Here is a 288,358-nt window from a genome sequence, read left to right on the forward strand (position 1 = left end):
TACGAAAACCCAAATAACACAAAACGTGACGACGGCTGCAGTTTTGCTTCGTTGAAAAAACCTACAAATGCGCTTTTTTTATTACTAATATTTGAATTGTGTTCGCAACAAAAACAAATTATATTTTTTCATTTTATTTCTTTATTAAATGCGAATACCAAAGCGCTTTTAGATACTTTTGCTGACATGTCGTTTGTAGAAGCTGCGATCCTGTGATCCCATCCCCGGGTGTCCTAGCAGACGACGGCGCAGACGACGCTGTTGACGGAATGCAATTTCGATTGACGGCAGCGAAAATCCCTTAAATGCGACAAAAAACGCAAAGAAACGCACCGTATCGCAAACTGGTCCATATCAAGGATATGTTCGACGCGAGCGGTAGGACGAAGAGCTGCTGCGATGCATTACTCAACGCGACACTGGCATGCTCGACGGAGATCTACATGAAACAGAGCTTAAATGTGACCCGTACAAGCGGATTACTGTGATATCAACTGCGTTACGGAACTACGACGATACTTGCTTCACACTTTAGCTTATATGCAACAGCGGCCCGCACTCGCCGCATCCTGTTCGAGTGTACTTTCACTAGCAAGAGCCCACATGCATGGAAGCCGACAGAAACAACTGTCTTTTCGAGTTCAGATTGTTCCGAGAAATACGAGCAGCTTACTTTAGCACGTACTCGAATTTAAGTTATCAGCCTGTGTGTCACGTACGGTGACGATGGCGTCGAGGACGAGCTTAAGAATCGCCTTAACGTGGCCGCAACGCAGCCGGTATCCCAAGCATTCGTGCGCTAATTGTTCTTCACCTGTACTGCGAACGTGCGCTCAGTCGCAGGCCAGCCGCTAGCTGCTCGATTTACCAGCCTTGCGAGTACAATTCGCAAGTTTCTGAGCCAATCCGTGAGTGAGCCGAGCTTTCAGAAATGACGCTGCTCGCGAGCGCGCCGCGCGACGAGCTTCGGCCTGCTCCCTGGCTGCCGTATTCGTAGCTAAGCCTAGGAGGTTTCACTTCGATGCCAGAGCTGAGAGCGCTTCGAAACTGGCTAGCGCTGAGGTGCTACTCTTTGCATTGTAAGTACGTTTTATTGTGAACTATGTCTCGTAGTGAAATAAAGATATGCTCGGGTCGACCCGAACGGTGATGATGGCGTCGAGGACGAGCTTAAGAATCGCCGCAACGCAGCCGATATTCCATCCATACATAAATTTGTTCACCTGTGCTGCAAACGTGGGCATAAAGGCTCGCTCAATCGCAGGCCAGTCGCTGCTCGATTTTCCAGCCTTGCGTGCGCGATTCGCAAGCTACGGAGCGAATCATTGAGCGAGCCGAGCTTTCGGCAACGACGCCGCCCGCGGTCGCGCCGGGCGACGAACTGTGCGCTGCTCGCTGGCTGCCCTTGTCGTCGCTAAACCTAGCCGATTTCACATAGATGCTCTAGCTGAATGCGCTTCGAAACTGGCCAGCACTTAGGTGCTACCCTCGGCACCGTTTTACTCTGAACCCCGCGTCATAGGGAAATAAATATATGCTCGGTTTCCGCGACCCCTTCAGGAGCGGAGCTATAACAGAGGCCAGGCGAACTCCAGAGCAGCAGCAAAGCGGCTATGGGAGGAAATTTGTATGGCTGTTATCGCTTCTACCAACAACTCGACATTGGCTAATGATACTCTATCCCAGAGCTTTGGTCGTGAACAAACAATACCAGTGCATTTTTCTGACGCCGGCATCCAGGCTGGCAGGCCGGCCCCGAAAGCTAGCGCGCCCTTACGAATGTATGGCCGTAAGGGCGGAGGAGTAAAACAAGCACTGAACTCCCTTGAAGTACGCAGGAGTGGAAATGCCATTTTACTCTTTTGTCAAGAGGAGTGAACAGGACCTTTCACTCTCTCTCGTTTGTAGAGAGAGTAGATTGAGACCTGCAGGAGTAGCGAGGCTCTTTTACTCTTAATGGAGGAGTAGCAGTTCTTAGAGTGTAGTCACTGTGCTAGGCAGCTCATGCACGCACCGAAGTTCACCGTGAGCAGCTGTTGCTCGCCGCTGTGGGTGATGATCCTCACAGGAATTAGGAACGCTTGCAGCAAACACAAGCAACTCCATATAAACACTTCGTGACACCGCCAACGCGTAGGTTTTACGTCAGTTTGAAGAGGCGCTCTGTCAATTATATCAGCGGCGCTTTCGACTCGGGAAACTGTCGCTGCTCGCCGCTGCTGCACGCGGAGAAGTTCCCAGTCGCTCTGAACACTCGTAATATCAACGTGTGGCCAATATAGTATGCCTCGAGGCATAGCTGCCACCACAAAAGCCACGACCTATGCATCGCTCAATAGTTCAGTCGACGGACAGCCATCTTTCCCCGGCAGAAGCGGAGGCAGACGTCACGTAAAAAGCAGCCAATCGCTGCAATCCGGTCGCCAGGCGGTTCCGCTCGTCCGCTCGAAAGTTGAAGTTGACCAACATTCCTCCCGCCCGCCGGACGGGGCGGTTGTCTATTGTCTGGTCGGGCGGTCCGCCACTCCGCCTGCCTGGCGGATCCGCTCAAAAGCGATCGTACAACGGCCCTTAGCCCGAAGCGGGCGCGGCCTCAATTGGTTACGAGGCAGAAGAGCGATTGTTGACACAGTGACCGGGCGTGCCGGCTCTCATTTCCCGCACTGAGACTGCAAGCTCACAGCAGCTACATATGTCTCTCCCCGTATGTCGGCAGTTGCTGCAGTTTGATTATTCATGGTCGCCTGGTATTTTCTGGACAAAAATAAACAAAACCACCCCTCGCCCTTAGAGCACATTTGCCATCGATAGCAGGCGCCGACCGAGACCACAGGCTAGGCAGGTTCACACTGCCGAGTGACGGACGTCGCGCGAAAAGTTTAAATCGATTTGTTACGCTCCCTCCCCGCTTTACAAGTGCTTCGGAAACCGTAACTAATTCACCGAAATCAGTCGCGCGTTGTTTGCAACCCGCAAGTGCGAACTTTCCTTAAAGCTGCCTTCGTCGGTTTTCGAGCCAAGCGCTCTTTGCAAACTGATCTCCGCAGACCGGTAGCAATCACTGCCTTCAAACAGATTTTTCCGCGCACTTAAGATGTTCGCACAGTACCTTGATTCTACATAAAGTGTAAAAAAGGACAGCCGTCTAATCAGCTGATTTTTTTCTGGCTGCCATGTTTACGATTGCTGGATATGTGGGTGGATGGATAACGCTGAATCCTTTTAATCGGGCAGTAGCTCACGCCACCTAGCCGATCGATCGATCGATGGATCCATCCATCCATGGATCCATGGATCCATCCATCCACCCATCCATCCATCCACCCATCCATCCACCCACCCAACCATCCACCCACCCATCCATCCATCCATCCATCCATCCACCCATCCATCCATCCACCCATCCATCCATCCATCCATCCATCCATCCACCCAAATCCATCCATCCATCCACCCATCCATCCACCCACCCACCCACCCACCCATCCATCCATCCACCCACCCCCCCACCCACCCATCCATCCATCCATCCATCCATCCATCCACCCACCCACCCACCCACTCATCCATCCACCCACCCACCCATCCATCCATCCATCCACCCATCCATCCATCCATCCATCCATCCACCCAAATCCATCCATCCACCCATCCATCCACCCACCCATCCATCCATCCATCCATCCACCCACCCACCCACCCATCCATCCATCCATCCATCCATCCATCCACCCACCCACCCACCCACCCACTCATCCATCCACCCACCCACCCACCCACCCATCCATCCATCCATCCATCCATCCACCCATCCATCCATCCATCCATCCATCCACCCATCTACCCATCCACCCATCCATCCATCCACCCACCCACCCACACATCCATCCATCCACCCCCCACCCACCCATTCACCCACCCATCCATCCACCCACCCACCCATCCATCCACCCATCCATCCATCCACCCATCCACCTACCCACCCATCCATCCATCCCTCCATCCATCCACCCATCCATCCATCCATCCATCCACCCAACCACCCACCCACCCACCCATCCATCCACCCACCCCCCACCCATCCATCCACCCCCCACCCAAATATCCGACCTTTGGCCGTAGGAAAAAAACTTGCATAACTGGAGCGTTCCAAACCTAGTCACCTTCAAAGTAGTCTAATTGGGACTCAACACACTTCTCCCAGCGGTGCTGCCATTTTGGGAAGTTTTCCGAAAAGGCCCCTTTCGGAATGGAGTTTAGCTCAGCTGTCGTTGCAGCCACAATGTTCTTCCTTGTCTGAAATCGCGCTCCTTTCAATAGCCTTTTGATTTTAGGAACCAGCCAGAAATCGCAGGGGCCATATCAGGAGAGTAAGGAGTCTGTTGAACTACAGGAGTCTGGTTTTTCGCCAAAAAAAGTCTGAATCAAGTGCGAGGCATGTGCAGGAGCATTGTCGTGATGGATGCGCCACTTTCCTGTTGACCTCAACTCCGGGTTCTTGCGCCGCACAGCATCACGTAGGCACCAAAGACATCCCTGTAGCACTCTTTGGTCATTGTTTGACCCTGTGGAGTGCGTACTCGTGGTCTGCCACACAGAGGGTGTCAAAGAAAGCAGTCAGCATCACTTTCACATTGCTGCGCACTTGGCGGGCCTTCTGAAGTCTTGGTGACGTGGAATGCTTCCACTGTGACAACTGGGATCTGGTTTCCGGGTCGTACCTGTACACCCAAGACTCGTCACCAGTTATCATGATGTTGATGAAGTCGGGGTCACTGTTTGCGGAATCCAGCATGTCCTGTGAGACTTCAACACGAAGCTGCTTTTGCTCCACCCTGAGCAGCTTCGGCACGAATTTCGCCGCAACTCTCTCCATGGCCAAATCTTCGGTGATAATGGAATGTGCGGAAAAATCGCTCATGTCCACCTCTTCCTCAATTTCTCAGATAGTCACGCGACGGTCCCGCATCACCACAGCGTACAGTTCGGCAATGACCTGGTCATTTCGGCATGTTGATGCCCGATTGGAGCGTGGCTCACTCTCCACCGATGTCCGGCCATCTTTAAAACAATTGTACCACTGCTTAATCTGTGTACTGCTCATAGCATCGTCACTGAAAGCCATCTGAATATTCCGAATGGTTTCCACTTGGCTGTCGCCCAGTTTATGGCAAAATTTGATGCAGTAGCGCTGCTCCTGTCACTCCGCCATTTTCCTTGCAATAAAAAACCGACGAGAGCACTGCGCACCGCCTCACTCAAATGCTGCGTCCCAGCGACTGACGCTATCGGCAGGCGGGAAAAAATTCGTGCATGTGCACGAAGGTTCAAGGTCACGTGATGCAAGCGCGCTTGTTTTATATCCATCAGGTGTTCGCGAAAAAAATAAAGTCGGATACTTTTCTAACAGACCTCGTATGTCGACTCTGCTGAGCCCGTTGTACCAGATGTTGGATAAAAGAGACTTTCGAGAGTGGCTACAACCGCAGCAGTCGGCGTTCGAGCGAGCAAAAGAACTCATGAAGAACGCACAACTTCTCGTGCATATTGATCCTAATAAGGAGTTGAAACTAGAATGTGAGGCATACCCTTATGGCTTGGGCGCAGTGCTTTTCCCTTCAAAAGGAAATGAACACAGACCAATTGGGATCCACTCTAGAACGCTAACAAAAGCTGAGCAAAAACTACTTCCAACAGCCCTTATCTTTGGCGTTTCTCGTTTTCGTAACTATCTTCTAGGTCGCCAGATTACCCAGGTGACTGATCATCAGCCACTGCTGGGACTGCTCAGGCATGACCGCCAGACGCCACCGATGGCCGCCGCACGAATTCAACGGTGGACACTATTTTTGGGTGGCTACTAGTAGAAGCTGCAGTAGGTGCAAGGGAATCAGCTACTAACAGCAGGTGCCCCCAGCAGAGTGCGAGCGCCGACTACGGAACCGGTGACCGAGGGTGAACCGCCGGAATACGTCCTTTCATTGGAAACCCTGGAGGAAGGCATAGTGACAACTCACGAATTGCAGGAGCTGACTGCCAAGGACCCGATGTTGGACAGAATCACGAATTTCATCGTGCACGGGTGGCCTCCCACCACTAAAGGACTGGCGCAAGACTTGTTGCCATTTTTTTTATCGCAAGCTGGAGCTATCGCTAGCTCACCTTCTAATCTACTGCAGCAACAGAGATACCGCGGAAAGCTCAGGCAAGGATATTACAGCTCCTACATGACCACACCAGGGTTCCTCGACAACAAAATCTGTCGCAAGGTCATTGTTTTGGTTGCGGGGGCTGGACAGGGACATTCAAGACTTGTGGCGCAATGCGGAAGCTTCATGGAAAACATGCCCATGCCCACCGCCGCCCCACCAGCGAGGTGGCCTAAAACAGCTGATCGGTGGTCTCTGATCCTCATCGATTTTGCACGCTCGCTAGCCGGCCAGATGACACTAGTAGTGATAGATGCTCACACGAAGCGGATTGAAGCAGGGCCCGTAAACCACGCGAAAACGGCTTCTACAATCCGCTGCTTAAGAAGCGTGTTTTGTCGGTTCGGTGTGCCGTGCGCAATCGTGTCCGATAATAGCACAGAATTCACAAGTCAGGAGTTCGCCACGTTCGCATCAAGAAATAATATTGTGCACCTACGTACAGGTGCCCCAAAAGTAATGCGGAGCACGCGAGCTGTGGCCCAAATGGAAAAAAAACTGCATGCCAGCGCGCTCTATCAGCAGATGCGCGGCAAAAAACGAGGGTACGTCGGCACATCCGGGTTACCCATCTCGATAACTTGATGCTCGCGTTATCGCCGCCACGAGCGAAGTTGCGCTGCTACCATCAGTGCTCGCCAGGGGCACTTTCAAAACATCATGCAAGGGTTTGTTGTGTCCGCGCCAAGTAGAAAGTGGCGTTCGGCAGATTGCACTTCTTGCTTTTATAGGAATGCCACCATTTTCAGCCTGCGAGACCGCCGTGGTTCGCTCTTCGCTTCGCGGCGAGTTTGTGACAATGAAAACAGAGCAAACTTTACGATGGACGCAGAAATGGAAGACGAGACAGATTCTGATCTAACAATGGAACGTCTAACCCTGATAGCCTTCCCTTTCTGCGTTCGTCGTGAAGTTTGCGCTGCTTTTATCGTGATGAACAAGCTCATGATGTGTTCGTAGAGTTTGTACGCGAGCTATAGAAGCCAAAGCGACGGACGAAGCATATGTAAAGTGTGGTCAACTTTTTCTTGGCTCAAGGACGTGCATGAAAAAAAGAACAACATGCATCTGCTGCCTTCGTTGTTTTCATTATAAAGATCGGCGCTGAACAGTATAGCAATAGAACTAATTAAGGATCACTTCCCTTGGCACAAATTTGCTTTCTTACAATGGAGGAAAAAAAGACAAACAGAAAACGAGCTTGTCTCTCATTTAATCGTCCCCTATCGGCTATTTTTGCAAACATGCAGGAAGGAACGGGCAACATGGTAGAGGCGATTAAAAAAAACAACTTCCGGAGGCACTTTTTATGCAACCTCAAAGTTTAATGACGGGTGAAGCTGCCGCTCAAGTTAATGACATGGACCATGCGCCGAGGAAGGGACTCGTATGTAGAGTCGACGTATCCGGGTTGTTCTCGAAGGTTGTACCACTCTGTTCTGACGGCCTCCCAGAGCACATCTGGATGCGTGCTGTGATTGATACGAGACAGATTATTTTTAGAGTCCCCCAGACATTCTCAATGATGTTGATGTGGGCGCCTTTTGGAGTCCACTCCAATATCTGAACAGCCCGTTCATCAAGCAAGGCTTTCTCCACTCGCACAGTGTGGACGGGGCTATAGTCGCACTGCAGGAGGAATACTCGATCTTTAAATGGCCCGTCCAGCGCGTACGGGATGAGATAGTGGTCCAGAACGTCGCAGTAGCTGGCTCCGTTAAACTTTGATGGCAGTCTAATAAAAGGGCCGTGGCCTTCTGCACTGACAGCTCCCCAGACGCTCACGGCACAACGACCACTGCTGACTACTTGCGTTGTGAAGTCGGGCAGGCACCTACGTGCGAAAGAATAATGCGTTGATTAGCTCCTACGTAATGCGTGATTAAAAAACGCCTTCAACTCAAAATCATGGTTGTCAGGCCGCAGAAAAAGAAAAACACTTTTCGGCTTACAGAACTTAAATAATTGCTGCGAGAGGACTAGCGAAGAAAAGCAGTTTCATTTCTCTAGTTTTACTTGCCCATGGCTTACTGTGCTTTAGAACGCTGTGCTCTTTACTTCACACAAATCAATCTTATTCAGACATACCTGCAAATGCATGAACGCCAAACACGCCGCTTTTGGTCCTATCTTAAAGGGAAAGTCTATTCATCGGCACAGATGATTAGTCGCTAGTCGTTGACAGTCTACTGCTCGTGGGCGCGAGCAAATGCTAGGCGCCGCACTGTGCCTCCTGTCTTGCCGTCAAATGCGGCTTCTGCGCCGCCCCATATCCGCTTAATCCGGCTTCATGGAGATGGTTCCGAATGGTGCTCAGACTGATGACTATACCGAGGGCATCTCGAATTTCTTTTGCGCAATGAAAAAGATCCGCAACGGCTGCAGCGACGATCAGTTGGTCAGCCTCAGCCGAAGTGCACCGCTCGCGACCTGGACGTGGAGCATCGCCAAGGCTGCCGCTTTCATCCCTGTAAGCTTGTATTGCACGATTCGCTGCAGTCATCGACCTTCCAGTTCTGCGGCATATTTCTCGTTGCGTACACTTTTCGCGCATAGAACAATTTCGCGTCTGACATCCAGTGGAACTCGGGGCGGCACTTTTCGTCGAATGGGAATTTCCACAACGTTCGCTGATATTTATGTGCGTGTGGGCGTGTCTTGCAAAAGGTGTCTAGCCTTCTCGTGGATTATCAAGGTGACAGCATGAAGGAAGCCAGCGACTGCGACGTGCTCGGCCACTATCTCATCTCATATGACTTGGACGGCCCTTTGGACGATAATGTATTCTTCCAGAAGAAAGACTGTAGTCCCGTCCACATCGCGGGAATCAAGAAAGTCTTGCTGGAAGAACGGGCTCTGCTGCTGTTGAAGTGGACGCCAAAGGACGTCGATATGAACATAGCTGAGGTCGTTTGGTGAACGTTGGAAAGCAATCTACCTCGTATCAGATGCAGAACGAGTCCAGATGACCTTTGGGCGGCAGGCTGTCAAGAAGATGTGGGACAACCTCCGAAAGAGACGTCGACTCCTTGTACGAATCTCTTCGGCGCTTGACCTGTGCCGTCAACCTGCATGGCGGCTTTACCAGTTACGGAACTGTTCAGTTGCACAAAACGGCACTTTTGGAGGTTAAAAAAATAGCTGTCTCCTTTCTGCCACCCATTTCTACCTTTATTTGTGGAACATTTTGTTCTCCAGTGTAAGAAAGTGAATTTGTGTTGAAGAAACTGGTCTTGAATTATCAGCCCACTTGCTATGCCGTTGAGCACCTATTTTTATCAAAGACAGCACATCCATGCTATTGTTTTTTTATCATCCGTTCCCTAGAGCGAAGCAAAGTTTTCACCGCATTTGCCAAAACGTGCTCGAGTGCTTATACTCGGCAGCGCACAAACTCGTCGCCATGAGTAGCACGAACTTCAGCTGTTCCGCAGAAAAGATAATGCAGCTCCTGACGAAGCATGAAGCGCACGGGGCCGATGGCAAACATTTCTGCACGGCCCCGACGAACAACAAACCATGAGGTATTCAGAAGCGCCCCTGGCGGGCAGGGATGGTAGCAGCGCAGCTTCGCTCGTTGAGGCGATAACGCGAGCATCAAGTTATTGAGATGGGTCAGCCGGATGTGCCGACGCCCCTTCGCTCTTTGCCGCGCATCTGCTGATAGAACGCGCTAGCCTGCAGTTTTTTCCATTTCGGCCACCGCTCGTGTGCACCGTATTGCTTTTGGGGCACCTGTACTGCGCCTTTTTATCCGCAATCTAATGAAGCAGCAGAAAGAGCAGCTCGGACCATCAAGCACGGATTGCGGAAAAATGCGAGACGGGAACTTGAAGATAGCCTCATGCGGTTGTTATTTAATTACAGGCGGAACCTCCCCTCCCCCCCCCCCCCCCCCCCCCAAAAAAAAAGGAAGGTCACCCTCGGAGATGCTTCTCGGCTATCAGCTACGTTTCTGTCTAGACGCATATGTCTGCCATCCAGAGCTTCGGATTCGTCGGCGGACGTTGACGACAGGATCATCTCGCCAGGCAGCAGCGTATACATGCGGAATTACTGTGCCGGCCAACGAAGGGTGCCTGGGCGTGTAGTACAGTCAACTTCGAGGGCGAGACTAGTAGCAGGGACCCGCCAATGGGAGCAGTGCGGCGCCACGTTGACCAAATTCGTCACGTCAGGAGTATACGCCAGGGACTGCGTCTGTTGAGGCCACGGCGAGTGCGCAGTCGGACGGTGATCCTGAAAGTTGACCAGTGCTGGTCTGCAACCCCAGTCCACGGGGTCGGTGCGAGAGCAAAGCCCTGAGCAGCCGGCAGCCGAGGACCAGAGAGTGGTTCCAGCCCCAGCTACAAAGGAGTGCCCTACTGATACCCTTCAGGGCATTCTCAGGCGTTCGACCAGGACAGTGAAACCAGTACAGTGGTTCCAATTTTAGGAGGGCAGAAATGTTGTATTCTTTGGTTTGGCGTCAGCAAAGCTGCTGCGAGCGCACTCCACATATTGGACTTATCCCGCATTCTCCCTGTCTTCTGCCAGTACCCTCTCAGCACGCGAGGGTATTTAAGCGCTGTTCTCATGAATAAACGCGTTGTTCACTGCCAACCATCGTCCCTGCATGCTGCTGCGCAGTTTGCGCTGGTTTTATTTCTACAGATACCATGTGGCAGTTTGTTGTATTCGCGAATTGGTCTGGGGAAGAAAGTTGTCTGCTGTGCTAGTCGATATACCATCCTAAAGTTTGAAAGCGCCCGGAAAGTTTGATTTATGGGGGTTTAGATTTTTAAAGTAACTCAGCCTATGACGGACGCCGTAGTGAAGGGCTCCGTAAATTTTAGAGTACCTGGGGCTCTTTAACGTGCACTGACATCCCACAGCACACGGGCCTCTAGAATTTTGCCTCCATCGATATTCTACTGCCGCGCCCGTATTGAACCTGCGTCTTTCGGGACAGCAGCAGGCGCTTAGAAAGACAACGAACAAGTGCACACGCGTCAGGACTTAACATTTGTGAGTTGTGTCAGAACTTAGATTGACGTGTTTACTTCCAATAAAACACGCTTGCAAGTTCAGTTTTGTATGCCCCTACTCGTAGTCTGTCCTGTTTGTTTGCTCTGTTGAACCATCATGAATTGTTACTAACTCGCCAAATCTATAGTTCTTAAGAACAAGAGTACTGGATGGGACAAACTCTACTCGAAACTGTGTTGATTCTGAATCTTTTCTACGCTGACAAGACTGCCTGCGCAGTCTCATACAGCAATGACGCGCAATGTAATCGCCAAAGATTGATGCCACGTGTGCATACCACTAGATGGGACAATGAGGAGCGTGGCCGAACGACTAACCTTACTTGCACATAAACGCAACTCTTTCTGTAGCAGTGTCACTGAGGGATCACTGACGCACTTTCCACCATGCAGCAAATGAGCGAGGCTTCCAATATCTCTCGCTCAAGATGCTTTTTTTTCCGCGTATTTCGAGAGTAGTTCCGTGCAGTGCAAGGGAGCAGCCTGCGCATTTCTTACAATGGAGGGCTAGATTCGAACCACCGCCTGTCCCAAAGGCATTCATTAATGCACCGGCCGATCTGGCTGATGTAGACTCCACCACAGATGAGTGGTATCTGGAAGACGACACTTGTGCGGCAGGTAACATACACATGTTAGTGCTTCTTTTGGCAATCAGCATGGCGACGTGGCCCTTCATCTAAAAATCTGCATAGCTGCGACAGCTTGCTCGGCGCAGAAATACTAGCTTTACGCTATACTTTTGAGGCAATTCTCGTCAGATTATGCGAGACTATGTGTTGGTAGGGCATAATCTCACTCTTTTCGTTCTTCTGGGATGGGTGCTCCGGCTGGCATGGATCAAAATAAAAGTACTTGGTCTTCTTTAAAAGCGGTTCTGGTACAGCCTACACCCCAGAGCCTTCGGGTAGCCGGATTTAACCAGCTTCTCGACCTATGTGGCAAAAGAAGCAGCTATCATATGCTCACAAGACAGACAAGGCTGACTTGAAGCAAGGCGTCACCGCACCTCACTTTATCAGCTTGGAGTGCTGCGAATGGAAAGGCAGAAGTGACTTTCTTGGCTTCGGCATGTATACCCAGCATGCATGATGGTCGTGCCTAAACAGAATTGGTAAGTTTAAAATTCAAGGGCTTTGTCTTTCGGAATTTCCACAGTAAAACGCAATCGCTCCACACAATTGCTAAATGACATCAAAAATTTGTCTGTGTAGCTTTTAGCTACAGCTTTCGATAAATAAAAAGATTCTAGAAAGTCGTCTACGGTGGTCGACTTTTACTACGCTCGAGTGAGCTGTTTCTAGTTGGTGCAATAGCAGACGGTCAATACACGAGCCAATGAAGATACCTCAAAGCACACAAGTGTATAATCTAGGTAAGTGGCCAGTAGCTAAAGGAAGTACTTTACGGTGACACCACAGCTGTTTTGAAATGGTACACTTCCGTGCAAGCCCAGCTCGTCATGCACGGCACTGGACAGTTCCCCTTGTGGTACTGAATAGAAGAATTCCACGATGTCCACGGATATCACACAGTTGACACCCTGCCGTCCCTCCTAAAGGGTCTTCAAGCGGGTCCCTGAGCTGTCGAGCTTGAGAAGACCTTCTGGGCATAGCTTCGAAAGGTGTCGTTGAAGGTACTTGTTTAAGAGTGAGGGGTCGATCACACTTGTCTAGAGTGGCTTGAAGGATTCTCCGCACTGCTCCTGCGACGCATACCGACAATCACCGGGTTTGAGATTCGATGGCCGATACCGCCACGCGCCTGGACGCTGTGGCGTTCGCGGGCGGACAAGATACAGGCCTGCGTAATCTGCCAGTCACGAGCACCGGCTTTGTATCATTTCACGAGCACTGCCAGCTGAGCTGCGAAAGTGACACGGCTAGAATGCTGGCGGTGCGCAACGCGTTCGAGCGATGCGATACCGCCGGAAGCATGCGTCGCCGAAACAGTCTGGTAACGAATGGAATACGTTTGCACGAAGTGAGAAAAAAAATGCTGCATTAAGCTGACAGCTTTGAAACTGCGACACATGATATAACCCCCTTAAGCATGTGGGTATACATTTATTTAGACTGTATTTTCAAGGTCGAAGAGATGCGAAAAGATAAGACTGTTGCAATGTTTTTTTTTTTTTTTGCACTGCGTTACTCGTTTGTGAGACTGATGAATTTCCGAGGCAAAAAAGCTTTCGGCTCGCAGGTTAATGACTGCTTAGCATGCCACATTGGGGATGTGCCATAGCAATGATAAATAGAAGCAACAGGAGGAGAATTTCCCTACCGAAAATTGTTTAGGTTTTAGGTTTATCGGGTTTAACGTCCCAAAGCGACTAAGGCTATGAGAGACGCCGTAGTGGAGGGCTCCGGGAATTCCGACCACCTGGGGTTCTTTAACGTCCACTTACATCGCACAGTACACGGGCCTCTAGAATTTCTTCTCCAAAGAAATTCTAGCTGCCGCGGCCGGGATCGAACCCGCGTCTTTTGGGTCAGCAGCCGAGCACCATAACGGCTGAGCCACCGCGGCGGCTTCGAAAATTGTGATGTTGCTATGGTTTACTGCATTCGAATGAAATAACTTTTACTAGTGATATAAAAAGAAAACACCGAAATATAAACTTAACACATGCAAAAGAAACCAACATACAAAAGAACATGAATTATAACAATAATAAATGTTATCGAGAATTTGGCGACCCTTTCTGTTCAGAAAAACAAATGACATCCGTAAAAGATGGGACCTCCTCGCCGTTCTTTTACGAAACGGATTATCTTTGGAACCGAATCGTACAACGAATCTACGAAATAAGGAAAAAGCCGCAGTCGTTCCCATTCTTCCTTTACGACTTCCCAAAGTTGACCCCATCTCGCGGTGCTAAGACAAGCCTTTTTTGACAAACTCTTCTTCATCTGGCTCCTGGATCTGGCGCCGACATGACAGCCAGACGCTTACATCATGTTCTTTCTCAGGTCCTGCAGATGATGGCAATTTTCGATGCTGCCGCGATATCGACTTGCCTGCCGCAGAATGGTGACGCCGCAACCGAGCATGTCTGTCCTGCTGAAGAGGCCTTTTGGACTGACGTTTCACCGCTGGACCTTGCAGCGCCACCGGCGCTTGAACACTTCATCGACTGGCAACCCTGGAGCCCTCTGTACAAGCGTGACGTATATAAACCCCTGACGGACCCAGCCAAACCGGGATCTGGCGCCGACATGGCAGCCAGACGCTTACATCATGTTCTTTCTCAGGTCCTGCAGATGATGGCAATTTTCGATGCTGCCGCGATATCGACTTGCCTGCCGCTGAATGGTGACGCCGCAACCGAGCATGTCTGTCCTGCTGAAGTTCCCTTTTGGACTGACGTTTCACCGCTGAACCTTGCAGCGCCACCGGCGCTTGAACACTTCATCGACTGGCAACCCTGGAGCCCTCTGTACAAGCGTGACGTATATAAACCCCTGACGGACCCAGCCAAACCGGGATCTGGCGCCGACATGGCAGCCAGACGCTTACATCATGTTCTTTCTCAGGTCCTGCAGATGATGGCAATTTTCGATGCTGCCGCGATATCGACTTGCCTGCTGCTGAATGGTGACGCCGCAACCGAGCATGTCTGTCCTGCTGAAGTTCCCTTTTGGACTGACGTTTCACCGCTGAACCTTGCAGCGCCACCGGCGCTTGAACACTTCATCGACTGGCAACCCTGGAGCCCTCTGTACAAGCGTGACCTATATAAACACCTGACGCACCCAGCCAAACCGGGATCTGGCGCCGACATGGCAGCCAGACGGTTACATCATGTTCTTTCTCAGGTCCTGCAGATGATGGCAATTTTCGGTGCTGCCGCGATATCGGTTTGCCTGCCGCTGAATGGTGACGCCGCAAACGATCTTGTCCGTCCTGCTGAACTGGCTTTTATGCGAAGCATATTAACGTACGTTTCGGGCCTTCGCGCGACGCCAGGCGGTGGCCACCATTGACCTTGAAGTGACCTTCAAGTAGGTCACGTGACGACGTCACACCGGCTGCAGATGGGGCCTCATATCGCGCCGTCGGTCGCCTCCCGGCGGTGGCCACCATTGACCTTGAAGTGAGATCACATGATGTGACGTCACGTGATGACGTCACACCGGCTGCAGATGGGGCCTCATATCGCGCCGTCGGACGTCGCCCGGCGGAGGCCTCCACGCTTCGGTTCGCGCCGTCGCGCGCGACGCGGCGGCGGCGCCACCATCGCTGCATCACGTGATATGTGAGGTCACGCGAGGGATGAGGCGGCGCGCGCCCGCCGTCGCGTCAGTCTCTGTGCCCGCAACCACGCCAGCGTCTTTGCGCCGGGCGTGTATGCGGTCAAGATGGCTCCAAACGCTAAGGACATGCTTCGCATCCACTGGGCTTAACCTTGATAAGCCTCCAATTTTTTGAACTGACGTTTCAACGCTGGACTTTGCAGCGCTACCGGCGCTTGAACACTTCATCGACTAGCAACCCTGGAGCCCTCTGTACAAGCGTGGCCTATATAAACGCCTGACGCACCCAGCCAAACCGGAATCTGGCGCCGACATGGCAGCCAGACGCTTTTCATCATGTTCTTTCTCAGGTTGGTTACTCCTACCTTTCTGTTAAGGGAAAACCGTTTAGAAAACCGGCGCTGGATCCCAAAGTGGCTGTGTGCATGCTCTCTGGCCTTCTGTACGATGTGACCGCGATTTGTTCAGGATACGCACACTTTTCACAGACACTGCTTTTGCTTGCGGGAGACGTAGAACAAAACCCAGGGCCTCTGTCTGCGGAGCAGGAAGAGCAGATGTTCGAAACTATCATGAAAATACCTGTGTCCTTCCAAATTCTGGAAAACTAAAGAATACTAACTGGGCGATAAGCGAGGACTATTCGGATAAAGTTCGACAACACAGGAAAAAACTTAGTTTGCTAAAGAACGCGGAGGAAAACTAAAACTGCGGTTTAATAAACTACACTTGAACAATAAAACTTTCATGTAGAACATTGAAACAGACACTACCACTTGCGTAGAGCAATAGCCATCACCGCGCCCTTCAGTTAGCCCTCGAAAAGTTATTGATAGTGAACTTGTGTGTCGTTAACTGCCGTAGTCTAAAAAATAAAACTGACAAATTTCACTCGCTTCTGGAAATAACAAATGCACATGTGGCACATGTGGAACGGAGTCATGGCTGGACAGCAACATAAGCGATAGCGAAATATTTCCTACCAGCTATACTGCGTATAGGAAGGATGGCAATGCACGCGGAGGTGGTGTGTTCATACTTGTTCATAGCAGTTTAAGAAGTACGTCGCTCAACCTTGAGAACTTCTGTGAAGCTGTCTGGTGCCGAATTCTGCTGAGAGATGGTACTTCATTAGCAGTTGGTTCTTTTTATAGGCCTCCAGGTTCTGCCAGTGCAGAGCCATTTTTTCAACTTAGTAACGCATTGATTGCTTTAAAGGCAACATGCATTATTCTTGGCGGAGATTTTAATATGCCTAGCGTACAATGGTCGTCTTTGCAACCAGTAATTCACACTACATCTCTATTATGTAGCGCTTTCCGTGAGGTGATCAATGCCCACTCATTATTCCATTTCGTTCAAACCCCTACGAGACTTGGCTTTACCATTTACAATGTGCTAGACGTTCTTTTCAGCAGTGACCCCAGCCTAGTCTAATCTGTCACAACGCTGCAAGGTATAAGCAACCATGATGTAGTTCTAGCAAAATTGTCTTGTAATGCAATGAAGTGCCAGCACTCTCAAGCACGCAAAGTGTTTTTTATGAAAAAGGAAATTCCGCTGCCTTATCGCTGGCACTCGATGCGTTTTTTCCTCAATTTCTTTCACTTGGATCTTCTCTGAATATAGTTTCTTTCTGGAACTTGTTTAAAACTAAAATCTTATCCCTGACGCACACTTTCATCCCATCCCGCCTCATTTCAGCTAACGCCGTGGCGATAAGCACTGGATGAATAGAAAGTTGCGAGTTATGATTAACAGACGTAAACGCCTGTTTCGTAGATACTGAGATACGCCTGCGCTAACTCTGTATTCCGGGATGAAAAGCAAACTAAGAACCTACCCAATGAAATACGCAAGGCTAAAAGGGCTTAGTTGAACACACTTGGGCAAAGGCTAGAAATAAACCCAAAGAAAGTCTGCAAATATGTTAAAAATATAAGAAATACGAGTGCCACTCTGCCTGACATACTAGATGGAACTCATTTTGGTAAAGGTATCTTGTATAAATAAATAAATGATACCCCACACATTTTCGATTATGTTGAGGTCAGGGCTTCTTGCTGGCCAGTCCACCATCATGATTCCTAGTCCATCTACTTGGCTATGTGTGTCGGTGCGCCATCCTTCTGCAGCCGGAAAGGTCCATCAGGGAAAGGGCCATCAAGCACATATGGCACCAAAACAGTCCCCAAGACAGTCATGTGTGCCCCGGATGTCATCCCATCCGTGAATCGGTAAAGTGGTCCGAGGCCAGCTTGGCTTACTGCTCCCAAACATGCATGGAGGTACGGCTGCTTGAACGAACGTTCCATACATACTGCTCGTATTCACTGTAATGCATTGAAAGTGTTCGAAGAAAAAGCAAATAGATCAGATTAGGCAGCACATGATGTCCAAATGATTATATGGTATACTTTTCGAGTGAAGAATTGCATGCATTATAAACGCTGGTTTCTCTGAATCCTGCTAACTGCAACCGGGCAGCATAGGCACTACTGATTACGACTTGAACCGCAGTCTTCTTGGTTGCAGAAAACGCGTCACGGAAAGCTAAACAATAAACCCGTGTTTTTTAACGCGGTATATTAGCATCGCTTCACAGCATAATGAAAAGTCATGTTTTGACACTTGATTTTGTTCTTTTGAAATTTATACGCACCCATCGGCAGAAATGTTCGGCTCACAATGGTAGAAACATTCAAGCGCATGCTAAATTATCGCCTATGGGCTGCACCCTTCCGTCATGTGCTGCTTTCTCCGGCAGTTCTGGTAGGTATTTGAGAGCTCCAAACTAATCTTGATACCTGGATCAAAGCCAATGTCTGAAGCTTGGAATTTGGCAGGCATCTTGACTTATGCAGTAACTGTAACAAGCAAAAGTAATAAAAAATTTCAAAACTAACAATTTTTAGAAACTACAGTAAACAATAATATAATAAAATTCGATAGCGAATCGTGTAGTAAATTATTCCTTTATTTTGACGGTGTGGATAATAGATTAAGGGGCACATGGCCAGGGCTTATTTTATGCTGAAAATGATTATTCCGCGCTCACCGACACCTCTCAGGCCGCCAACATCTTTTCTACACGTCCCACTTGGTGCAAAAGGTGGCTTGGTCTGTGAAAATCACAGCACGCCAGTTGTTTGGTGTCCATGACTCGCAAGATGAAGCGAACTCCAGTCGAGCTTCCCTGTGCGACTGTTCGAGACGAGTCTTCTGGGCCGCGACCATGCTGTGGATTCCGCATTCATGAAGCCTTCTTTTAACTGTTGACACGCTTACATGAGACAACCCAAGCTCGTCTTTAATTTCCCTAGCAGTCAGGAAAGGGTCAGCGACCGCCGCAGCAATGATCAAACGGTCTTCTTCAACGGACGTCGCCCTTGTAGGACGCCCGCGTGGAGCGTCCGCTATGCGGCCTTCTTTGTATAAAGCCTGTATCGCCCTGCTGGTGGTGGCCATGGGCCTCCATGTTGCACTGCAGATGACTTTATGGGACATTGTGCGACCCATGATAGCAACCGCATGCCTTTCTTCAGAGTGAGACGTGGAGCCATGATTCAGACGGCAGTGACCTGCACTATCTTTGGCCGTGTGTGATCGCGATCCTGGTCGTTCGCGTCTGTCTACGCAAATATTTAAGCCCGAGTGCGGAAACACAACAACGACATCAACCAAACACGTTCGCAAGCGGCCCGTCAACAAGTCGTCCAACCAACTCGTCCGACAACTTCCTGTCACACCGCACGAACGGGAGAGAAACGAGACAGGTTGCTGCGGTGTTGACTCGGTATGACAGCTTTCGGGAACCGGAACAAGAAACAAACAGCGTTCGCGGACCCGGTTGCCACTGTTCTCCGGCCGGGCGAATTTCTTGGAGACACCCCACCAACCAAAGCAAGCACTTTGCGGTGGTTCGCCGCGTTTGTACCCTTCGTTCTTGGAAACGTCGTTTTCAAAGTGCAAACATGAGCATTTTTTTCAGTAGGTCGTGGTTTTTTTTCGTCGCAATGGTATCTGCCGCGTACGGCGTCTTGCAGGCGGGCGCAGGCAGACGGGGAGGCTGCCGTGGCCACCACCGGCTGCCGTGGCCACCACCGGCTGGCGGATGCCACCGCCGTGGAGAAGGACGCTTCCTACGATCCCCGTCGCATTCTTGTGAGCAAGCGTAGACTTCTGACGAATGCGGCTTTGTAGGGAGCCAAAAGGAATTTCTTGTGCCGTGTGTAGAGCCTACTTTGGCCGCGAGCACTAGCAGTTTCTTGACGGGGTTGTGCGCGAGATAGAACCACTCGAGCAGGAGCCGCGACAGCAGACGAGTGTGCCAGTTGCTCCCGTAAACATGCTGCCGTCGTTCTCCAGCCGCCAGGAAAGTGACCTTACCGGGATGGTTGAAGAGAGGCGATATTTATGGTTGGTTGGTTGGTTTATGGGGTTTAACGTCCCAAGGCGACTAATGCTATGAGAGACGCCGTAGTGGAGGGCTCCGGAAATTTCGACCACCTGGGGTTCTTTAACGTGCACTGACATCGCACAGTACACGGGCCTCTAAAATTTCTCTTTCAAAGAAACTCAGCCGCCGCGGCCGGGATCGAACCCGCGTCTTTCGGGCCAGCAGCCGAGCACTATAACCACTGAGCCACCGCGGCGGCATGATATTTATGGGATATCACAGACCCAAAATACGATCGGCGTGATTTGAAAGAGTCTGCTTATCAAGAGATCGCTACTAAATTGGGACCGGACTTCACAGGTGAGCGCGAGTTACCTGTCCTGCTACTTTTGAACGTGAGATGAACAAGAAAGCAGCGCTGTAATCCCCCCCCCCCCCTATGAAATAGCAATCAGAATAATTTAACTGAGTTCCAGTTTCATTGCAAGAATGATGTGTATAATTATGCATTTTTTTACTCTGGCAGGGCGGAATAAAGTTGATGAATCTGTCGACATTGTGGCGTGATTTGTACTGATGTGTACTTAAGGTGACACGTCTCCAATTATTTTTCAATTGGGCAAAAAGCCGGCCGGGGTGGCAATGCATCGTGGAACAGCAGCGCAAAATACGGAATGTATTGAAGTAGACACAGGACGCAAAAAGCAGACGCATGTAGCCCCTGTTTAATTCTGTGTGTTGCGTTTTTTGCGCTGGTCTTGCACATTTATCAAGCTGGTTACAATTGTAATTGTTCGGTTTTGCCTTCTATCGTACCATTTCTGAGTCGTATTTTTGGCATGATACGATTTTTTTTAGCCTTCTTATTTTTTTCTATTGTTGTAAATATGCAGACCCCACTCTGCTACAACTGGAACCTGTAGTTAGCAGTACTGTAGATAAACAAAATTAGGTGTGGTGTCATGCTGGCCATCATTGTGTGTATTGTTCTTCAAGATTTCTAAAGAGGTGATGCCTTATTTTTGCAGCCGCAGCAGTCAAGGTGAGGTTTTCAAACCTGCGCTCGCAGTTCCAGCACGAAAACCGCAAAGTTAAAGCGAGCGAAAAATCAGGAGCCGGACAAGAGGATATCTATGTGCCACGATGGGCCCACTACTCGGAACTCGTATTTCTGCTGAGTGAATGCCCGAAGCGTGACAGTCGGTCAAATATGGCATCGGCGAATGTAAGTCGCAACTTTTCCCTTCAGTGAAGCCAGTTTTCTTGGGAACTGCACTCTGCCTGGGAAATAAACACTTGCCATATTTGTGCATGGATGTCTAGACGTGCATTTTCCCCTCAGTCCCTTTATTTGGTAATGTTATTCCTCTTCAGTGCCATTCTTGGAATAGCGTACCTATTATATTATAGCTTATTTTAGCTTAATAAAAGAGCCCTACATTCATTGTGTACAGACCCAGCTGTAGAAATATTTCGAAACTTTTTATGTTGGCAATCTTTTTCATTGCAACAACTTAAGTTTGATGGTCCATATTTCCTACAAAATCAAGCGCGATTTCATTTCTTTCCGCATTACTTACCTTTCTAGGAATATAGCATATGATTTACATGTGGTTTCCCTATCCACTACAAAATCTAGAGCTAACTATTTAATGAAGGTCAGGTAGCCACCTTGCAACCCTGTGTAAGGTGTACCAATCCCCTGTAGAAACTGCACAACAAAGTACCAGTGTGTTTGTCTTTAGAAAAACTGAAGATGTTTTTATCCTCTCTATAATCTTAATCAATGCCAGAAATTGTTGATATTGTGCGGATTAATTTGCGTTAACCTGTTATACTGCTTGTTTTAATAATGCTGTATTTTCACAGCCTCTTTCATTTTCCTACTCTGCTGTATTTATTTTGAAAATTGTTTTGCTTGTTACTGAATAATATGGTAACACCTTAAATTTTCTTTTCACTGCACTGTGCACACATTATAAAAGTGCTTTGTCATATGTTTTTGCCGTTCTGCCTCTGGTGTCACAATATGTAATCCGGGTTGTAGGTCTCATCAAGAGGCATACTTTGTCTGCGTTCTTTAGCCCATCCTCGGGGCCTTACTGTATAATATGGTGATATAAAATAAATACTTCCACTACTAGCCCAAACAAAAATAAACAATTCAGCAAGTTGGAAGGATTAGAATAAAAGTGAAACTCCGCGCTATTTCTGCTTTATTTCACAGTCGCAGGTTGAAAAACAGAACGAAGAGGCCGGATCAACAGAGAGCGCTCAGTTGTGCTTAGATGAGACGCAGCAGCCTGTTGACAACATAGAATATGAGGCAGTAGGCACTGCGGTCGTGGTGAACGATGGGCCCGCAGACAACGGCTGCACTTCGAGGGGCGCTTCAGCCACTCCACCCACTGTTCACCGGAGAGAGCCTGCGAAACGAAAGCAGGAAGAAATTTATGGTCGCGCAAAGAAGCTACTTCTAGAAGCAGCAGTGCATGCTTTAAATAAGTCTGCAAGAGCCGCTCGGCAAAAAGATGAGTGCGACGATTTTGCCGCAACTATGGCCAATGCACTGCAGCAGGTGCCTGAAGGGCCCCACAGACAAATGGCCTACTTAGCAGGATATAATGCCATTGGAAAGTATAGCATGGCACTTCATAACACACAAGTTATACAGGAAGCAGATGAATGATCAGGGACGTAAGCTGAGTGCAGACTCAAACAAAATTCACATGTGACTAATTGAATACGGTGTTGTGTGTTATAATTGTTCTACAACCGAAATTGAAATTGAAGTAGTGTCATCAGATGTTCTGGTATGTCATTTTGTTGTGTGAAGTGAGTCATTTTTATGTCAGTGCATGTCGTATGTGTGTAATTTATGTAAATTCAACAGAGGTGTTGAAGAAGCATGCAGTGCTTTGGGACAATGTGTATTATTTTACCCATATTTGATTTCCTTTTTGTGATGTTAGTATAGAGATAGTGATTTTGTAAGTCTCTTTTCATGAAATGCAAAGCAGATGCCTAATTTACATAGCCTTGTACCAAAAAATTATTCTTGGAGATGATAAATTTTTGCCTAACTTGTTGTGCTACTATTGCAGCCAGGGCAACGCAGCTTACTCAACCAACTTTCCTGCCATTAGTATGCCTCCCTAAGCTGCGCTGTAATGTTTTCTGAATAAACCAATCGTTAAAAAACATACTTTGAGCACTGCATAAAGCTACATTTCCACTACACTGCATGGTGAATGAAGAGCAAAAAAGTGGAGCAAACGGATCATAGTCAGGCTGTCAAGGCACAACAAGAACGTGCAACTTGCGCCTTCATTGTGGCAGAAGCTCCTGATTAGGCAACGAGGCGCCACTGCCAGCTGACCTGTCCTTCGTTCACAAAGTACTCCGTGTACGTATCCCAGACAGCCTTGGCATTAACGGAGTTGTTGCTTCCAACTCTTCGGAGCTGGCTCATGGCTCCAGATGGGCTCACACCATCCCTCCAAGAGCCATTGCATACGTGCCCTATGTATCAGATAGCAGCACCATACATACGAAAAATTAACACTCTTGGTTAAAATAATAGATTTGTATCAGTCAAGAGAGAGGCTCATAGGCTTGAACGTTTCATGAAAAGCCTTGCAGAAATTTTCTCTGAGCCTGTGATCTTCAAGCCATAAGTGCCCTTGTAAAATCATTTCAGTGTGTGCCACATATACTGCATTAGATAGCTCGGTGTTTCAGGCTTTCACATCATGTACAGCAGTTTCAAAACACACATACCTGTCAAAACGTCCTCTACCTCCACACTGTCTTGAGGGGTGTAAAGTTGCTGATTGGTTTTCTTCGAGCGCAAGTAATTGTGCAGTGCTAGTGTAGCAAACACAATGTCTTCCGCTCGCTTAGGAGAGTGTCGAAGTGGGGCGCGGAAAATTTGTCAGAGGTTCGCAAGCACTCCAAAAGCATTTTCCGCTGTCCGTCGAGCGCGGGAAAGTCTGAAACGGATCGCAAAAATAGAAATAAGGCAACGCTGACTGGTGGTCTGCTACCAAGTTCTGAAGTTGTTTGCAAGCATTCATGGGTACTTATTCATGTTAAATAAAAGTTTTGTTATTAATCTACTCCTTTTGTTATTTTCACGTCATCCAAAATAGTATTTGAAGCAAGGCAATCAGGCATTTAACCTCATGACAAGTCACACAACTGCATAAAACTTAGTGCAGGGTGAATGAATCGCTACGTGACTTTTTTTTGCGCTGAGCGTGTGCATTAGTTGTGATATTAGTAGCATTGGTTAAATGGCAAGCTAAACTTCAGGACAGTGCTTACCTGCAATTAAAAATTCTTTTCTCCCTGGTCAGCTCACCAGCAGGATATGGCCTCATTTAGTAGTGTTTTAGGCCAAAACCCTCATCACCAACGATGACATATGGTGCTGTCCTTTTGGAGAGCGGCAGGACTTCAGCACAGGGCAGCGGTGATGGCTGCACCTCCAAGGCCTTTTTCATCTCGCATTCACTCCAAACTCCGCTGTCATTTAGTGGGCCATTACGGCCAACATCAGAAAATACAAAATTTACCTCCGCATCCACCAGTGCCATAAGCACAATGCTAAAAAATCCCTTGTAGTTCCGGTATTGTGCACCGGAGTTGGCTGGTGGATTCATAGCTATGTGCTTCCCATCCAGAGCTCCGATGCAGTGTGGCAATTGCCATAAGTCCTTAAAGGCCCGTGCTATGGCTTTTCACTCCTCGGGGCGGCAAGGAACCTGTAAGAAACATTTTGCTGGTCGTTCATATTCCACAGCAGAATTCTCAGCTGTGTGACACAGTGACTAAGTCTAGCGGTTCAATTTTTCTCCCTGCCACCTGGAAGGACGGTGGAGATTGGTTGCTTTATTAAAGCCAAGTGAGGTCCCATAAGCACCACGCCTACAAGTGATCAAGTTGAACCTTTTTGATCTGACAAACCACAGAGGATGCCGCTACACTTTTATGATTTCCTATTACCTCTACTAATAAGTGTATTGAAGTGTAAGGTTAGATAATTATTCGGAATTGCAGAATTTTAACTTTGCATTAAATTATCACAAAAAATATATTCAATACACTCACAAATTGCTCCATATAAAATTTTTATTAAATGATTCTGTATAACCAAAACATCTCAGGTAGATTAATTTCAAAACAATACCAGATGATTTTTTTAACGTTTACAGATTTTTATTTTCAGAAACGGTGACAGCTACGTCAGTGCTGTTTGTTTAAGTGGACTGTACAGCAAGGCAGGCATGTACGTGATACCCAATAATTATTTGCCTAAAAACCCAATAAAATTGTTAATTTTTACTTTATGAGAAGAGATTATGTTGCAGAACTGAAGGCCGTGAACATCTATAGTGAGCCCAGTATATTTCTTTATCGGCAATGTGTTTCAAAATATGAAACGCCAAAAAATACGCACCTCAAAGCTATTGAATTGGCTTTCCCACGTTGCACATTTATAAAATGGGGGCGATAGCATTTCTAATGCTGCAAATAGAAATGCCCTTTGTGTATCTTACAGCGTAGAACCAGTTAACAGGATTTCGGCAGCAGTACTACGCACAGCGACTTGGGATATGTAACTGACACAGCTTTGAAATGCACAATTTTGACTTTCTAAGCTCTCCTGTCTTCTCCCTGTCCTTTTATTCCCGCTAGCACTAATAAAACCACTAAATATAATAATTCTGAAGATTTGAACCACATTTCCGATAAAACTGCAAAAACTGCAGATCTTCGATGTTGACGGTCTTGAATTTTGCAATATACTCTTGCCCCCCAAAAATCAAAACTAGAAAGTTGAGCTCATTTCAGCTACAGAATTAATCTCCAAAGAACGCACCGACGTGTCACTCAGTTCTTAAAACAAAAAATTGTTTAGAAGTCACACTGTATAGTCTCACTTCAGTCGCAGAGCCGACAAATTGCACCATTCATATACCTTCAAGAAATCCTCCTTGAGTTCGGCATATATGGCCTTGCATACATCTTGCACAATCCCAGAAACTGTTCTGCGTTTCCTTCTGAACTGCCACTGTATGGACATTTGACTGTCCCCTGAAAACGAGGTCAAATATCAACAAATTAGCTGAGATGCATTCATAGAACGGATAGATAATGAGAGAACACACGCAAAATTAGTTTTGCTAAGGGAGAGACTATCGCTCATGCCTACTCATGCCACAAGCGGGCACATCGCTTTGGGAGTGTGCACTTCACGTAAATACGAGAGTGAACGAGGCTACCTTAGAAAAGAAGCTTTCGTAGTGATCTCCCGAGCATAAGAAACTGCGGCTGACAAAAAATTTTAAGCTAGGAGCTCACCTGTGGCGATGTAGCGCAGTCCAATGGCCAGTCGTTCTGCAGCAGGAATGGCAAGGCGGAAATTCGTGTCCTTTTTTTCGATTGCTGGTCTCACTCGGGCTAAAAGCTCTTCGAACGAGCTGGTGTCCATACGTATCCAGCGGCGGTACCCCTCCGCATCTTCTAGGGCCAACTCTCGCATCAAGTTTTCGAAAGCGCCCTGCTCAGGCGCCCTTCGCAGCCAGTCCATCATCCATTTGGAGCGCGGTTTCTTCTGCGGTGGCGGCTCGTCGTCCGAGTCAGAATCGACGGCGCAGTATAGCATCAAGGATGCTGCTGCAGCAGCCGCGCAGGGCGATACTTCCTCCGACATTCTGCAAAACCGCAAGCAGCTACGGCAGCGCAAGGTGTCGACAATTTCCGCGGCTGTACACACGCAGCGATCGCGCACGGAAGAGAGCGCGCGAGCAAAGGCAGAGAAGTGGCGGGGAGTGCGACGGAACTGGTTTTTCTGGTGTGACGGAGTTTCTGAACAAGTGGCGCACATGTGGCCGACACATGCCGGCGGGAGACGGCGACACGTTTCCCCACTGTTCGTGTTGACGCGGTGTGACGGGGTCGCCAACCCGACGAAAACGCTGTTTTGTCGGGCGGGTCGGCGGACTGTTTCCGCAGTGTGACTCGGCCTTTCGCGCAAACTCCCATGAGAGAGGACGCATGCATGGTTCCGGCGGTATCGCATCGCTCGAACGCGTTGCGCACCGCCAGCATTCTAGCCGTGGCAAGTTCGCAGCTGAGCTGGCAGTGCTCGTTAAGTGATAAAAAGCCGGTGCTCACGACCTGCCAATCACGCAGGCCTGTATCTTGGCCGCCCGCGAACGCCGCGGCGTCCACGCGCGTGGTGCTTTCGGCCAACACATCTCGAACCCGATGATGGTCCCTAGGCGTCGCAGGCGCAGTGCGGAGCATCCTTCGCACCACTGTAGGCAAGAGTGGTCGACTCTGTATACCTCGCTCTGTGACAATGGCTATAAACGGTCACATGTCTTTGTGGGTTTTGGGACTCAAAAATTACTTTCAATGGCTAGGCCTTCGCTATCTGGCCTTCGTGGTGCAGTTTTTCCAGTCCCACCTTTTTCGGAAGTGTCAAAGCTGTTTTCTTCGCCTTGGCCGGTTTCACAGCCGTCGACTTGAAGTTCTTGCTCATAGCTTCATTCCCCTTCTCATTGAAGACGCCCATCGAGAGGACGCCGAAGCCCCTCTACTTGTCGGCTTGACAGAGCTTTAGATCGAGCTCCTGAAAACTGTACGTGACATCGCGAAGAATGGGCTAAGCGCTCGTATTCTGTGAGTAGTTTCTTCGCAGGGAATCCACGGCATTCAAAATGCGCCTTTCTTTCTCTTGATGTGGTGCCTTCTTCGCTATCTTTAGAGTTCTTAGTGCCTTATATAGTGGCATGCACACATGGCATCAATCCTTTGATTAGATGTTGTTTGTCAAGAAGTTTATTTTTATCTTTGGCAATTACGTTGCGCTAATCGTTGTTGTACGAGACTGCGCTGGCAGTCTGGTCGGTAGAGAAAAAGTTCAGAATAAATCATGGTGTTGAACAGGAGCCGAACCTGAACCCGAAGCCAGGACCGAACCCAAATTTTCACCCGGAACCCAACCGAACCCATAATTTTTTAGCCATCTTGTAACTGAACCCGAACCGAAACGATTCAGAAACAATTCAAAGGACCCGTTCCGAACCGGTTTTGGACCCGGATCAGCCCCACTTGTCTTGCAACCTCGCCTTTTTTAAGCGAAAAGCTTCAGTAGGCTCGTCGTCGTGTTGTCTTTAACTGTTTATACGCTCCATGGAACTAATTTGTATTATATGCTTTGTCTGTGTTATTGTTTTCATTATGTATTTATTGTATCCCACCCTGCTAAAATCCCCAGAGGGGATTGCAGTATTGATAAATAATAAATAAATAATAATAAATAAACACCGCGCTTGGCGTCAGCCATCCCTCGGCGCCGCCGCGGCGCGTGCTACGTCGCCACTTCTCCTCGCCACTGGTTTATCCCTCGCCGCTGCCGCGTGGTAGCGGCCGCCGTCCCAAGAGGAGAAGGTTCTTTCGCAAGGCGTTGCGAGAACGCGTGAGCGGCAGCGGCGGCCATAAAAGAGGCCGCGCGCTACGTCGCCACTTCTCCTCCTCGCCACCGTTTTACCCTTCGCAGCTGCCACGCGGTCGCCGCCGCCGTCTCAAGAGAAGGTTCGTGCGCAAGGCGTTGCGAGAACGCGTGAGCGGCGGCGGCCGTAGAAGAGGCGCAGACATTCGCCATGGAAGGAGGAAAAGACCCAGAAGTGGTAGCGAGGGACTGGGCTACTGCGCGCTCGCCTCCTCGCCACCGTTTGCCCTTTTGTTGCAGCCGCGTATTTACCACAGTTACTACGCATGCGGAAGGAGAGCTATATAACGCGCTTGCCTACACCGTTATCGCGCTGCTCCCAGTGAACTGTGCGCGAACTGCGACAGCCATGACGTCAAACAAAGCATAAGTGCAGCTTTTCGCTTGTATATCCAGGCTTAACAAGAGCTAAGCCATTGTCAATTTTTTTAGACAGTTAAGGCGCGTTTATAGTCCGACGTGTTCAGCTCGCGGGCGAGCGTCGCTCGCAGTCTGCCGCGCTAAGCCGGTTTCGCTGCGCCGGCCGGAGCGCCACCCCCTCTATAGGGAACGTGCGCTGCCCAGATGGCACTGCAGTTATTCCACTAGGTGCCTAAAAACTGCTGCCGTCAGTCGCTTGGGCCGCTGCAAACGCGAGAGCACATTCTGAACGATTAGAAGCCCGCGTTTGATTGATAGCACTATTTGCCTCGCTTCTGTAGACATAACCCAGATAAGTGACATGCACCACGCGTGGCTTCGACAGAGCGCAGAAGCTCATGCCAATAAGCCCAGGAAGGTGGCGTGGAATAGCACCAAGAGCGCCCCCAAAACTGCTTACTCGTCTCGCTATGCTGTGTGTTAAGGCGCTGCAGTCGACACGGCAAAATTGAGCGGCGGTTCCCTATACTTCGATGCGTCCAGACGCCGCGCGCCGCTTCGGAGCATGCGCAGAACGACCGCCGACTCGCGCGCCGATCGTCGACCGGCGGGTAGTTTGAATTCCGTCAGCGCCTTTTTCTGCGTCGCCTCATCCGTTTCGCTCCATTCACGCCATTGCGGCTACTATATGAAATATGGCTAGGGTGTTATCCGCGCGACAGAAACTTGCTCTCGTGTTACTAGTGCACCGCTTGTGGCGAAAGCGCAGGCGCTCAATGTATGTGCGAAAGATTTTCGCACTCACGCCGCTCGCGCTGGCATCCGCCATTTTTCTGCGCGCGATGCATTGTGGGTCGACGCGGTCGGCGTCGCCGGCGCGCAATTGGAGCAGGAGCCAAATCTGCGCCGGGCTCGTCGGGGCACGCTGGCAGCCGCCGGTTGCGTTGGCCGCTGCAGTGCGTCGAACTATAGACGGAGCTGTTTTCACCAACGCAACGCAGCGTGCGCGCGCGCGCGCGCTCGCTCGCTTGCGTTACGTCGGACTATATTCGCGCCTTTAGAGATGGTCTAGCGCTTACGTTTACCCATCCGAATCTGTCTGCTCTGGAAAGGGCGAGAATGACACCCGGTATATTGGACAGCAAAATTGAATAAAGTCTCATTTCTGGGAAGAAACCTAACTGAAGCTTTTGTGCTGCACTAGCACCAATCATCTTATTGTCCATTGCCTACAAGGTATTTACTAAGGTAATCGCTAATAGAATCGGGACAACCTTGGACTTTAGTCAACCAAATGATCAGGCAGGCTTTCGTAAAGGATACTCGACAATAGACCACATTCACACTATCAATCAGGTGATAGAGAAATGCGCAGAATATAACCAACCCCTATATATAGCCTTCATTGATTACGAGAAGCATTTGACTCAGTGGAAACCTCAGCTGTCATGCAGGCATTCCGGAATCAGGGTGTAGAACAGTGTTATGTGAAAATATTGGAAGATATTTATAACGATTGCACAGCTACTATAGTTCTCCATAAAGTCAGCAATAAAATTCCAATACGGAAAGGTGTCAGGCAGGGAGACACGTAGTAGAACGTTAAGTTGGGCGAGTTGGTATAGGTTCATGGTTGAAAAACAGCGCACAAAAGACTAGACACAAGATTAAAGGCGACGACAGGACAAGCGCTGAACTCACAACTAAGGCTTTATTGCGAAAACCTGGGTATATAAGGAAGGCATAATCATGAAAACAAAATTGAACAAACAAAACTATGACAATGATAAAACTAGCGTGCGCCCGAAGCCCAAAATCTGCCAAGAAACGTGATCTCGTTATCACTTAAAGCAACCGAAGGTTTGCTAACGCAGCCCCGTTGCTCCGTTGCGATGAAGTATGCTTCTGCTACTTCCTGCGTAGTTTGATCTCTGTGAGAATACAACACCTTTGCTTGACTTAACAAAGCAGTGCACTTTTTCTTCTTGTTTTTCATCACTGCGCACCCCTTACAATGAGTAACAAGATAAGATTGGTCATTGCCTTTATCTAAATTGTTGTGTTCTTGCAAACGCTTGTTCAAGCAACGGCCGTTCTGTCCGATGTAGCGGGCTCGCCAATGCTCTTCACTGCCTGCTTACAGGAGGTATTCCGGGGACTTGAATGGGAACAGTTGGGGATAAGAGTTAATGGAGAATACCTGAGTAATTTGCGATTCCCTGATGACATTGCCTTGCTAAGCCACTCAGGACAACAACTGCAAAGCATGATCAATCAGTTAGACAGGCAGAGCAGAACGATGGGGCTAAGAATTAACAAGCAGAAAACCAAAGTAATGTTCAACATCCTAGCAAGGGAACAGCAGTTCGCAATTGGTAGCGAGGTGCTGGAAGTAGTAAGAGAATATGTCTACTTAGGGCAGGTAGTGACCGCCGATCCGGATCATGAGAGGGAAATAACTAGAAGAATAAGAATGGGGTGGAGCGCATATGGCAGGTTCTCTCAGATAATGAATGGTAGCTTACCAATATCCCTGAAGAGAAAAGTATACAACAGCTGTATACTACCGGTACTCACCTATGGGGCAGAAACGTGGAGGCTAACAAAGAGGGTTCAGCTTAAGTTAAGAACAACGCAGCGAGCTATGGAAAGGAAAATGATAGGTGTAACGTTAAGAGATCGGAAGAGGGCGGAGTGGTTGAGGGAACAAACGCGGGTTAATGACATCTTAGTTGAAATCAAGAGGAAGAAATGGGCTTGGGCAGGGCATGTAATGCGAAGGCAAGATAACCGCTGGTCCTTAAGGGTAACGGAGTGGATTCCAAGAGAAAGCAAACGTAGCAGGGGACGGCAGAAAGTTAGGTGGGCGGACGAGATTAAGAAGTTTGCGGGGATACAGTGGCGGCAACTGACAAAGGACAGGGTTAATTGGAGAGACATGGGAGAGGCCTTTGACCTGCAGTGGGTGTAGTCAGGCTGATGATGATGAGCACCAATTCTAAAGCATTGGACGTCAGGGTTAAAGGGACTATGCAAGAAATTAATTGAGACTACGTAAAGCAGGCGAGAGAGAGGCATTCCAACACTCGTCACCCCAGCGCAAGAATTTTTGAGCTAGCATCAATAACAACGAAGTTATAGACGATTAAACATCAAGCTCCTCCTCTCCCCCCTCTCTCGTACACGCGGATTACCAGGAAAAAATAAAGAAAACAGCTCTGGGACTGGGCCCCGCCCTTGAATACGTCATTCACTGACGTTCGGTTTGCGACTTCCGGTTGTCGCACCCAGCACCCCAGCTGCAGCGTCCGCAGCGTCTCTCTTCGCCTTCCTGGATTGCGGCGCACGTCGAATTTCTCTGCTTGTCACTGCGACAAAGGCACTACGAGTGGCTCCCGAACTCCCGACAGAAAGAGGCGGCAGAGGTAAATTGAAACATATGCGTGAAGGCTATATGCGTGGCTCGCGCTTGCCCGAGGGGGTCGCGCGGCGGCTCGAGCAGACGATTTTCACGGCTACCGGAAGCGTGCCCGTGACGTCGTGGCTGCCGTGGTTCCAGCGAATGACAGCATGTGGTGGCCTGCCGACGTCACGGGACTAGTGACGTCTATTTTCACGATTTTAGTTTCAAAATCGGTCACTACAAAGACCTCAATCGGCCCGCGAATTTTAAAAAACGCGGTTCTTAAATATTTATAATGAATTGACGGCTGAGTTCCGAAGACTCATACTTGGTGTGACTGCTTCTTAGCATCATTTATAAGTATTGAAACAATTTACAAGTCACTTTTAATTCATTGCATAGTCCCTTTAAGTGAAATCTTGAGTCATTGTTCCTCCCCTTTCAAATGTTTCCGAATGGTTTAATCAAATTGTTAGCACTGGTCTATTTGAATAAAGGGCCAGACACGTAATGTTTGCTTGCGTGTTTTCTTTTTTAAAACGATGCTATTGGCATACATGGAGCAACCCGCACGCTGTTTCGGTTTCATCAACAGATTGATTGATTGAAACCACGTTTACTCCACATTAGAATGCGCTGAAAGCGCTACGGTGGAAAGAGAGGGGGGTGTTGTAAATGAGAAGGGGTAAGGCTACCTCCGTTTTATTAAAACCCTGGAGTAAGCTAAGTGGAGGCTGCGTGCCTCTCGTGAGCACTGCGGAGCCGATCGCTGATCAGCGGCGCCTCCGAGTCCTGGATGAACACGAGGAGTGCCCGCCAGAGCTCGATGGCACGATCTCGAGACGAGGCAATGGGGCAGGCCCAGGTCCAGATAGAAGAAGGCCATGGTCCCCGTTCAACGGCAGCCAGGGCTCGAAGACTAGATGGTGTGTACAGAGGACATTCCCAGAACAGGTGGTTAAGATCCGCATGGCAATAGACCCTTTAGAAAATTCACTCTGGCAACTCGGCAGGCATCATCACCAGCAACTTCCGTCGGCGCAGTGCGCCATATATTGGGCATCTTTGCACAACCTTTGTGCCAGTTTTCACCTCGTTGCATGTCTACACCACTTTCGTTGCGTTTGTAAAAGAGATGGCGGAAAATTTGCAGTGGTCGAGGGACCTGACTATCATCCCGGCCGGATTTTCGGAAAGGCTTTTGGACTCCTATTGTGATGCCCACGGTGTGCGCGCTCCGTCCGGCCACACTTCTCAGCGAAGTTACAAGCTGGTATGCGAGACTTACTGCGATCCGTCAATAGTGCGCGTTGCCGTGTCATCCTTCAGGTACAGTATTAGCGCTTCTCTCCCGGACATGCAGAAATTCGCGTTCTTAGTGCTTCTGCTACGTCCGTGCATACCACTGAAGCGCGTCTGCGCTGCACGTCAGTTTCAGAGAACGCGTTTAAATGTAGTTGCGAACCGCAGCATATCTTCTCACCAGGAAAAATATAAGGGTAGCGTGTTTAACAACCTTTAATGAACAAACTAGAAATAAGGCGTCATGTTGCGCGAAAATGCTATACGAACGCGCGCTCGTACTTACCGTTGTCTGAAGCCGCGTTGAGCTTTCCACTCTGGTCTGTACATAGAGTTTCTTACTATTACCTAGAGGGAAAGCTGGCAAGCCGTCTATGGGAGTTTGCATGCAGACCCCACGTGACCACCTCAGCCACCATGGGCGCTCAATGTATCATGGGGCGGTGAGCTACTTGTTGCGGAACTGCAACTTTTGGCCAAAAAATAATAGAAAAATTAAGCTGTTTGATAACTACAAACGTCCTAACATTCAATATCTTGTCTAATGATTGCAACAAACGAGCAGAAAAGTATTTAAGTGCAAAGTTTGCCTAAAATAAGAGATGACTAGCTTTCCTATTGGCCAAGTGATGAACACTAAAAAAACTAATAATTAACAGGCGCACTTTTAAAAGTAAATATGTTTTAAAAAAAATGTTGTTGTTTAGATACTTTAAGAGGTTTTTTAATGGCATTTCGGAAGAGTAAAACCTTTTTTTGGCGTCGTGTGTCGTCAAGTTTTCACTACTATGGCTTTTGCACACTGCGCTCGCGCGAAAGTCGTCTGCGCACACACAAACAGCGTTTTCGGAATGAAACATCTCAGTAAAGCCACTCCGTGTTCCCAAAAAAATACAACTGTTCCGCAACAAGTAGCTCACCGCCCCATGATGCTTTGGGCGTCCATGGTGGCTGAAGTGCAGCGCCGCCAGCTTTCCCTCTAGGTAATAGTAAGGAACTCTATGGGTCTGTAGAGTTCTGGAGCGGTGTGTTACACAAGTAACCAGAAGTCTTGCCGCAGCTACTTTGTTGTGAGCACTGCGGTTTTTTTATGCTTCGTTTAGCTGTGCTGCAGCGATTGCGTGCTAGGATTACCCGTGAAAGCACTCGTTTTTAAATTTCTCATCTCTTGCTTCGCGGGCCTCAGTTCGGGCGCTCTGGACAAGTCTGCGTCTGTGCAGTGTTCTGCGCCAGTGACTGCAAACGTTCTGCGTTGGGCTGCTCTCTGTTCCCTTGGATCAAGCGTGTAAACGAAGCAAGCGGGAAGCGACGCGCCACGCCGGTGCCGTGTGTTCGGTAACTCAAGACACCTGGCGCATCTGCGCCGCTCGTCGGTCGCAGGAGGCGTGCTGCAGAGTTAATAAACATCTAACCACTCTGCCCTTTGAGATATCTCTCTCACTCTCTCTTTGACTCCCACATCCTTTAGAATTAGTTTTCCTTTCTCAGAAACAGACAGCCTGCGGGGAACCTCCACGCTGACAGCATGTCTCATTCTGCCTGCCGAATGAGGCTCACGCTACAAACGTATGTTCATGCTGCTGCCATACAAGAGCAGCAGGAGCGCCATAGGATACTAGTACATGAAAAAAAAAACATATATTGTGAGCTCTACATATAGTAATGCAGTTTCAAGCAGGCATCATTATTTGGCATATATATAGTTCACCAAGTAGATTGCATGGAGCTATATTGGAAACTGTACAAAAAACCAGTATCAGTATGTAGTGGTCAAAAATTCGTGTAAATGGTTGACATGAAATGTTCGTATTTTTATTTTCCAGGCCTGATGAGATGCATGTCAAGTGGACTTGTTTTTGGAGCCAGAGGCAGGCGTCAAAGCCCTATAAGGTCTGCCACACTTTGAAAAGCTGTGGATCAGTGGCGTCTGCAAGATGCGATTGCTCAGCTGGTGCCTGTGAAGCGTGTAGCCACAGTGTAGCCGCTTTAAAGCTAGTGTTGCTACTAAAGGCCAATGGCTATAAGGAACCTCCACCAGAGGTAGCGTGCACCGAGCTGCCACAGCAGTGGAGGCACCCTCGTAGCAGCCCACTCGCACCTCTACCTTTGCAGTTCGTGGACTGGAGGAGCGTACGACAAAGTGGTCTCTCAAAGCAAGTAAGCACCAGGTTTTATGACGCAAGACAGTACGCCCAGCCATTTGAGGACCTTTCGTCAAGAATAAGGACACTAGGGGCAAGCATTGGTGAGCTGTGCTTTCGCCATTTTCAAGACACCTTGAAAGCATTGAACTTGTTCAAGCGTCTTCAAAAATTGGGCCGACACCAGTTGGCAGTCCTTTGCATCATTTTATTGCTCTCGCGCCACATTGATTTCAAGTCCACGTGGCACCAGAAATAGTGTGCACAAATGCTGGCACTGCACAAATGCCGACTCCACCACGACTGTTTGAGTCGTGTCGCAAGTGGCACCTGCAAGATGGGGGTTTCCCTGCCGCTTAAACAGCCATCCTTAAGGTATGTGCACCTTTCACCTAGAGGCTGGAGATAACCGAGTAAATGGCCTCCTGATCCACCTCGTGCATGATTCGATGAGGCCAAGGACGCACTGGGTGGCATCTAGAATATTGTCACGTAGTGGTGACTACAGTCCGGCGAACAGAAACACAGCGAGAATGTCTTCGAAACGAAAATCTTTATTTGGGCTGACTTGCGCCCGCAAAAAACTGAATCACTCAGCGGCGGCGTAGCAACTAGCGTGCTCGGCGGTCGTCGAACAGAATGCCCGCCGCAGTCGGCTGCGCTCTTTTTAAAGCTGATAGCGAATATTCAGATAAAGCTTGCAAAGTTACTAGACAATTCTGGCACAAAGTAGAATCGGCTCCGCCTGGATGCGATCAATCGAGATAAATCTAAGCGCGTCTTGCGTCACAAACGAAGTGATAAAGCGGCGTGCCGGCAGCCTTGAAGCATGAACAAATAAACACAACAAACAAACGCTACAAACATTCGCGGCATTACTCCCCTCTCAAAGAAGCATCGAATCGATGCTTTAGAACATAATGCGGCTATAAACAGTCAAAGACGGGTTGTGCAAAAATAAACACCGAAAGTGGAAACACCGCGTCCTTTAGCATGCATGATAGGGCTTTAGGCGTACGACATGGACTACTTCTGGTCGTACGCGGCGTCGCTGGGATGCAGTCATTTGGCCAGGGACGACTTCATAGTCCAATTCACCTAGCCGACTAAGAACCTTGTAGTCGAGCGCGATTTGAAGGTGACCGCGCGAGCGTCGACCAGCCTAGCACTCCAGGCACCTGGCGGCCGGTTTTGGAACGGGAAAAATCATGATTTCGCACTCTTCTCTCCCTCGTTCGCTGTTTCATACAACAAACATCATCCCCGCGACAAACCCACCGCACTTTCTCTCTATTCTAAGCTTTCCATTTGTTGCGATAAAGTGTGCACTTGGTTACCTCGTAACTTGGTCGTGGTTCTTGGTCACCAATTCTTCCTGGCTCAGCAGCAATGACGTTGCATTGGCTAGATAGAGTTTCGCAGCGTCCAATTTCAGATAATACCGAACGATACTTCGTGCGCACTACGGTCACTGCCTGTTCGCTGAACCAAAAAAAAAAAGAAACTGATAGGCCTGCAGGGAGTGACGGCTGCTGAAGGAACAGCGAAAAGAGTGAGGGAAGCTGGCCTGATACCTCCCTCGCCTCAGCAGAGAATTCTTGGCCATGGCGCTGTTCATGTTCCCGGTCGACGCTCGCACGATAGCCTTCAAATCGCGCTCGACTGTACGGGCCGAAACAGCGGCGCAAAAGCTTTTCACTCAATCCTCGGCGGCGAAAGGGCGTCTAAACCCAGACTCGGTCTCCTGGCTTGTATTCCGCGTTGCGTCTTTGTATGTTGTAGCGTGTGGCATCGGTCCGCTGCTGGTCTTTGATCCTTAATCGGGCAAGTCTTCGGGCTGCTTCTGCGCGTTGTAGGTAGGGGGCGACGTCGACGTTATCTTCCTTCGCAACGTTCGGCAGCATGGCATCCAGCGTGGTCGTGGCCTCTCTGCCATGGACGTGCCTAAAAGGCGTCATCTGGGTGGTCTCCTGCACTGCGGTGTTGTAGGCGAAGACTACGTAAGGCAAGATGACGTCCCAGGTCTTGTGTTCGGCATCGACATACATGTCAAGCATATCGGCGATGGTTTTGTTGAGGCGCTCGGTCAGTCCGTTGGTCTGTGGGTGGTATGCCGTTGTTCTCCGGTGGCTGGTTTGGCTGTAATGGAGCATGGCTGGCGTCCGTTCCGCCGTTAATGCTGTTCCTCTGTCAGTGATGAGCACATCGGGGGCGCTGTGTCACAGAAGAATGTTCTCCACGAAAAATTTGGCGACTTCTGCTGCTGTTCCATTCGGTAGGGTTTTTTCCTCGGCGTAGCGGGTCAGGTAGTCGGTCGCTATAATGATCCTGTAGTGCAGGAGGTCCTTCAAGGCGCTGCGACGCGAACGACTAGCGGCACAGTTCCGGTACAAACCAGAGGCTGCGATCTCTCCAGTACACACACGAGCATCGGCACGGTTTTTCACTTGCCGTCGTCGTCTTCCTTAAGCGCCAGCCGCCGAGAGTTCGGGAGCTGAAGGCCTGTCTTACAATTGGCCCCGGGCGAAAAGGCGCCATCCTGTCGACCTAGGGTGATGTGACGACGGCGGGGTCATAGTATGGTTTAAGGCTGCTGGTGTGAACAATTTCACGGCCTCGGCGACGAAGGTCAGTGGACGGGGTAAGGGGTTCGATGAGGTAATTGACGGGGGAAGTCTGCTTAAGAATGCGGTAGGGGCCGTGGTACTTGCTGAGAAGTTTGGAGGAAAGGCCGGAACTTGAAGTCACCCAGAGCTAGTCCAAAGAGTCAGGAAGCTAAGTGGGAAGAAGTGCAGAGGAATCACGGGTGCTTTTCTGCTGCTGCTGGGCGTGTGAAGTGAAAGACCGGGCAAGCTGACGGCATTCTTCGGCGTAAGTGGCGGCTTGAGAAAGAGGCGTGAATTCAGAAGCATCAGGGCGGTAAGGGAGAATAGTGTCCATTGTACAGGAAGGCTCACAGCCGTAGAGGAGAAATTATGGAGAGTATCCGGTGGTGGCTTGAGCAGCGGATTTATAAGCATATGTGACAAAAGGTAGAACGCGGTCCCAGATGCAGTGATCGGAAGCTACATACATGGCCAGAATGTCGCCAAGAGTGCGGTTAAAACTCTCAACCAGGCCATTTGTCTGTGGATGGTAGGCGGAGGTGGTGCGGTGAACGATGCGGCATTTCTGAGGGAGAGCTTCTACAACTTCAGACAGAAAGGCCGGACCTCTGTCGCTCAGCAACTCTTTGGGAGCACCATGGCGAAGAATGATGCGATGGAGGATGAATGACGCAATATCGTGGGCTGTACCAGATGGTAAAGGCGACGTTTCGGCGTTGCGGGTAAGATGATCGATGGCGATGATAATCCAGCGGTTGCTGGCTGATGTGCTGGGAAGAGGGCCGTAGAGGTCAATGCCAACACGCTCGAAGGGCTGCACTGGACAAGGCAGCGGTTGCATAGGAGCGGCGGGTCTACGAGGAGGGTTTTTTCGGCGCCTGCATGCGGTGCAGGACTGAATGAACTTGCGCACGTAACGGTACATCCCATGCCAGTAGTACCGATGTCGTAGGCGGGTGAAGGTCCTCACGAAGCCGGCATGGGCACAGTGGGGATCATCGTGGTGGGAAGAGCAAATGAAGGTGCGCAGATGGGTCGGAAGGACAAGCAGCCACTTGCGACCATCCGGAAGGTAGTTTCGGCGGTAAAGAAGCTCGTCTCTGATGGAGAAATGGTGGGACTGACGACGGAGAGCACGGGAAGGAGGTCGAGAGGATTGGCCAGATAAGAAATCCAAGAGGCAAGCGATCCACGGGTCTGTGCGTTTCTCGAAAGCCATACCAGCGGGCTCAAACGTCAAAGAATGCAGGGCGGAGATACAAGGCGCTGCCTCGACGGCAGAGGGGAACGTGAGAGGGCATCAGCACCGGCATGTTTACGGCCGGAACGATAGACAACGCGGATCTAGTACTCTTGAAGCCGCAAAGCCCAGCGCGCCAGGCGACCTGAGGGATCTTTCAAAGACGACAACCAGCAGAGGGCGTGGCGATCGGTGACAACGTCAAAAGGGCGCCCGTACAAGTAAGGGCGGAATTTGGCGATCGCCCACAGGATGGCTAAACACTTCTTCTCGGTGCCAGAATAGTTGGCTTTAGCTTTTGTCAGTGTCCGGCTGGCATAAGCGACAACATATTCGTCAATGCCAGGCTTGTGCTGCGCGAGGACTGCACCAAGGCCAACGCCGCTGGCATCAGTGTGGAGTTCCGTCGGAGAACGAGGGTCGAAATGACGCAGCATTGGCGGAGTGGTCAAGAGGCGACGGAGTGTCGAAAAGGCTTCATCACAGGCTGGCGACCTGGCCGAAAGGGCGTGGCCGGAAAAGAGCTTGGTCAGAGGGTCGATGATAGTGGCGAAGTTGCGGACAAAGCGGCGGAAATAGGAGCAGAGGCCGACGAAGCTGCGGAGGTCTTTCACAAAAGTGGGTTTCGGAAATTCTGCTACAGCTCGCAACTTTGCTGAGTCCGGGAGAACGCCATCCTTAGACACGACATGTCCGAGAATGGTGAGCTGCCGAGCTCCGAAGCGGCACTTTTTTAAACTGAGTTGGAGGCGAGCGTCGGCCAGGCAGCGAAGAACAGTCTCAAGGCGCTGTAGGTGAGACGAAAATGCGGGGAAAAGATCACATCGTCATCTAGGTAACAAAGGCATATGTGCCACTTAAGCCCGCGAAGTACGTTGTCCATCATGCGCTGGAATGTGGCGGGGGCATTGCAGAGGAAGAAGGGCATGAAATTAAATTCACATAGTCCGTCGGGTGTGACGAAGGCAGTTTCAGGGCGATCGGCCTCTCCCATCAGCACCTGCCAGTAACCAGAGCGCAAGTCCAATGAAGAGAAGAACTCAGCGCCCTGCAGGCAGTCGAGGGCGTCGTCGATACGAGGGAGAGGGTAAACGTGCTTGCGTGTAATCTTGTTCAGACGACGGTAGTCAGCGCAGAACCGGATGGAACCATCTTTTTTGTTGACCAGGACCACCGGCGATGTCCACGGGCTTTGCGACGGCTGTATCACGTGGCGATTGAGCATGTCGGTCACCTGTTCGTCAATTATGCGGCGCTCAGCGGCTGACACGCGGTACGGACGTTGGCGCAAAGGGGCATGTGTGCTAGTTTCAATGCAGTGGGCAACGGTGGTTGCGCGGCTCAAAGAAGGTTGCTGGTAGTCGAAAGAAGCTGCAAAACGGCGCAGGACGGTGACAAGTTGGGCCTGTTGGGTAGGCGTCAGGGCGGCGTCGACGTAACGGTGAAAAACATCGAGAAGAGATGGATTGGCGATGGAAACACGCTTAATGGCACTGACTTGAAGGCCGGCCGTGCTATCGACGAGGAGTTATGCTGTGGCAGGATCAAGCACGGCAACACTACCGAGCGATTGGCCACGGAGCAAAGTGGTAGGGCAGGAGAACGGGTTGGACACATGAATAGCGCTTGAGCCACGAATAACTGTCAACACGGCATGAGGCAGCAAAAGAGATTTCTGGTCAGCGCATCGTAAAGAGGGCGTGTATGTGACAGTTGCGTCGGAGAGAGCAGCACAAGAAAGAGGCACCAACACTGAAGAAAAGGGCGGAACGTCAGTGTACTCTGAGACGACCACAGTAGCGGAAGCAGCTCCGGGTACGTCCAAGGGAGCGTCACTGAAGGGCGATAACTCAAGCTGAGCACGGGCGCAGTCAATAACAGCGTGATGTGTGGAAAGGAAGTCCCAACCAAGGATGACGTCGTGAGATGAGCGGGCGAGTACGATGAACTCTATTGTGTAGAGGACGTGCTCGATAAGCAGGCAGGCGGTGCACGCGGCTAATCGTCGAATGTCCTGAGCACTGGCGGGGCGGAGAGAAACGGCGGGAAGAGGCGTCGTCACTGTTTTGAGTCCTCGACAGTGTGTGTGACTGAGAACGAAAACAGCTGCGCCAGTGTCAACAAGTGCTTCGACGGCGACTCCCTCAACGAACACAGCGATAATGTTGGCGGGCACGGAAGCAGGTCTTGATCGAGTCGCTGGCGGCGCAGTTCTTGCCTCCGGAACTGCGGCCGTTAGTTTTCCGCTTGCGCGCCGGGTGGGCGGCGGAGCAACGGAGAACGGGAAACGTTGGCCAGGAGACGGCGAGCGGTGGGAACGGAAACGGTAACTAGGAGAAAAGGGATCCGGAGGCGGCTCATGTGACACAGGCGACGAGGACGGCGAAAGGTTGTAGGTCGGCTCACGCCCATAAATGTACGGACGATGGTCGCAATTGCGGCACAAATGAGCCACGTGGCCAGCGACGCCGCATGCGTAGCAAATAGGGCGATTGTCTTGCGTGTGCCAGGGGTTGAGAGGCTCCGGCTGTGATCGTGCGCGGGCAAATGGACGGTAAGTGGGAGGGGCAGGTCTCTGGGGTTCTAACAGTGGCGGGGAGGCCTGTAGACACGAGCAGGAGGTGAAGGCCACGCTCGCGCCACAGCATCAGCGTACGTTAAAGGAGCCGTGATCAGTGACTGCTGAGGAGGTGGAGGAGGAGAGGGCGGTACCTCGGCGACCTGCTCCTGTATGACACGCTGGAGGTTGGGAGTCAGTGGTGGCGCAGGAGTACGTGCGCAGGTAGACAAGCACAGATGGCGGGCGACCTCCCTCACGGACAAACTGCGTAATGTGCTGAAGGAGTGACGGGTGGTCCAGAGCACCGTCCCCAGAAAGAGCCAAGCTGGATATTGTGGCGTCTTGAAATCCGGCCCGCCCGGTGGAAAGGCGCTGCTTCCGCAGCTCATCGAAGCTCTGGCAGTAGCTGATCACATCGGACACAGATTGAAGATTTTTGGCGACGAGCATTTGGAAGTCGTCATCATCAATGCCTTTCATAATGTTTCTGGTTTTGTCGGCCTCGTTCATGGAAGTGTTAATGCGCTTGCAAAGGTCGACAACATCTTCGATGTAGTGGTTAACTTTTCGCCGCTTTGTTGTGCCCGAATGCGCAACGTTGTTCGACACGGAGCTTGCGCACAGCGGGACGGTCAAAGACCTCTGTGAGGCTTGTTTTAAGATCCGCCCAGCTGGAGTTGTCGGCCTCGTGGTTGCGGAGCCACAGATTGGCGACGTCGCACAAATAAAATATAACGTTGGTGAGCTTGACGCTGTCGTCCCACTTATTATACGCATTCACTCGTTCATAGGAGGCCAACCAATCCTCCACATCCGTGTCATCCGTGCCGCTGAAAAAGGCTGGGTCACGCTGCCGCGCTATGCCGGAACAGATGACAGCCGAGGAAAGCAGTGATGCAGGTTGGGGGGGCGGTCTCAGGCATCGCAGAAATGGGAGGTAATGCACGGCTGCGAAGCTCCAGGGTGAGGGGATCGCTGGCACCTCCAGCAAGTGTAGTGCAGGACGTCCTTCAAGGCGCTGCGACGCGAACGACTAGCGGCACAGTCCCGGTGCAAACCAGAGGCAGCGATCAGTCCAGCACACGCAGGAGCATCGTCACGATTTTTCACTTGTCGTCGTCGTCTTCCTTAAGCGCCAGCCGCCGAGAGTTCGGGAGCCGAAGGCCTGTCTCACAATCCCCTTATTTCCAGATGTTGTTTTCGGGAAAAGGCGAAGCAAATCCATGCCGCTCTGTTGAAAGGGCCTTGAGGGGGGTTCAATGGGGTTCAGAAATCCTGCTGGTCGGGTTTGAGGGGTCTTTCGTCGCTGACAGCCTCGGCAGGTTTTCACATAATGTGCGACATCGGCAGACAGTCGGGACCAGTAATACTTGTCTTGAATGCGGCGGAGGGCGCGAGAAAACCCGAGATGTCCAGCTCTCGGCTCGTCGTGTGAGGCCTGAAGAACTTCTCCGCGCAGACTTACAGGTACAACAAGGAGGTAGGCTGTCTTGTTCGCTGGAAAGTTCTTCTTCACGAGGACATCGTTCTGAAAACAGAACGAAGACAATCCTCGCTTGGCCGAGGCGAGGAGCGAAAAAACCTTGCCTTCCAAGTATTCGATGAGGCATTTTATGTCGGGGTCCGCACGTTGCTGTTCTACAAAAGAGCTGGAGCTGATAGGTCCCAGGAAGGCGTCCTCATCGTCGTTCGGCGGTGGTGCATCTACAGGGGCTCGTTACAGGCAGTCGGCATCAGAGTGCTAGCGTCCGGACTTGTAAACGACGGTTACATCAAACTCCTGGAGCCGCAGGCTCCATCGCGCGAGGCGGCCGGAGGGGTCCTTCAAATTGGCGGGCCAGCACAGTGTGTGGTGATTGCTGACCACCTTGAACGGTCGTCCGTACAGGTAGGGCGGAATTTCGACATAGCCCAGATGATGGCAAGTCACTCCTTCTCAGTTGTCGAATAATTAGCTTCGGCTTTGGACAGGGAACGGCTAGCGTACGCGATGACCTTCTCCACTCCGTCAGTTTTCTGGAGGAGGACAGCACCTAGGCCCACACTACTTGCTTCGGTATGAATTTCAGTCTCAGCGTTTTCATCGAAGTGCGCGAGGATCGGTGGGGACTGTAAACGGTGCTGAAGTTCCTTGAAGGCTTCCACTTGCGGCGCTTTCCATTTAAATGGCACGTCTGCCTTTCTCAGGTGGGTCAGTGGCTCGGCGATGCGCGCAAAGTTCTTCACAAATCGTCGGTAGTACGCGCACAGTCCGAGGAATCTGCGCACAGCTTTCTTATCGGCCGGTGGTGGAAACATTGCGATATCAGCGGTTTTATGCGGGCCTGGCCGTACTCCCTCCTTGCTAACGATGTGGCCTAGAAACAGCAGCTCTTCGTAGACAAAGTGGCAGTTCTCTGCTTTCAAAGTTATGCCGGACGATTTGATTGCGTCTAGTACTGTGTTAGGTGTTCCTAAAAGTTCGAGGCGAAGACAACGACGTGATTTAAATATACCAGTCAAATCTGCCACTTCAGGCCTGCCAGCACTGTATCTATGACTCGCTGAAATGTGGCTCGTGCGGAACAGAGACCAAATGGCATCACCTTGAACTCGAAGAGGCCATCTGAAGTGATGAATGCGGTCTTCTCTTGCGATCTCTTTCATCGACCTCAATTTGCCAGTAGCCGCTCTTGAGGTCCATCGACGAGAAATACCTGGCGTTGGAGAGCCGGTCCAGTATGTCGTCGATGCCAGGGAGGGAGTAGACGTCCTTCTTTGTGACGTTGTTCAAGCGCCGGTAATCAACGCAGAATCGAAGTGCACCGTCTTTCTTTCTCACTAGAACAACAGGTGCCGCCCAGGGGCTCTTTGAAGGCTGAATAACATCGTCGCGCAGTATTTCTTCCACTTGGTCCCGGATGGGTTGTCGTTCTCGCGGGGACACTTGGTAGGGCCTCTGGCGGAGAGGTCGGGTGTGCTCGTCGGTTATAATGCGATGCTTGGCAATCGGCGTTTCTCAGACCTTCGGCGATGATGAGAAGCACTCGCTGTAGCTTCGAAAGAAATTGCGGATCTGGTCTTGTCTGTTCCCGGGCAGGGCTGGGTTTATGTCGAAAGTGGGCGAGTTCTCTTGGACAGGCGAATCTTCTACGGATGGGTCGGAGAGCACGAAGAAGTCTCGTACGTCAGATATTTCGTCGAGGAATGCAATCGTCGTTCCTCTGCTAACGTGTCGGTAATCTTCGCTGAAGTTTGTGGGAATCCTGGCTTCCCACCGTTGCCTTTGCGCGGCTATTGCCGGCTTCCAGCGTTGTTTCTCCTCTTTCCCTTGCTCTCGCCTCAGGCGGTGGAGAGGCGGCTAAGTGACTAATCACTGTCATTTGGCCACAGCTCCGCCTCGGCGCCGCAACGGCCTTTGCCATTAGTGCCTTTTGGTGGGATTTTGGGCCCCGCTTGGGCGGCCGCGCGCCTCGCGGCCGTCCGAGCGGGGCCCAGAGACAGAGATCCCTCCGAGACAGCGTAAGGTGCGTACGCTACTGTTTGTCCGAACCGGCCTTTGCCGTTCAGACCAGTGCATACTCGAGCTCGCCCGCAAGTGTCCTCTGACCTGCAGCGGCTCGAGCCTATCCATCGGGGTCCAGCGACCTCCGACAGGCGTACCTTGCGTTGATTGCCCACTCTCTCTCGCAACCGGCCCAACGGTCGACACGAGAGAGAGATCACAGCACTGCCGCGGGCACATTCTCCTGCAGCGGCGTGCTAGCGGCTCGCATTAGTCTAGTCGCTTCGTGCGCGCAGCGGAGCCTTGCTCCTCGCGCGCCCCCGGGACAGGGTGACTATTGAGTGTTTGTGTATCTGCTGAAGGACGACGTGAATAAACGTCTCCTTTGTGAACTTGGAGGCCTATTTCTTTGCGGCGAATCGCTCTCCTCCCAGCGGAGCTTGAGTGCGCCGCAGCGGTGCCCCAGGGTGTGTGTGGTGACGGCTGATCGGGGCCCTTGGCTCGCGTGAAGCCCGAACCCGCGGTGGTTGGTGGCCTGTGTCCACTCAGGAACCCACAAGGTAGGTAGTAGTACTTCGGTTTGTTGTTTGCGGCGGAAATGTGCGATGCCTCTTGCGATGCCGATTCCTCGGTCGGGAAGCAACTGCATGTTCCCCTCGATAATAGTTTTAATGGTATTCGTTTGAGTGGCGCCTACGGTGATGATGACGCTTGAGCGGGGTGGGACACTCACTTGTTCCTCCAGGACACTAAGCGCAATATGATGTTCCGGAGCTCTCATAGACGGAATGGCCTCGTCCGTGGAAAGTGTGGTCATCTTGGATCGCAGGTCAATTATCGCTTGACGCTCATTAAGGAAATCCATGCCCAAGATCACTTCTCGGGAACATTGCCGTAGCACTGCGAAGGTCGCGGGATAGGTATGTCCCCTGAGTCACTCGCGCTGTGCATCGTCCTGATGGCGTAATGAGGTGGCCCCCTGCGGTGCGAATTTGTGGGACGTCCCAAGCGGTCGTTACTTTCCTCAGCTGCGCAGCGAATGCTCCATTCATCACCGAATAGTCGGCTCCCGTGTCGACTCGAGCGGTGCCTTTCCGGCCGTCGATAACCACTTCTAAATCGGATGTCCTGGCTCTGGAGTTGAACGTCGTCTTCGGCGTCGGGTCACGGCTTCGTCGGGTATTTGAATCGTGGGTGGGGCGTGTAGTCGAAGCTTTTCTTGTAACAGTAGCTTGGTTTGGGCTAGTTGGTAACAGTTCTTAGAAAACATAGCGCACAAAGGACACGTACGACACAGAAGTGGACAGGACAGGCGCCTGTCCTGTCCACTTCTGTGTCGTCCGTGTCCTTTTTGCGCTATGTTTTCTAAGAAGCTTTTCTTGATGGCGGCGTCGTTTTGAAGATGGTTCGCGTCGTGGTCGAGGTTGTCTTTGTATGCGGCGTCGGCGTAGTGGGTGCGGCGTCTTCATACGGCGTGGTCGCTGGAGGATCTTCGTCGTTTCCTCGGCAAGCAACCTGACTTCCACAGGTTGCTTTGTTTAGTTTTCCCTACGGCGGCTAGGGGACTGTCCTCGGACAGCCGCGGCGTAGCTGCGGCCTGGTGATGCAAATCGAGCGGTGGACGGCGACGGGGAGCAGGAAAGACGGCTTGAAGACACGTACTCCCCTCTGCGCAGGTAGTCGTCAATTTCCCGTGGTCGCTGGTCGGGGAGCGTTCGACGGGCGTCGATGGCAAAACCTCGCAGCCCGATGCGTCTGTACGGGCAGTGGTGAAGTATGTGCCCAGTGTGGCCACAATGGAAACATAGTGGGCGGTTGTCGGGAGTCCTCCACTGGTCGCATTTACTGGTTCCATTGCTTCGCTCATAAGGTGGGCGGGTGGGAGTTAGGGGACGTCGTTCTTCCAGAGCTGGTGCCCGTCGAAGAGGACTTGGGGGTTCTCGTCGAGGTGGAGGACTGCGTAGTGGTGCGGCGTAGGTCATAGCTGTAGCTTTCGTTGGTGTCGTTGGTGACGGGGAGCCAAGTGCATGATGCACTTCTTCACGGATAATGTCCGTGAGCGACGACACCTGAGGCTGCTGCGTCTGCTCCTTGGGGATGGCAGCAACCGACGAAGTTCCTCGCGAACAGTTTCGCGTATCAAATCTCGCAGGCTATCTGCTGGGGGCTTGTCGGTAGCACTTCAAGTGGTCGGTTATAGTGCCGGTTCCGGGCGTCCAAGGTCTTTTCGATGGTTGAAGCTTCAGCTTCAAACTCGGCGACGGTTTGTAGAGAATCCCGGATCAGGTCGGCGAAAAGTTGCTCCTTCACGCCACGCATCAGGAAGAACAGCTTCTTTTCTTCATGTCGGGGTTGGCGCACCTGAAAATGCGTTTCATGTCTTCCACATGCCCAGTTACGGTCTCGTTTGGACGTTGAGTTCTTTTCTGCAGCAGGACCTCCGCTCTTTCCTTACGCACGACGCTGGAAAAGTACCCACTAGCTGCATCTTGAAGGTCGCCCAGGTCTTGAGGGAAGATTCGTGGTTTTAAAACCACGTTCTGGCAGGACCGTCCAATGCAAAATAAACATTTCGAAGTGTAGCGCTGTCGTGCCAGGTGTTCAGCACTGCCACACGGTCGTACAAGTCCATCCAGTCTTCCACATCTTCGGGTGGTTCTCCACGGCAAGTCGGTGGCTCACGGGGCTGGCGAAGCACGACAGGCATTGGCTGTGCGCCAGGTTCCATCGTGAGGGGCATAGCAGGGTAGCAGGTCAGCACCTCCACCAGATGACACGTAGTGGTCTCTTCAGTCCGGCGAACAGAAACACAGCGAGAATGTCTTCGAAACGAAACTCTTTATTTGGGCTGACTTGCGCCCGAAAAGAACTGAGTCACTTGGGGGCGGCGTAGCAACTAGTGTGCTCGGCGGTCGTCGAACAGAATGCCCGCTGCTGTCGGCCGTGCTCTTTTTAAAGCTGATAGCGAACATTCAGATAAAGCTTGGAAAGTTACTAGAACATTCTGGCACAAAGTAGAATCGGCTCCGGCTGGATGCCATCAATAGAGAAAAATCTAGGCGCGTCTTGCGTCACAAACGAAGCGATAAAGCGGCGTGCCGGCAGCCTTGAAGCATGACCAAATAAACACAACAAACAAACGCTACAAAGATTTGCGGCAATATGTTTTATTTCCAGGCTTTGCAAGTATCCAGCGAGGAGGCCATCGACCTAGGAAAAAACACGAGGCAGCAGTAAGCCCGCGTCCATTGATTGGCTGTTGGTCATTTGTGGTTGTGGTCAAGCGCCCTATGTGGACAGAGAAATGCCTGCAGAACCTTACCGCAGACAAGGATGTGTCCCGTGTCAGGGCTGTTCAGTAAGTGAGGTCTTGTTTTTTAAAGTACGGAAAGTGAATTTCAAACAACACATGGCATCATGGGTAGTGCTTTGAAGCCTCCTATGTGTACGTCGAATAGCTCAACAGGTGACCACGAGTGATAAATTGAATCAGTGTTTATTGGAAATGACCAAAGGACAATTTTTTTTCCTCCAGAAAATGAAGGAAAATCAACAGGTGTGGACCATATGATATGGCCTACAGAAGGTTGCCTGAAGAGCTCACCATAAGAATTTCAGCAAAATACGTGGACGTCTGAAAAAGATATCATTGTTGCCCTTTATAAACCTTTTCAAAAAGAGGTCAAAGGGTGTCGTCACATTTTACACTGGGCTGTGCTCATAGAATAAGAAAGAGCTGGTGGTTAAGCTGCCCTCTACTCTCCTCACAGCCCAAAAAAAACTGTTTGGTCAGAGAATTGTGAAATGGAGTATTTGTGGCTAATTTCCTGATTGCTGCTTTTTTATAATAGTGGAATGTCATGATGTAGTAAAATCAGCGGATTCCATTAGTTGGAGGGCCACCTTTGGAGAGAGAGCATTTGCTTCTTTGCTGTGGATATACACCAAGTCAGGTTCAGAGCAGCATGTGTTCTTTTATCTTCAATATTTGATTAGCCGACTGCCCTACAATACAATGCGAACGGTTCTTTGATTAATTGCTGTAGATCAGGCGAGCACACCCAGCTCTGCTCTAGGTGAAAGTGAAATGTTGGCTTTGATCTTTTGTGCTGTTATTGCAGGTGCGGCATTACAAATGAGCAGCCGGCTGTGCAACAGTACGTGGCTGTGATAAAAGCCAGGGGCCATGATGTTTAGGCCTTTAGGAGTGGATTGGTTGTGGACCCTTCGTGTCCACGGCTGGGAGCTTCACCGGACAGGCTGGTCTGCGACCCGTGTGAAACTCCTTCACATGACCTTCTTGAGGTGAAGTGCCCGTATAGTTTGAAGGGAAAAGCTCCCGACGATATGGGGGATTGACACTGCCTCAAGAAAGACAGCAAGGGTGTGCTTAGGCTGGACAACGGCCATGACTACTACCATCAGGTCCTTGGCCAGATGGCTTTATCTGGTTTATCGTGGACCGATTTTGTTGTGTTTTCTGAACAGTTCTTGATCACTGACCACATCACGTTTTCTGCTCAAGATTGGGCTGTTGCAAAACGAAAACTTGACTTTTTTCTGTGCTGTTGCCATACATGGCCTCGAAACTCCCTTAAGTCCCGCGGCCATTAAAATTGTATTTCGTCTGCCATCGTGTCGTCCAGTTCTTTGGCTTGCCATCTAATATCAATATAATTAAAGGAATGTAGACACCAAATTTTTGCATGCTTTTCGCCTCTGTCTTATGTGAGTGAAGTATAGCTCTTGTGAGACATGAAAACTTCAGCATAATTTGCTTTCTCATTTCATTCAGGTTTGGTTTGGTTTATTGGGTTTAACGTACCAAAGCGATTCAGGCTATGAGAGACGCCGTAGTGAAGGGCTCCGGAAATTTCGACCACATGGGGTTCTTTAACTTGCACTGACATCGCACAGTATACGGGCCTCTAGAATTTCGCCTCCAAAGAAATTCCGCCTCGCGGCCGGGATAGAACCCGCGTCGTTTGGGTCAGGAGCCGAGCACCACAACCATTGAGCCACCGTATAGCTTTTGTATAGCTCCTTTGAGACATGAAAACTTCAGCATAATTTGCTTTCTCATTTCATTCAGGTTTGGTTTGGTTTATTGGGTTTAACGTACCAAAGCGATTCAGGCTATGAGAGACGCCGTAGTGAAGGGCTCCGGAAATTTCGACCACATGGGGTTCTTTAACTTGCACTGACATCGCACAGTATACGGGCCTCTAGAATTTCGCCTCCAAAGAAATTCCGCCTCGCGGCCGGGATAGAACCCGCGTCGTTTGGGTCAGGAGCCGAGCACCACAACCATTGAGCCACCGTATAGCTTTTGTATAGCTCCTTTGAGACATGAAAACTTCAGCATAATTTGCTTTCTCATTTCATTCAGGTTTGGTTTGGTTTATTGGGTTTAACGTACCAAAGCGATTCAGGCTATGAGAGACGCCGTAGTGAAGGGCTCCGGAAATTTCGACCACATGGGGTTCTTTAACTTGCACTGACATCGCACAGTATACGGGCCTCTAGAATTTCGCCTCCAAAGAAATTCCGCCTCGCGGCCGGGATAGAACCCGCGTCGTTTGGGTCAGGAGCCGAGCACCACAACCATTGAGCCACCGTATAGCTTTTGTATAGCTCCTTTGATACATGAAAACTTCAGCATAATTTGCTTTCTCATTTCATTCAGGTTTGGTTTGGTTTATTGGGTTTAACGTACCAAAGCGATTCAGGCTATGAGAGACGCCGTAGTGAAGGGCTCCGGAAATTTCGACCACATGGGGTTCTTTAACTTGCACTGACATCGCACAGTATACGGGCCTCTAGAATTTCGCCTCCAAAGAAATTCCGCCTCGCGGCCGGGATAGAACCCGCGTCGTTTGGGTCAGGAGCCGAGCACCACAACCATTGAGCCACCGTATAGCTTTTGTATAGCTCCTTTGAGACATGAAAACTTCAGCATAATTTGCTTTCTCATTTCATTCACTGTAGGACTAAAGTCAGCCTGCCTCAAGAGCCAGAAAGCGTTAGCGAGTACCACATGGTAATCGCCATTTACTAGTGTGGTACCAACCATTAAGAAAACATAGCAACTAAAGTTTGGTGTCTGTACTCTGGGGTGTGTCTTATGTGACAGGGAATAGAATAGTTTGTTATGTGATGGAGATGACAAGTATGGCGAAATATTTATTCAACACTGAAAAATACATGGGAATCCTACAAATATTCATTTGTGCTCCGTGCCCGCGCAAATACTTGTTCCGTCGGTTCAATGGATATCCAGCAACCGGTTTGGAGTGTCCGAGTCACTGCTAACATTCATATCACTCTTTGTGGCACTGGTGACTTCAACCTTTATATGCCTGTCTATACAACCTCATCCTTCCATTTGTTCTTGTTTATTGTTGCACTGTTATGTCGTAAAACTCCTAATGTGCCAAACTGGGTTTTTCATGCCAGAATTCCGTAGTGTGCTTCTCTGGTAACCAAGCGACAAAGCGTGAAGGAGACCACCCAGACCTTGTTGCTTTACCTGGGTGAATAACAAAATCGAGCACTGACATCTATATTGCTCAGTTCTTGTGTCAATTTGCAATGTGAAATGGGTGCATTTGCTCATAACTCATATTTTCTGGCATGCACATTGTATTCTGTATGCTGAGTCCTGCAGCCTTTGTCTTCCTCTTTAATGTCCGTGTAAATGAAGAATGTCATGGTTGTAAGAAGGCGGTAATGGGCTGTACAGCTACCCTATTCACAAAATCCAGTGTCAATTTTCAAACACCACTTATTTGCAGCCAAATAAAACGTAAAATCAAGGCTACGAAAAAAAAGAGAGCAAAGCAAATATGGCCTTTTATTGTAGCAGGAGCAGATTTGTGAAACATTCACTTAACACCTTGTTGCACCAGCGGATACTGGAAGTTAGTTAGGATAGCACATACAATCCACATTTCGTTTATGATGGGGCCCAGAGAAAGCGGTATGAGCCTATCAAAGATGCGCCGCTCAACATGTACCCGCAGGGATGCTATTTCCTCCGTTTTGTTCACCTATTCTTCACTGTACTGACCTCTTCTGAGGAAAGACGGGTTGTTCAAGTCCACGTTGATTTGCTCGAGTATTTCTTCAATCTTGAAACCTTTGTCCGCCATGACATAATCACCATCACCGAAAGGAAGGGCCGAGAAAGCACTCTTGCTCACATATTCTTTGTCAGAAATGGATCCTGGTAACAAACTAGAGACAGCGGTCACTGTATCGCCGGGTGAGATGCAAATCAGCCCTTTGAAGGTGTTCGCTGATTTGTATGATGAAAATGTTGCTGACTGCAGTGCCAGTAAGCTGGCTGCCTGACATTTAATTTCTGTTGCATCCAGGATTACTCTTGTCGCAGAATACTTTCCTTGAAAGGATAGCGGCATTTCCCTTTGTATATCCCGCAACCTTTGTGGATGTCGAAGGAACACGCTCAAATATATCTCCCCGCCCCCGCGCCGAGTCACGTGACGAGCGCGCATGCCACCAGGCTTGGGGAGAGAGGGCACCTGGCCACTCTTCTCATGCCCAGCTCGGACGTGACGTCACGGCTATGCACTGGACCGGTAGGGGGGAATGTCGGAGGGTTAAAAGGGAGCAGCGGACGGCGGGTAGCCTCTTTTTCCTGCCGAGGCGATCCTACGAGTTGCCCCTCCGACGGATCCCCCTGCCTGCCCGCGCCTCCTGGACGACTACACTCCGGTCGACGACGACTTGGTAAGCTACTGAACCATTTATCGGATAGAACATTCTTCCGCAGTGTGCTTTGCCTTGCGCTAGGTAAATAAACTGTTTCCTAGCGTACTCTGTCGTTGCCTATTTCGTCCGAACCCGCCGTGGCTGTGACTCTGCGCCACGGGTTGGGGACACGAGTCGCTTACGAGAAACGCCTGCTTGTAGCCGGCACAGAATCTCGCCTTCCCGGCCGGCTGGACGCGGAGTGACCCCATAGCTTGGCACCCGAACGTGGGGCGAACTAGGCAACTGAGCAGTGTACTTTGTTGGAGCGAACGACTGTAGACGCCCTAACAAAGGATGACTGCTGATAGGCTTGACTTCGTCTTTGTTGATGCTGTCAGAGCTAGCGGCACAGAGCCAGGACTCCCTACTTGACTTGCCTTTAGAAGGTGTCAATCTTGAGTGTTCCACGCGGAATAGCCGAGTTGCATCCCCGGGCGCGTCGGCAGGACTTAGGCCTCGTACGGGGGGCTCCACATCGGGTACCTCGCCGCTCCGTGGTGCGAACAATGAGGCACCTAGGCCTCCTCATTCGACGCCATCAGCGGCTGCGCCCAACACCGGGGGCGTTAGTCCGCAGTCATCCGAGGTGATCTTGCAGAACGCGATGCAAGTTGTGCAGAGCTTAGCGAGCATGTTGCAAAACAATTTGCAAGCCCCGGCCCAGGGACCCCGTGTTAGGATAGACGTACCTACCGACACAGGGTACCATGACAGAACAGGGGCTAATGAGTACCTGGACCGTCTGTTGCATTATCAGCAAGCGAGAGGAATCGCAGACGCCGAACTGCTCGCGCGTGATGTGCCTGTTTCTTTGACGGAGCAAGCGGCCCGCTGGTACCGACTAACCGGACACCGAGCGAGGACAATGGAGGAGTTTTACACAAGCTTTCGCGACGCATTTCTTCCCCTGAACTACGAGTGGCGTTTCAGGAGAGAGCTGGAACTCCGCACCCAGCACCCCGACGAGTCTTTGTTAGAGTACGTCCGAGCGATGGACGAACTGTATCGCCTCGCTGACCCTCGCGCCCCAAACACGTAGAAAATTGAGCGTGTCACACGACAAGCGCACCCGACTTTCGCGGCCTACCTGAGAGGAGGCAGGTTTAGAGATCTGAACGAGCTAGCAGCTGAGGCGAAGCGCATTCAGAGAGACATCTTCTCAGCGCGAGCGTACCGCCCACCGCCACCCGCATCGCAGTCACTTGAGCCGCGCTGTGCGGGGAATGGCACCTCAGCGCGTAGTCCGTATAGAGCTGAAGCGACAGCACAGTTTGCTGACGAGCGTGTCCTGAGGGGTTGGGAATTGTCCGACCACGCTTTGGACCCATTCAGCTGCGCGTGGCGAACAGCACACCCTGCCGCAGAGCGGAACACACGTAGCCGAGATCGCGAGGCCGACACGTGGCCGCACGAGCGGCCCCCACAGTCCGCACCGCGAGATCGCGATCGAGACGACCGACCGGAACGTGGCGATGAGCGCCTAGCCCGTCGGAGCCCGAGCAACCGTTGGTACAGGTGTCACCAACCGGGGCACTTCGCCCGCGACTGTGGCCGCCTTCCCGCCCGTGAGCAAACGCGGTCGGGAAACGGCCACAGCCGCCGGTGGTCGACCTTCGACTCCGCGGGGCGTACACAGAGAACCCCGGTTTATTAGCGCCTTTAGCATGTCGTGTAGGAAGTTCTGTTGACTTGCCAGCGCCGTTCATTGAGCTAACGATATCTCGAAAGAAATTCACCGCGTTACTTGATACAGGGGCAAGCGCTTCTTTGTTCGGTGACGAGGTGCTAAACCATCTCCGCCAGAACAAAATCCGGTTGAGAGAGTGCAATACCACTTTTCTCCTCGCGAGCGGCACAGCGCAATCTAGCGGTGCAGCTAGGATAGTGGTTCGCTGGGAAAGACGCGTGCGGCGACAATGCCTCGTTCATCTTCCCTGTTTATCCGTTCCTGTAATTCTTGACGACACTTCCTAGCCAAGACAGGCATTGTGATAGACATAACCAGCGGAGGCTATCGAGAGCGCACCACCGGCGGCTTGAAGCTTTTCGCGAAAGCGCCCGCGGCTTCGCAGGCTCCGAACGCAACGCAAGCGGGGGGAGACCGTGGAGAATCACCCCCGCCGGCCCGAGAACCGGCATGCGAGCGGCCAGTCGCTGCTGAGAGAGGGCCCACAAAGAATGCTGTCGCGGTAGAAAGCTGTTCTGCCGTGCCAGGGAGGGCAATGCACCCTTTGTTGTCGGAGGTGAACAGCGTATCGGAGAGGGAGAAGGCACGTTTGTCATCTCTGTTCTACGAATTCAACGCGACATTCACGGACCGGCCTGGCCTCACTACACTAGTAAGGCACAGAATAGACACGGGTGATCCACTGCCTTGGAAGTGCAATGCTAGACCAATTAGTTTGGCTAAGAGAAAAGCACTAGACGGCGCCTAAGACGAACTTATCGACACTGGCGTTGCTGAGAGATCTAACAGCCCATGGGGCTTCCCGGTAGTCTTAGTTCCAAAGAAAGACGATTCATATCGGCTTTGCGTGGACTACCGCAGACTGAATGAGGTTACGAGAAAGGATGCGTACCCTCTATCAACCATTTCTTCTCTAGTGTCTAACCTAGGTGGCGCAAAGTACTTTACTACGCTCGACGCTAGCTCCGTGTTCTGGGAGATGCGAAGTGGCAACATGCGCTCGCATACCTAGACGACATCGTGGTGCACTCAAAAATATTCGAGGAACAACTGCGCCACTTGAGGGACGTCCTAGAGAGGCTGAGGTCGGCGGGAATCACTTTGAAACCGAAGAAGGCACAGATCGCCGCGACCCCAATAACACTGTTTGGGTTCACGATCGACAAAGGCCGCATTCTGCCGTGCGAGGATAAACTCGCGGCTTTGCCTAAGTTTCCGTCGCCGTCAGATATAGCCGGTCTCAGACGCTGCCTGGGAATGGCGAACTTTTATAGCCAGTTCATCCCAGATTGCGCAGCGCTGCAGGCACCTTTTTGAAAAAGGGCGAGCACTGGAGTTGGGGCCACGAGAAAGAGGTTGCACTGCGCAACCTCACCAAGGTGCTCGCGGACACGGCTGAGTTGCAGCTACCTGACCTAAACAGGGAGTTTGTGATTCAAACAAGACTCAAGCGACCTGGGCTTAGGAGCAGTGTTGCTTCAGGAGCATGAACGCGTCCTCCGACCGGTAGCGTTCGCGAGCCGTTCACTGACGCCGGCAGAGAGGAACTACTCGGTGACAGAGAAGGAATGTCTCGCGATAGTTTTTGCTCTGCGGAAGTTCGACTACTACGTCGACGGGGTGGCATTTGTGATCGAGACGGATCACATGGCGCTCACATGGCTGAGACCACTCAGCGAACCCAGCGGACGCCTGGCGCGTTGGGCCCTGTTGCTGCAGCGTTACGACTTTACCGTGCGCTACCGCAAAGGGAAGAACAACGCCGTGGCTGACACACTCGTGCGAGCGCCTGTCCAGAGCGAGGAAGGTCACGCGACCGACCGCCCGATAGAAAGAGAGAGTGAGGGACAGTCCCCAGCCGTAGCCGATGTAAGGGACGCGTTCCAACCGTTAATCCCGGGCGAGAGCGTGAACCACGTGGACTACGCGAGATCCGTGGGGATCGTGTTGAGCAGAAAGGAGCTGCTCAAAGCTCAGCAGATGGATCCGTTTTGTCGAAAAGTGTTCGATGGGCTCCGGGAGCCGGGCAGCCGGGAGGCCGCGCACACGGGGACAGCTGGTTTTGCTGTCGGTGCGGAGCGCTTCGAAACAGCTGGTAGTGTTGTGAGCGCGCTGGATTCTTATCTGGTGGATTCCAGCGGCGTCCTGCTGAGGTATATCCCCTCCGAGAACGACACAAGCGAGGCGTTCAAGGTGGTGATACCGCGAGTGTTGAGAGCGGCACTGTTACGTTACTTTCATGACTCGTGCATCGCTGGGCATGCAAGCGGCCCCAAGACTTACTTTAAGTTCTGTCGCTTTGCTACCTCGCTTGGCATGAAAAGGGACGTAACACGCTACGCCCGCTCGTGCAATGTGTCCCAAAGCGCGAAGCCCCGGGGTGGACGACCGCCCGGCCTCATACAGCCGATTAACAGCCAGACTCCCTGGCAAATCGCGGCGTGTGACATAACGGGACCGTATCCCACGACACCGAGTAGGAACAAGTTCTTGCTGGTGGTCACGGATCACTTCAGCAAGTGGGTTAAACTTTTCGCCCTTAGAAAGCTGACGGCGCGCGTGATCATGGAGAAGCTGATGGACATATTCACCAGGTTCGGTTTCCCAGAGCAGCTCATAAAGGACAACGCGTCCTACTTCACTACGAAGGTGTTCGTAGATTCGTGCGCTGCACTCCGCATTAAGCACAAGAAAACGACCACCTATTATGCTCAGTCGAACTCCACGGAACGAGTCAACCGCAACATCAAGCACATGCTTGTCGCGTACTCTGAGAGGCACAAAGATTGGGACTCCTATCTGCCGGAGATCGCGTTCGCTTTGCGTTCCACCGTTAACCGCTCGACTCGGTATGCGCCGTCTTCTCTCAATCTGGGTAGAGAGCTGCTAAATCCGATGGACCGGGTTCTAACGGACAGCAGGAAGACGCCAGTCACTTCGTCAGCACGAGCTGAATAAGCGACGCAGCTGCGCGCTAAGATGACGGAGGCCTTACGCAAAGCTCGCCGCAACCTGAGTACTGCTAGGGCGCAGCAGAAAGCACAGTACGACCGCTCGCACCGGGATGTTCACTACGAAGTGGGCGATCTGGTGCTTCGGCGCCAACACGTTCTGAGCGATGGTAAAAGGCAGTTCGCGGCCTCGTTGGCGCCGAAATGGATCGAGCCGTTTCGCATGCGAGAGAAGCTTTCCTCGCTCGTTTACAGGTTCGAGGACTTGCGGTTGAAACCGACTGGCGGACCGGGGCACGTATGCGACTTGAAACGTTACGTGCAGCGAGATGAGTGGGTCCAGGACACAGGCCGACCCGCGCCGCAGTCGGAAAACGAGCGCTGCGATCAGCTGGCGAATTCCGCGTCCCGCTATAACTTGCGCCGTAGGTAGAAATAAAATCTGCCTGCGCGGACAAGAGAGAGGGCGCAAGCCGACACGCAGTCTCGTTAGATGCACGAACGTACGGGCCGCTCATGCCGATTAGTGTTGCGTAAGACTTACTTGCGTTAACCCTCATGACTCTCGAGAGGGCCGAACAGCTACGTAGCACGCGCTGCGGGAGTAGGCTACATCTGTGTTGACCTTTTTCAGCGCAGATGGAAAAGAAGCAGGGCGCCTCAGAACGACATCGTTCATCACTACCACCAACTAGAAGCCACCATACAGCTTCGGCAACGCGCCGCGCCCATGGCCCGTCGCTACGCCCAGCCCGCTACCTGCAGCCGCCGCTCTGCTGTACCCTGGCCACCCCTGCCACCCGCCACATCGCGTCAGAGCTGCCCGCCTGCCGACTGTACACTGCCGCAGCCGCCTACCCAAGAACAAGCTGGCCAAAAACAGAGAGTGCTGCCGAGACCCCCATTATCACCTCAGCCCTGCGCCTACGCCAGCTAACCAGGCGTGCCAGGGCAGCCCAACCGCGGCCTCTACTACGGAAGCGCCGCGGCCCTCGCCCCTGAGGCCACCTGACCCCGCCTCTCAGGGCGGCGCAGCCACGGACCTGGCCTCCAAGCGCTCGAAGCCGGGGCCAAGGAGGCGGTCAACCACCTTCACCGGAGCGGTGCAAAAGCGGGTAATCGGAAGACGGCGACCGATGGCGAGCCACCTTTCGACATCGGCACCACGTGGGTGGCCAAGCCTTCGGACCACCTGATCGGTGCGGGCGTGGCGCGGACGTCAACAAGTGTACCGGCGGGAGCCGAAGAACTTCGATCCCTGGATGGCGGAGAAGATAAAGTAACGTTGCGCCTGCTTCTCTGTTTGGGAGGCTTCTTAAGGAGGGGAGGATGTGGGATATACAAATATCCCTCACCGCCCCCGCGCCGAGTCGCGTGACTAGCGCGCATGCCGCCAGGCATGGGGAGAGAGGGCACCTGGCCACTCTTCTCATGCCCATCTCGGACGTGACGTCACGGCTACGCACTAGACCGGCAGGGGGGAATGTCGGAGGGTTAGAAGGGAGCAGCGGACGGCGGGAAGCCTCTTTTTCCTGCCGCGGCGATCCTGCGAGTTGCCCCTCCCTCGGACCCCCCTGCCTGCCCGCGCCTCCTGGACGACTACACTCCGGTCGACGACGACTTGGTAAGCTACTGAACCTTTTATCGGATAGAACATTCTTCCACAGTGTGCTTTCCCTTGCGCTAAGTAAATAAACTGTTTCCTAGCGTACCCTGTCGTTGCCTATTTCGTCCGAACCCGCCGTGGCTGTGACTCTGCGCCACGCGTTGGGGACATGAGTCGCTTACGAGAAACGCCTGCGTGTAGCCGGCACGGAAGCTCGCCTTCCCGGCCGGCTGGACACGGAGTGACCCCATAAGGTATCTGTGTTAGTTTCGTGAAAGCAAAACTGGCCCAGGTAATAGATTCTTGACACTGTGGCAGTTGACACACAGAACCTGTCAGCAAGGTCCTTTTCAAATAGTCCCAGGCGCAACCTCACAAGAGGAAAAACTCGTTTTCCACTGTGAGGCATCTTGGCCTGCCTGCCTGCCTGCCTGCGTTGGGTGCGCTTGTGACGAAGATTTCAGTCTGATATTTTCTCCCTGTACCCCTGGATTGCAGAAAACAAAAATTGTTTTAAACATTCCATATGATGGCGGACCGGTATAAAATCTGATATCGTCATCACTGTGCTTGAATCGGTCGATCGAGAACTTTCTTTCAACTTTCTTTTCAAGCTTCTCTGCTGTTGCTTTGCCGAGTTCCAGATCTCTGCTGGTACAAAACAGCCTTTCTTTTACTGATTTTATTTCTTCTTCCTTTTCTTTTGCTTCTTGTTTTGCTCTTTGAAGTTCCACATGAGCATGTCGGAGTTCTTCTTCAGCAACTTTCAGCTCCTGCTTCACTGCTTTGAGTGATTGCCTCAGATCTCCTGCTTCTCTTTGTGCAGTGCAGTCCCGTGTACATTGAGGCGGCTGTGACTTCAAGGAGCTGCTGTCCATTTCAGCATCCAGACATGCTGGTACATGAAACTGTTCAGAACGTTCATCAAACATGTCAGATTGCATTCCACTGGTTGCTATCGCTTCTACATTCAGAGCAACATTCTGCACGCAACGCTCTTTCGGTGGCTTCCTTTGCACCTTAATTTGCTTGCGTGCAAAATTAAATATGCATGGCACCGCATCATCCGTGAGGCGCCTTGTGCCGGAAGCGTAGTTTGCGTAAAAGTCGCCATCAGCGAAGTGCTTTGAGCACACCTTTGTGTGCTTGTTTACGTTGAACTCCTTGCCCTCGTCTCTCCTTATTGCGACAATCCATTTTTTTAAACCAGGATTTGTGGGGAGCCCTAGTAAAGAGACCTGCAAAAGTATAGCCAACTTTGTAATTGGTAAGATACACGATGCAAAAGAATAAATAAACAGGCACTTTGAAAACATGATATCTGATGCTGTCTTCTTGCACATTCGTCAAGGTAATGAAATGAAAAATGAGCATTTTCTTCATATCTTCAGTACATACAGTCTTTGTCAAAAGTAACCAGGCTTCTTGGTTTGGTTCTAGCTTGTATAGTGGAGCCCATGTGGCTTTCCCAAAGATCAAAATGCGTTTGAAGGTAAGAAGACCCCCAGTTTTTCCCTTTAACGACCATTTCAGCTTCAGGGAAGCTGGTTACTTTTGACAAAGACGGTACAGTTGAAGACAGAATAACAGGGGCCACGCTTGTGCAATAAAGCTCGTCTAAGCATCCTCTAGGAATATTAATGTAATGTCGAATACTTCTGCAAGTGTCACATGTGCCCTTGCACATAGAGGAAAACCTATGTATATTCGCAAGGCAAGAGTTGAAACCACAGAGTGTGGCTCGTAATATTTTGACTGCGAATGCGCTTCAGCCTGGCACAGAGTTCCGGGGATGCATATGCACAGGAAAAGTTTATCCCTCGTGGTAGCACCCGTCGCGCGGTAAGAGTTTAGGCGCATTCGCGTACCGTTAGTTTCTACTAAGCTAGTGGGATGACTTTTAACACACTAATAATGCTGCCAAAGGCTGAGCTCTATGCACACGAAATTTCGAGCGAAGGCTTTAGCGACGAACGGCGCTGTCGCGCTCTTTTGCCTGTGTCGCGCTAGGTTTTGCATTCACAGAAAATGTTGCCCGTAGCCCAGAAATGCTTTGTATTCGGCTACAAGTTTGTGCGCTCCTCCCCATGATCCATCGTCGCCTGAGCAAGCGCACCGCCTTCGGTCATCACCGTTGATGTAGAGAAAATATTTTTTTGCCTTGACTGTGAGGCACAGCTGTAACACCTAGCTTAACTAAACGAATCTGCTGTCGAGAAAGGAGGGCTAACAACACTTGGGGTGGACTCGACTACGAGCAGGCGCACTGCAGGGAGAAATGCGTGTCGATCCGGGTAAGGGCGATCGATCAGCAGTGCCGGTGCGCTAGCCGTCGGTTCAAAATACTCGGGTTGTAGCGTAGTTTCCTCACTTCAGATCAAAGTGACCGACTACCGGAGTGCTTGCTAAGCCGCAGCCACTGACTCACGAAAACACACCGCTGTGCTGCTGCACTCCGCCTATGTCGCTGTCGTTTTGCTGCAGGTTCGCATCGGAGAGAACGACGGCGCTCCTCGCCGCGCTGGATCATCATGCTCTTTTTCGCGCCCACGGAACTCACTATGAATGGTTGAGACGCGGATGCTAGCAAATCCAAAACAAGCGCGCTTGAGCAACGTTCTGATTTTATGACACGCCGAAACAGTCACCAGCATCGGAAACAATGCATGTCCTCGAGTGCACCGAAGGTGGCACCTTTATACTTAGGCTCACTCTACAGTGGAAGGGGTACATGGTAGAAGGAATTTTTCGCTGCTCTTGCAATACTTATATGATTTATTTTAACGTGAAAACGAACAGGTCACGGACGAGAAGAAAGAAGCATGCAGCTTATTTATGCGCTCCGCGCTCTGGATACACACCTTGTTTCCGTGCGCGTCTCTTACGCCGCGCTGGCTAAGAAAGGCACACAGCAGCATGCCGGCATCGTGACTGTAGCTTGGAGCAAATAACCAATGCAAGGAATATGGCTTGGAGACAAACAAGAAAATTTCGCTTGTTGTGGCTTCGCCCAGGGCCGTGCTTTTCAATCCGGCCCGAGCGCAGTCCGACAGCCGTATGCCCAAGTAATGGCGGATGCGCCGCGGTTCGCGCGCCACATACCAGATGGCGCTGAATTTTGTAAAGGGTCTATTGCACCTGGAGCACGAACCAGATACAGGTGGCGTCGTGCCACTCCGATGAAAGTGGTTCAGCAAGAAAGGAGTAAGAATGGTACCTGTTTGAATCCGCCGCAGAAGGACCGATTCTCGTCGCGTGAATACCATCGGGGGAAGTGCAGTTATAGAGAGGGGGTTTCCCACTGGCGTGAGGTAGGCGGTACAATGTAGTTTCATCACAAGCTTCTCCGCGATCGGATCTGCAACCTCAGGTGTGGTAGCGACGGAAGGAGGAAGAGTATCGGAAGCTCTGGCGAGCACGGTAGATAGATGAGCGCGTGCTAGTCTATGAGCCTTCTCGTTTCCAGGGATACCGCAGTGCGCAGGGACCCAATGGATGCTAACGTGCTGTCCGCGTTTGCGAAGCAGGCGTGCGTTATGCCTTATCTTCTGCATTACAGGGTCTGTGTAGAGAATGCTGGCGCATGCCCGGTAGGCTGCTTGAGAGTCCGTGTGCCTACAGTGGTGAATGGGGTCAGTTTCAGAAGAAACGATGAGAGCCGATTCCAAGTAGTCTAATATGGCCATTAGCTTGGCTCGGGTACTGAATGGCGCTTCTGCCGATGTATGGTGGCATCGACCCTGACACTCGGCTGTCTGGTCGTACCACGCAGTGGCGTAGTAAGTGTGTCTGCTGCCGTCTGCAGGCAGTGCAGCGTCCGTGTACCCAACACGTTCAGTTGAGGGGAGAGAGTGCCGCCGCGGTGGGTCAGTTGTTATGGCGCTCGGCTGCTGACCCGAAAGACGCGGATTCGATCCAGGCCGCGGCAGTCGAATTTCGATGGAGGCGAAATTATAGAGGCCCGTGTACTGTGCGATGTGAATGCAGGTTAAAGAAGCCCAAATGGTCGAAATCACCACGGCGTCCCTCATAGCCTGAGCTGTTTTGGGACGTCAAACCCCATATACCAAACCAAACCAGTTGATGGGAGTGAGCTCGTAGCCTTAGCATGCCTCGTGGCATAAGCCCGGCGCCGCATTTGCTGATGCGCATCCATGTGTGGTGGAAGTGGCTTCCCTTCAGTGAGTGGCGCGGTTTCCTATGGCGGCGTCTTGCGGGGCAAAGCGGGCAATATGTGTGCATCGTGCCCGAGGAGCAATAGTGTGTGCCGCCCGGCGTTTGTGCCGCGATGTCTCATCCGCTGGGTGTGGGTGTGCATGCCAAGGAGCTCTGAGAGGTCATTGAGCTTGCTGCAGCTCTTGAGCGCATCAAGGCGTGTGAACCTCGGAAGTTCTGCGTCGATGCGTCTGGCCTCAAGTAAGCGGTCAAGCGAGAGCAACTGCGTATGGTTTACAGGATGGTACGGCAGCCCGTACAAGATGCAGGCGACCAGAAAAGCTTCTACAAATTGCCGCATTTCACGTTAGTGTACTCCGCGGGTGCGGTTATAAGATAGGATAGGAAAACTTTTAATGTCCAACAGAAAGGGTAGCCAGAGGGCTACCCACCTAGATGACGGCCGAAAGGTCTTGACTCTCGGCGGCGGCTTCGGCCAGTCGGACGAGCTGTAACGGTTATTGATTCTTTGTAAAACGTGCAGAATTTGTTCTGTAGTCTCTGTGATGCGTTGGACCCAACTGTTCGCTGTGCAGTTCTCGTCCAAGTGCATGCCAAGTGTTCGGATAATCTGCTTTCGTGCGATTGGCTGGTTGCGAATGGAAAGTTTAAAAGACCGCTTCTGCTCCAGTTTCGTTATGATGGTCCGGCCACCGTGAATGACGACCAACACAGTTTTATCTGGGGCAGTCTGTAAAGCAGTTTTCGTTGCGTAGTAGTGAATGATGTCAAGGGATGTTTGTAAGGCATCCCCCTGCGCGCCGGTGAACCCCTGATGCGTCCACAGGGTGACGTCGTCAGCATAAACCGCATGCTTCAAGCCCGGTACGTCCGCAATACGCCTCGGTAGCTTGTGCACAGCTATATCAAACAGTGTTGGGCAGATAACGGTACCTCTGAGGGACGCCTGCTAAGTTCTGGGGGATAGAACTGGTGTCCTGACCAACTTGGACCTGGTAACTACGCTCCTATAGGAAACCAACTATGAAGATGTATATTTTCCCTCTCAGTCCGAGGTCACGAGCTTTTGTCATGATTGTACTGTGTGGGACGTCGTCAAAGGCCTTGCGTATGTCCGCTCCGACAATAGCCCGTCGGTGCACCGAGTTAGGGTCGAGGACGTCCTCTTTGTGGTGAAGCAGTACATCTTGTGTAGATAGGCCAGGGCAGAATGCATACTGTGTGGGGGCCAAAATGTCGTGATCTTCAAGGTACCACATAAATTGTGTGTTGACCATGCTCTCCATTACTTTGCAGACGCAAAAGGTTAAGGAGATATGACGGAGGTTGGATAACGTATGTGCTGGCTTGCCAGGCTTCGGAATGGGTTTGACCAACGAGAACTTCCAAGGGGAGGGCAATACCCCGGCATCCAAGACTCAGTTAAACTCTTCTAGTAGAGCTTCCTTGTACTCGGGGGGGGGGGGGGGTAAATTACGTAGATGGGTGGCGCACACCTTATCGGCTGCCGGAGCACTACGTGCATTAGCGTGCTGCAGGGCATGTTCCAGCTAGGGCATGGTGAATGGCTTGTTAAGCGGGTCGCTCTCCTCGGAAGGCTCATCCTTCTCGTACATGGACGTGGTGTCTGACGGCCAAGACGTATGCGGTAAGAACACTTGAGCGGCCTGTTGGGCGAGTTCTTTAGCGCCGATTCCTTCTCGGAGGGCAACGCGCGCCGCCCCCTCGTAAGTCTTCCGCTGGCAGAGGAGGGAACGCAGGATGGCCCAGACTTTAGATGTGTGAGTTTGCCTGTTGATGGTGTCACAAATTTCCATCCAGCGGTCTGATGCGAGCATGTTAGTATAATATTCTATGGAGCGTTCTATGTAACGTAACCTCATTTTGTGGTATGCAGCACGACCGCCTGTATTGTCCGAGAATCCGGCGCCTTCCATCCCATAAGGTGAGCAAATGCCGATCAGGCACGGGGTGGTCAGAAGAAGCCCGTAGGCTGTTGGTGGCTCTCCGCTTGGCTTCGCATAGGTGTGATACCAGCTGGTTAATGTGCCTGGCAGGAGGCTGCTGCCCCAATACTTCACGGTATTTTTCCCATTGTGTGATATGGCTTAGCCTCGTAGTGGCATCTGGCTTCATCTTCGTGTTGGCGTGGCCTCTGCGAAAGCGTATAAGTATCGGGAAATAATCACTTCCCAAGCAGTCGTCTAACACTTCCCATCGAAACAGTTGTGGACGGGTGCCCCAGGTAAGATCAGGGGTGGTGTCTGCTTGGTGACATATCTGTCCTAAGCAAGTGTGTGTTTGGAGCGTGTGAGAAGTGCCAGCCCGTACTCCGAGGCTTCTTGCATGACACGTCTGCCTCACCGGCTGCATGTGTTGAATCCCCATGCTATATGCTTAGAGTGGAAGTCCCCGAATAAGAGTATAATCTCTTATAGATAAAGCCTTTTAAAATGGGAGATGAAGCTGAGGTCAACAGGTGCGTGATTAGCCTTATTCCTCCTATTTTCGGAAACGATGTAAAGGGAAAAGACAAGGATTGCGCTGAGGTGAGTCTTGTACCCGGCAACCAATGACGCTTAGGGACGCGTTACATCCTGGTTGTGTGTCTAGCTGCACAGGTACTGCTCCCCTCCGCACGTAGTACAGTACTATTTTCGCGGGTGCAGCGAGCTCTTCAGACGCGGCGTATCCGTCATAGCCCATTATTCGTAGCACTGGACCGTTCAACTCCTGAAGGGCGATAAACAATTGTCTTTTATCGCCTTGCTTGCTGAGGAACCGGGTGATTTCGTCCGCCCTTTTGCTGCGAAGCGAACGAAAATTCCACTGTAGGACGGTTGCCTATGGCAATGGTCCTGAGGAGCTAGCCATGGTGAGGCTGTGTGTCGGTGGAGGCAGCTAAGTTTCGTGCTGCCCGATTGTCGGATGAGTAGTGCCAAAAGGGAACGTGCCCGAAAGCATATGACGCTCCATGATGGTGTGGACGCTTGTTGCTATGGGTCGACTAATAAGTTCTTTGACTCTGAAGGATGGACTGTTCTAATTGTGCCATTCGTTGTTCAAGACACCGCTCGAAATCTTGCGGTGTCATTGGAGCGGGAAGATATGTATTACCGCGTAGCTGCGAGAACGCTGTCGCTTGCTGTGCTACTTCCTTTCCAGACAACTTTGCCGGTCCTTCAGAGCAGAATGCTTGGCGAGCCCATGAGGCGAACTTGAAGCTGATAAGGCACGTTTATGACTGGCTGTTATGTGTCCGTTCGCCCGTTTAGCAACTTGTTTATCTTTTAGCTTTGGCTGCTTTCTAAGTAGAAAGCAGCCAAATATAAACATATTTGGCTGCTTTCTAAGTGCGCGAGGGCTACCTTTGGGTCGGTGTAGAAACTGCGCTGTGTTGCCTCGGTTACCCGTTTAGACAAGTTTTCTTCATTTCCGTTCTCGAGTTGGCGTGCTGACGTTCGTGTGCCTGCCCTTTCTTGCGTTTCTGTTTTCTAGCCGGGTTATGCTTTTGTTTTGCGCACTTTGTTCACTTGTCGCCATTTTGGGCAATTTTTGGCCCTGGCCAAATGAGAACCACCGCAGGTCCGGCATTTCGGTTCTGCGTTCGGGCATGACGGGCCCTCTTCGTGTTGCCGCGAAGCGCAGGTGGAGCATATTGTTGTCCCGACGTTGGGGCATTGCTCCTTGCGATGTGCAATCTTGTGACATATATATGACAAACCGCAACTCGCAGACGGTGCTGAAAAACACGGACCGTAAATTACCGTAGTACGACTTCGTAAGGTAGGCTGTTACCTTCAAATGTTATCATGGCAGTGCCTTTTCCCCAACTTGGCGCGCTTGCAGGATTTTGCCCTTGCGGCAAGGCAGATAGCTGATTAGTTCCTCAGAAGTCATATTCAGAAGTGGTTCCTCAGAAGTGGTTTCGTATGCTTGAAATGGCACGTCCTTTCCACTGATTGTCATGGTCTCTATAGCAAGAAGTGCCTTTCGCACCTCGGATTCCACCACGTCAACAGCAAGCTGCTTGCTCTGGCTTGAGAAGCGGACCGAAAACTCCGGTAACGCGTCTTCATCAGAGACTTCGAGATGAGCCGCAATATGGCGCGTTATGAGTGTCTATCCGTATAAAGTGCCTATCCATGATTCGGCACGGTTGCTTAGGACGAAGAATGATGGTGTGCTGGTATTCGCGTGGGGCCGTGTCGACCGGCGTCGCGGTGTCTTTCGTACAGGGGCGCTATGCTGGAAGGCCAGAGTTTGCTGAAACTCGGAATCTTCCCGAGCACTGGCGACGCCCTCAGATGAGTGAACTAATGGTAGCAAGACAAAATCCCACCCTCGTCACGCCTCCAACTTCATTGGGTTATCTGGATATATTCCGTGCTTTATCATTACATCGGCGCCCCCTCATGGGCTTCTTGGGCGGTCTACAAAGAACGGGTCACGTGGGCCAACCGCCGGTGCACTTTTCATTTGTGTGTCGCTCCACCAAGTGCATTGCGTGTGCAATTAGGCAAACGAGGTTTGTTGAATTTTATGATGCACTTAGTACACCTTTATAAGCATTTTATACTTTGCAAGATTTGGATTTAAAGGGTCCCTGAAAAGGTGGCCATGGAGGCAAAGAGGTCTAAATACTGGTAGACATTGAACGATCCATCATCCTACCGCAAAAATTTTGATGTAGCTTGTGTGAAACCAGAGATAATGGCTATTAAAAATGACCACCAGCATTTTCCCTCTCAACTCGTACACCGGAGCGAACCATAAAAAAATAAATATTAGAGGCCGGGACCATGCTCCGCCCACAAATACATCATCGACGAGATCTGTTTGTTTACTTACGGTTGACGCGCTCTTTCGCTCGCTCGCTTTCCCGCTGTCTGCTGGTGTTCACCTGTGTCTCGCAACCGTCGCTGCGGCTTCTCTGGAACTATGGACCCCGAGCTGAAGGAACGACTTTTGCAGATGAGTGCCGAAATGGGATTTCAGCCTTAAGGCGGGGACACATGTGCGAAAAGTGGGTGAAATTCGCTGCGGCGCGCCGTTGCGAACGACGTCGCAATGACCAATCGCAGCTCGTCGCCTGCTTCCAACGGGCTGGATGTCAACGACGAGCCGCGCGCGGCAAACGCAACGACGGGAAGTGAGAGCAATACAAGTATTTCTAGGGACCCTACCAATACGAGCGCGGAGAGCGGCAGCGCCATGATGGCGTTCAGCGCGCTCCTCAGGGCGCTTGGGGCCGAGCCACGCCGGGGCCGGCCTGCCAGCCTTGATGCCGGCCGCCGGCGACTGAAAAACGCGCTAGTATTGTTTGTTCTCGTTCATAGCCAGCCGTTGGATAGATGCATGTCAAAAATGCATCATTTCTGACGATCGCTGGCCAATACCGAGTTGCTGGTAAAGGTGATAACTGCAATATAAGGAAATTTCATCCCACAGCCGCTTTGGTGCTGCTGCTACTTGGTGCGGTTCGCCTGCCGTCTGCTAGCTCCGTTGTTGAAGGCGTCGTGGAAATCAAACAGATCTTTTATTATGGGACGAGTTCGCAGTAAAGCGATGTGAATAGTAGGGCTTTTATTATAGCGCAGGTGACTTCCGAAGCGCCGTCAGCTGCGGCTTCGATGCGAAACCAGATAGGCCTAGCGACGACTAGGGCAGCCTGGGACCAGCGCGCAGTTCGCCGCGCGGCGTTGCCGCAGGCGGTGTTGTTGCCGAAAGATCCACTTTTCCACAGGCATATTGTCGTTACTCGGATCTAGGAAGCATCCTCTCTGGTATCATGGCTGTTTTGCATTTTCTTGTGCGAACGTGATGTACGCCGAGCATGCCGGCCGGCCGGCCAGCCTGGATCCCGTCTGCCGGCGTCATAAAAACGAGCTTAAGTGTGTTCTTGACGTAAATAATAAACCCTGGGATAAGAAATGTGAAAAATGTCATTTTTGAGGATCGCTGACCAATACTAAGCTGCTGGTAAAGGTAACGACTGTAATACGAGCAAACTTCTTGCCACAACCCAATCAACCAGTGTACATTCATCGGACGTCCGAAGTATGTACTTTACTGGATATACGGATATCCGTGGGAGATCCACCGACGTCCAACGGCTCTCGCACGGACCTCCGACGGACGCACAAATATAATTATTTAGACTGCCGACAGATATCCATTTCAGATATCCGCCGGCGGATCTTTCGAGGATATTTGCAGGTAATGCATTCTTCACCATTATGAGGCAAGCCAGAACTACAACCACCAATCAGTGCACCTCGCAGGGCCACTGGGCTTATTAAAAGCCCGCAGAGTGTCTGAAATGGGACGAACACTTTGATATATGTAATTGCATGAATCTGTAAAGCAATCGACCAAAATGGCAAAGCATATCAAAGTCGGGATGATTTTATTATGACATAAATGCCGTCTTCAGTCTTCACGAGGAATTCGTCAAGCTGGCCATACATATAGTTAACGCAGCAGGAAGGATACTGTACAGACCATGATGAATTTGTAGCCAAGCCAGGCACGTCTGCAGAAAAAGGTAAACACTTAGTTCAGAATATGTCATTAAAGCAAGCAAATTTGACAGACACCATTCAGCTGTATGCAGTTACTCCACCGTACCAAGTAAATTAGTCATCTGTAGCTCCGAAAGCATGTTTACATCTTGAAAAACTAGTAAGTTGTAAGCAACAGAGGTGAGAATATTTCTCGCAATACAAAATATTTTGCTTTTCCAAAAAACTGCAAAATCAAATGCCCCACTGCAGAGCTTTGTACCAGCTCATGAAAAACGCGTTTATATTGCAAGACACCACAGCTACTCCCAAAGGCAGTCACTGCCGTACTGATGGTCAAAAAAATTCGTGTAAGAGTAGGGATCCTTACCACACCCCTGCAAGGTAGCTAATGACTTAGGTTGTGCACAAGGTACACTCATAGAGAAAAGTTTGCTGGATGTCGATTTTCCGAAAATATTTATTTTTTATTGCCTCGCCAGGCAGTCAGCAGAAATTTGTTCAATAAGATTGAGTACCCATGTCCCCTCATGATAGGCTTTTGATTAAATTGCTCTGGCTAACAGTACAGAGAAAATATTTTACAAAGAACTCTCATCCCACAAATTTCTATCCATTACTGTACAAGTACACTGCAGTATAGCTAGATACCCTCCGCTGCACAGAGCAAACAGAAGGAAAGTATCCATTATGGGACACGGTCAAACTTGCACTGCAGTTCAAACTTACCTGAAGGTTGCTGCTGTACGCTGCAGGTACTATATAGCTGCTAGCTTAGGTCAGTCAAATCCACACTGTATGGACAAGAAAATAAAGTATGAGAGAGCAACTTATACCACACGTTGTAAACGATGCAGCAAAACACAATCTCTGTCGAAACTACAATGCCCACAGGGTTCACTGATGAATCATGCATCAGGGCACTGACAGCATATTTGATGATCCACAGCTGCACAGGAGTAAGGAAGAGAGGTCTGGTCACAATCCAGGAACATGTGGCTCTAGGGGTGCCATATATGGTCATGTTATCTGGCTCAGCATTGAGCCCTGTGGGCATAACATGTTTGGCAAAGTTATACCAAAGCACTGCAAGAGCTCATTGCACTCAATGATTGGGAAGTAAGTGAAAAATGTGTGACTGAAGCTGCAAATTTAACACAACAGTTAAGCTGTCCTAAACAATACTACTGCACAGTGCAAAGTACTGTGTAGTGGATGGTTGGAGACTTCCATTTGGCTAGCCTAATGAACAAATTGATAAGCTGTGGTAGTATGCACAACTTTATATGACATTTTCAACCTACCTGTGCTTTCCATGGCTTGGCATTATTAATGTAGGCACCAATACACTCGGTAGGCGGGCCACATCCACACTGCAAAGGCAACAGAAAAGTAAGAAAAACTCAGTCGCGAAGCTCTGAAAAACTAACACCGTCCTGGCACTATGCTTTTCGTGCGTTCTGTTTTATCGCAATTATGAACATACGCGCAATATCATTAAGATTCACACCATGCAACTACACACCGTCTCAACTTTTTTTCACAAACAGAGAAACACGTTTGCGGCAGCTAATGCATAGTGCTTGTAATTTCCACTCCGTGGCAAACAAGTTGCGCAACAGAGTACAACTGCGTTAATGCGCTTTACTCATCCCACAGCAACATCCTGAAAGTAATTTTCAAGCACAGTTACTTACCTCGAAAGTGGTAACACCATGGCCGCTTCTTTCATCCAAAGCCACAAAGCATGTCTCGGCAAGCGGTCTTTTTCAGGAGAGCTTCAGAAGCAAACGAAGGTCTTTTCGAGCGCGTAGGTGACACGTCACGTTCGTAGCACAGCCAAGCGACCACAGAGCGAACAAACCGCACACTGCAGCAAAAGTAAAGGTCGAAAGGAGCACCACGCGGCGAGAACCAATGACTGAACGAGACGAACGTGCCACAACCATCCATAAATTGGATTGGATCGACATTTAGGCCTATCGCTCTGCCACGGCTCCTGGTAGGAGCTTAGTCAGTTTTGTTTTCATGGAAGGCTGCATGCATGGCTACATACCTCGGTTACCTCGAAGGAGTGCTGCAGGATAAAAGGGCGTAAATTTTGAGCGCTGGCGCCAGAAAGCCAAGCAATTAGTTTAATTCTGGTTCTTTTACATCAACACCATAGTTGAGTGATCTTAATCAATCTGAATATTAAACTAGTTGGTGGTAGACATGTGATTGAGTGAATTTTGTCGTTTGCAAAATAGAATTAGTTTTAAAATGTTTGCCTGAGGGAAAGCAAAATAAATATGCCATGTAAGCTCACATCCCAAGAGGGATATTTACGGATACTCCTCGGACATCCGCCGGCGGATGTCCGCCAGCCATCCGATAACGAACGTCCCTCGGACATACACAGAATCTCTGATGCGTATATACAAATATGAACATACGTAGGAATGCCCTATGGGCATCCCAGCCTGGCACTGGAGATTCGAACCTTACTCGGACCTACCACGGATATCCGTGATTGAGTGCGAACCGCCTCACAGCTGCCGCTGGCCCGACTTTGGGGTACCGCTCGCCTGGCGCCCGCTCGCTTCGCTGCTGAAGGCGTCGCGGAAAGTGACCATACTACTATTTTATTCTGAGATGATGCTGTTGACTGTAAAGCGATGTGTGCAGTAAGCCTTTTATTATAGCTCAGGCGACTTCCGAAGCGCCGCGCGCTGCGGCTTCGATGCGAAAGAGGCCTAGCGACGACCACGGCAGCCTGGCAGCAGCAGAGCTCGTCGCCCGGAGCGCCCGCGAGCGGTGCCTTTGCCGAAAGCTCGCAACATAAGCAGGCATGCTTTGTCGCTGCTCGAGCAGTCTTTCTGATAACAAGGCGACCTTGTCATTTCTCGTGATATTCGTACACCATCCCAAGGAGCACTGCTGCACGGCGGCGAAGTGCGACACCGGTTGTGGGCGGAGCTTGGGTAGAGCAGCGCAGCGATGCTCACCGCTGCGTGTGTCCCTGCTTGCAGTAGGGCGGCAGTTCGCAAGCGACGATCGGTGCGGCGCGTCATCCAAGTTTATAAGGACACGCCGTTCATAAATACGGCGCTGAATCTTGACGACGACGGCAGCTCGCTCGCTTCCATCTTTCGGCAGACAGTGCCGAAGGGCAACATCTTGCCGAACCCTGGCTTTGCAGCCAACGACACAGCACGGCCGATCTATTTTGAATGCGCATGCGACGGAGGTCACGACAAAAATCAGTAGTACGGTGACTCCCAATCGCAACTCCATTCTCGATTCCATTCGACGGCGGCGCCGGCGCAGTGACACGAGCGGTAGGATCAAACGACAACATAAACCGGAAGTGCAGTACTAATTTCTGACACCCAACACACAATAACCGCGTAAACATGCATATAAACGACAACTCTCCTTGCTGAAATGCGAAATATTTCCGAAAAGAGTAAGAATGTGAAGTATCTATAGCTTTTAGTTTGTTAAATGCGTGATTTCACGTTGGCACCGCGAACCAATGATAACCCGGCGCTGCTGACGTAAAGAGGACTAAAATGACGCAGTGAGTACGGATTCGAGCGGAAGCTCACCGCCGCTGGTCGCCGCGAGGCTCGGGAGCGGTAGTTTTTGAAAAAGTATTTTAAATTATCTACTCGCTTTTGATGCATTGTACGCGGCATGAACATTCAGTGGCCTACGCTCTACATAATTCAAGTATTTTTTTGCCAACCTCGGACAACCCTTTCTGGGACCCTTTAAAGCGCTTTAGAGTAATTTATGCATTATTAAATTTTGCTTTGTACCGCGAGGGAACGCTACCAACTCTACTGTCCCGTCATCAGCTGACTGCCAATGGCCACGAGGTAGATAGCGTAAACGGTGCGGCGTAGGGCGTCAAAAAACAGGCACTGCATTACTTAGACATGAAACCAAACGTCGCCACTGTTCCTCGGGTTCTTAAGTTTCTATGTGAGCTGTGATCGCGTGCCCCACGCAAGGCCGCAATTGTTTCCGGCCATTGTGCTCATAGATCGCATCGTGCAATGTGTGAAATCTGAAGTAGCAGTGTTGAAGACACAACTGTTAGAAGCTCGGTGCTTCTTCATGTAACATCTGTTTGGTTTGATTTGGTTTGGTTTATGGGGTTTAACGTCCCGAAGCGACTAAGGCTATGAGAGACGCTGTAGTGGAGGGCTCCGGAAATTTCGACCACCTGGGGGTTCTTTAACGTGCACTGACATCCCACAGTACACGGGCCTCTAGAATTTCTCCTCCAAAGAATCATGTAACATCTGTGAGTGTGCTAACAACCATTCTGTGGGAATGCGAACGTCACAGAGTTTACATACAGCGTGCACAAGGAAGACAGCCTGTACGCCTACGGTGTTACAAGGATGAGGCGCTGACGATGGATGATCGCAGAGCAACACAATGAAGGCATCAGCAAACTAAAGATCAGTTTATTTGTGTCGTTTTATATACTACATTACGAGATCGCGTCGGCTAGATGAGATTCGTAATGACGAACTTTCAGAAGGTGTTAATAAACACATGTCTCATGTGAGCCCGCGAAAATTTGAAATGGACCGCAAAAATTTAAACATTTTAGTCCGTGCTTAGAAGCAAAGCCACGCCTCCACCGTGGGGAATTGCTGTAGTAGTAGCATGGCGGAAAGCAGTTCCACACCACCACCGGCGAAAAAGGCTAGGTCGGGACGGCATGCTTCCGTTCGCCAGAAATTACAGCTGCTTGACTTTCTTGAGCAGCATCCCCGTTTAGCAAGGCCGAGCAGCGACTTATGGTCATCTTTTACGGGGTGCGAAAGAGAGCGGTTGTGGCGAGAAGGTGCAGAGCTCCTCAATAAATTGGCGCCCGCAGTAAAAGATGCAGTAGGTTGGCGACGGTTTTGGTCAGAACTCGTCGCACAAACTAAGAAAGACGTGAGCGTCGTGTCGGCCGGTACCACGTAAGTTAGACTACTGTTGTTATTTGTAAACAAAAGACGACATTTCCTTTGCCGTTTAGCGTTATGAGCGCAATGAAATTCACTCCATTCGTTGTACTCCTTAACTGTGCCAGCATACAGTCGCGAAGCCGCGCTGTCACTTTTATTTTTAGCAACTTTTGTTCACTTTAAACGCACTGGATTAAATGGATAGGTAGATAGGCAGGAATAGTAGCAGTGGTGGTCGCGTAATAATTTTGCACGCGTAACTTTTCATCTGGGGAATGCTTTTGCATGACTTCCACTCATACGCGTTTTGTTCTCAATTTCAGTGAAACGGGTGGTGGAAAGCTGCCCAATATTGGGGGAAGGGTGCTTCCATTGGTTGGCCTTGACTGTGTGGTGGGTTGCGGGCCTTTACTGCTCTTGAAGGACCCTACACTGGTGAGTGCAGAACAGTGTGTGCAACAATTTTGATGTGAAGTGTTCTTGCCGAGTGCACAGTGGTTTTCTTTGCCAGGCATCTAGGCACTTTCATGAAGCAGCCAGTAAAGAGAAATCCAACTTCTGAATATCAGCGTTGACCAGTTCTGCCCGAATGAAATTAAAAGGTAGTCGACATGCATCTTGAGAAGCTGCTTTGTATCAAAGGCTGGGAAACCTTGCTGCATATTTGAGATTCTACTTGGTGGCGTTCAATAAGGAACCTTTAGCGTGGTGTGTGTGCCCACCACGCACACTTGCGGTTTTCTGCATCTGCCCTTTGGGTTTGCCCATTTATTTGGCCCCTACCCTGTTCAACAGCATTATTTCGGACAGGGATTGCACCAAACTCGATCAATCGACAAGGATGAGACTGACGCTAAGTCGTGATTACAACGTAATGAAAATGGCTTGACGAAGACGAAGTGATGGTTGTAATGTGACAGCACCAGTGTGAGGGCAGCAGTGCAATGCTTGACAGCATGGTGAGGCCAGCATGCAAATTAATGATTGGCTGTTGCCACTTGTCCTTGCCATTTCTGTCATTGTCTTTCCTGAAACAAGAACGCTTCCCATGACGCTGGCTTCAGCTGAAGTTGTGTCGCCACCCAATTGTTACATATGTGTAAGTTCACCATGCAGGCACAGTGCATAGAGAGCGTAAACTCTTCCATTTTCACTCACCTATAAAATGGCATATATAGGGATGAGAAAGCAATTAACGCATCGCTGCACAGCTTGCACTCAACAAAAAATTATGATCAAATGTAGTGTTTATACACTTTAAACAGATTGCTACGTTTGCTTTTCTTCATGCATCTTATGCACTTGTTTTGACAATGTTTTGCAGGAGCCACAGCCCTCGACCAGCCAGTCGAACACCCAAGCTGTCCCATTGCAGCATTCAATATCAGGCATATCATGTGAGTTTTGTATGAAACTTGTGCACAAGATTTGAGAGTCGGTCAATCACAACTCACTGTTCCCTGTTCATTGCCAGCTAGTAGACGCATTCACTTTGTTCTGTGTGACTAGCCATAAAGATCAGGCACCAGTGTTCGTGCTCTGTTCTCTCGCAAATTAACAGTAGACAGAAACTACTGTGCATGCAGCATACCATACTGTGTTGTGCAAACTTTTGTGGGCTGTTGTTTTTGTAGGACTTAGTGCCAAGACAGGCAGCACATACAATGAGAACAGGACAAGCATACTGAGTGCTGTCTGTTTGTTGCAAGTCCTTTTACGAAACTAGCCCTCCAGCACGTATTATTAAAGGTTATTGTTTCTGCTCTTTATAACTACAGTGCCACGAGATACAAGCCATCGGAGTAGTGCCTCCAACCCCCAAAAGGCGGATATTTTAACGACTATAGCCAACGACGAAAAAAGGTTGGCTAAGGATGTGGAAGGTCTTCGGACCGATATTGCACAGGCATGTATCATACTTACAAACCAATCTGTAATCAAACCGTGTGTTCTGGTTTTGAAACCATAATTCAAGACCTTCAGACAGCCTTGTGATCTTGTGCTTAATGGTGTAAATGATACTATGTCAGCCTCCTTAACACCTTTACTGTTGCTCACATCTCTTGGCACAGTTGGGCCCGGTGTGCATTAGTGTATCACTGACATCTAAAAGTGCAATGTGCACATTGTTCAGATATTTGTAATACATCACCTTGAGCAACCTGCATTTCTGTAATTGGGAAAGTATTGCAAGCTTTCTCCATCCTTGTAAATAAGCTGACTTCTATACTATCCAGCACGGAAGCCAAATTTGGAAGATGAAGAATAATCTAGAAATAATAGGACAACAGGGAGTCAGTATATCTCAGTTGATGCCACAATTTTCGATCAATTTTCTTTTGACAAAGAGAGCAGCGCTTATCAAAACTATAGCTAACCTTGAGGCATCTCCCTACGTTCGCACATATGTGTACTGTCTAGCACTGAAGTAGCTTGGTACACTGGCAGAGCATAATTGGCTGTTGTATCTGTCTCTACGAATGCAGTTACTTCCAGGTCTGATAAGTGTTTGATTCATTCTACAATTACATATATTTTTCCCACAATGTTTCACATGTCCAGGCTATGGACCACCAGACGGCTGCACTGACGTCAGCACTGCAGCAGCTTGCAGCAGGCGAACGCCAAGCACAAGCCATTGAAGGTTTGACGGCACAATTAAAGACTGCACAAGACGGCCATCTCTGCTGTGGACGTGCTGCTGACAGAGCCCAGCCACAGCAAGAAAAATAAACAGAAATTTCGTTTTGTTCTCTTTATTCAAGATTATTTGATTCAACAGAGTTGCTGCATTGTGCATAATGAGACAGTTCTAATATGCGCCTAGGTGTCTAGGACAAAACGCACTCTATAATGCTCTTGAAAGCTTCCAATCACGGAAATGGAAAAAAAAGGCGGCAATGCCGCACACACTATTGGGAACAAAAGTGTCCAGTGCGCAATAACGAGAAAACAAATCTGACAGCTCTGTTGTTAGCTGATCCAATCGAAACTTTTGGATGTGGTAGTTGAACTCATGCACTTGATGTGAGAAACGGAATTACATGTTTGTTGGCAGACATGCCGCCTGTGTGCCTAGAATGCTTTTCCTGCATCCTGGGGAATTCTCTCCCTGATAGCACGTGTCATTGTGCTGATTTCACTGTACTGTTTGTTCATTGTATTTTAAAGAAATGTAAATTAAAGACCAATGGCACGAATAAAGGGCACACTTAAAAAACCACTAGCAACACAGCAGCAAATTCTTTAGCAGCTGTGCAACCTGATGACGCTTTCATCTACAGACTATGTTTTGAGTCTCCAAAAGGTGCTGTGTGTGTTAATGAACACGTTGTCATTACAAGATGCCATTTGAAGTTAAATTTACCGCATTTTACTCTTTGGCAGCACCACATTTTTGTCTCCATTTTCATGCAATGGGCTTTGGTGGGGCCCTCGAGGGGCTTATATGTAGTGCTATTTTCGTATACAAAGAAAAGTAATCGTGCATTTTTTTTCTTTTGTGTTGCAATACACTTAAAGAGCATCCACTATACTCTGCTACACCTAATGTTTGCTGCAAGGCGCTGCCCACGTTCATGGCCGCTGCACAGAAATCCTGCACGACCAAAACTTGGTCGGTTGCTAAAACTTTTCTTGTTGCCTAAACAAGAAGGTAATATCAAGAAACAATTACCTCTAGAATTTTGATATTTGGTTTGTTTAATAAACTCGAACATTAAAAAGCTGATTTCATTTACAGTTCTGATCAGCTAGTTGAGTAATACAGGATGCCACATAGTGTAGCCCAGTGTTAACATCTGCTGTTTTCTTAAGTTCTACCCTACTACAGCATCATGGGATGCCTCGAACTGAGCAGAGACTTTAATGACATGCAGGCATACAAATCTGTGAGAAAGCCAAAGAGATGTGCCGTATATGCCACAGCAGGGGCTATAGGAAAGGAAGGTCGCGCCAAACATTCAAAGAGCTGCCTAAAAGGGACGGGATCCAGTACTTCCCATTCGGAGTGGACTGCAGACTATATCATGAAGATACTGTGTCAGGACAAAGCAAAGACAGCTTGGTCTGGCGTATAGGTTGTGATGGGAGCTTGTGTTTCGTCTAGTCAACAAATTACTCTGCACAGTAAATCTGTTGGCGATAGTCAAGTTTGACATTACAGGTGGCAAAAAATAAAAGTTCATTTATAAAATAGTACTCTTTTTTAACGGCCATGCATTTCTACATTATTTTTCTATAAGTTCATTTCTACCAGTGATGAGGTTACATGAGTTGGCACATTGCAGCCTTTCTGGAGTGAATTACATAACAATGAAAGAACCATTTCTACAATTAAAGATTTTTGGAAGGAACATGACAGGTTTACACAGAATTTGATCTTCCCTGATAATCATGCAAACCCCCCGCAGGGAGGCGTCTGCAGCATGCAGACGTTGGTGAGTGGCGACACCACGGGGTTAACCCGAGCAACCGCAGGGACATCCCCGCAGGGGGATGATGGTGAACAATGCATCACCACGGACCCGAGCATCCGCGCTTAGCCGTGCGTGGCATCGCCGTGTCCGGGGAAAAGGGGATCCTGGTGGTTGAGCTGATGCCGAGCGTTTGGACCTTTAAGGCCCCTCGGCAGAGGCAACACACCACTCTGGCTCCAGCTTCCTGTAGACGGCACCTCCGGCCTGACCCGACCGGGGTAAATCGGCAGTCGCCTTTTCCTATCCTCCCCTCTAACTTTCACCTTTCTATCTCTTTCTTACAACTCTCCTGTCTCCTCCTCTTTTCTTCGTTGTTTCCTCCTTTTCCTGGCGGCGAGGGTTAACTGTGTGTGACCAACTACCCTGAGTTGAGTCATATTAGGTTATAGTGAAGGTGTACAGCTGGCGTGGGCAGGACTTTCTTTCAAGTTCCTGTCGCGTCCCCTTGTTGGACTCCGTGGTGGGTGGCTGGCACCATGACCGAAAAACGAATTTTTATGGCTCCCACTTTTTCAAAACCAGATCGCTCTCTCAAGAGAGGGCGGAACGAAGCAGAAGAGTTTTTTCAAAAAATAAAAGTCAGTTTTCCTAAATACCATGTGATCCATAGTGAAGTACAAGATAAGCAAGCTAGAATCCTGTCCCCCTTCCTAGTGTCAAAGTGTTTGACAGAAGCCTTGGGCATTGGCTACAAGGTATCTAAAATGGCCAGCGGTGACTTACTGCTCGAACTGCGTGACAACGTCCAACACTCAAAACTCGTAAACATTGTATCTGTTGGGGATATTCCTGTCTCCGTGACGTCACACCGATCTCTGAACATTGTCCGAGGCGTTATATTCGAAAATGACTTTGTCGACATCACTGAAAAAGAGATGCTCGAAGGTCTGAGTGACCAAGACGTGATAGATATTCACAGAATCAAGATCCGGAAGGATAATAAGGGAATAGACACAAAACACATGGTCCTGACGTTCAACACCACCACACTGCCCGACACAGTCGAAGTAGGATATCTGAAAGTTAACGTAAGACCATACATTCCCAACCCCCGCCGATGTTTCAACTGCCAAAGGTTCGGTCACGGCTCACAAAGTTGCCGCGGCCGGAAAACGTGCGCGAAATGCGCCTCGAAGGATCATTCTGATCAATGTGACGCAGCCCCGTACTGCGCAAACTGTGGAGGAGACCATGCAGCGTACTCCAGGGCGTGTCCGTCCTGGAAAAAAGAAAAGGAAATAATCACCATAAATACAAGGGAAAATATTTCATTTAAAGAAGCGAGAAGGCGTTTTGCACTCACGAACTCATTCTCCTTCACAACAAAACAAAACTTCGCCGATGTGGTGCGTGGGCGCGGCGCACCACACCAGGCTTCGGCACCCGTCCAGGTCACACGCAGTGAGCCTGTGGCGGTGCCATCCGCGCCCCAAGGCAGAGCAGCTAACGCTGCTCCGCCAACTACAAGTCAGGTTGCGCAGACCCCCGGGTCGGCGGGCCTCAAGACCTCTTCCCACAGGTCGAGGTCTAACTCGAACGCGAACGTGCCTTCTGCACGGTCGTCCAGCACCTCCGCAGAGGCGATGGACACGGCCCCGGGCAGCCCCGCGCCGTCCACGTCGGACGGTCGGCGGAGCTCTCTGGATCGATCAAAAAAAGACAGGCCCCGAGTCACGGGGCCATCAACAACTTGGTCTACCTTTCCACCCTATAGAAACACAAAATTAAGATGGATTTCATAATACAATGGAACTGTAGAGGACTTTTAAACAATTACAGTGACATAAATGGCATACTAGGAGCACACGCTCCTGTCGCCTTATGTCTACAAGAAACAAATTTAGGTCCCCAAAAAAATAACTTTCTTAAGAATTACACTGTTTTCCGCCGCGATCGGGAACAGGCGAACCGGCTGTCGGGAGGCGTAGCCACCATAGTGAAAAACGGTGTCCCGGCTCGAGAGCTTGAACTAAAAACAACTCGAAGCTGCCGCAGCCACTCTGGTTGCCCATAAAACCACCACAGTGTGCTCACTATATATCGATCCCCACTTTAATTTAACACTACATGACTTAGAGGATTTTTTAGAACAGCTACCAGAGCCATACCTGGTAGTTGGAGATTTTAATGCACACTCATGTTTTTGGGGAAGCGACAAAACTGACGCTAGAGGCCATCTCGTAAAGGATTTTATTTTATGCAATGACGTCTGCTTACTCAACTCTAATAAACCTACATACTGCTCCCCAACCTCGGGGAAAATGAGTTTTTTAGATTTGTCTTTTAGTTCACCCTCTGTTTTTAACGATTTTAACTGGAGTGTTTTAGGCAATCCATATGGAAGTGATCATCTCGCTGTTGTAATAAGTCTCTCATCATCGCCAACAGTCGTTCCCACAAAACCACGGTGTTGGAAGCTACATTTAGCTGACTGCAACTTTTTTAGTGCAAAAGCCACATTGGAGAACATAGTTTTAGAAAATACTGACATCAATGAGATCAATGAAAAGTTCACAAATTGTATCTTAGCTGCCGCACATTTAGCTATTCCTCAATCCTCTGAAATAGTAAAACAAAATCACAAATACTGGCACACAAGAGAATGTAAAGATGCGAAAAAGAAACAAAACAAAGCCTGGGGCATTTTTCGCAGATATCCAACACATGAGAATCTTACAAACTTTACAAAAGCAAGAGCAAAAGCACAATACATCAGACGCAACGCAGAAAGGGCATCATGGCAACAGTACATATCCTCGATAAACAGCTCAATAATATCCAAAAAAATGTGGGAGCAGGTGCGGAAATTCACTGGAAATTTTACCCCTTTCACATTTCCAATGCTAACAACACCCGGTACTCAAACAACATTAGAAGAGCAAGCCAACATATTAGGTGAGCATTTTTCTACAGTTTCAAGCTCATCCAACTACACACACTGCTTTCAAAAGCACAAAACAATAGTAGAAAAACAAAAATTTCCCTTCAGAACATGCATACATGAAGACTACAATCAGGTTATTACAATGCAGGAACTAAACACAGTACTAACATCCGGTAAAAAGACAGCACCAGGCCCAGACAGTATACATTATGCCATGCTTGCTCACCTCTCTGAGTCTGCCATAGAGGCTCTCCTAAATTTTTCAATAAAATATGGATGAGTGGAGAAATCCCGCATGCATGGAAAGAAGCCATCATAGTACCCTTCCTAAAACCTGGCAAACCACCAACTAGTCCCACCAGTTACAGGCCAATAGCACTCACTAGCTGCATAGCAAAATCATTCGAAAGCATTCTAAACATCAGACTAACCTTCATACTTCAGTCTCGGCAACTTTTAGATATACATCAATGCGGGTTTAAAAAGACATGTTCCACAACCGATCACCTTGTCCGCTTCGAGAACACAGTCCGGGAAGCGTTCATCCACAACCAACACTGTATCGGGGTCTTCTTCGACCTGGAGAAGGCTTACGATACCACGTGGAGGTTTGGTATCCTCCGTGACCTAGCGGACCTAGGTATCCGCGGCAGGATGCTGAGCTGTTTGAACGACGTCCTAACCAACCGCACGTTCCGAGTCCGCCTAGGCGCAACCTTTTCCAACACTTTTATACAAGAAACTGGCGTACCCCAGTGGTGCATCCTCAGCACGACCTTATTCATCATCAAAATGAACTCAATAGGCAAAGTAATGCCAAAATTCATAATGTACTCAGTTTACGTAGATGACCTCCAAATAGCATGCACGTCTTCCAGCATACCTACTTATGAGTGACAGATACAAATAACAATAATAAACTGGCTACCTGGGCAGATAGAAACGGATTTAGATTTTCTCCTCAGAACACAGTAGCGGTTCTGTTCTCTTTGAGACGAGGCCTACAGGCCGACCCCACACATATCTAAACCAGACCCCATTACCTCTCAAACAAGAGCATAAATTTCTAGGAGTAACTTTCGATAAAAAGCTCACTTTCTTGCCACATATAAATAGCTTAAAGAAAAAAGGTTCGCAGGCCCTCAATAGACTGAAACTACTGTCAAGAAAACGCTGGGGGTCTGATAGGGCATGCCTGTTACATATATATCGTTCTCTGGTTCGCTCTAAGTTAGACTATGGGTCCATAGTATATGGCTCAGCAAGACCATCCTACATAAAACGACTGTATCCTATCCCCAATCTTGATTTAAGGTTGTCTTCCGGTGCTTACAGAACTTCACCAATAACAAGCCTGTATGTGGAAACGAATGAACCTTCCTTAGAAGATCGAAGAACTGCACTAACTTGTACATACATCCTCAAAATCCTTTTTCAGCCCAAACATCTCTGTTACCCAATTCTGATGAAATGCCCATCCCGAATACTCTTCAACAACAAGCCTCACGCGATTAAGCCGTTGCTCTTGCGCTTCGAAGAAAAATGCCAAGCTCTGAACATACTAAATGAAATTAAAAATATTGCCCCAAGACACGAAGCGCTACCACCGTGGTACACTCTCCCCACAGTGTGTGACGTCACACTAACACGCCTCAGGAAAACCGGTACACCACACGACCATATAATACAAGAATATCTAGCACTACAAGAAAAATACAGAAATTACACTGCATTTTATACTGACGGGTCAAAAACTCATGCTCGTGTAGGAAGCGCAGTAATACAAGGAAAAAATGAAAATGCACTACGACTGCCCTCATGTGCTACAGTTTTCACCGCGGAGTGTTATGCTATTAGTGTTGCGGTACAGAAAATAACAAATGACAACATCAAAAACAGCATCATTTATACAGATTCACTGAGCGTCCTTACAGCATTAAACTCGAAAAATGCCACGGAGCCCCTGATTGGAAGCATCATACACAATATAGTAAAGGTCACAACACAAAAACATGTTATAAAATTGAGCTGGGTTCCCAGTCACATTGGCATTAGGGACAATGAGAGAGCCGACATTTGTGCTGCACAAACCAGAACCATGGAAATAAAACATGTGAATTTGCCTCCTAGGGATTACATGAAGTTAGTGCATAGCAGACTAAGAGCCAAGTGGCAAGCTTCTTGGGAAAATGAAGGACACAACAAGCTGCATACCATAACGCCCATTTTAAAAGAATGGAAATCATGCCGCCGTAATGAGCGTTTTATCGAAGTAATTTTGTGTCGTTTACGCATAGGTCACACACACATCACCCATAACTTCTTATAAACAAAAAAAGACAAACCTGTGTGTGAAATGTGTGGTGAGGAGCTCACAGTAAATCACATTTTAATTTCTTGTTCGCATCTCGAAGAACTTAGAAAAAAATTGTTTCGGGATTTTACAATGAACACATTCCATTTCATCCCGCATTGCTTTTAGGCGAGCAAACACCTGTCGAGTTTTCACTTGTTTGTAAGTTTCTAAAGAAAGCCAATGTTTTAAATCTATTATAATGTAACCTCTGTACACTTGACATATCATCTAACCTTGTGTTTGGCGCATGATAGCCCTAGTTGCTTATGCGCCATAAAACCCCATATAACTAACTAACTAATCATGCAAACATTTGGGTCCTCACTTATCTGCGTCATGAATACATTATCTTTATAAAGTGTCAACCACCATTACTTCGACTCATTCCTATCACCATGTACCACTATGCAAACAAGCAAGCATTCATGCTTACAGAACAAGTGAACAAAAAATGGTACATGAGAGGAGCTAAATCTACCGCAAGACATGATGCCATACATTTAACGAATCAGATTCCTGCAAACATGCTTGACCCACTATTTTTATACACAAGGTTTTCTAGCTTTCACTGCATTTTGTGCATTCACGTCTGTGGAACTTGTACCTTGTATATGAAAGATTTGATAGTGCAAAGGTCGTGTCCACATATGTGGACAACGCCACACCGATTGCCTAGTGGTTGGGAATCCACCTCACAAGCGGGAGGTGCTGTGTATGAACCCAGTGCCGCCGGATACACTCTGATGATAGCACTGGTAACAAGCTTTCTCCTTGCCTGGTGCTTGGCTTATCTGCCGTAAAATGCTTGAAAAACAGGTCTGACTCACTTTGTGTAAATAAAAAAAAACTGGTACCATGGCAGTTTCCGGCCTAAGCTGTCCTTTCTCCATAGCCCACCATCACATATGTGGACAGTGCCTTAAAAATAGTTCATTATAAGCGCAAAACACTGCACATTTGAGTTGCAGCTGTACACTGAAGTCGGAAGTGAAGCTGGACGCATAAACTGCCACCCATGCACGAGTGCAGAAGTTGCACACACACGGCTATACTCCGCGTTAGCAATTTTTGGCAGTGTAATGGAAGCTACAGAAGTGAAACATGCCTTCTTCCTACGTAGCAGACTATAGTTTCTGCTTGCGGTTAGTAATTTCCAATTAAAACATGGCGTATTTTTAACATTCCTTGTTCAAGGAATATTTCTAACACAACTTCCATCTTCTGATTTTTAACACTGAAGGAAACAAGTTTTCTTGATTAAAAAAGGAAACTTAGTTACAAGAAGCTTCAACGGGCGCCATCAACTGCTCCTGTGACTAGGCCTTCCGTCATGCGGCCTCCCTTTCTGGCAGAATGAGAGTTACACACGCTGCACCTGTGTAGTCTTCCTTTAACTGCTAAAAAATGTTGCCGCAGAGTATTGCACTTTCACGTCTTTCGCATACACAGACACACTATGTGGCACGAAGACGCCGCATGCGACGCCCCACTTTGTTCAGGTAGCTGAGACACTGAGGCTTGCCTTGCTGGAAAAGTCGCAGTTTGGAGTCGCGCAAGGCCTCTCCTCGGGAAAGAAGGAGGCGTCGAGCCTGCTGCGATAGAGGCGGAGTCGTAGATGGTGTGGGCGGCAGAATCAGCTGCCCATCGTCATCATCAGAGTCATCACTGTCTTCACAGTCATCGCCACCTACCACAGCCTCACCAGCAGCAAGGCAGATGTGCAAAATTGCACATGCCGTAACAATGTGACTGGCTCGTCCAGGCTCATGGTGCAGCGTGCGGTACTTCTGCAGGATCCTGAATGTTGTCTTCAAGACGCCAATGCAGTGTTACACGACTGCGCGCATTGCTGCATGTACTCTGTTGTACTCTGCCTCTGGTGATGGCGATGATGGGTGACCTGCCATAGGAGTTAGGAGCCACGGCTCCAATGGGTAGCCACTGTCGCCTGCACAGAAACAGCAGATATGCTTGAGAAAGTTGGACACAAACGAGTAAGCACTACTGTAAAGGCAGTGTGCCCACACATGCACATAATATCACTGCCATTCCTGGCTCTTATAAAGGTGATTAACTAGATAGCTAGACTAAGAACTGAATGTTTATTGCTTGCTCAAGGTGAATAATTGACAGCCTGTCGCAAGTGTTCTTGGTGCAGCACCCAAATCGAGCGCTAAAGTGCAGAAACATTTGTCTGCTGTGGTCGTGTGTTGGCGTTTGTGGTGTAAGTACATATGTGCGCGCGATTGGGCTAACTCTATTAAACGCTGCATCCGTGTGGCGTATCTCGTAGCAGTGGCCGTGAAACTTATATTTCGTAAAGTAACGGAGAACTTGCCTCAGCCCCTTTGTTGAAAATTGTGCAAGAACAAGTAATAATAAAGTACTTGGGCTCTGCATTCAAGAGGTTATTCAGATTATCATGGGAGCCCTCGACAGTTTGTGCGCATAGTTCAGCTTGATCGTCCCCGTTGCTCAAAAAGTGTCTTTGGTTGTTCGCCAGTTCCTGAAATTAGATGCCTATTTGGACTCCATAACAGGTGTTCACTGTCAGCAGACTGTAGCATTGCAGTGATTTTCAAAGGCTGGCTAGTGATCTGAAAACGAGTCGCAAGCGGAGGGGCCATTGAAGTTGCTGCACATGCAGAATGCTGATAAGGAGCTGGCCCCCTACACAAAGAAACAATTTGCAGAGAACCACATTCTGGTCACCCACATGTTAAAATGCAGCAGTACTGTGCTTTCCGCATCTTTTATAAGTATAATCCGCCATGCTGCATGCTGTCTGCATGGCTGCCTAGCATGGGAAGCGACATTTAATAAATACAGCTCAACCATGGAGACGTCTCTTGTCAAGCACGCCAAGCACCCCATGCCCTCTTGCACAGAAAGAACAGCGGCCCAAGTGAAGGTGTGCAGAGAAGTCACATATGAGAAGGACTGCACAACGCCAAATGAAGTGCCCCAGTGCAGGCGACGCACGCTGCGCTAGCCAAGCCGAGGGCCAGAGTGCAGTACTCTATAATTAGTGCAGAACGCACAGCCACATCCCAGAGACCACCCGCTGTGTGCGATAAAGAAATAGCATATACCACATTTTGTGGGGAGAAATTGCAAACCCAGATATGCAATAAACACTGGTCTGCGTGAGCTGAAGTCTTTCAGTGCCCGCAACGCTGGTTATTAGATCTCTATATTTCTCTGCATTTTCTTTCTCATGGCACATGCTCTGTTCTGTTAGAAGAGAGTCTCTTGTCTGTCCAGTGCATTACTTGCTCTTAAGTCTCCACTTCGTCATAATCACAAATAGAATAACGTCTGCTCGTATTCGAGACATCCCAGTGGAGGAAAATTATAGGTGCTATGCCTCTCATTTTGCTTTCCATAAGCCATGACAGCAACTCATTAAGCTAATCAAGAGGTCTGCTACACTGAAGTTTTGAGTGTTTTATGTTGCAACCTAATGGCATACAACGAGAAGTGGCTAGGTAGTACAAGTCGTATCTTTGCGTATAAAGTTATATCCTCACCAAACGGTAGAACCCATCTCGGTAGCTTTGTCTGCATGCTCGGGCTGTATGCGAAAGTAACAGAGAAGAATATATGTGTCTGGTTCTCCCACACTGCATACATATTCAAGCAAGGCATTTTCCTTTCTCTGTGGCATACGCTCCATGCAGCAAAGCCTTCAATGCATGAAGTCCTCCGGAATTACGGCGTCAGTTGCATGCATCACTTAGCTATCTTAGTAGATGATGTCGTTGTATTTCACTTGAAACCAATAAATGCTGCATGGAAGCGCTGTTGGCCAGCTGGGCAACGTCTGAAGTATTTTGGAAAGCTAAGGGCAAATCAGCCTATGAGAAAACCTGCGAGAATTAGACAATAACAGGTGTGCAGCTAAGTATTCAAAGACTTGTACAGAAAGAGCGGCGGCAGAGTCACGGCGGCAGGCAAGCAATAGAAAGCTTTCCAGTACGTATGTAGGAAACCAAGACCGAGAAACACCTGCCGATCTTTAAAGGACGTGAAAAATGCAGAGAGTAAGAAGCACTCTTCCTGAGGCCCTAGGGCTTCGATACAACAAACGTGATGTGATTGAATGTACAGCTGACATCAACAAAAAGCAACTGGAAGATTGGTGGCTCAAAACCAGGGCAGGGTCGTATGGATATAGGTGCAGGATTAAATACTGGTAAAACATACAACTCAACTGGATTTGTATTTCAAGAAAACTGTAAATATATAGTTAATATTATGAAACCTGGAAGACTGCCAAAAGGAGTATAAAGAAAAAAATCTGAGAATGGTGGCAAGTGCCCGCACCCTGTGTCTAAGAGGACGGTCCTAATTTCCATCCATCCATTTGCAGCGCTGCCTAAAGAGCGAAGCAGGCCTAAAAGTAACAATTACGGCTTGTTTTTTAAAAAACATGTAAAAACTGCAGATCATAACAGAACTGGCTTTCAAAAATTTCTGTCTCATGTACAACTGTGAATTCGATGCTACTCGATTGTGTTTTCATCTAGAGATTAAGTCAGAAGTCGCTAAAACAAGTTCTCCAAAGATCATGAACAGCTGATACCCTTCTAGAATCAGCATATGAGCTGAGCAGACAAGTGGCAATCTCTGCAAGTGCATGCGAGTGTAAATTGATATAATATGGATTGATGGAGCAGTGAGTACAGATACGAGCAGGTATCAGGATGTTGTTTTGAATTATTCCTGTCAGGTGCTAATGGATGTCAATATTTGTGTTGGCACATGCCAAACATATGGAAGCACGTCAGTGTAAGTTTATGCTTCTCAGTTGGCAATATGTCTGCAGTCACGATCGCAGCTGTTTAGCATATGAAATAATTTCAAGAGGTTGGAACGTGGACAAGCTGACTAATATATCACAGGCTTCAAGCCGCTGAAATACCACAACACACAAGCGCAAAGGGACACTATAATGCAGTGAGCTATATTTATAACATTTATAAGGCTGGTTTGGTTTTATGCGGACTATGAGGGATGTTGTAGTGGAGGGCTCTGGAAATTTAGACTACCTGGGGCTCTTTAACATGCGCTGACATCGCATAGTGCATAAGACTCTAACTTTTGCCCCCATCGAAACATGACCACTGTAGCCAGGATCACACCCACTTTTTACAGGCAATCAGTCAAGCACCATAGCCACTGAGTCAACGCAGCGGCTTGCAAGTTATGCAAGAGCAATGCAGGCAGATGGGTTCTTTAAAACTACCTCCACGCTTGCTGACATCACACAACACATAATTGCTTTCAGTTGCAATCTTATTTTAGTTTATAAATGCATGAAAATCTTACTAAAAATGTGCATTCTGAAATTAAACTACTTTCTCATAAAACAATCAAGGTTGCCATGGCACACTTCAGTGGTGACCGCCCAAAAGTTTTGTTTCTGTCTTGCCTAAAACTGTCATGCACATGTTCAATCCTCAGCAGTATATGGAGTAAACTGAACTGCCTTCAGATGCCAGAGAGAGACATCATGCGTGTTTGCCAAATTATTGACACATCTGTTATGGGCTAAATTTTTTACGCATCCCAGAATCCTAAGCTGTGTATTGAATGGCCTGAGTCCTCTCCATGTGCAAGAAAACTACATTTCATACATACGTTGCAACATTGTGGAAGCTACAGAAGTAGTCCGCAGCAGGGAGGCATGTAGATTTCATGGCCAAGGGTTATAAGTGGTAACTCAGGAACTGGAAACTTGGGGGTGTACGTTTGATTCCCACTCGTGACACTCTTCTTTTGAACTGCGCTACTTTTAATTTGTTTAAATAGCATTTGGTGATTTAGTATCACTTTATTTTATCAGCTTTTTGTTCAGAACAGGTTCAAAACCACTCTATCCAAACCAAACAATGGTGCACGGGCCTATTATGCATGATTCAGGCTGTCTGTAACTTTCATTTTCGCAGTTGCCGAGGACATTACTTTTTCCTGTGCCCCTCAGAAGTATCCGGGCATGTTATCCACTATACTGTGTCAGCAACAGAGCAGCAGATTAAGAGCAACAAACGATCGCACCGGATTGAGTTTTCTGCAGTAAGGTCAGTCAGACCTTGTCAGACCTTGCTGGGGAGAATGTCAGGATATCCCGGACAGATCTCTGCGAGGAACGGATTTTGTTAAAAGAGTAAACATTTGTAATTACTTGCTGAGCCTGCTGGGGAGTCTTCGAAGTACAAAATTATGAAAAAAAAACTAGTTCTGGAAAAGTGATTGCATAGAGGCTGGTCCAGACCGCTGAGCACGACTCCATTTTCTGTAAACGTAAGGCGAGCTCGAAGAGTACGGCGGCGGGGTTGTGGGGCATCGAAAACGCAGCATGAAGAAAAAGACAACAAAAATACAAATTTACAAATTTAGATTGTGGTGCTCCCAAAATGAGTTTTATCGAACTGATGACAATTGTTTGGTGTATTAAACGTGCAGATGAAGTAATTATTATTTTTTGCTCACCGCAAGAAACAAACTATTATTTATCTCCACTGCAGGCAGCGCAAACATGAGCTGTAGCTTTGGCATTATTGCACCTGATGTTTGAATTGGTGTGTACATGTTGTCCAGCTCAATCATCGAGCCAACTGCCCTATTGACTGGACAGAGTAGTTCATGCACTGCTGGGCAAACATCTGAAAAAGCAAGTACCTGAACGTTATTCCTTGAAGCTAACCACTAGAATATGTATCTACACTTTCAAAAATATTTCGTCAGAAATAGTTCTCATTCCTGTATTAGTATATTTCACCAATTATAGGAATTGTCTCAGGTACTCGAAGCCAAGAGTAGAACTGCAACTCAAAAACTCTTTGTACTCCATGTCATCAAATAAAATGCAGTTGCACACCAGCTGCTCATGAAAATTTTTTGCCGAGCAAGCAGTCTCCTTCTTCAATCCCCAACTCGAAGTGCCTTCTGAAAGCAGACTTGCCCCAGACGTGGGAATCATGGCAGGAGCCAGGAAAGCGGGCATCAATATCCAGGATGCGCAGGTGAGCATCACACACCTGCAGGAAAGTAAATGTGCTGTACAAAAACTATACACTATACAAAAACAAACTATAAATATTGCACAAGAATGCAATCTGCCAAGTGACACAAATGCTACCGTTTAAAAACCCATTAAAATGCATGCATGAAATAGCTGGAAAAATCCATGCACCTATTACATGCGCAAACATGATGTAAAACAAAAACTTATCTACACTGTGTGTAAAAAACGGCTCAGTTACTGATAAACGGAAGCGGGTTTTGAGGTTTAATACCCCAAAGTAACAAGCGATGAGGCATGCCTTGGTGAAGGGCTGCCATAACTTCGACCATATGGGGTTCCTTAACATCCACTGACACTGCATAGTACACGGACCACTATCACTAATAAATGGGAGATCATTCCATTAACCATGACATGCATGAAAGCAAAAACAGAGCATTCTTACAAGCATTGTGTTCAATGCATAATGAGCCTTCCCCGGGAAATATTTGGCCTTCACCATGTCAGGACCGGACATCGAAGGGGCCTTTACGCCAATGTAGGTCCCGTCGACGCATCCCACGACGTCTGTGATGCCGCCGCACAGAAGGAAACGCTCCTTAACATACGCACGCTCGGCCGCAGTCGTGGGGAAAGCGAGCCACCGCTTCTGCACAGCCGCGTCGATAAGCTCGTCGGAGACGTCCCTCACACAGCGGCTCACAGTGGTATGGTGGCGTCCAATAAAGCGGTCTGCGCCGACGCTCCCCTGGAAGCTCCCGGTCGCGAAGAACCGGAGGGCGCAGAGGACTTGCTCTTCGACCGAAAGCGAATTAGGCCCGGTACGCACTCTCCGCAGGCATGGGTCGTCGCCTAACTCTTTACACAACCATCGTACCGATGTTTTGGAGAGGCGAAAATGTCGCTGGAATTCGTCGTCGGTCATGGCAGTAAACGGGTCCAGCCGGCTGTAGTGACATTTGCCGTCAGAGGAAGCGATCATCAAGGCTGCTGCTGCTGCCGCCATGACAGTCCCGAGATGAATTCGGGGCACTTCACCGTTCACGAGCTTACCTCCGAGTTCACCTGTCAATCAAAACCATTGGTCACGCCCCCTGCGTGCCGTACATAAATTATAGGCGTACGCGCTATGGGTGGGCCACTCCCAATATCCCTGCCGGCTACAGGTATGCTGCGCGGCTGTGCTGATAGCTGACAGACATCGACGATGTTGACCATCGAAATATAACAGGCAAAACGGACGTCGTAGCTGATTAGTCTAAGCACCTGTGCGAAGGACACGCAACGTGGCGACAGCCGCCGATTTCTTCTCTCGCATACCAAGATTGCACAACACTATAGCCTGTTGCAACCACGTAAGACACAGCACAACGCTGACGGCGCGTCACAACTGCTTGCAAGGCGTCAAACAAGGAGCACGACGACGAAGCGGTGCTTGGAGCACGCCCTACTCCAACAACATCGCATCACAGGTGTTTGGCTTGGCCGTCCTTTCATCGGTGATAAAGCTCAGCATCAATGTGCCAAACACATCCGGGATCGACAAGCGGTCGCTGCTCTAGACCCAGTGCAATAAAGAGTTTGTAATTTCCAGCACGCAAGCACTGCGTACTTCACAACCGTAACACTTTTCTCTGTTATAAGTCCGATTCCATTATTACAAACAGGATCCCTCATCTGCCCGAACGATATTATTGCGATGCCTCTGCGGTATACAACGGCGATCGACGTTGGTGACAAAACCAATCCGCAAAACCTTGAAGTGCGCGACGTAAACAAATACTACGCAGATACGCGCGCCACCACCTTCACAACTTTTAGTCAGCGTCTGGGTAGCACGCTCTTCGCATCCGCAGTGCAGTAAAGAGGCGTCACCCACAACAGGCATACGTAATGAATCATTGAATACAGCGAAACAGGAATTTTTTTCTCACACCACACCACAGCCGCTCGCACGGCCAATTTCTACCGCTCAGATTCGCCAAGAGCGTACTAAAAGCAATGGTTGGCCATAGCGGGCTGCGGCAGCGGCCGTAGCAGCGGAGAACTCCACGTGAGGTCACTGGAGAGAGCAGCAGTGACGCGGGGGTGCAGTGCAATTCAGTTTTTTGCTTTTGTGTATTATGCAAGCCAGAAGATGCATGACCGTTATATTTTGATATACGACACAATAAAATATATTATCGCAATGGCCGAAAAATACGACAGATTCAGCGTGTAGTAGTTGCCCAGTCTTTCCAGTCGAAGGCAGCGCTACCGGCGGCGTGTCAGCGCAGGAGCTCTCTCGTTTTCGGCACGGTGGGCTGCCGTTCTAGTTCCTATGCAAGCCACGCTGCAAGCTATGGCCTCACTATCGCCACTAGCGGCAGAAAGTGTCAAATCTTAGTTAATTGCCTAAAGCTATGCTTTTCAACAACGCTTCGTTGGATTCAGATTTTAAAATACATTTGGAAATGAATAAAATGTTCATAATATTATCTGTTGCCTTTTAACGTATTCGAGAGAAGAGAAAGGGTTGATACAAGAGTGCACCTAGTGCGCACTGTTCGTCTTCGGAAATGGAGAGACAGATAGAGCTTGAAAGAGAAGACACACCTTTGACGCTCCCGAAAAGGAGTGTCAAACCGCTAGCGGCGAGTTTTCAGATAGATAGCAGAGAAGTCACGATTTCGCGATTGCTGATATGGCTCTTTTAACTTCAGGTAGCGCTGCGGCCTAGTATTGCGCAATGTATTGTGTTTGAAGTGTGAAACAGGCGCGCAGGGTGCGCTTGTATCGCATTTACGTGGCTTTATCTCTACATTTTATTGTCCGCTGCCTGCGCACGTTCCGCGCTATCTTCGTTCACTGACTGCCGCCATCGCAAACTCGGATGGAAATCAGGCGAGCGCCAAACTCGGGCCTTCCGGCATAGCGCCCCAGGCCTTTGTTTTTCGTTGATAAGTGACCGCTTTCCAGGCGCCCACTTCTCCCTGGGAACTAACGGGAGTAGACAGCATTTGGCTTGCACCTGTCGCCTGTGGACATTCCTTGAACATATTGCGAGTAGAGTACTGCCGGTCCCCTTATAAAAATGGATTTCGAGTTTCTTTTGAACATCTATAGAGAGCCTAATGATTCTAAAGGATCTCTATAGTTACTCGCTGCCTATTGAGCCAGCTCATTAAGCAGTCTATGTATTCTTTAATGAGACATAACTATAAAGTTCAGCTCTGTTGACAGTCCATAGGAATTCTATAAAATTAGCTCAATAAGACTTTATAATGAGTCAACCTTATAGAGATTGTTTTGTGCCTTCGCTATACGAACTCGCTCCGTTCGAAGTCAAAAGGGGCTCTATAGAAATAGCTCAGTAAGACTTCGTAATGAGTCGAATTTTATAGAGCTTGTTTCGTGCATTCCCTATATAAACTCCCTCCATTTGCAGTCAAAACAGGTTCTATTCAACTGGCTCGGTAAGACTTCATAATGAGCCCGATTTTATAGACCTTGTTTTGTGCCTTCCCTATACGAACTCGCTCCGTTCGAAGTCGAAAGGGGCTCTATAGAAATAGCTCAGTAAGACTTCGTAATGAGTCGAATTTTATAGAGCTTGTTTCGTGCATTTCCTATATAAACTCCCTCCATATGCAGTCAAAACAGGTTCTATTGAACTGGCTCGGTAAGACTTCATAATGAGCCCGATTTTATAGACCTTGTTTTGTGCCTTCCCTATATGAACTCGCTCCGTTCAAAGTCAAAAGGGGCTCTATAGAAATAGCTCAGTAAGACTTCGTAATGAGTCGAATTTTATAGAGCTTGTTTCGTGCATTCCCTATATAAACTCGCTCCATTTGCAGTCAAAACAGGTTCTATTCAACTGGCTCGGTAAGACTTCATAATGAGCCAGATTTTATAGAGCTTGTTTTGTGCCTTCGCTATACGAACTGTCGAATTTTATAGGAACTACCGTAGTAAACACTTACTTTACATATGAATAAACACCTCTCTGGCATTCACAGCTCATCTGAAAAGACCCCATAGCACGCGGACTTTAGGAGCGAGTGCAGCGCTCAAGCACACAGAAGACCTATCCTGCACAATCCGCTCCTCTCATCATTGTCGATTGTGTTATCTGGTGGCAGTGAGCACAGTTCGTTGTCTGAGTCCTAGTATGCTACTGTAAATTATACGCTACTCGCTAATTACAGATACACGCTAAATTACTGGTAACGGCAGCCCCTTTCTGACAAATATTGCCCTTCACTTTATTTTCCTCCTGGGGTGTATATATCAGCAATAAAAGGGAAAGGGCAGCTCCTGCCGCAGAGCCTTTTTTATTCACACCATGTGTACATTTCTCAAGCAATCTGCCTTTGAGTGTGAAGGTCGACTCATTGAATCAAGCAAACGGTTGATCTCGCCATGCACTTTATGTCGTGATAGTTTTTTGATCAAGTGAACTAATCATGTAGCCCACAAAAATGCTTGGCCGCCAGCTAAGACATTTCGGAAGGATCGAAGGAAAAAATTGAATAGGCAGTTCACAGAAGATCATGATACATGTGCTGTGTACCGTGGCACAAACCCGCATGTTTATCAATATTTATTGTTTCCCACAAACTATAAAACATGGGCAAACGAGACATCAGGATGCACAGGATGCTTATGATTTGCGTCACTGCAACGATTATTGCACTTTATCTGTTCCACCTAAGTACTCGTTGCACTAAGTACTTGCTGCATTTCCATCAAATCTTGCTCATGAAGATCCCCCAGTGCAAAAACAGCAGTGTGGTAATACATGGATACAACATGCATGCAGTGTTACATTCCACAAGCTGTCATTTGGAGCATGAAAAATGCATGCTCGTCAATTTGTAGCACCATGTGGAAATATGTTTCTGCCTCAAACACAGACATACAATACAAACAAATTTCAATAATTACACTGTGACCCGATACATTTAAAAGCATTAGCTTTGTACAGCAACTAATGCATCAATTACTGGTATGATTAACACATGTATTAAAAAGATGCACATAATGCGCCATTACATCATCATCATCACAGTAACAACGTCCACTGTAGAGCGAAGGCCTTACGTATCTCGCCAACTAACCCTGTTCTGCGTCAGCTGCGGCCATCATGTTCCTGCAAACTTCCCAGTCTCATCTGTAAACCTAACTTGCTGCCACTGTCTCCTACGGAGGCTTTCTCTTAGAATCCATTCCGTTTCTGCCACATAGGTGAGTACCGGAAAGATGCAGCTCTCACATATTTTCTCTTGAAAATTGATATCCTCAACAAAAACCACACATCTCTGCGCATGAAAAGATGCAAGGTAAAACGCAGAGCTCAACAGCAGACGCGTCTCTTACAAGATGGGAGAACAAGCAGCAGCACTGAAAACCATGCGAAACAACGGTAAAACTTTCTCCATTGCAGCCAGTATTTTGATGGCTGAAACAGTTTTGTTCAAAGCACACATAAAATACACGAATCTTAAACGGAAAACCTTGAGCATGATCCTTGACAATAATGCATTACGAAATTCCTCGCAGATAGCATAGATGAGACACAGCCGTGCCTCTTTTATAGAGATACTTTGTTTCCCCGAGAAAAACTATTCATAAAGCGAGTCATCTGCAATAACAAACCGCGAAGAAACATAAATATTCTGAAGAAACATAACCAGCTATGCATAAAGTCTGCTTCAGAGCATAGTCATGGCCATTGCAGACGAAATCATACATAGCTTTAGAACCTACAAGCCCATTACCCTTGTCGCCATGTGCTTCAGATAATGGGGTGCACGCGCCTAGTAATAGACTACCATCCCATCCTGAGTGCATATGAACACTCAGTCGGGTGACAGGAGCTCAGTGTGGCTTGCATGCATACATGCATGTAACACGGAATGTAGTAAGCGTGCCAACTGCAGTATTGTATTGTAAAGCATGAAACCACTAAAGAAAAGGGCTATCACTGAGTCATTCGCATTTTCCCCCTATACATTGTCCGCACAATAAGTTTCCATATTAACCAAGCGCGAATACACTGCAAAAGTTCCTTCATCACAAAAATTGTCCAAAAAATTGAGTCATTCATATTAACAAGGGTCGTGTTGAAAGGCACGACTGTAAACTTCATATAACAATTCATATTGTAACGGAAAACAGGGCGACAGGTCGCTAACCAGCAGAATGCAGCAGCCAGCCAGCCAGCGCGAGACACTTCAACGTCTTCGAAGACACTTCAGCGCCACCTGAGAACACCAGGTGACATTACTCCCCCTCCCAAAAAAAAAAAGAAAAACGTAAAGGCGGGGTAGCAGTACGGGCAGTGGAAAGAGAAAAAACAAAACAGCACAAGCACACAAAAATGTACAAGGGAGGTGGGCGAAGGTGTACCCCACACGAAAACTAGCGGAACACTGAGCGTACTATCCATCACCGCGTGAAGTACGGTTTCATGCGGACAACGTGTACAACCTCAGAGCGGGGTGGGCGACGCTGAGGCTGCACAGTCCCGTCAGGAAGAACTTCGTAGGTCACTTCTGTGACGCGGCGCAAAACTCTGTACGGTCCAAAGTAACGGCACATCAGTTTTTCAGACAAGCCTGGGCGGCGTACCGGGGTCCATACCCAAATTTGGTCACCCGGATGGTATTCGACGTGCCGATGACGGAGGTTTTAGCGGCGCGCATCTGTGCTCTGCTGCCGCTGAATGTGAATACGGGCAAGTTGACGTGCTTCCTCGGCGCGCTGAGCGAACTGCTCGGCGTCGGGCCTGAGTGGGTGGTCATCAGTGCAGCATGGAAGCATTGCATCCAGCATCATCTGAACGTCACGTCCGTAGACCAGACGAAATGGTGTAAATCGGGTCGTCTCCTGGGTGGCCGTGTTGTAAGCGTATGTGACATACGGGAGAATCTCGTCCCAGGTTTTGTGCTGCGAGTCTATGTAGTACATTGCGATCATGTCGGCGATCGTTCTGTTGAGTATCTCTGTGAGCCCGTTCGTCTGTGGGTGATAGGCAGTGGTTTGTCGATGGTTCGTGTGACTGAGCTCGAACACGTCGCGCATGAGCTGCTGCCTGTTGAAGAAGTTTAATTCACGAAGCCTCCAGAACCGTCATGTCAGACAAAGAGCACAAGTAAATTTCTTTATTGCACTTAATGGCCATACACTTCCTCATGGATGATTCAGACACTTATAAACACACCTGTGGATTCAACCTGCACAAGCGTGAAGCTGCTGGCACTGTTAACACTGGTCAGCAGGTTTTTTTTTCGCTCTGAACACATCTATCGTAACATTAATGTTTGCTCTTTGGTGATCACAAACACAACTCTTTTCTGTGCAACAGCGAACATGATCAATATCTAGAATGCGCCCAAATGTGGGGCCAGGCTTCACAAAAGAATTGCATCGTCTAGACTTGTCAAGGACAGCTGTGCAAAAGCAGAAATGACCTACACTCATCTTTTTGTAATGGACTTTATCATTAGCTGTCGTCCCTTTGCCATAAAGTACCAGTGAGCCGACTTTGGTATACCTTTGTCTCAAGCTGTAACCCTTTACTAGAGTCCAAAATTGACTACTTATGTGGCTTTCTCTTTGACTCTGTGATAGGTGCTGTCAGAGTTTAGGCAATGCCGCCAGAGGGCAAAACTTATCAATGATCTGGTTTTCTGCAAACCTTTTCCCACAAACGAACTTCCCCAGCTTTCCATTCATTGATTCAAAAGGGTAAAGTGAGTATCCCCATAGGGGGCCCCCACTGGTTTACACTATCAATGAGATGCGTAAGCAGATGATCATTATATGTCATGCACTCTTTGCCGTACAAACTTTCATATTCTTTTAAGAACTTCTTCAATTTGTTCCCAAGATCCTGACTGTCTCCATAGAAATTGTGGGAGCCAACATGCAGTGCAACATTTCAACAAAATTCATCCAGTTGTTGTAGTTTTTTGTTGGGAGATAGCCGGACAGGAGAACAGGAGAGAAAAACAACAGCCAGTTTCTCCATTCTGACGATTTCCACCGTCTCACTTCAGACAATGGGCATGGCAAGCGAGACTGCTCCCATGTAGGAGACATGTTAACGAGCTTAGCACTTAGCTCCTCAATGCACTGACGCATTCGAAAATTTCTGCATTTTTCTGACTCAAGCCACAGCAGTGTTGTCTTTACGAAGCCTGAGCAAACGGCACGCATGTAATCAACAACAAAGCTGGAGCTGAAGCTAAAAAAGTGAGCATACTAGGATACTCAGTCCTTTCACACCGCAGCTGGCTTGTTTTGGGTCAGTTTTTGCCTTGTTTGCATTTTTGAGAAAGGACTCGTGGGTTCTGAGGACTGCAGCACATGAACGCGCGGGCTAGACACGCCAGTGGCCCCTGCCTTTGTTAACAACTTCTCCAGGTTCTTCGCACCATGCACAGCCATGCTCCCCATTGAATTGCGTCATATACATGACCTCACCTCTCGCCACACTGTCAACAGAACACGGTCCCGGAAACACCTTTGTTATCCTGTCATTACCCATGCTGTCCTTCCAAGTGGTGCCTTCACTTGAAAGGACGTTCATGCGCTGAACAAAAGGTAAGAGAAATGTGTTCATGGCTGGCTTTTTGGAGCCAAACCAAAGACCAGCGAGCAGGAGCCTTTGCATTCGTTCATTATACTCAAGCTCTTTTACTTGTAGCAGTAGTGGCCACATGCCAAAACCGGAACTCTCGTAGAGTGGCACACCATCTGTGTTAAAAGTGAGAGTGAGATCACCTGGGTGCAGTGGCACTCTGTTGTAAGCACCACTTTTAGAGATGTCACTAACATCATATGCCTGAGAACGAATTTTAAGGCAACTGCCTTTTTCTTCAAGGATGTCCCTAATTTGATTTTCGAAATCTACAGCGTAGAAATAAGAGCTCTGTGCATTTAAAGATACTGTACAATTCTCCTTCTTGCAGTATGAACATGACACATTCAAAGCGCTTTTTTCAAGTTCACCAGTGTACGAATTGCACCCACTGCATTTGAAGTGTTTTCGTTTCTGATCGCTCACGGAAAAGTTCTTGAAGAAAGTGTGCTGTGTTGACGGAAAATCTGTTCCTTGTGGAAGATGCGCCTCAACAAGCTTCAGCACACTCTCGGTTGCCTCCTTTGATGCACAGTGCCTCAGGCTATGGCCCATGACCAGCAGGATACTTTCAGCCTTGGTCAGTTGGGCACCAGGATAAAGTGATTGATCCTGTTGGAACACACAATACACAACACAAGCCTCAGCTTACAGAAAATTTAATAGAGGAAAATGCTATCAGCGCATAAAACAGCTGCATCTTCTCATGTCTCATTCTGCTCCGCGACCTAACATGCACAAAAAATAACTGTATAAGCAGCAAGATGGCAGTCCAAGGGTCAGTATTCATGATGGGCAGTTGAAGTTGATTTATTTACTCAACAATGAGAGCAAACAATGACATCCCAAAATGTCACACGTATGGTACTGCTTAATAGGTTCATGCGGCACTGTCACCGAAACCACACTGACATATTCCACATCACAAAACACACAAGACCACGACTATACGTACTATTTTGATACAACAAAGGGTTTAAGCTGGTCTAACATTTATGACAGCATACAGCGTACTATATTCCAGTACAATTTGTGTGTGCGTGTGTATGTGTGTGCGTGCGTGTGCATGTGTTTGTGTGCATGTGTGTGCGTGCGCGCGCGTGTGCGTGTGCGTGTGTGTGTGTGTGTGTGCGTGCGTGTGTGTATGTGTTTGCGTGCGCGCGCGCGTGTGTGCGCGTGTGTGTATGTGTTTGCGTGCGCGCGCGCGTGTGTGCGCGTGTGTATGTGTTTGCGTGCGCGCGCGCGTTTGTGTGTGTGCGCGTGTGTGTATGTGTTTGCTTGCTTGCGCGCGCGTGTGTGTGTGTGTTTGCGTACGCGCGCGCGTGTGTGTGTGTGTGTGTGTGTGCGCATGTTTGTATGTGTTTGCGTGCGCGCGCGCGTGTGTGCGCGTGTGTGTGTGCGCGTGTGTGTATGTGTTTGCGTGCGCGCACGCGCGCGTGTGTGTGTGTGTGTGTGTGTGTGCGTGTGTGCGTGCGTGCGTGTGTGTGCGCGTGTGTGTGTGCGTGCGTGCGTGCGTGTGTGTGTGTGTGTGTGTGTGTGTGTGTGTGTGTATGTGTGTGTGTGTGTGTGTGTGTGTATTTGCGTTCGAGTGCTTATGTGTGTGGGTGTGGAGGGGGTGCCAGAGGACAGAAAGGAAAATGAAGGAAGGTTTCAGAGATTGTAAAAGCTATACCTATGAAATTCCGGCAATTTTCTATAAATAGGCAGCTTGCCTGAGTGTCCTGAAAATTTTCACGAGAGTATAGGAATGGTCACTGTCCATATCTCCGACTAAAATTATGCGCGTTTTGAGCAAAAAAGAGCTATTATGTAGTTAACGAGAAACTGCACGAGTTCTTGATGTCAGCATACAAGGCCCTCTTCTGTGCAACGAATATTATAGATCGTTTTCGAACTGCCTAGCAATTTTAAAGATAAAAGTTACTTTACAATGCATATACGTGAAAACTGTTTGCACAAAAATCAGTTCTCAGTTCACGTATTTGTGGCAAACTTTAGAGCGTTATGTCATTCTGCTCGAAAAGCAGAATAATTCTACAGTCAAATCATCCCAGACTCCAAACATCCTACCGAAGCTCACGTATGCTTCTAAGGACCATAGTAGATGAAACGTGCATGCCGCTGCAACTTGTCGCTCATGCGTCGAGCGCGTCCCTGATGTGTGCATGCCTCAGCCAGTAGAGGTCCTCTCGAGCTATCATGCGACTCGTAGCCGCCGATCGCATCGATACTTTTGATTTCGTTCTACTGACTTGTTTACGTTTATTCGGGCAATTTGGCTAACGTGGAACCTATCACGGTGATAGGTTCCACGTTGCCTTGGTGGCACGGCACATACCCACGACGGGGGGCTCTATTGTATCTCGGCACGCACCTTCTTTTCCTTCGTCGCTCTCAAATAGCTGCCACGTAGTTGCCGATGACGATCCTTCTTGCCCACAGTGTGACACTTGACCGCTAAATACTACTAAAACGTCCCTTCTTCCCATCGCCGGCGCAACCACCGGGATACTACTTAAACAATTACCAAAAATCCTATTACGCCAGTTGACTCCTTGGGGCCTTACTAATCAGTTAAGTAAAGATTTAACCTGGCCAGATCATAATCGCCGTCTGTTTTGTATCGTAAATTTTATCACACTTTAACGCTGAGCTCTCCCTATCGCACACGATAGGATTTTCTAATAATAGTCAGGCCTAATGGGGTCATCCCGCAAAAACCCTGCACACAAACCAACCATTACACTTTTCTCAGAAAATCTAGCGACTGGAATGGCCTTCCTTCCGAACTGGCGACCATCATCCCGCCCACTTCATCGCATTTCATTTCAAAAACTGGTTACGAATTCTGTTTGCAATAATCACCAGACTGTTAACCGCGCAGTAAATTAGCAATTTTTTATAATTATCTGGGCAAATACAGTTTTATAACTTACGTCCGGCGCCTGACTGTTCCTGAATAGCCTTCGTTTAGATTTCGATCGCCAGACGTATAAGTACACTTCCATATGCAAAAATATATATTTAACTTCAATATCGCATCAGTGCACCTACAGCGTAGGGTGCGAAAATAATTAAATCCTCGCTTACCATGTCAGTCAGGCGACGCTGTGGGTAATCGGGGCGCTGAACTTGGCCGTAGAATGAAGTATCAGACGCGCCACTTTCGGAAGCAGAATCGCTGCATGGTTCGACAGTCGCAGCAGTCTCGTTTCCAATTTCTTCTTCTGTTTCATCTTCCGTTTGATCTTCAGATGGATCCACTGTTACTGTCGTGCGTCCCTCCACTGTTTGTTCGTCACTTGCCATGGCTGAAGGTTCTGCAAACGCTGACGCCTTATCTGGATCAGATGACCCACTGGCCGCACGAAAAGATTCACCGGTGGCGTCGTCTTTCTTCCAGTCCTCCTTGACAGTGAGGTCGTTGAAGTATCCGCTGCTAGAATTTTCTGTGTTCTTAAAGCGGTACTTTGACCGCAACGGAACTTCGCACTTTGGGTCAAATAAGTAACGGCCATATTTTCTCTTGTACGGCATGTTAAATTACTCTCCTGAATTTTGAAATGCGCAATGCACTATACACTATGTGCAGTAAATAAAATATACACTAAATTCACTAAATAATTAAGGGGAGATGTTCAGCGTTAGTCTACAAGGTAACACTGCTAAGTCCCTCTGCTACCTGACTGCTTCGCATCGACAACACTGTAAGAAAGCCTGGAAGCCGCATGCGTGGCCTTGCTCTGAATGCGGACCCTTGGGTCGCCCGGTGCTTTCTATAGGTATACATACAGGCCGGAATGCAACGCGTACACCGTCATTCTCTACCTTGCAGCGTGATTTTCCCTTACAATATCAGTTTATGAATGCGTACTCTGGTAGAACGTTATCCCAGAAACACGAATCAGGCTGCCTGTACACTGCAGCTGTGCTTTCGAACACCCCTCACCCTCACGCCGAGGAGACCGGTAGTATGTTTCGCATTTTCAAACAGAATTTTATTCACAGATGAACACAGAACAGCAGGAACCCGTTGGGAGAAGAGCTATTTGGCGAAGCAATGCAGATATGGCATGCCTCTGCAATGTTGACGAACCTTTCCATCCGGCGAGGAAAATGAAGAAACGCCCCGCCCCCCCCTCCCTCCGGGCTGTTGCAAACACCGATTTCGCCGCTGCTTCCGCCGCGCTAGCGCGGGTGCATAAAATAGCCCAGCGAGCGATATGGCTGTGTCCAAGGAGCCTTTGGAGCCTTCACTGGCTATAGACCTTTCAAGAGCTATGCAGCATCCTGGTTTCCTATGCTTCCGGAAGCTACCTTTGCACGTACTCAGCAGTGCGTACAAAAGCAGAAAACACGCTGCTCCATGTTTTCCCTGAAAAACACATTTTTTGAAAGCATTTCGAATTCCTGCTGGATCTCGCTGCATTTCAGGAGTTACCCAGCCCTTTTCTGACTAAGCTCACTTTTGACAAGTGTCGAACACGGAACAATGCTCACAGAAAGCGTGGACAGTTTCGACAGCGTACTCGTCGCTGGGCTCCCGTGCAGATGTTTCACCTGAAGGAAAGGAGCTCTGCATAAAAAGCAAATAGAAAACAGGAAGAAAAATCACAGAAACTCGGTGGAGAAAGAAGGAACTCAGCATCCAGACCTGAGAACCGAACACAGCCTTTTCTTAATGTGGCTGCGCATTATTATTTTTTATTTAGGGAAACGTATCTAGCAGCTTGCGGCGCCAGGTGCCAGGGAAAGCGCGGCTACGATACAGCACGGAGTTCTTGGAATGTCACAAGCTGTCCAGTTGCTATGCCGCCAAAAGCCGCGTTTGTATATGCGACAGAATGCGTCTTGGGCTAACTTTTAGAGAGGAAGAGCAGGTTTTAAGGAGAAGTTTGACTCGTCCTGTGCTCTCTTCCTCGATGCTTATGCACTTTCCCTCAAAAAGTGCACTGGAGTCGACTTCCGTCGCATTCATGAGTTCCACTGCAGCGCGACTGATGTACCGCGCTTACAAACGAAATGCGAATTGAAAAAAAAAAATATCGCTTATTCCTGCGTTGTATCGTTGGCCAGTCAGCTGGCATTTGTTCCAGCGGGTGGAGCTGGCATGTTAACTCATGCTTCAATGGTTTTCATGGCGCACACTTCCCTCTCTTCCCCCTGCCCTAACCAAAACACTCCTCGCCTGTTTGCGCTGGGCATTCCCTGCACGAACTGGTGTTCTTCTACGAACGGCGTTTTTTTTTCGGAAGTTCGCGCAACGGATTGCAGGGCAGCAGTTAGGTGCAGTGCTAGCACCTTTATGCGCCCGTGGTTTCCGCACGCATGGGGCTTAAACGAGGACACGTTTTGTGGTTCTTGAGCGTCCTTGAGTGCCTTGCTGACAATTAACTTCTGATGTGATCCTCCGCCGTTGTCGTTGATTGACTTGATTGACAGAGGCTTTGCATACATGCATGAAATGTGGTTCTGCAGACATTTAAATGCCTGCAAAAATGAAAGGTCAAGGATGCGCATTCCAGTTGTTTAAACTCGAGATGCATGCATTTATATATGTACAAATGGAACTCTCAACACATCACCGACAATCCGGGCGTAGCCCACTGAACATACAGCGAACGTACTGCGATTGGCATGCACATTCCACAACACAGCTTGAGTGGATGGTCCTTCAAACAGTACCGAGCCCCATTAGGCCGCCAGTCACAACTACAGATTTGCCCTATGGAAAAGGAATGCGACGGACCATCATAAATCCTTTCACAAAGGACAAAGTAGGTGTCTACGTTCTATGCGAGACACATCTGACGGATCTGGAAGATCCACCTTTAATTGATGGCTATGTCTGAGAAGGGTGCAACAGAACAACGGAGAAGAAGGGAGGAGGCGTAGGTATGCTGATATATCAAGGAAGAAATTGGCAAAGAATAAAATCAACTTGCAAAGAACATGTCTGGGTATCAGGTACAATTGCTGGCAAAAGCAGATGGCTAGGGGTAGTTTATTTAAGGACCGGTGACAAATGCAGGCAAGAAAACAAGGATCTAGTTAAGTTCCTCAATGAGGATATACAGCAGTTTGGAGGCGGTGCCGATCTTATTCTGCTTGGAGACATGAATGGCCACATCGATGATCTGGATGGATACACGGATTGTAACGGGAAATTAATGCTAGACTTCTGTGAGCGGCACAACCTAGTTATTGTCAACAGAGAAACTAAATGTGAGAGACAAACCACGTGGGAACCACGTGGAAGCCTCCGCCGTTCGCATTTCTTTTCATCGGGATTTTACCTCGATGTTAGCAAAAATATGCTAGGGTCGTCCATGGTACATTCCAGGGCTACTCTGGGGTCTTTTTAGAACAGCAGAGCGCCTATATTGGCTCCGCGTTGTTCGCATTTCTTTCCATCGCCATAGTACCCCCCAGGGCGCATGTGGTTGCTGCGGCACGCCTATTGCAATCTTTTCGTACCTATATTTTTTAACTCTCTTCTGCCTCTACGCTGCAGTGATAGGGTGAAAATGTAGCCGTTTTAATAGATTACTCTAATATTAAGCGACTTAATGCATGAGACTGCCAACTGGAAGAATTCACAGCATGTTTCGTATCTATTCGTAGGCTATGACGTATATTTTACCCCTTTGGGCTCTGCTATTGGCACGATCGACTGTAAAGCCTTTGCGGTATAGTAATTGCTAATTACTGATTAATGACCACTACTAATTAGTTGCTAATTAATGATGCTTAAGCTTCGCCTAGCGCGACAGCGTGTTGTAGCGCTGCCAGGGAGTCCACGGCGCCACCACCCGTTCGGTGCGATGCCTAGCCCTTTAAACGGAACGCTTTTTGAGGAAAGGAAATGGCGCAGTAATTCTCTGTCATCTCGGTGGACACCATAACCGCACCTACAGGAAGGGAGGAAGTGGGAGTGAAAGAAGAAAGAGAAAGAGGGGCCGTATATAATGAAGAAACTGAAAATGGTATTTGAGGAAAGAAAATTACGCAGTAACTGTCTCACGTATTTCGGTGGACACCCATCAAAAGCGTGACACTTCTACTGACAAGCTACTACTGACAGCCTTCTGTCGACAACGATGAGGCATTAAAGGCTTCGCCTTAATAAGCGAGTGGAGTCCTTGTGCTAGCGCCCTAAAAACTAGATTGTTTTCGTGCTAAACATACCGGATGTGGGGACTGCATACTGTAATTTACGGCGTTTGCTTTCCCGCGCAATATGAATACCGATTGCCTACAGGAGAGCATTAATAGTACGCAAGGTGCGCACTAAATCTTAGCAAGTATGCTTAGATCTAAACTGCGCTACAAATACGTTTAAAAAAAACGAGGAAAGAGACGTAAGACGCGCAATACTTCTCTTTTTGTTGTGCACCTCACGGGAAGATAGTTGGCGCCTTAGCCGAGAATTTCTCAATTTCGGCAGTATTTTGCTTGCTACAAATAAACTTAATGCACAACAGTCAGCAACACGGTTGCTGCTTATAAATGCGGTGCAAAAAATCAAGCATTTGAAGGTAGCCGCCATTGCAAAAATTTGTAATCGATACCGAAACACAAATATCAAATGTTAGTTACTTTTAAAATTCAATTTTTAGCTTTAATAGTAAAGAAGAAATTGAGTTATATGGGGTAAATTTAAATATTTTTTCACTGAGGTATTTGCTACATTTGACCATCGGCCTTGGCAATGGCTTTGTCACCTTGTGTAGCCGCTAGCCAATACAAGCCAGAAAGTTTGACAAAAAGCGCGTTCGTGGTGTTCGCGATATCAGTTTTCTGCGTGAGCATCCATCTCTATCCTCGATCTTCGTTAGCAATGGACCACGTCCTCATAAAATGGACTGAGGAAGATAAATGGGACGTGTACCCGATACGCGCCATGCTAAACACGGCCGTCGGGTTCCGTCTGCTGACGGAGCCTGGCGCCATCAGCGATGTGCGGGGCACCATTGAGTTATTTCAGTGGAAGGAAGGTGAATCCGCTGCTCACGCAGAGGTCCTCGATATAGGTAAGTGGTGACGAATTTCCTCATGTTAGCGGGTTTTGAATCGTTCTGCTTGCCATTGTTTACTGTTCTATTTGTTCCAGGCAAAGCCCGCGTGATCGAGGGCAAGCGCGCGCGCCTGGCGTTGGCTGGGCTCAACAGTGAAGACTTTTCGATCGACTCGCCAGAGTGCAGCGCTAATGAAGAGGTTAGTGGCGTGTTGCACTGCCTAGTACTTAGTAAATGAATTGTGTCGATGGCTGTCATCGTATCGATTAGAGCGTTGAGAAAGTCTGGGTTATTGGCGATTTATGACGCACTGACCCGGGCTGCTTGGTTTGTATGGCGCTGTTTTGCGAGGGATGTAAAAACTGCTACTTGCGATGAAATATTCAGTGCCATTTCTGCCTGGGATGTGCACGCGATGCACACTGAGAGCGCACCTGATTTCATTGGCAAGTGCCCCGGCGTGCACATTTGTATGCAGTGTGTGGGACGGTCGTGGTAAGAATGGTTATGGTATGAGATATGAAGTTTAATCGTTCCAGAGCGACATGGCCATTGAGGGCCGCTGTAGTCGAGGGCTCCGGCTTAATTTAGACTTAGTGGTGTTCTTTAACTCACAGTGATATCGCGCAGTACACGGGCGCCTTGCTTTTCCGCTCCAAATGCGGCCACTCCGGATGGAAACCAATTGAACAGCGCTAACAGACAGAACCTAAGCGAATAACACATGCAAAAGCGCTGACTAGCAACCAAATGATTTATTGCGTTTAATATTTTATGCTTTTAGTTTTGCTTGCTAAGTTTCCTTCATATTGCTGCCTTGCATTGTCATAATAAATCATTTGGTTTCTAGGCATGCACAGCATCTGTGCTGTTCTGTCATGTCTGTTTGCACTCTCAAATTTATTTCCATTAACCCGGGTCCTCAGTCTTATCAGCTGAGCACCTTAACCACTGAGGCACCCCAGTGGGACTGATGGCATTGTTGTGATATTCGGTGTGTTCTCTTCATATCATCGCTGGCATTTACAGGCAGCGTATCTCATCTTTCTGGCTTGCTCTCTGGTTTGTCATAACTTAAGTGCTGATAATCATACTTATGTGGCTTCTGTCCTTTAGTTTACTGCATGTACTTGATAGGTACAAATATTCCAAGGTGAAAGCCTTACTGGCCTCATTACAAGAAAAGCCGGCGGCATGTGCATGTGTGTGTTACTCGCAGAAGGTACAGAAAATTCCAGTGACGGCATGAAAAATAGGGTGATCTTATAAGTGGCCGTATAATGATTGTCTCGGCAAGCTGAGCACAGACATTTCAGACAGTCGTATATATCCCCCCCACTGGCTGACCTCAATATGACTTCAGTTTCACCGACTGCATTAACCCTTTCACTGCCAGGTTTTTTTACTCACATCTGCACACACCCTGCCGGGTTTTTTTTTGCATGTTAGTTTCCTGAAAAGTTTTTGCTAGTAACGCACTAAAATGCTCTGCAGGACATGTAGACATGTTTATTCAGGATAATCTTATAGATATTAGTTGTAATGAATCAAATCTTCCAGCACCAATCTGGCCTGTCGGATTTCCTCCTCTTACGCGGATTTTTCGGGGGGAGGGGGACTTCATCGCTGTCATCACTCGACAAGGCACTTAGGTGGGCGCCTTCTTCGTTCTCATTATCATTGAACTCCAAATTCACAAGCAATTTTGAATTTCTTCGTCCGTCAAAGGCGGAAGAGTGTGGCACAGAGCATCATGGCTGCTGTGCGTAGACCAAAATGAAGTCACTCGCATGTGGAAACATGCGCGCCATCTGTTGTTTAAAATTTACCCTACAAGATCAATGAATTTTTCGAGTTTCTCCATAAATGGAGCTACATGTTTGCATCGTTTTTTTTACACGAGTATTAACGGGAGCGGCAGGGGGTGAGTTAAAAAGCCAAAACGAGTTAACTCGGGATAGGCAGGGGGTGTGCATATGTGGTAGCCCGAGTTATCTCGGGAGTGGCAGATTAAGGGTTAATGTCAAAATTGTGAGGGACTGTTTGTCGTACTGCATTCCGGGTGGTGTCATACGATTTCTCATTGTATATAACTTTCATGTGCTAGTCAAAGTGGAAAGGCTGGCTAGGTGCTCTTGGTATGTAGAATGCATTTTTTTTTTCAGTGCAAAAAACACAGGACAAAGAAAGGACAGCATTTGTCCTGTGTGTATCTCCATTCTTCGCCGTGTTTTTTGCACTGAAAAAAAATGCATTCTATGTGCTAGTCAAGTTAGAGGCTAGCTTGCGACACGGATTCGAACCGATGACACATGCAGCTTCAACTGTATGCCTTTCCAGACTTTACTCTTTCTTTAACGCGCGGTTGAGGCGTCCACTGAGATGAAAGACAGTTGGTGTGCCATTTCCTTTTTGAAAAATCGAATTTTCTTGTTAAAATTGTGATGTAACTGCTTATCGTGCACCGTTGCGGTTGGCATCATACAATTTCTCGTTCCATATTACGTTTCTTAGTCAGGTTTGAGGCCAGCTCGCTACAGGTATTCAAATTGAGTGTCTGAGTGTTTCACTCGGAACTTTGTGGATTCAGAATTTGTTGAATCTGTTCGGAGGCGCATCTTCGTTTCATTTTTCAGTATGCAACCTGCGCCGAGGTCAAGCACTCGTGATGACTCACTAATGCTTTCGGCTTTACAGCACATAAGCAGTCTTAAGTCCCCTTCAGATTTTTTTTTTCACCTTGACATAGTACCAACTGCATATGATTTAATTGCCTCATTTCGTGCACAATGCAATACATGTGGCATTAGCAACATTAAATTTTAAAAAAGCCAACTGCCTGAGCTAACAGCCTCCATTAGTCAATAAGGACACCATCCAACCTTTACTTTTTGACTATGATATTTACTGTAATATTTTAGATCTCCCGTTCCCTTATGTAATGCCCCAACCTGAAGGATTTAAAAGCGAATAAATGATGTATAATAAGCTTTATAATAGGCTTTATAATATAAAATACAAAATATATAAAGGATTAAGCAATAGCTCTTGGCTTTCATGCATGGGCAACTAGAGATGCACTGCCATGCTTCAGGAGCATGGCCAAAGAGAAGAATCGCGCACCTACATTTGCAGGCCAGAAGACGTGAGGTAAGCTTCCATAATATCACTTTATTTGAGACTTATATTCTGCCAAAATGATTGTCTTTGTGAACACAGTGGCATTTTTTGCACTTCACACAATGCATGGCAAGGATGCTTGGGGCTTGTTCTCAGAGTTCACAAAGACATATGCTTTGGTGAAATAATATTCACAAATCATGACATTATCGAAGCTTTTGTATATCTTTAACTCCGCCACCAGGAACTCCTATAAGCATGATCATGTGAAGGAAAAACAAAGCTGATGGTGCACGCCCATGCTGTGTGTAAAGAATATTTGCATAGATTGAGAGCCTTGAGTGAAGCAACTGTGTTTTGAAAGCGCAAACCTTATCTGGATCTCACTAAGATAGTTGTAAGCCTGGCAGTTGGTCATCTGAGCTGCTCGGGCCCAAAAGATTGCCGTGACAAACATATGATATCAGGACGTGATGGCACATCAAGAAATGTGTACCTTCAATCTCTGCTATGTACATTTGTCAGTACCTAATGTTGCAGTGGGGCTTTAGACACTACGCAACTAAGGCCATAATGCATCAAATCTAAGGTGTGTACTATTTCAATAAGTGGTGAGGCTTTTGACATATACATTGGAACTAAGAAATGGAGTATAGTTTCTATTCTTCATTTAACGCACTGCTACATCAGTGGAGCTTTTCTAGCGGATATGCGACTCATTTTTACTAGCAGCAGCTCATAAAGAAGCAGCATGTGTTTTGTTTGCCAGCTTGGGAATTTCCTGTGAGAAACGATGAGTCACCAGCAAAATACTTTGTGTATATGCGTTTGTGTGTAAGGTGCAGGCATGATGGCACATTTTTAAGTAAGCCAGTAGCACGGTGCACAGAGTGGTATGCAACTGGTAGATCCACTATTGCACAAAGGCCTCTCCCATTGGTACTTTCGCGGTGTTCCTTGCCTGGATTAGTCAGAGCCCCTCTATCCCAATAGATTTTCTATCTTCGCCTCTCCTCCTTACCTCAGGTGCCCACAGAAGCACTTTGCTTCCTATGAAAGCCACTGTGTTATCAATGCAGACCATCTGTTCATGTTACATGGTCCTTCAAAGTTAATTTTTTTATGTTAATTTCAGATAAACTGTCATTGCATTAATTTTGTTCTCATATCAGTGATAGTACTACCAATTTATTTGCATAACACTGCATCTTGCTCAGTTAAGAACCGAATATTTAGTCTTCATATATTAACTCAATGTGTAAGTACTGGCAGGATACAACCGCTCAAACATCACATAAATTGTGAATATAAGGTTGTGGCATGTCTTAAATGTCATTATGTACATGTACAAATGTAAATTAATTGCACTCAAAAGAAAATTGCGGTGATACGGCAACCAAACCTGTGCCCCTAGGCCACTGAGGCATGTTTGTTCAACTTGGTTAAAGGGAGGCCTTGTGTGCCATGTCCAACAGTGTCCGTGTCTGCAGAGAGGACACCAGGCCACTGAAGGGAGCCATTAATGCTATCGTGCCATACCCTTAACGTGGAACCTCAGTGTCCTCAAAGTTTTTTTATTCGCAGCCATGTTCTCGGTGCGAAGGCTTGCGGGAAGAACTGACTTCAGTAAAAAGAAGAAATGAGGAGCTGGAGGCTGCCCATGGTATGTCATATCATCATGTTGCTGTTAAGGGCTGTGATAATGTTTATTGGTGTGCCTTGAGTTCAACCTGATAGTATAACGGGCTTCATAACTCATCTTTAATATACCTACTGTTAAAACGTCGTATGCTTTTTCGTGATGTGCCACTTTGTTGAAGCTTATTCTCAGTTTCCTATGCTTTGAAATGGCTATTGTCTTGCTGATCACTTGCATGTAATTGTCTAATGTACAGCTGCTACTATAAGCAAGTTATAAATCAACTCTTTTAGCAGGCAAAAATTATAATCATGCGGCTCATTCATGCCATTCTTTAGTAGAGCACCATGGTAGATGGCCACACTAGAAAACAGCTCGCAAAATGTGGAGTTATGCTGTCACTTCAGTTCTTTATATTTTGGTAAACTGCTCTTTCAGACTGTCACAAAGTTAAAAAAAAAAGAAAAAAATTGTTGATGACTTGAAAAGCATTGACACAAGCTCCACAGTGCGGCCGTGCCCCCAGGTAAGTTCTTCCCCTTACAAGCTATTACATCTTCTGGATGGGAACAGGGTTTTACCATACACACTTGTGTAAAGGCTGCTTTCCCGAACTTGACAGCCGATAATTAAAAAAATAAACTTTGGAAAGAGAAATATCTTTCCACTTGTGTATGGTTTTCCTCACGTGGCACGGTCCATGGGGCGATACCGGACGTCAACAGCTGCCTGCAACAAGTGGTATGACTGTGCCGACAATATATTTCATTTAGGCTCCACCTAGAATTGCTGTTAGGTGAAGGCTTTGCCACCATGCAGCAGTATCTCTGTGCCTTTGAACTTGTCTTGCGTAATATGTGTTGGCCCCAGGAAAGATAAAAATGCAAGCATGACTTTTACATCCGACACGAAGGCCAGGGTGAAGTGCACCCAATCTAGCAGAAGTGTCTCCTACAGAGGCATGCTTGCTATCGGTGCATTAGGCAGTGGTGGTCTGTTAGCATGCCACTCACTCGATGTCTCTTTTCCTGGCGTGCTTCACATCAGTGCCATTGTGAGAGGTGCTTTGAAGCTTTATTTTATTTATTTATTTAAATAAAGCTTCAAAGACCTTTCACAGTGGCTTTGAATCGAAGCACGCCAGGAAAACAGACACTGAGTGAGTGGCATGCTATCAGACCACCGTTGCCTAATGCACCGATAGCAAGCATGCCACTGTAAGAGACAGCTAGCTGCCCCTTTGGCAGCGAAGCAAGTGGGTATCCGTTCCAGGTGAGAGCCACCTTGCATTGGTGGGTGTGGGTTACATGCGCTAAGTGTAGCTTCAAACCGTCACCCAAACCACTGCAGTGACTCCAAATAACTAGCATGGATATTAAGAATTGTTGGGCATACTGAACTGTTCCTAGATATTTTGAATATACACAGGATATTTTACTTCATAGTATATCGAGTGCAGTTTGCCATAAAACTGATGTATCGAACTGTCAAGCACCAAGCTGCTCCCGCATGGGCGACAGGTGGCAGGCTTTGCCTTGCTAAACGAGTAACTGGCGGTGCCGGTGCGGCAAGCAGCACGGTTCACACTTGCACTTTTTAACAGCACCACAAAAGCTTAGTGGCAGGAACTGTGCGCAGCCAGGCAGTCAGCACCATTTTGCTGCTCTCGTACCCATGTATAGTGTCCAAGAACTAGCAGCATGGCATTTTGTTGCCTTCCAGTAGCCATTCTATCTTTACGTCAGCTATCATGGCATTGGCAATAACTACGATAGTTTTCATTCTGTCGTTTAATTTTTCACACAACACTGCTGTAATGTGGGGTTGCCACACGAACTGGCGTTTGGCATGGTTTGAGACAGCGCTAGAGCTTCGGGATAGGTCTCTCCCAGTTGCCATCCTCTCACTGATGCATTGCACTTCTCCTGCACAAGCTTTAGCGAAATTTTACATTTCGCATATTTAAAGTATTTAATGATTTTTTATCTCTTGTACAATGCGGTTCGATTGTATTATGGCCCAAAGACATCTCATTGCTTTTCACACGTGACGTGGCTTACATTGCATTGATGGGAAGCTAAACAAAGGTTCTACACTATACTGCTTGTCAGAGAATACCGTTGTAATGAATGTTTTGTATTGTATTGTTTTGTTGTATTAGCCTAAGATAAGTACCAGCCTTGCTATACCGGGTTCTCAATCTTTAGCATCTGGGAACCCCAAGCAGCTTTTAAAATGTGCTGAGCGACTCGTGTGTTTTGATGGCTATCCCTTCCTGCCTTATCAAAAAAAAAATAATTCGAGAAACCCAATTTGAAAGCCTCTACTTTGTACTAATGCTTTGTCTTGAAATACTCACTTTTTTTGCTGTCTTTCTTGTGCAGTTTTTGCAGCCCTGCTCCTAGAAATTCTTCCCACAAGCCATACTTGCAATGCATTGCACTTTAGATTTTAATTTACCTAAAAGAAAAATGTTTGCCTTGTATCGGCACTTCTGATTTACAGCAGCTAGGCTGTAGCCAGCTTTCTTCTATAGTGCTAAACAGTTGAGGCAACTCGCACCCAGTTAGTGCATTTATACGCGAATGCATCACTTGTGCGAGATTTTTCGATTAAAGGACATCCGGATTATAGGACAGTTTCGCGAGGACCGCCCACTGAAAGTCTTACAATAGAGTTTCTACTGCATGCAAGAACTGAAAGCATCTGTGGTCACCTTCTGGCTGACATGAACGTGATCCTTTTGATCCGGGGCCCTAGAAGTCACGTTGACTAGGAAAGCTAGTCTTGTGAGGGAGGTGAGGGGGGGGGGGCGTAATAGGAGGAATAGAGAGTATTCAGTGATGTCTAGTGGCCGCCATTTTGTTTTACATGAAGCATGAGCAAAGGCAGTGTTGCGTGCTTGACTGTGTAGTCGAGAGTTTGATGGAGATCCGTCTGGTCAGGCATGGCAATGAAATGAAGTAGCAGTCACTGACCATAGTCAAAAAGAGGGAAAGAAGTTTCGACGCCCGTACGGCTTTCTTATGCACAATGAGCAGGATGAGAGCAGTGGCAAATTTATAAGCGAAGAACGTGACGTAACGATAGGGCATAGGTGCTTGGCATGGAGTTGGCGTTCTTGTTTAGTCGCTTGCATCGTCTGGATGAATGGTGATTCCAGCAGAAGGCACGTCCTCAGGTTCGTTTCTTTCCATCAATCTGATGGCCAGTGTTGTGTGCATGGCCCGCATGCCTGTCGGCAAGCTACGGAATCAAAAATGAACGTAAAAGACCGACTACCAAATGAACAGTTTCTAGGAGTCATCTACAAGATACCATGCCTGAACTGTAATCATGCTTACATCGGTGAGACAGGAAAGTTCTCAAGACTTGCAAAGGAGCATCAATGTGATATGACGAACCACAACCATGCCACAAATGCTGGTGCTAGCGGGGGATCTTTCCTTCATGGAACTGGGTACGGAGAAGCATTGCGCGCAATTCTTTCTGGGCCACGAGCGAGTGATAGTTGTCTCTTGCGGTGCTCATCCTGGAAAATATCACGTGACTGCTCTCTAGGGGCTCCTGGTCCTGTCGGATGGCATCGCTATTTGCCTTCTACTACACCGAATTTGGCGGCTTCCATGCAGAGCATGAAGGCAGAGATATCATATAGCTCACGAGAGGGTATAAAGCAAGAATTCTATTGAAACCAGCACTACTGCTAGAATTGTGTATTACTACATTAGCTTTGAAAAACAGCTTGTAAAAATTGAAAATGCATGACAACATGTCAAGCAAGCCGCTCTAGTTCATTCTGGTCCAAGTATATTGGCATAATTACAATAAAACTTTGAAGGAAAATAACGCAGTAGTAATAGTTTAGGTCTGGGGCTGTAATAGACCACTGAAATAAGTTGCATTCTGTAATGTGTGCAAGACTGGCCATGACTCATAGGGACTAGGACTGAACATTGCTGCTGCAGTCAGCCCATTAAACACTGAGTGTCCCAGGAAACTGCAGCAAGAGTGCCAGTTGCCACTTGGCCCATTTGGTAAATGTTTGGGATGAAAAGTACTGAAGGGGTCAAGATAGCATCTGTTTTCGGCTTGTGTTTTCATATCTTGTGCTATATACAGGGTGTTGAAAGTTAGACTTTATTGATTTTTTTAAGACATGCGAATCGCTGTACGATAATGCCACTTTTGCTCCGTGGTAATGCGGCCTGTCGGACACAAATTGTGGTAATAATTGTCTGCATAAATTCACTAATTAGCTAAAAATCATTAACTTTTCATTGTCTGAAGTTAGCGACGCATGTCTAAACTTTCATCCCAGTTCATCTAATTTCGCATGCGAGACTGCAGCTCTCGGTATGAAGCACCTCTCTCGTGTGACGCAGCTTTTGCATATGGCAGTCTGCCTTGCAAGAGCGACCGGCGATGCGGGACTTTTCGTGATTCATTGGTTTCGCGCGCCAAGAAGGAAAACGCTGCTGAGAACGAAAAGTCATCTGCGTCGCCGCTCACTCCACACTCTTGCAAGGCAGAGTGCCATACGCAACAGCTGCATCACACGAGGGAGCTGCTTCATGCCGAGAGCTGCTGTCTCGCATGCGTAATTAGATGAACTGGGACGAAATTTTAGACATGCTTGTCTTAGGGCACAGGCCTGTTACTAAAATTGTACCAAATGGAATAGCCCTGAAAATCAAATGCCTCCAAGTTCTCAATATAAATATGCACACTAACTTCAGGCAATAAAAAATTAATCAATGATTTTTAGCTAACTACTGAATTTATGCAGACAATTGCCCAATTTTTGTCCACCAGGCAGCATTACCACGGTGCAAAAGCGGCATTATCGTACAGCAATTCGCATGTCTTAAAAAAATCAGTAAAGTCTAAGTTTCAACACCCTGTATAATTATGAGACTAGGCCTCTTAGCACTGTGAAGCATGGAAACAGAAAAGGACATTATCAGGCATTGCCACTTTTTCACTCCCCCCCCTCCGAAAATACAGGAAAGGAAAGATCAGTTCGGATAGTCAAGGTTTTTTTTTCATTGCTGTGGTGAATAAACACGGGCTCCAATGACCTTTATTCATTCCCACCTTGTCCATTGTCCGGGCAGTGAGCTTCCATATTAACGAGGCATAAATATGATGCAAAAATTTGGTCTCCAGAAGAACTGTCCCTAATTACAGTTGTCCATATTAACAGGGGTCATATTACTGGTGCACGACTGTGCTCAGTTGCATACATCAGGTGCAACGCTCTTAAATCTAGCACTCTTGTTTGCGCTGCAAATATCCACGATACAAAAGTAGTGCATTCCTTGTGGTGTGCAAAAAAAAAATAAATGCCTTGCCTGCAGGCTTGCTGCACGATACATTTGTCATGAGCTTGAATAAATGCGCCCTTGTTGCTGACAACCTGTCGCACTCTGTGCAAAGTCTCTCTATGCACTCGCACACTGTGCACTCGGTCACAGAGCAAGCGTGGAGTAACACACCTCCCTGTGTTTTTTTTCCTGCAGACTACTGCTGTACATTTCAGTGTTGCACCTGATGTATGAAATGGAGTATAATTTCTATGCATCGTATCCTACGGGGAGACTGCCCTTAAATTTCCTTGGGTGCAGCTTGATTCACCATTAGGCTACCTGTGAGGCCAGCTTCTTTGAGTCTCCAAATGATGACACCAGCAACACGATGTGCATGCTCTATCCCAAACCACCTCTATCCCAAAGCTTCATCGCATGATTCAGTATTCATGGCCACAGAGCTTGCATACAGGACGTGACCACCTGGTGACTCACGACGCAGTGTTAAAGAAGTCAGATGCATCCACATTTTAATGCGAGAACATGTCGGAAAAGGTTGTCCGGTGTCGACGTTAGACACCATTTGAAGCTTCACAGCCAAAGAAGCCGCTCAAGGTCATGTGACCTTGTGATGTCATCACAATCTGACTGCCAGATTGTGAGCAAACTGACTTCCATGGCAGGTGGAAGTTAAATTTGTTCTTAGTCGGGAGAGGTTGCTTGGAAAGAGCAACCACACCGATGACAGCACCTGCCATTGGAGGGCACTGGTGCATCACCTAACCGCTGCACCATTGCACCAGGAGTGTTGTGAAGGCTCCCAAGGAGATATGAATGTAGAATCAAGAATGCCCAATTCCACATATGGGGGCATTAACCCACCGCAATCACACCATACCCTTAAGGCGGAGCTCAAGTGTACCCTCCAATTTCTTTGTGCATGTTATTCCAATTTGTGATTATCTTTAAGTTTACATCACAAGAAAAGTCTCAACAACGGACTCTTTTCTTGCTGCAGAAACTGTGTGGTAGTCGGGACTGTGGGTGGAACTTCACTGCAGATTTAAGTTCTGTCCGACCAGAGTGGCTAATTTTAAGCTCATTGTGTTAAAATTTGTTAGTTATGATGGTGGCAATTAAAACTGTCAAGAGTGTGTGAGCTTTATGTCAAATTATTGATCTGCTTGCGTGCTTCTTTGCGCAGGCTTCACTGTCCGGGAGTTTAAGGCGGACCCTATCCGCCTGAAGAGCAGCCTGTCCTCCCTGCTCTCTCGGGAAATTAAATAATTAATAAAGTAAGAGTGCATGAAAAACCTTCTTGTATTTTTGCATGTTTTGCAGCACATTTCACAATCAAGTCTTTGAGACTTCAGTCTATAAACTGTTGTAAAGAAGCTAAGGTGTGGGGAGTATTTCTACCTACTTCTCCATGTTCCCCTAAGAATGCACTAGTCAATTATAGAGGTTCCGTAACTACACTGTAGGCTGTATTGAGATCTACTGGATCTCCTGAGCGAGTTGCAAAAGACATTCATTAAAGTATTTCTGCAGCAGTGCATTCTTTGTGTTCCTAAAGAATGCGGTGGTGAATGAGTTATTGAAACTCATTCGGTAATACTTATAGAGGTTCAATAACTACATTGTAGGCTCTATTGAGGAAAGCTTAACAAACTTTTATTGGGTCTCCTTAGAGAGTAGCAAAAGACACTTTAATTAAACTGTTTCTATAGCACCACCTCATCGTGTTTCTATAACAATACGGTGGCCAGTTAGTTATTGAAACTCATTCGGTAGTACTTATAGACGTTCTAATGTAGAGGTTATAGAGGTTCAATACCTACACTGTAAGCTCTATTGAGGGAAGCTTAAAGAACTTCTACAGACAGTTGCAAAAGACACTCATTAAAATATTTCTATTGAAACACCATACCCAAATTCTACACAGATTCAAAAGCAGCACGTTACAGTGAGACGAGTGCACTCTAAAGGATTTCTAAACAGACTCCTTAAGGAGTTTCTAAAGCAAGTCATTAAAGTGTTTCTTTTAAAGGACATTACCAGTGTTCCTATAACAATGCGGTGGCCAATTCATTATAGAAACACAGTACCCAAATTCTATACAGATTCAAAAGCAGCACGCTACAATTAAACGAGTGCACTCAAAATGATTTCTAAACAGACTCCTCAAGGAGTTTCTAAAGCAAGTCATTGAAGTGTTTCTTTTAGAGGACGTTATCCATGTTCCTATAACAATGCGGTGGCCAATTAGTTATTGAAACTTGAAAGTTATTGAAAGTTATTGAAAAATTTCGTACAGATCTAAAAGAACACATTACATTCCAATGAGTAAATTTTAAAGATTTTCTAAATAATCACACAAGCAATTTTTGTAAGGGTCTGCCGTGGTCGGGAACGAGCCTCGCGCTCGTTTCTGTCCGTTTAGCGCGGTAGAAATGAAGCGATCTCCATGAAAAGAATTTTCGCACTTGCCTTCAATGCCGTTATGGTCCTCGAGATTCGCGAGTGGAGGGAAGGGGTTGGTGCACGGCCGGAGCAGCATCCTTTCAGGCATACCAACGGCGGCCGCATTGCCCGTTGGGGTCCCCGGCGTGGACGGGGCGGCCGAGTTTCCTGGTGCCTGCTGGTCCATTTCCTCGGGAACGTCGCTTTGTGGTTCGGGGCAGTCCGGTGAGGCCATGCCTGAAGAAAACCGAATAACTTGGATGGCGTAAGCCCTAGCAGCGGTAGCCGCCGGCAGCAGGCCGGACGGCGGGGGCGGTGACGGGCTCAGATAGCAGTGTCCCAGATAGCAATCACTGCAAGCGGGACATAACAGTCCGGTTCGGCAGGAGCGCGCTCGCAAACGCGTCCGTCGCTCTCTGTGGCCGGAAGTCGAATCGTCATCAATAGAACGATGGCAGTGAACTCTTGTTGAATTTGTTACATGAGGCACGAAAAAAACGGCAATGTAACTGCTAATACGCCGTTCGTTGTAATTCTAACTCTTCAAGCAGGCTGCTTTTTGTGCAGTAGTGAGTCAAAACAACGTATCAGCGTTTACATCACAGTTTTTCCGAGCTTCACGTGGCCTAAACTTCAGATGCATGTCACTGCCATCGTTCGGTTCATGACACCGGAACAGCATGGGAGAATAGGTTGTTTTCTAAACTATTCATTGTCTGTAGGCGAATACCACACGATGATCTGGGTATACTAATATCTCTTTGAAACAAAACACGCAATAAAATTATTTCTGTATAGTCCTTTAAGCACCGATTGGTTGGTTGGTTTATGGGGTTTAACGTCCCAAAGCGACTAAGGCTATAAGAGACGCCGTAGTGGAGGGCTCCGGAAATTTCGAACACCTGGGGTTCTTTAACGTGCACTGACATCGCACAGTACACGGGCCTCGAATTTCTCCTCGCCACGGCCGGGATCGAACCCGCGTCTTTCGGGCCAGCAGCCGAGCACCATAGCCACTGAGCCACCGCGGCGGCTTAAGCACCGATTGAGAATACGTTTGTTTTCTTTGCGCCATTTACCACACTTATATGAAACAGTACCGCAACTACCCAACAACGCTGTGGTGATGGTTTTTGAGGACAGTAAATGGCACAGTAACGGTCTCACTTCTCTATGGACACTTCCAGCGCGCCGTAAGGAAAGGGAAGAAGTTGGGAGTGAAAGAAGAAAAAGAGAAACAGGTGCCGTAGTGGAGCTCTCTCGAATAATTTGTACCAACTAGAGATCTTTAACTTACACTGACATCGCACAGAACACGGGTGCGTTTTGCGTTTCGCCTCCATCGAACTCCCAGGTACACCGAATAAGTAGCCAAGCGCCCTAAACATCGATGCACCGCAGTGGGTAAGACAGCATTTACTTTTGTAAGCGTTCTTTGGCTCACACAGCAGATACTAAATAAAGCCCCTAACGATGGGTGAGTAGTGCAATAAAAAAATGCCTAATTGGCTGTGGAGCTCGGCTGCTTAATTCAAAATTGCGGGTTCGATCCTAGCCTCGAGGGCCGCATTTTGATGGAGGCGAAATGTAAAAACGTGTGTGCGCTGTCGTAAGTTTTAAAAAAAATGGCAATGGTTTAACTCTTTTAAACTTAATTAAACACAGCGAAAGCTCCATTACACTTGGCTACGCTTGGGTAAACGCCTGGAGCGCCTCACCGGCGTATCAGGCACACTGTCAGCCACGCTGTCATCCATGGCAAAACTGCATGCGAGAGCGGCATTGCCTCCTTAAGCAAAGACCGAGTCACGTGCATAATCACTTGAATACATCTGGCGAAGCGGTGGTCGGCGCATCACGGTCGGAGCAGCGGCGTAGCGGCTGCACCTGCGGCGAGTTGCGTGACCTTGCGTCACAGCCACACCTCCGGCGCTCCTCCTTGCTGAAGGTCTAAGTGCCACACCCGACCACCTTGGCGAAGCATGATGTAGTAGAGCATTCGCTCCAAAAACCTCAGCTGGTCTAGATTAATCTGGAGTCCTCCACTACAGCGTCCATCATCTAGAACCCCCTTACAAAAATGCGCATAGTCGCAGTTAACTATTTATAGAGTTTTTATGGTGTCAATAAGCAGTCTACTAATACTCACTTCCTCACAAATCTACACGTTAAAAAGTCAATATCTTCTTGACTGATATTGCTCAAAAAGTTTATTGAAAACAGCTTTATTAAAACTCTCACAACAAAGTATCGATTCGCAGCTGGAGTCAATAAACAGTCAATTATATTCAAGTCGTTAGGAGTTTATTCGTTAAAAAGTCTGTATTTTCTTGAGTGACATGATGTAATAGAAAGTAAATTGACTACCGCTTAATAAAAACTCCCGCTTCAAAACATTAATTCACAGCTTAGAACCAACCACAACCACCACTCAAGCAATTCTCCCCTCAGTATAACAAATTTTAATCGTATTATATTGTCACGTTGTAGTGACGGCAGTCCAGCGGTCGGCTGCTGACCCGAAAGACACGGGTTCGATCCCGGCCGCGGCGGCTAGAATTTCTTTGGAGGAGAAATTCTAGAGGCCCGTGTACTGTGCGATGTCAGTGCACGTTAAAGAACCCCAGGTGGTCGAAATTTCCGGAGCCCTCCACTACGGCGTCTCTCATAGCCTTAGTCGCTTTGGGACGTTAAACCCCATAAACCAAACCAAACCAGTCCAGCGGTCAGGAAGACACCAGAAATACTTGCAAACGAAGCTCTTTATTTGGGCTGACTTGCGCCCACAAAAGAACTGACTCACTCGGTGCCGGCGTAAGCAACAAGCGTGCTCGTCAATCGTCGAACTACGAATACCCGCTGCTCGCGGCATCGTTCAATTTAAAGCCGGCAAGGAAACTTCGAGATAACAGGTCGAGATCATCTAGAGTAATCTAGAGACACGTAGATGCAGCTGTTCATGGCTGTGAACAATCGAGATAAGTCCGGTCGCTTCTCGCGTCAAGAACAAAAATGATAACAGCCCTTTCCTGCAGCCTCGAGCGTGAACGAACAAACACTACAATGATACGTGGCATTACCCCCCTTCCAAAGAAGCATCGTCTCGATGCTTTAAAATGAAAATAAACACGGAAAATGAAACTTCGAGTGCTTTAGCGTTCATAATATGGCTTCAGGCGTACGCCATGTACGACTTCCGGGCGAGGGCGGCGTCGCTGAGATGCTGTCGTGGCGTCGGGGATGACTTCATAGTCGAGATCACCGATCCGACGGAGAACCCTGTACGGGCCATAGTAGCGTCGCCGCAACTTTTCGCTCAATCCACGGCGGCGAACTGGCGTCCATATCCAAACCCGATCACCTGGCTTGTAATGCGTGTCTCGTCGGCGCAGATTGTAGCGTCGGGCGTTGGTGTGCTGCTGGTCTTGAATGCGAAGCCGCGCAAGTCTTCGGGCTTCCTCGGCGCGATGAAGGTAGGCGGCGACGTCGAGATTGTCTTCGTCGGAAGCGTGCGGGAGCATTGCGTCGAGTGTTGTCGTGGGCTTCCTGCCGTATACCAGCTGGAATGGGGTAAACCTGGTTGTCTCCTGGACGACAGTATTATAAGCGAAGATCACGTAGGGCAGAATGGAGTCCCACGTCTTGTGTTCGGCGTCGATGTACATGGAGAGCATGTCTGCGATGGTCTTGTTCAGACGCTCTGTGAGTCCGTTGGTTTGTGGATGATAGGCAGTGGTCCTCCGATGGCTTGTCTGGCTGTAGTTTAAAATGGCTTGCGTGAGCTCCGCTGTAAACGCCGTTCCTCTGTCTGTGATGAGCACTTCCGGGGCGCCGTGTCGCAGGAGAATTTGTTCGACAAAAAATTTTGCGACTTCTGTTGCGGTACCACTAGGCAACGCTTTTGCTTCGGCGTAGCGGGTCATGTAGTCGGTGGCCACGATGATCCACTTGATTCCTGATGAAGAGGTCGGAAAGGGGCCGAGGAGGTCCATCCCTATTTGCTGAAAGGGCTTAGTTGGCGGTGGTATGGGGTTCAGGAGTCCGGCTGGTCTAGTCGGAGGCGTTTTGCGTCGCTGACACTCACGGCACGTTTTCACGTAATGGGAAACGTCGGTAGCTAGCCGTGGCCAATAGTACTTCTCCTGGATGTGGTGCAACGTGCGAGCAATCCCGAGATGTCCTGCAGTCGGCTCATCATGACATGCCTGCATAATTTCTTGCCTGAGATTTTTGGGCTCGACAAGAAGATGCACTGTCCTGTTCGGCGCGAAGTTCTTCTTCAGGAGGACATTATTGTAAAGGACGAAGGACGACAGTTGCCGCTTGAACCCTCGGGGAGGCGATGCGGTCTTGCCTTTCAGATAATCAACTAGGCTTTGCAAGTCAGGATCCGAGTGCTGCTGCTGCGCGAAACTGCTGGCGCTTACCGGTCCTAAGAAAGCGTCGTCGTCTTCCTCTTCGGGTGCTGCGTCGACAGGAGCTCGTGACAAGCAGTCTGCATCGGAATGCTTGCGGCCAGATTTGTAGACTACAGTTATGTCGAATTCTTGAAGACGCAGGCTCCAACGAGCAAGGCGGCCGGAGGGATCTTTCAAATTGGCCAGCCAGCACAGAGCATGGTGATCACTCACAACCTTGAATGGTCGTCCGTATAGGTAGGGGCGAAATTTGGACGTGGCCCAAATAATGGCGAGGCATTCTTTCTCTGTCGTCGAATAGTTGGCTTCGGCTCTCGATAGTGAACGGCTAGCGTACGCGATAACTTTCTCCTGTCTGCCATTTTTCTGAACGAGGACCGCTCCTAAGCCCACGCTGCTTGCATCGGTATGAACTTCGGTTTCGGCGTTTTCATCAAAGTGCCCGAGCACAGGAGGGGACTGTAAGCGGCGCTTCAGCTCGTTGAAAGCTTCCTCTTGTGGCCTTTCCCATTTAAAAGGCACGTCAGCCTTGGTAAGTTGAGTCAAAGGTTCAGCGATGCGCGAAAAGTTCTTGACGAATCGTCGGTAATAAGCGCACAATCCAAGGAATCTGCGTATAGCCTTCTTGTCATTAGGCTGTGGAAACTCTGCGATCGCAGCCGTCTTCTGGGGGTCTGGGCGAACTCCATCCTTGCTTACGACGTGACCAAGGAACAGCAGCTCCTCGTAGGCGAAGTGGCACTTCTCTGGTTTCAGTGTCAGGCCTGAAGACTTGATCGTTTCCAGCACTATCCGAAGCCTTCTGAGGTGGTCTTCAAAGCTTGAGGAGAAGACAACAACGTCATCTAAGTAGACTAGGCAAATCTGCAACTTCAAGCCTGCGAGCACCGTATCCATTACTCGCTGGAACGTCGCTGGGGCAGAGCAGAGGCCGAATGGCATCACCTTGAACTCGAAGAGTCCGTCTGGCGTGATGAACGCAGTCTTCTCGCGATCTCTTTCGTCGACTTCAATTTGCCAGTAGCCGCTCTTCAGGTCCATCGATGAGAAGTACTTAGCGTTGCACAGCCGGTCCAGTGTATCGTCGATGCGGGGGAGGGGGTAGACATCCTTCTTCGTAATGTTGTTCAGGCGGCGGTAATCGACGCAAAAGCGAAGGGTGCCGTCTTTATTTTTCACTAGGACGACCGGTGCTGCCCAGGGGCTCCTCGATGGCTGTATGACGTCGTCACGAAGCATTTCCTCAACTTGCTTGCGGATAGCTTGGCGTTCTAGCGGCGATACGCGGTAGGGGCTCTGTCGCAGTGGTCGCGCGTGTTCGTCTGTGACAATGCAGTGCTTGGCAAGCCGGGTTTGTCGCACATTCGATGCTGATGAGAAGCAATCGGTGTACCTTTGAAGAAGACTGCGTATTTGGTCTTGTCTGCTCCGGGGTAATGCCGGGTTGATGGCCTTGGTCAGATGGTTCTGCGGGTTGGTCGGGGAGGGCAAATATGTCTCTGATGTCTGGCAGCTCGTCTAGAAAGGCAATCGTCGCACCTTTGTTCAGATGCCGGTATTCTTCGGTGAAGTTGGTTAGCAGCACCTGGGCTTGGCCATTTCGGATTTCGACGACTCCCCTCGCGACGCCCAATCCTCGATCCAGGAGTAACTGGGTGTTCCCCTCGATAACACCTTCGGCATTTTCGATGTCTCCAGTACCTATGCCGACGAGAACACTTGATCGGGGTGGCACGCTCAATGCTTCATCGAGGACGTTTAAGGCAACGTGATGAGTCGCGCTCGTCGCAACAGGTATGGCTTTTTCCGTGGAAAGCTTGATCGACTTAGATCGAAGGTCGATGATCGCCCGATGTTCGTTCAGGAAGTCCATTCCCAAAATCACGTCTCTCGAGCATTGCTGTAGGATCAGGAAGGTTGTCGCATAGGTTCTCCCATTTACAGTAACTCTCGCGGTGCAGCGTCCTGACGGCGTAATCAGGTTGCCACCTGCGGTGCGGATCAGCGGGCCATCCCAGGTTGTTGTTACCTTCCTGAGTCGGACAGCGAGTCGCCCACTCATGACGGAGTAGTCAGCTCCGGTGTCCACCAAGGCAGTAACTGCGTGATCGTCGATCATAACTTCAAGGTCACTTGTCCGCGTTTTCGCATTGCACGTTGTCTTCGGTGTACGATCTCGGCTTCGTCGAGTAGTGAGGCTGCGGTCGGCGTACTCCGACGTTACTTCACTGGGCAGCGGTAAAAGCTTCAGGTCTGGCCGCGTCGTCGTCGTCGTCGGTGTTGTCGTCGTCGGTGTCGTTGTCGTAGTTGAGGCATGGTCTTGAGTACTCGTCGATGGAGGATCTTTATCATTGCGCTTAGAAGCAACCTCACCTCCAGAGGCTGCTTTATTTAGTTTAACCTTCGGGGGCTGGGGGAGCGTCCACGCACGGCGTAACCTCGGCTAGGAGATACAAAGCGCGGGGACGATGGCGACGGGGAACGTGATAGGCGGCTCGGCGATGAGTATTCTTCCCGACGCAAAAACTCCTCGATTTCGGCTGGTCGCTGGCCGGGTCGGGGTCGTGGAGCGTCGTAAGAGAACCCTCGTATGCCCAGTCTTCTGTATGGGCAGTGCCGGAGGACGTGACCGGCTTCTCCACAGTGGAAGCATAGTGGGCGGCGCTGGTCGGGAGTTCTCCACTCGTCGTTTTTCCTCGGCTGCGCGCGTCGCTCGTAGGACGGGCGGGTTGGGGCGAGTGGACGGCGGTCTAACGCAGCTGGCTGAGGGCGATAGGGGCTTGGGTCCCGTTGTCGAGGTGCAGGACGGCGCACAGCTGCGGCGTAACTCATGGCTGGGGGCTGCAGAGGCTGCGTGGGTGTCGGCGTCACACCCAAGGCCTGTTGAACCTCGTCCCGGATGACGTCAGTGAGCGATGAAATTTGCGGCTGCGTTCCCGTTGGCAGCAATCGTCGGAGCTCTTCTCGTACTACTTGGCGTATAACCTCCCGCAGGTTATCGTTGTTAGCGGCGTCCAGGCAGTTTGCTGAAAAAACGCGATGCTGGCGCTCATATTGGCGGGCTCGGGCGTCAAGTGTTTTTTCCATCGTGGAGGCCTCTTCTATGAATTCCGCCACGGTTTTCGGTGGGTTCCGTACGAGGCCGGCAAAGAGTTGTTCTTTAACTCCTCGCATAAGCAGCTTGACCTTTTCTTCTTCCTTCATGTTCGAGTCGGCACGCCGGAAGAGACGCTTCATCTCCTCAGTGTACACTGCAACGGTCTCGTTTGGGTGTTGTATGCGAGACTGTAGCAGCTGCTGGGCTCTCTCCTTTCTCACGACGTTTGTGAAAGTCTTGAGAAGCTGCTCTTTGAAGGTTGCCCAATTCGCGAGGCTGGCTTCCTCATTCTCAAGCCAGACTCTTGCTGGTCCCTCCAGGGCAAAGAAGACGTACCTAAATTTCATGGCATCGTCCCAGTTGTTAAAGACAGCCACTCGGTCGAACTGCTCCAGCCATTCTTCGGGGTCGGCGCCAGGCGAAGCGTCGAAGGTTGGTGGCACCCGGGGCTGCTGCAGAATGATTGGAGTCGTCGTCTGGGGCAAGCTCATGGTGGACGTTGCTGCTGGCTTTCGCTTCCGGGTAGGGTCCGGCAGATTCCCGAAATCTGGTGCGTCCCCTTGCAGGCGTCGGCTAGCGCGGTGGACTGGACTCAGGTCCTGCGGTTGATGACTCAGAGGGCTGGCGTCACGGCTTGTAGGGGGTGTCCGGAACATGAAAGGCTACCCAGCACCTCCACCAGATGTCACGTTGTAGTGACGGCAGTCCAGCGGTCAGGAAGACACCAGAAATACTTGCAAACGAAGCTCTTTATTTGGGCTGACTTGCGCCCACAAAAGAACTGACTCACTCGGTGGCGGCGTAAGCAACAAGCGTGCTCGTCAATCGTCGAACTACGAATACCCGCTCCTCGTGGCATCGTTCAATTTAAAGCCGGCAAGGAAACTTCGAGGTAACAGGTCGAGATCATCTAGAGTAATCTAGAAACACGTAGATGCAGCTGTTCATGGCTGTGAACAATCGAGATAAGTCCGGTCGCTTCTCGCGTCACGAACAAAAATGATAACAGCCCTTTCCTGCAGCCTCGAGCGTGAACGAACAAACACTACAATGATACGTGGTAATATCAACTGTAGTGGAGAGGTCATGATGTCAGAGTTGGCGATAGGTTACGACTTTAAAAATAGCGCTGATATGTTTTGCCGAAAGTTATTTAATGGCAGTGTAAAATGAAATGTCTGAACACAGTATATTTTATTGCACTGAGGAAGAACCGAGGTATAAAAATTACTCGAGCTGGAATTGCAAAACAGAGCAGTGATCGCTTTCATTGGTTCAATTAAGCTGTTGAATATCATTTGTTGCATGAAGGAGTGTGACATACATTCCCTTAAGCTCCTTCAGATAGGTTTTCAGCACATTTACTTCAAATGTACAGCACACGCATCTTATCATACTGACGCAAAACATACATAGAGATGGAACTCATACAATCCAACAGCATATTGTGCAGCAGCATGAGGAAATGGCAAATGCTTATGTGCTTGGATACACACTCTATAGTGTAAGAAAGATCTGTGGACCCTTTAAGTACGAGACCTCCTGCAGGTGGCGCATGCATGACAACCTGCACACCAACTGTGCGAGGCTGTGGAGCGCTAACCATTTGTATTAGCATGATATGGAAAGCAAGTTCCTAAAAAACAGTGTATAAAAACTCAAATCCTACGAAGTTTACTCACTCAAAAACAAATACATTGCTTGATGCGACCCAATTGGAAATCTGTTGAATGCAGATTGATTCAAACTTACCTAACAAAAAACCAATATAGAAAGAGGTCAAGTTTCCTCACTGATTATAAAAGCAACCAAAGCTTAAAGATGAGAGAAGTCAACAGCCACAGAAACCAAGGAGCACCGGGGATGTTTTAATTAATTTTTTTTTGTGGTGTTGTTCAAGTGAGACTATTACTGAATATGTTGTCGCTTAAAGCTAATTGATTAGAAAAGCAGAAGAAAAACAATCACATGCCGCCGGTGGGATCCGAACCCACGACCTGCGAATTACGCGTCCGGTGCTCTACCTCTGAGCTTCGGCGTCGGCTGTCAAACCTTGTGCTTTCGGGGGTATTTATGTTTACAAATAACCTAACCTTGAGAGTGTTCGTCAGCGCCACCCACGTTCGTAAGCGGCGGACGTGGAACGTCCTGAGTTACCGCTGGTGTGACGTAGAACGCCATCGAACGGCGAGGGTGGAAGCTGTGTGAGAACCCTCTTATGCTTCCTATGGCGTCAAGGCTGCCAGAACCGAGGCCCTCGCTGAGCAATTAAGCAAACAAGGGAAGGGGAATGAGGGGCTCGTTATAAATATGAGAGAAGCCAACAGCCGCAGAAAGCAAGGAGCACAGGGGATTTTTTAGTTTTTTTTGTGTGTGGTGTTGAGCAAGTAAGAATATTAGTGAAAATGTTGTCGCTTAAAGCTAATTGATTAGAAAAGCAGAAGAAAAAACAACCACCTGCCACATAACTAGCCCCTCATTCCCCTTCCCTTGTTTGCTTAATTGCTTAGCGAGGGCCTCGGTTCCGGCAGCCTTGACGCCATAGGAAGCATAAGAGGGTTCTCAGACAGCTTCAACCCTCGGCGTTCGATGGCGTTCTGCGTCACACCAGCGGTAACTCAGGACGTTCCACGTCCGCCGCTTACGAACGTGGGTGGCGCTGACGAACACTCTCAAGGTTAGGTTATTTGTAAACATAAATACCCCCGAAAGCAGAAGGTTTGACAGCCGACACCGAAGCTCAGAGGTAGAGCACCGGACGCGTAATTCGCAGGTCGTGGGGTCGGATCCCACCGGCGGCATGTGGTTGTTTTTTCTTCTGCTTTTCTAATCAATGAGCTTTAAGCGACAACATATTCAGTAATATTCTCACTTGATCAACACCACAAAAAAATTAATTAAAACATCCCCTGTGCTCCTTCGTTTCTGTGGCTGTTGGCTTCTCTCATATTTATAACGAGCCCCTCAATCCCCTTCCCTTGTTTGCTTCACAGCTTGAAGAGTTATTTCAGCTGAATAGATTTTATTCAATAACATAGTCGAGAGGTCACATTCTTAAAGTTGCTCTTAGGTCAAGACTTGAAAACCTCTATATTATTTTGGCAGTGTAAAATTTAACATATTATGAACACTTTTAAGGTACCCTGATACTAAGTGAGCACGAAGGTATGAGAACTTTTCAGGTTCTAAGTAAATTGGACGACGTAGTAGAAAGCGAACTTGTGGTATCGTGTCATAAATGTGACAGCAAAATAGTGCTCAGATAGCAGCCATCCATGTACCGGCCTCTTTACTGGCACGGGCACGAGTATAAATATAAACGCTGTTAAATGTGCGTTGAAAGACAAATAGCACATCTGTTGCAACATGCACAGCAGGTATATCTCATATTATGCATGAGGAAAGCAATGTTTCAAAACGGAAATGTTTTGAATTTTTTGGCTTGTGGTGTAAGGAAAAATAGCACTTTGTCCTTTTTTACATGAAAGACGATTGATTACAAGGAAAAATATTGGTGTGCCGGACACATGGAGATCAAAGGAACTGTTATCTCAGGGTATGGAACAGCTCAGGTAGCAAAGTTGGCAAACGCTTATATGCACACAAAAAAAGTAGTGTATTGTAGCGAATATTTCTTATCTTTTAAGTGCGGCAGGTCATGCTGTTTGGCGCATGCATGACAGCCTGCAAGCGAACCGCCCAGTGCTAAGGGAGGCCAACCATCTGTATGAGCATGACATGCGAAGTAAGCCACAACACAAATGTGCGCAGCTCTATTCAAAGCATAATGAGTGCCCCAACGTAGCCGTAACATTAAGTAGAGTCATAGCAGTAAAATGCACACCTTGCTATCACAACAGTCATGTAGAATTTGTATATGTGAAAATAATACAGGATCATATGCATAGTGATAGTAATGGAAGAACATCAAAAAACAAATGAAATTGCAAAACTACACATTTGTGAAGAAATATATGTAGGAGGATGAGGAAGAAGACGAAACATATGTAGAACTTTGGATGACAGTAAGTATGTACAAATTGTGCTTATCTAAAAGCTTAACATTTCTCGGTTAAATGTAATGCACTTCAGAATTAACTTTCAGTACTAATAGACTGGGAGTTCATTTTTTCAACTTCATGCGTTATGGACTCCATTTTGCTTTCAATGTATAGTTTAGAGCTGAAAGGTCAGAATTGGGCTTGTACTAAAGATGGTGGTACCTTAACACAAGGAAGAGGAAAGCCAGCAGCTTTCAACTGCATTGGTATTTTCCTTCACAGTGACAGCATTCACATAAGTGAGCATTTGGAAGGGTTTATCGCCCCACAGAAGACAGAATTCATGACTTGTGCTGTATCTTTAACAGCGAGCGCTGAGGGAGAATGCGGAACTTTCTTGAGCCTCAAACGTTACCACCCACTATCAAATGAGTTACTTCTCCACTAAATTCTTATATAGGCCATGTATTTAGTTTGTTCCAGCTACAAACAAAATCTTTCATGTTGTATTACAAACTGCAACAATTCTCACAAATGCTGCACACGACCAGAAAGAAAGGCTGAGCTTTAAACATTACATCAACTACTGCCGCAAAGGTTTCTGCAGGTAATGTGCTGCTCTCTAGTTTTCTAGAGGCACCACAGCGTCAACTAAAGTCACACCAAAACTGACTAGGCAGCTGTAAGGATCAGATTTTACTACGTGCAAGCCTTCATACAAGGCGTTAACAATTTCAGCACCTAAACCATGAAAAACTTGGTGGAGTGCAGTGCGGTACTTGATGACAGTTGGTTATGTACTATTCCTGAATTCAGAATATGACACTGAAAACTCACGGGGCCACCTACATTGCAATACATGGCATAAGTCGGCTGAAGCATCATTCGAAAGTTGGCCCATGTATTGTTTAAAAATTGACATAGTTCTAATCAACAGCCACTTGAGCCCAGCAACACTCAAGACAACAAGAAAAAACAAGTGGCTGAGTACTGGCAGGCACAGTGAAGTCAGTGCATAGTAAATAACACAGCAGTTAAGCTGAACAACGCAAGAATACAATGCAAATCAAATGGCTGAGTGGTAACAGCCAGCGTTCAATGAGATAAAATGTAAAGATGCTGAACATGCGATGTCAGTGCACAGTAAAGAACCCAATAAGTTAAGTTCAGCAGTACTAAAGAGAAGAAAACAAGTGGTTGAGTGACAGTAGACGCAATTCAATGGAGGTGCAATGGAAAACTGCTCATTACGTGATGTCAGCACCCGATAAAGAACCTCTTATGGTCAAACTCAACTCACAGCCTGAACCGCTGCCATGGCTCAGCGGTGGCTCAGCTAATGGCCTGAAAGACGTGGGTGCGATCCCGGCCGCGGCGGCTGCATTTCGATGGAGGCGGAATGCTAGGGCCCGTATGAAGTGCGATGTCAGTGCACGTTAAAGAACCTCGGGTGGTCAAAATTCCGAAGCCCTATACACCGGCATCTCTCATAGCCTGAGCCGCTTTCGGAAGTTAAATCCATTAAACTATAAACTGACTCATAGACCTCTAATGTGGGGTTTCTCATAGCCTACCCCCAGCTTCAGGACATGTTCAGAATTGATGAAAAATAATGCAGGTTCCTAAACATGACTTAGACCGAGCAGACCGGTGAAGGAGTCTGATTAGAAGGGACAATGCCACCTGGTAGCTGAAAATGTTTGAAGTCACGGCCTCATATTTCAGTAATTCTCTAATTTCATGAAATAGAACTGGCCTCTACCTGCAAGCCTGAACCTCAGAAAATGACATACACATATAATAATGCATGGCAATATTGGTAACAGTATAAACACTGACTAATCAAGCGAGCTAAAAGCACTATACTCCAGATATGCAGTGTAATCCTTCATAGTATAAACATACATACATACATACATACATACATACGTACATACATACATACATACATACATACATACATACATACGTACATACATACATACATACATACATACATACATACATACATACATACATACATACATACATACATACATACATACATACATACATACATACATACATACATACATACATACATACATACATACATACATACATACATACATACATACATACATACATACATACATACATACATACATACATACATACATACATACATACATACATACATACATACATACATGCATGCATGCATACATACATACATACATACATACATACATACATACATACATACATACATACATACATACATACATACATACATACATACATACATACATACATACATACATACATACATACATACATACATACATACATACATACGAGGTCTGTTAGGAAAGTATCCGACCTTTGGCCGAAGAAAAAAAGCTGGCATAACTGGAGCGTTGGAAACCTAATAACCTTCAAAGTAGTCTCCTTGGGGCTCCATATACATCTCCCAGTGGTGCTGCCATTGTTGGAAGTATTCCGAAAAGGCCCTTTTCGGAATGGAATTTAGCTCTGCTGTCGTTGCAGCCATAATGTCCTTTCTTTTCTGAAATCGCGCTTCTTTCAATGGCCTCTTGATTTTAGGAAACAGCCAGAAGTCGTAGGGGGACATATCAGGAGATTAAGAAGCCTATTGAACTACAGGAGTCCGGTTTTTCGCCAGAAAAGTCTGAATCAAATGCGAGGAATGTGCACGAGCAATGCCGCGAGGGATGCGCCAATTTCTTGTTGACCTCAATTCCGGTCTCTTGCGCCGCACAGCACCAACTAGGCGATGGAGGACATCCCTGTAGTACTATTTAGTCATTCTTTGATCCTGTGGGGTGCGTACTCGTGGTGTGCCACATAGAGGGAGTCAAAAAAGCAGTCAGCATCACTTTGACATTGCTGCGCACTTGGCGGGCCTTCTTTGGTCTTGGTGACGTGGAATGCGTCCTCTGTGACGACTAGGATTTGGTTTCCGGGTCGTACTCGTACACCAAAGACTCGTCACTAGTGACTACGGCGTCGGTGAAATCAGGGTAACTGTTTGTGGAATCCAGCATCTCCCGTGAGACTTCAACACGAAGCTGCTTTTTCTCCACCGTCAGCAGCTTCGGCACGAATTTCGCCGCAACTCTCTCCATGGCCAAATGTTCGGTGATAATGGAATGTGCAGAAAAATTGCTGATGTCCACTTCTTCCGCAATTTCTCGGATAGTCACACAACAGCCCCGCATCACCACAGCGTTCACTTCGGCAATTACCTGGCAATTTAGGCATGCTGATGGCCGACCGGAGCGTGGCTCTCTCTCCGCAGATGTGCGGCCGTCTTTAAACCAGTTGCACCACTGCTTAATCTGTGTGCTGCTCATAGCATCATCACCGAAAGCCGTGTGAACATTTCGAATGGTTTCCACTTGGCTATCGCCAAGTTTCTGGCAAAATTTGAGGTAGTAGCGCTGCTCCTCTCGCTCCGCCATTTTCCTTGCAACAAAAAACCGACGAGAGCACTGCACACTGCCTCACTCAAGCGCTGCTTCCCAGCGACTGACGCTATTGGCAGGCGGGAAAAAATTCGTGCACGCGCACAAGGGTTCAAGGTCGGCTGCTGTAAGCGCGCTTGTTTCATATCCATCAGGTGTTCGCAAAAAAAAATAAAGTCGCATACTTTTCTCACAGACCTCGTACATACATACATACATACATACATACATACATACATACATACATACATACATACATACATACATACATACATACATACATACATACATACATACATACATACATACATACATACATACATACATACATACATACATACATACATACATACATACATACATACATACATACATACATACATACATACATACATACATACATACATACATACATACATACATACATACATACATACATACATACATACATACATACATACATACATACATACATACATACATACATACATACATATTTATTAACTCTCACAAGGTTACATTACTAACAGAGGAGAGAGGACACAGGGCAAAAAGCTGCGTTGGAGCAGCTTGAGGGCCACCCTGCGCCCTCTGCCGGCGGTATAGCCTAGCAGCTAATCACTACTGCAGTGGAAGAGCGCACTCACAAGCACAAAAGAAAATACAGCCACAAAATAGATACATTAACATTTGCGTGATGTTATGCCTCTATGATCACTCGACATTATTTGACAAAAGAAGCTCCTCAAAGTTTTTATGTACAAGAAACGCATTTATAATCAACCGAGATACAAATCAAGTAGAAAGAAGATACCCAAAGCTATATATATATATGTTCTAATCATGATGTCCAAATTATACACACTGAAACAAAGGAATAAGTGTTATTAATTTATGCCGTGAAGTCTTTTCAAGTATGATGTTGTTCTTGTGCAGAATATTTAGGTAATGTGGTAGACTCTATGTCAGTGACTGCTTACCGCATGTAGTGCGGCAGAAAGGTACGGATCATCACATTTTGTTCCGTGTGTTATAAGATGGAAACGAACGAATATGGTTGAAACTTGATAAGACGAAATCATTCTTAGTTGAAACAGCATTTTTATACATAGAGGTTAACTTGAGTGGGAATAACTCTGAGATTTTCATGATACTGAACCTTGCAAAGTAGGAACCCGCATGAGTACACCACGGCACATTAGCTATTAATCTCATTGCTTGTTTTTGCGCCATTAGAACTTTCATTCGGTTCTGCTTGGCCCCCCAGATCATGAGACAATAAGTTATATGTGGCAATATAAATGCACTGTAAATTAATATTTTAACTCTAGTCGGAAGTGTGTGCCTCTGGTGGCATAGGATGCCATTAATCTTGTTTATTTTAGCGCAGATATTCTGTTTTTAGCTCGGAATGTTACAGCTTTGGTCTTCGTGATGTTTACCCTTAGGTAGTTCTTAAAGGACCATTGACGCAGGAATTCTAAGAACTTATTGCCGTGTTCTAGCAGATCTGTTTCTGTGTTACCTGAGGAAAGCATTGTGAGGTAGTCTGCATACGCTATTATGTTGACAGGAAGGGGTGCAGAAAATATATCATTAATGTAAATATTAAATAATAGGGGGCCCAGAATGCTGCCTTGTGGTACACCAGAGAGGATAGCTTGCGAGGTTCATATAGTGTGATTAAGGGAGACCATTTGTTTACGATATTTCAGATATGATTCAATTAAAGATAAGCTGTTACCTCTAATTCCATAGTTATTGAGTTTATGTACCAGTAAAGCATGATTAAGCAGGTCAAATGCTTTGGAAAAATAAACAAATACTCCTAGTACAAGGAGCTTTTCCTCAAACGCATTTATTATTATTCTTTTTGCTTAATTAGTGCCGTTTCCGTGGACCTTTGTTTTCTTAAAGCAAACTGACTGTCTGATAGAACTGAATATTTGACTAGAAAAGTATCGATTCTCACATAAATAACCTTTTCCAGACCTTTGGATGATATCGGAAGACTAGAAATAGGCCTGTAGTTAGCCATATCTGAGGTAGCACCACCTTTGTGAATGACAACCACTTTTGCTACCTGCATTTCTTTTGGAAACACGCCAGATTCTATAGCTAGATTATAGATATGCATTAGTATTGGAGCTAGTATGTCAACTACAAATTTGAAGAGTTTGATCTGAAAACCATCTTTATCTTCTGCTCTGCTATTTCTTAGACTTCTAAACACTGTCACTATTTCACCCTCATCAGTGGGATACATGAACAGGGATTCTGGAATGCATGGTGTATTATACGCGTAACCCACAGGTGTGTCAGAGGGACAGCATAATGTTGTGGTTATGTTAACAAAGTAATTATTAAATTCATTACACAGTTCCTCCCCACCTATTGGTATACCATCTTTCATTATTGTCGTAATAGTTGTTTTTGAGGTGCGATTTAGTAATTTGTTCAGTTGGTCCCACTGGTTGTGAACACTTCTATTGGACCCCACTGAAAACGCATTACTAAAATAGCTTAGCTTAGCAGTTCGCAATTCTCTATTCAGCTGGTTTCGGAATTTCTTATATTTCTCAAGCCTGGAAGACTCCCGTGATTTAATGAATTGCGTAAACATTTTCTCTTCGGTCCTTATTTTGCGCAGCACCCTATTGAAAATTCCGGTATCGCGGCAAACCGGTTTTTGCCTGAACATATCGGTTTCATACCGGTCCGGTATCACTCTCATACCGGCGAGACCCGTCCGGTTTAATGGCTATACCGGTTCATACCGGTCCGGCATCGATCCCAAACCGGACAGACCGCCCCGGTACGGAGCTCATACCGGAGAGTCCAATCCCGGTTCGAAGCTCAACCCGGGCAGACCAGTCCGGTGCGGAGCTCAAACCGGACAGACCAGCCTGTATTCAGAGCGATATGTGCTGCGTGGTTTTGGTGCGTGGTCTGCAGATTGACTGTTGTACGCCAGCAGATATTTTTAGGGGGAGGGGGGGCAGCGTGCGCATAAGTGCGATAATCAACACATACACGTTTTTGATGAAAGGGCTAAGAAACGGGATAAGTGTGAATGCGCAATGGCAAAACATTCAGTTTGTGCATGACAGACGGAGGCTGCATCAAGGTGAATTGCGGGCAAACGCCATATTGGCTTCCCGTGCAGCACCCTGACAAAGCCAGGGCGGCTGTGTGCGGGCAAACGGCTGGTATATATCCGCCAGCAGCCTTCGTAAGTCCTGAGCAGATTACTCCGGGTTTCACAGTGCAGAACCGTCACGCGACATGGGCCAGTTGCCGGGTAACACCTATCGACAGTCCCACGTACATTAGTTGTACACGGGAAAAGTTGACATTCTCACATTTAGCCTGCCTGCATATCCTACATCAGAGGTAAAAGGGTGAAGCGTACCCAAATAGCAAGACCTTGCATGTTTCACTCTGATGAAGAGCTGCTCTTTGAACGCCAATAAAAAACGAACCCGCTAATGAGATTTGTTCGTGCGTCTTTTGCGTTTATGGCATTGCATTTTTTTTCTGGTGTGCTACTGTCGCCGCGGAGAAAGCTGACAGCATGAGGTTTCTTGCTTTTTCAATGCACTTCATTTACGCCTGCACTACAAGCGCTTTCGTCGCTCCATGCAACATGTGGCGCATGGACTTTATAACTGGTTGATAAACATGGCGAGCCTCCGGCGACTGCGCCAGAGGCTCCAAAAGGTTTGTTACTGTCGCGTTCATTGCAGCAGCCTTCTTAATGTTCGCTAGCAGCAGTCTTGCAGGAATTCTTTGCACTTCTTCGTCAAGTGATCGCCCATTGATAACGCAGCTTGTCCAAGCGCCATCGCGAGCGGCCCCACCCTTCACTCAATCAGGAAGACATACTAAACACAAATCGCCCCGAAGATTTCTATCGACAAACAAGAAAAGGTTAATTCAACGGACCCGGCAGCTTGGGGTGTTCCCTATAGAGCGACGCTTCGTGCTGGCTAAAAGATACAGCACTCGAGAGAACAAAATAAAAACCAAAACCACCTGTAGAAACCTCACACGAGTAACCCGTCTCTCCGCAATTTGTTTTTCAAGCTTTTTTCTTTTCTCTTACCACCGCGTTCTCTGCTTTTCCTGGGTCCGGTCGCAACAAAAAACCTGCTCATTCCTGGTTTTTTTGTCGGCTTTTGGTCCTTCCCCTTTGGGCTCCTTTGTGTCTGTCCTGTCCCTCTCAGTCCGTTCCCCGAAACGGCGCGGAGGCGCTCATTCTACAACCCACGACCGAACATTTTAAGCCGCCCTCCCGACCACGCTCCCGGCGACGCTTCCATGAAGTGGCGAGGAGCTTGCGATTCCGCCTGTTCACTGTGCCCGGTCACTGAGCGGTGACTTCATGCAGAAGTCCTGCTCTGCCTTTCCTACGTTGCTTCCCATTCGAAAATTCCACCAGGCCGTATGTGGTGTGAACACCAGAGTGGAAATTCAGACACGGTTCTGGTGTTTCCGGGCTTGTGTTTCCGGGCTGGTGTTTCCGGGCTGGTGTTCCCGGGCTGGTGTTCCCGGGCTGGTGTTTCCGGGCTGGTGTTTCCGGGCTGGTGATTTTGGGGCTGAGAAACCCACCAGGTTGTGCCTGGTGTTAACACCAGAAAATACGGTTTGGTGTCTCCGGGCTGGTGTTTCCGGGCTGATGTTTATGGGCATAAAAATCCACCAGGCCGTGACACCAGACGACGTTTCCATGCATGCAGGCATACAGGCTCGTATCACGAGCCTGGCATGTGCCCTGCTGCCTCTATGCTGCTGCCAGATGAATTCGGTATGTATGGTGAGACGTAATGGTCCATTATATGAAGAAAGTTGCATTGGAAAAAATCCCATGCCACTTCTCGGATAAAAAACCATGCAATTTTCTATGCTTACGCAAGATGTTTATTTTGGGGGCCTCTGTCGCCGCAGCTTACAGGCTTTTTGTGATAACCACATCCGAATATTCTTCGAGGCCTTGGCGACGTCCTCCTCTGCGTAGCCCTTTTTTGTTGCGTAGTGCGTGAAAAACACTGCGTAGAAAAGAAAATGCACCATGAGTGTTATAATGACGCGCATTTGGATCTCCGCACTAGTTAATTTAGCTGCGGTCCATTAGAATGCAGCTGTAAACAAACAAAAAAATTTGAGGGGACATTTAAGCTCTGCGGCTCACAGTTTTTTTATTTAACAGCCACCTCTCACAGCCAATCATTAATTTAACTGCTACCTGCCATGATGGGAAGTTTTCTCACAATCCAGTGGGGATGTTGTGATGATGCCACAACATATGGTCCTTTTTTCTACTAGCTGTCAAATTATCTGCTATCAAAATTCCTCAATTGCTTTCCCACTGTGAACAATAAACCTTTCAGGCATTATTTTCTTTTAAAAACACTTAAATATTTAATTTCATGGCTGAAGGTGGAAGCACAATATCAATCACACAGAATGTGTAAAACCAACAGCAATCAATTTTTGCGGACACAGAGCACATTGAGTGAAAACTTTAGTCTGCTTAGTAATAAATTTGAGAGTTAAACTGCAGTTAAATCACAGAACAGAGAACAAGATGACCGCATTCACCTTTCAGTGCATCAACTTTGTGGGGGGGTGAGGGGCTGTTGAGGCGGCTTCTCTCCGCCTTGGGCGACGAAACGGTTTGACAGTGTGCCCGTCACACTCCGCTTAGCGAGCACTTCCGTCGACCAGATGGCAGTCGCGGCTCGCTTCACGAAGTGTGAGTCCTTTGGGACTGTCAGCAATTGGTCATAGACCTCTTTGGTCAAATGTACCCCATTGGCAAGGTGAACCTGCATTAAATCAAACCAAACTACTTTCAACACCACTTCATAATGTGAAAAAACACACACAGCCATACAGCCCATAAAAACAGCTGCTTCAAGGCAATCTGTGTTCAGTGTAGGTTGGAATATAGCAGTTAATGCAGCACAAAAAAAGGTTACGTCACTTTCGTATCTGCCCTCAGCTCATGACAATATTGCGGCCCCTGTCCAAGTAATAAAACAAGAAAACAAGAAAAAGGTAGGCACTTCCAAGAAATTACAGTTATCAAAATTGGCCATGTTACGTCCACTGCAACACAAATGCCTCTCCCACTGATTTCCAATAACAAACCTGAGGAATTCACAGCCCCAAATATTTTCAGAATGTGTCCTCTCACTAGCTGTCGAAGCTTTCACACTCGCAGACAACCAGCTATATAGCACACATCTTGCCTAAATCAATACCCAGGTCCCATGCAAGTCTATTGTTAAGCTCGAATATTCCGAACCAAGAGTTGTGCTTCATTCCACACTGCACTCGTCGCACCCGAGTGCACCTGACCACCATCTGGTTGGATTTTTGTTTGACTTCAGTGGTTTCCGGCCTGTTTCAAAGAATGCCCTCCCACAAAAATTTTCTGTATTGACCAATTAATATTGGAGATATAGCTATCACAATCAAGAAATTTCGCTGCCTTCTGTTTTGGTTCCAGCAACTGAAAGGTGCAGTATTATCAAAGCACGCACACATACACTGCAAGCCATGAAAAGATAGAAGTACAGGTGTGTTTTTTGTTGCATTCCTACACTATGATTTAGAGGAACACACAATATAAATTTGAGTTGGCATGCATCCCGTTATATTCTCAGAGACCACCCTCATTCAAAATGTGAGCTTTTATCAGCTAGAAAACACCAAAAAACAATGTACAGATGTTGCCACTAGCGGCCCAATTTATCCAGAGTACTTGTTTGTTTGTAATCTCTGAACATGGTTAGGGGACCTTTAATGTTATGGCTGTGACTGAAGGAATGAAGCTGTCTGAATAGTAATTGCCCGGCAAATTTGTTGCTTGTGAATGTACTCTGCTTCTGCCACCTTGCCAGTGCCTGTGGCACAAGACACAAGAGTTTCATTGTCTCGCCTTCGCTATTATGTGAAACAACTAAGTAGTAACGTTACTACTAATATTTAATATTATTAAGCTGTATCTTTAAACATACCCTCCCATCCTCTGCTACTGTGCACACTTGTGTGCCTTCCCTGGTGAGGCCTTCCTCCTGGCTACCCAAGCCCTCTGTGAAGTCCACATGAGCCAGGGCTCCAGGAATGGGGCTCGGTGGAGGCTCGGAGGTGGCTGCAGGCGGAGAGGAGGGAGATGAGAACACTTCAGCCAAAGGGGCATCTATTCCAGGCGCCCAGGTAGCAGCTGCCGATGTAGCAGCCATCAGTGAAGAAGCTGCTGTTGCCGCAGGTGCCGGTGCCGCAGGTGCCAATGTCGCAGGTGCAACAGAAGCAGACGCCGCAGGTGCAGATGCAGCAGAGGCAAATGCAGCATGGGCAGGTGCAGCAGAGGCAAAAGCAGCATGGGCAGGTGCAGCACTGGCAGATGCAGCTGCCACGGCCGCGGAAGGTGCAGACGCAGCAGGCAGTGCTCTAAAGGGAGGCACAGATGTGGGCCAATGAAAATAACTTCACCAACGATCATGGTTTTTTGTAATGCGAAATTTGAGCACAGCTTAATTTTTTTATATATTGAGGCAGAAAACAGACAATACTTAAGCTACCCTCAAGAGTATAATGTGGAGCACTCCCGCTTTATCCAATGCAAGACCTCTAAACTACAACACTGAAAGAACGCTCCTCAGCGGTGCGGAGTGGAGCAGTAGAACCCTTGCCTGGCTGCAGCGTCCTCTCCTGTGTTTACTGCTCTTTGCAAGAATGCATTGCAAGTTGGTCGCCTCAGTGCTTCAAAGAGAAATGTTGAAGCCACAGAGGACGAGTCTTGAGTCTTTGTTAGGAGCGGGCCGCGAGGCACATGTCCCGTATATTTATAATATTGTGTGCCTGTTCCCATGGTAAACGCCTCGCACTCCACAAACAGCCCTCATACACGCTCATGCATGTGCTGGTTGACAATTCGACTGCAGATTTATGCCCGACTCAAGTTTAGACGCAGTTTTGTGGTAGATGTTACACTTATTCCAACATAATCAGTGATGCACCTGTGCGAAAAGTGCCTCCAAAATAAGCTCCACTACAACCTTATCCCCCGTTATTCCTTCCCATAGCTGGGGATTTTTTGCGGCATGGCTCACTGCTGTGCCAAAAAATCTATCGGTTCGTGTCCCACAAGAAACTGCATGTTTAGATATGGCTTTGTCAGGTATTTATTATTTTTTTCTAGCACCTGAACTAATGAATTTTAAGATCTGACGTTAATGGAAAGCTTGGTCTTATTGAACAAGCCAACATGACTGAGTGAACTACTAGCGTGTTGACTTTGTGAACAAATAAAAAATTGTGATTTATGGCTTAGCCACAATTTAGAATTAATCCATGTCCCGAAGCGACACACAGGCTATGAGGGACACCGCAGTGGAGGGCTTTGGAATAACTTTGACCACATGGGGTTTTTAATATGCAGACGTTGCAGAGTACACGGACCCTTTTTGTGTTCTGCCTCCTTCAAAACTCCGCCACCACGGCCCGGATTGAGCACAGGTTTGGTTTGGTTTATGGGGTTTAAAGTCCCAAAGCGACTGAGGCTATGAGAGACGCCGTAGTGGAGGGCTCCGGATATTTCGACCACCTGGGGTTCTTTAACGTGCACTGACATCGCACAGTACACGGACCTCTAGAATTTCTCCTCCAAAGAAATTCTAGCCGCCGCGGCCGGGATCGAACCCGTGTCTTTTGGGTCAGCAGCCCAGCACCATAACCGCTGAGCCACCGCGGCGGCCATTTTGAACACAGGTGTCCTGGCTAAGCAGCCAAGTGCCCTGACCACTCAGCCACCGAAGCAGGTGCAACAATTATTGGCATGGTGTTTTAAAGCAATGGAAAAGAGTAAAAGAGTAACACAAAAAGATTTGTTGGCAGTCATGGCTAGGTTAAATCCTTCAAAGTGAGAGCAAGTTGCTCTTCAGTCCGCAGATTTCAATATGCGCCGTAAGCTATTCCCCCCCTCCCACACCAACACACACACACTTCCTTCTTAAACCACCCCAAATTTTTTCCCAGGTTATGTGAACTGAAAACATTTAATCAATAAGCTTGCACAGCAGGAAATACAGAAAAAAAACTCATTATAAGGAGTGTACCATCAGCTGAGAGGAAGCGCAAGAGCTGGTGCTGCAGCTTCATGTTCAGCTGGCGTCGCTCCTCATTTTCTTTTCTCAGCTTCTGCACCTCTTTCTCTGCTGCTGTCTCCGTGCTAAGGTCGTCCGTTGCGGCCTGCTGCGCGAGCATCCGCAACTTTTTGATGTTTCGAACCTGCAGTAGTTAACACAGTGTCAAAACACGTATTCACCCATATTGTCTTTAACATTATAAAAAAAATTAAATTTCTTTGAACGCAAACTGCAGAAATGCTTGCATGTGACACAACGTTACTGAAAACCTATTAAACATCACATTTCATTACAAGGTTCGGGTTTCAATTACGATACATACTTTATCCCGTGCCAGGTCTCTTGGGCGTTTTGTGGGGCGCGCGACTGCTCCACGATATCGTTGACCAGAAATATGTTGGTCCATTTCTTCTTTGTATTCTGGGAAGAAAAGAAATCTCTTTTAGGAGTATGTTCACACAATTTTCCATACATTGATTGTAATGATAAAATGCAAGATAATGTTTCCTGCACCAAGCCTTTTGCAGCAGCTTCTATTCTAAATTATCTAATTGAGAGTGCCTATCTAGCCATCAGCCAGAATTCCCCCAACACTCATCAGAGACTGGCTGCTCAATTGAGTAGTCTGTCCTTTTTTTTACAATGAATCATTTTCGCCACTGTTTAGCAGCAGTAACAAACATTGCTATATGAAACTGCAGCCCCAGGTTTTTTTGTTTATGGGGGTTCAACGTCCAAAAGGAACTCAGGCTATGAGGGATACCGCAGTGAACGGCTTCAAAAATAAAAATTTCGACCTCCTAGGGTTCTTTAATGTGCACTGACCGCACAGTACACGGGCCTCTAGAATTTCGCATTCATGTCAAGTTTTCAAGAAACAATGCAGAATCGACACTTCCTACCTAGTGTGGCGTGAGAAGCTCTGTCACATTTGGCAGCTTTCTCGGCTACAGAGGCCTTCACAGTTTAATATTCAATACACGTAGCTAGGACATGGTCATCAACTGAGCTGTAACCGAGAGCAGTGAAGTATACATTTTATGCTTCCGAACTAGTCCCAAGTGATACACACAACCCCCCCCCCCCCAAAAGCAACGGGTTCACCCTGGGAAGACCAGCCACTCATCACTTGTACATAAGACAGTTCATTACTACAACTGTAGAATGCCTGGAGGGGCGCCAGTGAGAAAAAAAAACAAAAAAAAACGTATTCACGAGGCCCAGTTGATGGAGGTGCCGGGGGAATTTCAGCCGGGCGACTCTACCATCTACCGGACACTGCCAGATTAATTTCGTTACATCCATCAACATGCAACATGCTGCAAACAGGACGGAATTCGCAAATCTACAAGTTGAACGTGAGAACTGCACAACAGCGGTGCGCGTTACGAAAGGCACCAAAACTCAAGAACACATTCCTATAGCCCTGACAAGCAAATTCCAGTGCTGTACCGCCGTCAGCACGCTTAACAGGAACGCTCGCTTGCGCGTCCTGCACTGATATTACAGCCTCTGAGCGCTGGGTGCAGAGTCCAAGACCATACTGCACGGTATGTTTGCGGACGTTGGAGACAGCTCGTGCCCTGCTTCCACTTTAATTTTGTCTCAGACGCAGCGGCCGAAGCCCAGCGGCACTAACGTCAGTGAAAGACAATCGCTCGAGCGTCCGTGTTAAGCGTGCTCACGGCGGTACATACATAGAGGCTGAATGAAGTTACAATATCAATCAACGCCCTACGTGTACATTAAAGGCACTGGAAATACACGGGTAGCTACAGCTGCCGCAAAGTAGAAATTACAAAAGTACTCAGACAGTAATAAAGGTGTTCTTACCTGTCATCTGTAGGATTTCTGCGTCGTAGTATCCGCCCTTTGTTTTCTCGTCCCCCCCCCCCCAATACAACTGATAGATATTTCCCGCCGCATAATCTTCCATGATCTTTGGGTGGAAATCTTTCACAAGAACCGATGAAGTGACTTAACGTATCAGAAACTTAACGTATACGTAATACACCATTGCACTGATGCACACTCGGGAGCAAGTCACCAACGTCGCGCAGTATAGAACAAAAAGGATGTTGGAACGGTTGGAACAAACTCTCTACATGATCTTTTGACAACGTAATGGTGTGTGTGGCGCTGCAGTCTTGTCAAACAAAAAATTGCATGCTGATGAGACTGCACACAGCTTTAGCGCGTTGCTCTGAAACAGATTGAGTTATTATCTGTATTATATGTTGCAAATGTAGTAGTTAACTTTGTAAGCGCCACTTTCTTTTTGGCTAGATTGTAGCGTTTGCCTTGCTGGGAGAGGCGGGCACGCATTGAAGCACGCTATAAACAAAAAAAAAGGAAAGGAGAGGCGGGCGCGCGGAATTTCCCGCGCAGTCTGTCGTCGCCTTCTTGGTTGTGCGTTCCATCTGTCTTCAGTGTCGTTCTTGCACCTTATACAAGCCAATGCCTCATCTACTTGTACAAGCCTGTTACAAGCGTGGAAAGGAGGTGCTCCAACATGCCTCCCAAAAAACGCTACCGCGCCTATTTGGAGCCAAATGCGCTATCAACGAAAATTACGCGGCAGACGACATGGAGCCGGCTGCAAAAGGAATCCGCTGCAACGTCTCAAGCACCGCAGGTAATTTACCGACTTGTTTACGTCATATGCTAGGGCCCATTCACTTTCTGCGGCGAAAAGTTTTTCATTCCATGAACTCATAAAGAATCCGCAAGTGTTTTTTTTTTCCCGAGCTGTGCAATGTTGCAAAAGCGACCTTTGCCATTAGGCTTGCGAGCCATGAGGAGAAGCCCGCTTTTCAATGAATTTTTGAAGCAAAACGCGGGGTGAGCAAGTGCATATTTGTGGGTGTGGATGCGGAAAGGAGGTACGGGTCGTTGCGAAATAAAAGACACTGCAGAAGTTGAGCGAAGTAGGGACAGCAAAGAAGGGCAAACGGGTGCTGGAGCTGGACAGCTCGAAACGCCGAGCACCGGCGGCACGGATCATGCCGGCGCGGCTGCTGCTGTGCGATGTGCGTGCATTACCGTAATGGAGATTTGCTTCGCTAGACTGTGCCGCGCTCCTTTGAAGCGTTGCCTTTTGAATAACTTGGACGTATTCGTTTATTCTGTATTTCCACTTGCCCCCCCCCCACCACTTTTTTTTCTTTGTGAAAGGGGGGGGGGAGAAAGCTAAAGTCAGATTTTTTTTTTTTGCGGAATCGCGAGAGCCTAGGGTCCTTACACCCACCGCAGGCAGTGGTCATGCTCTTGCCTGCGCGGTAAACATCTAAAGAGAGTTCCTGAAAAGGCGGAGCTTACATGGCCTATCAACGTCCAAAACATTGTCTGTGATGGATGCAGACGGCTGATAGCAGAACGCAGCATGCAGAAATGAGAAACAGGGCTAGGAAATGATGAATTGATGTGGCATAAAGCATGGCAAAAAAGTTTGTCGCATCAAAGATTGTGGCAGAAGAGTACAAGGCAGCGCGGGTGTACAATGATCAGGAAAAAAAGCACTCCGCAGCATCGAATTAAGAGGAACAAGAAACAGAAGCAGAAGGAGACTGGTGAGGGGAAATGTGGATTGAAATATTGCGTTGTGAGGGCCTTTTGTAACATAGCCAGGCTGAAATACAGCCAAATAGCAGCCAAATTGGATGTAGCCGCCATCATTTGGGGACTTGAGCACAGGCGCCAATGAAAAATGCTGCGTATAGAAGAGTTCATCAACATAAATGCAGTCAAACACGAACTCCAACTGAACACTATAAATGTATGAGAGGTGTCGACTACATCGGCATACTATATGTGGATGTGGCAAACATGAGTTTATGTGTCGTACATAAGCCACCACCTGTCATTTCTCACCATCCTAGGCGATGGCGTAAAAGACATCCGATGAAATAAAGCTCTGATTACTGACAACACTTGGTTAAGTATGCAACAAATGCCGAGAAGTATGCATGCGATTCTGCTCTGACATCATCTGTGAGCAGCACGGATTGCACTGATACTTTTAAAGCGCGTAGTAATTTTTGTGGAAAATTCCTGTGCATACCAGTAAGAATGACAAAAAGTAAAAACACAGCCCTCAACATAGCGGATCTCTCAGGTCTCTCTCTTTGTCCAGCAGAACACTGGTTCAGACAAATCTTCTCATGTCAGTGTGTGAAGCTCACTTTATAGCACTGTGAGAGCTGGAGCCGGTCACTTGGTAAGCATCTTATCACAGCGAATGGGAGAGTTGTGTGCAGTGGACGCAATTACAACTGCTGCCCTCTCACATCCATTCCCATTTCGTCAGCTGGAATAGTCTAAAATGCTCAATCTGGGTAAAGAACAAGCGGTGTGAGGATGGAGCAACAATTCAGCATTAATTGGGCTCACGACTTGCCATGATAAGATGCTGACCCACTAATCGGCCAGATTTCTCAAAGCATGCCACTCCGGCGTTCGTCACTGTCTGATGTAGCTAATACATTCCTCTTTTGTTTATCCTTTGCAGTCAGCTGCAGTAAATGAGATACCAAGAGGGGACGCTGAGGTTACAGATGAACAAACTGAGAGTGAAGAATTTCTGCTGCCACTACCTCAGCTCTCTGAACAAGCAGGAAGTGCTGCCTCTTTTAACCAGAATGCTGAGCAGGCAGACCCTGATGTGCATGAGGAAGCTGACGACCCAGATGATGATCTTTCTGATTTCATCGCAGCCAACTCAAAGACGGCTCTTCCTGGCCAGTCCACAACTCGACTGCAAGCCATGCTCCTGATATTATCATTTGTTGTGGCAGCTAAGCTACCATGGACACAAGTTGACAGCTTGCTCAAGCTTCTGAACGCCCTCTTTGCTGAAGAGGTTTTTCCTTCAACCAAATATGGTTTTTGAAAACTGTGGAAGGTTCAGCAGTCAAAAATGGTGAGCATTCATGCCTTCTGCCCGACTTGCCAGTTCTTAATTGATGGCAATGGTACCAGCCACTGGCGCTGCTGAATTTGTTTAGAAGTTGCAAGCCTAGGAGAGGTTTTGAAGAAGGGGAGCTTTTTCATCACTCTTAACTTGAAGCGACAACTGCAACAGCTCCTGAAACGCATGGGCAAAATAGTTGGAACCAACCTGCTTCAGCTTGCTTCATCATGCCCAGAGGCTCTCACCGATATTACAGATGGCCTGCTCTGCAAGAAAGTTCGCAGCGACCATGAAATGAAATGGAGTGACCTAACTTTGACGATGAATACTGATGGTGCACCGGTATTTAAGTCAAGCAAAGGTTCTGTGTGGCCAATACAAGTTGCCCTCAATGAGTTTCCCGTTCCTCTGCGATGGAAGAATATTTTGGTTGGAGCAGTTTGGTTCGGCAAGGAGCATCCACCTGCACATCTCTTCATGAAAACCTTTGTGGACAAGTTCCAAGAGGTTGGCAGCCTGATGTGGACCTTTGCTAATCAAGTTGTGGAGTCTGCAGTCAGAATTGTGTGCTGCTGTTTGGACTCACCGGCCGGAGCTGCTTTGCTCAATGCAAAGCAGTACAATGGGTACTACGGCTGCACTTGGTGTCTTAACAAGGGAACTTTAGTTGACTGTGAGACTCCTGCTTTCATTCAGCCTTATGAAGGACACAGATATACAGCATATGTTTTACATGGCAGATTGGTTGCCAGCGGTAAAAGTAAGGAATAACAGCCTACTTGGCTAGTTGGATGTATTATACTTTGCCGGTGTTATATTCATGTTTTTAATTATTTTCATTTGTTCTTTACTACTGCTTTGATCTTTTCGGCATGAAGTGAATTTTGATTTTAATGATTTGTTGTGTTTTTGTTGTAGGCACAGTAAAGTACGCGTTTGAAGGCGGTGCCATGGTTGAAAGGTCCCACGACACTGTGCTGTCAGCCATGTCCCTTGCAGTTACAAGAAAGTGCTCTGTCGATGGAGTGAAGGGGCCATCTCCAGTTACGAAGCTAGGAACATTGGACTTGGTCTGGGGCTTCCCTCCCGATTATATGCATTGTGTCCTGGAGGGTGTGACTGCACAAATGACAGAGCTTTGGCTGTCTGCAACTGGGAAGCCTTGGTATGTAGGAAATAGAATTACCGAGCTAAATCAGCGTATATTGAAAGCACGGCCACCAATAAGCTTCTCGAGACTGCCAAGGCCAATTTCAGAGAGGGCATTCTGGAAAGCCACAGAATGGAAGTATTGGTTGCTATACTACAGTGTGACATGCCTTCAAAACATTCTGCCAGATAGATATATTAGGCATTTTCCATTGCTGGTAGAAGGCATTTTTATGCTACTGAGAGAAAGTGTTGAACGCAGTGACACTTTTATTGCAGAAAGGTTGCTGAAACAGTTTGTGGAGGAAGTGAAAATATTTTATAATGAAAGTGCGCAAACATTCAATGTTCATCAACTTCTACATCTGGCGAAATCTGTTAGGATGACAGTTCCACTGTGGGCCACGTCAACCTTCCCATTTGAAGGGGGCAACGGGGACATCTTGAAGCTTGTGTCTGCTGCGAAAGGGGTTCCTCGGCAAATATCAGAAAGATTCATTATGAATGGAGTTCTAAATTCTTTGAAACGTCTGGTACCTCTTCCTCCATTTTTGAAAAAGCAGCAGGAGCTAATTTCGGGTAAAATTTCTAAACAGCACAAATCTAGTGTCTTAGGTGCAGCTTTGCCACCTTGTGTGTATGAAGAACCCATCCAAATACTGTTGAGGCAAAACATTGGTTCCGAGGCATGTGTGAGTACCTTAGAGCTCGTGTCAAGGGGTTCACTGTACACAGCGCCCATTATCAACAAGCAGAAAGAACATGTTCATGCTACCTGGAAGCATGTAACGGCAAACTTGTTAAAATTCTCAAGGTGTTTGCTGCTGACAGTAAAATCGTGCTGTTGTGTCAAGAATTGATTACTGAAGTGTTTGAGCTGCCCTTTTTGTTCAGAATCGAGCACCCTCCATTTGGCATCGCTCTCTGCATGCTTTGCGAAGAAAGCGTTGTTTCATCTTGTGTGCTTGTGGAACAAGAGAGCGCATTCTTAGTGAAGATGCCTAATCTTCATGAAAGTGATTAGTCATTTTCAGTACCATGAGGGAACAGCATGAAAATATTCTTGAGTAAGACACTTGTATCCCACTTGCTTCAAATGCAGTCAAATGGGAAAATGCTGCCCCTGTGCACCATATTTTTGCATGCTGGATACTACCGAGCTATGAAACAAACCATTCAGCATATTTTTAACTTTTAGGCCTCCTTGGTGTTATGTTTTTACAAGCACGGGTGTACAGTTCGACATGGCCCACTTTTGCAGGGAAACAAAAATTTAAACTTCTTCAGCTTTTGAGGTTTTTTCATCGGTGAACTGCATCATAACACTTCTTGAAGCAAGTTTCAGTGTACATGCAAGTCGTCTTATACATCCAAAAGACTGCGGCATGGATATTTACCATATTTGAGGTCTTTTTATGAAGTGATTGCTACAGCTCTGTTCCTCTTTTTTTCTACAAAACCAGTGGTCAAAACTGCTTCAAAGCGATGTCATTCTGAGCACAGTTTTACGATATGTATGCAGCATGTGAGACACGAATACAGCTTTGTGAAAAATGCAAAAATGATGATGCTGATCTTTTCGACAAAGACAAAATACCCTTTGCCCAGTCTGTTGCACATCTTCCTCATAGCAGTTTCACTCATCCACTTTTTCACTGATCTCCATTTATGATTGTGGCCAACCTGCTATTGCGTTTTACAAAATTCAAAATGTCATGAAACTTGGCAGCACATTGCAAGGTACCTAGTTAGTGTTGTTTGAGGTTGCAGCGTGTTGCATTATCATTAACACACTGTCTTGTTTGTTGTGCATGTTCACTGTCACATGGCAGTGGCATCCAGTACACTGTCATGTTCAGCAAGAAAATGTTTCGATAGGCATGTTTTTCTTTGCATTCGCCAACACGTCAACACATACATGCTTCAATGGCAGCTTAGTACAAAATTAACATACGTACTTCGCAACTGTCTCCATCAAGGGAACACGTAGCCTTAAATATTGAGCCCGCTGGACAGACCAACCAAAGCATGAATGCTCCTGCAGTGCCGTGTTTCACATGAGGTTCAGAACTTAGTATTCGGAGAAGCCTTTGCCCCACAGTATATGCAGTTTAGCTGATGATTTCTCTACAAGATATATCCCTATATATATGACTTAGCAACCCGAATGAGCCAGCTTTTTTGTAAGTGTTCATATCTGTTAAATGAACACACTTATCAGGGACTGTTATCCCTGTGTTTTCAATCTGTTCCGAGTTCATGAACAGTTCTTTGAAGCAGTTCTCATGTATTCGTTTATATACAGTGAAAACTGCACCAATTTATTTTTATTCTTTGCTTACTTCAGCTAGATAACCTGACTGACATTGTATCCTGTGATATGAGCCTTTTTTATATAAAATTGTGCCTTATTAAGTAATGTCAAGTTGCGGTGTACTGTCTTGTGCATTATTTGTTGCTCTGCTGCTGAGCACGAGTTTTTGGTTTCTTGTCGTCCATGCTTCGAAGTAGGCATTGTCGTGAAAAACAGCAACTCATGCTGAAGATGTTGTCTACAGTGTATTTGCACTTCCTTTGCACCTTTCCACAGCCTTCAGTGGTAATGTACAGCGGGGAATTTTTTCAGTGCATGCAACTTTGGAAGGGCATTGTTTTCCAAGACCCTTTATATAACGATATGTAAAATGTGTTTTGCTTGTTTTTTTTACCTACATGTGCTGAGCTTGAGACCTTGTTTGGCTGTTGATGAAAAAGTTGTCTGGGGCATCTCTCCTAGCGGGTGTTAAAACAAGTAAACTACAGTAGAAAAATGCTCCTTTTAGCAGCTATGCAATTGGTGGTGTTTGGTCAGTGCACGAAATAATCCTCGGCCATTTAAACTTGATAGTTCACATTCTCTTCTGCATCTCTTAACGATGTACAGCTCTCATGTCAGTCAGAAAATTAAGCTCTTACAGGCAGAATCTATAGCACAGTGGGAGCTTAGGATGTTTTCGACTGTTTTGCCGTGTAGCACTTTTCACTGTTGCCAACTCAGCCAAGCCTGTTTCTGTCTTGCTGTTCCGTATGGTTTCTGGCATTGCGTTGATGAGCAAATGCACAGTGTTGTGTGAAGTTGTCTTCAAATGCCCTTGCAAAATTTGTTATCAACTGAGCTGGCATTTGCTGTTGTGCTTAATGCAGCTGGCAACACTTCAGTACTTTCCCACCTGCCCGTCAAGTATTGTGTCTGCACAAAAGCCCACCTCCTTATCACCATTCCGATTCGAGTAATTTCATTGCCTTGATCACTGTGAAAGGCACTGGCAAGCACTGTGGAAGCTGCCTGGCTGTATGAAAGGCCCCACATTGCTACAATTAAGGGGAATGAATTGATGGTGTTCTTTTGTGATGCTTTCAGGGGCACTTTCCCAAATGCCCATTTCGCGAAGGCACTACTGCAACTCTGAAACGAAGGGTTTCTATGCTGAATTTTGTGAATAAACGTGTTTTAATTTCTTTCAAGCTTTAGTTCAACCTGCTGTCATGCCTTTATGTTTTCATAGTCACACCAGATACAAATTTTTTATTGTCCTGGCTGGTATGAGCATTGAACTATACCTGGAAGCTAAAAAGTGTGCCTTTTTTGTCCACATAATAAAGAGACTGCCATTCATCCTTAGTGTAATAGTAATAAATACTAAATTATATGCTGTATGATATGCAAATGCACCTCACAATTTACCTTGGACTTTTTTACGGTTTCACTGTGGTGAGAAGACATGAACACCCATAGTTGCAACAATGTGCAATTAAGCAGGACAGAAATCTTTCATTAATCTCAGTAAATAACAAACCAACCTACATGTTGGTCAGTGCATGAAATAATCCTTGGCCACATGTGGGGCATGTGCCTGAGATTGTATCTGGTACATCTTGCATGCAAACTAGAATTAACCGAACAGATCTTTTTGGTGGCGCTCGGCTCCCGCACATGAATACAGCAACAGGTCTGGTGTGCTTAAGCTGGATCATACACGCCAGATGACTCGAAACCAGTCTAGTGTGCACACCAGACGACACGAAACCAGTCTAGTGTGCACACCAGACGACATGAAACCAGTCTGGTGTGCACATCAGACAACACCACACCGGTCTAGTGTGCACACCAGACACCACCACACCGGTCTGGTGTGCACACCAGATACCACCAGGCTGCTCTGGTGTGCACACCAGGCTGGCCTGGTGACCACACCAGCCACACCAGGAAATCCTGGTGTTAACACCAGAACACACCAAAACATTCTGGTGGATTTTTCAACTGCGTTTGGAACAGGTTTTTCTTCTCTCCTGTGGTTGGGTTGAGTGTGAGGCCACGGCCGCTTGATGCAAGGCGCAAAGCGAGGTGCGGCCAGCCACGTCGCGCCGCCGACAATGGGTGAGCATGTCCTGGCGGAGTTTACAGTCGCGGCCGCTGTTTTCGGTGGGGGCGCCACTGTTCGGGGACAGGTCGCCCGGTATCCCGGGAGTGGACTCCCGAAGCGCTCCTTGCTTCTTCGTGTTCGAGCGCGTTTTCCTCGTGTAAAACCGCGTTTGCCTTCCATATTCAATGCAAAATAAAAACTACTACTACTACTACTCACGTTCCTCATGTCTGCAGTGCTTTATTTGGATTTTCTGTTGTGCGCGTGAGTGAGCACGTTTGCCTCGCGTCTGCGGTGCTGGATTTGGACTTGGTTGGTTGGTTTATGGGGTTTAACGTCCCAAAGCGACTAAGGCTATGAGAGACGCCGTAGTGGAGGGCTCCGGAAATTTCCACCACCTGGGGTTCTTTAACGTGCACTGACATCGCACAGTACACGGGCCTCGAATTTCTCCTCCAAAGAAATTCAGCCGCCGCGGCCGGGATCGAACCCGCGTCTTTCGGGCCAGCAGCCGAGCACCATAGCCACTGAGCCACCGCGGCGGCGATTTGGACTTTTCGTGTGCGCGTGAATGAATGTTTGCCTCGTGTCTGCCGTGCTCGCTTTGGGCTTTTCGTGCATGCGTGAGTGGAGGTCAGTGACGATGCTGCGCGTCACAAACTCCAGAAAACAGCCAACTTTGAGAAATCACGAGTTTCCCTCCGAACTACCGCGTCGAGAAGCATGGCTGAAAATATCGCACGCCAAGGACTGTCACGAAAAGGAAGCAAGTGGGTGCCGAGCTACAGGTCTCTGGTATGTTCTTTGCATTTTACAGAGATAGACTACAAAAAGTAAGTTCAAGGAAGGTTCTTCGTCTGTGAATGGTTCCTTCCTTTCTTGTATGACCATGCAAATAAAGTGTCAAGTACGTTGTGGTTTTCTCGGCTGTAGGTGGGCTTATGAAGTTCCACAACTTCAGCTATAATGATCGTTTTTTTTTCTTTTTTATAAATTGCAATAACTTGTGTATATAAGAGCGAAAATTCGACGTGACACGAAGCGGAAGTTTACTGCGTGTGACCAGCTGTGCGTGTCCGTCTCATTCACCGTCTACATGGGGTAGCGAGAAGTGAATAAAAATAAGGGAGCACTTTGACGATCTAAAGTGCGAAGAGGCGAAAGCCTTTAACCGCCTCTGTCGCTGCCCTCTGCTTGGCGACTGGTGAAGATCGTTTGGCGACTCTTGAACGCCTCCGCGCGGCATCGCGAACGCGTTTCGTAGCGGGCGACATTGGAGCGCGCGCGGGCTGCATCCTTCCTCGATCAACGTTCAGAAACCACCTGAGAGAGCTCTGGGTGATACGACCATTGTGCAGACTTTTGACGTCAGTGCACACGCGCCGTTGTTAAACCACCTGAGGATTGCGCATGGGGCACTGCGCATGTGCAGTGTGCGCGTTTAGTGGGTATCATTAACTAATCATCATTATACTGTTCGTACATCTACTACCACACCATTAACTATCATTACTGACTTTTCAAGTAACCATTATGACAGCTGCCGCGGACGCATGGACGGACGGACACGCTGGCGAGTCATGAGCCATAAAGGCTTTCGCCTTAAAAATATAATGAAAGCTTCAGGTGCATTAACGCTACATCCTGAGGTACAGTCGTGAGAAAAAGTGGAGAGATCGGCGCTTCGGCGGCGGGAGAAGTTGCGGGGCCGCCCCACGGCGCTGCTATCTCGCCGCGCTCGCTCGCTGCGAGAGTGCCTCGAGTGACGACAAACTTCCCCCTCGCTCTCGCGCGGCTGTTTATCACGACTGATAAATTCCTAGTGCGGATTTCGGCTACTCTGCTGGTGAACGGTCGCGTCGACGAGGAGTGTGAAAAGAAAAGTGTGTAGTTCCCGAAGGGAAAGTAGCGGCAGCTGCTCCCACTCTCGGCGCGCTTCGGCGGTAACGCCGTCGGTGGCTTGCCTGCCTAATCAGCCGGCGGCTGGCACTTTTCAAGAAAAAACAATGCTCGGGAAACTTTGCTCGAGCCTTGAGAAGCCACTTTTCAGGCCTCATTTTTGTCTTCACTCAGTAAATAGCTGTGAGAATGCCAAGTTGGGATCGCGGGAAAAACGCACAAAAAAGCTGTTCTTTAGCACTAATGCATCCGCATATTGAGAGCGCGTGTGAAATGCAAGCAGAGCCTTGATGTTGCGCCTTAAGTGTTGCAAAATTAGCATAGTTTCAACCCTTCACTGTGTGAAATGGGCATAGGCTACCTTTACTGAAGTTATTCGTTATGCGAGTGAATGGTGACCGCCTTGTGATACGAGTACTCTGTAACAGAGCTCACTATGCACGGAGTCATATTGCAAGTTTGCAAGTCTGATGCGCGCGATTTGCGATGTCCATGAGCGACCGGTCTTTTTTGCAAGCTTGGATGGTGCTACAGACAAAAACGCACAGAACATTACCCGTTATTTTCTTAGCACATATGATAAGCTTTTTTTTGGTACAGTATAAATGAATGGGACACGACCACAAGAGCTGGCTGACAAAACAGGCGAAATCTTGAAAAGACGAGAAAAAATTCCCCCTTGGCGTTAGTGGTGTTGTTTCTTGAAATGCTAATTTTATTTCTTTAGGCTGCGGGCGTGTGAAATGATTCGCGTTGAAAGCAGGTTTCTTTGCGAAGCGCCGCACAATATACTAGGGTGCTATGAGACGTGAGAAGATGTTTTAAACTCTATTCACGATAACTGCAAGCTCAGTATGCATTCTGCTGAATCTGCAGAAGAGTGCTGTGTCATAAAATACAGCATGAGGTAACTCGGAATTCCTGATGAAAGCAGTTGCATAATGACGCGTTTTGGAAGGACAACAGAGACAGAGCTGCTGTTCCTGTCTATACAGCAATGGAACTGAAAAATCGCTCTCTCCGATTCTCGGGTAACACAAAACGATTCGCCATTGAATGAGGATGGTTGCTGCTGTTGGTGACTGTTGCAGCTTACGGTTTTTTTAGGTTTAATGTCCCGAATCAACTAGGGCTACGAGGGACGTCGTAGTGGAGTGTTCCAGATAATTTCGACCACCTGGGGTTGTTTAATGACCGCTGACATCGCACGGTACACAGGCGCCTTGTGTTTTGCCTCCATCGAACGCGGCTAGATCGAACCTGCCTCCTAGGGCTCAGCAGTCGAGCGAACCACTGAGTCACCGCGGCGGAGAGGTAACTATGGTAATAGTAGCAGCCACACGGAAATGGGTAACATGGCATGCGATGGAAATAAGTAGTAGACAGAAATCTTGCTCTCGTAGGGGTCCGTGGTCCCTGACAAGGCCCTATCCATATCAAGGATACTTGTCCTTCGTAGACTAATATATTGTAAATACGTGCGAGCGTGCGGTAAATTTGCATTACCAAAATTCGGAGCCTTGCACAACTACGGCCAAGATGCAATACATTTAGGTCCAGATTGAAACACGGCCGCAACATAGTCGCTTTAAGTGACAAGCAAACCACAGGTTCGCCGCCGCGGTGGCTAAGCGGTTATGGTGCTCGGCTGCTAACCCGAAAGACGCGGGTTCGATCCCGGCCGCGGCGGCTAGAATTTCTCTGGAGGAGAAATTCTAGAGGCCCGTGTACTGTGCGTTGTCAGTGCACGTTAAAGAACCCCAGGTGGTCGAAATTTCCGGAGCCCTCCACTACGGCGTCTCTCATAGCCTTAGTTGCTTTGGGACGTTAAACCCCATAAACCAACCAAACCAAACCACAGGTTCAAGCATTTTGGTGGCGAAACAGGGCATTGGTGATACACTGGGAGATCGTTTTATCAATCGATCTCTATCATGAGCCGCTATCGCGTCGAAGCTTCTGCGTCCGAGTACTGCGCTTTCTCAGCCATCGCGCGGCTTTCACTTGGTGCTGGCGATTCCCACGTGATCATGGTCCGATATGACGGCTATATTAGCCGTTGGTTCATGCCAAGCTCTGCCTTTTGCAAGTATGTCGCCGCCGGTGCCTATTGCCGAACGAAGACGAATCGTCGAACTGAGCTTCCAGGGCACTTCGCAGAGTGCAATTTGCCGGATTACTGGCCGTTCGAGGAATGCCGTAAGACCGGCTATACATGCATACCGGGATGAAGGTGGCCGACTTGGTGACGCAGAGCGCAGTGGTCGACCAGGGATCACCGACGAAGAGACGGATCAGCTGATCGTCGCAGCTGTTGTGGCAGACCCCTTCATTACTTCCCGCGAGATACGTGAAGCCTTGGGCCTTCAGGTGTCACCATCAACGATACGAAGACGCCTCAAAGAAGCAGGCTTAAGCAACTCTGTTGCAGCCCAGAAGCCATACCTTACAAGCAGGCAACGGCTTCAGCGGCTCCAATTTGCACAAGCCGTGCAGCACTGGACGACCACGGACTGGAGGGAGGTTGTACTTTCTGACGAGAGTACTTTCTCCAGTCGGTGGGACCAGCAGCAGAAGGTCTGGCGCCCCTTTAAGTGCAGGTATGTGAAAACCGTTTCTCCGATGCTGTGTATCCAATGCGTTACGTATACTTAGCCGAATTGCGGGTTTAATATGGTTTTCTTTCTGTAATATTAGAAACGCGTAAACGTTAGCACATGTCATAAAAAGAGTTGAGCACTGACGTTAAATTTAGCGCCCTTCAGCCATTGGTGCCATTACTTCAAAATAATATAATTCTCACATTTCTTTTCTGCGCTTCAGATAATTATGTTTGTCATGGCTATGGTCTGTTACAGCGGTAGCGGTGTTATTCATCTTCTCTTATTCAAATACCGGTCTTCATGCAGTATCCGTTTGCAAAAAAGGTTAAGGTCTTGATTTTAGGTTGTCAAATATCAGACATTTCTCAATATAAGTTTGTAATATATTATTGGGCTTCCTTTGGACTAAAGAGATCATGTAAACCTGTTTTGTTCTCTTCGTCACCTCCGTCCACGCTCCTGTTTTACAGATATCTACCAGAGTACACGTCAAGCGTGCTCTCAAGTGGCAGGTGCTCTGTGAATGTGTGGGGTTGCATCAGCAAGGGTGGCCTGGGCCCCCTCGTGCGCATTCAGGGCCGCTTCAACGCATCCGCATATGCTACCATCATTGAACAGGAGCTGATCCCCCATGTGCGTGGTGGCCCCTTCAGCGACGGCTTCTTCCTGTTTCAGCAGGATCGGAGCCCTGTGCACACAGCTCGCGCCGTGGGCACACTTCTTAACCAGCTGGGAATCCGCACGCTGGAGTGGCCACCAGCAGGTGCTGACCTAAACCCGATTGAGCGTGTGTGCGGGATGATAACAAAGGCACTGGCAGCCCGGAATCTAAGCACGGCTACATCAGATGAACTGTGGAGTGCCGTGCAACAGGAATGGAACAGGCTGCGCGAGAGCGAGAGCGTTGTGCCGGCAATATACGAGTCTATGCCACGCCGTGCAGCTGGTGTAATTGCCGTGAATGGCCAATTTACCAAGTATTAGAGCACCATTGCTTTAATTTTTTTTTCAAGGCAATAAAGATCCCGTGATTGCCCTGCATTTTGTGGTAACTTATTTGAAGGGGGTGTATGAAGCGGGGAGCCACAGTGCCTTGTGTTTTCCTTCTGATGTATTCGCTGTACCAAATCAATCAGGACTCGTGTGGGAGGCGCACGTTGCTTCTGGCAGCGTGCCGAGCCTATTCCGCAAATATACACTCAATACCAAGCAATCTGCTCTTCAGCTTCGCCGCGAGAAGTGCTCACATTAGGGATCGAGTTATATAAGACGGCTGGCTCGACCAGACAGTCTCTCCCCATGAGAATAATGAGACGTACCCTGCAGTTTTGTATACAAAGACTCTGCCTCATGGAAATCTTTGGGCAAACAGGAGAGCAATATTTAAAAGGAGGCACTATGCATATAGGCACGGACCGTGAGATGACGCTTTCAAGAAGTATTCTCGCAGTTCCAGCGGTGTGTCTCCACTTTGGCTTAAGTACGATCTGGAGCAACACAGTGAGCAAACGAAGAAGCAGAAAATACTTCGTGGCGTGGCAGCAGCCATTCAGAACTCGGCATCTGAATCCGAATCCTGCTTAGAAACGCGCTTTCCGTTTAATGAAGCAAAAAAAGCTTGTTCCAGATCGCCGACTGGAATTTACTATTAGGTGCATTAGACGAGAAAAAACATGGAGACGAGTTCCCAACTGACGATAAAAATTACTATTTTTTTTTCAGCATGGATAAAACGCGAAATATTGGTGAAACTAACATCAAATCTCCCTTTACCACTCTGGAGCCAAGTGGTTTGACGCCCCGTTTCCGTCCGCTTGCTCCGTTACTGCGCGACAATTCCATATCCGGGACACTTTCTGATGCACCGGTCGCTCATGGACATCGCAAATCGCGCGCATCAGACTTGCAAATTTGCAACATGACTACGTGCATAGTGAGCTCTGTTACAGAGAACTCGTATCACAAGGCCGTCACCATTCACACGCATAACGAATAACTTCAGTAAAGGTAGCCTATGCCCATTTCACACAGTGAAGGGTTGAAACTATGCTAATTTTGCAACACTAAAGGCGCAACATCAAGGCTCTGCTTGCATTTCAGACGCGCTCTCAATATGCGGATGCATTAGTGCTAAACAACAGCTTTTTTCTGTGTTTTTCCCGCGATCCCAACTTGGCATTCTCACAGCTATTTACTGATTGAAGACAAAAATCAGTGCTGAAAAGTGACTTCTCAAGGCTCGAGCAAAGTTTCCCGAGCATTTTTTTTTTCTTGAAAAGTGCCATCCGCCGGCTGATTAGGCAGGCAAGCCACCGACGGCGTTACCGCCGAAGCGCGCCGAGAGTGGGAGCAGCTGCCGCTACTTTCCCTTCGGGAACTACACACTTTTCTTTTCACACTCCTCGTCGACGCGACCGTTCACTAGCAGAGTAGCCGAAATCCGCACTAGGAATTTATCAGTCGTGATAAACACCCACGCGAGAGCGAGGGGGAAGTTTGTCGTCACTCGAGGCACTCTCGCAGCGAGCGAGCGCGGCGAGATAGCAGCGCCGTGGGGCGGCCCCGCAACTGCTCCCGCCGCCGAAGCGCCGATCTCTCCACTTTTGCTCACGACTGTACAGCGTTCAGGCGTACACTAGAAGGGGGATTCGCACCTGCTGCGGTGATTTGTGGCATAATCGGCGCTTTTAATGACGACTGAAAAATGCAGTCTTTAATGCGGCACTAGGAAGCTACGCCCTCAAACAGTGAGCAACGGTCGTACCTGCGCAGCTGTCGCGGCGTTTCCCTGCGAGCAGTTGTCCCCGAGCAGTCACGCCGCGGCGGGCGCACGGAGAACTAGGCCCAAGACGCCGTTTCTGTGCGACGTGGCGGGACGTACCTCGCTTTGCGCTTTGTATCTAGCGGCGGTGGTGAGGCGATGACGGAAGCTGAGAAAACACGCTGGCACTTGCTCGTCGGCGTTGAATTTGTGTTATACAATTTTTTGCGCCTTTTCTCGTGTTGCCTTGTTCAATTGATGATCAAAGATGACATCGCCTTCCATGCGTACGTCCAGTGCAAATATGGTGGAACCCTATCGTCCTTCTCTCAGTGATGAATGAGTTCGCTTAAAAAGACGTGAGTGTTGAACAGAGAAATTTACTGACATTTAACCGGTGGAGGCCACGGCGGTGAAGGGGGATTTTATGACGGCAACGTCGTGCTGCTAGGACGGTAGTACGCATTTCAAATCACTTAGTTCTTTAAGTACTGCCTCCGTCTCAGTTATATGCTCGGCGTCAACAGAAAAGTTCTAACTGTCCAGCATCTTTTTAACTTGCAATTTGTGGATTGCACAGCGTAGAGGGACTACATAGCGCAAAATTTTCTTTCAGCTACAGACCGAAATTGCTTGTCCTTCATGATAACACGACTAAAATTAGTTTTATGGTTTGCATTCTTTCTTTACAGAGGCATATGGTGTATACGTGCGAGAGCAATCAGCGATAAGCGTCCTGAGGGGGAACGGCTCAAGACCTTGAAAAAACATCACGCATCGCATCGATGCTGCGGTATGTGCCGTAAATAATGGAGGATCACCACGCAAGCATTGGAATCGTCCGAGCAACCTGTTTACACAACAACAATGTTACGACGCAGATTTGCAGTACATTATTGATTCAAATACGAAAGGCGTGAGGTGCATTCACGATACTGAGCATTGCCAATGCTCAGGGCCAGACGTCATGAGACGCCTTGCTTGTCTGTGGCTTGTCTGGGCACACGCGGGCCCGGAATTCGGAGCCCCGTTTGTGCTACTGGGGCATGCATTTGTAATTATTGCATACAGGTCCACCTCGGGAATGTAATTTTTATTCATTCGGCAAAGTGGGCAGCAGTTACGGTGGCACCCAAAGATTCGCGTTTCTGCAAGGACGCAACCCGCAGTCTTTGGACGACTCTACAACTCCTGGAAAGGAGCGTGACAGGGCAAGCTTGCCATCGGTACCTGAAGTCAGAAGCCTCCACAGTGGGCAGAAAGCCAATGACCGCCGAAAAGCTACAAGCCATTGGCCGTAAGTTGCATGTCACAGTGCTCAATGCATTATGTTAGAGAGAGGGTGTGGTAGATGGTCCTTGGCGATCACAAAATGAACAAGGGAGGGGAAAACCTCAGGTTGCTTGAGCCAACGTTTCGACAAGGGGACTTGTCTTCGTCTGGGCAAAGCGTTCATCATTGGCAGGGATTAAATAGGATCTTCGCTCCGAGGAGGAAGGCCCTGGGGGTGGGGAAGGAAAGTGGTGTGAGAGGGGATGCGTGTCAGGAAGGGGAGGGAGATCAACCTTGATTCGTTAAGCTGCAATGGTGGAAAAACTTATATCCGTGGGGTGTGTAATGAACAAAGGCTTTGAAGGATGGCGACGGGGGGGAGGCGCTGTAGGACCTAAAAAACTCAGATAAGAGGATTAGTGAGCGTGGTACAGGGAAATGAGAAGAAGGCAAACAACATAGGCTGGCACTGGAAGGCGGGGAATTTCCAAGGAAGGGGGGGGGGGGGCATTTCCAAGGAAGGACAAGGCAGGAGGGGGGGTGGGATGGCTCGAGTTCAGAGAAAGCCAAAAGGTGGGGCGGAGGGGGTAACAGGAATGTCATGGTTTCCGAGAACTGATAGTAGGGGATTAGGAGAAAAAAAAAGTGAACAAAGGAAGAGGGTGAGAAGGCCGGAAATGGGTGAAAGATATGACGTGGGAAGAGTGCAAAGAGCGATAATATACTTATGCGAGGTTCTAGGAAATGGTCTGACCGCGTGCAAGACATTGGTTAATTTAAAATTATGCTAACCCTGGAATGTACTTGAGCGATTCCAGGTTTCCTCTGGACATGTTAATCCCTGTTGGTTGCAGGGTTTTAAAATTTGTGGATTAGGAATGCTTCTCTGTATTTTCTGTCCCTAGTCGATTTGAAGCCTGACTGAAGAATAAACAATTTCAGTTCGTCAAATTTGTGATGGCGTTGATTAAAATGGGTCTACACTGCCTTCTGTTCATTCCGTGTTGTGTCAGCCCGGTGCCCGTTTAATCTGGCACTCATTGTTTGCCCGGTTTCTCCGATATATTGTTTATGGCAGAAGGACCGCCAGGGGGCGTCCTAGGAGTACGGACGCGTTCACGTCGGCTCCGCGAAATCAGTGATTTCATGGCGGATTTTTTCCTACGTTGAACGTAAATGTCTTTTAAACCTGTTTCCTAAGGTGCAAGCAACCTGAGGATACCACATTTGTGCCTGTAAGTGCATCTTTAAAGACTGTATCGTCATTCCAAGTTCGCCAGCGCTACACGCCACGATAGGCCTACTTCCGCGAAGGCGGCGACCGGCGAGCTCCCGCCACCGCCGACCACGCCCGGCTCCACGATGACGATGGAAGTGACGGTGGTGGGAACCGACATCGACCCCAAAGAAAAAGAAAAAGAGGAATGGATTATGAGACTGAAGAAGCGAGCGGAAAAATTGGAGAACGACGAACGCCACCTAGGACGCCAACATGGTGCCGGAGACGCGGCGGCAGCGAACGCCGCCACTGTTGCGACGACCGACGGCAGCGACACGAGAGCCTACAGAGAGGCGGGACGGAAACTCGCTGAACGTTCAATAGCCTCAGACCTCCCGAGACTTCCAGCGACCGGATGGAAAATAGTTCTTCGTCCCAAAGAAGGACTAACAATGCTGAAGAGCACCACCGAGATGAGAATTGCGGCGGCCATCAGGGAGAAAGCCGGAATCAAGGACGAGGAGGCACTGAAGGACAGACTAGCTATAAACGTCAAGCAAGGTACGATTACCTACCACTCGCCTAGCTACGAAAACGCGAGGGAGGTGGAGAAAATTGAAACTGTCAAGATCGGAGACAAGGAACGCGGTGTGACCACCTACATGAACGCACCAGAGAGTTGCGGCAGGGGAGTCATACATGGCATCGATGAGGAATACACACACAAGTATGTACTAGAAGGACTGAACATTAACGGATTCAACCCTTCAGTCATAGATGCACGAAGAATGGGGAAGACCAAATCTTTCCGAATCACCTTCGAAGAAGAGAAAGTACCACGCAGAGTAGTCTTGAGCGGAATCACTTTCAAATGCTTTCTATACAAGAAACGCTATGAGGTCTGTTACAAGTGCGGAGGACTTGGCCACCGCTCGGACGTCTGCGACAGTGAGGTGACCAAGTGCCGCGGCTGTGGCATGACATCGCCCCCCGAGGGGCACCAATGTACACCGCAGTGCCAACTATGCGGCAAAGAACACTACACCGGGGACAAGAGGTGCAAAAATCTCTTTCGCACCCCTTATATCGTCAAGAAACGCCAATGGGAAGCCAAACAGGAGGCTGAAGAAGCGAAGCAAGAAGACGGAAGGAACAGCCGCTCCCGTAATAGATCCGGCAGCAGAACGAGGTTTCGGTCAGAGTCCTTCCCCCGGCTACAAACTGGACAGCAACAGCCACGCAAGGAGCAAGCTGCAAAGGTGAGCTGGCCAACTAAAGTTTCCCAGGACTCCGAGACAGTTAAAGAATTAAAAGAACTTATTAAACAGCAGGCAGATCAGATTAAGACTTTAACTGATTATATTAAGAAGCAAGAAGAGCGGATCAAAATGCTAGAAACGACAGCTAAACAACCCGAGGGAAACGAACCGCAACAGGAAAAGGCAATGGCGCCTATGCAAGTGGAGCAGGATAAAGAGGTAGAGACAGCGAAGGTTGAAAAACCCTCTTCAAAAAATAAACGTACCAAAGAGTCGGATCTTGAGACCAAATTCGAACAACTAAACGACAAACAACAACAGGATATGAAACTACTGAACGGAACACTAATGCAATTCATGAAACAAGTCACAGAAACGATCAGAGTAGAATTTGCAAAGCGAGACGCTGCTCTCACGGCGGAATTTGAGAAAAGGGACCAATGGATATACGCGGAATTCCAAGCAACCAAAAATGCCTTGGCCAAAGAACAATAATACTATCTGGCAGTGGAACTGTAGGGGCTTTCTGCGTAAACGGGCCGTTTTACAATCGTTCCTTGCAAACGGAGACAAACCCGAAATTATAGCTTTACAAGAGTGCGGGAAAAACGCGAAGCTGCCCGGTTACAAATCGTACCCGGGCCGAGGGGACAACACGCAGGTTGCCACCCTTGTCAAACGCAACGTTACCGCGCTGCAGCACGAGACAGGGCACGTCCAATTAGATCACACTCTAATCGAAATGATACCGCGTAAGCGGAGAGAGAAAAGCCTATTCGTCTTAAACGTATACAGCTCTCCGAAACAGAGAAAGGATTGCGGCTTCGGCAAGCTATTCGCAAAAACGAAACAGATAGCGGGCAAAAACCCTATCGTCATTGTCGGGGACTTTAACGCTCATCATCCCGCATGGGGATACAAATATACGCAAATCAAGGGCAGAGAACTCTGGGACAGTATTCTCCACAATGAGCTCATCTTGATCACTGACCCCATCAAGCCAACAAGACAGGGCAATAGCGTGAGTAGGGACACTACACCTGACTTAACTCTCACCGGAGGCCAAATCACGGCAAGGTGGTGTAACACGGGGGAGGACCTAGGAAGCGACCACAAAATTATTGAGATCGTGGTAGAAGACGGACCGCCCACACCGAAACCCAAAAAGGTCGCAGCGGTAAATTGGGATCTATTCAGGGCGAACCTTCATACCCGAGACGCAATCAGGGACATAGAATCTTGGGGCACAGACATTCTCGCGGCAGTTAAAGAAGCCACCGAAGAGGTGGAAGCAGACGAAACGCAAGAAGAGGTAGACAGGCGTATGATAGGCCTGTGGCGCAAGAAAAGGGAGCTAGAAGAAAAACTTGCTCAAAACAAGGGGAACAGAAACATACGTAAGCTCCTAGCCAAACAGAATAGAGATATCGAGGAGCACGCGCTGAACTTAACCAGACAAAACTGGGGTAGTATCTGCGAGCAGATGGACCGCAGAATCAGCAAAGCCAACACGTGGAAAATGCTCAGACATCTCTTAGACCCGGACAAGACAAAGTATGAGGCACGACAACAACTACAGAAACTCGTATATAAATACGAAGGCACTAGTGATCAACTAATCTCTGAAGTGAGGGACAAGTACTTGAGGTGCACACCACCCACACCCCTCCCCGAGTACAAGGGCGCAGAGAATCCTCTTCTCGATGGGCCCATCACCATCGGAGAGGTTAGGGCGGAGTTGAACATACTCAGAACTAAAACTGCGGCAGGTCCAGACAGAATCAGCAATCGCATGCTGAGGAATTTGGATGATGCATCAATTAGAAACCTAACAGCGTACATGCAGGAATGTTGGGATAAGGGCCGAATCCCACCTTCGTGGAAAGAGGCCAACCTAGTCCTTATTCCAAAACCAGGTAAGAAACTAAGTCTCGAAAACCTGAGGCCTATTTCGCTTACCTCATGTGTAGGTAAGCTAATGGAGCACGTTATTCAAACGAGGCTAAACGGATTCATAGAAGAACAAAAGCTTTACCCCGACACGATGATCGGATTCAGGACACATCTTTCTGCATTCGATGTTGTGCTTCAACTTAAAGAACAAGTGCTAGACAACGAAACAGCTGATACCAGAGTAATAGTCGGCCTTGACGTGGCCAAAGCTTTTGACAACGTTGACCACGCAGCCATACTAGAACGCTTAGAAACTCTAAATGTAGGGGGAAAGGTATACAACTACGTGAAGGACTTTCTTTCAAACAGAACAGTTACTATCAGCCTAGGAGGGAAGGAAGAGAAAGGCATAAGGCTGGGCAACAAAGGTACTCCCCAAGGCTCGGTCCTATCACCAACACTCTTCAACATTGCAATGATTGGCTTACCACATAAATTGGCGTGTATAGAAGGGCTCAACCACACAATATACGCGGACGACCTCACCCTCTGGGTTACCAGAGGCAGTGACGCGCACATCGAAGGTACCCTCCAAAGAGCGATCGAGGAAATTGAGTCGTACCTAAAACAAATAGGACTCAAATGTTCTGCCGAGAAATCGGAAGCGCTCTTCCTCGGCCCACAAAAGAGACAAAGAAAGCCCCATGAACATGGGATAACGCTAACGGTAAACGGGGACAAAATACCCTCAGTAGAGATGATTAGAGTACTGGGTCTTAGGATACAGGTAAACGGTAAGAACACCGAAACGATACGAAAACTCGAATCGAGTGTAAGCCAGACGTGTAGGCTACTCAAAAGAATAGCAAATAAACACGCGGGAATGAAGGAGACGAACCTCTTAAGACTAGTTCAATCATTTGTAATCAGCAGAATCACATACGTGGCACCATATCTACGGCTAGCCAAAGCAGAAAAAAACAAGATTGAAATCCTAATTAGGAAAGGCGTCAAAACCGCTCTGGGCCTCCCCCCGTACACATCCACCCAGAAAATTCTAAACATGGGGATTTCGAACACACTAGACGAGCTCATTGAGGCCACCAGAGTAGCGCAACAACAACGACTCCTACGCAGCCATTCGGGGCTAAAAATACTAGAAAAGCTAGGCTTCGAACCTCGAGCGCGGCTCAAACACACGGAGAATATCCCAACAGACATAAGGAACAAAATCAGAATCCCACCACTCCCAAGGAATATGGATCCGGTACACCATGAGGGTAGGCGAAAGGACAGAGCGAAAGCTCTGCAGAAAAAATTAGCCAATAGACAGGACGTGGTTTACACAGACGCGGCGGAATATGAAGGCAGAACGGGTTTCGTAGCCCTAGCAACCAGGGAGGGCGGAGACCGAGTCTCGTGCTGCAGCACCCAACAGAGAGATGCAACAGCGGCTGAGGAGGTAGCCATTGCGCTGGCTTTAACTCAACGGAATGTCAGGGTGATTATAACAGATTCCAAATCGGCTATCCGCAACTACAACGCAGGCAGGGTATCTGTCGAAGCAGTCAAAATTCTGAATGCCGGCCCGACACCGGCAGAACTAATAAACCTTGTTTGGACTCCTGCCCACGAGGGCCTCCGGGGAAACGAGACAGCGCACGCATTGGCCCGAGGACTCACACACCGGGACCCCAATGCGGTCTCGTCAAGCAGAGAGCCCCTTCAGACGAGCGAGGAGCTGAACACGTACCAAGATATTCTTAGCCATTACAGATTAGGAAGACAGACATTCCCTGGAGCATGCAAGGGCCTTAGCAAAAAGGAAGAGGTCATATGGAGAAAGTTACAGGCGGGAGTTTTTCCGAACCCACTCGCACTAAGCAGATGGCATCCGGCGATCCAAGACCCCAGGTGTAAACATTGTAATGAAATAGCAGACATGATCCACATGGTGTGGACATGCCCTAGCCACAACAAACCAGACAGGAATATAGAGTCCTGGGAGGCTTTAATGGCCAGCCAGAAAGAAGAAGAACAAAAAGAAGTTATCCGTCTGGCCCTGGACACCGCTGAATCCCAAGGGATCCCAGCCTGCTGAAAGGGGAGGAAGATGACGGCGGTCAAGACTCGTCTTTTTCGCCCTCTCATTCCTTGACGGGTGCCAATAAAGTTATTTCATCATTATGGCAGAAGGAGCACTGGAGCATGTAGATAATATTGGACGATGTGCAGTAAAAACTGGTCTTAATATCGAAACTGAAATCGCTTGCCGTACTTTTAACCGTAGTGTCCCTTTGTAAATGTTTGCATGTCTTGCATCTAGGTCGAGAGCATGAAGTTACTGTCGGTGGTGGTTTCTTACCGAGCGTAGCATGCACCAGGATGTCCTTCAGGTTTGTGTTGCGTCTGTATGTTACCCTTGGTGCGTCGGGAAATATTTTCTTGAGACGGTCGTTGCCAGTTAAAATGGGGTGGTATTTCCGCAGGATATTGTTTATGTTTGGAAGCGCGTTTGAGTATTTCGCTATAAGTGCAGGAGGTCGTTGACTGTTAGCTTTTGTTCGTTTTTTAAGAACTACATCTCGTTTCAAAGTGGTTGCTCGTTGGAACGCATTATTAAGGGTTGTCTGTGGATGGTTTCTGATGATTAGTGTGTTTCTTAGCGAGTGGAGGTGTTTCAGGTAGTCGTCGTCGTCGCTGCATATTCTTCTTAGTCTCGTTGCCTGTCCTACGAATATACCTTGTTTGCAGTGTCTTGGATGATGGCTAGTGAAATCTAAGTATTGTTGTCGGTCCGTAGGCTTCCTGTAAATTGTGGTTTTGAGCTTGCTATTTTCTAAATGGACAGTGGTGTCAAGGAAATTGACTTCCCTTTTCGAGGAGTTGAAGGTGAATTTAATGCTGCAGTGGCATGAATTGAAATGTGTGACGAATGCCTTCAGGATCTCAGCCCCATGCTCCCATGTCATGAAAATGTCGTCTATGTAACGCAGGTATATAAGTGGTTTTTTTAGAAATGAATTTAGAAGTTTAGATTCTAGTAGCCCCATAAAAATGTTCGCGTAGGTGGGTGCGAAGGGAGTGCCCATGCTTGTTCCAAAAACTTGAAGGTAGTAAGAAGAATCGAATTCAAAGTAGTTGAGTGTTAGTACAATTTCGAGTAGCGTGAGGTACACTTCAGTTTCGTGCGGGTGAGGACTTTGAGTTAGAATTTTGGAGAGTGCGTCGATACCTTCATTTATGGGAATATTTGTGTACAAAGCGGCGACGTCAAGTGTGACAAGTATGCTATCTGCTGGGATAATGGAAGCGTCATTCAGAGACTCTATTATGCGGAGAAAGTGCGGTGTATCCTCGACAAAGGAAGGGAGGTGGGTGGCAATATCTGCAAGATAGTTGTTCAGGAAAATTGATAGGTTCTCTGTGGGCGTGTTATTGTTTGAAACGATAGGTCTGCCGGGGATATCTGCGGTAAACAAGTCTTCTGCGGAAACCTTATGGATTTTGGGAAGTAGGTAAAAGCGTCCTGCCTGTTTGTTTAGCGGATTTAAGAAGTGGTAGTCGGACTGCGTGATTAGTTCCCTTGATAATAAGTTTGCTAGTTTGTTCAGAATCAATTTGCAGAACTCTGAAGTGGGATCTGAATCTAATTTCCTATAATGACAAGGGTTGTTGAGTTGCCTAAAAGCTTCATTTTTTTTTTCGGCCGGCACGCTACTATGCTACCTCCTTTGTCTGCAGGCTTAATGACTATATCGGTTCTAGAAGCTAAGTGGTTCAGAGTAGCCTGTTCCGTTGGGGTAACGTTTCTGCGTTTTCGAGCTTGCTTTGTTTGGTCTATAATTTCTTTCGAGACAGATTTAATGATCAGCTGAGGGCATTATGTACTAGCAATCATATTTTCTTTTCTGAAGGTGCTTTCGACTACTTCAGCACCCTGTAGAGACCCCAGCGCCGGTAGATCGTCGCAAAAAGTTAAATTATTACCTCAGTGAGCTGGTTCAAGACATACGAAAAAAATAAACATCGTTTGGATTTTTTGATGCTTTATAATACTCACCAAGCTACCAATACTTATTGAAAGCTGGGAGCAAATAACACAATTGCACATCGACTGCAATGCGAGTCGCTGATAATCGCAGATTACCAGTGTCTGAGGCTCTGTATATTGCAGCATTTGGCATGTACACTTATGGCACTTGTTGGAGAATTGCCCCAGTTTTTGTGCAGATTTAGTCCAAGTGGGATATATTTGAAGCATTTTATTCCTGCCTTGTCCTGTGATACAGGGCCCTCCTGTATAATACGGGGCTAGCCTGTACAATACAGGACTGTCCTATAATCCGGTATGAATTTTAAACCGGAACCGCATACCGGGTTATTGTACAGGATTTGCGATAAATCCTGTACAATAACCCGCTATGCCGTTCCGGTTTAAAATTCATGCCGGATTTTTCAGTAGGGCAGTTCTAGCGTAACCCACGGCTTCTTTGAATTGCGTTTGCGCGGACGGACTAGTGGGAAACATTTATCATGGACAGTTTTAACTTTCAACAAAAAGCATTATACATGCTAAACCTGGAAAGCGCATAAAAACAACGGACAACAGAAAGAGACAGACACACGAGCGCTTTAAGCGCTCGTGTGTCTGTCTCTTTCTGTTGTCCGTTGTTTTTATGCGCTTTCCAGGTTTAACATGTCTAACCAACTCGCCCAAACGCAGCCATTATTGAAGCATTATACGCCACATTCACGTCTTTTAAATACAGCACATCGTCCCAACTAGTTTCATATAACATCGAACGAAAACGGTCAAGTGTGGTGATATCAACGCGTCCAAAATGTGGAGAGGGTGCTGCGGGGACTCAGTAAGGCCATTCGGCTGGGACGAAGGCAAAAACAGGGAGATGGTCACTTAAGTCGGACAGTACAGTGCCAGCTTTTATTTCGCATTTTTCGATGTTCGTGATTACAATATCGATACAGGAAGATGTGGAGCACGTGATGCGTGTAGGTACTTCGATAAGATTTAAAAAGCCATATGCATCTAGTAGGCTTATGAATTCTTGTTGTGCTGCTGAATGACATCGCGTATCAATATTCAAATCACCCGATAAAAATAATACTTGCTGGTTTGTTGTTACCTAATCAAGCAGGCTTTCGAGAACGTCTAGGCACCCTCTCAAATTTCCATCAGGAGGACGATACAGAACGGCAAATACGTCATTCCCACCTTCAACTGTCAGGATTTCAATATCTGCGCTAGAAACTGTGAATTGTTGGTTTTCTTTTGCAGTTTGTGTGTTGAATATCTGTAACGACACACCGCCACCCCGGCGCCCAGGTCTATTGAGAACAAAATGTGTACAGGTATTTAAAACTAAATAGTTTGCGTCATCTTGATACCAGGTCTCGGTGAACATAATTACATCAAAAGAAAATTTGAAAACAGATAACAAGGCTTCTATTTTTTTCAGGTTTGTTATTTATCGAACGGCAGTTCAAGTGAAAAAGGTTTAAGGCATTTGTGCTAACTAGCTTATTTAACTGTGCTGGAGCAAGCAGGTGATAGGAATCCATGATGAAAGATAACTTCCTAGGTAATCTTGGCCACGTCACTGCTATTAGTTATCTTTAGCAGCGTGCTATTCTCAGATTTCCGTGCGTAGATCTGGCCTCCACGCACCCAGACAAATTTCCAATGTGACTCACGCTTCTTACTGACAGCAATCCCCAGAAGCGCTTGCGATCTGGGCACAAGTGCTCGTTCACATACACATACACAGTCTGTCTCCTGGAAACCAAGGTCTGTACATGACAACCTCGTTTTTCGCGCCTTTTCAAGAAAAGCGTCTCGTTTCCTTCGATGCCCAAATTGTGCGACTATATACTTTTTTGTTTTGCTTCCATGAACGGCTACCCTATGACATACGTCAGTGCCGGAAGGCGAAACACTTTCGCCCACTTTTTCACCAAGTTCTCCCAAAATTTCAAGCAAGTTTTCATCTTTGCTCACATGTATCCCTTTGATTCCTATATTTGCATTCCGCGAATACTGTTCACAGTGTACCAGCCCTGCCTCACACAATTTGATCTGGGCAGCAAGAGAATCACAGCAATCTCTTAGAATTGCGTTTTGTTCGCGCAATTCTTTATTCTCCTCGACTGTGCTCTTGAGCTCATCCTTCTTCTCGTCATATTTCTCACCGATGCATGACATACTGGTTTTTATATCTCTGAGCTCATTGCGAACATCGTGTTCAAGGGATTCCCTGAAAGCCTTAAATTAAGCCCTAATTTCTTTCTTCATTTCATCTAGTGCTAGCGCTAGTTCCTTGCTGATTTTGGACATGATAGTGCGAGGCAAGTTGCAGTGAAAATCACAATGCTAGCAGTTTACAAATGGCAGCAGCGGCGTGGCAGCTTGCAACCTACAGAAATATGTAAAGCAAAATGACGAACCTGTAGCAAAAGCAAATAGTTGGGTTAGCCTCTGTGTCGGTCGCGCTGCTCACGCCACTGCCGCCATGTGAAGAGCAGTCCGCGTCGCGCCCGAGCTTTTGTAGCCGAAGCCCACCGACGTCACAGCGCCTGGTCCGAACGGCGGCGCGCAGATATCTTCAGGTACGATGCTACGCTTCGGCTTCTTCCAGAAAGATATGGGCGTCTGTCTGCACGTGGACGGTACCGGCGTGGCTGCAGCAAAAGCAAAGAGTTGGGTTAGCCTCTGTGTCGGTCGCGCTGCTCACGCCACTGCCGCCATGTGCTCACGCCACTGCCGCCATATGATATCCTTAGCATAAGGAAATTCACAAAAAAAAACCATCGAATTGTACTTGGCCTGAAGTCATTTCGGTATTCGCGGAAATTAAGGAGCTGACGTACATGCATTAAAAGCTGAAAAAAGTCTACTATGTGGACATGTCTTTTCAAGATGGCAGGAAGTTCGTAGAACACAAAGTACGAAGCGAATAGCAGACGAATGGGGAGAGTGAAGCAAAAACTATGTACATTAAAGCCAATTGTAGGTACACGGATATCATATAGACAGCATGAACAATTCATAGAAGTGAACCTATGCTTGTGTTAGACACATCGATCATGTGCTTAATTTTTTTAGTACCAAATTAAAACAAGCCTACACATGCAGCATGTGACGTTACTACCACGGTAAGCCATATTTAAATTAAAAACTAAAAACTTGAGCAACTACAAAAATGCATTTTGCTATATTTTACAATCAACACACATTTTCTTCGATCCCAGCTTACCGTTAAGAAAAAGTGCAATTGCAGATTTCTCATAGGGTTTTAGAGTTCTAAAGGAAGGACAATTTTGAAACCGACTATAACCTTTAACACTTGAGCTGCTTATGTTCCATAAGAACCAACACAACCATACGCAATGACGAGAAGCATTTGCCTGATATCTAAGTTATCACGTGGGCTCCACAGCAATTACTTCTGTGAGGGACACGATTTAACTGACATGGCCGTCATGTACAAACATGCACTTTCTAAGTGAAGCACTGCTGACAGTAGCAATTGGGCCTGCTGGTTCTACTTCAACAAATATGGTTTCACTGTTCTCACAGAAAGTGCCAAGAATGCTTCGTCTTATACGAAGGACTTCTTAACTTTAACAATCCTTTCCCTGCCGGCGTCATTGTACGAAAAGGGCACCGAGATATCACTGATCCGACCAACAACTCCATCTGCAAAAACATGAATTGCAGCGTCTCGATTTGTGCAGTGCTGACACACAAAAGCAGAAAGACCCGATTCTCATCTTTTTGTAGTGGGTTGCACTGTCCCTTCTAATTCGTTTTCCAAGCAGCATGACGTTTCCAATACTGATGCATTTGTGCTTCAATAAATATCCGGAATGCACCAGAAATAGTTCTTTCCACTTTTATGAGACACATTTTGCCAAAGCTTTGGAAGGACCTGGCAAATCATATATTTATCAATTATTTGCACTGCAGCATACCGTGTGCCAGATACGAGCTTTCCAAGTTTCCCATTTATGGACTGGGACGGGAACTAGGAAAACCCCCACAGTGGCCCCACTCACGCACACTGTCAACAAGATGTATGAGGAGGTGCGCGTTGTATGACATGTGCTTTTTGCCATACAGATCTTGGTAATGGGCCAACAAGGACAGCATTGTCTCCCGCATCTCAATTACTTTGTCAAGACAGATTGAGTGGCCCAACATACAATGCATGAGGTCAACAAAAACCATCCAGGTTTTGTAGTATCTAGCTGGAATGTAATCCTTCAGGATAACTGGGGAATAAAATAGGAGCCAGCTTCTCGACTCTAGCGATTTCCAATGCTTGACTTCGGTGAGTGGACGTGGTAACCGCGACAACTCCCAAGCTGGCTTCATTGCCACCAGCCTGGCATTCACTTCATGCAAGCTGTTCTTGAAACAAAGTCTGTGGCATTTTTTTTTTACTCGAGCCAAAGAAGTGTAGTAGCCTTAAAAAAACCTGAACAAACAGCATGCATGTATCGACGACAAAGCCACCACTGAAGCTAAAGGAAGTGAGCATGGTGAGAGCGCTAACAGCCTTGACACCGCAGCTCACTTTCATTGCCTCAGAACTGGCTTTCTCGGCATGCGTCAGGAATGAGTCCTGGCTCCTGATTTGGGGTGCAGAAATAGGTGCAGGGTACACCCTACAATGGCCCCTACCTCTCTGCACCACTTCTCTCTCCTTGCACCAACACAACCATACTCTCCATTGAACTATGTCATGCATATCACTTCTCCTCTGACCCCGCTATCAACAGTGCATGGTCCAGGAAACACTCTTGATGTTCTCTCTCTGTGACAAGAGTCCATCCACTTGACACCCTTCATTGCAGGTCATTCATTGTTTCAACAAACGGCAAGAGAAATGTATTCACAGCGGCTTTTTTGGGGCCAAACCATAAGCCAGCTAAAAGAACCCTCTGCACCCTCTCTTTGTAAGGGAATTCATTAATGAGTTCCAGCAATGGCCAGATGGAATAGCCCAAGCTCTCAAAAAGTGGAAAGCCATCAGTGTTTAAAGTTAACGTTTTGTCGTCTAGTTGCAAAGGTAAGGCATGGTAACCTGCACTCTGAGTGATGTCAGAGACATCATAGGACTGTGCCTGCTTCTGTGGCAGATCACCAAGTTGCTCAAGCATGAACACAACTTGTGCTTCAAGATCAACAGTAAAAAAAGATGACTTCTCAACAAGCACGTCCACATTCTCATCAGCACTACATTTTCTGCATGCTACTTCACCTTTGTCAACAGCCTCTCAAATATATGCTCAGCAAAGAATGCAGTAGAAGTGAGTGCCTCTTTCTGAAGCTTTGAAAATCTGAAAAATTCTTAAAAGAAAGAATACTTGGTTGTTGGGAAAACTGCTCCCTCAGGTAAGTGGGCCTCAATAACCTTCAGCATACTTTCGGTTGATTCTTTTGAAGCATCATTCCGCAGGCTATGTGCAATGATCAGAAGTATGCCCTCGCCGCTTGTTAGTTTTGCACCAGGGTAGATGACCTGGTCCGAAATATAAAAGAAGAATTAAGAACACTGCGGCAAAATAGTGCTGCTATTTCTCATATGCAAGATCCGTGCGCAGTTTTATGCAAATAAGCCAGCATTTGATGGTGCAAAATTTTATAAGTACCTGCGGATAAAGATTCACATTGCGGTACACTTTTTTAAATTGTCATTTATCTGTAGAAAAAGATAGAGAGGTGAAAGACATTGAATTTCATATTCAGTGGACATAGGCTGACTCCATGTTACCATTTTCAGTGTTTGGTGCATTGGTTAGAAAGGAAATACACACAACCAAAACATTGTATTCCTGAGCTCAACTTAATTTCAACTTCAAAAGGCTGCAGATATGGCACTGAAAGTTAAATATCGCGTTTTGTAAACTGTGCAATGCCAAACTGTAAAACACGATTTCGAACGAGGTCAGGCGTGAGAAAACTACCTGCTCTTTCCAAGAATTCACAGGCATGATGCCCTTGGACAGAAAATACTGCGCATATGTTTCTATGCCTATACAAGCATTAGGTGGCTAGGCCACGAAAATGGAAGCGCACTGAAACGTCCTTACAAGATCGCCGTTGTCGTGCCTTGGTGCATTTGTGGAGCCATCATCTGTCGCCGGTTCCAAGTCGGCGCCATCGTCAATTGACCCACCCGTGGAGTCAACGTCGTCCTCATTCGACCCCTCCGCGCAGCTGGCGTTGTCTTCAGTTGACAATTCTGTGCAGTCGGCGTCCCCTTCACTCGGCCCTTCTGCGGAGTCGACATCCTTCTGCGGAGATGTGTGCATGTAGCCCACAGAAAAGAAGAAAAATGTTCAGTTACGGTTTTAGCTTACAAAAAAAAAGCTGCGTTGTATTTTTAGTTTAATTTTGTCTGATACTTGATTGGCAATGAAGTTAACTTCTCCGTATTCTGCATCAAAAATGCTGGCTTGTTGGTGCCTGTAAAACCAGTGCCACTTGCACCGAAGGACCAGCTGGAATCCTTGAAAAATGTAGCATCAGAAAATAATGTGTCATAAAAGATAGTACATCGGAGCAGCTACTAGGTTATATTTATTTCACTGCAACCAAACGTTACGTTGAGTCAGTGTTATGCCAAACATGCTGTAATATGTGTGTGAATTGTTTCTTGTGTTGTGTTGTGTTTGGTTTAATGGCACATAGGCAGCTAAGGCCATCATGCGCCAAGCACAAGGTATGGAAAATGTTTTCTGCGGGATTTAATAAAAATGTGGAAAGTGATCAGTGGTGTAAAGGGCCTAAAAATTTAACTACCTAGTAATAACGGATACGACGTGATCTAGGAATGGCTAATGGTAAAAGCTTTAAAAAGGTCAGGTAGCCTCAGCGGCCATCCTTGGCTGGCCAAGGATGTCGAGGATCCCATCCAATCAAATAAAAACCTCACCCTTCTTCACATGAATGAGAAAGTGGCTGAGGTGTATCATGCAATACAGTGAGCCAGTGATTCAATAATTATAGTTTTTCCAGTACGCCTGCTTCTTTTAAAAAGCTAAACATAGAAGGAATGTTATCAATGGCATTATCGTCTAAGAGTAGTGCTGGATGAAAAGAAATGCATTCTCTATAAAATTGACTAAAGTAATTTTTCTCAGTTTTTCAAGTTTAATACAAGAGATTAAAATATGGTTAACTGTAAGTTCGTCTCCGCATTCTTCGCAAACAGGTTTGTCTTGTTTTGTAAGCAGGAAGTTGTGTGTAAGGTGCGTGTGGCCTATTCGGAGACGGCATAAGATAACTTCTTTAAAACGTTCCTGGTGCACACACGACTTAAATTCACCTAAAACTGGTTTCACCAAGTGCAGTTTATTTTTTACTTCACTGTTCCAAGCCGACTGCCACTTTTTCCTTAGTTTCCTTTATATTGATTTCATGCAGTCATTACAGGGTATACTTACTTTTTTAATTTCCTTTTCACGAGCCTTGGCTGTTACTATGTCGTGTATGATGCCCCCAAGTATAGGAGTGATAGTGTTTCCAGAGTGGAGAGCTGTAATTGCACTTAAGGAGTTTGTATAAATAATACTGTTTGGGAGGTTCCCGTTAACTATTTTTTCTATGCCCATACAGATTGCATAACTTTATGCAGTGAAGATGGATGCGCACTGTGGAAGTCTTATTGTTTTCTCCGAATTCCCTCGTACCACTGCGCTTCCTACGTAAACATATCCGTTTTTGATCCATCCGTGTAGAAATCCGTAAAACTATTATATTTTTCTTCCAGTGCAAGGAATTCTTGTATTATATGTTGCTGTGGAGTTTGTTTTTTATGGAAGTGTGTAAGAGTGAGGTCACAGATTGCAGGAAAATTGTACCATGGAGGCAGTGGATTTCGTCTTCGTGCAATGACAGGTAATGTGTCTAGAACGCCGAGGTTTTGGCACATCTCTTCAAAACGCAGGAGGAGTGGCCTTATAGCTAGCGGCTTGTTGTTATACAGTGTTCTTGATGGGCATTTTGTGACTATGGGGCAACATAAGTGTTTGGGCAGCGAACGGATTTTTAAAATGTACGAGCATGTGAGCATGGTTCTTCGGTCTGTAAGTGATGGTTCGTTTGTTTCTGCATAAAGACTGTTTATGGGTGACGTCCTGTATGCACCGGTGGAAAGACGCAAACCTAAGTTCTGTACTGGATCTAGTCGTTTAAGGTATGATGGTCTCGCTGACCCATACACTATACATCCATAATCAAGGGTAGAGCGTATTACAGAGCGGCAAATTTTTAAAAGACATGTTCCGTCGGAACCCCAATGTTTTCTTGACAGTACTTTTATTATATTCAGGGATTGAGAAGCTTTCTTTTTGAGGGTGTTTATGTGTGGCGGGAATGTGAGTTTTTTGTCAAAAGTTACTCCTAAAAACTTGTGTTCATCTTTCACTGGTAATGTGACCTCATTCAGGAGAAGAGTGGGATCAGTGTGCAGCCCTCTTCTAAGCGAGAAGAGTACCGCTACTGACTTTAGCAAGGAAAACTTGAAACCATGTTTATCTGCCCATGTTGCTAGTCTGTTTACTGTCAGCTGTATTTGCCTTTCACACGATCTAACACTAGAGGATGTGCAAGCAATCTGGATATCGTCGACATAGATTGAATACATGATGGACTTTGGAATTATTTTTGCTAGGGAGTTCATTTTTACTATGAAGAGCGTAGTGCTTAATATGCATCCCTGAGGTACGCCATCCTCTTGAGTGAACTTCTTAGAAAGAGTGGCACCGAGACGTACTTGAACGGTTGGACAAAAAGTCACTTAAGCATTTCAGCATCCTACCACGTATGCCGAGGTCTCCAAGGTCCCGCAGAATGCCGAACCTCCATGTGGTGTCATAAGCTTTCTCTAAATCAAAAAAGACCGCAAGGCAGTGTTGTCTGTGTATAAATGCTTCTCGAACTGAGTTCTCAAGGCGAACAAGATGGTCTGTTGTAGAGCATGCTTTTTTGAACCCACACTGATGAATGTCAAGATGTTCACGAGATTCTAATACAAACATTAACCTAATGTTCAGAACGCTTTCAAAGGATTTTGCAAGTATGCTTGTCAGGGCTATGGGTCCGTAATTGCCAGGGGATGTAGGCAGCTTTCTGGGCTTTAACAATGGTACCACAATGGCTTTTTCCAAGCCTCTGGTATCTCTCCTGATACCCATATTTTGTTAAAAAATGTCGGAAGTGATACCACAGCAGATTCAGACAGATGGGCGAGCATTTCGTAATGAATGCCATTTGGTCCTGGTGCTGTATTTTTACCGGAAGAAAGTACGCTCTTCATTTCTTGTAGTGTAATTGGGATATTATACGCTTCGTGAGCATTGCCTGTTGTCGGCAGTCTCTGTCTTTCGGCCGCGTTTTTATATTTTAAAAATGATTCTGTGTAGTGAGAGGAACTCGATATAGTGGGAAATTGTTCACCTAATATATCTGCTTGTTCTTTTATATTTGTCTGCACACCAGGAGCCGTCAGAAGAGGAACCGTGAATGGGGTGTAACGACCATCTAGTTTATGTACCTGATCCAATATTTTTTTTATGTGATGTGGCTGTTTATTGATGAAACGAAGCTCTGCCAAGATGCTTTTTCGGCATTTCGACGTACGTTCCGAGCCCTAGCTCTTGCTTTTGTAAAGTTAATAAGGTTCTCCTGCGTAGGGTATCTGCGAAATATACCCCAAACTTTGTTTTGCAGTTTTTTTGCTTCTTTGCAGTCTTCAGAACACCACACTTTATGGTTCTGCCGTACTATTCCTGAAGATTGAGGTATAGCCGAGTGTGCGGCAGCGAGAATACAAGTTGTGAACTTTTCATTTATTTCATTGACATTAGGATTCTCTAAAACAATTTTTTCTAAAGTGGCTTGTGTTCTTAAAAGTTGCCAGTCTGCTAAATAAAGCTTCCAGCGCCGTGGTTTTGTCGGGATGACTGATGGTAAGGATGGCAGGCTGATTTCAACAGGCAGATGATCGCTTCCGTAGGGGTTGTCTAAAACATCCCATTTAAAATGGCTAAAAACAGATGGAGAACTAAAAGACAAATCTAAAACACTCATTTTTCCTGAGCTAGGACAGCAATAAGTGGGCTTACCGGTGTTTAGTAGGCAAATATTATTAGATAGTATAAAATCCTCAACGACATTACCCCTGCTATCGGTTTTATCACTGCCCCAAAAACAAGAGTGTGAGTTAAAATCTCCCACAACCACGTATAGCTCTCGCAACTGTTCTAAAAGGTTCCCTAATTCATGCTGCGTTACTTCGAGGTGCGGTTGAAGATATATGGAACAAAGTGTGATGGTTTTGTGAGCAACCACAGTGGCTGCTACGGCTTCGAATTTAGTTTTCAGTTTGAGCTCGCGAGCTGCTACTCCAGGCTGCACAACGATGGCTACGGTTCCCGAGAGCCTGCTCGCCCCTTCTCGGTCCTGGCGGAAGAAAGTGTATTTTTTTAGCACCTTTGTGTGCCGAGGACCTAAATTGGTTTCCTGCAGGCATAAAGCAACAGGAGAATTTGTGTTTAAAATGTCTTTGATATCTGTATAGTTATTTACCAGTCCTCGGCAGTTCCAGTGAATTATGAAAGCCATCTTTATGTTGTGTGTGCGTGAATAAAAACTGAATTAACTTGGATTTGGCCCTGTGACACGGGACCTGAAATTTTTCAGTCGATCCAAGGAGCTTCGCCGTCCGTCCGACGTGGACAGCACGGGGCTGCCTTGGGTTGTCGTGTCCATCGCCTCTGCAGAGGCGCTGGACGACCGTGCAGGAGGCACGTTCATTTTCACCTGTGGGAAGAGGTCTTGAGGCCCGCCGACCCTGCGGTCTGCGTTGCCTCCTTCGGGGTTTGCGGAGTAGCGCTAGCTACTCCACACGGGGGCGCGGGTGGCCCCGCCACAGGCTCACTGCGTGTGGCCTGGACAGGTGCCGAAGCCTGGTGTGGTGTGCCGCGCCCACGCACCACATCGGTGAAGTTTGTTTTTCCACTGAAGGAGAATGTGTTTGTTTGAGCATATCGCCTTCTTGCTTCCTTGAAATAAAAATTTTCAGTAGTCTTGAGAGTAATTATTTATTTTTCTTTTTTCCAAGAAGGACGAGCTCTGGAGTAGGCAGCATGGTCTCCTTCACAGTTTGCACACCGCGGTGTAGCAACACATTCTTCAGATTGATGTTCCTTTGACGAGCATTTTGCGCAAGTTTTACGGCCGCAACCGCTCTGTGAGCCATGGCCAAATCTCTGACAGTTGAAACATCTTCGTGGGTTGGGTATATATGGTCTTACATTTATTTTCAGGTAACCACCTTCAATGCTTTCAGGCAGTGTGCTGGTATTGAAAGTGAGGATCAGGTGCTTCGTGTCTATTGCATTGTTATCCTTCCAGATCTTTATGCGCTGAACATTTATGCCATCTTGGTCAGTAAGGCCCTCAAGCATTTCTTTCTCAGAGAGGAGGATAAAGTCGATTTCAGATATGACGCCTCGGACAGTGTTCAAAGATCGATGTGAAGTGACAGAGACTGGGATTTCCCCAATGGACGCAAGGTCTCAGAGTTTAGAGTGTTGGACAGTGTCACGAAGTTCGAGCAGTAAGTCACCGCTGGCCATTTTGGATACCTTGTACCCAAGGCCCAAGGTATCTGTAAGGCACTTTGCTACTAGGAACGGGGATATCAGTCTTGCTTGTTTTCCTTCTGCTTCGCTATGGACAACATGAAATTTTGGGAAAGATAGCTTTCTTTTCTGAAAAAAAATCATCTGCATCGTTCCGCCCTCTTTTGAGAGAGCGATCTGGTTTGGAAAAAGGGGGAGCCATAAAAAATTAATATTTTTCGGTCATGGTGCCAGCCACCCACCCACCACGGAGCCCAACAAGGGGACGGGACAGGAACTTACAAGCAAGTCCTGCCCACGCCAGGTGTACACCCCAACTATAACCAAATATGACTCAACTCAGGGTAGTTGGTCACACAATGTTAACCCTCGCCGCCAGGAAAAAAGGAAAAACCAAGAAGGGAGGAGGATACAGGAAAGTTGTAAGAAAGGAGATAGGAAAGTTAAAGATGAAGGGGAGGACAGGAAAAGGCGACTGCCGATTTCCCCCGGTCGTGTCAGGCCGGAGGTGCCGTCTACAGGAAGCTGGGGACAAAGTGGTGTGTTGCCTCCGCCGAGGGGCCTTAAAAGTCCGAACGCTCGGCATTGGCTCAACAACCAGGATCCCCTTTTCCCCGCACACGGGAATGCCACGCACGGCTAGGCGCGGATGCTAGGGTCCGTGGTGACGCATTGCTCACCATCATCCCCCTGCGGGGATGTCCCTGCGGATGCTAGGGATACCCCGTGGTGTCGCCACTCACCAACGTCTGCATGCTGCAGACGCCCCCCCTGCGGGGATGAATTGTTTCCCTTATTTTATTCTCAACATGTTCTCAGTTATGTTTCGAATGACGTTTGAGTGTGGGATGGAATGAGCTATGCTGCCTGAAGAGAACAGCATGAAATTATGGTCAAAACGTGGCTGTGTGCATTGAAAGGACATGGTTGACACTGCCTCGCAATGCAGGGTATGTTGTGCATACTTGGTTCGCTTTCTTGACAACACCTGTGTCGGTCAAATTTGTGGTCGTTTGGTTGCAGCTGATAGTGCAGTTGCTAATGTGACGTGGCCAAAACATTCTCCATGTCACATCGCAGTGCTGTCTGAAAAAATACTTACGAGGGCCTTTTTCAGAGGTCATGTTTATGTACAGTCGTGAGCAAAAGTGGAGAGATCGGCGCTTCGGCGGCGGGAGCAGTTGCGGGGCCGCCCCACGGCGCTGCTATCTCGCCGCGCTCGCTCGCTGCGAGAGTGCCTCGAGTGACGACAAACTTCCCCCTCGCTCTCGCGCGGGTGTTTATCACGACTGATAAATTCCTAGTGCGGATTTCGGCTACTCTGCTGGTCAACGGTCGCGTCGACGAGGAGTGTGGAAAGAAAAGTGTGTAGTTCCCGAAGGGAAAGTAGCGGCAGCTGCTCCCACTCCCGCGCACTTCGGCGGTAACGCCGTCGGTGGCTTGCCTGCCTAATCAGCCGGCGGCTGGCACTTTTCAAGAAAAAAAAAATGCTCGGGAAACTTTGCTCGAGCCTTGAGTAGTCACTTTTCAGGCCTGATTTTTGTCTTCAATCAGTAAATAGCTGTGAGAATGCAAAGTTGGGGTCGCCGGAAAAACACAGAAAAAAGCTGTTCTTTAGCACTAATGCATCCGCATATTGAGAGCGCGTGTGAAATGCAAGCAGAGCCTTGATGTTGCGCCTTAGGTGTTGCAAAATTAGCATAGTTTCAACCCTTCACTGTGTGAAATGGGCATAGGCTACCTTTACTGAAGTTATTCGTTATGCGTGTGAATGGTGACGGCCTTGTGATACGAGTTCTCTGTAACAGAGCTCACTATGCACGGAGTCGTGTTGCAAATTTGCAAGTCTGATGCGCGCGATTTGCGATGTCCATGAGCGACTGGTGCACCAGAAAGTGTCCCGGGAAAGGAATTGTCGACTAGTAACGGAGCAAGCGGACGGAAACGGGGCGTCAAACCACTTGGCTCCAGAGTGGTAAAGGGAGGTTTGATGTTAGTTTCACCAATATTTCGCGTTTTATCCATGGTGAAAACAAATAGTAATTTTTATCGTCAGTTGGGAACTCGTCTCCATGTTTTTTCTCGTCTAATGCACCTAATAGTAAATTCCAGTCGGCGATCTGGAACAAGCTTTTTTTGCTTCATTAAACGGAAAGCGCGTTTCTAAGCAGGATTCGGATTCAGATGCCGAGTTCTCAATGGCTGCTGCCACGCCATGAAGTATTTTCTGCTTCTTCGTTTGCTCACTGTGTTGCTCCAGATCGTACTTAAGCCAAAGTGGAGACACACCGCTGGAACTGCGAGAATACTTCTTGAAAGCGTCATCTCACGGTCCGTGCCTATATGCATAGTGCCTCCTTTTAAATATTGCTCTCCTGTTTGCCCAAAGATTTCCACGAGGCAGAGTCTTTGTATACAAAACTGCAGGCTACGTCTCATTATTCTCATGGGGAGAGACTGTCTGGTCGAGCCAGCCGTCTTATATAACTCGATCCCTAATGTGAGCACTTCTCGCTGCGAAGCTGAAGAGCAGATTGCTTGGTATTGAGTGTATATTTGCGGAATAGGCTCGGCACGCTGCCAGAAGCAACGTGCGCCTCCCACACGAGTCCTGATTGATTTGGTACAGCGAATACATCAGAAGGAAAACACAAGGCACTCTGGCTCCCCGCTTCGTACACCCCCTTCAAATAAGTTACCACAAAAAACAGGGCAATCACGGGATCTTTATTACCCTGAAGAAAAAAAATTAAAGCAACGGTGCTCTAATACTTTGTAAATTGGCCATTCACGGCAATTACACGAGCTGCACGGCGCGGCATAGACTCGTATATTGCCGGCACAACGCTCTCGCTCTCGCGCAGCCTGTTCCATTCCTGTTGCACGGCACTCCACAGTTCATCTGATGTAGCCGTGCTTAGATTCCGGGCTGCCAGTGCCTTTTTTATCATCCCGCACACATGCTCAGTCCGGTTTAGGGCAGCACCTGCTGGTGGCCACTCCAGCGTTCGGATTCCCAGCTGGTTAAGAAGTGTGCCCATGGCGCGAGCTCTGTGCACAGGGCTCCGATCCTGCTGAAACAGGAAGAAGCCGTCGCTGAAGGGGCCACCAAGCACATGGGGGATCAGCTCCTGTTCAATGATGGTAGCATATGCGGATGCGTTGAAGCGGCCAATGCTGGTGAACGGTCGCGTCGACGAGGGGTGTGAAAAGAAAAGTGTGTAGTTCCCGAGGGGAAAGTAGCGGCAGCTGCTCTCACTCTCGGCGCGCTTCGGCGGTAACGCCGTCGGTGGCTTGCCTGCCTAATCAGCCGGCGGCTGGCACTTTTCAAGAAAAAAGAATGCTCGGGAAACTTTGTTCGAGCCTTGAGAAGCCACTTTTCAGGCCTGATTTTTGTCTTCAATCAGTAAATAGCTGTGAGTATGCCAAGTTGGGATCTCGGGAAAAACACAGAAAAAAGCTGTTCTTTAGCACTAATGCATCCGCATATTGAGAGCGCGTGTGAAATGCAAGCAGAGCCTTGATGTTGCGCCTTAAGTGTTGCAAAATTAGCATAGTTTCAACCCTTCACTGTGTGAAATGGGCATAGGCTACCTTTACTGAAGTTATTCGTTATGCGTGTGAATGGTGACGGCTTTGTGATACGAGTTCTCTGTAACAGAGCTCACTATGCACGGAGTCATGTTGCAAATTTGCAAGTCTGATGCGCGCGATTTGCGATGTCCATGAGCGACCGGTCTTTTTTGCAAGCTTGGAAGGTGCTACAGACAAAAACGCACAGAATATTACGTGTTATTTTCTTAGCACATATGATAAGCTTTTTTTTGGTACAGTATAAATGAATGGGACACGACCACAAGAGCTGGCTGACAAAACAGGCGAATTCTTGAAAAGAAGAGAAAACATTCCCCCTAGGCGTTAGTAGTGTTGTTTCTTGAAATGCTAATTTTATTTCTTTAGACTGCGGGCGTGTGAAATGATTCGCGTTGAAAGCAGGTTTCTTTGCGAAGCGCCGCACAATGTACTAGGGTGCTATGAGACGTGAGAAGATGTTTTAAACTCTATTCACGATACCTGCAAGCTCAGTATGCATTCTGCTGAATCTGCAGAAGAGTGCTGTGTCATAAAATACAGCATGAGGTAAATCGGAATTTCTGATGAAAGCAGTTGCATAATGACGCGTTTTGGAAGGACAACAGAGACAGAGCTGCTGTTCCTGTCTATACAGCAATGGAACTGAAAAATCGCTCTCTCCGATTCTCGGGTAACACAAAACGATTCGCCATTGAATGAGGATGGTTGCTGCTGTTGGTGACTGTTGCAGCTTACGGTTTTTTTAGGTTTAATGTCCCGAATCAACTAGGGCTACGAGGGACGTCGTAGTGGAGTGTTCCAGTTAATTTCGACCACCTGGGGTTGTTTAATGACCGCTGACATCGCACGGTAAACAGGCGCCTTGTGTTTTGCCTCCATCGAACGCGGCTGGATCGAACCTGCCTCCTAGGGCTCAGGAGTCGAGCGAACCACTGAGTCACCGCGGCGGAGAGGTAACTATGGTAATAGTAGCAGCCACACGGAAATGGGTAACATGGCATGCGATGGAAATAAGTAGTAGACAGAAATCTTGCTCTCGTAGGGGTCCGTGGTCCCTGACAAGGCCCTATCCATATCAAGGATACTTGTCCTTCATAGGCTAATATATTGTAAATACGTGCGAGCGTGCGGTAAATTTGCATTACCAAAATCATGAGCCTTGCACAACTATAGTCAAAATGCCCTACATTTTGGTCCAGATTGAAACACGGCCGCAACATAGTCGCTTTAAGTGACAAGCAAACCACAGGTTCAAGCATTTTGGTGGCGAAACAGGGCATTGGTGATACACTGGGAGATCGTTTTATCAATCGATCTCTATCATGAGCCGCTATCGCGTCGAAGCTTCTGCGTCCGAGTACTGCGCTTTCTCAGCCATCGCGCGGCTTTCACTTGGTGCTGGCGATTCCCACGTGATCATGGTCCGATATGACGGCTATATTAGCCGTTGGTTCATGCCAAGCTCTGCCTTTTGCAAGTATGTCGCCGCCGGTGCCTATTGCCGAACGAAGACGAATCGTCGAACTGAGCTTCCAGGGCACTTCGCAGAGTGCAATTTGCCGGATTACTGGCCGTTCGAGGAATGCCGTAAGTCCGGCTATACATGCATACCGGGATGAAGGTGGCCGACTTGGTGACGCAGAGCGCAGTGGTCGACCAGGGATCACCGACGAAGAGACGGATCAGCTGATCGTCGCAGCTGTTGTGGCAGACCCCTTCATTACTTCCCGCGAGATACGTGAAGCCTTGGGCCTTCAGGTGTCACCATCAACGATACGAAGACGCCTCAAAGAAGCAGGCTTAAGCAACTCTGTTGCGGCCCAGAAGCCATACCTTACAAGCAGGCAAGGGCTACAGCGGCTCCAATTTGCACAAGCCGTGCAGCACTGCACGACCACCGACTGGAGGGAGGTTGTACTTTCTGACGAGAGTACTTTCTCCAGTCGGTGGGACCAGCAGCAGAAGGTCTGGCGCCCCTTTAAGTGCAGGTATGTGAAAACCGTTTCTCCGATGCTGAGTATCCAATGCGTTACGTATACTTAGCCGAATTGCGGGTTTAATGTGGTTTTCTTTCTGTAATATTAGAAACGCGTAAACGTTAGCACATGTCATAAAAAGAGTTGAGCACTGACGTTAAATTTAGCGCCCTTCAGCCATTGGTGCCATTACTTCAAAATAATATAATTCTCACATTTCTTTTCTGCGCTTCAGATAAATATGTTTGTCATGGCTATGGTCTGTTACAGCGGTAGCGGTGTTATTCATCTTCTCTTATTCAAATACCGGTCTTTATGCAGTATCCGTTTCCAAAAAAGTTTAAGGTCTTGATTTTAGGTTGTCAAATATCAGAAATTTCTCTATATGGGTTTTTAATATATTATTGGGCTTCCTTTGGACTAAAGAGATCATGTAAACCTGTTTTGTTCTCTTCGTCACCTCCGTCCACGCTCCTGTTTTACAGATATCTACCAGAGTACACGTCAAGCGTGCTCTCAAGTGGCAGGTGCTCTGTGAATGTGTGGGGTTCCATCAGCAAGGATGGCCTGGGCCCCCTCGTGCGTATTGAGGGCCGCTTCAACGCATCCGCATATGCTACCATCATTGAACAGGAGCTGATCCCCCATGTGCTTGGTGGCCCCTTCAGCGACGGCTTCTTCCTGTTTCAGCAGGATCGGAGCCCTGTGCACACAGCTCGCGCCGTGGGCACACTTCTTAACCAGCTGGGAATCCGCACGCTGGAGTGGCCACCAGCAGGTGCTGACCTAAACCCGATTGAGCATGTGTGGGGGATGATAAAAAAGGCACTGGGAGCCCGGAATCTAAGCACGGCTACATCAGATGAACTGTGGAGTGCCGTGCAACAGGAATGGAACAGGCTGCGCGAGAGCGAGAGCGTTGTGCCGGCAATATAGGAGTCTATTCCGCGCCGTGCAGCTCGTGTAATTGCCGTGAATGGCCAATTTACAAAGTATTAGACCACCATTGCTTTAATTTTTTTTTCAAGGCAATAAAGATCCCGTGATTGACCTGCATTTTGTGGTAACTTATTTGAAGGGGATGTATGAAGCGGGGAGCCAGAGTGCCTTGTGTTTTCCTTCTGATGTATTCGCTGTACCAAATCAATAAGGACTCGTGTGGGAGGCGCACGTTGCTTCTGGCAGCGTGCCGAGCCTATTCCGCAAATATACACTCAATACCAAGCAATCTACTCTTCAGCTTCGCCGCGAGAAGTGCTCACATTAGGGATCGAGTTATATAAGACGGCTGGCTCGACCAAACAGTCTCTCCCCATGAGAATAATGAGACGTAGCCTGCAGTTTTGTGGAAATCGTTGGGCAAACAGGAGAGCAATATTTAAAAGGAGGCACTATGCATATAGGCACGGACCGTGAGATGACGCTTTCAAGAAGTATTCTCGCAGTTCCAGCGGTGTGTCTCCACTTTGGCTTAAGTACGATCTGGAGCAACACAGTGAGCAAACGAAGAAGCAGAAAATACTTCGTGGCGTGGCAGCAGCCATTAAGAACTCGGCATCTGAATCCGAATCCTGCTTAGAAACGCGCTTTCCGTTTAATGAAGCCAAAAAAGCTTGTTCCAGATCGCCGACTGGAATTTACTATTAGGTGCATTAGACGAGAAAAAACATGGAGACGAGTTCCCAACTGACGATAAAAATTACTGTTTTTTTTCAGCATGGATAAAACGCGAAATATTGGTGAAACTAACATCAAACCTCCCTTTACCACTCTGGAGCCAAGTGGTTTGACGCCCCGTTTCCGTCCGCTTGCTCCGTTACTGCGCGACAATTCCATTTCCGGGACACTTTCTGGTGCACCGGTCCCTTATGGACATCGCAAATCGCGGGTATCAGACTTAAAAATTTGCAACATGACTCCGTGCATAGTGAGCTCTGTTACAGACAACTCGTATCACAAGGCCGTCACCATTCACACGCATAACGAATAACTTCAGTAAAGGTAGCCTATGCCCATTTCACACAGTGAAGGGTTGAAACTATGCTAATTTTGCAACACTTAAGGCGCAACATCAAGGCTCTGCTTGCATTTCACGCGCGCTCTCAATATGCGGATGCATTAGTGCTAAAGAACAGCTTTTTTCTGTGTTTTTCCCGCGATCCCAACTTGGCATTCTCACAGCTATTTACTGATTGAAGACAAAAATCAGGCCTGAAAAGTGACTTCTCAAGGCTCGAGCAAAGTTTCCCGAGCATTTTTTTTTTCTTGAACAGTGCCAGCCGCCGGCTGATTAGGCCGGCAAGCCACCGACGGCGTTACCGCCGAAGCGCGCCGAGAGTGGGAGCAGCTGCCGCTACTTTCCCTTCGAGAACTACACACTTTTCTTTTCACACTCCTCGTCGACGCGACCATTCAGCAGCAGAGTAGCCGAAATCCGCACTAGGAATTTATCAGTCGTGATAAACACCCGCGCGAGAGCGAGGGGGAAGTTTGTCGTCACTCGAGGCACTCTCGCAGCGAGCGAGCGCGGCGACATAGCAGCGCCGTGGGGCGGCCCCGCAACTGCTCCCGCCGCCGAAGCGCCGATCTCTCCACTTTTGCTCACGACTGTACAATGCCGCATCAAAACATTCAGAATATTGTCACGTTGTAGTGACGGCAGTCCAGTGGTCAGGAAGACACCAGCCAGTCTTGGAAACGAAGCTCTTTTTTTGGGCTGACTTGCGCCCGCAAAATAACTGAATCACTCGGCGGCGGCGTAAGCAACAAACGTGCTCGTCGGTCGTCGAACTACGAATGTCCGCCGCTCGCGGCATCGCTCAATTTAAAGGCGGCAAGGAAACTTCCAGATAACAGGACAAGATCATCTACAGTAATCTAGAAAAACCTAGATGCAGCCTTTCATGGCTGCGATCAATCGAGATTAGTCTGGTCGCTTCTCGCGTCACGAACAAAAGTGATAACAACCCATTCCTGCAGCCTTGAGCGTGAACGAACAAACACTACAATGATACGTGGCATTACCCCACTTCAAAAGAAGCATCGTCTCGATGCTTTAAAATGAAAATAAACACGGAGAATGAAAACTTCGAGTCCTTTAGCGTTCAGAATATGGCTTCAGGCGTACGACATGTACGACTTCCGGGCGTGTGCGGCGTCGCTGAGATGCTGTCGTGCCGTCGGGGATGACTTCATAGTCGAGGTCACCGATGCGACAGAGAAACCTGTACGGGCCAAAGTAGCGTCGCATACTTTCCATACTGGCGTCCATATCCAAACCCGATCACCTGGCTTGTAATGCGTGTCTCGTCGGCGCAGATTGTAGCGTCGGGCGTCTGTGTGCTGCTGGTCTTTAATGCGAAGCCGCGCAAGTCTTCGGGCTTCCTCGGCGCGATGAAGGTAGGCGGTGACGTCGAGGTTGTCTTCGTCGGAAACGTGCGGGAGCATTGCGTCGAGTGTTGTCGTGGGCTTCCTGCCGTAGACAAGCTGGAATGGGGTAAACCTGGTAGTCTCCTGGACGGCAGTGTTATAAGCAAAGATCACGTACGGCAGAATGGTGTCCCATGTCTTGTGTTCGGCGTCGATGTACATGGCGAGCATGTCTGCGATAGTCTTGTTGAGACGCTCTGTCAGTCCGTTGGTTTGCGGATGATAGGCAGTTGTCCTCCGATGGCTTGTCTGGCTGTAGTTTAAAATGGCTTGCGTCAGCTCCGCTGTAAACGCCGTTCCTCTGTCTGTGATGAGCACTTCGGGGGCGCCGTGTCGCAGGAGAATTTGTTCGCCAAAAATTTTGCAACTTCTGTTGCGGCACCACTAGGCAACGCTTTTGCTTCGGCGTAGCGGGTCATGTAGTCGGTGGCCACGATGATCCACTTGTTACCTGACGATGAAGTCGGAAAGGGGCCGAGGAGGTCCATCCCTATTTGCTGAAAGGGCTTAGTTGGCGGTGGTATGGGGTTCAGGACTCCGGCTGGTCTAGTCGGAGGCGTTTTGCGTCGCTGACACTCACGGCACGTTTTCACGTAATGGGAAACATCGGCAGCTAGCCGCGGCCAATAGTACTTCTCCTGGATGCGGTGCAACGTGCGAGCAATCCCGAGATGCCCTGCGGTCGGCTCATCATGACATGTCTGCATAATTTCTTGCCTGAGAGTTTTGGGCACGACAAGAAGATGCACTGTCCTGTTGGGCGCGAAGCTCTCCTTCAGGAGGACATTATTGTGAAAAACGAAGGACGACAGTTGGCGCTTGAACCTTCGGGGAGGCGATGCGGTCTTGCCTTGCAGGTAATCAGCTAGGCTTTGCAACTCAGGATCCGAGCGCTGCTGCTGCGCGAAACTGCTGGCGTTTACCGGTACTAAGAAAGCGTCGCCGTCTTCCTCTTCCTGTGCTGCGTCGACGGGGGCTCGCGACAAGCAGTCTGCGTCGGTAAGCTTCGGCCAGATTTGTAGACTACAGTTATGTCGAATTCTTGAAGGCGCAGGCTCCAACGAGCAAGGCGGCCGGAGGGATCTTTCAAATCGGCTAGCCAGCACAGAGCATGGTGATCGCTCACAACCTTGAATGGTCGTCCGTACAGGTAGGGGCGAAATTTCGATGTGGCCCAAATAATGGCGAGGCATTCTTTCTCGGTGGTCGAATAGTTGGCCTCGACTTTCGACAGTGAACGGCTAGCGTACGGGATAACTTTCTCCTGTCTACCATTTTTCTGAACGAGGACCGCTCCTAAGCCCACACCGCTTGCATCGGTATGGATTTCAGTTTCAGCGTTTTCATCAAAGTGCCCGAGCACAGGAGGGCAATGTAAGCGGCGCTTCAGCTCTTTGAAAGCTTCCTCTTGCGGCCTTTCCCATTTAAAAGGCACGTCAGCCTTGGTAAGTTGGGTCAAAGGTTCAGCGATGCGCGAAAAGTCCTTGACGAATCGCCGGTAATAAGCGCACAATCCAAGGAATCTGCGTAGAGCTTTCTTGTCATTAGGCTGTGGAAACTCTGCGATCGCAGCCGTCTTCTGGGGGTCTGGGCGAACTCCATCCTTGCTTACGACGTGACCAAGGAACAGCAGCTCCTCGTAGGCAAAGTGGCACTTCTCTGGTTTCAGTGTTAGTCCTGAAGACTTGATTGTTTCCAGCACTATTTGAAGCCTTCTGAGATGGTCTTCAAAGCTTGAGCAGAAGACAACAACGTCATCTGAGTAGACTAGACAAATTTGCCACTTCAAGCCTGCGAGCACCGTATCCATTACCCGCTGGAACGTCGCTGGGGCAGAGCAGAGGCCGAATGGCATCACCTTGAACTCGAAGAGTCCGTCTGGTGTGAAGAACGCAGTCTTTTCGCGATCTCTTTCGTCGACTTCACTTTGCCAGTAGCCGCTCTTCAGGTCGATCGAGGAGAAGTATTTAGCGTTGCATAGCCGATCCAATGTGTCGTCGATGCGGGGAAGGGGGTAGACATCCTTTTTCGTAATGCTGTTCAGGCGGCGGTAATCGACGCAGAAGCGAAGGGTGCCGTCTTTCTTTTTCACTAGGACAACTGGTGCTGCCCAGGGGCTTGTTGATGGCTGGATGACGTCGTCACGTTGCATTTCCTCTACTTGCTTCCGGATAGCTTGGCGTTCTATCGGCGACACGCGGTAGGGGCTCTGCCGCAGTGGTCGGGCGTGTTCGTCTGTTACAATGCGGTGCTTGGCAAGCCGGGTTTGTCGCACATTCGATGCTGATGAAAAGCAATCGCTGTACCTTTGAAGAAGACTGCGTATTTGGTCTTGTCTGCTCCGGGGTAATGCCGGGTTGATGGCCTTGGTCAGATGGTTCTGCGGGTTGGTCGGGGAGGGCAAATATGTCTCTGATGTCTGGCAGCTCGTCGAGAAAGGCAATCGTCGTACCTTTGTTCAGATGCCGGTATTCTTCGGTGAAGTTGGTTAGCAGCACCTGGGCTTGGCCATTTCGGATTTCGGCGACTCCCCTTGCGACGCCCAATCCTCGATCCATTAGTAACTGGGTGTTCCCCTCGATGACGCATTCGGCAATTTCGATGTCTCCAGTACCTATGCAGGCGAGACACTTGATCGGGGCGGCACGCTCAATGCTTCGTCGAGGACGTTTAAGGCAACGTTATGAGTCGCGCTCGTCGCAACAGGTATGGCTTTGTCCGTGGAAAGCTTGATCGACTTAGATCGAAGGTCGATGATCGCTCGATGTTCATTCAGGAAGTCCGTTCCCAAAATCACGTCTCGCGAGCATTGCTGTAGGATCAGGAAGGTTGTCGCATAGGTTCTCCCATTTACAGTAACTCTCGCGGTGCAGCGTCCTGACGGCGTAATCAGGTTACCACCTGCGGTGCGGATCAGCGGGCCATCCCAAGTTGTTGTTACTTCCTGAGCCGGACTGCGAGTGGGCCACTCATGACAGAGTAAGCTACAGTGTCGACCAAGGCAGTAACCGCGTGACCGTCGACCGTAACTTCAAGGTCACTTCTTGTATTGTGCGTTGGCTTCGGTGTCCGATCTCGGCTTCGTCGAGTAGTGAGGCTGAGGTGGGCGTACTCCGACGTTACTTCACTGGGCAGCGGTAAAAGTTTCAAGTCTGGCCGCGTCGTCATTGTCGGGCTGTCGTCGGTGTTGGCGGCGGTGTTGTCGTCGGTGTTGTCGTCGTAGTTGAGGCATGGACTTGCGCTCGGAAGCAGCCTCACCTCCAGAGGCTGCTTTATTCAGTTTAACCTTCGGGGGCTGTGGGAGCGTCCGCGCACTGCGTAGCCTCGGCTAGGAAATACAAAGCGCGGTGACGAAGGCGACGGGGAACGTGATAGGCGGCTGGGCGGTGAGCATTCTTCCCGACGCAAAAACTCCTCGATTTCGGCTGGTCGCTGGCCGGGTCGGGGTCGTGGAGCGTCGTAAGAGAACCCTCGGATGCCCAATCTTCTGTATGGGCAGTGCCGGAGGACGTGACCGGCTTCGCCACAGTGGGAGCATAGTGGGCGGCGCTGGTCGGGAGTTCTCCACTCGTCGCATTTCCTCGGCTGCGCGCGTCGCTCGTAGGACGGGCGGGTTGGGGCGAGTGGGCGGCGGTCCAAAGCAGCTGGCTGAGGGCGATAGGTGCTTGGGTCCCGTCGTCGAGGTGCAGGACGGCGCACAGCTGCGGCGTAAGTCATGGCTGGGGGCTGCAGAGGCTGCGTGGGTGTCGGCGTCACACCCAAGGCCTGTTGAACCTCGTCCCGGATGACGTCAGTGAGCGATGAAAGTAGCGGCTGCGTTCCCATTGGCAGCAATCGTCGGAGCTCCTCTCGCACAACTTGACGGATAACCTCCCGCAGGTTACCGTTGTTAGCGGTGTCCAGGCAGCTTGCTGAGAAAACGCGCTGCTGGCGGTCATGCTGGCGGGCTCGGGCATCAATAGTTTTTTCCATCGTGGATGCCTCTTCTACAAATTCCGCGACAGTTTTCGGTGGGTTTCGGACGAGGCCGGCAAAGAGCTGCTCTTTAACTCCTCGCATGAGCAGCTTTACCTTTTCTTCTTCCTTCAAGTTTGCGTCGGTACGCCGGAAGAGACGCTTCATTTCCTCAGTGTACACAGCAACGGTCTCGTTAGGGTGTTGTATGCGAGACTGTAGCAGCTGTTGGGCTCTCTCCTTTCGCACGACGTTCGTGGAGGTCTTTAGAAGCTGCTCCTTGAAGGTTTCCCAGTTCGTGAGGTTAGCTTCCTCATTCTCAAACCAGACTTTTGCTGGTCCCTCCAAGGCGAAGAACACGTACCTAAGTTTCGTGGCATCGTCCCAGTTATTGAAGATAGCCACACGGTCGAACTGCTGCAGCCATTCTACGGGGTCAGCCCCAGGCGAAGCGTCGAAGGTGGGTGGCACCCGGGGCTGCTGCAGAATGATTGGAGTCATCGTCTGCGGCAAGCTCATGGTAGACGTTGCTGCTGGCTTTCGCTTCCGGGTAGGGTCCGGCAGAATCCCGAACTCAGGTTCGTCCCCTTGCAGGCGTCGGCTTGCGCGGTGGACTGGACTCAGGTCCTGCGGTAGATGACTCAAAGGGCTGGCGTCACGACTTGTAGGGGGTGTCCGGAACATGGGAGGCTACCCAGCACCTCCACCAGATGTAACGTTGTAGTGACGGCAGTCCAGTGGTCAGGAAGACACCAGCCAGTCTTGGAAACGAAGCTCTTTTTTTGGGCTTACTTGCGCCCGCAAAAGAACTGAATCACTCGGCGGCGGCGTAAGCAACAAACGTGCTCGTCGGTCGTCGAACTACGAATGTCCGCCGCTCGCGGCATCGCTCAATTTAAAGCCGGCAAGTAAACTTCCAGATAACAGGACAAGATCATCTACAGTAATCTAGAAAAACCTAGATGCAGCCTTTCATGGCTGCGATCAATCGAGATTAGTCTGGTCGCTTTTCGCGTCACGAACAAAGGTGACAACAACCTATTCCTGCAGCCTTGAGCGTGAACGAACAAACACTACAATGATACGTGGCAATATAAACCAGAAGCAGCCAGAGTAATTAAAGCAGGTTGCTTGGACTGATTGCTTGGACCGGAGAAACTCTAATGATGAGAACTGACAGTGAATCAGGTTGATCAGATTGCTGAAACATAACTCCGTGGCTTCTATTAATGCACACCAAAGCTCGCATGAATGTATAGAGCCCAGTCAATACAGCCAATTCAGTGAGAATGCCCTTTAACTCCACGACTCTCGTTGCCCTGTACGGAACATGCTTTGAATTGGGTGGATACTTTTGGTGCTTTCCAGGCTTCAGCCATACTGAATGCTCAGATGTAGTAGGTACCGTCTTTACCAAAAGTAACCAGGCTGCCGCGAAGGCAGCGGGCTCGCGGCTGAGCAGCGGCGCTGCAGATGCCGGCGCTGCACTCCGGCAGGGAGCCTGACGTGGCTGACGTATGCCTGCTCGCTCGCTCCATTTCTGGGTGACAAAAAAGACACACAGTAGCGTGTACAACGTGCACTATCACGCATCCAGGGTGCTGGGCTCAGAAAAATGGGCCGTTAGCTCCTTTAAGGCGACAGTGTACTCCGACGTAGCGCGGGCGTCACGACGACGTCACGTCGACCAAAACGCCCCCGTCTATACTCCGGCGCCTTCCGACCGCCGACGTGACCGGCGGCCTCTGGCGCGCTCGGACGTTGTTCTGCGCTGAATGCAGCCGCCTGCAATTCGCGCGGACCGCGCCGAACTCGTCCGCACCGCGCGCCCCCTCTCGTCGCCTCTTTCCTCTTCCAACACAAGATGGCTACCTTCAGTGACAGCATGGAGGAGGTCGCCGGCTCAGTCATCGAGCGCTTCCTGGACGCGATCCAACAGCACCCTTGCGTGTATGACAGAAGCGCATGGAATACCGAGACCAGGAGCGCAGAACCAATGCGTGGGAACTAATTCCCATGCAATGCGGCCTCGCCACAGGTGCGTGAATGCTTGATCACTTTGTGTAGCGAGTACTTGTGATTGTGTACGTGATCGCCGTTTCTTATTTTCTTTTTTCTTGCCTCTCCAATTCCAGTTGAAGAGTGGCATATATTATGGAAAAGGCTTAGGGACTCCCAAGAGCTCAAAGCGATTGAGCTGAGCAAAAGGAGCGGCAGCGGTTATGTTTCGCGATGAACGTGGGAGTTCGCCGAGTCCATGGCATTTTACCGAGACTGCGGGCGTCCGAGGAAGTGAGGTTTTATCCATTGCCACTCTTGCGCGACACCATTTATTGCTGTTTAGTCTTACGCCATCTAGAATGATGCGTTTCTTAATTGTATTTGCGGAGCTTTTCTTGAACTGTATTTTATTCCCTGCATTCGAATGCTGGGACAGGGGTACACCGGACCGTTCGGTCCAATGTACCCCTTCACGCTACACTGCTGTCGTGCTGTGAAGCAAACCTAGGTCACGAGTTGTTTTGTTTGTTTTTTTCGCGCTCCGTCCCGTTTGTGTCTTTCAAGTATACATTACTAGCGCATTTGTTGTGCTCATAAAAAATACTTGTGTGTACTGAAATTGGCAACAAGTGCTGATTTTTTTAGCACGGAATATTCAAGGTATTATAATGGTTAGGCGCTTTTGTGAGCATTTTCTCGCATCCATTTAGTGTTCTTTGTAGAAAACTATAAATGGATAATGACAGAATATAAATATGAATCAGTACTAAACATCCGGAAGAGGCCTTTCCCCATGTTTCCTATGATAATATTCCTCCCAGGAAGTTTCCAACACGAGCTGCAAGCGCCAAATGGCCTAGCGAAGTAAGATTGCTGCACGAACAGAGTTTTTCAGCCTCGCTAACGTGGGTGCGTTTTTCCTCAATTTATGTAAACTTTTCCTGTGCAGAACTCGATGCAGCCTGGGCACCACTTCCTCTTTTGTCAGTGATGGGGGGACTGCTGAGGAAATCCTTGTGGCAACACAGTACAGCGCACCAACACCACCTACACCTGTTGAAAGACCATTCGACTCCACACCAATGCCAGGAACATCGATACCACCAGCACCAGTGCCAGCACCTCCAACATCAACACTCGCCGCAGCACCGCCAACACAAAGTCAACCACATCACATTGAAAAACAGAAGAAAAAGCAAAAAAAGCCAGACGCCCTTGAAGAACAACTTTTGGGGCGACTCGAAAAATAAATGACCGAAAATGAGGCCTTGGCGCTATCTATAGGCCTGATCTTGTACAAGATGCCAAGGAAAATCGCATTCAGGCTGAAGGTCCAAATGATGGAGCTACTACACCAGGCTAAAGAATACCTGGACAGAAATCTTCAATAACTAAATGTGCAATTTTTGTTTGTTTTCTTTTAATTAATGTTATTGTTTCATTTTTCAGTCCTGTTAACCCTGTAATGTCCAGCATATCGCCTGTGATACACAGTGTAAAAAAATGAATAGTTTTTATTTCTCATTGCTGCCACATCACTCCAGCGTAAAAAAGACGAGCACAAAGGAAGAAAACACTTACGACACGGACAAATGCTGCACTCACAACTGATTTTATTTCGCCAGCAACGGGAAATATAAAGATTCCGCCGCTAATGCGCGCGCAGGAAAGTACACATGCCATGAATAACAAAGATACATTATCACCCATCAGATAAATCTTATCGTGTGGCAGAGAAAAGATCACATTCCGCTTTGTACAAATGAATAGAGGTATCGCTTACGCAAAAATCACCCTTTTTCTTTATATGGTACGCTTCTAATAGTTCACGTGCAGTTTGATCTTTGCTTTTGCCTAGAATCCTTGCACCATCAAAATGAGGCGAACAATCCTGGCAAGAACTGCAATGTTTCACTAAGTTAACATATTCATCATTCTCAAAATTCCTTTCATGTTCCCTATGTAGCTCATTGCTGAACTACATAAATTGCTAGAATAATGCAGAAACAGTCCTTTTTTCAAATATTTTTCACAGGAAAGTAAAGTGTAAGGTTTCATACTCTGAATCGACTCACGTGCCATAAGAGATGGGCCATAACAGAATGCTCCGGATTGATTTACACCACCTGGGATTCTTCACGTGCACTGACATTGTGTGGCACATATGTGACTTGTGTTGCGCCATCGAAACATGGCTACCGTTGTCTATATTGAACCCACATATTATGGCTCACTAGGCAAGTCGCGAAACCACTGAACCACTTACAGGGAAAGAAAAGTTATGTCTGTGGCCAAAGATGTTGCAGGTTTGCTGAAAGATAAAATCATGCAAAAAAAAAACACTAGCGCTAAGGGCAACACAGCTTCCATGGTTGAAATTTTGTGTTTTAAATTTCCCTTAATTTACCACAATCAGCCTGCATATTTACACACAGTTTTTATTGCCCTTATGGTTTTCTAAATCAGAATCACCTTAAGTTAAGTATGCTGTAACATTTTGCTTAAAATGAGTTATTTTTGCAATGACAGGAAAACTGGGGATAGGATCCTAGGCGTTCATAACTTTTGACTGACGTTTTTAGTACCGTGGCATTACAGGGGTAAAGTTTTTCCTCTATGATCCATTTTTTGTGCTTAACCTTGTGATAAGAAAGTACAAATTAGTGTGCTATTTGATCTTGTTCCTCTAAAGTACTAAATGCCGCATGCAAACTTAACACAGATGCTCGAGAACGTGGCCTGAGCTGAAGTCAGTACTGGGGAGTGTTGGCCACTAGGTCCGAGACGATGCCAGAACACCTGCTGCAGTCATCCACTACAAACATACCTTCCAGTTCACTTCGGATCCAGTGATCAACAGTCCTTGGAGCAAATGTCAGTAGAAGCCATGCTGTCAAGCATTCGTGTTACGCTTGCACGTAGTGGTAGAGTATATTACTGTTGCAGCAGATATTTTTTGCTCTCTGCAAGTGGCGTTACTATATTAGTATTTTCAGGAGTGCAAGAAGCGCATTCTGTAAAGTTGCGTAACGTGCCTTCAGCAAATCAGCTTTATTTTTTTTTCCAGTTCTAAGTAATCCTTGGGAACACATGGTCGCCAGCGACACATAGTGTGAACTTATAATTTCTTGTTTTTCATGTGATATGTATTCCATTTCCATCTCAGTGTTGTAGAATAGTGCTCTGTGTTTAATATTTGTTTTATGTGCCTGTTTTGTGTTGTTTTCTGTTATGTTATTTTTTTGGCTTCTGCCCGGCGTTTTTAATGCCCGAGCATTACAGGTTTTTCATGCTCAGTCCCTTCTTCATACTGAAGCTTCTGATAACAGAGTACAAACAAATATGCGCACAGTGATATTGAATCTCATTTCACTGAAGCACTAAATGACGAGTCTGCTGCTCACTTTATTTGTGCAATTAGGTGCATTCCCATTTAAATAAGAGAATTCACTTCTTGGTTTCAGATTAACAAAATGATGCAATTGTCACCATGATAGAGCATGGAATAAGAATGAAGAAGAGTTTGTCCTGTTGCTTTTTCCTTGTCATGCTATGACATATTTACGCTAGCTGTAAAGTCTTGGTAGTGCAACTGTTTGCTGAACTATGGTTTCTTTACAAGTACCTAATTCTTAACATGAAAACTTAACACAGATGCTCAAAAACATTGCCTGCTGACGTCAACATTGGAGTCTGTTGGCCGCTTTTAGTCCGAGACCATGTTAGGGTAGCTGCAAAGCACTTGCCATAATCGGCCGTCACACACATACCATGCAATCACTTCTCGGACCAAGTGATCAACTCTCCTCTGAGCAAATGTCAACTGAAGCCGTGCTGTCTAGCACTCGTGTTAAGCTTACAGGTAATGAATTTTCTGCTGGGCTAGTTGGTGGAACAGTTTTTTTGTTTTTATGGCCCTTTACACCATGTGGCGTTTGCTGCCTCTGAGCACATTGGTGTCTCTACTGCTTTAAAGAATGCCCAAATCTGACGACATGAGATTGTTCTTGTAGCAGACTGTTTTTGTTGTGTACATTTGGTGTTGTCACACTGATACTTTCAAAAGTGTAAGAGGTACATTTGGTGAGCTAGAGGAACGACATTTAGCTGAGAAAATGCCTCAGTCACATGGATTATTTAATCCCTGTAACCTGTGATCCAAAACAGCACTGTTTTTGCACTGCATAGTGTGTAACTACATGTACTGATTTGTTATTAGTCATGTGCATTACATTACTATTCCAGATCTCATTATTGCATTAAATTAGAAGTTATATTTATGTTTTGCATATAGCACTTTCAGTCTGGCATGATTGGCAGTCGGTTTTGCAATATCATCTGTCTTCCACATGAATTGTCGCTGTAATCATCAGGGCAGTATGCAATGTCCATATCACAAAATTTCGTAGACACAAAGCAGGCTCGACAATGCTGCTGAGAAGCTCCGACTCGCATTCCACAGTCATCCATAGGAACACGATCCAGAGCAAGGCAGTGTGGTGTGCGATATAGATGTAGTTTCATGAGATATGTATTCGATTTTTATTGCATTGCCATACTAAATAAGGTGTTTTTTAACATTTTTTGTGCACCTATTTTGCACAACTTTTTTCTTTCTTGTAACTTTGTTGGCATCGCTGTGATGAAGAACAACATTGTTAAAGTAATGCTACAGATGCATTTGTACACACCCTATTAATCAGAACAACAGTGCAACATTAAATTCTGCTGAGACTAACTGCGTATTCGTAGATTTTTTTTTTCACACATAGATGCGAGCAGTTTTTACCACTATTACACAAGAGTGCTCTTTATGAGAACAGACTATCTTTGGAACGCCTATTAGTGGGTGCCTGACTGCGAGCCCTGTACTGAATTTTTGTAGTTCCTTGCATTAATGAAAGTATGTAGCAACATCAAAACACACAAGCTTGCATCAGGTGAGGCTTGAAATTGGATTAATTTTATTCTGAGGCAGGCTTGAGATTGGAATAATTTTATTCACAGGCAGGCAATTTTGGTGAAATTACGGGGAACAATAAATTGCATGTGATATGTAATTTTAAATACCAGTGTTTAGTAGCCCTATTTGTTTAACAGTGAACACAAGCTCTGAAGAAAAAACATTGGCTGGCTTACATGAAAATAAAATTAAAATATTCAAAAATAATCACAAAAATTTGTAATTGAAACATGCAATACGGCATACTTCTGGCTCATATAAGAATAGTTACATTTTGTGTCGGGAGGAGCAGCATATAAGGTCTTAATTATTTCCCAGCACTGTTTCCTAATTTGAGATCAAGTGTTTTTATTTATTGTTTTTGGCATGCGGTGTTTGCAGTATTGCACATGACCTTAAACCTCTTGACTCACAGTTCAGAAAATGCACGTTGACACAGACATGCCAACACATGATCGAGAGAGAAAAGCGGATCTAGAAGGTATCAGCTCCGCCTGACAACACTCAGCTGCCATGGCAATGATCCTTCTGCAGACGTGAAATAGCTGGTGATTTCATCCCTCATCGCCATGGCAGCTGAGGTAGGCCGGTGGTTTCATGGCAGTGCACAGTCGCCGATATGGGCGACCATGCGCCGCCACTACCCATCCTGCACAGTCTCCTCCTGTGGCTTGTCCCCATAATCGTCGGGGCAGTAGGCACCGTCAGCCACGAGGAAATTGTGCAGGACCACGGCTGCTTTTATCATGGAGCTCAGGAGCTCTGGCTAAACCTCCACTGTTCCCAAAAACACTCTCCGCCTCGAAACTAAAATGCAAAACGGATTTTCAACACATCTGCGTGCTCTCGAGAGCTGGTAATTAAACACCTTTTCTTTCCTCTAGCTGTCTCCCAGGGTAGGGACGCATCAAATAGGTTTGCAGGGGGAATGCTGCGTCCCCAACCATGCAAACCGGCCACCTTGACACTCCTGAAGGGAGCCCCAGGGATCCATCTTCTATACTTGTTTTCAGGTCACTCTTTCCAAAGAATGAGCCGTCGGAAAATCGGCCTTGGGCACCAATGTCGACCATTATGAAACGTTATTTGGCATCTGCGACATCGAGCATTAGTAACGAGTAGTACCCCTTATAACTGAAACAGTCTGATCCACTGTTCTCTGGACATCTGATTGCGAAGTGTTTGCGGTCAATACTTCCTATCGCATTTCGGAAATTCCATTTCCATTTATCTTCACATTCTTCCCTTATTTTTTTCCCACTCTCTCTGACTGGGACACGCCAGCACAATGGGCTTCAGGCAATCCCATATGGCTGGGAGAGTCTCCTTGAGGATCCCTGCCACTGTGGATGCATGCATTCTTTAGCTCATTGCGATGTCTTGCATCGATCCACCAGTGGCCAGAAATCTGCAAAAGAACATTAACAGAAGAACTGCTTCATATTAATCCTGAAATACTAACTAGAATGAGCTTTACTGCTGCAAATATTCGTATGAAAAATGCGTACATCATGTTTCAAAATGATGACTAAGAACACTTACAAAGTAATAGGGAGTAGCAGAGAAATGGAGTATGTATGAAGAGCACTCATACTCGACTCTTTAGGACACCAATGTAAAAGTTGTATTTACTAAAATAAAGTGAGGCAGGGGGGCAGCTCAAGAATAAAAAAAAATGCGATCATAACGCGACCACATATAGCTAAGGGCCTATAACTATAGAGAGAGCACAAAAGAATGCGGAGAGGACGCTGACTGCGGAGCAGCACTTCGCGCGCGACAGCGTGGTAAAACCACTTTCACAAGCAGTGGCGGCCCCCCGCAACGCCTCTGCTTCGAGTCTCATCCGTCCCAAACCCATCCGCAACTTCTTCCGTTCGCTACCCCGTGCAACTCTCGCAGAGTTCACTTCTCAACGGTCCGCGCGCTTTCCCGTGATCGCCCCAGAGTTGTAGGAGGGTCTTTTCCTTACAGCGCATAAGCAAAAAAAAAAAGATGCACGATATGTATTGATGTGCTGCTTTCGAAAATCACGCGAGATGCGTTCTGAAGTAGATAATATGTGGAAAACACTTATATTTGTGCAAACGCGGTATCCATGCTTTAGCCTCACTTGCTGATTTCTGGACATATGCGAGCATTTTACCTCAGCGTGACTGCAAGCCTTTCGGCCGGAGAGATGGGCCTCCTCTGTGTTGGCGGATGCAGGATCCTCTCGTATACGTGGTGCAGTAACCTGTCGAAGGAGGCCTTCGTCATCCTGCGTTCCACAAATGAACGAAAATTCTGCATGACAACACACTTTTCTGCGAGAGACAAAAGTTTCCGAAAGCCACCCGCAAAACAACGGAGAAACAACACGCGTTAAATGTATATCAGACCTATTTACCTGAAATACTTGAAGTGGTATTCTGGATCGCTGTGCCGCAGCTCCTGCACGAGGTGGTGGTACTCACCGTACCGCGGGTGCTGGTTGAAGATCTCTCTTATATAGAGCGACCGCGTCCTCCTGCGGCGCAGGCGACGCAGCAGCAACGCGATGGCTATTTTCCTTCGTGCGGGCTAGGTCCAGGCCATCTCGAGCACGAATCCGATTTTTGCCACGAAGCGCTGGAACCGACACACGCTGCAGACGCTTTTCGTAAAAAGGCGCCAAAGAGAGCTAGGAGGAGAAAGGGAGCGAGCAGCTGCGGGAATTGCTGGGCGTATTTCATGGCAGGCGGCGTGCTGGAACACTGGAGTCTGCTTCCGGCCACCGAGCGTGACGGACGTACGATGACGAGCTCCGTTGGAGCGGCTACAGCGGCCATGCCCGGCCGCGGAAACAGGTCTTTTGCTTCTGATTTGTCTTCAGGATCCGAGTACCAGGTTGTATTGCCGAGTCTGCCCACCGGGCGTTTCGTTGTGAACACCGTATTTTTGCACGTTGATGTCAGGGCCCGCCCATACCGGGTGGAAGATTTTCGAGACTCGCTCGCTCAGCTATCGCTCTTGCCAGAAGTGGTCGCCCTAGGGGCGTATCGCATGAATCATGTCTGGGCTGTGACTTTCAAAGACGATGAAACGCTGAAGAAGATTGTCAGCGCCGGCGAGTTGAAAGTGAAACGTGCCCGCTGTCTCGTAATCGACCCCGCTAACCAGGACGTACGGATGAAGCTGCACTGGCTGCTTCACAGCGTTCCGGACGAAGATGTGCGGTTTGCCTTCGCACCATTTGGAAAGGTGACGGACGTGTCGAGGGAGCGGTGGCGCGTACACGGAGTGTCTGACAAGGGCTCAACGACGAGGCTCGTGACTTTGAAGTTGAACGCCGGCGTGAAGCTGGACGACCTGCCCCATCAAGTGAGCGTCTCTGGCGAGCTGGCGCTCGTGGTCGTCCCAGGCAGGGCTCCGCTCTGCCTTCGATGTCGTGGTACAGGACATATCCGCCGGGAGTGCCGGATCCCGCGGTGCGGTTCCTGCCGTCGGTACGGGCATGAGGAGCAGCAGTGTGCTCGTACTTATGCCAACGTCACCCGGCGGGTGAGCAACGAGGACTGCTCGGAGCTGCTAATGGACGAAGCCGACGCGGAGGAGGCATCGAAAGCGGCAAGTGAGCCAGCGGCGCAAGAACCCACGTTGACGCCTCCCCAGACGGATCAACCAGAGGTGCTACCCAACGTCACTGCAGCACCTGGAAAGCTGCTAGGAGCTCCCGTAGCTCCTGCACCAGTCCCCGCCACGCCGAAGGGTGGGATAGAAACATACGTGGACTCTTTGGAGGGTGGCACCCAACCTTCGGAGGAGCCCATGGACGCTCTCTCGGCCGCAACCGGGAAACGCACGCATGATTAAGCCGGTTGTAGTGCGTCTCAACTGGACGCCAGCGGTAGCGACGAGCCTCCGCCCAAAGCGCCAGGTACGAGGCGTTCGACTTTAAAGCGGCGGCCAAACGCGCCGGCCGACTCACGGCAGGCGGGTAAACCGCCTCCTTAGGTTTTGTTTTGCTGCTGAGCTTCCTTCAGGGTGTGTATGTGGGGGGGGGGGGGGGGGGTGAGAGATGTGTGTCACGACGGTAGATACCATATAATAAGGCGTCCTTTGTATTCGACATGGCAGCTAACCTACGCGAAGTGCTACGTGTAGCAACTTTAAACGTTAGAGGCCTCGGGGCGAGAAGGCGGCAATGTCAGCTAAGTCGGCTTCTTCTTGAGAACAACCTTCACGTAGTTGCAATCCAGGAAACAAAAATTGAAAGCCAAGAAGCGACTGAAAGAATGGTGTCTACCTTTCGTACGCACTTTGATGTGTGTGTGTGTCATTCTGTCGGTGCGTCAGGCGGCTGTGTTCTCTTTATTAGGAACAACAAAGGCATAACAATTCAATCGCTCTTTTCGTGTGAAAGCGGTCGTCTCCTGGTCGCCGATTTTTTGTACTGCGATCTGCCTTTTCGAGTTTTGTGTGTGTATGCACCAAATGTAGAAAAGGAACGTAAATTGTTTTTTCAGCGAATTGAGTCGTTATTAAAATGTGACAAGATTTTTATGTTCTTGGGTGACATGAACTGTGTTTGTGAGACAGTCGACCGGGCCAAGCCTTCGCCCGTACGTGATAAGAGTGCTGAATTCTTGCATGCTGTGGTCAGTGAATACTGTTTAGAGGATATAGGAAGTGTTTATATGACTGGGACGCGACCGCAATACACGCACTTTCAGGGAGACAGCCATGCCCGACTGGACCGTTTATATGTGTCGTCAGACTTTGTTCCTTTGTGTACCTCGTACGAAGTCAAACCGGTTCCATTTAGCGACCATTGTATAGTGGCTGCAAACTTTGGCAGGATACGCTTTAAAAAGCCGTTTAATTGGGCTTTATGGAAACTCAATGTAAAGTTATTGGAGCAAGAACGCTTTGTCAGTACAGTAGGAAAAGAGCTCGAAAAGCTGCTCATGGACCAACCGTCAAGTTACGCTGTTCAGTGGGAAGAATTTAAGCTGTTCGTCAAAATGAGGACAATTGAAACAAGCAGTGTTATCAGATTTTAAGAAAAGCAGAAGGAAATACAGCTCCGTGACCAGCTTGCGCTGCTCATTAATGTTGAAAGCACTCAGCCAGGAACTTGTTTTAATGAAATAAGAAATACAAAAGCGCAGTTGGAAAAAATAGACACAGATAAGTACAGAGCAGCCGTGGTGCGCGCACGCGCCGAGAAACTGTGGGCATGGGAATCGCCAACAAAACGAGCATTAGGCGATGAAAAAAGATACCCTTCTCAAAAAGAAATACGCCAGATACAAAACGGTGAGGAGGTACCGGCCGATAGCGTCATTATCAAGGGCGTTATCAGAGACCATTTCAGTGACTTGCTGGGTCACACGACAAGGGCGGAGGGCAGTTTCCATAACGATTTCCTACCGTTTGTGCCAAGGCTCGACGATGAAGTCAGAATTCGTCTTGAACAGCCAATAACCGTTACAGAGCTAGAGGAAGCAATAGATCAACTGCCATTGGGTAAAGCACCCGGTCCTGATGGTTTAGGAGCCGCCTTTTACAAATATTTTAAGTCAGAAATCGCCCTAATTCTGCTGAAAGTTATTGTCGAAGCGTACGAGAAAAAGCGTACGCCATTGTCATTCACAACATCGCACACTGTACTCATACCGAAGTTTGCTGAGCCAGAAAAACGTCTGTTCGTGGGGTCTTATCGCCCGATAAGCCTCACCAATGTAGATTATAAGATATTCATGAAGATTCTGGCAAAGCGAATTCAGGGCGTCATAACCATGCTAGTGGGGAGTCATCAAACTTGCGGTATCAAGGGTCGGAGCATAGCCACTAATATACACATAGCGCGAAGTGTGCTTGAATGCTGCGATGCTCTAGGCGACAGGGTGGCAATGATGCAGCTAGATCTCGCAAAGGCCTTTGACCGTGCATCTCATGAGGTTCTGTTCAGCTTGCTAGATCAGGCTAATGTGGGCTGTGTAATAACGGAGGGCGTACGAATGGTGTACGCGAACTGCACAACGCGCGTCATTGTTAATGGGGAGCTGACTGAAAGCCTACACGTACGATCTTCAGTGAGGCAGCGATGTCCGTTGTCACCACTCTTGTTTGCAATCTATCTTGAGCCGCTTTGTCTGGCTATACTAAACTCTGAGTGTATAACTGGCTAAGGTTACTGTCAGCGCATGTTAAAATCTTAGCTTATGCTGGCGACATCGCCGTGTTCTGCTCAAGTAAACAGAGTATCTGTGAAGCCACGGCTGTTGTTGAGAAGTTTTGCAAATGCACCGGGGCGCAAATAAATTGGGAGAAGAGTTATGGATTCTGGCATGGTGACTGGGAGGAAACGCCAGACTATTACTCCCGACTTCGGTGGGCCACAACTCCGACGACGTATCTTGGAGTACCGTTGAACTCTTATAGCAACCCCGAACCATACTGGATTGAACAGGTGGCAATGGCAAAGGAAAAGGCCAGTGGGTGGCAGGGGTGACCACTATCAATGTTCTCGCGCGCCACTGTGTGTAACCTGTTCCTCATCTCCAAGATATGGTATGTCATGAATGTGTTGAGCGCCTCGCGGATCAATATTCAAAGGATCCATCGGGTTTTTGCTGTATTTATTTGGGCGTCGACATGGGAAAGCACTAGTCGAACAAACTTATTCTTGCCCGTGAAGAGAGGAGGTCTCGGTCTTGTTCATTTATTTGTACGACAAATCGTGTCCCGCTTTATGTTTCTTCGCGACCAGAACGATATTTTTCTTCGCACAGTTATGCAAGTTCGTTTATGTCGATTGCTACCAGGAGTTGTAGTATGCTCTTTTGAAAACATGCGTGGTACAGTAAGATGTTATCTGCGTGAAGTTGTGCTTGCGTGCAGAATGTTACAAGTGCGATTTTCAATGCAGTACCTCTCCAATGTCACTAGAAAAAATCTGTATAAAGATTTAATTGAATCAATGCTCCCTGTACCCATTTACCGATTGTCAAACTGCGGAGGCCCAGGAGCAGATGTGCTCAAAAGGGTTAAAAGAATGCCAGTTTACCCATCTTTGAAAACTTTCTTCTTCAAACTTCATACCGGAACTCTGTCGGTCAAAACATGGATGCATGATAAAGGACTCTTTGTCCCTTGGTCAACAGATTGCTTTCTGTGTAAAAAACCTGAAACAATAGATCACGTTTTTTAGATTGTTGGGATGCGGTTTTTTTCTGGGATGTGCTTGAAAGAACATTAATGAAAGATTTACCGCTACACCCGCGAGGCATCAGGTTCTTAGCGGTAGGAAAACAGGACATCCCTTATGACACTATTATGCTCCTTGGCCTCCATAGTTTATCGAAAACAAGGACACAATTCAACAATGCAGAAGTAGTTGTGAGATCTCCACGCGAGCATTTCATTGAAGGTGTCATACGTCTGAGGGAAGTGTATCAGGCACTGCCTGATCAGCCAACTCGGTTAAATGTGTTGGATGACTTGGTTGAACTGAAAAAATTTTAACCTGCCGTGTCAGTGCAAGTGTTGCTGACAAGTTTTACTTCTTTGTACCCGTTGTGAAAATGCAATAAAGAAAAAAAAGCGTGCTGGAACACTCCGTGCATGCGCTTCGCCGATATCACGCCGCTGCGCGTGTCAGGCTACGTCAGAGTATAGGGGAGCCTATTCTGCGCCTGGCGCAGCCTCTCCGACCTGACGTCTCCGACTTCAACCGGCGCGCGCGCGCGCGCCGAGAACGTTGGAGTAAACTTGGCCTTTAGAACCGGATGCACATTTTCCCATGACGCCTTCTGTGCCATCCTGCAAATGAAGCAAAACTTTTTAACCCCATCCTCTAAAATTGGCAGGTGCATTTTCAGTAGTAATTAATAAACTATAATTCATTCGGCGTTTTCACCCGAGTTAGTGCCGAAGGCCTGACAAAAGAGCCGAAAAGTTTGGTTCCGTTTTTATTGCATGCATTGAGTCACTTCAGTAGCCCTGTTGCGATAGATGGAGCATTGCGGCCAGCCCGTTAATTAAATTAAGTGTTCTTAAAATATAGCGATCAGGCCAGCTGCTTCTTCGGAATTCAACAGCAGTGGAAGCGTAATGCAAATCTCCTGACGTATGATCCTGATTAGAAGATGTCGCCATTAGTATTTGTTTTTCAGTACTAAGTTGCCAACTTTCCGAGCGCTCGTACAGGGGTTATTTTTTCAGTCGCAATTTCTTAAGTGATTGCTTCCGGTGCAATTGAGGAAGCGTAGAAAGGTTTGATTCCCAGCAGTGCCATGTGATCTGTGTAAAGGTTGACCAGATCATGTCTTCAAGCTGCCCTAGTCTATTGATTGATCGCAGAGAGCTTTCATGCAGGCTGTCGACTAAAAACGGACAACGCAAACACGGTTTGCTACTGCTGATGCTGTGGGCCTGCTTCCTACATGTTTTCAGGACGGCGCCTTGTCCACAATTCAGAGGCTCCATTCATTGTGCAGGTTATTCTCGTGCGTTCTGTGATTGCCGCTGTGAGCTGCTGCCGTGTCCTTTGGCAAAGACGGTGCATAGCACTGTCATTGTTATCTTCAAGCTGGCCATAGTTTTCTGCGAGCCTTTCCCTGCTTTATGCACGTGACTGCTGGAGCATACGCTAGTTGTATAAAAAAGTGGGAACAAGGAGCAGTCTAGTTTAGTAATAGATGCCTTCGTGGTAGGGGTCTGGGCTGTTAATGTCCTCAAGCAGCACCGGCATGAAAGACGCCTTGGTACAGTACCCTGTTAATGTTGACCACCTAGGGCTTTTCAACGTTAACTGACGTTGCACAGCACATGGGCGTGATTGCATTTCACCTCCATTGAAATGCAGCCTCGGTGCCCTGGATTTGGCCCACATTCCTGGGGTTTGGTAACCATAGTGAATGTCCTAAGTGAGCTTCTGCAGCAGTTGATAGATGTTTTAATATTCCTGTCGCGCTAATCTATAAAGACTGAAATCTGCTTGGCAGATATATCGCTTAGTGGTCAGGAGATTCTGACTACATTCCCTACAGCTGTTTTGCTCTGCTCAGTTGAAAGAGCTTCAGTGTCTTCAGATATTCGTACGCTTGCACTGTAGGAAAGCTGCTGAACCTGAGCTACTGGAGGCTCTCATCAGTTTTGCTTGGCTGATCCCAGCAGAAGTAGTTTTGCCTAAGTATGCTGCGTTGCTGTTGAATGCAGGTTCACATTTAGAGATGATTTGGAAGGCCAATGTTTAGCTTTGATGCTGCTGATACCTTTGCACATTCAGCATGACTGCAGTTGAATACTAAAGTTCAACTCCAGTAGTAAATAGTAATGATACAGCAGAATGTTCCCTGCTGCCAAATAACCACAAAATTATCTTCTACCATTGAAAGGACCAGGGGCTGAATCAGGGTATAAATTACAACCACTTTATAATTGAGATCACTCTAAAAGCACCATTCCTATTGGCCGCTGCCAAACGGCGACGATTTACGGGGAGTTGCCGTCGGCGGATCTCAATACGAGCTGGGCTCTTAGAGGGATTTCACTTGTAGAGGGGCTGTAAAGCGTATCATAATTTGGCCTCAGGACATCCGTTAATGATTCAAAAACTGCCTATTACAGTTTATTGTTATGCGTCAAATTACTACAAGTTCTTGAAATTTTAGTTAATTCAGTGCGGCAAAACGAATAGTGTGAGACAATTAATCGTACTTCATCTTGTCTCTGACTTATTTCGCTCTGTTTCAGACATCAAAAGTGTCTGCTAGCCTAGATTCAGTGAGTTTATCGTACCCGTCAATCTATCTAGGTGAATTTTTTAGTGTTGTGCTGTACGGGGCGGGAGATGAACGCTCTCGTCACTTAGTGACAATTTTTTTTTTCAGTCCAGACCTTCAAGCGCTGCATCAGCTCCTGGTGACACGGCAGAGAAGCTGAAGCTGGAAAATTAAATGCTGCGCGTAGAAAATGCCGCTCTGAAGCGGCAGCTGACCAGCTTAGAAAATTTTCGTGGAAAGTCAGCAGTGGGTATTTGTTGCACTGATTTGGAATGCTACGGGGAAGTGGTACGACATGAAAGCAGAGGGGTTGTAGTAAAATTATTGTAAATTGAACTATACCAGATCATTTCGTTCTTATGGATTGCAGTGGGAGAGAATATGTTCTTTTATGTAAGGAGTGCAAGCTGTCATGAAGATATCCAGATATCAGCAGCCAACTGTCTTTTTATTGCACTGAAGTGGCTGCAGTTGACGTGCGGTATTTCTGAACACTTGAGCTTTGATTTTCACTCGTGGGATATTTCTTGCTTGTCGGGAGATTATTTTGCTGCCAACTTTCAGAGACTGCAAAGCACGTAAAGCGACTCAAGGCAATGCTTGAGAAGGCTGAATATAGCCCAACACAAAAGAGGCAGTGGCACAGCCTCATCCATCCCATGATAAGCTTGAAAAGTGTTTTGTTGTCATTCTCTCTTTCTTTTGTTCATTGCACTGCGCTCTTAATGCGCTCTCGCCATGTTGAAACTCGGCATGTAAAAATAATTTATTGCCTTGACGCCCTCTTCAGTCAAAAACGCTTAGCCCGCAATGTTATGGTCACATAAAAATGAAATTTGTGCCTTCCTTCTTCCCGAACTGTCTTGAGATTTGGTCATTGGAAAACTGTACTGTTATTGCTAACGAACAGCTGAGGTACTGATTTTTTATTATGGTTTTTTAACAACCCAATACTTTTGTTACGTCATCAAAGCAGTCCTGTTAACAAGGATGTCTAATGTTTTCATCATTACCAGCCCAATTGTGTCCACTTCAGCACGACCTCCCAGCTCATCACCAATTACTTTTTTGCGGCAGCTGCACTCATGTTAACCCCCAAACTAATTAATCATTGTGCAGATTCCGCTAGTAACTCTTTCCCTGCTGTTCCAAAACCTACGCCATAGTCCTCGATGGTGCCATCTCCTTGCTTCGCGTCTTCCTTGGACTGAAGTACCTAATTAGTGCAGAGTTTTTCTTTTACCCACTGCCGACGCTATGGATTCATGGAACATTTCAGCCATCTCGTCATCATCATTGCATGGAAGTGCACGCCCTGTACCACCTTCAACTTATACATCTGATTGAGCTTCGTTACGATTACTGCCATCCTCTCATTACTACTCTAGAATTTCTTCATACGGTCTTGCCTGCTACATCTTAATTGATTGAGAATTGTGCACATAGTTCCTGCCTGTCCAGTAGGGGCGGGCGAATACTAAAAGAAATTTGAATATTGAATCAGATATCTTTCGATTCGTTGACTGAATCAAATAGTTATGCTCGAAAGTATTGGAAAGAAATGAATCTGGACTGAAGCTTTCAAATAATCTGCTCGAAGTTAGAATTGGTATGCCGTTATTTATTTAATGAATTTTTGATGACTGTTTCAAGAACTGCGCTCACTCCGATGCTGCAGAGCGGTCAGTCCGAGCGTGTGGAGGTGTTCATAATAGATGTAGATCTGGCCTTCAATATTCGGTAGCGCAGCATGACTCAGCCAGGTTTAGCGAACTCTGCCACCATGCCAGAAACGGAGGTCATAGCTCAAACCTCATCCTTCTCGTTGTGTGAGATTTGGCGCTCATTTGTTTGCTCTCGTAGGTAATTTTCCTGTGTGTGACATGACGGTTGCAGAGTAAACATACTGACCCAGTTTGTGTTGCGTGTCTCCTACGGGAGATCAATATTGTGTCTTTGGACAGCCACAGATTTCCATGACTTAGAGCCGCTGTTAGTGCTTCGCTGTTTCACATGGATATCTGTTTTTTACAAGTATTCGCACAAGTAGCAAATAACTGCAAAAATATTCAATTCGTCACCTTGGTTTTTTTCACTGCTTGGTTCAGTTTTTGTCTTCACTATTTGTGTTCAGTTCACTGCCAAAAAATGCTGTTTGTACACCTCTACTCTCTAGTAAACAGTGATAGAATACTTGCCCGCTCCTTATTGCGGCGTGCGCCTCATCTCTTCCCCTAATTTTGCTTGTCCTCTGATATAATCTATTGCTTGATAGTTTGTCAGACGGTACTGCTGGGCCTGCCTCACAAAGTTTTTGCATTAAATGCTGCCAGGCTGTTTTCAGTGGTGGCCTATTCAGAGCAAATGATTTTTAGTACCCTCCGCTGCATCAAAGGGAGTGAGTGACCTTGGTCATTTCAGTGATGTTCTAGTTGTGCCATTTTGATTAACTTCACTTTCACTCCACTCCTCTTCTCCAGAAGCGGCTAATTGACAAAAAGTACGCCAAAAAAGCAGATGGTCGTGTAAGAAGAAATGTGCGCATCTGCAGCCGCAACCTGCTAAAGTGTTGTCGCTGCTGGCTACCCTGAACGCCAGCACCACAAATGTAGCAGTCTTTGGTAAACCCTGCAACGTGCACGCAAACAACGAAACGTAGTGATTCACACCACAATGCATGCGGGATGTGTGTGCATCTGAGTTTTATAACCACTGAAGTTCGCTGCTGAGCTCCTCACAGAAACAATGCTGTTTACCGCACATGCAATTTGAGTGCATGTGGGGTAAAAAAATAGAAACTTTTTAATGCTAAACTTGTGTGTGCAGGTGGGAATTGATTCTTGAACGTCCTGGGTTGGGGTCACATCAGCCGGCTCTTATGGCTTTCATCTTTATGCCTGACCTGATGTGCCTTGCGCGGGATGAACTTAATTTATACAATAGGCCATTGTTAATTTGGCCCTAAGGATCAGGAGAAATGCGCGACATATATGAATATAAGCGCCGTTGCCACATGTGTGAAGCTCAGAAAAGTGTAACTTACGATTTAAACCAAAATTCTGTAGGTTGCATCTACTGCCACGGTTGGTTAGCTTTATTATTTCTCCTCTTTCGTTCACCTAACTATTAAGCAGTCCAAATAAATTTTAGTTGTGAACTTTTTGATCCCCATTCTTATTTAACAAGAAAATCTCGTAATGCCAGGGCAGGATAGAGCTTATGTTGTGATTATCATTTTCTGACTTATATGGCCTGTGCGTTCAGTGCAGATAACTGCTATGTCATTTCAGAAAGGTAATCAATCAATTTCATCAGTTTAATTGCTGTTTAGTGTTCTGTTGTAATCAATCAATTTCATCAGTTTAATTGCTGTTTAGTGTTCTGTTAAAGGGGTTGCGAAAAGAAAATGAAGCTGCCCGGTTTTAATTTTTACTGCTTCCATAAACATTAGACATGCTGATTCCGAAATATTTCGACTCAATATTGAGTCAGCATTTAATAAAGCCCGTTTGAAATCGCTGCCTTTTTGTGCTCATGAAACGACCATGCGCCGCCGTCGGCTGGCACACGCACTACTCGACTACGTCATTTTAAGATCTTCAGAAACGTACAGATATCTTCAACTTTGGTTCGCCCTAAAATAATATCTTTATGGGAAATTCAGAAAGTGAAACAAGGTTTTCCAATTATTTGCACGCGTAATTGCACTCTGTTAAACTGCAGCGCGTGGTCATACATCAATCACTGACCTGGGACCAGTTTCGGTTTCGGTTCTGCTTCTCCATCCTCCTTGGCTTCAGTATCAACGGCTCGATATGGCCCTGCTTACGTGAACCTATCTAGGTGGTGTTCCTTGACAGCGGTGGTTTGAGTCAGAGAATCTAGCTGAGCAAGGTCAGCCCATCTCGACGACTCTCTGTTTGCATGAACTCGATACGAACCAGTCAGCTATCGCGGCGCGCATCGGCTCCGCGCTTCTGTTCTTTGCTGCAGAAAAATATATTCCAGAAGCGGGAAGAGGGTTAGGCATAATTTGCAGATGGGGCTGCGAGCCAGCCCACCCCTTGCGATAGAGATGCAGACTCGAGTCCACGACCGGGTTCGGATGTTCACGGTCGGGGCTCCCGCAGGCAGAGGTGTCGCGGGCTCTCGGCATGACTGCTACTTGCCGGGCGCGCGACGTGCCGTTGCGAGCGGCGTAACAACGACTGACAGCAGCTCGCCGCCTGCGCCCAACCGATGTCAATGACAGGGCGCACGCGGCGCGTCGCACTGAAAAGGGGCAGAATGCGAGCGCGCAGAGCGCCAGCGTCATAATGACGTGGGGGCGCCTTTCTCGAGACCGGCCTGTCAGCCTGGATGCCGGCCGCCGGCGTCAGAAAAACACGCTAGTATTATTTGTTCACGCTCATAACAGGCACTGGAATAGATGAATGCCAAAAATGAATCATTTTTGAGGATCGTTGGCTGATGCCGATTTGCTGGCAGTATTTAATTCGGCGATACGAGCAAATTTAATCCCACGACCGCTATATTTACTGCCTGGTCGCCGCTCGCATAGCTGGCATTTGCTAGCTCCGCTGGCGTCGCGGAAATCGAGCATATCTTCATTTTATTATGGGACACGTTCGCAGTTAAAGGGGTGACAAGAGTAGTACCTTTTACAGCGCTGACCAGTTCCGAAGCTCCCTCAGCTGCGGTATCGATAGTATCGATGCAAAACCAGGTAGGCTTAGCGACGACCAGGGCCGCCGGCAAGTCTCGCAGTTCATCGCCCGGCGCGTCCGCAGGCGGCGTCGTTGCCGAAAGCTCGGCATGCTGCCACTGCTCGAATATAACAGGCAACCTTTTTGATAGCATGGCTGTTTTGTCTTTTCTGGTGCGAATGTTAAATACAGCGAGTCTGCAGGCCTGCCGGCAAACCTGGATCCGGTCCGCTGGCGTCACAAAAATGAGCTAAAGATTTTTCTTCACGCAAATAATAAACTGTGGGAGCAAGAAGTGTGGAAAATAGATCCTTTTTGAGGATCGTTGAACAATGCCGAGTTGCTGGTAGAAACAGCAACTGTAATACGAGCAAATCTCTTGCCACAACCGCCGCTCAGCTGCCGCTGCCCGGCCGTTGCGGTCCGGCTTGCGCGCCTGGCGTCCCGCTGCAGAGCGCACCGCCACAATGACCATATTTTTTGTTGTGAGACGATGCTGTTAACAGTAAAGCGATGCCAAAAGCAGGCATTTTATTATAACCCAGGCTACTTCCGAAACGCTGTCCACCGCGACTTCGATGCGAAACAGGCCTGGCGACGACCAGGGCAGCCAGAGAGAGCAATGCAGTTCGTCGCCCGGCGCGCCCGCGTCCAGCGCCGTTGCCGAAAGCGCGCTACGTGGGTAGGCATGCTTTGTCGCCGCCCGAGTACAGCCGGCAGTCTTTCTGATAACATCGCTATTTTGTCTTTTCTGGTGCGAACTTCAGTAGCCAAGCAGCGCGCAGGCGCTGGTGTGCGGTGGCAAAGTGTTACACCGGATGTGGGCCGGGCATGAGTCTAGCGGCGCAAAGATGCTTGCCGCTCCCTGTCCCTGCTTGCAGTAGTGCAGCAGTTCGCAAGCGCCGACTGGTGCGGCGCGCCGGCCAAGTTTTCGCACATGTGTCAGCTTGACAGCTAGCAGACTCCATTCTGAGCAGACGACGGTCCACATTCGAGCCAATATGCGTGCTGTAACCTCGGTCAACTATGGCTAAACAGGCCTCGCTAAGCCGCCATGTTGTGTTGACAACAGAAGCCTCTCATTGGCTTCTTAAAATGACGTTTGCTGTGAGTTGAGGGGGACGCGCGCTGGGAAACCGAAATTTAGTTTTTTTCGCTATTCAATCAACTCAGACGATGAAACGAACCAAGGTATGCTATAGAATGAAGAGTCAGAATTCCAAATACACACGTCGTTCAAAATTTTCGGACAACATTTCACGACCCCTTTAAGGTTTTAGAGCCTGTAAACTAAAGGGGAATGTACACCCCTTTTTTCTAAGCTAAAGCCTCAGGCATTGCGTGTAGTGCAGCCCTCGACATTGTAAGGCACACATTTAGTGCATCTTTTTGTTGATTAGCTTTGGGTAAAGCTGTGAACCTGTGAAATGCCTTGCAACATTACAACCACTTTATTTTTATTTTATAACAGTGTCTTGTTGAAAACGGTAGGCCCACCCATTTTGTGAGCTTACAATATTTTCATTCCCTAGCAGACTGTGGTTTACAGGCCTACGGTGTCAAATCAACGTATTCAACTCTCCTTTACTTAACTACACAGATGAACATTGGTGGCGAGGTATTTGTAGAAGAAGGTGCATTGGAGAGGTGTAGATCTGCCTGCCCTGGCAGCGCTCCAAAGTTCGCAAGGGGCCTGCTTCGGCTTGTCTTTCCTGCCGACGAACTGCAGGGAAAATCCCTTTATGGGAGGCAGTGCAACGTCCGCAAGGACCTGGAGCCGAAGGAGGCCCTGGACCCTGCCCGGCTCAATGCTGTTCTTGGTACGTCTCAAATAACTGCATGATGTAGCCAGCCACTTCATTGATACTCTTGAGCATTTTAGACGGTGTGTGTGCGTGTGTAGATGTTTGCTCCACACCAGAATTAAAGCACATCATCGCTTTGGCCACTGCAGTCTCTACAGCAAAAAGTGAGGCATGTTTGTCTTTGGGAATCAATGACCGAGTGCAGGGATTCATTTGCGTTTTGCCCCTTTGGCAGCGTGTAAACTTTTTATCAGATAGCCGCTCGTACACAGAGCGCAGTGCCGTCTTTACGCTGTCAGGCAGGTTGTAAGTGTATCTGGCCGGAGACTCTGTAGCGGCAGCAGCATTATGTTTACACCACGAATCTGGGCCATTTAGACACAGACTGTGATCAGAGAGCATGTCCGTTGAGGTTCCGTGGAAATAGGTGGTCATTACCGCCTTCTGCATGCTACCCACATTTCCTACATCGGACTTAAGGGCCCATCTATAATACTTGTAAAGCGTCTCAATGGAATCGGCAGTCAGTCAGCCTCTTCCACCACGAGATTCACCATTACCTTTGTTCATGTGCACAATGTTCTGCAATGCAGTTCCCATGCGCTTTTTCGCATGAATAACAGTCTTCATGTGTGATTGGTATATATTCATAAACGCTGGCATCTGCAACAGCGCGGAATGATCGACTGTTGCCTTCATAGAACATCGCTATGCAGCACAAGCCATGACGAGAAAGTGAATGCGCAAAAAGAGTATTAGCAGCTTCAACTTCCATTTGTCCCGATTTACTGTGTTGTCCGAACAGTTGTGGTTAGATAGCCAGATTTGGTTCTCTAGGTCCGCCTTTCGTGGTGCACGTGTGCAGCCTGCGCAGAAGTTCGATAAAGCTACGAAATCTGAAACATAACCAGAAAATAGTTCTATAACAGTGCCCACACCTATATGGGACTTGTTACCCCTCGTCAACCACATGCCATCAAAACAGACGGCCTGCCCCGCCGCGGTTGCTCAGTGGTTACGGCGCTCGGCTGCTGACCCGAAAGACGCGGTTTCGATCCCGGCCACGGTGGCCGAATTTCGATAGAGGCGAAATCCTACAGGCCCGTGTGCTGTGTGATGTCAGTGCACGTTGAAGAACCGCTGGTGGTCGAAATTTCCGGAGCCCTTCACGACGGCGTCCCTTATAGCCTGAGTTGCTTTGGGACGTTAAACCCCAACAAAAAAAAACAGACGGCCACATTTCCAGGGCTGTGAAAGCATAGCGCTTTACATAAATCTTTAACTGGCAAGGTACAGCTGGGAAGAATTTTTTCTGCAGCCCTTGTTGCTGCTGACTGCAATTTAGTTTTTAAATAGCCCTGGTAACTCTTATGGTATAATCTCGTGTGAGAAACACCCATCATGGCAAAAATGTCTTTGAGAGCAGTCTGGCCTTTACCAGAGCTTTGCATAGCACGAGCTCCGAGAATGTTAATTCCAAATGGCCTGCACTAAGCACTGCCTTCTGCTTGCCGAGAGCTCCATTGCCCATGCAGTGCCGCGATTTTGGAGCTATAGCCAGTTTCACTGCAATCCCATACTCCGTGCCGTTTTTCCAAAGGGCAACATCCCCACCGCAAATCCGGCGTACAGCATTTAAAAGCAGCAGATTAATCGTCGCCAAATCGATGACTCCGTAGGTAGCGGCAGACGCTGGCGGGCCGGCAACTTCACATTCTGTTGCAAACGTCCGAGCCTTCCTCTGGCTTGCCGAAGTTGCTGTTAGGCTGGCAATTTTGTCGTCGCAATTCTGCAACTGCTCGAGGTCCGCGCTGGTCAAAAACGTTGGGTCAAATCCAACCTTCTGCCGCCGATCTCGTCTGAGTCCGCGGGCTGCTCCATGTCAAAGGCACATGCCGCACTCAGTGTCAAAGTGTCACTCGCGACCTTCTATTCGCGTTTCTCCACGGCACTATCATTTTTTCGGATCGCTGCTTGTGCAGCGGGACCACTTTCTGCTGTCTCTACGACGTGCCCCGGGCATGAGACGAACATGGGAACAATTTCCGAGGTCGATTTGCATCATACGAGTGCTGAATCAGTTGCTGAGGTCGCTATGTCTGCTGGTTGACGATCTGGCACAGCACTGTCGCGGGTCAGCACCGCTGGCAATGAACTCGTGCCTTTGGCATTCTTTATGCGGCATTTTTTGTATTTTACCAAATTTATGCATTTTATGAAACTTCTGGTAAGACTTCACCATGGTGGCATTCCAAAATGGCGCTGCTGGTGCAAGCATTGAGCGTCTGATAAAATGGCACGGGCCAACGGGAGACACAGAATTCGCGGCATGACTGCTTAGAGCCAGTAACATGACCGCGTTTCATGGTTTGTTTTAAGTCTTTTTTTCCCAGCCGCGAATCGCGAATCGCAGTAGGCCTTTCTTTTTGTTGCGAAAGAGAGCTGAGGCACCACTCTTTTGAACAATACCAAGTTCGTAACGCTGTGAAGCGTACTTCTATTGCTGCAGACGCCGCAAAATGGGCATTTTGCGATGTTCTCTCGCAAGCAGTTCTGTTGAAATCGCGACTTTACTGCATGATTTTTCAAATAATATGTAGTGTTGGGCCGCCAAACTTGGAAATGAGATGAAAAATAATGCAGTGTGTCCAGACAATATGGAAGATCATTTTTCTTTACGATTTTGGCTACCAAAGACCTGAGTCCCCCTTTAACATTTCGGCGGAATCCAGAGACAGTGATGGCAAGCTGACCAGATGAAAAACGATGTGCACTTTGTTTCAGAAGCACTTACTTTTCACCTGTGGAGCAGCCATGTATCACCGACTTTTTTTCTTGGGCATGTGTGGGTGTTAATAGTCACATTACTTGGTTTTTCTATATATTATCAGCATTTGCTCATTGCGTCTATGTTTCGTGCTTCTGGATTGGTCTCGGCAATTTCTGTGCTCGCAGTGCAGTGCCTTGAACTAATGCAGCACCTAGGTAAATGGCTACTATTGCCAGAACTTCCTGCTACTGGTTACTGATACAGTCTGTGTTAAATTACCTAAATTTAGCATCTGCAGCATTTACAGCCCACTGCTGGATCATCCAGTCATGATCTGAAAACTAATCTGCTATACATGCAAATTATTCTTACCTGTCTAACTCATAGAAACAGAACTTAGAAGGGTAGATGTGTAGGCCAGTTGGTGAGACATGAAGGAGCTAGACACCGCAGCGGTGTCGTCTTCTTTCTCTGTCCCGTGTCCGCTGCGGTGTCTAGCTCCTTCATAGAAACAGTGTACTTAACATTTCTTGAGCCCTGCAGCGGCCGTGTTTTGATGGAGGTGCAAATGCTAAGCGATCGTGTACTGTGCGATGTCAGTGCATATTAAAAGGGTCATGACACCATTTCTCAGGCTCAAGCTCTTTATTGCATGTTCACTATGCATCTTGGAACAACTTGGCAAATTGGTCATTTGGTTGGTTGGTTATTGGTTATTGGGGTTTAACGTCCCAAAGCGACTCGCTATGAGGGACGTCGTAGTGAAGGGCTTCGGAAATTTCGACCACCTGGGGTTCTTTAACGTGCCCTGACATCGCACAGCACACGGGCCTCTAGAATTTCGCCTCCATCGAAATTCAGCCGCTGCAGCCGGGATCGAACCCGCGTCTTTCCGGCCAGCAGCCGAGCGCCTTGACCGTTGAGCCACCGCGGCGGGGGCTCATTTGGTGCCGTGAGTAATTTGTAATGGAATTTTTATAAGTCCTTCTGAACCGTATGACGGTCAGGCAACACTGGCGTGCTGGGGATCCATGACGACATAAATTGGCGGCGGTCAACTGTCACATGCTTGCTCGCAACTGCAGGACTGCATCTCTGAACAGCGCAAGGGAGGTGTGTGAACTCGAGGGCAGCTTTCTTGGTAGACTAGGCAGGAAAGGGAAGGAGACAGGCCTTTGTTCCCGTGCCGTGAGGTGTGGCCGGTTCGTTCGATGTTCGGGCGAAGGGTAGGGGGGGGGGGGGGGAGGGAAATGTGATGGTGGGGTGAAGGGAGTTGGTTGGGCAGATCATACGGCGTTGCTGTAGTACTGAGGAGACAACACATACCCCACTATAGGGGGACAAAGGCATGTGTCATTCCCATTTCTGTCGAGCTCCTGCTGTATTTTCAAATAAGGTTAGGTCCGAAGAGCCCGTGTCGGTGACTTCATCACGCGGCGATCCCACTGCTCCGGTAGGCCGATATGTCGACGGTGTTTGCGATGCCCGCGCGAGTCAGTCTCCAAGTGTGACGGCGCAAGTTGCGCCGCAACCACCGTCGACATATCGGCCTGCCGGAGCAATGAGGTCGTCGCGCTTTGCCAGCAGCTGATTTCGTTCACTCAAGCCACGGTTCAGAGCAGCACAATTTATTTATTTATTGATACTGCGATCTTTTACAAGACTTGTGGCGCGCGAATGCGCTAGTCACGAGAATTTTTTCCTATTTCGCGGACTTTTCGTTGGAGCTCTAACAAACGATACACGTCAGGCTTTCTTTATCACAAATAAATAGAATGGGGGTTTCTGAAGGTGCTCTCCAACTTAGCTATTCACATTTGCTGTCTAAAGACAATATTTAGGCGTCTAGAAAAATTATCTTAGTTGCTAATTAATAAATTGCCAAACCAAAAATTGTCTATTATGCGCAATCCGGTTGATACGTGTATATAAGTGGTTTCCCTTGCCTACCTCAAATATTTTATTTTTTAACCATTGCCTAAAGTTATTCTGGACACCCTGTATACTTGTCGCTGTCATACCTCCGGTTATTGGTGTCTGAGACGAGAGGCCTATGCTTGTAGACGTTTTTTCGTGGAACACTTGGGCGACGTCCCTTAGCAAAAACTAATACGTTTGGAATATACGGTGGGCTATTTAAATTGTATTTTAAACATATTTTGTATTCATGAATGCACTAAAAATATGTAGGAAATAAGTTCCTGAAATTTCATGCTTGGTATTCGAAATATATTTTTAAAATGTGCCAAAAATACCTCACTTAAAGCATACTTCGAGTACTTTTCAAATACGTGAAAAAATATGTATGCAGTTTTAGCATCTTGTTAGTGTATTAAAAGTGTATTTTCGGAAATATGAAATTAATTCATCCAAAGTATACTTCAGCCGCCGCGGTGGCTCAGTGGCTATGGTGCTCGGCTGCTGACCCAAAGGACGCGGGTTCGATCCCGGCCGCGGCGGCTGGAATTTCTTTGGAGGAGAAATTCTAGAGGCCCGTGTACTGTGCGCTGTCAGTGCACGTTAAAGAACCCCAGGTGGTCGAAATTTCCGGAGCCCTCCACTGCGGCGTCTCTCATGGCCTTAGTCGCTTTGGGACGTTAAACCCCATAAACCAAACCAAACCAAAGTATACTTCAATTCTAAAAAACGGGCAGCCCTTGTAAACGTATATGTATGCAGTTTTAGCATCTTGTCAATGTATTAAAAGTGAACTTTCGTAAATATGAAATTAATTCATCCGAAATATACTTCAATTCTAACAAACGGGCAGTCCTTTTAAACGTCTTTGCACACTTCTAGCTGCCGTTGAACAGTCGAGTGCTCGAAATCGCGTTTCGGGAAATGGCATTTGCTTGTCGTCAATGTATTTGAAGTGTACTTCCGTAAATACGCAATTAATTCGTCCAAAGAACACTGAAATTCTAGCAAATTCGCAGTCCGCATTAACATGTTTGCAGCGCACTACAAGCTGTCGTTGAACAATCTAATGCTGAAAATCGAGTTTCGGGATCGCATTTTGATGCTGGCCATCTATTTAAAGTGTACTTTCGTAACTACGCAATTAATCCGTCTGAAGTATATTTAAATTCTAACAAATGGGTTGTCCGCGTAAACATATTTGCATTACAATTCAAGCTACCGTGGAACAATCTAGGGCTCGAAATGACGTTTCAGCGAAGAGTGAAAACTTTCCCTTTCTTGTCATCCTTTCGTTTATGGTAACTTCTAGCAGGAAGGTGATCACCACTTATACCCCTGCGACACGGGCGCTTCGAATGCCTTCCAACCGAATGTCATCTAACGATGCTACACGTGTTCTGTCTAAGGGAGTGCTTGAAGATAATATTACGCCAATGAGTATTAACCGCGTCAGCATGAAATTTCCCCGGGAGTGCGCCGATGAGGACGACTGCACTCATACTGTTGTTTACATCGCTTGTTTACATAACATAAAACGCAATCTGCGCTTTCGTTCTATTAAACAATCTGTTTTCTTTTTTACTGGTTGTACTCGTGCTTGTTTACGCAGTGCAACAATGTGTGGGAAGCGATGATGCGATCGGACGCCTGAGAAAGCCGGGTTGTTGGCATCGCGCAGGACTGGCGCTTCTCGCTTCTTGTCCCAGCTTTCTCCGACGTGACCAGTACTTTTTTTTAAACTACTTTATCCAGAAGTATGTCTGGCGACTGTTATCCACAAGCTAGCGACGGCGACGACTGCTGCTGGCCGTAAAGCACGGCTCGGCAGTCTGGGTCGCACCGGGGATTCCCGTTCATCGTACGCGTGCCCTGCGATGTAAGCAATAGTTGATTTCAGGTCACTGTTGACAAAACTACACCTGGTGACTATTTGCATTCGCTAAAGCTTGTGATTCGCTCTTCACCACCGCCGAAATCACAGATCCAACCCTGCGAACTCGTTGGGCCTAGTCGTCGCGGAAGGGAACAGAGCCGTCGTCGACTGAAATTGATTTGGCAAGCGCTTATCGCCGGTGAGTGTTCAGGTGTGCACACGTGAAATATAGCCGTTCGTTTCGCTCATTTAGAAGCGCGAGCATATACACACCGCCGCCTCATCACCGTGCTCTCGCTCAGCCGCCGACAAGGCTGACCGTCCGCCGACCGGATTCGTCGGTGTCGTTGGCCTGAAAAACGTGTCCCTCTAGAATCATATTATAGTAAACTAGATATTTCACTATAATTACATGCTGTTGTTCATCGTGATATATACTGTCGTTGTCGGACTAGTGTGACCGCCGTCGTCGTCGTCGCTGTACACTGAAAACGAGCTGAGGCTTTCGAATGCGTTTCGAAAGTCGTGCAGCACCGCGGCAGTCCGTCGAGTCCGAATGTCATTCCTATTCTCGAATGTCATTCCACTCAATGTCATTCGAACATTTCCGTGTGAGAACGTGATAGCATTATACCAGCAAAAGCGCCTTGGGTACTTCTGGGTCCGAATAAGCCAGCGGAAAGGACCCCGTCTGGCAGGGCAGACCGGCTCCCTCCATGTATCTGTTGGTTGACAGTTCGACTCCTGACCTGTGCTTGACGCAAGTTTCAACTAGCAATTCCGTTCTCAATTAACCCCAGATTCGAACGCGATCATTAGGGTACTTCTGCGATAATTTGGCAGCCCACAGTATTTGCGCAAAAAAAGGCCTCACCGTGCAAAATAGTGCGTCGCTTTCGCTGGGTATATATACGGCAAGCCAAGTATAGCGCTTGTCGTAGGATTTGTTGTTTGCTGTGTCGCTGTCGTCTTGGTATGCTGTGTGTAAGTATCTACCGTTCCCATTCAATCACGTGACCTTATAATGTCAGACTCCTGTTGATTAATGATAAATACCCGTGTACGATTTGTTCTCCAGTTTTTGAATGAATGAATGAATGCTTATTTTCGACAGAAATACAAAAAAGTCTGTCGAGGAGGCTGAAAAAAAGGCAACGAATGCCTGACTAAGTGTCAGCCCCCTTTCTGAAAACACAAAACACTCGAGCAACAGGGGGTAAGAAAAATTACATAAAGTATATACATACACTTAAAATGGAAGGTAAGTAACATGCAATCAATAATAAAAACAGTGAACGCAAGTTACACTTTCAAGGAAAACAATCACAGCTGAATAGATAACAGGTACAAGTTCACTTTTTTTTTTAAGTTTCCTAGAGATGGCGATTCTTTTACAATACTGAGGATGGTAGGATGATGATTTAGGAAATCTGGAATTATAAAAGATAGCTTTTGCATACCATAGTTTGAAGAATTAACCCGTGTCATTCCGTGGAGACGCCCAGCAGACTTTTTTTAAGCCCGAGTAAACATATTTTTAATGTATTAAATGTATATTTTAGCATATTTCTAATGTATATTTTTATTATATTTTTAATGCATTATAAATATGCTAAGCGGGCAAAAATGTACTTTTCACGTATTTTTAAGAACGTTTAAAATATTATTCCTAGTATACTTAGAAAGCATTCGTATTGCAGTTTAAGCATAGGGGCAAAAAAATGCGAAATAAATATGAAATTAATACAATACGTTTGAAATGCATTTTTAGCACATCCTCTTTTTCGCTAAGGGGTACGGCATACGTTGAGCACTCACAACAATCCGCTTCGGCTACATCGTGTACACGTGGGTGATGGGGGGGTGGGAGGACGGGTGAAGGTTGTTGAAGATGCATTTTTAGCTGTAAGTGCCCGTATGTGCGGCCACCAGAGTGTGTATCAAGCGTGGAGGCTGCGCGTGCGTGCACGTGCACGTACACGCGCACGCACAAATTGCATTCATTTTCGGGAAAGGAGGCTATTCTGCGAACGGAGTAAAAAGAACAACTAAAAGAGCATGCGTACTCCCAGTTTGATTTGTACCAGGGGCGGCGCACCAAGAAAGCTGCATTTAAAGATGCCTTCTGAGGCATCTCTAAACGAGATTCTCTGAATTCGACGAGATCAAGCAATGGACGAGGAAGGTTAGAGATCTCGGGATAAGTCATTGCACCACCAGGGCATCCTTACTTCGCCCGCACATAAAAATTTCGGAACCAGTCAGGAGGTTGAACTTGCGCAGCATATTCCTCCTGCGTTAAAGAGCACTGTTCTCTGAGCAGTGGCCACGTTGAACGCGGCGGTTCTGCGTGTTAATCCATCATAACGGTTTTCCACACCCCAAGCGGTCCTATGAACACGAAGACTTGGCACAGAATTCTGGACTGTTTCATCGCAGACAGATACGTTATAGTTAAGTGCATGATCTCAATGTATTTTGAGGAGTCTGCTGAAGTATGCCCCAAAAAAACACACCATCACGAGAAAAAAAAAACATTTTATTGCTCAATAATTTCTTGTTCTTCGCGCGAACGTACGGCCTAACGCGTAAGGCCTATCTTTTGAAGCGTAAAAAAAGGTTTTGTGGCTGATTAAAGCTACAGTCGAGCCGATTTATGAAGAACCTGACGGCCACACGGATTCCGTTCGTTATATCTGATTGTCGTAGTAAGTGAACTCGCCGTATAGCAGCCAGAAATACTAAGGCCGCTAAAAGTAGCGTGTACTTCTTATAGAACTGCGTTATGCGCGCCTACTTGTGCAAAGCAGAGTCTGCCGCGGCTCTTTCCCGGCTATCTAGGGCGGTCATTTAATCCTCCTCGAGACCCTTGCTGCCAACTATCAACTTTAGAGACGGGGTATAACTAATCGTGGTTGAAGTGACTACGACAGCTGGTGGCAGGAGGGCCACATAATTAAGATTGCTGGGAGTACGGGAATGCTCGCACTTGGTGTTCAACGTCTTCGTCAGAGCCCGCCCTCCAGCGATTTTGCGGTCCGCAGGAACGTAATTATCCGAGGGAGCATCTGGCAGCTATGGATCAACGAACCGTTACCACAAATCAACATGCGTCTTTTCTTCTCTGTCGTTCCTGGGCTCATGCAGCGACGAAAGTAGCGCAGCGCTCGTGGCACAGAGTGCGTCAGTTGCACTGTCCGCTGTATGACGCTGCCTGCACGTGTTAGCAGCGCAAAAGGTGGAGCCGAGAGAGCAGGCTATGCATACCACGTGACCAGCATAGCCAGCAAGAATTTCAAAATTCTCAAATCGCTGTTGTTAGTGATCCTAGATCATGGTCAGTCGCTTCTCTTTCAACGATGACCCTGTTTCACGCGCACCGCACTTATTCCCCTTGGGATGTTTTGCCGAGTCCGCGAACACGCATGCAGTGATTTCCTTCGCAGGCCATCGACGCGGGCTTGGCCGGCGGTTACTTACTGTCACAAAAGAGAGTTATAGCATATCGTTACCGTGTTTACGTTACCGTTTACAGTCCTTCCGAACGCTGGACTTTCCGGTTAGCGCTGCGCATGGCAGGACCGCTTTTAAGGCGAAAGCTTTTAATGGCTCTTACTGTCGTCCGTTACACTCATAGAGAAAGGTAGTAGTACTTACTAACTTTGGGGTAGTAACTGTTCGTCACATATGTTACTACCGTGTTATTAACTACAGTTAGTAACGGGAAGGTTAGTAACAGTTACTAACCCACTGAGTTAGTAACGGCTGCTACCCGGAGTTAGTAATGGCTGCTACCCATAGTTAGTAACGGCTGCTACCCGCAGTTAGTAAAAGCTGCTACCCACAGTTAGTAACGGTAAGGTTAGTAATGGCTGCTACCTAGTCACTAGATGCAGTTTTTAATGCGAAGCATATATTATATACTGGGTATTTTCATTGAGACTAAGAACCGTTCTTAAATTCCTGCAGCAGATACCAACCATTTTTTCTGCTGAATAACATACACAGCAGGACACCGTTTGCTCTGCAAATAATAGCAGTAACCTAGATGTTTAACACAGACTTACACCAATCACTATGAGTTTGCAAATATAGCCCAAATTTACTCACACAATCGTAGCCCTTTAAAATATACAACATATTCTGTGCCTAGCAGTACTTAAGTATGTGGCAAAGGTGCTGGTGCCGCAGTCACTGTTCTCTTGTTCGACACATTTTCGCACTGCACAAAGAAAGTAACATGGAGACGAATGCATTTTCTTGATCACTATTGAGTAGGTAATCTCAAAATCAGTGCTCGGTGCAAAATTTGTTCGAAGAGGACATGTCGCCGCGATTAAGGGCTGCAATTCTACAAGTGCAACATGTCTTAATCAGTGCATTTCTGTTAAATATCTTCATTTCCACTTTGATATGCTGAGCAAAAGAAAGAAATTATCTGCCTGTGCATTACCGTGCAGCTTTAACGGCACAGTTGTGGTATCTGCAGAAGGCATTTTCATGTCATTCTGAAAAAAAAATTCCTTGTATAGTTACAAACTGAAAAATCCAGACAAAGCTCACTTCTTCCACAAAACAAGCTAGCATCCACTCATGAAATTAGTGCTTACTATCATAAAAACAATGGGCAAGTGGTTTAGTCCCCGAGTTTGATCAGGAACTAAAACTCACCCTGTTCCAGAAACGAGGGGAAAAAAAGGCTGCCACACAGAGCAATACATATTCCGAACATTTATTCAACAGTATTCTTCAGAGCACTTACAATGGATGAAATAGTGCGGACCACTAACGGCGTCTTTGATGATGTGGCGAGACCACAAAAGTGCTCCAGCACAGTAAGGGTGTTCCTATTGCTTGGGTCGTATTTGACATCAAAAGCCCAATACATTTCTCTAACTGCTGCCATGCCCGCTAACACATCGATTGCCTCAACGCTGAAGCTCTCAAATGTGGCAACAATATCTGTAGCTTCATGAGGTTTTGTGCCGTTCAGAGAAATGGTGGGGTAGGTGTCCTGCAACAATAGTATTAGCCAAATCAGTGCCAGTTTCGTAAACAAACTGCCTAAGAAAATAAAGCCATACACTTCTTACCCGTCCCTTCAGAAATCTTGGTTGCTCCTTTAGAAGCATTGGCAGCAACTGTAGCACACCAACTGCAAAGCAGTCTGTCGACCAAAAATTTCTTATAGAACTGAGCAAGGTTATGAACACGGAATAGATATACTTACACTTTTTTGCGTCACCTTCCAATTTTTCCAGCTCTGCTTCAATCTCTGCAACAGTGATTTTAGCGCAGCGTCGAGCCTTGGCAAGCTCAAAACACCGCTAGCCGTACTGATTGATAAATCCGAGCAATTTTAGCTCCAGATTTATGTTTGTCACAGCGGTGAACTGCTCATGAAGCTTGAATAGGAAAAAAAATCAATTTTTAATTAAATACAAAAAAAACAATTTAGGAGCTGTAAGGTGCTGCTAAATTGGGAAATTGAGAATCAATAAGAATTCTGGTGTGGAGACCTGCTCACCATTTCAGCATTTGCTAAAGCTGGATACCTTTCCAGTACTTCAGCGGTCGATGGCTGTGTTTCCTTCATCCATTTCCTCCTTGAAGGCCTGGTCTCCTTCATTGAATCGCGAAGCTTCTCTATGTCGGGTGAGGGCCGCTTAAGCTCCTTCACCAGAAAATCAATGTGCCCTTTGATGGTCAGTTCATCATGCTCAATCTCTGCATCTGGAAGATTTGCAGTCTGAAAGGAAAATAACACGAAGAGGTGTAATGTTAAAAAATTTACGAGTAAAAACGCAAACCAAACCTGTAAAGGCAAGCCTGAGGGGCGCCATTCGGAACTTTGGCACTTCGTCTCAGGGTCGTTCTCACATATCATGCTTCGCCACTGGCAGTGACACTGCCCAAGAAATAAGGTTCAATTTGCACGCGTTTCAAAAGTTCACCCGCGATGACCACTTGGTTGTTCTTGTGGTCGTCAGTCAACAATTTGGGGACCAGCTTGGCGCACACTTTCCGCACGTTCAAACTGTCGCTTGCGATGTCGTGGACGGTGGTTTTTGGAATGTTAGTTAGTTAGTTATATGGGGTTTTATGGCGCATAAGCAACTATGGCTATCATGCGCCAAACACAACTTTTTTGGGAATGGTGAGAGTCTCTGCAATCATCCGCACCCTAATTCGACCGTCTGTGTTCAAACGATCACGAACATAAGACCCGTTTTCGTCACTTTTGACCGTTGGCCGTCCAGAGAAGGATTCATCATTGATGTCTTCTGGGCCTGCCTTAAACGCCTTCAACCACCTTGAAACCTGACAATATTACAAAGCGGAATTCCTGCAGGCTTGCTGAATCATTTGGTAGGTGTCAGCAAGACTTTTAAGTCTTGCCTCGGGTGGATGCTCGGGTTGATGCCAATGAGTAATTACTCCCTTAGCACTATCAGTAGGTACACAGAAACAGCAATCCCGACACTCCCAGAGCTTGCAGCAGGCTGTGCTAAGCAGTGATGAAAAGTTGAAAGTCCCCCCCACCTAACCCACACCAATCCGAGTGTGGCAGGACCGATAGCAGCACTAAAAATAATTAATTGCATTAATTTCTGGATACACCCTGTGAGCGCCCTGCAAGAATGAAATTACACTTACCAAATGACGCTGCCTTTTAGCAGATGCAGTCTCTTGCACATTTTTTCGCTTGCCGTAAATTTTCCTAGCATCTTGTACAGCGGGCAGCATATTTAGTCTTCCGCATATAGCCGATCTTGTACTTGAAGGACACTTTCCATGAGTCCTGCAAAAAAATTTTGGCTTGAAACATTTTCAGCCCAGTGAGAAGTCTGCAGTTAAGAAAGCTACTCATCTGCATTACATTTTGTTTTTAAATCATCGAGCAATATCAGCAATAAGCCATGTTGGGCAAAGCAAGAATGACAAAAAATCAGAAGCAAGACTGATGTCGAGCTTACTAAGAGCTTACTACCAAACACCAATGCAATTGCTGCTGTACTCACCCATCCAGTGCCAATTGTGTCCCTGAGGACGCGGTATTCTCTGACCAAGGCTTTCGCTGCTGTCTCATAAAGCCTTCCTGGGTAGCTGTGGGCACAGTGGAAGTTATAATTATAATGAAAAAGAAGCATAACTATGTAGATGAATACTTACGCATTTATGCTCGTTAAATGGTTGGCAATCCATGTAACTATCCTCGATTTTGTAAGGCTTGACACCTTCCCATGCTCTGAAGTTTGAATTGCGCTCCTTATATCTAAAGGTATAAGAGGCAGTTTATACTCATTTTCTTCGAAGGCAAACTGCTGACTGCCATCAGGAACACCACTTCGCTGATGGCCGTCAGGGAGAGTAGGTCCAGGAATCATCGTCAGTTCTTCGCTTGTGCTGAAAATAGAGAGGCTAGTCATTGCCACAAGAGCTTCCAGAGTGTTACAAAATTTTTAATTATGCTACTAACCTGCTGTTTTCTTGTGACTCTTCATCGCATACAAGCCTAATTTTGTCGCCATCAGCAAATACGTGGTCATCTTGCAAGTCCACGTACTCACTGTATCGGGCATTGTATACCTGCAAGGTATTCATATTTTCAGTTCCACACAGCAATAGGCAATAGAGTCTCTGAAATGGGCACAAATATCAGGACATTTCTTATAATAACAAATTGAGGACCACTATTTCATTTCTTCTTCTTGGCAGTCTTGTTGCAGCCTTTGACTGCAAGACCCTTCTTAACGGAACGTATGTATTCTATGACTGCTTTGGTTAAACGGTGTGATTGTGAGGTATTTGAAATTTCATTTCATTTTTAAATGCTTACAAATATTTCGTCCTGGTGGCTGGCAGAAGTAGACAAAAAATTAAAATGCTCCCTCGACCACAGCACAACGTACTCATGAAGACTTGTATGCAAATACGTGCTCTAGATTATATCGCACAACCCAAGATGATGTATGAAATGGCTTTTGAGAAAAAACCATTAAGAAAGAGGCAGACCTAAATTCAAAATTTATATTAGCCTCACTTCCTAAAATCATCATTCGGTAATCGTGCTATCACAAAACACGTGCGACATGATCTTGTCGAACTAAAGCGTAGCAGCATAGAAAATTGGAGTAAGCATGCTCGCAGAGCTTGAAAAAATTTACTTCCCAATAAGTTCTTTCAAGGCGCAGATATAATGTGACTTAACAACCACGCGTGGCGCGATTACGGTACGGCAGAAAAAACGCGGACTCTCTTTGGCCTACCGATGTGAAACAGCCAGCGAGAACGGCAGCATTCAACGCAATCTGGCGCCGCTGGAGCAGGGATAGAGCATTCGATACCTCCTGCCACCTACGCTAAACTGCAATGACACCGTGCGCGCACATGTCCAGTTGGCAGCTACGGGGGCGAGAAGCACTTCAAAAAAGGCGCGCACGCATGCAGGCTGTCAGCCAGCGCGGTTAAAAAGAGAAAACTTTCGGCACGCTCGGCATCGGCGGTGACGCGCATCCGACATCGAAAGCTGCCTGGCACGCTGAAAACAGGCGCGATATTCCGGCGTCTTTGATGCCGCGTATTTTAGGGAAGAAAAGAACTTACCTCAATACGGCCTGTCAGCAAAGCGTGACCAAAATCTGTCGACTTTAAGGCCTCCACAACATCGGCCTTGCTTTGTCCGCGAACGCAGATAACTTTCTTCCGATCTTTGAAAGTCACCAGATATTCGAAGGCACGCTGCTCCGTGGCCATATCAGCATGTGTATAAGGTGCTTGCAAAATAGCACTGACACTTTCCACAAAGAGCAAACACACAAAACAAGCTACGCATAACGAGAGGGCTGGGCGCGAGCAAGGTGGTAAACACGCCTGCTTAGAGCAAATGGATAAATGCTGGATACTATCTCTCTTTCGGAAAGTAGGCAGCGCCACCTAAAAACTACTGTACACTTCAAATTACGCTTTTTTTTTTGCAAAAGAAAAATGAAAGCAACAAACCTTCTTTTAATACTTTACTGTGGCAAAGTTTAATATTTTCACATCTTTCAGCATTTTTTTTTTGCGCTTTCGTTTAGAACGTTGTCAGTCTTCTGTTGGGAACAGTTTTTTTTCTTTCTTAAGCAGCGTAGTCGGAAAACTCTGTTGGCCGAATTTAAATATTTTTACTGCTGATTTTTTTTTTGCGTAATGCTTTCTGGCTTTTTAGTTTGGCGACCGTTCCCGGAAGGTCCAAAAGACCAAAGCCCAACCTGAACTGGCATACGCATCGATATCGCGCATCCATTGGTAGTATGATCCTTAGTATCTCTACGATCAGTAGCGTGTAGCAAGGAGGTCGTGGCGTGTAGCGTTTCGATTATCGGCATCGTCATCGGCGAGCGCGAGGAGTGAACAGCGCGGTGTGTTCATCCTGTTACGCTCGGCAAGCATTTTTGCGGCCTGCTGCCATCGTTAGCTGGGCGCACCGAACACAGAACATTGTTCAGCAACTGACTGCTACAAATTGCGTGAGTTAATATGTTGCACGCATGCCCACGATGTCCGTTCACGTCCACGAAGTTTATCAGTGTTGTTTGGCACATCGGAGACCACCGCCACGACAGCAGTTTTTCTATTATGTGTGGTGTGGAAGGGTGCGCGAAGACATGCAAGGAGTTTGAATCTTACCGTAGGCACATTTATCGAGTGCACAGAAGCTGTATGGACCTTAAGGAGACTGAGGAAGGAGTTGAACCAATTGACCTTGAAGAATCATCGCGGGATGCTGAGGCGAGAGGCACTGCAGGCGAATACACCATGGGCGGCAACAATGGCTTTTCTTCGGGCTGCCCGTTGGAGACTACCGGCGGTGGGTGCAGCGCACCTCCGATTCTGCTGTTCACGCGGCTACAGTCAATGACCTTGCGCTGAAGGTAACGAAACAGCTTTGTTTGCTTTTCTTTCGCGTGGCTGAAGTGCACAGTCTTCCGCACTCTGCGGCAGAGAGCGTCTTTAATGACTTCAAGGTTACCTTTCTCGACATAATTCGAATGTTCGCTTCTCTCGTTGAAAAAAACATCGCCCTGGAATCAGCAGGAAACGAGTTGCAAAAGTTACTTTATTGTGCATTCTTGGAAGACATTTTTTCAAGTTGCTGGTAGCAAATATCGGAGAAACGAATTCGCCAAGCATCACCTGCCCTACATAAAGCCTGAAATATTTGACCTTGGTGCTTGCGAGACTTTCCAGGCCGTTCCTATAAGTGATGTGCTGCGCAACCTTGTGTAATCTGAGAGATTCTGTGACCACTTAGAGCGAGACTTCTCAGCAGGGGAGTCTTCACCACTTTTGCGAACTTTTCGTGATGGTTCCTTGTACAAGGAAAAATTGTATGCACTGCTTGAGAATGGTGTGCAGTACACGCTGTTTCTTGTGCTGTACAGCGACGAAGTGGAGGTTGTGAACCCACTTGGGTCGAAACGAGGCGTTCACAAAATCCTTGTTGTGTATTTCAGTGTGCTGAACCTCCACGCTCGCCACAGATCACAGCTGCGCTTCATCCATGTAGCACTTGTTGTGCAGTACAAGCTTGTTGTTAAGCATGGAATTGATACTATCTTGAAGCCACTTGTTGATGACGTAGGAGCTTTAGGGACAGCTGGCTTCACTCTGCAGACAAATTCTGCTACTGTCAAGGTGAAAGCAATTCTGGTTGGTTTTAGTGGCGATAACCTTTCTATGAATAGGCTGGGTGGTTTCACCTGTTCCAGCACAGGGCGTCCATGCAGATTTTGTACAGCACCAAAATCAGTGTTTAGTACTGTTTTTTATGAAAGTGATGTCCTGGTTCGAAGTTTGAGTCTGCATAAAAATCATGTTGAAAGTGCGAAAGTGAACAAGCCACTATGTACGGCACTTTATTGGGTTAAAAGTCAATCGCTGATTTCAGATATTGCATATTTTGATGTGACAATGCAACTTCCTCCCGACCTGATGCACGACTTGCTTGATGGAGCCATCCCGCATGTTCTCGGGCAAATTTTGCAAGGCTTGCTGAGTTCTAATGTGATTCGAAACTCAGACCTGGATCGCATCACCACATTCAATTTTGGCCCACACGATAAGAAAAACAGACCTGAAGCAGTGGGGAAATGCTTTCTGAGTGGAGCAAGTGCGTACAAGGGCACTCCTTCCCAGAGCCCCGCCGCGGTGGCTCAGTGGTTACGGCGCTCGGCTGCTGACCCGAAAGACGCGGGTTCGATCCCGGCCGCGTCGGCTCAATTTCGGTGGAGGCGAAATTCTTGAGGCCCGTGTGCTGTGCGATGTCAGTACACGTTAAAGAACCCCAGGTGGTCGAAATTTCCGGAGCCCTCCACTACGGCGTCCCTCATAGACTTAGTTGCTTTGGGACGTTAAACCCCAATAAACCAACCAAACTCCTTCCCAGAAGTGGTGTCTCTTCAGATTTTTTTCACTCATGTTCGCAGACATTGTGCCTGAGAAGAATGAGCACTGGGAAGTATACCTGCTTCTTAGAAAAGTTGTAGACATCACATTTGCTGACGTGATACCACGCGACCACCTTGCATGTCTGCAGAACGACATTCGTTTTTTTTCCTTCGTTTGTTGCTCTCTACCCTGGTAAAATGATTCCGAAGCTTCATTTTCCGGTGCACTACCGTCGACTGATAAACGAACTAGGCCCACTAAAGCAGTATTAGACACTTTTAGTTGGCCGTACGGAACGGCGTTACGTACGCAGGAACGTTGCGGGTCGCGAGTGCGCATGCGCAGAACGTTCCGTACCGCTGGGCCGCTTGCGTACGTACGCACGCATCGTGTCGTTGCGTGCATGCGCTACGGGCACGTTACGGGTTGCGTTGACAAGATGGCGGCGCCCAGCTCACCCGCTTCGAAATAAATGCATGTCACCGCTGCATTCTCCGACGGGATATCTCGCTCAAATGGTAGCGGTTCGCTGTTATTTCGGACACTCTCGCCCATACGCAGAAGTATAAGCGATAACTAGCCCCTGTTTTTCAAATAATTTGGCGATTTTCAAGCTGTAGGCCTAACCGTGTTTGTTTATCTCGTAGCAACGACACCTGGCGGAGCACTTCTCTGGCTTTTAGTCAATTATTTCATTTTCTTCTGCTTGCGTAGTTTTTCTTGGAACAAAAAAAAAGACTCGCGATGCAGCCAGCTTCGTTACCAGTAATTAAATGCTTCTCGGCATTTCGATAGCTGCTGTGGTAGTCGCGGAGCACACGAGAATCACAACCTAAAGCAAACAAAACAACGAGAACGGCTGGAGGAGGATTGGCGAGAGGCTTGGCTTGGCTGATGTCAAGAACTTTCAAGCATCAGTTCTTATTTCTTGCGCCAGATGGCGCGGAGAAGCACAGCGGAGAATTTTAGGATGCGCTTGGTACGTCCACTCGGAAGGACGCTAACGTACGGCTAACTAAAAGTGTGATGGACGCGCCATTCGTACCGTACGCAACGTAGTGAGCGTTGCGTACGTAAGCCCGTTACGTACGGCCAACTAAAAGTGTCTATTGGTGCATGCGGTATGAAGGCAAACACCAATATATGAAGGGTATCGCTCAACGCAACCAAAACTTCAGAAATATATGCTACTCCATAGCACAGCGACATCAACTACGTCAGGCGTTTGAATTGTTCAACTTGGAAATGTGCAGTGTCATTCAGACAACAAAACCTAAGGCAGTTGAAAAATGAGCATTTGTGTTCATGCATGCGTCAAGTTGTCTCTTCTGGCATTCCAGTGTGGGAGGTTGGCTCTGCTACTGTGGGGAACTTGACCTACAAAGTGTTGGATGTTGTCATCTTGGAGAAAGACCTGCTGCCTCTTTTTGGACAAATAACTAGACTGTATGTTTATTCCGGTAGCATGTTCTTGCTTGTAAATGTGCTCACGAGCGTCACATGTAACCGACACCGCTGGTCTTACGTTGTTCATGCTACAGAAGAGCAAAAACTTGTAGAGCCCTTCAACCTTCCATCGCCTCAGGTTCTTGACCTCTATTTTGATTCTTGGTGCTAAGGCCTGAAATTATGGTTGCTGAATGACATAGCCACTACTTGCTCATGCAATGTGCATTGACATTGACTTCATCATTTAATTGAGCGCTCATAAAATGTTCTGTTCACTACATAGTTGCCCAGATTGCTTGTTCAGTTATCATGAGAGAGCGTTGGCTACACTGGAAATGGGAATGGCCACCTTAATTCTGTTTTAAAAGGTGGTAGTTCATATGTTATATTCCAGCGCAAAAATACAGCACCTGAGCACTGCGTAACACTTCGAACCTTGTGATGTTCTTTGACATGCAGTACAGTGTTACAACACAGACATTTTTTTCCCTTTGGTCCTATCGAAATGTGGTTACTGTGCTTAGGATTTGCCTTCACCAACTGGAATTGGTAACGAAATGTCTTGGCCACTGATGTATAACCGCATGTCCATCTGGAGCTATTAAAACAGCTGTGAAAATTTATGCCTGATCGTTCTTGTTTTGCACTTAATTTGCTTCGTATACACTAGCACATTCCTGTTCGGTATGAATCTGATGCGGTGCCTTATTAATTGTGGAAGCCCAGCTGCTAAAACCGTGTGAAAAATTTGAAAACAAAGGTCCAGTTCTTTTTTGCAGTGTAATTAAATGGCAGTTTTTATTCCATCATTTTGCACTATGAGGCAGCAATATCAAGCTTTAGCTGAGAAACGAGGAGAGCTGTACACATGCCACCAGTTTAAAGCCGGCTTCTTTAGAGAAGCAGTGATGGCACTTAAACTGCGTCTGAAAGGAAGCTAAAAATTAATTTTAACTTATTCAAAAACATATTTCATATGAAGCCTCTATTGCGATGGCAGCCATTTTCTCACTGTGATCAAAGTTAAACTAACGTGGAAAGAGGCAGGCAAGAACGTAAAGTGAATTAATGCAATTTTTTGTAGTTACGATCCTTGCGACATGATCTTTTGGCTCACTTGACAAGATATTTTAAGTCTGCTCCAATGGGTGAGATTGTTGGCATTTATATTCAAGTATTAAAACATGTAGCACTTGCCCTAATGCGAAAGCATTTCTTGCCTCATGAGTGGCATGGACAGGATGTGTCAGCCGGGGCGGTGGACAGAGCGTGTCCTCATGAACTGTCGATCATCCAGTAATAGTGTAATTATGATTTGTAATAATTAATAATGATTGAATGGAAAGTTTAGATGACAGTTACTAAGTGAAATAAATAAGGTAAATAATTTTGATAACTACTCAGAGTAATTCGTGAAATTAGTGAATTACTAATAATTCCAGAATTGAGCTAGCAATAGAAGTGATGAAAGTAGTTAAGCAACAAAACGAATCAAAGGGTATTACAAGTATTTAATTTGTAGATTGTTAAATAATTGGTTACATCGCTAATTATTATTAGTGCTTAATTACATTGCTAAGTAACAGGAAGGAACGGAACTCAAAATGTTTTCGCATTTCTGCTTGTAAGGAGACTTAAGTGCACCTTTAATTTTATTTATTTTTGCTCTTCCGCTTTCGCAGAAAGGAGGCTAAGGCATCATAGTTGATATTACGCAACAACTTTTCAGTGCTTCAATAAAACATCTTGTTGTCAGATTCCTCTGAGCAGCGATGTGTGGGGGTGTTTCCCGTTACTAACTTGGGCGCACCGGGTAGTAACAGCAATCCTGTGCCTATGTAGTAATAGGCAGTGAAAAGTTGGTAACGGTCCAAGCGAAGTAGTAACTGCTGCAGTTACTAACTTTCTCCTTGCAGTTACTAACTTTCTACTAACTTTTTTTAAGAGTGTAGTAGAGGGTGTCACACCTTTGGCAGCGTTTAACTCGTGTTAACTCGGGAACAAAAAAGATAGAAGACAACGCATTATTACTGCAGAGAGAGGAGAAAAAAATGAACCTAAAAGCTTCTTTTTATCGCTGTAGAGTAATTAGTTGGTTAATTACACTCAAAAAATGGCAAAATTGCGTAGAAATAGCGCAGACGACGATATAGCCACGGGAACGGTGTGACGTCACACCCACCGGATGTCGTCACCGCATAGTGAAAATTGCCTCAAAATGGACGGAAAAACGTCGGATTTGTGTAAAATTAGATGAAAAAATGTATAGTTAAGCGGTATTAACACTTAAAATCTCTGAAAGATGTGTAATTTAGGTATCGATATAGCCACGGGAACTGTGTGACATCATATCCACCGCAAGTCTTCACGGCATAGTGTCTTCGGCTTTCGCCTCTCAACACTTTAGTTGCCAAAGTGTCCTCGCATTTTTTTTATTGCGTTTTTGGGTCGACCTGTTCTTTCAGAGGCGGTGTCGTGAAGGATCAGAGGCGCTCTTTCATTTCCGCGCTTACTGGAAGCACGACCTCTTCAACTTCTCTGCCGCCGCGGTGGCTCAGTGGCTATGGTGCTCGGCTGCTGGCCCGAAAGACGCGGGTTCAATCCCGGCCGCGGCGGTTGAATTTCTTTGGAGGAGAAATTCGAGGCCCGTGTACTGTGCGATGTCAGTGCACGTTAAAGAACCCCAGGTGGTCGAAATTTCCGGAGCCCTCCACTACGGCGTCTCTCATAGCCTCAGTCGCTTTGGGACGTTAAACCCCATAAACCAACCATCTTCAACTTCTGTGGTAGTTTACTACGCCTCCTCGTTGGCTCTAACCGAGTGGTGCGGCAAAAGTTGTTCGTTGTATCTGTCATAGCCCTTGAGCATATTTTGAAGGTATCACCGCACCCGTTTGTAATAAGCGAACGTTCGTTATCTCTGCTACCGCTATCAGTGCGCTCAACTACATCCGATGAATTCACTTCAATACACTGGTATCAAGAAAGGGTAGGTGAGGCTGCAGATATTGGGTAGAGGAAGTAATGACTGATCACAACCTTTGCCATCTGCCTTGCAGAGAGGTCATACAGGTATCTTAAGGAAAAGCGAAGAGTGCGAAAACCGAATGCATCAGCACAAAGTTCTCTCACGACCATGTCCAGAAAAGACAGAAGAGCACTTAGTCGCCTCTTAAACACAGCTGCCAGAAAGGGGTTGTTTGTAGTTTTAAAAATAATTGCCCTGAAACAAGTTGGTGGACAAATGGTGCACCGCAGATTCACCAGACTCTATCAAGGGCTCAAAAAACTCTGTAGAAGCACAGGCATCTTTGATAGGGCCCCAGAAAAAGTTAGAAAACTTATATGCAGTGCAAGTATACCTTCTTCATCGCACAATGTGGCACTTGCAAGGATGTTGCAATGCAATATCACAACGAAGATGTTGCCAATTTGTGTGCGTGCAGAAACGAAACGTTCTCAACCCATCCAAGAGTGTTTTTTATCATACTGTTTTTTATCAGAACAAAAGATGTCGACGTCGTCATAATAAGCCAAAGTCGTAATTACTGTACTAGCGAGAAGCCACGACTAGCAGCGTTTTTGAAGATACTGAGTAATAGAGGCGCGAGATATATAATGCGAGTCATAAAGGCGATATCAAAGAGGTGATTTAAATTAAAAAATTCAAGGGGCACTTTGACTGTCTAAAGTGCGTAGATGTGAAAGCGTTTTCCGCACCACTTTGACTCCCTCAGTGGCACCGGTGACGTCACCATTGTATGACGTTACACATAATTAATGACTAAATACAAAATGATGACAGATTACTAATTAATAGATAATTACTGATTAATGACTGAACACTAATTAATTACTCATTAATGACGCTTAAGCTTCCCCTTCAGGAGTGGAACGCGACAGCGCGTTGTAGCGCTGCCAGGGAGTCCATGGAACGCCACCACCCGTTCGGCGCGACTGCTTGCCGGTTGGAAACACGGCTGGACGAAACGCTTTTTGAGGAAAGGGAATGGCGCAGTAATTCTATGTCATCTGGGTGGACAGCCGAACTGCACCGTACAGGAAGGGAGAAAGTGGGAGTGAAAGAAGAGAGAAGGGCCGCAATGACGAAAATGAAAATTGTATTTGAGGAAAGGAAATTACGCAGTTACTGTCTCACATATCTCTGTGGACACCCCTCATCCGTTTGATGACGTCAGCTGCGCTCGTCAATGAGTCACCCCAGGCGCTGGATGTAACGCCGGACGGACGGGGGAATGAGCCATTAAAAGCTTTCGACTTAATATGTTTGGTAAGCTCTGGATGTTATGGAGAGCCAGTGCTACCAGGAGGCTCGCGCTGGGTGGGGGATGGGCGGTTTCTGGGCAACGAAAAGGTGTCTGTTTGTATATAGGTTCCGATACATGGCAGCTTCGTTTGTCAGTAGTGCGCGGGAACGTAGAGGCCATCTGTGGCGGTCATGTCGGCGCCCACACAAGTACACTGCGTACGAAAAATTACCGAGTGACTCGACCTTCAGGGGAAACCAGTTACTCGCGCGAAGGGGTCTCCGACACTGCTCAGTCTGGAGGGTTTTGCAGATGCGAAATCCATCGGGATTTCTCCTTATACCTCATCAGACGGATTACAGCGTACACATAGCCGATTTTCATTAATTTCGAGTTCATTTCATTTTGCAGCTCTTGCCGTAAATTCGTCTTTTTGCCGCGGACAGTAAACATTTTGGACAAAGTGAGAACATCTCGCATTTAAAAAAAGTTATTTTGATTAGGATTTTATATATTTACGCTCCAGTAAAAAGTAAACAGCTCAACAAGGTTCATTATACCCAACTACATGCTATTTGTTTTTGTCCTGAACGCGTTTGAATCCGTTTGAACAGGTTCATTACGATCGGAACCGGTTCGAACCGGAACGGAATGTGGCTCTGCAGCCGAACCCGGAACTGAACACAAAAGGCGTGGACCCGAACCAGAACCAAACCCGAAAAACATTCCGTTCGACACCCTGGAATAAATACAGCAGTGAGTAGTGTTTCTCCCATCCAGTTCTGTTGTCCTTCTTTCCGAGAGCTTTCGAAATTTAGGTCTGGGGCAAAAGACATCCTCAAGTTCGTTTTGTGTCTTATTTGTTTGATATTGTAGGTGTGATCAAGCCGCGGTGAGACGCAGTCGGGATTGCTAAGATAATGATCCTGATCACTAACAGTCTTATTGTGATATATACTGTGGAGAAATTTCAGCGTCAGTGATTTCCCACACTGCTATGGTGGTTGCCGTCCAATGTTGTCTTTTGCACTTGAAACAGTAAAATTCCTGTAATAATTGCCATGCACAAATCGCTCAATCAAATTAAAATACCTTCGAAATTATGAATGTTCACTCGCAGCCAAGCGTTGGACACACTACAAGAATACGTAGTTAAGAACAGGTCTAACGTTAGTTTAAAACAGGAGATCTCTCGCATTAAGGGATAGATTCTGCGAACAAGTCCCTGCGAAGAAAATTTCCGCGAAGAAAACCCACTACTTAGAGGCCTTGCCTGGTTATAATCCATATGACGACCGCAGCGGTGGCCTAGTGATCAGCGCATCCGCCTCGCATGCGGGAGGTGCGTGGTTCGATCCCCATGGAGTGCCGCCGGTGATGCAATGAGTACAAGCTCTCCGCTGGTCTGGTGCTCGGCTTATTATTTTGGGTTAAATGCTTGGGAAGTGGGTTGTGGACCCCATCTCTAGTAGAGGAAAAAACTTTGTGACGCTCTTCGGCCACTAATGCCCTTGCTCCAAAAAATAGCGTCATCATCTAATCTATATGACGACGTCAGGATAATTGGCCACTAAAGTAAACACTCAGGTGTTTATGTTCGAAAACTGTTCACAGTATTTCTGCGTTAATAATGTATGCAAAGTCCTGAGAGCTCTTTTTTTCAGTAAAGCAGATGTAAAAAGATTTTTTTCAGGTCAATAGCTATGTGGCAAGTATTTCACTCATTAGTAATCAATGACAAATCACTTTCCGGTGCAATACAAACGTGTGCGCTATAAATAGCTCTGTACAGAACTCAGTCGTCCGCAAATAAATGCATTTATTAGGAAATATCCCTGCATATGTCGTCCATATACACGGCCCAATACCGGCCCGTGTGGTACGCCAGAAGATACGTCTACATGTTGAGACTGTGCTGTACTTAACAGAACCATTTGGCGTCTGAAATGTAAATAGTATTTAATTCATGAAATAACTTAACAACTGATGTTGTACCAGGACAGTTTTTCAAGCGGTAACGAAAGAGGGACTGAAGGCTTTCCTAAAACTAAAAAAAACGCAATCAATAGCGAATGCGTTGTTTGGGCACAAGGCAGGGCAGATGTAAATTTGGTGAGTTGGGTAACACAAAAGGAACCATAGTTGAGGGTTCAACGGAAGCCCGTCTGGCGAGGGAAATTCAGCAGATCAACAAACATTCGCCAAAGTAATACAAGAAAAGCAAACATAAAAGCATTGACGTTTCGGCATGACTACGGGTGCCTTGTTCACCACAGGATGAAAAGGAGGTGGGCTGCTGCTTATGTAGGAAAAACATTGCGCATCGTGCGGATGTATATGTCGGGTAGACTGCCCTGTGTCCTGTTAATCGCTTGGCTTGTCATTTGTATGTAAAGGGATTCCTTGAGGAGGCGAGTAGATAATAATTTTTCTTTTTTGAGTATGCGCACGGCATCACAATCAATCAAGTGGCCAGTGTTTTTCTGGTGTTCAGTGAGAGTGTTAGAAGTCACTTTTTCGTTCCTGATGTCACGTTGGTATTCTTTGAAACGTCTCTTGAAGTCCCCTGTTTCGCCTATACCGGGTGGTTTTTTTAGGAGGTCCAAAATATTTAAAGAAAGGTAAATTCCTTTAGATTTATTTTAACCCTGGCACTATACTCAGGACTACGGCGGACGCCAGGTAAGAAGCAAACTACTTTAATTAGTTTGCTGATTAACTGAATACGTTAATTAACTTTTATAATTTTTATTTTAGGGGATATGTTGTATTAGCAGAATTGGAGATCGTCTTCCAAACAGTCCAGCCAGGAAAAAAAAATTCCATGAAAAAAATTTTTTCCGCGCTAACGAAGCGAGAAAAAGTCACCCTGGTAGGCAGCTTCACACTGTAACATAGCGTCTGTAAGCGCCTGTGACGTAGCTCGCTCCGCCCTGCGCTTTGTGTCAGTGCGTTTTTGTTCCAACGCGGCATTCCGTGAGGCCGCGGAGCGAAGCGAAACAAGTAGCGATAGCGCAGGCCGCCCGTCCGGGCTTCAGGCGATATCAGCCGTGTGACGCAAAGTGCAGGGCGGAGCGAACTACGTCAGAGGCGCTCAATGCCGCTGAGTTGCGGTGTGAAGATGCCTACCAGGGTGACTTTTTCGCGCCTCGTAACGTGCGTGAAAACTTTTCAATTAAAATTGTTTTTTCTCGGTTGGACTGTTTGGAGGACGATCTCCAAATCTGCGAATACAACATAATCCCTCAAATAAAAATGAGAAAAGTTTATTAACATATTTTGTTAATCAGCGAACTAATTAAAGCAGTTTTCCTCTTGCCTGGCGCCCGCCGTAGCCTCCAGTATAGCCCCAGTGCTAAAATAAATCTAAAGCAATATACCTTTTTTAAAAAATTTTGGACCTCCTAAAAAAGAAACACCCGGTATAGCTGCACCGCACCCTTTGCAAAAGACCCCCGGGTAACTTGTCTTTTTAAGCGGGTCGTTTACCCGTACTAGAAGGTTTCTTAGCTTGCTGGATGGGACATAGGCCCCTCGGATGTCGTAGTCAGCCAATATCCGGCACAAAGTCTCGCTGACACCAGGGGCATATGGGATGGCTGCACGTGTTTTCTTTTTGACTGCTCTTGCTTCGGCTGGAGGGCGGCGTGTCGTTCGTGGCTTTAGCACTTGACGCGGGTATCCGTTATTTGTCAGCTCCTCCCTTATGCGGCGGGCTTCATGAGTTATCTTTCATGGGCTTGAACAAAGCTTTAAGGCCCGATTGTAGAGCGCCGCAGCAACTGAGCGTTTCTGCTCTATTGGTTGCGCAGAAAGAAAATTCGATACTTCCCTGTATGGGTGGGCTGCCTGTACACGCTTGTCGTGATGCCGTTCGCTCGATGAGGACACGCTCGATGAGGACGTCGAGGAAAGGGAGGTGCTCATTGCTCTCTACTTCCATAGTGAATTGTACGCTTTCCTGAATCGAGTTCAGGAGTCGTAGAATTTTTCCCGCATCTTGTCGTCGGATGATGCAGAGACAGTCGTCAACATACCGCAGGAAAAGCCTTGGTGGCGGGTCGAACGACGCAAGCGCACGACTCTCGATCGCTCCTAGGGCCAGGTTGGAACAGACCACGGAAATGGAGGCACCCATTGCTGTCCCGAAGACCTGCTTGCATAACGTCTTGTTTAACACAAAGTGTATGTTTCACAGGCGGAATTTTAGGAGCCGGCACAGGTCGTCTGTCTCTATGGGCGTACGTTCCGGCAGACATAAGTCGTTGTTCACGGCATTTCTGCAACATTCGACTGCGAAGTTCACCGGCACGCATGTAAACATTGACCTCACGTCGAATGACACCATAATGTGATCGTCGCCAAAAGTCGCAGTTTTCAGTTTGTCAATAAAGTATGCCGAGTCTTTGAAGTGCGTAGGCGTGTTTCCCGCCAAAGGCTAAAGTACCCGGTGGAGGTATGCCGACAGCTTTCCAGTGGCGACCGTGTGAAGTCAACAATCGGGTGAAGTGGTACGTCCTTTTTGCGCACCTTGGCCACCCAGTATATAGGTTGCGCAGAGCCGTTGTGACAAAGTAGACTATTGTAAAGGTAGCCCTTGTCGCGAGGTACGAACTTTAAAACGTCCGTAAGGAGCTTTTTCAGCTCGGTTTCGATTTTTTTGGTGGGGTCTGTGGCCAGGTTGGCGTATTTCGTTTTATCTTCTGTAAGAGCGGCCAATTTTCGCAGATAGTCGGTGCAGTCGAAAACGACAGTTGCATTACCCTTGTCAGCAGGCAAGATCACAATATCTTTGTTCTTCTGAAGCATGGTCAATACTGTTTGCTCTGCGGGTGTGGTAGTGCGAATCTTGCTTTTAGCAAGCTTAGAGAGAGCTCCAATGGCCCGTGAGCGAGCTTCGCTTTGTAAGCTTTGGGCGACCTCGCGTATAGCCTCTACAACAGCGCAGGTCATGTGGACAGGATTTGGATGATCGCCAATATTGAAATTGAGGCCTCCGTGAAGTAGGCTGCGTTCATCCGGGTCAAGCGTGTGCGAAGACAGGTTGCATACACCAGCTGTTGCCCCGGCCTCAGGCGGACTGCCCAGAAGCTGCTTGAACTTGGCATTTTGAGCCATATGTCTTAATTCTTGATTCTTGGCAGCCTCACTGTTGGCATGCAGCAGAACATCAAAAACATCTTTGGGAACGAGCCTTTCCAGGAACTGTTGGGCACAGTAAATACCGTTTTGCAGTCGTTCGATTGTGCATTTCGTCTCGAGAATCCTTGCCTACACTAGTCGCTTTTCAGCTTGACCAATGCTATGTCTTCCAGTTGGCGTACGTACGAGGATCGATAGCCGCAGAGACTTGGGGACCAGTCAATGTGATTTGCAACGGAGGTTGAACTGGAGGTGGCTTTCGAACGAAGCGAGCCTTATGTCGAGGTTGACAAATTGTCGAATCTTAGTAACAGCACGCGGTTCATGTTTCTCGCGAAGAGCAAAATAGTTGAGGGTTCGACGGAAGCCCGTCTGGCGAGGGAAATTCAGCATATCAACAAACACTCGCCAAAGTCATACAAGAAAAACAAACATAAAAACATTGACGTTTAGGCACCACTACGGGTGCCTGTACTCAACTGGATGAAAACGAGATGGGATGTTCCTTATGCAGGAAAAACGTAAGGGTGCCTTTGTAAGGGCGCTGTGGACCGAGTTGGCATTATTCTCGAGCGCTGGAATTGACACTACGTTTCAGCACTCAAATTGATAAGGTGACAGAGTTGTATAGGGCGCCATGTATACCCATAGAGGAAAAATCAATAGCGAGATTATAGACTTCTTATAGACTGAATTGCGTCTTTTTGTTTATTTTGTTTGTTTTGTTTGTCTATTCATAGTCCATATAATGTATATAGACAGAAGTCTACTAAAAGCGTATGGCCATAAATCTATACATTCTCTATAGACTTTTTATAGAATTTGTATTGCCTATAGACTGTTCTCTTGGACTCGTATACAGAGAGTCATGGACAGTCTATACATTGTCTAAAATATTTTGTAAGGATATCCATAAATTAAAAGACTTTTGAAAACATTTGTCTTTCTCTAGCTTCGCGGCACATTTCATGTGTTTCGGTATTTCCTTTAGTATTTTTTTTTTCAAGCGTAACGAAGGTATTTCTCCGTACGCAGCGTAAACAGTCAACCTTCTTCCAGCAATCCTACCCACAATCGGCAGCATGCTTGCACATGCATGAGAATACCAGATTAACCTTAAACATCACTTTCAGGACACTACCACAAAATACATGAGAAATATGCCCTCAAAACAAGGTCACTGCTCAAAAGCACCCCAGCCATCAACACAAAATATCGGAAACAATGCATTTTCACCGCACGCCTCGAGGCCCAGTTACAGGGGCGACAAGCTGAGGAAAAGTGCGTTGACACGGAAGACAAGAAAGCGCAACGCAACGAAGCGTGGAGACAAACAAATTAATATTTTTTTCGTTTCTTCCTATTGCCACCTTGGCTTCTTTCTTAGCGTTCTGAAAAAAAAAATCTGGTTTCCAGGGTGATTTTTTTTTACCTTTACAGATTTTTGAAAATTGCGGTGATAGTTTCGTGGATGGGGACTTCACAAAATGTGAGCTAGGCTCGGCAGACGCAAGGTCAGGATATAACGGTCATGGCTGTTAAAGTAATTAGCGAAATTCATTAATTGTGTTTCAATTATTTGCTTTATGCTGCCTATTGCAACTACTGTTTTGAAGACTAATAATTGAAAACTGGCACAATTTGCAGCAGGTGCCTAAGTGCAATTGGTATTGATATATTTATGAAGAAATCTTCGGCTTTTTCTTCTCTTCTTCAGTACCTTGCAACTCGCCAACTTGAGTTTTCGTTCTATAGCGTTCGGCAAAGTAATTCTTCTTTCGACACGCCCGACAAAGTTTTCCGAACGCTGGGCATTTTTGTGGAAACCTAGAACAGTGCGGTGAGGGGCTAGTTGGTACGACATTATGAGAACAAAAAATAACTGCGCAAAAGGACGGGACAAGAGAAAGAGAACCACACGGGACAAACGCAGACTGACAACTGATTTATTCCACCAACTCCTCTTTCCTTCAGCAGCAAAGCGCATGCGCACCAACCCCAAAAACAAAAACAAAAGCCACGCTCATCTCGTGGAATCAAGGAACTCGAACTGCTTGCGGTACAGGTGTACTGAAGCATCGCTAGCACACTTGTCAGGCCCTAATCTCGCGATTTCCAAGGCCTCGATAAATTCCCGTTCTTTCTTATCCCTCGACCGTCCGATAATCTTAGTCCTATCGAAAATCGGATTACAATTTTTGTCATCATGCTTGCAAGTGTGACAATGCTTAGGCAGATGCTGCCCCCTTGAACAATCGGAAAGCGGAGTTGGTGGAATAAATCAGTTGTCAGTCTGCGTTTGTCCCATGTGGTTCTCTTTCTCTTGTCCCGTCCTTTTGCGCCGTTATTTTTTGTTCTTATAATAACATTTTTGTGGGCCGTGCGTCCTTCCGCACTGTCAGCATTTATAGCGCGCTTGAAGCCTCTCATTGGAACCAGCTCTTATCTTGCGTACAGGATCAGTTTGCTTTTGTTCTCTTAGCCACACTTCCTGCTGCGCTGACGCTGCTTCGGCTGCCTTACACAGTTATCCTGCTTTCTATAGCGTCAACTGGCTGTTGGCGAGAGCTTTTCTCTAGTCTTTGCATTATGCGAGCCAAAAACAATCTGGTCTCTGATCATTTACTCTGCAAGCGCTCCGAAGTTACACGATCGTGTATTAGCCTTGAAATCTCGTATAAAATGTTCGAAAGGCTCACCCGGCTCTTGCATTCGGCTCCGGAACAGGTAACGCTGATGTACAGGTGCGGCCAGAATAATACGGAGCACAGGAAGGGTCGCGGAACAGCGGAAACGTGCTTATGCGCGCTGCCTAGCAGTGGCGACAGGAACAATCTTATTTTGGACGCGGCGAGATGGCGCCGGTAGCACGGACCCACTTTTTCCGCAGGCCTGTCAACATCACAGCATATAGCATGCAATCCCTTGCTCTATAAGCGACTGCTACTCTGCTGACAGCGCCATGCGCTTCGTTGCCCCTTTTCTCGCATCGAGGAGCGGCGCCCGCAGTAAACGGGCGCAAGACGGCCGTTTTGGCACTGCGTGTTATCTCGGCCCTTCAGTCCGCGCGGCCACCGCTTTGCAGTTTAGTCGATGCGCGACACCGAGGCTGAAGTGAGCACGCCTGGATGAAGGCAGCACCTGGCGGTGTTGCCCGAACCAGCTCAGCATCTTTCGAACAGTGATAACGGCAGGGTTGCAGCAAAGAGGGGGGCTCGGCAGCAGGCACTCTCGCTGCGCGCGGATAGCCAGGGGTGTCTTTGTTGTGCTGATAGGTGGCGCTTAGATGCAGTTTCTACTAGCTTGGCCGCCTTTCGCGTGCTCCGTATTATTCTGGCCGCAGCTGTACATACCTCATTGACTTGCAAAGCGAAGTAGGCATCGAATTTCTTGACTACCGCTGTGTAGTCGGTCTTGGATTCATTTTCCTGGTAAGAGAAGGTCGCGAGTAAAATATATTAGCACAAATCACTGGCGACCAGAGTTGTGATATCTCACCACGCTGTGCTGCGGTTCGCAGACCTGCCTATCGGGCCGTTTCCGTTTGTAGCGTTGGGGGCGACGGTACGAAGTGAACTTTATCAAACTTGTCACCGCCCGAGCGTCGAAGTGCCGACCCTACGTGACTGTGCATGCGGCATTTATTTTGGCTCGGTTATTATGAGTACAGGTATCTTCTTTATTATTACTCTTTTTTTTATGTCGGTGATAGTTTGGCAAAAGGAACTCGCGGGAACAATAGATGATAGCGCTGCTTTTAGCCAGTATTACACAAGCTCGACAAACAGATAGAGTTTATTTATTCAATGCAACTAATTCACACAAGTCCCTTTGTTGGGAAAGTGTAGTAACAATATAAACAGCAGCACTATCCCATCACTTCAAGAAAAGAAGTAAGGAGGACAGCCAGCTCGCTCTCGGTATGCGAGAGCAAACACGTCATTGCGCTAGTGGCGTGCATATGCCCCACCGACCCTCACAACGCTTTGAAGGCGCTCAAGCAAGTAGTCAAACAGGCTGCTTGCAAGGTCAGGAAGAGCCTGGAGCCTGCTCCACTCCTCTTGAACCCCCGTCTGAGGGATATCTGGCGATAACTCGTGCAGCTGCCTTTTAGCTGGTTGCTTTTTCATTAACCCCCATATATTTTCAATTATATTAAAATCTGCTCCAATGGGAGGCCATGGCAGCTCTTGGATGCAGAGCGCTTCAAGCAGTTGCCGCACCCGCCAGAGAGAGAAAAAAAAGAAAACGATTACACGCTGCAAGCAAGCATTCCTCTTGTGTTTGCATGAAAGTAATAACAGTGAAAAACGCGCTACAGACCATTGACTAAACCTCGCGGAACGATTCTGTCAGTTTTATATCGCTTTCAGTGTAGTATAAAATCACATGGAAACAATTGCTCTTTTAGAAAACGTGACTTCGTTTGCTTTATAGTGCTTTGCCAAAACAGGGGGAAGAAGTTCATATAGGAAAAACAAACGTTTATTATTTCAGTGAAATCTAAATGAAGGCTAATATGCTAGCGGCACGTTCACTTTTGCTCCTCTTTTCCACGTCTTCTCTGCCTTGCTACATGCGCGTTGCTGACAAATATGACCTGCTGATCAGCATAGCCTTGTTTCGCTCTTCACTTTACTCAGTTTTAGTTCACGCTTGTGACGGAAATGCAATTAGTTTTGCAGACACTATCTCTGCGTGACATAACCTCACTTAAAACGTTTTTATACCTGCATGTGTGGATAGGACTTCTGTCGTACTTAAAGAGGAAGCACCCATCAGGGAACTGGCCGTCCAAAACGAAAGGGAGAAAGTCATTTTGAAAAATAACTTCGTAGCAAACAGCAGTCAGCGTTCCCTCGACCCTGATCAGTGGCCCCAGCCCTTGGTGCGTAATGCAACCCCACACATTAATGCAGCGACGTCCGCTGTATGCGACGGCCTGCGCGAACTGTGGGCCATACCTGCAAAAAATAAACACGACTACGCATTTTGCCTAAGAAAAGCTGAGCACCTACTGCCCAAAACCTCTCGTTAGAATCGAGTAAAAGATTGCAATTTCTATTAACTCATGCGTAGTCATTTATAACTCTAAGTGTTGAAGATTAGAATGCTACACCTAAGTGCACCGAGATGAACTGTTAGCGATGAAACCGAACAAAAACAACTGCAGCATATAATGCATTTCACTTGAAAAGGAACACTAACCATAGTCACTGGCCAGATTAATTTCTCGGCCTCGAGTAACTACTGATCAAAAAGGATTTTCGTGCGCCTGCCGCGCGCCAACCGTTATCCAGACGCGCCGCTACTGGTCCCCATCGTGGAGAAAGTCCGTTCATCTCAGAATATGGCTACTCTCGAACCTACTGCAGTCCAAGTGAGTTGTCTTGTGGAAAAGTCGAGACGGAGTCGTTTGTGATGTGCAGTGAGAAGTGGCATCCGACAAGCGACGCGTCTATACACTCCGGCTGACCGAAGGCATTTCCTACTCGTCCACAAAGAGACACCCTAGAGGCCCAGTTCGTGCTGTATCTCGGCAGCGGTAATATGAGGGCTGCGGAAAGCGGCGGCATTGATCAGCCGATCTTGCTCCTCAGGGCTCTCGGACGTCCGCTACGCTCCGCGTCGCCAATCCTCTCTTCTTCTTGGAAGGCACGCACAATGCGGGTTACGATCCCTACTGTGCACTCTACCTCGGCAGCAATGCTTCTCCGGGACCTGCCTTCCTGGACTAATGTCAGGATTTCCGCTCTTGTAGCGAAGCTGACTCGCGGCATGTCTTTTTTCCTTCTGGCGAGGTCTGTAGGGCGTGGGTCTATTTTATAACACCTGCTATCGCCCATCGCGAACATGGTGAACGATATCACCGTTTTTTTCACCTGGTCTATCGCTTAGTCAACTTCCAATAAACCATCCTATTTCAGGCAATTGTTTCCTCTTCTTTCATAGTCGTTCTTCCGCAGCGCGGCTAAGGCTGCTCGCCAAAATAACTGCCAAACAAGCAAAAAACAAACAACTGTCCTATTCTTCACCAGTCGCCTGCGGGAGCAAGGCTGTATTAAAAAAAGAGAGAGGGCGAGACAAAAGAAATCAGGGGAGAACTTTGTTGACCGGAAGTGCGGTGAGGCGCGGTGTTGCTGCTTATGTCACTGATGTGTGGTTAGTTAAGGTGTTAATTAAACACACAATTGTTTCTGAATCATAAATGCTGGAGACACCGGAGGGCGTTTGGGAGGCATCCATCTGATTCGACGCCATTCAGCAAGCACTCTCCAACGTCCTAGACAAGGAGCACTACATATGCGTTGGCAGGAAGTAGCGTAGCCATTAGCACGCTCGGCTGCGGGACGGAAGGATGGTTCGAATCCCATCGTGCAAAATTTTTTTTTTCTGGTCTGACTAGAGAAGCGTGACACCTCTGCTGTCAGCCTTCTGTCGATAACGATGAGGCATTAAAGGCTTTCGCCTTAAAATAAATTTTGGTGGGCCGTGACAGTCCGCTGAACCCCACTAAAACTGGAGAATGGGAAGGCCCGGCACTCCCGTTAACAGCCTCTTCGTCACCCGCAGCGCCACGCGTTTTTATTCCGGCGCTCCGTCATGAGTGCTAATCATTTTTACTCGCGACTGTACACCTCGATGGCTTCTTCTCCAGCGATGCTCAGCAGCAAAGCGGTCTTCGTCGATTCGGTCTAAGGTTTACCAGTAACCTCTGTTGCAGTCAGGAGTAGTTCCAACCTCTGTTTGAACAGCGCCCAATGCTTGCCTATGTCTCCTTCCATCCGCAATGGCTCCGGTGGCTTCACAAGTTCCATCCTGTGTTTTTTTTTCAGCAGCAGGTTTCCTTCAGACGAGCCGGGGACGGTATGGTCTAGGCCCTTCTGACACCATGTATCGACTTCAAGTCTACTGGGTTGACCGACGTGGAAAGAGAAGTTTATTTTGTTCGATGTCAACAAAAATGCAAAACAAATCTGCTGAACTCAATGGCATGAACATTGAAGCACGCGCGTAGTGACGCAGCACTGAGCACGTCAGTGGGGCAGTAATAAGGCCGACACTCGACCGCCCCGCAGGACGATGAAGTATGTCAAACATTTGTGCAAAAACTCAGCCTCGCTCACTGACAGTGCGTCCAAGCATGCTTGCTCAAAGAGGCGTGTGCGTAGGCGCTGCAACAGTGGAAACATCGCTCTTTGCGGACGGCCATTTAAGGAAGCCACTCCAGGTTGCCGCCACAATACGAACATGCCGACACACAAGAGCGTATTCGCAAACACTTCGGGCGAACTAGTGCGTGCTTCCAAGCGGGTTACAAACATGCGCGACACTAGCATTCAAAAGGTGCGCGCCACTACACGACCAGCATGACGCCGACGAGACCAGCATGAGTGCAGTGCCACAGCACGAATCCCCGCAAGCTTCATTGCGCGCTCGCTTTTATACACCGAAATGCGACAACGCCCCTTCGGCTTATCAAGCTTGTCGCCCGAAGCCAGGCGCGATACGATGCAGCATCCGATTGCAAAACTGAGCCTTAAAGAGCGGACACTGGACGAAGTCTGGGCCCAGGAAATGTGTAACTGATAGCTGCTTTCCACTCTGTTTAGTGGCGCCACCAGGGTTAGCGGGCGACCCAAGGTGGATGTAGAAGGGTGGCGAAAGCTGGGGCCCGATTCTCGATATTCACATTCGCCTGTCGGCGCCATATTGCCTCTCTGATTGGCTGTCAGAAGTGCCAATCGCCGTCAATGGGCGTGTCAATCAGGGTCGGTGACACGTGCACTTTTCGCGGTGACGACTATTTGACGTGGCATTGAAAATGCATTTTCGTACCGCTATTCTTGGTGCCCGGCTGGTACATATATGTGATTGTGAAGGGAAAAGAAGCTACAAGTGGTCCGTGCGAGAGCACTTGCGCTCGACTTGCCAATTTGGAGAAAATAGCTGCACACCGGAAATGGCAACTTCCTAAAATCTGATTGGTTGGAACAATATCACGTAAATCACGTGATAGGCACACATGTTGGAGTGATGTCAGAATGACGTTTCATCACGTTTATGTTGTGCCGCCATTGCAAAAAATGACTGAAATTCGCCGCCATCATTTCGCCAGGCGAAAGGTACCCGAATCATGCAAATGAATTAGTGAAATGTTGATTTATACGGCGTTAGGTAGCCGCACTTTAACGGGTATTTATTTCAAGACAAAACTAAGCTTACAAAAGTCTTGTTTTGATTGTACAATGTAATGATGTGGCGTTATAAGAGCACATCTGAAATAAACAACCCTTGAGAGCGTTAATAGTGAAGGCTTAAGCGTACAGCCGCATAGGGGCGCTAACTGCTCTCCCGTTGCAAACCCTTCCCTCGCAGTGAGAAATCATCCATCTGTGCGGTTAGTGAAGCGCGAAAGTTGCTCGAATGGCGGTGCCGGCGCTGCGATTTGCTGCTCGTTGCATTCATTCGTCATTTGTTAAACCCTAGAAGTGCGAAAGGTGAGCGAGTTTCGAGGTCACCGCGATGCTTTCGAGTTGTCTCTGACTAGACAGCTCGTCTGTGCAATCACCTGACGAGGCATATGGTGTGGTGGCTGTGCAAGGATGCATTGCGGCGAGAAGCAGTGCCGAACTGTCGAGCTACGAGGGGCGATCGCCAGCTGTGAAACGTCGCAGAACGGATGGGCTTTGCGCGCGTGATGAGCGGATGACACGACAGGTGTTCGCGCGGCCGAGCAACAAACTCCAGGAATGTGTCGGGCTTCTCGACGAGACATCCGTGTGTGTGTAGCGTCATTCTCATTCCGAAATTTTTATTCGGCATTTCGCGTTGCTTTTTTCATCATACTGTTTCCAGTTTTTGCACACGGCTCAAGTTGAGAAAACAAAGTCTAGCATGCTAGTACGTTGGTTGATTTCTTTGTTTTTGGTGTTGATGAATGTGAAAGGCAGCATAGGTGAAATCAGCTGGAAGGCGTAGTTTCCTTAAGTGTGAAAAAAAAATTGCGTGAAACTCTAAAAGAATACTATACCCTGGCTTAAGCATTATTAGTGAAGCATGCACACAAAAGTGATTTTGATTGAAAGAAAAATTTTCATAACTGTTACATCATCAGTTACACAGCAGCCACGTGGAAATGACCGTAGGAGGGTGAAAAAAATCATTTATCTTAGGGCGCGCGAAAAACAAACATGTATGACTCTTGTACACTTTATTTACAGGTGTGTTGTTCCTGCCGGTGAAGGTTCCAGCTCACACGAAGTCCGTGTGTTTGTGTGCAATCTCTATTCATGTGCTGCCCGCCTGGAAATCATCAAACTGCTTAGTGTGTTGGGGCAAGCATGAAGGGATAACATGTTTGCCTGCTGTAAGATTGCGTACGGCTAATGATATCTGATTGCATTTATATATAGTTTATTGAGCAAGCAAGAACAGTGTAAATAGACCACATATGAAAATAATGTAAATTAATCAAGTCTGCACTTTTCAAGTGACAGCGGAGATAGGTGTGTGTGGCACGCAGTGTTGTTCTGTGGCGTTGAATTTCTCTCAGTGACCACAATGTCAAGGTAGCCTCATTTCGATTGGTGCAAAATGCAAAAGCATGCATATACTGAACAACTCAGGTAGTCATAAACAGTTAAACTTGTGCCCTTCCTTGCAGTGCATTCTGTGGTGGTTTTCTTGGGTATAAAAAGACTTTATTAATTATTTGTATTCATCAGTTTGGGAAATGTGCCATCAAGTACCTCTAGCTATATGGCAACACTTAGTTTAGATACTAATGACTGATTTTGCAGTCAGCGTATTTTACATTTGTACGTAAAACTAGAATGTAGTTGAACTTGCGGCTTCAACAATTTCACATATTTGGAAACGCAATGTCTAGCTCGTTGGGAGATTTCAGTGCACAGCGTTGATTAACGTGCAGGTGATGGTTTGCATCTTATGCAGATGTGGCGGACCATTCTCACCGTGGGGTCTCGTGTGCTCGGGAACCGGGATGCCAGATTCATCTTCGCTCACCCCTCGGCTGGACTGGCTGCCTAGCTGGGTGGCCATACCGGGTTCCTGAACGATTACATGAGGTGTCTGCAAAGGTGTCATGGTCATGGTACGCCATGGTCAAGAGTTCTCTCCGAAAGTCGACGTGGTTGCACTGTGCAACACAACATATTCATCCACATTCAGCTGCAGGACCATGACACCACTGGCAAGTGGTGGTAATAGCAAGAGTACCAACACCTACAACAAGGAGGAGGACACAGCACCATTTGGATTCTACCTGACAGACAGGAAGTGCATGATCAGCGGCTGCTTGCGAGAATTGCACTCACTGCCGTGGTTGTCACGTGTAGCTATGCCAAAAGTAATCAGCGTACATTTGCTCTGCTTCAAGTTTGATAGCATACTGCTAGGAAGCTGGTGAAGTCTTCATCATTTTGGTGCTGTTCCTTGAATAGGGCCATATTGGTGGTATCCATGACAGTAGAAATCATTTTTGTCTGGTGCTGCAGTTTTGTGTGAGTCAGGAAATGCCCCAAGTGTTTTCAGCCTACCATCTGCCAACTTGCTGAGTGTGTGCTTCAACACATCCTTTGGTGATTGTGAAGAAGTGCCGTCCCTTCGTGTGGTGCCTCCCTATGTGTTCTGCTTGTACACAACGCACATTTTATTTGGTGCTTAAGTTCAGTGAAGAACAGGAAGGCACCAAAATGTTTTCCTTCCAGCACCAGGGTGTTGACTGCACATGCTTTCACCAATGCTTTTCTGTTTGCTTTGGCGTTTGTTGAGAGCCAGCAGTCCAGAACATGCTCAACATACAGCATGGTCGCTGTGTCTCTAGTTATTTACAACATCTCTTCTTCAGGGTGCAACACGTCTTGTGTGGCACTGTTTGTGTGATGAGATCACAACATGCTTTGCCTCATGGCATTTGGTTGCCTCTGTCTGCTTGCTTTCGACTGCTTCTTTCACGTGCTGCACGTAGTTATACAGCAGTGAACTATTTTTCCTGAAGGAAAAGTCACGCAATTCTTTCACGGTCAATTTCCCAGATGAAAATGCAAGGCCTGGCCAGCGTTCTGACACGTGTACCCATTCCCGTCTTCTAGCTGAAATTTGTACCCCTGACGAAAACCTACAAATTGTACATTAATTCAGTTGAAGGTAACTGGAAGTACAAATTATGCAGCTGGACATAATTTGTGTTTCAGTAATAAAGCTCCAAGCGCTGGTGTGTTGTTCTTCTCTTGTGTTGTCTTTCACTGCGCTGTTTTTCCTATTCGTAAAACATGTACCAACCAGCCCGTATTTGCCCTCTCCTGGAACTCTAAATGGCATTTTGTAGCTGGAAGGGCATGATCCGGTTCAATAAGTCTGCTGGAAATGGATCGTAATAGTAGTAGTAGGAGTAAACGCTATTGACCTTTCTGGGTTACGCAGGCGGTCTTCCCAGGTCCGGGATCGTTTTCTGTGCTGGGCTATCAACCTTGAATGCAACCTTGAATGGAAGGTCACTGCACACCTGTCCTCCCAGTGAAACTGTGTTAGATCCCATTTTCATTGACTCGTCCCCTTGCACTTTGATTCATATAAGTTGGGGTTGCTATTTGGTCATTTTAAGACAAATCCTAGACAACCTGTTTACCCTCTGCACCCTTAGTGTGACTGGACCGTATCAGTGTCCGTGCTGCCATTTTTCCGTTTAGCAAAGGTGGCTACTTCAGCTAGCTACTTCAGTTTGCAAACTAGGCAACACTAATGTGCATGTACATCACTGTCAAACATTTATGAAAGACGGGTCTGTCCCGAAAAAATTCTTATCTGTGTAGATGAGACATATTCGTCAATATGTATTGTTGCACTAGGTAATGATTCGCAGTTAGGCTGCATAATGAATTCTAGGATGCATGAAGTTCAGTGATGAAAATAAATTATTTTGCCATTAATGGCTTCCACAAACTTTTCACTGTGCATGTAAAAGACACCTCACCTTTTTTAAGCAAATTGCAACACCAAAGAGGCAATGCAACTTGTCTTGCTCACCAAAAATGTAGGGGCACACTTAAGCTCAGCATTCATGGGTGTGACACGACAGTGTTTATGGCTCCCTTCAGCGGTTTCTCTTCACACGCACAGTCACTGTTCTTCATTCGTGTTCACACATTTATCACAGTTGCCTCAACACAGGTTCCACATTCTTGTCTTTGAACTCTTCCACACTGCAGTTCACCTACGTAATGTTACTGTAATTACTTTCTCACTAATTGGCACATGTCTAGTTCACTGCAGTAATTACATTGCTAGGCTTCAAATTAAGCCAACAGCACCCACACATCACTCCCCCCCACCCCTTTGTACCTCAGCAAAGTCAATGTGCCTACACGGCCTAGTTGGTAGCGTGCCTGGCTGGCGATTCAGGGGTCATGGGTTTCGAGGCAGAGAAATTTATTAATTTTCTGCACGTAAAGTCTATTATTTTATAACGTGAAGTAGTTTCAGACATGTGCTGACGTTTGATTCAGATTACAAATCCTCTTTTCAGTGACTTTCACAGCGGACATCCACGCGCGCAGCTTGTTTTTTGACACAATGCCGGCTGGATAACACTGGGTTTTCTGCTGAATTGCAGCCTCTCTTCTTGACAGTGGTGTGTGCAGGCTTTCCGTACCTTTCTTTTCTGGTTGCACATGGCACCCAATATATTTATTCAGGTGGCTCAAATTTTATGCACAGGCACTTGCAATGACTCCAATTTCATCAACATTTTGCTACCTGTTCTATCATTATATTGGTGATGAATAGCTTCTGTTATATTGGTGATGAATAGATCATGCACCAACCAGCCCAAATTTCCACCCTTTTGAAGCAGTTTAAGTGTTCTATATTTTTTTTCATGCAGTGGAGTGTAATAGATACATAGAGGGGAGAAATCTCCAACCTGTCACTTATGCTCGAGCACCAGAGCGGATTTTAAAAGCCCCTATCAGGCTTGCCCAAAGAAACCGAAACCTCCTCTCCAAGGGATGGAATCACAGGAGCGATGGGAGGCTGCTCTGCGCAGCTCACAGGCAGAGCTACAGCTTTGCATCATGGGCTGGGCCTTGGAGGTCACCGCAGCCAAACAGTGCCTGCTGGTCACCTAGAGTGGCCTGAGGACCGTCACCGACCTGTTCCGACCGACCGTCACCGAACACCCCTTCACCCACCCTCAACTGATCCACTGAAGTGGGACTAATAAAGTTATTACCAACCAAAGGCTGTAATAGCCTTCCTGCCAACACACTTCACCACGGTAATTTTGAACTGCTTCTTTGAACAAATAATCTCTGAGCTGTATGCAAGCTTTGTTCTCAGTACAGGTAGGCCCTTTGTTATTGGAATGTGGTAATCTACTGTTGCAGAGCAACTTCGATTAGTCCTCAGTGTCCTTTCAGAAATTTGCCAACATTTCAGCCCCTACATCTGGTATGGTGCCCTTCACTGAACTATAGATGTCATATTTTGAGTGTACATAGAGGGTTGTCTATATTAGTTCACAGTAAAGGAAAGTACTTTGAGAGTGAACGCATTTCATTGAGCATTACTCTCCTGCGGTGCACAATAGTGGCATCACAGGGTCTTTATTGAATCAGTGTATGGTGTAAATGTTGCCTAACGGCATTGTGATCCACTGCTCAAAGAGAACCAACAATGGCCCTGATATGTATGTGGTCAGGAGTGTGCACAGAGGAAAAGACATGCATTTGCACATTAGGCTAGAAACATGACTGAGGCCTCTTGTAGATTGCTCGTGGAGTGCGCAGGGCTTGCCAAAACCAATCCACATCATTCAGTGTTGTCATGCTGCATTAATGGAGCTTTTGCCAAAATACCACTGCTTGTCTGTGATGCTGCCTCCCTCAAATACTGTGGGCCATGTTAGTCTTGCATTTCTTGCCCCCTTTGTGTGTTATCTTGCTGCTGTGCATGCTTGTGCTTTTCTTGTTGTGTTGCTGTTCTTCCTTCTTAACTCACCGTTGTTTTTATTCTCCTTCAGCTCCTTGACCTCACCCTGAGACATGTTGAGGCTGGATATGACATGTGCAATAGATAATGCACGTGTATGTGTATGCTATGATAATAACTTGCATGCCCGTTAAAGAACCCCAGGTGGTCAAAATTTCTGGAGCCCTTCACTACGGCGTCCCTCATAGCCTGAGTCGCTTTGGGACGTTAAACCCCAATAAACCAAACCAATAACTTGCATGTAGCAAATAAAGCAAGTGTCTTGCACACTGGATTAGCTGTTTGTAATGCGGCATCACCCTCCACCTTCACTATGCCCCTCTATATTCGTCCCGTTCCCCAATGTTGAGTAGCATATGTGAAGATATCTTTTTCCAACCGACTTCACCTCTCTTGACATCACACGTTGCCCTCTTACAAAGGAATGTTGCTGCATTGAAAGGAGCTGCCTGGTGCTGCTGTAGATGCATTACTGTTGTCCTACAGCAAAGGGATGGGCATGACAAATTTAGTTGCGTACTTTGGTGCGTACTTTGCGTCACATTTTGGTGCGTACTTGCATCACACGAGTGGTGTAGCAGCCTATATGCCCTTGGTAAGTGCTGTGTGCTCATTGTTAGACAGAATTAACGAGATTGAGGGCCTTTTCAAACATTGAAATCAAATAGCATTATTGAGAGCCTTTTTTTATTTGAATGAAATTATGTACCTGCCACTCTATGCCATCCATTCGTGAGGTGCTTTTATATAAAGTCCGTGAAGTCTGCTTGCAGGCAGACTTAGTTAATGTTCACAAAGCAAAAGATGAGTTCCATGTCCTATTCAGATTAAGTGAAACGCCAACACTGTGAAATACATGCTTCTGTAGTGGACTTTTAAAAGGGATGGGCATGACAAATTTAGTTGCGTACTTTGGTGCGTACTTTGCGTCACATTTTGGTGCGTACTTGCATCACACGAGTGGTGTAGCAGCCTATATGCCCTTGGTAAGTGCTGTGTGCTCATTGTTAGACAGAATTAACGAGATTGAGGGCCTTTTCAAACATCTTTCTTTAAGTACTGGCGGGAAACCCTATTTTGCTTTCGCATTTGACGCTTTTGATAATAAGACGTACCCGCTCATAGCGTTGCACTTGACGCGATTCGCAATCGCGTTTCGTGCGCGGCCGCTTGCAAACGTAACCAAGGGTAGCGTTAAGTTCTATATGCACCTGAAGAAGTGGCACGGTGAGGTAAAGCTTTCCAACGCCACTGGCGCGTTGAGGTTACGATCGAGAGCCAGCCGTTTCTCCGCCAATTCCTCTCCCCGTGACGCTGATCGCATCTCGATCACAAGTACGGAGACGCGACACGCTGCGCGATGGCTTCGGGCAATAAGCGGTCGCTTCATGCAGTACAATTACCGCTAAACTCTTTTTTCCGTGACGACCGGCCACAGGGTCTTTAGCGTCCCATTCAGCACCATCAGTCAGCTAATGTGTGCGGCGAGTACGCCGAGACCGCCGCCGCAACGCCTACCTTCGCGCCGCAACTCGGCGGTGTTTTTTGTACTTGGCGCCAAGTAGCAGACGACACTGTTTATTTTTGTCATACTTTTTTCTTTATTCTTCAATGTCGTCATTCTATTCTGCTGTACGCATTTCCGCACCGCCCCGATTCACACGTCACGGGTACGCCCCGCTCATGGCGGATTGGCGAATATCGAGAATCGGGCCCCTGGGTCCAAAAACGGTTTAGCGCGACTGCAGCACAGCCGCTTTGGGGGGCCGAAACACTTATATAATCAAATTCAAAATCAGAGATAAAATGGCATAAAACAACTAAAAAAATGAATATTGTAATGCCGCCTTTCACAAAATCGGTGAATTATTTCAGCAAAACATTACGCCGATTTTTGTAACTTTTTGCAACGCTCTTGTTGCGCCCCCTGTTGAGGAGTGTGCGGTGCATTTGCTGCGCGACATTGCAGCCCTTGTTTCGGTACCCGGCCACAGTGGCCGCGGGAGCTTACGAAGCGATTTCTTATCTCCAGCTGTCTGCAATGGCGTGCCTTGGAAAGCGTGTAAATTAAGCTCGCCGGTCTCGAAATGGCCCCTTTACGAAGTATTCGTCGTCCTTGCTCGTCGGTTTTCTGTCACCGTTTGGCAAGATTTGCACCCCGCTGCACCGCTGCAGCAGTTTTATTGGTTCTATCGTTTCCTTCGGTGTACGGCCAGAGCGAAACCTTTTCCCGAGGCTTCGCGCTCATCGTTTCAAGCGCTTAGCTCTTCATTTCAAGTTGAGCTTGTGGCATGTGAAGAAACCTTGCTCCGTGGCACATTATGACAGCGTGGGTTGTACCGTGGGTGTCTTCTACACCGCTTCCCGCTGGACTTTCGCAGGTGAGCTCTTGCTCTTGTCGTCTGCTCTCGATATGCTTTTGTCGGGCTTTTCGCGCCTGTTTCGTAGCTGTAATCGTTTCATACGTACTTGGCTTCATGTTATGGGGATATTTAAGTAAACTGCAGGGCACTCACTTACAGTCATAAGGTGTGCAAAAGAGACCCATAGTTTGTCTTATCTATAGTTAGTTTCGTGCAGCCGACTGTCACCAACGTGAACTTGATACCGGGCTCTCATGAGCAACCACGTGCCCTCTACTTGCCGCATGGTCAATTTAAAACCAACTGCGCTGCCTAACAGCTCTGAGCATGACATTAATGGATTTTGCAGCACCGTGAAGCCAATTTGAGGATGCCTTCGCAACTGACAGTATCGAAACTCAACCATCTGTATGTGCGCCGCATTGACTCTGTCTTCACTGGATTCGGTCAGCAGTAGTTATTTCCTGTGTACGTACACATAACCGTCAATGTAGTTTTAAACTCATTTCGCTGCATCTCTCTCGTCAGTTTTTGAGCACAGAAAAGCAGCTAGCCGCGTGGTATCAGGCGAGCGTAACTGCACTCTGAGGCGCGGAGGCTTGGCGCGAGCATTTTCTGCCATAGTTGTCACGTACTGCATTTAGGTGAAAGGAATCATGGCGTATTAACGTTTGGAGTATATGGTATTCATTTGTGTGCAGTTGTATAACGTGAGCCCTGCATCATGTCTAGGTGCAAAACGTGGGTGCAGTTCTGCCGCAACCTCAGCGTGGAGAAGACGCCGTGCCAGCTTCGAAACCCGAGGGTTTGTTCCAAGCACTTCGAACTGTCTGCGTATCTGCGGCCAGGACTGCTGCGTCTCGATGCTGTGCCTACTTGAGGAAATTGTGGCTGTATTGAATGTCCGTGCACTTCACTTTAAACTTCATTTCATGTATGTTTTAGTTTGATTAGAATTGCTTCCAATTACTTCGCTTAGCGACAAGGAGGTCTCGAGGTTGTTCGCAGGCCCTATATATGGTGTAAGGCTCTAGCGTTGAGCAGGTTTGTTGACGCTAAAAATTGTTTTTAATATTGTCATGCAGGTGTAAACATAGCTTCTATATTCTTTCACTTGAAGAAATGAAATGTGAAGGGTAATCCCAGTGTGCTGTGTGGTCTATGTGTTGATGCGCCTATTTATGTCATGTTTGCCTCAACTGAAGCTGTCGTAGCATTGTTTTCTATACTTTTCAATTTCCTACCTGACAACGTTCGTGGAACTTCAGGGCTTTTTCCCATCCGCACTGTGACCATTGAGGTGAATAGCCAGCTTAGAAAAACTACTGCTTGAGCTGCCCGTGACGTGCCTTTTTTGTTGGCGCGCTTTATCACTCTATTTGTTTCGTTAATGAATAAACAATGAATATGAAAACCATACTTGCCGTACACTCTATTGCAAACTGTCCACTTGAGCCTGTGCTTTGTGCATCATACCTTGATGTACTCAAAAGTACTAGCACCAGTATTTTCACCAAGGTTTCCACTACGAATCATGCATGCTTAGCCAGCGTCTGAAAGTGTTGCTGCCTTTCTATGCTGCCTTCTTTGCCGGTCACTTTCATTGGGTTCCCTGTTGCACATTATTAAGGCCGTAACTCGAGCACATTTGACTGGTAAAGGTTGGTGCGCGCTGAAAGGCAACCTTCAAGAGACACTGCGGGTTCTATAAAATGCGGGTTCTATAAAAATACCACTTTATAATTCGCGCCAACAGCATACGTATGCGTGACGTCATTCAACGTCACTCATACGTAGGTTGCTCCCCAAAATGGGGGCGCTGGGGTGCCCCATGAGCCGCCATTTCTTGGACCAATGGGTGTCTATGGAACCTTCGCTACCATGGTATATCTACCTTGGGCGACCGGCGACAAAGCAGACGGGGCAGAATGACACCAGGAGGCGGTTGTCTGCGCCTGTAAGCATGCGGCGTCTTTCTTAGCGTGCCTCCGTATTTTCGCGTTTGACTTGATCTTCGACGCGGAGCTCGTGCGGATTCTTACGACGGCAAGGTGTGAAATGTATTTTTTGCCTAACCACTCTGCATTTCAAGCAGTTTAGGCTGACCACGCCGGCTGGTTTCCTGAACTACGTAGTTTGTGAAGAGCCGCGCATGCTTCGTGGCCTGCCGGCTGTTCTGGCGCGGTTCGTGTCATTCTTGCCCTTTCTGACAGCGGCAAGGAGAGAAACGTTTAGTTGTTGCCCAACTAGGCTGCATTTCAAGCGGTTTCGCTGAGCATGCCGGCCGGCGCAATAGGGTGCAGTTGTGAAAGGCACGCCTATACTTGCTGCTCACGCCATGGCGGGAGCACGCCTGCCGGTGCGCAGTGAGCGAATTGCGCGCCCGTGCCTTGTGCTTTGCGTAGTTTTTGTTTCGCATTTTTGCGCGTCAAGTTTTACGGGGACGCGAAATATTTTAAGCCCCCCCCCACACAAAACTAATATTTGTTGATGGTCGGGTGAAATGTGGTCAACGTGAAAAAAAAAAATCGGCAGACGGGTTGAAGACAAGCGTTCTCGCGTGCCAGCAAGACTTTCGTTTGAGCTAGTTGGTTGTAGCATGCCGTAATTTGCACAGAAGCATAGTGGCACGAAAAGACGGACACACATACAATACCGGCGCCACTGCTTGAAAATCAGGAGCTGGTTCACCGAAAGTTGTCTTCTACGCTTCTGAAGAGATGCATTGCACCCGCGAATTTTATTCTCAGTGCTCCTAACATATCGTAAGCGACTGGTTGGGAGCCGGCGTTGTAGCCATTACAGTGCCAAAATTTGTGGAGCAGAAGGGACAGCTGTCCGTGGAATGAGACTTGCAGCTTTCGGGGTCAGAGAATAATGTTGGGGAATGGAGTTGTGCTTGCTGATGTGCTTGTTGTATGTGGTGCATCAATATTCCGCATGTGAGGTTCTTGAAAGCATGTGGTCCTTGTTCGTATCGTAGCCGCTTTCGCGCGTTTCGCCTGTTCGCACAGTTTTTGCGTACGGTTTATCAATGACACATGCTCGATATTTACATTGTAAGGCTTTTAAATTACATCTGCTCGTAATTTAATTTTTCAGCTGACTGTTCCCGATGGGAGCGATAACTACTGCTGTGAGCCGTCCTCTCGTAACAATGGACGCACAAGAATGGCGGAACAAACTTAGTGATGGGCCACATGGCGACGGCAACTGTCTCGGTTTGTTTGTGTGTTCATATGGAGCAGAATAAATGTTCATTTCACAAACCACCTGATGTCTTTTCTGGGCTTACCCTGTTTGACGAAGAGCCGCCCTGGTGGCTCAGCGGTTATGGTGCTCGGCTGACCCAAAAGACGCGGGTTCGATCACGGCCGCGGCGGCTAGAATTTCTTTGGAGGAGAAATTCTAGAGGCCCGTGTACTGTGCGATGTCAGTGCACGTTAAAGAACCCCAGGTGGTCGAAATTTCCGGAGCCCTCCACTACGGCGTCTACCATAGCCTAAGTCGCTTTGGGACGTTAAACCCCATAAACCAAACCAAACCTGTTTGACGAAGGCCGTGGCGCATCTGCGTTGATAGGCTGGTCGAGGGCGCTCGGAGTGTAATTTTCGATTTTTGTGGACCGAAAATTGATAATAGGAGCCATTAAAAACAGGAATAATGCGTCATGGGGGAGTAGCATACCGCAACACGTATTGGCATTCAAACTGGGCGCGCCTCAAACCGAAACCGGAAAGATTCTCACATCGCCGCTTTGTGCGCAAGAGTAAACTGTCGGTCCGTTCGATTCACCGTGCACGATCTGCACTAGTTCATGCAGTGCACAGCAAGTTCCGTGCAAGTGCTACACTCATGCAGCGCCAGTTCATACGTGCAGGTGTAGCGCCACACTAGCGCCAAACAGGAACGAATGCTAAAGTGCAGAAGTCGTGCAAGCCTTCTGCTTCGTTTGCGACGCGCGCGCGCGGTTGTCACGTCTCCTTTCTCTGAGCTTCGAATGTAAAGAAAATGGACCGCAACCTGCTGCCAACGGTCATACAAACAGCTGTGGAGCTTGTAGGCTCGTACAGCAGTGACGAAGAGGATTTTGAGGAACTTACTGCAGTGGCAGTGACGAAGCTGTAAGAGGAACCGCATGCCTCGTTACTGCGAAGAAGTCGTAGGCCAGTATTATGACTTTCAGTTCAAGCGTTTGTTTCGCCTGTCTCGGGGCACATTTGAAACGGTTGTAATTTCTTTCGAAGCGTCGCAGTTTTTTCCACACCCTACCGGAGGTCGTCCTCAGGTGAGTGCCGAAAAGACTTGCCTTATCGCTCTAGGCTACCTCGGGCACCAGAATGCCATGTATAGTCCTTATTCGAAACTGCTGCCATCTAGTGACGGCCGCGCGCATGTCCGCCATGTTGAAGGGTACCGACGCGTCCGCACGCACGCTAGCGCAAGTGCTCATCGCTTATTTCACGCTCTTTGCTGTCAACGATGCCTACATATTGTTGCGTGCCGTGCTGTAAACAAAGGGGAAACACGAATGCCGAGGGAAAAAAGGTAAGCAGGAATTTATACTCCCGCAGCATTATTTTTTTTATCGTTGCCTTGTGTCACTGCTATCGCTACGTTTCCGCACCGTAGGCACAAGTGCAGCCGAACTGCATATTTGTATCGCCTCGCAAAAATAGGAGGAAAGAATTGAATGCACTCGACTCTAAAGACTGGAAGTTCGTGCTCGACGCCTCGGCAAATAAAATATACCGTCTGTTGTGTGCTACATTGGACAGGAGACAGATTTCGCAGACGGGGATCCCCAGCCTATGTATGCAGGCATTGATTCAAGACTACTCACTACTTATTTACTGCACGAACTGTTCCTGATAGGTTACACCACGCATGTTGCCGGATACATTTTAATAACTGACCACGAGAAGCAAGAGAAGGAACATTTGCCGGATCTTTACAAGGCACCAGGCTGCGTGAAATCGCGATAGCGCCGACGCGTTGGATAAGTCTACGTCCCTGATACAGTTACATGAGCGTTTTTAAGAACTCGCTGGGCGACGGATTCACGCGCGAATGAAGGCTGCTGCAGCCGTGTTTAGTGGCAAGCGCGACGTTCGGACGACTGTGGTCGCTGCGCAAATAACGATCACCGTGGAATTTTTGGATTGTTCGAGCGGCTCACTCTTTTTCGCATCGAAGCGGAGTTGTTTTCGTCCATAACTCGCGCCGTACACGAGAGCGCAGAATTAGCTGCACCATCATGTTTTTTTTTTCTTTCTGCAATCGCGGTTGATACGGTGTGCAGTTTGCCTCCGTCAAAAAATGTGCTCACGGTAGAGGTTGAAACATTTCCGAGTTTTTGGAGCAATGCTTTCCAATATAGCTTAATGTGCTGCGCAGAGTACGCGAGTTAAGCTGCCGCGGTCGCGTTGTGCATAGCAGAAGAAATAAGCCCCAGTGCAAACTTGTGCCTTCAATATTTTTTTAATGCATAAGTGGCAAACTGCAGTCAATAAATGCATGACATTTTCTGTATGACGAAAGGTGCTGGGTCCACTTTATTACACCATCGAGTGGCTGTTGGCATTCTGTGTTTGTGTGCATACAATGCTTGCAAAAGTAAAAAAACATGCTGTGTATGATGAACTCCACATTCATGATACCTGTGTTCTTTCAGGTGTCTTTTCACTGCATTCCTGACGACAGCAATTTCCGGAAAAGATGGTTGGCAGCAATCAAAAGGGAACCTCCATTTAATATTAGGACAGCCCGTGTGTGTGCGCTCCATTTTATGGAAGAGGATTTCTTGAAAAATGTGGCCAGTGGTCGTCGAATACTGCATGACAATGCAGTACCATCGGTTTTCATATTTACGAAAAAAAAAGCAGCCAAGAAAGCCGCCAAAAGCTCGACCAGCCCCAGTCATCCAGAAGCGCCACACTCTCTTGCCTTTATTATCTCAAAATGAAGCACTTGAGCATGACTCTGAGCAGTTCTCAACGCAAGATGCTTCTGCTGCTATGGAATGTGGCTACAACAGTGAAAAGTCCCAAGAAGCAACTGAAATTTATCAACTGCACCAAGAGCTGGCAGAAGCAAAAGAAAAGATTGCAACATTAGAGAAAAGGAATTCTGCATTGCTAAAGAGGTGTGCCGACTTGGAGTCTGCTTCAGCACAGTTTTCCATTGAAAACTTCAAGGACAATGATGAGGACTTCCAGTTTTACACCGGCCTACCGTCTTATAATGTGTTCCGACAACTATTGCGTTATTTGCGAATTGACACTGCAAAGCAAGACGATACTGCTTCCAAGCCTAAAAAAGAAGTTGGTCGTCCTGCTGTTCTCAGCACTGAGAACCAGCTATTTATGGTTCTTGTGAGCCTGAGGCTGGGACTTTTCCAGAAGGACATTGGACACCGATTCAATGTTTCACAAACCACAGTGAGTCGCATTTTCAACGAATGGATCAACTTTCTCTTCATGAGATTGGGAGACCTGCCTCTATGGGCTTCAAGAGACGTCATTGATAAGTACATGCCCGAGGAATTCAAGGCAAAGTACCCCCTGACTCGGGTCATCATCGATGCCACGGAAATCAAGTGCGAGGTGCCAAGTTCATTAGTGTTGCAGTCTGAAATATACTCAAACTACAAATCGAGTAACACATTGAAGGGCTTTATTGGCGTTTCTCCTGATGGCACGCTCACATTTGTATCGCCACTTGTCACAGGCTGTGTGTCAGACAAAGAGTTAGTGAAGCGAAGTGGGTTTCTCTCCCTACCATTCGACAAAGGAGATGTCGTGATGGCCGACAAAGGCTTCACTATCAAGGACCTTTTGGAACCGATAGGCATACACTTGAACATGCCGCCATTTTTGAGAAATGGCCAGTTCTCAAGAGATCAGGTCGAAGAAACAGAGGCAATTGCAACCCTGCGCATCCACGTAGAGAGATGCATCCAGAGAATCAAAAGTTTTCATATATTTGACCGCAGAATCCCCATCACCATTGCACCACTCATCAACCAAGTGTGGACTGTGTGTGCACTTCTCACTAACTTCCAAACACCTCTCATGAAACCATCGTAAAATAATAGAAGTCCTTTATAATTAATTATTTTGCAATGGTTTTCAGGTTTCAAGTGGCAATAAATATTTAGCTCAAACCTTGTGCTTCCTAAATGGGAAGCTTGGCACAGTTTGGCTTGTGTGTACATTTTTTAGGTTAGTTTACTGTGCAACAGAACTGCAAGATTATGAAAGCTAGTTTGGCTCGGCTGTTTGTAATGCATTTAGGTATGGCAAAGCCTGCTGAAAATAGAAGCTGTCGAGCTTAGATCTCATCACCATCCAAACAGCCTCGGAATATATAACTTTGCAGATTACTATCCAAGACTCCGCAAAGACCACAAAGTGTGTCCACTGCAGTCCTGAGCAGTACATCTGCCCCATTACTTGCGCATAATAGTCACTAGATGGCTTTAACTGCGGAACATTATCCAAAAGCTCAATACAAAAGTCATTCGATGCCAGTGCTTCTTGAAGTGAGGAGGTCCGCTTGGTCCATGGGCACTTGACCTCAATCAGCCCAAAAGCAGGGTTCTCCTGGGCATCATAGACGCCGCGGTCAGGTGTCGCACCAAGCCATGGAGATGCAGGAGGCACCATGAAACCACACGGATTGATTAAAACATTCCGGCCCATATGTTCCATGCACTGAATGTACCGCTGGACAGCTCGTGGCTCGTTCACAGTTCCATGCCTGCAAATATTGAATGGGAAATCGCAAGGCTTGAACGAAGCGGCAGACTTTCAATTCAGTTAGGTGCACTCACGATTTACTGCCAAATGTTGCACAAGCTAATTAAAATTTAGAAGTCCACTTAAAACACGATCAGATTTACTAATCCAGCAGCAATTCAGTTTATAATGCATGTTTCATTGTAACGCGTTTCATTCGCCTGATATCACTACAAATGTATAAGTTCCCTGATTTCATGACTGAATGCTTTTAAACTGTGACTAGGTCGAAAAGAAATATAAGATTTTAAACCTCTATATTTTTAAATACACTTGTGACTGCGTTTTGATGGAGGTGAAACGCAAAAGGAGGCCTTGTGCTGTACAACGGTAGTGCACATCCCCGAGTTGTCTAAAGTAATCCGAAGACTGTGTCCCTCATAGCACGAGTTGCTTCAGGACATTGGACACTGCATATCATGTCGTGACACATTTGTGATGAGAGCAAAAGGTTAGGAACTCTGCATTAATTTTGTACCAGGGCAGGAGAAGCCAGGAGACAGGCAGTTGTTCACGCAAGCAAGCGCGCAATTGTATGATGCTGAAAAAGCATGAAGTACATTCTGCTGTATTAAAAGCTTGTTTCAGTCTAACCACTCACTGCTTCCTCGTTGCACCCGTTAGAACATCACAAGAGCTGCAATCGCATTTTCTATTGTCTGAATGACAATGTGACGGGCAGGGAAAGCATGATTTCTGCCCGAGACAAAAATTGTTGGCATCGATATGGTAACAGCTTAGGAATGGCAAGCACTAAGTCTTTCATTACAATAGAAGTAACTTTGAATGGTAAACACATGAGTAATAATCTTAACACTGACTGACCTGACTATTGCATTTGAAAATTTTCTTGGCCTCATGATATTTGTAATGCCACGCTCTGACCAGGCCGCCTTCCTAGATAAAACAGCACCGAACTTGGACGCTGTTAATCGGTTCATTCTTTCTTTCTTCCAAGTGGGACTGCGCACCTGCTGCCGAGTGTTCAGCTTTAGCGCTGAAGCATCAGCACTAGAAAGCATCAAACCCTGAAGAAAAAAAGAATACAAAAATAATGCACACCGCTGAACTGCTCATCTATAACATTCACGAATGAACATTTTCAATAATAGAAAGTCTCGACAAGCACCAAACCCACCACAATAACCATAGAGATACTGAAAATCAGGAACGCTTCTAACCTGGAGGATTTCATCATCTTCCAGTTCTGCACGTGGACTCCACCTGTCATCCACTGGGAGGAACCTGTACGGCTGCACACATTCATTCAAATGGGTGGCTTGGGGGGTAATTTCGCTCCATGGTACAAGGCAGTCAAAAGCAGTAGACAGCAATGTCATATGAAGAGACTTTGCTGAGCCAATGAAAGATGGTCCGGCTTCAGTCTCTACATGCTCACATGAAGCTGCTTCCGCAAGAATAGCTGCAAAGCAACAGTGTGTGTCCTTTAAGCCCTCTGCAAGCTCCAGTGTCGCATCTACCTGTTCCTCCATGGTAGGCATTGCATGTGCAAAGCTGAGCTTGCATCTCTTTGGGTCAGCTGGTCTCCCTTCGCCAACTTGGCGCCAATTCACCCTCATCACATCATCAGGTGCCATTGCCTTCCTTGGTCGTCTCCACTGTTGTGGTAGCTCAGTTGGTGCCATCTCCTCAGGGGCTTCCTTGTAGCCGAGTAACTGGAGCTGCACAAGCTGCCTTAGTACGGCTACTACATGGCTGCAGTAACCCGAAGCTCCAGCCGGGCAGCTACAACGTGCTTCTTGTACTACAGAATCCATCAGAAATGTCACCTCTACAGTATAATGATCTGCTGTCTTTTTCCTGCTTCTGTAGCAAAGGCATTGCACACTGACAGCAGGCCCACACACACTGAAAAAAAAGAAGAACAAAGGTTCACATTAAAATTAAGAATCAGTCTGTTACCTCATAAACGGCGGTTTTCGACATGACGTAAATTAATTAGCATGCACAAAGTTCATTGCAAATTACAAGCCTCACTGGAATGTGCTAGCTTGTCAATGAGCGCAATGCTCGTACGTGTTTACAGGAAAAAACTGAATCAAAACATCATGCCTGTCAGCCATCATTCCAATTTTGCGGAACACAAAACAGCAACAAATGACCGACGCCTAACTATGCAATTATATTGTCAGTGGACAACGAAGAAGACAGTGCTGGGCTCGTGCACGAAGCGCGAAGAGGACGAAGTGTGATCTGTGCGCCGTTGGCCGGCAGTGGTTCGATTGAGCTGCTGTGAGCTGCTGTCAGCATCCCTCAGTGACTACTTCTTGTGTGCCTACATTTACGTAACAATATCCTTGACACCACAATGTCATAAGGTAACGAAGAGCTAGCATAAAGCGCGAGCCGTATCCAAAAACACATTAACAAACAACATATGCTGTGCACATGCGACACCGCAGCATACGCATCACGATTCCACAGCTTGTCCACAGCTTGTACAAACACACAAACGCGCACCTGCAGGATGCTCGAGACGTAGCGCAAACCCATGTTAACGGGTAACTTTTCCCAGCCACAGCTTCATCGCCAACGCGGGCGCATAATGTAGAACGGTTGATTAGAAAACCCGCCATTTGCTCGTTGAGAAGCAACAGCGCAAAGCCGGTGAAGCTCAGAGGAAAATAAAGCTACACCAGCTGTTTCTTCTTACTGTACGCGTCGTTTTTTTTTCTTCGTTTTTGTAGGCTGTGCGCTGTGAATCGGCAGCATAACGTAGTTCCCGCTTACCTCTCCGCGATCGCAGACGCTGCGCTGAAACACGCTCCGTAAAAACTCTCTTTAGGAAGTTCCTATAATTACATGCTTTAACCAACGGCTCAAAATGGTTGCCATACCACAGTCAAGAATAAGAGACAGAGAGTCTAAGTTTACTAACCTGTTGCACTTCTTCGTCTTCAGCGTCGGCAGACATACATACGACTCGGCCACAAGCTTGTCGCTGCGCTTCCGTTGCCGTTCCGAGGAAGTTTTCAAAGCACAGTACTGCTCTACAAGGTCGCTAGGAAATGTCGGCAGTACCGACAAATCCATCGACCACTCTCCTGTCATATTTCACTGCGGCTGCAAAAACTACAGCGCAAAACAAACGATCAACGGACGGAGCAAGCGTGGTAGCGGCGTCGGCATGGCGTCGGCACTCACTCCCAACCCTGAAACATGGCGTCGCGGCGACGGTTGCGGTTTTGCTCCGACAGATGGCAGCAGTTTCGAATAAGGTCTATGCTGGCTGACCGATTTGATGTGTCAGTATCTTCTGTGAGTACTTGCATTGACAGAGTGCTGAACTTTATGAACAGCATTAGTGAATCCGGGATCGCCTGGCCTGACCAGAGTCAGCAGGAGCGCATCAAGGCTGCCTTCTTGGCGAAAACCGGCGGCAAGGGACCACGCAACGCTATCGGCTGCGTGGACGGCTGTCACGTCGAGATCAACAAGCCCGCAGAGTCGCCGCAATCCTACTACAACCGTAAAAAGTGGCCGTCGATAATACTGCAGGGCGTGTGCGACGATCGCAATAGGTTTATTGATGTTTTCATTGGGTTTCCAGGGTCGGCCCATGACGCTAGGGTACTTCGGGCAAGTCCTTTTTTTGAAGTCTGTTCTCAGAAATGCAGTAATGGATACGTGCTGGGTGACTGCGCATATCCGCTACTACCTTGGCTTTTGACACCATACCGGGACAATGGGCGAGGCTTTCCTTCGTGGAAGAAGAACTTCAATAAGGTGCACTCGCAACAAAGGGTCGGGATCGAAAATTCATTTGGACTGCTCAAACAACGTTTTAGAAGGTTGTACCTTGTGGACGCCGCAAGCATTAAGCAATGCTGCCTGATCGTAATGGCGGCATGTGTGCTGCACAACATGTGCAACGAGGAGAGGGACTTTTTCGAAGACCTAGAACACCTACCCAAGCAAGATGACAGCGAGAATGACGAAGACGGTGATCTCGTCTTTGACAGTGCTGGCAACTGCGAAAGCATGCGAAATGCCATCGCGCAAGCGCAGTGCTGATGTGTGCCTCTGTGCGGTTTCTTGCGATTACATTGCAAGCAATAAACATTTCTGAGAAAGAAATGAAGTTAATTTCTTCGCTGCTATTCGGAGCCTGCCCCTGCCCCTCCACGGCGGCAACGAGGGGTTCTAGAAGCGCTAATATTTTTTGCGCCCTTTCAGCTCTCTCCTTCCTTGCTTCAGCAAGTTGCTGAATGAGTAGTTCAACGGATGTATTTTTTCTTCTCATCCGTTTTCCCGATCTCGGGAAAGGCTGCCCTCGCTGTGGTGGAACTTCTTCCTCCAACACGTGCGGTGGGCTCGGTGAATCCGGGTGTGGTGAGCCTGCTTGGTGCACATCACGGCTAGTGGATTGTTCCCCAGTGCTTGGTTCCGGGGGTGTGCTAGAACATTAAAACATTTTGAGCCTTATTTTGTAAGGCGTGAGCTGTACAACTCCTGTGACCTCACCTGCAATTTGTGGGCTCCATAACTCTACCAGGTGCTAGCAGAATGGTAGGAGTAATGTGATGCTCCTTTTTCTAAAATACGAGCCATTTCTCTGAAATGGGCAAAATAACAATTCATATTTTTGTAAATGACCAGTACAGCAGTGATGTGCACTTACTCTTCAAACTAGAACGCCACCCGCGAGTGGCTGGACGATGAATTCTCCTCTTTCGTCCTTTTGTATGCCCTCTCCAGGGTTTTCCATTTGTTTTCAACTTGGAGAGGGCGCAAGTCGGAGCTAAACTCCTCGTTTATGCTGTCCGCCAGGGACTGCCACAGCATTTTTTTCGTGCTGCATGAAACGAGACGTAACAAAAAGCATGCAGTGTATCAGTTACCAGACGAAGCTGTCCTGAAATTAATATACCTTGGACGCAAGTACAGTACACTATTCGAAATGACCAGCGCGAAAACAGACGGAGACAACTGAAGAAACGCAGACGACAGGACGGACGCTGCTCTTGTCTCCGTCTGTTTTCGCGCTGGTCATTTCCAATCATGTCTCCCCAACTCGCCCAATCAGCAGTTTTGACAGTACACTACCTTACCAGGTACTGTCACTTCAAAAAAGAAAAGAAACGTTTGTAAACGTAACTTCCGCGTGATAGCATGTAAACGTGTTAAGCTTTCCGCACTCGTTCGGACCAGTAGAAATGAAATAAAACTTACCGGAAGCCGCCCTTCTTCCCCACGAGCGCTTTCATGTGTGGATAACGCTCGATAAAAGAAAGAGTCTTGCTCCTGATCCATTGTTCGGGCTCAGGAGAGCTGCTTCGGGGCGGCGCGTTTCTCTGCGGCGGCGGCGGTGTGGACGTTCGGCGATCAGCCGGGTGGTTATGTGTCGTCGCTCAACACCGCTGATACGATTGTGCCGTCTGTGCGAGAGTATAAATATTGATTTTTTTGTGAGCCACCGCTAAATAAAGCGGGATAGTTGAAATCTGGGTCGTAGCGTAGAATAAAAATCTGCCAAATGTCGAAGGAAAAGAGGCGACGCACACACGGCTGGATAAAGCCAACGTATTTAAAAACGTTGGATAGCAAACATGCCAGCTATCTAACTACGAGCTTGGTTAGTACCAAGCTCATTTACGGCGAACGAGAAAAAAAAAAGCGAGGAACAAATTAGATGAGGAAAATAAGCCAAAAAAGAAATAAGTACCATGCAAGCGCGACGTCGGCGCATGAAGAAACGCATGCACGTGTTTCTCTTTTTGTTGACCGAGCCAAGCCTTACCTGGTGTAGCGTGCATATATCCGTTCTGTGAGCTCAGTTGTTGGCCGTCTTCGCCAACGATAGGCGTTAACAGTGTATTTACGCCGTTGACAACGGCGGATACGCTGCCATCGTTCGAAGCTGCCATATTCAGGATGGAAGTAGCACACGGATCTCGCTGTCGTCTGCTGTGGCACTGGCTGCACGCAATCGGCACTGCCAGTCGAGAGAGTGTAGAACTTTTCTGGATTAGGACTGCACGACATCTACACTTGGGTGAAAAGAACGGCGTCGTGTAGAGGGCGCTAGGCTACACTCGTGAAACGAATGGCGAAGTGCTGCACGAAGAGAACTAGTGTAGGCTGTGCAGGTGAATCGAACAGACCATGTGCCGTGGGGCCCTATGGTAGTGTCCGCTCTTTTTGTCAATCCCTTTCTTTATGAGTGGCCGCTCAGCCTGGGCCGGAAATCCTGCCTCCAGTATTGCGTAATAGACTGGCGAGCTCGTGAAGACACCCATTTCTGCTCGCGTACTTGCACTGCTCCGAGGTGAGCTGCAACTGTGACGGACACGCGTTCGAGCTGCATGCACAACCACTGCTTTCGTGGGCAGCGCGCGCTCTTCCTTCGTCATTGTCATTGAACTTTACGGCACGTTTTCTGTCGTTGGCTGCCTCGAACAAGCACCAGGAAGACAGGGCGCAAATTTTCCCTCTCCGCACTGGCTCAAGCAAAAATGAAACGGTGTGCTCGCTGGTGGCTTGCTATTGATTAATGCGAAAGCAATTCTAGGCTATGTCGGTGGTGTTCGTGTCAAAAAAAGTCCGCAGCAGTTGTGAGGTTCTCAGAAGAGGTAGCGTCAAACAATTGGTTCTAATCAATAGAGTGTAATGTAAGGATGATGTCGCAAAATAATTGTGTGGATAGGATGATTAGTTGCTTAATTAGAGCCAAAAATGCCCCAAAATTGGGTGGAGCTACGGCAAAGCGCGGCGCCAAATTCGAAACACCAGAAGTATGGGCGGACCCAACGCGTGGCGCCACAATTTCAAAATCCAAAATCGGTGCTGAGATGACACCAGGGAATAATCGGGGTTAATGTAAATCCAATCAATCAATTAATTAGTAATCAAAATCCGAAAGTCATGGAGACGATTAAGCATCTAATTAGCGAGCAGTAATTAATTGACTTGATTAATTATATCGATTCCGTAATTTAGCGTACATCAACCAGTCATCGGCCAATCAATCATCGATCGTATGATTAATCGATAATTAATCAATCGATAAGAATTAAACGTTCAATGAGTACAATCACCATAATTATAATAATGAAATTCGGAACATTGTGGTGATGGATCAAAACAGTTAATAGGGACATTTAGTATAGCGTATGAGCGCTTACATATGCTATACGCAAGCATTCAGCCGGAGGTTATTGTGGAAGTCGCAAGAGCACATTTAGTTTACCGTACAACCACCCGAACCCAACGATAGCCAAGGTCGCAGTGGTGCCGTCTGATGTTATAATGTAAAAACATTTTGTGTCATATTTTTCGCGCTTAGCGAAGGCATTGGCCAAGCTGATACAATTCGTATCACGCAGATAGCCGGTTGCATGGCGTCCTCGAATGAGTCGCGCACTTCGCAGTCGAGGCAGGGCCTAGCTTTTTTTATTTTTTTAGGTAGCCAAACCGAGCAATGTTTTTTAAGAACGTCATGGTGCGTACTAGCGTTCTTTCGGACCCTTACTGCCTAGCGTTTTTAAGCTGGGACGACATCGAAGCCGTGATGATGCTCGACCGTGAACAGCAGTGTCGACTGTATGCATCCAGGCACGGCCTCCTGAGCCTGGACACCATGCCCGACAGCACGTTCCGAAGGCACTTTAGGTTCCAGAAGGCAGACTTCCGGACGCTTGTAAAGGCTGTATAAGTGCCCGAATACATAACAAGCTCTCAGGGAGTGCGAGTGTCTGGGCAAGAAGCCTCGTTCATCTGTTTGCGGCGATTGGCCTATCCCAACAGACTGTGCGATCTGCAGGAATTCTTTGGCCGCCACTATTCAGTGATATCGAGCATTTCAAAGAAAACCATGCTGCACATTTAGCAGAGCTTTGGATACTTGCTTGAGAACCTGCTGTGTCACAAGTGGCTGACCCCGTCTCATTTGAAAGAAATGAGCGACGTAAGTTTTTCCTTTTGTTGTTTTATTCTGCATATCGCACGACATTCACAGTAGAAGGAAAAAGAAAGGAATTTACATGGAAATGTGAATAGAAGTCGTGATATTTAATGGATGAGTTGCAGAAGTCAGATCCCTCACTGTGAAAAGGGCTTGATTGTTCTGACATCAAATAAACTCAGGCGAAAACAGCTCAGGTCTCCCTTATCTCCCTGTTGTTCCTTAAAAGGTTGCCCTGCGGGAACTGATTACGCGGGCCATTTTCATTGCGTCTTGCAAAACTAGAAGACCGTGTACAGTCGCGCGTAAAAAAGATTAGCACACATGACGGAACACCAGAGCGCCGGAATAACAACGCGTGGCGCTGCGGATGGCGGAGAGTCTGATAACGAGAGTGCCGGGCCGTTCCCATTCTACAATATTAGGGGGGTTCTGCGGAATTCCACGGACCAGCAGAATTACTGGCTAAAAACAGCGCTATCATCTATTCTTCCCGCGAGTTCCTTTTGACAAACCATTGCGGACATAAAAAAAAAAGTTATACAATGAAGCCATCTTTGCTCATGATAACCGAGCCAAAATAAATGTTGCATGCACTGTCACGTAGTGTCGGCACTTCTACGCTCGGGCGGTGCACGCTTGAAAAAGCTTACTTCCTGCCGTCCTCCCCTAGGCTGCAGAAATAGAAACGGCCCGTTAGGCAGGTCGGCGTACCACAGCGCCGCGTGGTGAGATATCCCAATTCTGATCGCCAGTGATTTGTGCTAATATTGCCACGTATCATTGTAGTGTTTGTTCGTTCACGCTCAAGGCTGCAGGAAAGGGTTGTTATCACTTTTGTTCGTGACGCGAGAAGCGACCAGACTAATCTCGATTGATCGCAGCCATGAAAGGCTGCATCTAGCTTTTTCTAGATTACTGTAGATGATCTTGTCCTGTTATCTGGAAGTTTCCTTGCCGCCTTTAAATTGAGGGATGCCGCGAGCGGCGGACATTCGTAGGTCGACGACCGACGAATGTCCCTCCCTTTCCATGGTCTATCACTTACTATAATTTTATTTTGTACATTGGTTCTCTTAGTGAAAACTGATGCGTTTGGAATTTATGGTGGGCTATTTAATTGTATTTTAAACATATTTTGTATTCATGAATGCACTAAAAACATGTAGGAAATACGTTCCTGAAATTTCATGCTTGGTATCCGAAACACATTCTTAAAATATGTCAAAAATACCTCACTTAAAGCATACTTCGAGCCCTTTTCAAATATGTGAAAAAATATGTATGCAGTTTTAGCATCTTGTCAATGTATTAAAAGTGTATTTTTGTAAATATGAAATTAATTCATCCGAAGTATGCTTCAATTCCAACAAACGGGCAGTACTTTTAAACGTATTTGCAGCCCACTTCTAGCTGCCGTTTAACAGTCGAGGGCTCAAAACCACGTTTCGGAAATGACATTTACATTTTGTCAGTATATTTGAAGTGTACTTCCGTAAATCGCAATTAATTCGTCCAAAAAATACTTTAATTTTAGCAAATTGCCAGTGCGCATTACATATTTTCAGCACACTTCAAGCTACCGTTGAACAGTCTAATGCTCGAAATCGAGTTTCGGGAAATCGCATTTTGGGGTTGGCAATGTATTTAAAGGGCACTTTCGTATATACGAAGTTCATCCGTCTAAAGTATACTTAAATTCTATCAAACGGGCATTCCGCGTAAACATATTCGCATTACACTTCAAGCTACCGTGGAACCGGCTCGAAATCACGTTTCAGGGAAGAGTGAAAAGTCTCCCTCTCCTGTCGTCTTTTTGTTTATGGTAAATTCTAGCAGGTAATCAGCAGAAGGTAATCACCACTTATTAACACTACGTGCGGAGAACGTGATAGCATTATACCGGCAAAGGCGCCTTGGGTGCTTCCGGGCCGGAATATGCCAGCGAAAAGGACCCAAACTGGCAAGGTAGACAGGCTCCCTTAGACGCCCGTGTATCTGTTTGTTGACAGTTCGACTCCTGACCTATGCCTGACGCGCGTTGCAACTAGCAGTTCGGTTCTAGATGGCTTCCAGATTCGAACGCGACCAGTAGGAAACTTCTGCGATAATTTGGGAGCCCACAGTCTTTGCGCAAAAAACGCCTCACCGGGCAAGATAGTGCGTCGCTCTCGGTGGGTATATATAAGGCAAGCCAAGCTTAGTACACTACGGAGCATTTCTTGTTTGCTGAGCCAATTTCGTCATGATTTGCTGTGTGTAGGTATCTTTGCCGTTCCCATTCCGTCACGTGACTTTATAACCTCATAGTGCATAGTACAGTTTGTTCAGCAGTTCAAGCATTAACCCGTCTTATTTTTGACGTGGCTCGTGGGCCTTTTTTAAGCCCATGTAATTATATTTTTAATGTATTAAATGTGTATTTTTAGTGTATTTCGAATGCAATCTAATGTACTTAATGTATATATCGAGTATATTTTTAATGCATTATAAATATGCTAAGCGCGCAAAAATGTACTTTTCACGTATTTTTAAGAACATTCCAAATATTATTCGTAGTATACTTAGAATGCATTTGTATTGCAGTTTAAGCATAGGGACAAAAAATGCAAAATAGATATCAAATTAATACAATATGTTTGAAATGCATTTTCAGCATATCCCCTTGTTCACTAAAGGTTACCAGGGTTTAAACACTAACACTGAGACCCCTTGAAGTCCATAAAGGGCTAAACAAGCTTCCATGGTTAACGAGCGAAAAAAGACGGAGAGTAAAAGACAACACGACACAAGCGCTCACTCGCAACTGAACGTTTATAGGGAAAAAACAAATTTGTACACAAAATGGCTGAAATAAAAAATAACAAGAAACCGAGGTTCAGAGACGCCACACCAGGCAGCCCCTTCAGGAATGGATTAAACGTGCATCAACAAGAGATCTAAAGCAATGCAGTAGATATCGGCACGAAAGAAGAATTACACGAGACAAGATCAAGTGCCATCGAGAAAGGCTATTTCATGGCCTGTTAGAGTGACTGAAGGGGTGTTAATGCACGTGTCGATTGATTTTGCGATTTAATACGCTTCCTTTAGCTCCCGTGTGAGTTGATTATGGTGTGTAGAAATAAAAATGGTGCTAGCAAAGCTTTGGCGCGCATCGCTTACGCTTTCCTAGCCGGTCACATGCCCGGCAGTGGTCAGACAGGTTAGAGCGGTCTTCGTTAAAGGAATTCTTAAGCACCATAAGGCGCATGGTTAAGCAGCGGCTGATATGGCCGATGTAAGCATGGCTGCAGGTCATAGGAATTTTGTAGACTACATTTTTACAGCATTCAACAAATTTGTTAGCGTGCTTGATGCCACATACTTTGGTGACGGGACGGGTTGTTGCGTCCGCCCGTTTTTGGACGGCTGCGCACAGACGGGAAAGCTTCGCAGGGGCGGAGAAAACGACGTCAACATCATAGGGTCCACTTAATTTTTCAGCCAATGTGAAGTTCTAAGAATTTAGTGGATGACGGCAACCTTTCTTTTATTGCGAAAGCAATACTAGGCTCATGAATGGCCTTTCGCGTAGCGGCGGCCAGTAGCCACGTTTGACCTTTAGAATGACCTCTGACGTCATACCAGGGTGAGGGATGGGCTACCGAGTCGAGTATTCAACAAATTTGTTAGCGTGCTTGATGCCACATACTTTGGTGACGGGACGGGTTGTTGCGTCCGCCCGTTTTTGAACGGCTGCGCACAGACGGGAAAGCTTCGCAGGGGCGGAGAAAACGACGTCAACATCATAGGGTCCACTTAATTTTTCAGCCAATGTGAAGTTCTAAGAATTTAGTGGATGACGGCAACCTTTCTTTTATTGCGAAAGCAATACTAGGCTCATGAATGGCCTTTCGCGTAGCGGCGGCCAGTAGCCACGTTTGACCTTTAGAATGACCTCTGACGTCATACCAGGGTGAGGGATGGGCTACCGAGTCGAGTATTCAACAAATTTGTTAGCGTGCTTGATGCCACATACTTTGGTGACGGGACGGGTTGTTGCGTCCGCCCGTTTTTGGACGGCTGCGCACAGACGGGAAAGCTTCGCAGGGGCGGAGAAAACGACGTCAACATCATAGGGTCCCCTTAATTTTTCAGCCAATGTGAAGTTCTAAGAATTTAGTGGATGACGGCAACCTTTCTTTTATTGCGAAAGCAATACTAGGCTCATGAATGGCCTTTCGCGTAGCGGCGGCCAGTAGCCACGTTTGACCTTTAGAATGACCTCTGACGTCATACCAGGGTGAGGGATGGGCTACCAAGTCGAGTCGTCGCGCAGCGGCGGCCGGTAGCCAAGCGTGACATTTAGGATGACCTCTGACGTCATGCCATGCCTAGTGACGTGTAGCGTGACGTCATACCAGGGTGAGAGATGGGCTACCAAGTTGAGTCGTCTCGCAGTGGCGGCCGGCAACCACGCGTGACCTGTAGACGCGGCGCACTGCGTTCCTTCTTTAGACGCGGCGCGCCGCGTTCCTTCCGTTAGAGGCGCTGCGCTCGCTTTCGCAACCTACCAGGCTTAACCAAAGCGAAGCCCCCGCCAATTTTCTTCACGCTTGTGCCTCCTGCTGGCAGTGTGGGACCTGATATAACTTGCAAGCCAATCACATAGACTTGAGAGGGCCACTTCAGGGAACCCCGATGCTCTCAGCCTAGCTACCTGTTCATGAAAAACGTTTTGAGCGTTGTGCGCACATGATTTTACGAGGGCCGATCTCAGTGAAGAAACGGCTACAAAATGTTTCATGGTTTTTGACTGCGCTGAAGAGGAATTCATCAGTGGTTTTCAACTTCTGGGCGCGTAACGCCAGCAGACATGATCAGGCAAAAAGGGCAAGTTCAGATCTAAAAACTGAAGCTTTTGCTGTTTTGGAAGTTTAAAATAAAAGTACAGTCCAGAGCTATTTTCTTTGAAGACATTTAAAATATCATCAACGCGCCTAATGAAGCTGTCTATTTTTGTGGATACCAGAAAGTCATCAACATACCTAAATATGCGCAAGTGAAGGCCACTGAGGCTGGTTTTTACATTTCTGTTAATACGGCTCAGAAAAATATCGCGAAGACTGGGCGCAACAGAAGAACCAATACATACACCAGAACTTTGAACACAGAAGTTATTGCACCAGCCCACAAAGGTTGACCGCAGATAAAAAAGACAGTAATTCAACGAAATGTTCAACCTACGTGCCACAATTTGATCTGATATTGATTTCATCAATGTCCTCAACGATGCAGCGCTGGAAGCATTCCAGCAGGCATTTTGTGGGATAGAATAAAATGCGTCTTCAATGTCTATGCTAAAGGCGAGACATTCACCAGGGTCTTGATCCTTTAGGAATTCCAAAACGTGTTCCGAATTCCGCACAAGGAAGGGGTCATTCAACTGCAGCTAGGAAAGCTGCCGCTGAAGGTAGCTGGACACGGAGTGCTGCCACATTCCGCGCTCTGAGACGATAGCGCGAAAAGGCAATTCGGATTTATGAGTTTTTATCGTGCAAAAAATTTGCAAATGAGCACCTTTTGACGTGCTAACGGCGCGCGACAGTGAGAGAAAATTTAAATCTTATAACGGGTCAACAGCACATGCGTTTACCTCGTCAGGCTGAACAGACACAGCCTTGAAGTTTTTCCTAACTGCTGTACAGGCCTTACAGAGAAAAAGCCGGCAGGCATTATAAGAAAGAACCCTTATTTGTCACAAGTGATTATACGGAAATTCTTGGAAACAAGGTATTTGATGATGGGTCCCCATTGTTTAGAATTTTACGACCTACCTTCAGACCGGCTCAAAACGCTGGCACATTCCGAGACACACATCTCTCTTTTTCCATCGGGCACCAAACGAGCAACATTCCTGGCCATTGCAAGCTTGTCCAGGTCAGAAAGCGAAGGATCAAAGGAAAATCTCGGGCCTTTTCAGTTGCGAGTGGGCGCTTGTGTCGTGTTGTCTTCTTCTCTTCGTCTTTTTATGATGGTTAACCGTGAATGCGTACCAACTACCTCAACTTCTTACCTTAACTAAGTAAGCTTAACCACATCTCACTGTATCTAACTGATTTTAGGCGGTTCACTTAAAAGGTGCCCCCCTGGACAACTGCTAGGCATTTATCGACGGAACAGCAAGGCCCATACGTAGCCCGTCAGAAGGTCAAACAGTGCACTTCTCCGGGCACAAAAGAGACCACGCACTGAAATATCAAACCCTCATGTGCCCCAATCGGCTCATCTGTCAGCTTCAGGGGCCATATGCAGGCATCAGGCATGATGCTGGTTAGTTTCATTGTGATAAATCCCTATCAGCATGTTTGTTGTATTTTAGTTTTCCACATGTCTGTCGTGTCATGACTTCCTATTCCTCTTTGTGCCCCTTCTCTGCCTTTGTTTCTTCTTCCTGCGTGTCGGGTAGCATACTGGGTGTCATCTAGTTAAACTGCCTGCCTTTCCGTTATTCTGTTTTTCTCTGCTTGGTACCTCATAGCATTGAAAACATAAAGAAAGCATGGAGTGTGTATAACTCAACATTAAGTTTAATCCTATTTAATATGCAATGATATTACATGACGGCCAGCAGAAGAATGAGACAAGATGACCGATGGCTGTGGGATGATTTAATGGGCGCCGGCCTTGCACGAGCGCTTCGTCCTGTGCCACTGCCAGCTTCGTCTTCTATATTACGTAACCAAGTGTTCGTAATGGCTATGTGCAGTAGAGGTAATCTGCCAGACAGAGAATCGGCGGCTTGGGACATCCGAATAGCACACAAGCGCACGCTGCCAGCTTCGTCTTTTTTGTCGCATTATTATTATAAACTATTATATTCAGTGTCTGCTGACCAGATGTGCTGCTGTGAACATTGCTGTTTAGGACATGTTATAGGACATGTTATG

At 47.5% G+C, this 288,358-nt stretch overlaps 3 protein-coding genes and 8 pseudogenes across 3 annotated transcripts; 7 read left to right on the forward strand and 4 right to left on the reverse strand.

The window, feature by feature from the left end:
- Positions 1–14,172: 14,172 nt before the first annotated feature.
- Positions 14,173–15,773, forward strand: LOC149326401 (uncharacterized). The gene is made up of 2 exons (XM_089564566.1): positions 14,173–15,069; positions 15,696–15,773. The coding sequence occupies exons 1-2, from the start codon at positions 14,173–14,175 to the stop codon at positions 15,771–15,773; spliced, it is 975 nt and encodes a 324-aa protein (XP_089420692.1).
- A 17,128-nt stretch (positions 15,774–32,901) lies between these two features.
- LOC149326402 (uncharacterized) lies at positions 32,902–64,780 on the reverse strand (annotated as a pseudogene).
- Positions 33,314–50,109, forward strand: LOC149326403 (uncharacterized; annotated as a pseudogene).
- On the reverse strand, positions 52,396–52,932 carry LOC149326404 (uncharacterized; annotated as a pseudogene).
- On the forward strand, positions 53,100–60,325 carry LOC149326405 (uncharacterized; annotated as a pseudogene).
- A 43,623-nt stretch (positions 64,781–108,403) lies between the features above and the next one.
- LOC149326406 (uncharacterized) lies at positions 108,404–220,510 on the forward strand (annotated as a pseudogene).
- LOC149326407 (uncharacterized) lies at positions 165,406–190,798 on the forward strand. The gene is made up of 4 exons (XM_089563393.1): positions 165,406–166,943; positions 187,376–187,472; positions 189,529–189,874; positions 190,348–190,798. Exons 1-4 carry the CDS (start codon positions 165,609–165,611, stop codon positions 190,796–190,798), a joined length of 2,229 nt encoding a protein of 742 aa, XP_089419519.1. The 5' UTR covers positions 165,406–165,608.
- Positions 206,960–208,171, forward strand: LOC149326408 (uncharacterized). The gene has a single exon (XM_089563103.1). The coding sequence runs from the start codon at positions 206,985–206,987 to the stop codon at positions 208,041–208,043; it is 1,059 nt and encodes a 352-aa protein (XP_089419229.1). The 5' UTR covers positions 206,960–206,984; the 3' UTR covers positions 208,044–208,171.
- An 11,185-nt stretch (positions 220,511–231,695) lies between the features above and the next one.
- On the reverse strand, positions 231,696–235,792 carry LOC149326409 (uncharacterized; annotated as a pseudogene).
- A 41,818-nt stretch (positions 235,793–277,610) lies between these two features.
- Positions 277,611–279,390, reverse strand: LOC149326410 (uncharacterized; annotated as a pseudogene).
- Positions 279,391–280,961: 1,571 nt separating this feature from the next.
- LOC149326411 (uncharacterized) overlaps positions 280,962–288,358 on the forward strand; it is an 11,266-nt pseudogene continuing 3,869 nt past the window's right edge.

The sequence above is a fragment of the Amblyomma mixtum genome, chromosome 10, assembly GCF_055824585.1.
Source record: "Amblyomma mixtum isolate Tamu chromosome 10, ASM5582458v1, whole genome shotgun sequence".
Classification (NCBI taxonomy): domain Eukaryota; kingdom Metazoa; phylum Arthropoda; class Arachnida; order Ixodida; family Ixodidae; genus Amblyomma; species Amblyomma mixtum.

Excerpts from the sequence above, each read along its gene's own strand:
- LOC149326408 (XM_089563103.1), top strand. The coding sequence starts at position 206,985 with ATGACGAGCTCCGTTGGAGCGGCTACAGCGGCCATGCCCGGCCGCGGA.
- LOC149326401 (XM_089564566.1), top strand. The coding sequence starts at position 14,173 with ATGACAGCCAGACGCTTACATCATGTTCTTTCTCAGGTCCTGCAGATG. Across the intron at positions 15,070-15,695 it reads CTCAGGTCCTGCAGATGATG|CGCTACCGGCGCTTGAACAC; the intron begins GCAATTTTCGGT and ends TGGACTTTGCAG.
- LOC149326407 (XM_089563393.1), top strand. The coding sequence starts at position 165,609 with ATGACGATGGAAGTGACGGTGGTGGGAACCGACATCGACCCCAAAGAA. Across the intron at positions 187,473-189,528 it reads CGTTGAAGCGGCCAATGCTG|AGCGCAGTGGTCGACCAGGG; the intron begins GTGAACGGTCGC and ends TTGGTGACGCAG. Across the intron at positions 189,875-190,347 it reads TGGCGCCCCTTTAAGTGCAG|ATATCTACCAGAGTACACGT; the intron begins GTATGTGAAAAC and ends CCTGTTTTACAG.